The sequence below is a fragment of the Tetrao urogallus genome, assembly GCF_951394365.1.
Source record: "Tetrao urogallus genome assembly, chromosome: 3".
NCBI lineage: Eukaryota > Metazoa > Chordata > Aves > Galliformes > Phasianidae > Tetrao > Tetrao urogallus.
Window position 1 is genome coordinate 1,884,183 of NC_136815.1, and position 288,358 is coordinate 2,172,540.

The 288,358-nt window shown below is 42.6% G+C and overlaps 1 protein-coding gene across 1 annotated transcript; it reads right to left on the reverse strand.

Moving 5' to 3' along the window:
- Positions 1-15,195: 15,195 nt before the first annotated feature.
- ADGRB1 (adhesion G protein-coupled receptor B1) lies at positions 15,196-215,511 on the reverse strand (the record flags this gene model as incomplete). Its single annotated transcript, XM_079533020.1, has 31 exons — positions 15,196-15,393; positions 28,115-28,219; positions 29,854-29,889; positions 30,993-31,672; positions 35,234-35,288; positions 38,579-38,674; positions 39,663-39,834; positions 46,960-47,058; positions 51,996-52,081; positions 56,316-56,382; positions 63,166-63,235; positions 67,734-67,884; positions 71,963-72,065; positions 79,555-79,658; positions 99,219-99,351; positions 130,283-130,326; positions 131,905-132,007; positions 135,839-135,914; positions 138,610-138,753; positions 139,529-139,637; positions 144,058-144,126; positions 145,109-145,303; positions 146,182-146,288; positions 147,929-148,030; positions 151,788-151,952; positions 154,078-154,242; positions 157,846-158,010; positions 159,529-159,693; positions 165,365-165,472; positions 173,377-173,535; positions 214,764-215,511. 31 exons carry the CDS (start codon positions 215,509-215,511, stop codon positions 15,196-15,198), a joined length of 4,779 nt encoding a protein of 1,592 aa, XP_079389146.1.
- Between the last annotated feature and the right edge of the window lie 72,847 nt (positions 215,512-288,358).

Sequence of the window (288,358 nt, forward strand, 5' to 3'; positions counted from 1 at the left end):
AGCAGTTCTATTCTGCTAAATTCAGACCTAGTGTAGGTCTATAGATCCTGATAGAATGAACGGGCTTCCTTAATCCTGTTTCTCCATTTCACTTATGCCTTTGTTATTATTTTAGTTTAGAAGACTATTTCTAAAGCCTATTGAAATCACTGTTGGATTCACTATTTCAAATATAGGATAATATTCACAACTAAGAACCCTAGAGGATATGTTTCATTCTTGATTTTTAGTTGTATCTGTTTTTTTGAGAGCTCAAAATGAAATTTTATCAAGTTAGGGCAACTTGAGTCGTAGAACTACTTTTTCCTATTTGATTGCAATACATTTTGTCTACCAATGCAAACAATGTTCTTCTTTTCACTAAGAAAATGAGATATTGACTCCTGACATGAACAGATACTTTCAGCTGTTGATTTATTGATAACAATACGTGCACATTTTTAACTACAAATCAATAATTCAATTCCATTGAGTTGCAACAGCACAAAAGCTTGACAAATGTCTTCTGGGGTGACTCTGAGGGGAAAGGGCAAGAGGGGTTTCAACACCTTTTTATCTTTCTGCACCACTCATCCTGGTGTCATTTTCTTCAATTTCAAGCTTTCAGTTTTGTTAAGATTTACCTAGAAAGAGCAGAAAAATGAAAATATAGTTATTGAAAGCTGAAATGCTTGCTATGATTCAGTCAAGTTTTTTTTACCAACTACTGTCTAGTACCTGGTCTACAAATGAGACTTCATTTTTCTGAAAGTTGTTTGCAGAGGCATACAAATCAACTTCTTCATCAACATAAGCCTAAGCTCTTCAAGTAAGACTCATATCTTTTGCAGGGTGGTATGACACTTCTTTTGAGGTCTTTGCAATACAAGTCTCCTATATATAGACCATGAATAGCTTTATCTTGGCAATAATGTTTGCTAATATTCAGTGTCTCCCAAAGCTAGTTTCTCCAGGAAGCAACAAAAACAAAGTCACAGTTCAGTGTCAGAATCAAAAAGGGAAGTGGGTGTGATTCTGCTGGTTTGGTACAAAATCAGAATTTCCATTGGTTATTGTAGGATTTTACTTTCACATGTTTTCATCACTTGCTATTGAATGTCTTGCTTCAGTTTAAGTTTGTTAAAAGTCATTCACCCTTTTGTCATCTGCAGGGCAGCCGAAGTCATAAGGCTCTTAAGAAGTCTGAACAGAAAAACAGATGATAAAATCAGTTTCTCCAACTTAAGACAGTCAATAGAGCTTGCTGTATTGTACTGCTTGCTGTATTCCACCCTATTCCATATGATGTTTTCAATGGAACCATTTTTTATTTACACATACCTTTAACTTTTCTTAGTATTTTATGATATCAAATGGTGTTTATTTTAATACTTTTCCTTGCCACTTCTTCTGGAGAGCTCTTCGTTGATAAGTACTTTTTAGAGCAGTTTTCTCCCAAGTGTAACTCAGCAATAAGTTGGTAGAGAATGAGATGGTAAATCTTAATGCTTTCTAAAAGCAGTGGTGCCCTAGAAGGATGAAGTGGAATTACAACAAAAACAAGAAAAGTTTTTGTCAGATTTAATTTTTAATAATAATATCTATAATGGAATTACGAATATTTAGATTTTTTCTCTGAATCTTGATGTGCTCCCATAATTTATCTTGGGTGGTGATGGGCAGTAGGGAAAGGAGACATGGGAGGCAGTGCTAAACTACAGGGATTCCATAGGAGCATTTTGCTAAAAGGCAATTGATAAGGAACAGTATGATTTGGTGTCTTCCCACCATTTCTGTTGACAGCTGAACCTAGATCTTTCTTTCTCTGAATTAAGTCTACATGGAGCTACACAGCTACATGGAACTACAAGTCTACACGGCAATATGAAGCACAGCTGAGAAAGAAATTGTATCCTTGTGGTCTGAATTGACTGAAGTGGAACATACATACACAATGAATTAATAACTTTTTCAATTTGCTTAATCTAACATTAACCCCCAGTGCTAAAATCATGTTTTTCTATACATTGGACTATTCAGGCTGGAACGGGGCTCTGTGCAACCTGATCTAGCTGTAGGTGTCCTCCTTCACTGCAGGGGAGTTGGACAAGATGGCCTTTAGTTGTCCCTTTCAACTCAAATGATCCTTTGCTTCCATGATTTCTGGACACACCATTTTGAAGTACCTACTAACTAAAAATGCAGAACATAAGACCAGTCTATGTAAACTGCAATGAGAAGTCTGTTTCTTTCCTTCTTCTGCTTTGAAGAATCCATCCTGGTCACAGTGCACTATACCTGAAACATTGACTGCAATCAGTATTACAGTGGATTATCTTGTAAATTTTTATTAATAGGAGCTCAAATATTGACTCACTGAAGAAAAAGTCTTTGATAATTTCTAATCAGACTGTTTTTTCAAGGTCAATTGAAAATTCCAAGGCCAAATTCTATTTATTTTATTATTTTTTTTACAGCAGTTTGCCTCTTCTTCAACCTTTTGTGTTTTTCTAAACCCATACAATCAGTAAGTACATAGTTATGAAAAGAGCAAATCAAACTGATCTTGAGGCAACTACAGAGCAGATTTGGATCAACTTCATCTGTATTTAAGGACCTGCAAGTAGCCTCCCTGCAGCCTGACATCTTTTATAGCTTACAATGAGAAGGCGATGTGTTTGGCATGTGATTCACATGGCATAATTTAAATGCCTACACTAGAATGAGACAAAACACACTCTAGACTGTTTATGACTCTGAATAGCTCTCTGTGGACTACAAGAGTTTTCAGGAGACAGGTTAGGAGTCAATATCTGCAATGAGCCCCATTAAAAGCGATCTGTCCAAAATCTTGGGGCTGACATTACTAAAACATCACAAAAGGGAAAGTTGTGCAAAATTTCTGCTCCCAGGACACCTGTGATGGCCTAGAATCCCAACCCCTTGCCTTGGCTGCACTCTTTAAATCCAAGCAAGGGGCTTTCCATTACATTGGTAAATGCCAACTGATTGCATTTGTATTTACAACTCACTTGCCTTCAAATGCTCGGAGGAAATGTTCCTGCTAGTATTTCTTTCCCATAAATATTTATTACTCTGCTGATTGGAGCTGAGGTGGTTTATTTTTGTGTGAGTAATTTTTGCAGGGACTTTGTACATGAAAAATTAATGAAAGGAGAAACATTCATTTATTTAATCTTCACATTGAAGCATAAAAATTTTTCACCTGCTGTGATAAGGAAAAACTTTCTGTTTAAAGCTTGTTTTCATAACATGGGGGCAACGCCTTATTTAACAGCAGTTGTAACTCAGCATTGTACATGCAGTTTTGTTTCTTGCTTCTCTGTAGCACCTTCCATTCAACCTTCTCTAATGGATCCACTAATGCCCATCTCACATACTGAATCACTGAATCATAGAATCATAGAACGATAAAATCACTGAATCACAGAATGGGCTGGATTGAAAAGGACCACAATGATCATCTAGTTTCAACCCCCCTGCTATGGTGCAGGGTCACCAACCACCAGACCAGGCTGCCCAGAGCCACATCCAGCCTGGTCTTGAATGCCTCCAGGGATGGGGCATCCACAATCTCCTTGGGCAACCTGTTCCAGTGCATCACCACCCCCTGAGTGAAAAACTTCCTCCTAATATCTAACCTGAACTCCCCTGTCTCAGTTTAAAACCATTCCCCCTTGTCCTATTGCTATCCACCCTCATAATCAGACATCCCCCCTCCTGTTTATACACTCCCTTCAAGTACTGGAAAGCCACAATGAGGTCTCTCGGGAGCCTTCTCTTTTCCAAGCTAAACAAGACGAGTTCCCTCAACCTTTCTTCATAGTAGAGGTGCTCCAGCCCTCTGATCACTGTTCTCTATTATAGGTACTTTCACAACGCATCAAAGAAAAAACACATGGGGAGATGGCAGAGAGCTTTCTTACCCCCAGTATTACTAAGCCCAGAAGCACTGATCATTTCTCTGACTCCAGCAACCAGACTGAAGTGCATTTTTTTTCATTTTTTTATAAGAAGTTATTTAATATAATTTTTTTTAATTGGTTTTCTCTAAGTTTCTCATGGACCAAATTAAACCCATAATGTGCTCAGATAAATGTACTGATATCCCAGTGCTGATATGTCACACAGTGAGATGCTCTTTATTAAACCAATTTTTCTTTTTAAATCACCTTCCTCAGAAGGGAGCTAGGAGAGAAGGAAGATGCTCTCATGGCCCATGCCCCTGCCTGGGGTGATGCTCCCTGCTCTAAGCTACTGACAGAAGTGGCTAAATAGGTACATAAGTGCAAGAGGAGCTGCTTGTTTCTTCATCCGAGTTCATCCTTGATCATTGTGTATAAAAATAACATTCTAGGAGCAAGAAACATCTTCTAAGGCAGTGTATGGAGCAAAACAGTCAAACTCCATTTGCAAAACCCAAGCATGGCTGAGGGCTTAAATGCATTAGCTGTTATACCCATGTTTTTCAAGGGACAGTCTAAATTACATCATTGTGTTTGAGCATATTTTAGCCAGAACAGCAAAGTGAACAAGCCCTGGGACAGTCTAAATTACATCATTTTGTTTGAGTGTATTTTAGCCAGAACAGCAAACTGAACAAGCCCTGGGACATTTGCATGGTCTGCACCCTAAAGCAAGCAGGAAAACTAATTGCTCTTGTAGCTTTTCAGAACTACTGCGTTATCCCTGTTAGGCTGGTTCCTGGAAAAGGTTCTGAATCATTTGCTCATAAAATCCAGAAATGTACCACTTGGGTTTGATGTCCTTCTTTCAGAAAACAGGACTAGAATGGGAGGTGCGACCCATTTGACAAAGCAAGTAAAAGCATCTTTGCCAATAATTTTGTCAACCTGAAAGGAAGACTTGAAATACTTCAATGGGTTGTGATAGCAGCTGTCCATTAATTGAAGTAATTGGAGACCAGACTATTAAGCACCTGGGTGATGACAGAGACTGGTCCCTAAAGGTATAAAGGCAGTTCAGAAAAGGTAACATTCCATGGCAGTGCACAAATATCTGCAAAACCAAGGAGAGCAGCCAGAGGTCTGCTGCGAGATCCCAACATTATCAGCATCCCTGCAATATCAGAACAGCTTGTTGGACTGGCTGCTGTGATGGATAATACAGACTTCCCTGGAAAGGCAGGCATGTTAGAGATCTCCAGTTGTCCCCTCCAACCTGCACGTTTACAAAGATGTTTGGTGCTGGACAGATGTGGAGTATCCTATCGGAGAGTGAGTGATAGAGAAAGGGAGACAGAAAGGGAAAAAAGGAGGGAGAAATTGAAGCAGCACCAAGTGAAAAACAATCAAAGATAAATAAAGTCGACACAAAAAATGACTTTCATTTTTTCTTGCCGGTACTCTAAAGTGAGCAGGATGAGCAGAGTCTTTAATTTGCCTCCTCGCAGACTCAGCGCTGCTGATTCATTCAACTAGGCAAGGCTACCCTGCTCACTAACGTATAGTACCAATTTATATGCTAATCGCCTTCGTTTGTAAATCAGGCAGTCTTCTCCAATGCCTCCCCCCACCCTAAATTCACTGGTGAGATATGCAGTCCATCTCTGTACACGGGGCTGGGAATTGCCAACTCTGAGACACACAAGATATCAAATCCTAAATAATTGGATCATTGATAGAGTTCATCCCTGTGGATTAAGTTGCTGTTTCATCTCAGCCTCTCACCTGCTCAGCAGGAGCCTTTCTAAAGAGCTCTATAATTAGCCAAGCCTGGGAAAAGTTGTAAAAAGGAGATCTCTCCTTTTTTTTTTCTATCCTCCAGATTTCTTTGATTTTCTTCTTCATAAGTCAGAGATCTCTCATGGAAGGACAAGTTTGGACAAGGAAGTGACACCATTTGTTTCTAGAACTCTTTTCTACTTTTGACCAGTCTGCAAGCACCTGAATAGGACAAGTGTGGCAGCTGCCAGTCAATATTCAGGGAACAGCTGGAAATCAAATGGGACCATTCAGGTCCCTCTCTATCCGAGATGAAGGATGGGAGATATAAGTTATTTACAATCCCTTGGGGAAGGACTCCCCATGGACCAGAAATAGGCAACTTAATCTCCCAAAGGAAAGTCCAAGCTAAGTTCACAGCGACTTTAACCAAAAAAAGAGATGAAAGTTACAGAGCAATTACACACTTCTAGAGGTAAACATATCTCTTCAGAGAAGCATTTCCTTCAAGGTATTTGTGCTTAACATGGTTTCTTGCTGGCAGTTTTGTGTTTCTTCACAAATGATCCCCAGTATGTGCTATTCACGTATGGACAGGAAAAACCTACTGCTGATGTCTTTTGGTGAATTCTGACTATTTACTTTTGAATACAGTGACTGTATGAAATTCTGCAATAGGGGTAGGTGCTTTATAAGTAGCAGAAGGCTGAGTTGTGACAACTGTATTAGTGAAGCAATGGAACAAGTTGCCCAGAGATGCGGCAGAGGTCCCATCTGTGGAGACGTTCAAGGTCAGGCTGGACAGGGCTTTAAGTAACTTGATCCAGCTGTAGCTATCCCTGTTCATTGCAGGGGAGTTGGCCTAGCTGTCCTTTAAAAGTCCCTTCCAACTCAAATGATTCCATGATTCCTTATCTCACAGGCTGAAGGTCATGGCCTGTTCTGAGAGAATCAAGTTGGTTGTGTTTATCTCTGCAGCTACAGTCCTGATCTTCTGGGAAAGAGAAACAAGGAGAATCCTCTGTTTTCTACCCCACTGGCTTCCTCTAACATCTTTCTTTCTTCCAAAACAACTTCATCTTATCACTCCCCGTTTTGCCCTTATGGCCAAGAAGGTCAATGGTATCCTTGGACTCATGAAAAAGTATGTGGCCAGCAGATTGAGGGAAGTGATCCTCCCCTTCTACTCTGCTCTGGTGAGGCCATATTTAGACTACTGTGTCCAGATCTGGGCTCCACAGTTCAAAAAAGACAGGAATCTTCTAGAAGGAATCCAGTGGAGGGCCACAGAGATGATGAAGAGCATGGAGTATCTCCCCTAAGTGGAAATACTGAGTAACTTATGTCTGTTCAGTCCAGAGAAAGAAGACTGAGAGGGAATCTGATAAATGTTTATGAGTATCTAAAGGCAAGTGGGAGGCAAATGGATGAGACCAGATTCTTGTCAGTGGTGCATAGCAATAGAATAAGGAGTAATGGCCTAAAACTTGAACAAAGGAAGTTCCATACAAACATGCTGAATAACTTCTTTATGGTAAGAGTGAGAAAGCACTGGAATAGGTTGCCTGGAGAGGTTATGGAGTCTCCTGTGGAGATATTAATGACCTGTCTGAGTGCCTACCTGTGTGACTTATTATGGTGTACCTGCTTTAGTAGGGGGTTGGAGCCGATGATCTCTTCCCAAGCCCTGCAATTCTATGAAAAACTGAGCTGTCTCTTAGCTTGACTATGTGGTCTTGGATCCTCCAAGCTTTTGAATGGTCTTTCTCAGTCTGAATCCCTCTTCCTTGATCTCACCACTAGAATCATGAAACTTTTGCCAGCCCTAGGACCCCTCCATGACTGATCACACAAAATCTTCCAGAGTAATCTCACCAGGTTCTTGCAAAATGTTATCTCCACTTCTTTATTGTACTGGAAAGGTCTTTCCTGTTAGCCCCCAAGTATGACATTTTTGTCTAATTCATTATTAAAATACATCCAAGCCTCTTTCTTTTGTTGCTCCCATCTGCTGAACCTCCTGGGCTGCCGAATGAGCCTGCACTTAGCTTGACAGTGTGCTTTATGCTATGAAATGTTATTCAGTCCCTCTCCCTGTTCTCACCAGGCATCTAGTTCTCCTTAGATGATGTTTCAATCCTTCTCTATATTGACAGCATCCCTGAAATGTTTACCTCCAAATGTTTTCTTGGCAAACACCTATCTGTTTTTCAAAGGTGTGAAGCAGACATTCTAAGTAAGAAAAATACTGCAACTTAACAGAGGAATCTAACAATTGACTTCTATCTTGCTCTCATCATAGCCTTTTCTCTCCCTGCAGCTTCCTTAAAATCATGGAATCATAGAATCATTAAGGTTAGAAAGGACCTCTAAGATCATCTAGTCCAATCATCAACCCATCACCACTATGCTGCTTTTCTGAGCTGCTGGAAATTATACATGTAACGAAAGAAAGCAATAAAATCTTTATTGTGAAAAAGAATGGCAGTATTTTGATCATTATTATTAAGACACCATCACTGGGAGGAAAAATCTTCTTGTGTAACTGAGCCACATAATATCTTTATTAAGTATGACCAAGTTCTGCCAAACAATGAAGCTGATTTGTCACAATCAAACACCTAGTTATACTCCACCTATTTGGAGGCCAAGAAATGTTCTTGGTCTGCATGGCTTCTAGGGAGGAATCATATGGTTGGTGCTTGGCCATTTCCTCTGCTGCTGGATTTTCTGTGCTTAAGTCAATTCTGCCTGTCCCTATGTCCCTGCATTTCAAACAGGTTGCCATTCCTTTGAAGACTGAAACTGCTTATTTCCTATGTAAATTCAAAAAGCCCACAAGTAATCGAAGTCTGTGTTGACTGAGGCCTCAAAGTCCAAATTACAATATTTATAACAGGTCCAAACATGAGCTAATGCCAAGAAACTACCATTTTTTTCAGACAACAATTGATCAAAGCCGAGAAACTCCTGATTCACATTAAGCAACCCTTTGATTTTCCATTCCTTGAAAATCCTCTGCCCACATAGCTCAGGAGATGATAGTTTGCTCTTTCAATCAATTATTTCCATTGAACAGAAACTCCCCTGCACTTCTCTTTCTTCCCATAGAATCTACTTGCTCCTTTCTCTCCTGCTTTCAAATCACTTCCAATATTTTCACAACTTTCTTTGGTCATTCCTCCACCTGTAGAGAGGTCATTTGACAAAGTGTTGCCACAAAATGTCATATTTTAATTTTGAATTTCCATGGCCATGATGTTGGCATCTTCTATTAGCTATGTGTCAGCTGTAACAGCAGGCCACTTCACGTGGACTACAAAACCTGCTGGACATATGGGAAATAAGTCCATGTTAGGTGCCATCACCAGTGCTCAGCACACTGAGGAAGGTGAACTGTAGAAAAACGAGTGCATTTATACAAAATGATGTGAGAAAACTTGTGACAACACTGGAAGTGAAGCATCTGTCTCAGAGATTCCCTTTCAGTGTCAGCTCTGCAGCAAAACTCATGCTGTATCCTGAGGTGCTGCCCCAAATACGTATGTAAACTTGGTTTTTACCTCTGTAAGCTGAGCTCTTTTCTTTTGAGCTGGTCATGGTCTCTGCTGGAGGGCAGCAAATTGCAGGGTTTATAATTAAACGGCTCATTCACAGTCGCAGTCACCTGCAGGAGGCAAAAATGAGCCAGCCCTGTAGGATCAGGTAAAAAAATCACTCATGCTTTCGCTGAAGCTGAACTTGATTGAACTTGATCTTGTTGGTTGAAAAAATCAGTTTCCTCATCATAAACAGAAGAGAGAAAAAACAGATTACACCAATTAACAAAATAAATGAATAAATAAATGAATCATCATCAACAACAATAAAAAGCATTGCAAATAGACATATAAAAAATGCTCCCCTAGCTAATTGTTGTTTTCTGCTTAATTCCTGTTCTCCATCCAGAGTTCTGTCAGCACATTTTTCAAGTATGTCTTAGGTGCTGAACATCTTTCTAATGTCAGTTTGACTGCATAAATTCACTGTATTTAACCTGCCTCAATGTATTGCAACAGATGTGCATATTTACATGTATGTTTGATTATGTGTATGAAATAGACGGACATGCATTTGTGGGTATATATGAAATGTACGTGCAAAAATATATCTATGGAAATTAATATATGGAAATGCATATGAACACATCTGTATGCATATGGTGTGCATTTGTCAGAGGTTTAGGGTTAGACTGTCACTTTGTACCACTTAAGACATATTTCTCCTTGACCACTGTGTGGTTCATGGCAGTGACTCTCATTGCAGGGATATACTTACACACTCAGGCAGGTGCAAAGTGTTAAAGCATTTCTGGTACCAATCAGAAAAATGCCTGTCACTGCTGACTCTGCTCAGGACACACTGAAAAAGGAATTTCAGCCCCTCTCCTGCATTGACTTCGATGTTTAGGCCTGCACCTTAATTTTTTCAGATATCTTGACTAATTAACCAAATACCTTGATGATGTCCTGCAATAAACAAGTGTTTAACACCTACCCAACTGCTGCTGCCAATAGTTACATATTTACATAGTAGAAAACTTGTGCTTGCCATGTTATTTACTTCAAATTTCTACAAATTTGGCCTTTTACTTTAAGGGCATTTAGAATCAGTGGGAAGTGGTGGTAGTGAGGATTCAGCCCTATTAAAGGAGATTGTACATACTCAGCAGGAGCCAAGAGATGCTGATTTTCAAATAAGAAGTGAAGGAAGGGAGCTCAGTTTGCATGGTTGACTTCTCTTGAGAGGATTAGTAAAGAGGCTGATGAGTGACTTAAGGCTGACTACTTCATTCCCCTGGGTCTCTTTCTTGGTATTACAGATGTAATAGGTACTCATCTTGCTAACGAGCCAGAGTAATGAGTGATGTTCATTACTAAAACCTTACATGCATACTGTCAGCAGTGAGTTGATGCTATTTCACTGTGTCCTAAAGGAAGACCAGAAAGAATTATTTTGTCCATCCAACATGAAGTTCTTCATGGCCTCAGCTTAGGAACTGTATTTTTCTTCCATGTCATCACAGAGTCATACAGTCATAGAACATCCCAAGCTGGAAGAGGCCCATAGGGATTACCAAGTCCGACTCATAAGTTATCTCCAGAACTTGGTAGGAAATTGGTCTACATATGGGGCTTGCAAGCAAGATGGATTTTTGAGACTCAGATACATAGAAGGCTTTTTGGATAACCATGAATGAAAGTAGTTTTGAGCAAGCAAGCAAGCACCAGGAGAGGTCATCCATATGGGTCCCATGAAGACTCCTTAGTGTGTCTTTGGTTGGTATTTCCTTAATCTGCCTGCTAATTTTATACATTGATGGTATGGGAAATGTGGGACTAGGAACACTCCTGGCAGGAAGGATGGAGAAGACTTAGGATATGCTATCACATGCTGCTGATGAAGATGAGCTGGATCATGGCTCAGGAGATGGCGGATTAGGATAATTCCCTCAAGGCAGACCTACATCTTGGCAACATTTCAGATATTTCAGGATATCTCACAGTGGGCCACTAAGGCTCCAATTGGAGACTTATGGTCTCCGGAGGATGAGCTCCTCCACTTGGAGAGTTAGCATGAGAGATTTCCATATAGCAGTAATAGCATCATAGAATCACAGAACTGTTTCATTTGGAAGGGACCTTTAAAGGTCATGTAGTTAAACTCCCCTACAATGAACAGGGACAGTAATAATAACAGGTTTCCCTCATGGGCTGGTATAAACTAAAAGGTTTTAGCCGATCTAGCCACAGACTCCTCTTATTTTGACTGAATGCACCAATTGTTGAGATGGGTTATGCCAAGCACCATATGCTGTCATCTGCTCCTACCTGCAGGTGTCACAGCAGGGATGCATCACAGAGAATTGGTCTGAGGTCCAATTAGTTCCAGTGAGATCAAGAGTAGTCATTACTTCTGGGGACATGCTGAGCTGTGATGGCTCTGGACCAAAGTCCTGGAGAGCAGCAATGTTGGATCAAATTTGGCTGACCCCCAAGCCTCCTGCAGACCTATCCATAAAACTAAAAGGACTATTCCTATAGCCTATACCTGTAAACCTCCGGGTGAAGGAGCAGAGTCTAGCAAATATGTTTCTGCTGGAGGATTTCAGCCATTCAAGGGTAAATGCCAAGGAATTTAATATCTCTATCTCAACTCATTAATTGTTATCTTTCAGGAGTGATTTGCTCAACTACTTCATGCACTGAACCATGCTCCTGGAAGTGATGGAGGTGGAAGGGGCATCAGGGTGAGACTGGGGTTGGCTTTGCATCATGTGGGCAGGGGAGCATCAGCATTCCCCCGGCCCCAATGGAAACTGTAAGCCAGCATTGCTGCCTTCTGCCATTCATAGCCTCATAGAATTGTTTAAGTTCCAAAGGACCCTTAAAGGTCACCTAGTCCAACTCCCCTGCAATGAACAGGGACAATTACAGCTAGATCAGGTTGCTCAGAAAATAATCCTGCATAATGTAATACATTTCAGCCCCTTTTGACATACACTGGGAAGAGGGCAGCAAGGCTTTTTTTAGAGATACTCATGGAAAATCAGACTGGGGTGCACAGAAAAGTTTTCATGCCTTGGAAATATGCATAATGATGGAAGGTGGTTTTAGAGTACCAAGAAGCTACAAGCTAAAGGCAAATAATGGATCTGAGAGGGAGAAGTTTGGTCCTAGATTATAGCTCTTCCAGTGCAGCAGCTTGCAGGTCCAGGAGAGGTGTTTCCTTGCACCTGAGTGTGATGCAAACCACATGTGGGGCACTTTTAAGAAGCAGACATTGCTAGAGTTTACACCTCTTTTATTAGAAATAAGACACAATCATTTTGTGCTCTGAAAACTGTACAGAAAAAAAAAACTGACAAACATAGGAGGGAAGGGAAGGCATGGAATGGGGCAGGGCAGGGCGAGGGAAAACAGAATTAACTGGAGGAATTGAGCAGAGAAAGTCGAATATCAACAGTTATTAAACAAACATTTATCTCTGTAATTACATAACACAGTTAATGTCCTGCAAATCGGCTGGAGTGAATGGGTGAGTGGGAAAGGTCTGGGGAGAAAAGGGGAGATTTGGTTGGGCATGGGAGGAGAGGAAAAAAAAAAGAAAAAAAAAGGTTTAAAACACAGTATAAAGATATCTGTATGCTAAAATTCATTATGTGTAACTATAATAATTACAATATCATACAACCCGGCATCTAAGGGAGGCCTTTGTGCTTTCCTGTTTCATAGAATAATCTAAAATTGGATGATAATATTACAGTCTTTATAAGTAATAATTTTCCTTATTTTTAAAATGTTTGGATTTGTGGGGTTTTTTTTCAGTTTTTCTTTCCATTCATCCAGTATGTTACACACTTAATGGCAAGGTAGATGCCACTGCCCTTTGAGACCAAAAACCCACATGGCCCAATGGAAAGAGGAAGCAGAGACGTTTCGATGTCAAGCAATGTCTCTCAATGAGAGAAGCAAGACTGGGGTCAGTGATTGGTTCACCTCTTGTATTCATTCATTTTCCCTAAAAATGTTAAATAATAAAAAAAGGAGACACTCAAACACACTGTAACAACGCAGACCCTGATCAAGTTTTACTGCTGTCTGGAACAATACGACTGCTCACAAGCAGAAGTTTGCCACAGCACGTCTCCAAAGCCGGGAGAGTTGTTCCAAATGTCACAGAATCATAGAATATCCCAAGTTGGAAGGGAGCCATAAGGATCACACTGTTGGAAATGGTAGGAAAAGATAAAAGAAATAAAAATCCGCTTGAAATGTCAGTGGTTTGTTTTTTAAGGTTAAAAATATTGCACAACACTTTTGGGTGTGAAATGTAGAGAACTTTTTTCTCCTTTTGTAAATAACTCTGAGAAATGCCTAATGAAAAAAAAAAATTGCTATTCTTTAAACACTGAAATAAAAAACATTTTATGATGAAAAATGTCCCACTCTACTGACCAGCTCCACCTTTTTGTTCTGGTAGGAGTATAAACCTGCCCGTTTGCTCTGGGCACTGGGGAAGGAGAAGAGCCAATGAAGGGAAAATAATCACAACTGAAAGTGAATAAAGCAAAGCAAAGTATTGCAAGTGAGCAGCAATGGGGCTGCGTGTTCCCACCATCCCAAACTTATCATGCAGCAACTTGCCTTCCACCTTCAGTAGGTGGCATCCTCACCCCATGCCTGTGTATTCGTACGGCACAGAAAGGCATTTGAAACGACAAGAGCCAAAGAAAGGAAAGGTCTCGGGTTTCAAGTTCTCTTTTTATTGAAGAAAAGAAAAGAAGAAGGAAAAAAATAGATTATTTTTTTGTTTGTTTGTTTGTTTCCAAGTGGACGTTATTCGTGTTGTCAGTTTGTCTCAATGTCCTAAGGCAACATCTCTGTATACCAAATATCTCCAGGTACATTGGTGGATCTGTCTTTCCCTCTTTCTCTCTCTGCCTTCCAGGGAGGAGCAGCTTGGAACAAATCTGAGTCCAAAAGGAAGGAAAAGTAACAGGAAAAAAAAAAAAAAAAGGATGAGGCCAAGCAGACCTTTGCAAGGCCCGTGCTGAGTTTATCTATGTAACAGTCAGTGAAATGACCTACATTCTTCTTGTTGGTCTGTTTTTCTAACACCTTCAACCTTTTCCCTGGAGACGGGGCGAGCAGATTTTGGAGGTGGTTCCTTCCTCCAGTGCTTGTCCCATCCCTTAGGGTGCACAGGAGCTCCACCATGAAGGGCTAAGAGGAGAAAGCCCCACCTTACCTCTCCCTCTAAGCCATAGGTGATGTGACTCTCGCCACCACTTCCCCCCGACCCCCTTAGGGATATGCTGCAGAGATGCCAGGACACCAGATCATGTGATAGCATGAAGAAGTGGGGACGTTTCCTCAGCCACCGCTTGACAGATCCCAGCTCCTTCCTTCTCAGATGAGATGATGAGGGAGAGGTGGGAAATGAGGACCGGCAAGGGATGCCATAGGTTGTGTCTCTTCCAGGACCTACAACCACAACGCATCTCGGTGAGGCTCCCGCCGACGTCACCTCCTGTGTTCCCCAGACAACTTCTATCTTCTTGGCTCATGGTGGTGGTTTCTGGGTGTCCTTCTGCAGCTCTCCGTGGCACAGCAGGAAGGGTCCTGGCGTATGGCAGTGGCCCCAAAGCATCTCGACAGGGCTCTTCCCCAACAGCTCCTCCCCACCCTCTGCCTCCTCCTCGCTCTCTTCCAGGCTCACTTCTTCTCCAGTCCTACCTGGCAAAGCTTGTGTTGTCCTGAACCTACATCTACTATACTCTATAAAGCAATATTTCCCCACTCTGCTGAGAACAATACAAAAGTTACTCCGTCTTACCAAAGGTTTCAAAAGAAACCAAACACTTCTCTCACTCGGTTCCGATTTAATTTAATCATTTCTTTAAAACGTGGTTTTGTTTGTTTGTTTCATTTGTTTTCTGGAAAAAAAAGTCCCTTTCTTCCCCTTCCGCTCAGACCTCCGTCTGAAGGTCAATAATGTCTTGTCCCACCAGAGGGATGGTGGCCCCTGTTTTCTCCCACTCTACAGTTTTTAGTTCTAGGGGAGATTGTGCCACAGGTTCTATGTCCTTTTTAACCCATGACGGTGGGGACTGGACTTTCCTGATTCCTTCCCAGGGTCTCTTGTTTGGTGTCTGCTGTTTTTCTTGCTGCGAGAGAAGGAAAGTGTAAAAGAAAGAAAAAAAATAAGAGAGAGATAAAGGTTAGATAAATGTTAGATGCAACAAATGCTATTTTTTCACCTTCCTTACTCTTACACCAAAGTAAATCTTTCTCATCCAAGATAATGTGGGATTTCAGTGAAAATTTCACTTGGTGTCTATTTTCAGGAAGAAAAAGCTTTTTTCTTTTGCTGTCTCTAGCACAGTACCTAGATACTTCAGCTTTCATCCAAGGGTTTTGCCATTCACAAATCCACTGGAAAACTGAAAACAATTTCAAGAATTTAACATCATTTTCTATTTCTACAGGAAATCCCTGTGTGAAAATGCAGATTATGTTGAGGTCTCTTTGAATGTACACTGACTGCCTTTTACGTACATTACATAGCACAGCTATTTATGGGCAATGGAACTGCAGTATGCTGGCTACTTTGCCAGTGAACTCATGCTGTTAGATGGGCTGTAATGTCAGCTCTGAGGCTGAAAGCATTGCTGTCAGCTCTACACAAAGCCTTCAAGGGTTTATTGACTGTTATTAGTCCCCTCCTATGCTAGTGTCCCACCATGGATATCAGTCCTGGGAATGCCTTTCAATGTTTCTGCTGGTTTGCAACTACGTAAGACCCTGTAAAATGGGTGAACTCTTGAAGGGGAGTCCATGCAACGATTTTAAATGAGCCGTTACTCTAAACTGGCACCCTCCACCAAAAGTGATGGTTTTCACTATTAATTATCCCCTCAAAACACTCCAATACTGGGTGAGAAAACGCTTCCACTACCCGTGGCAGGAGAACAGAGCTCTTTTGAGCCATCTGCCAACAAGAAAGTGGGGACTGGCAGAAGGGATGGGAGGAAAGGCAGATGCATGGGAGTGACAAGGAGGGAAGAAGTCTGGGAATAAGATGAGGAGACATGCATGGAGATCACATGCAGTCCAGGATGATAATGTTACCAGAATATATTGATGAGAGGAGATAAAGCCACACATAGACTATGATTACACTGTAGGATGCTACAGAGATGAGTGATGCCCCATTTGAAACCTAAATGCCCATTTGATACACACTAATCCACCTGATTTGGATTTTGAATTTGTTCCTTCCTAAGAGCTTTTAGGTGGCCTGTGATTTGCAATGACAATGAGAAAGACACTGCATCTTCATCACAACAGGGTTGGCTTTCATCACCTCACTCAAGCCACAATTTCTCCTTTTCTAAACTTTCACCCATTATATAAGGTGTGTTTGGAGTTGCCCCTGCATCCTGGCAGGGATCTCCTCTGAAAGTGTGGTAATGCAGTGCAACAGGCTGCCCTGGGAGGTGGTGGCATCACCATCTCTGGTGAAGAAATGTGGAGATGGGGCACTTGGGGACATGGTTTAGTGGGCATGGTGGGGAGGGGTTGATGGTTGGGCTTGATGGTCTTAGTACTCTTTCCAACCTTAAAGATTCTGTGATTCTATAAGTGATAGGCTCTGGGAGAAGTTCTCTCTCCAATGGGATGTGAAAACATTCTGAAATGATCATTGTTTTAATGCAAGGGGAGAAAATATAACTTTTTATAAGACCTTTGAAAGAGAGGGCTTTTTTTTAATCAAATTTTGGAAAATTATTGTTGAGAAGAATGCAAAACACCAGTTTTTAAATTCTGCAGCTGTGGTTTGCACTAACCCTTGTGACACACAGGTTCTCTTATGCCCTGTGTTATTCTTGCTTTATTCCATGACATAGTACAATTCTGATTACTAGCAATATGACAGAAAAGATGATACAACTGCAGACTAATTCCATTATTTATTTTGGAACTCATGTAAGAATTACAGTTAGTAAAACCTGAAACCTTTTCATCTCTGTGGGTGTTATAATGAGACATGTTCAAGCCTTCCTGAGGTGAGATTTTTACCTGTGATGTTTCTGCAGACCATTAGTCTGCCATGAAAAGATGCAGTGAGGTGGTGCACGTAAAAACAAAAGCACAAATGGAGCAAAAACTGAAATGAAGCTGTAAGTTTTCCAAAAGATGAGGAATAAAAACCTTCTCCACTGTTGCTCTTCTCAATGAAAAATATTTTTTCTCCCATAATGGTTTCAGTGCCTTACTGACGTCCACTGCTGTGTTATTTAAAAGAGAGCAGCACAAATGATCATATGCTAAAGTTCATAAATAATTCCATCTTTTCTTTCAAATGAAAGCCTTTCTTTGATGGCACTTTTACATCCACCTTCAGCATCAGGTCCTTCTATTCCCAACCAGACTCTGTTTTAACAGTCCCTATGCCTGCCATGCTCCTGACCTTTAGCCTCTCCTTCACAGTGTGAATCTTCACACTGCATCCAGATCTCATCATATACACTGAATGCAATTAGCAAACCACAGAGCCTTTCTAATGAATGAGCTACGGAGTCAGAGCAGCTGTAAATCCATATATGGAACTGAAATAGGAAAAAAATGAATAACTCATGAGTTCAGATTGACAACGTTGACTTCTGATCGGATACGTCACTGAGGAATAAGACATATGGGTTGCAATAATGACTCAGAAGTGATAAAAAAAAAAGGCATTAAACATTGGTAATTATTAAGAAAAGATTAATGATAGAAATCATAAGGAAAGGAAAAGAGACTGAAAGAGAAAACATCATTGTGACAGTAAACAACTTCACTCAGCACTTTGACTATATCATATGCACTCCATGAACTTCCCAACAGACCTTCTTTCCCCACCAAAAAAAAAGGTACAGTGCAGTCGAAGAGGGTGGAACATGAACAAAGTTATGGAGTGTGTTCTGTAGGAAGAAGAGTCATAGATACTTCAGGCTTTTCAGCCTTGAAAGATGGACCTGCTAGAGGTATGACACTTCGTGGCATTATTGATGGTAGGAGCAGACTACTGATGGTAGTGATCATCTCTTCCAACACAAGAGCTGTTGGACTTGATCTTAGAGGTCTTTCCAACCTGAATGATTTAATGAAGTGACAGCATTCTGCTTCTTGTGGTCTTTCAGCACTAATCACTGGAGGATGATGTTGATTTCTTGAGGCTGCATTATATGACTGCCCTGTTCTTTAATTTTCCCAAGTCACTTTGACTCTGAAGAGGAGAGGAGACAGGGCCAGACTGTCCTTGGGTCTGTTGTTCCTATCTGGTTTATCAGTGTAATGGACTGATGATAAGTTTATTGATTTCAAAGCCAACTGAAGGCAAGAAAATGAAGTGGAATCTCAAGCAATCACCAAATAGAGAGGGGAGGCTTGCCTTTAGTTCTCACTTCTCATAAATGAATGAGAATTTTCTCATAATGCCATGAGTGAAGGTGGGATGCATCAGCTATCCACTACCATAGAATCATAGAATATCGCAAGTTGGAAGGGATCCGTAAGGATCATCAAGTCCTACCATGCACCAGAATCCCCTAGAGCAGTGTACATGTATGACCATGTCCCTGCAGTAGTACAGAAAGGCTGCATTTGTAAGAAGTAAGATGAGATAGGACAAGAGGAAATGGCCTCGAGATGTGCCAGGGGAGGTTCAGTTTGGATATTAGGGAAAACATCTTATCTGAAAAGATTCAGGTCAGGCACTGGAACAGGCTACCCAGTGAAGTGGTGGAGTCACTGTTCCTGGAGGAACTCAAGAAACGTGGAGATGTGCCACTGAGAGACATGGTTTAGTGGGCAATACTGGTTGGACCTGATGATCTTAGAGGTCTTTTCCAACATTAATGATTGCATGATTCTATGAACTAAGCAGGTTAAGTGCCATCAGCCAGGCTGAGCTTTGGCAAGTATGCTGGCAGACTAATGAAGGTCTTCCCCTCTTGGCATGAGAATCATTACCAGGCTCATGGGAAAAGCTTCTTTTCTTTCTTTCCCTCCATATATAAGTGTTTTTAATTGCATCTCAGTCATATACAGAAATGCCTCTGGGATCATGCTTCAGGTGGCACTGTCCCCCAGCCACGCTGCGGGGTCTTAGCAGCCCTAGCAGACAGGGGAAAACTGAGCTACGCACAGAAAAGAATAAAAATGAAAGAGGTGGTTGGGTAATCTGCCTGAAAAAGGCCCTGGTGCTGGGCCAGGGCTTGGTGCCTTGGTGACAGCCAGAAATGGGCCAAGATAGGAGCTGAAAGCAGCAGAGCATGCTCTGCCAGTAACTCAGTGAGACAGAACCATTACTCTGGCTTGACATAGCCCAGGAGCTTCTGGGCACTGGGGAAGGGAAAAATGTTTATCAGTTCCTGGCTGGTGCCAGGATGGCAGAGCACAGTGCTTTGAATGAGGGGTTGGGAAGGGAGGGATGCCCAAGATAGGGTAAAATCTGACATATGGGGCAAATGAGTCTTTATCACAATGAAATGTGCAAGCTTCTAAGCTGCATCTCCTTTTTTTTTTTTTTTCTTCTTTCTTTGTTTCCTTTTTCTTTGCCTTTCTGTTTATTTATTTATTTTTAATACCCAAATTTTATGGCTACCCTGAATGACCCGAGAAGGAACTCAGTGCTTTCTACAGAGCACTCTGAGATAACTCCCCTGGAACCAGCTATTTCCACGCTGTGTTCATCGCCTCTAGTGTCAACTTGAAGGATATTTTGTGACCCAAATGGTCTCTCCCCATGACACTGATGACTCCAGGACTAGAATGAAGTTATTCAGAGCATATAGCAGGGAATCTGAAAGACTAATGTGGCTCATGCTGTCTAATCCATCTCTGGATGAATGTCGATGAAAAGTGATTAGAAAATGGGAAAGCTGTCTTGTTTTTCTTACAGAATGATAAATTTTCCTTTCTTTGTTTGAAATAAGTTGTAACTGCAATTACTTCTTCTTATAATACAAACCTCCAAAGATGATAGTTTATGTTGTGGCTGATTTAACAGAAAAGCAAAATAAGAGGAACTGGCTCACTTTATTTAGAATTTCATTTGGGAAAGAAGAAGCAATAACGCATGCTTTTAAGTTGAATTCATGGAAATCAATTAAAAAACTTGAAATATGTACTCACTGGGATATCAAAGTATGGATTCTGCTTCTGTATCATCTAAAGTTCAGATGGTCTAACCTACAGGGGTTGTGTTGGGCCAGTCTAGCAAGAACATGAAAAGAGGCTTAAGAGCTCTATTGCAGAACCTAGAGAGCTCCTTCCATAGACTCATAAAGAAAGAGCTCCCTGTTTGAAGGCTGTAGAGAAAGCCAGTAATCCCACCAAGATGGATGGGCTATTCTCCAGGCTATTCTCTCTCACTGCTAATCTACCTAGTTAACAGATCATCCTATTTCTGCACTGAGGAAGCCATTGGTGAACATGGGCAACTGGGTGTTCCCCAAAAACACGGAAATCGTTAAAAGGCTCTTTCACACCTCACAGGGGCACACAGGGATGCCATAAGGGTACCAATAGCACCTATAGCATGATTCCTTAGAGATTCTTTTTCTTAACCAGTCCCAATAACCAGGAACTGCAACCTGCTATGAGCACTGAATAGTTTTGGAGTAGCCAATACCTGGTTTGCAACGAAAGGCAAGGCAGAAATTGACTGTCAACACAAAGATACTTGGAATAAGAAATGTTGGTGCCAGATATTGGGACATCGTTTTTGGATGGAGGAGCTGAACTGCTGAATGCTGGTACATGGGACACGAGGTAGCTGACAGATGGTTTATGGCTGAATGAAAGAAAATCTGACATAACTTCCATAGCAAAATTTATTGTAGTAGTTATTATACTATACGTAGCATTCCTCCCTATAACTGTTACTATAATTCGTCTTTTAATAGTTGTCAGTTATACAAGCTTTTAAAAATGCAGGGTATTAACCACATGTCACAGGGAAGACACGCTATTCATAATCAGGGCTTCTTTTTCAGAAGGACACAGGCACTCAATTTTCAGATTCCTCAGTAAGGAACAAGCCTGTGTTTGACACAACCACCACCATCTGAACTTCAACCCATGCAAAGAGGTTCCCATAGAGAGAAGCTCTATTTTCCCATCCAGGAGCAGAGCTGCCAGCTTTTGAGCCAGCGCAAAAAGAAGTGCAGGTAGCCATCAAGCAAGGGAATTAATTGTGTTAAGCAGCAGAGCATGCCAGAGAGACACACAGCGCTGAATAGCAATGAGTTACAGTGCTGATCAATAGTCCTTTTTTTCTCACTACTCTGTTAGATGCCAAAGCAAGTGCTGGTGGGATGGGCACATCCTGCAGGTGTCTGAAGGGACAAGCTAAGAATGTGAAGAGGAAAATAAAGTGGAAACAGTAATAGAGCAGAAAATAGGGAAATGCCACAGAATGGCATAAAAAGAGTGCATATATTTTTCCACTTGGTTTTGGAGCGGTACTGGTCCAGGACCAACAGAGAGTTGAGACTGGATTTCAGAACTGAACTGAGAGCTGCATTACTGAATGAGTCCAGAGCCTTTATGTGAAGTCCAGGACAGGGTTACAGACAAAGCAAAAGTCTTTTTAGCTGCCGAGAGCAGCTAGTAGGAAAGAACAGGCAGGGTAGTGAAATTTGCCAAGCATTATTCAGCGTGGCTTTTGCTGACTCTGCACAAATAAAGATCTGCTGTTTGAAACAAAGGCAAAGCCAGATGCTGGGAAGGAGAGAGGAATATGTATGTGATTCAAACTTCTCTAATGGAACTGGATCAAAGGGCTCCTGCCAAGGGGGAAGGCAGGAGTGACACTTCTATCATTTTCAAAGCTGGCATTAAGCACAGAAGAAACAAAGCCCTGGCTTACCGTAGAGGCTACAAAGCCTCTGCTTTCATGCCATGCCATTGTAGAGCATGGGGACCCCTCCTGATGTCCATCCCAAGTGCTGGAATCTCTTTAGCAATTAACTCACAGGGAGAAGACACTTAACCCTGACAATACAAATCTTTGCAGGAACATCTTTCCCCATTCAGTACAAAGCAGTTTGAAAGTAGCTACTGTCTTACTTTAATGTGGATGGTTCTCAGCTGAATTAATACAGACCATAGGAAACACATGCATGTATGGGAAAGAAGGAAAAAAACTTCCTGGAGGTTGCCAGGTAAAGGGTAGATTTTTAAAGTGAGAAACAAACTCGCAGCAAGATTGCCAGCACGGGAATTTACATTTTTAGCAATCAGGTGACTAAATCACAACACAAAGTGATGGGAGCAAGCAGGAAGTACCAAACTAGCCCTTCAACATGCACCTATTTGGGCAGCAAAATGTGCCTTAAAGATGCTACAGAGGGGTATCTATTATCCTCATGGCTTGGATGAACTCAGGATGGTTGTGTTTCAATCCTACAGGATGTGCCCATCGCACCAGCACTAATGGAGTAAACAGCACTGTTGTTCAGAACTAATTTTAAGACTCATTTCAGTGTTAAAAGTGAAGGCTTAGGGAATCCAAGATGCTGAGAGCACTTATAATTATTTAAATCACTCAGGAATATGTGTGGCATAGGAGGCTGTTTTTCTGTGATGCCAATCTTGCTTTGATTGCCTCCAAACTTTTGATCCCTCCATGCTTCCTGGCTGCAGATAAGTTGTCTAAAGGATAAATATTCAGGCCTCTTGGATGCTTCAGCAGAAATGGCTCATTGATGGTCTGCTTGGGGTCTACACAGTACTCAGCTTGGTCCAGGGTAAATTGGAAGAGCAACAGTATGCAACATCCATACATTAGATGGCTGCAAGTCAGCTGAGAGGAGGATGAGCAAGTAAATCCAGATGTTCCTGAGTCAAAGTCCCTTATGGACAGAGGTCATCTATCCCAAAGTACAGCTTAACAGAAGTAAAGGAGTCTTGTCAGCAATCCTGTAATTTCCATTTGAATAAGGGCAGATTTAAAAAAAAATGAAATCATCCTCATCTTCCTTGCCTCATCTAAACTTGAAGATTTCAGGAGAGTTGAAACTGAATACAGCCCATGATAAGGTCATACAGAGGTCTATTAAAGAATGAAACATATGACTTTTCAACTCGTAGTCATCAGATTTTGCTGTATGTCTGTCTGGTAATATTTTGATATTAATATTCCCTTTCACTGAAAAGTTAGCTGTGGGTAATAACATCAACATCCTTAATTAGTTAATAATGACACGAATGCATGAGGTCTATTTATTCTACTGCAGCAGTATGGTGGTCTAGGCTTGAATGGGTTGATGGTTGGACTAGGTTTTCTTAGTGGTCTTTTCCAAGCATGATGATTCTATGATTCTACGAATGTAGGTAGATGAACAGTCTTGAATGCTTTGAACAGACATCCTGCAGGAAAATGTCATTTTAATTATGAATAGCTGAGCTTACTTCCAGTGGGAGCATTTTTAAAGCTGGGATTCACATATAAGAAAGTCCATGCCATATGGAAAAGATTTCATGGACTAAACTGATAATAATAAAACCCGCAGAAAACCAAGCACTTTGTCCAGAGAAGAATATTATTCTGTGTTAGTGAGGCTCAGAGTTAGTTTAACATTAGCAGCACACTTTGGTTTGTGGAAAAACAAACTGTGACAAACACTGATGCCACAAAATTTCCTGCGAAATGCATTAAAGGTGGTCATGCAGTATTCCCATTCTCCTAATAGACTATCTCTTTCATAAGGACAAGACTTCAAATCATACCAGGAGAGATTCAGGTTGGATATTAGAAAAAAATTACTCTCAGAAAGAGTGGTAATGCATTGGAACAGACTTTCCAGAGAGGTGTTGGAATCACTGTCCTTGGAGGTGTTCAAGAAACATGGGGCTGTGGCACTGAGGGACAGGGTTAGTGGGCATGCTGGTGATCAATATTGGTGGTGGGGGGTCAATACTTGGACTAGAAGATCTTAGTGGTCTTTTCCAACCATACTGATTCTATGACTATGATTCTAAGGAGAGCTTGTTTAGGCTTGGATTTCTTGGGATGCTCTGATGGTATAAGGCTGTTTCTCTTTCAGCTGTACATGACACTGAGACTGTTGTCTCCCCATCCTCACCTAAAGGAGCAGAGCCTTCTGCATCCCTTTTTGCCTCCTCACTGTAGAAGAGAGATCTTCCACCCCATTGTAAGGGAGCAGAGAAGTCTGAGCAAGCGCTCCTAGGCTGCTGGATGAGGGGAAAGCAGAATTCTTCCCCACACCTGCCTCCATGTCTGTAGGAAGAGAAACAAACCCAGAGACACTTGTTAAGGCTGTCTCTAATTGGGCTTGGGTCACTCTCAACTCAGTAATACCTCTCAGAAATTGATGTTGTAAAGCTGAAAAGCTGAACAGCTCAAATGCATAGGAGGCTCTGATAATGTTCTCAGGTCTGCCAGTAACTATTTTGGGAAAAGGGCAGCCTTCTTAATCTTTGAACTGTACACTGCCATGTCACTTATCCAAAGTTTAAACATGTCATTGTACTTGGAGAGGCAGAATATATGTGTTGGTACAAACCTTCAGATCTCTGCTAAATATCTGCTAAAAATCATGTTTTACAACTGAAGTTGGAGAAACTCTTGACAGTAAACACATGTGATGGTTGAATTTTCTATCTCCCTTCCTAAAGAGACAGAAGTTTTGTTGTTCTTCTTACTCCCATTCTTCTGCTGGTGCTTTCTTCCACTGTAATAATTAAGCTGAAATGTGTCTAATACAATGGAAAAGTCAGTTTTGGCCTATGTGCTGAAGTACTATCATTTACATCAAAAATAAAAATCAAACCAACCCCTAAATAGAGGTCAGCACCATAGGAGTTCCCAAAGGCAATTTCTCCTATGTAGACATTTAGTCCAAGTCTCAGCAACAGCTTTCTGACCTTGGAGCTGAAAGAGGAGAGATGAATTGCAAGAAGATAGGGAAAAGCTTTGTGTCTTGGAAAGGACATAGGACAGTGGGATATGCTGCCAGGATAGGCTGGAAAATTGCCAGGCTGGAGCGAGATGTGGTAGCTTGACTTTGTGGTTACTTATTCAAAAGTGAAATCAAAGATACAGCAATGCAGGCAGATAGCCTGCAGATAGTAAAGGTCCCTTCTGCTCTATGCTACTATGTGTGAAAAGGTTTAAGGGTGTTCTAGGATCCTTATGACCTTGTTCATGCCCAAAAGGCAAGGAGTTTCCTGCTGGTGCATGTGTTTGGAGCCATGCATTATGGAAAGGCCTGGGACTAGTCCACAGTGCTTTCCAATGCAAAACAAAAGCCAGACTTATGCTAACATTACTTTCATCATTTCCACCAAAAGAAATTCTCCATCATTTTATAACCTAGACATGCATAAAACATTTCTTCTGTTGCTGGTTTAATCCTTAATATCATCAGTTTGGTTTCCTAGGGCAAGCTGAAGATGGCACATGATTTCTATTGGAGTCCCTAGCAGCAAACAGAAGAAAAAAGAGTGAAGAAAGATATTTATTTTCCTATGTTCTGCCTTGACTGTTACTAAACCAATAGCCACTACTGACTTACAGATACTGATCTTTGCAAGCTTCCCCTCCAGGATAACACCCAAGGAATAAGGCTCAGTCAATATACAAAGGTCACCTTCCCAGCTTTCTATCAGTTCAAAGCTCTTTGTTGCTGACTCTGGCAACTTAAATTCTAGATAGATTCAGTTGCATCTCTGAAATACCCAAAACATCTCAATCTATAAAACCCTCCCGCAAACATAACACAGATTAGCTTTGACATGGTATTTAGGCATTTGAGGTTTTTACAAATGAGGCATACCTAAATAGAAAAAAAGTGCAGATAAAAAATTCAGTGAGATACTTAGGGATTTTAGGGCAACATATGCTTCTCTGATCTGAATCTCTCTGCTAGATTTACTATTTCTATTCTATAACATTGGACAGCCCATAATGACACCTTGCCAAGCACAGTAAAATCAGGATTTGCTGGGAACTCATCTCCAGAGCTCAGCACAACTTTGCTGTGAGATCTCAATGCAACCCAAAGGCTCTGAAATTATCTATTATCACAGACTAAATCTCTTACTCAATCATTCTGCACTCCAGTCCCATGACAGAAACCTCACCAAAATAAACCTCACCTTCCTGGCCATGCTGAAGGTCTGTGCCTCCTGTAACTGACTTTGCTTGCAAATGACCAATAATATTCTAACAACTCATCTTGCCCCTCTCTTTGAGAAAGGGCAGAACACAAATTTCATTTCTTACTGCCAGCCTGACTCCGATCCCTGTTTTCTTCCTTTTGCTGTAGCAAATATACTTCCCTGCAACTTCTGACTCCTGCCTAGCAGACCTAATGTTCTGAGACATCGGGGAGGTGACATCAGACTGTCCTTCCTTATCTTTGTTATCCACATCACTAACTTCTCAGGCTGCAGGTATCTGTTCTAGTACCAATCCCTCTGAAAAGCTGCAAAATCCCTCAGCCTGCATTCTTCAAAGACTCTTCCTTCCCTGCTTCGGTTGAGGAAAGCCTCGTATAACATGATCAGCTGCCCCAGTGGCAGCTTAAATCCCATCACTAAGGCTTTTCTCCATAGCTGTGCCCACCTTGGACTCTATCTCAGACTCTGCAGGTGGAAAATAAGATTTCTTCTATCCCTACAAAGCTCTCAGACACATGATTTGATATTTTCAGGTGGCCCTATGTGGAGCCAGGAATTGGACACAATGAACTTTTGGTCCCTTGCATATCAAGATTCCATTTGATTCTATGATTCTCATTTCTTCCTTCTCTTTGCACTCAGATTTTCCCAAGACTGTTATGGTTTCCAGTTCCTAGTTATGGATGAATGCAGCACTCTCAGATGACCTGAACAGGAATCAAAGGATCATAGAATCACCAAGGTTAGAAAAGGCCTACAAGATCATCCAGTCAATCATTTGAATTGAAAGGGATCCTTGAAGGTCATCCAGTCCAACTCCCTTCAATGAACAGGGACAACAACAGCTAAATCAGGTTGCTCACAGCCTGGAATGACAAGGATAGAGCATCCACCACCTCTCTGGGCAACCTGTTTCAGTGCCTCACCATCTGTATTATAAACAACTTCTTTTTTATATCCAGTCTAAATCTCCCCCCCTTAAGTTTGAAACCATTTCCCCTTGTTCTTTCACAGCAGGATGAATCCTCCTCTGGATGCACTCCAAGAGGTCCACATCCTCTTGTACCAAAGACTCCATATCCAGATACAGAACTCGAGGTGAGTTCTCATTAGTGAGGAGTAGAGGAGCAGGGGCATTGCTCCCTTAGTTCCCACCTTCTGAACTTGAAGGCTGAGTGTAAAGCAGATGCTAGTAAAGACTGAGGCAAAAAGTTGTTGAGTACCTCAGCCTTCTCCTTGTCTGTAGTTACCAGCCCGCCTGCATTTATCACTAGGGGGAGATACATTCACCTGAAATTTCCATTTCCAGCTTATGTACCTACAGAAGCCTTTCTTATCCTTCTTTGAGTCCCTTCCCAAGCTCAGTTCCAGCTGGGCCTTGGCCTTCCTTACTCCATCCCTACAAAGCCTGGCAGTAAAGAACTGACACAAACATGGGAAATAGACATAGACAAGAAAACAGATTCCATGCATAACAAACAGACATGAGGAAAGATTTTTTCCATCTGGGATGATAATCACTCTGTAGATAAACTAGTGGTACCTTTGTGACTCTCCATGTCCAATGTGGTGCATGTGTTTGTTGCAATGTACACAAAACTCAAGGTAAGGCATTCAGGAATGGCTCCTAAATGCTCCTGCTGGCACTAGTGTGTCTCCAGGAGGTGATGGTTCATGAGGTGTATGACTAACCTTGCTGTCCGTTGTTGGAGACTCCTTCTCCTTCTCTGCATGCTGAAGTTTTCTATTCAGATCTTGGAACATGTCTTGGTGACGTTTTCTTGTGTGCATGATTTTCTGAAGAAAATGCAAGGGCCACAGATCAGCAAAGCCTATTCAGCCATACAAAACCAACATTTCCTCCTCTCAAAGCTACATACATTATTAAAACGTAGATCTATCTCACTGCAGACTAAATCCAGCTTCCCTAGAGCAGCTCCAAAATTCTCTGAAGACCCACATGCAACCCTGTAATTTCAGAATAAGATGGTGGGAGAAAGTGAAGAAGTTTAGTTTTTGAACTTATGATTGTCCTGAAATTGCAAATGCCAGCTGTCTATGTTGCAAAATTTGTACACTGGTCTACCAGCTTGACTCAGGAAGCTCTGTTACCTTTCTTAACTGATTGCTGACCCTATGCCTGCTCTGTTGCCTCCTTGGCAAACATTTTCAGAGCTTATCTGAATACATAGCATTTAGGCTAAATAAGTTCTATCAGCATTTACGTCACAGTTTCATTTTCTTTGTAATTTGGTCAGTCCGTATTTTACTTTTACTTTCTACTGACCAGGAGATGAAGGAAATATTTCTATAAAGGCTTCCCTCTGTGTGTGAGAGCATGGTGAAGATTGCTTGCTTGTGCTGTGCCAAGTGGTCTATAATTGGAGAAAGTAGCTGATATAATTTAGGATCAGCACAGAAATGAATCAGCTCACGTGCACACTCTGTAACTCAATTTCAGAACAAGCTCCCAGTCTTGAGCTCTGAAGCGATTCTAGCATTAAATACAACTCCTCTTGGGCCCTCAGTCTGACTTTGTTTTGGAATAAGGCACCAGCTTTTAAGGGAAGACATGGCTCTGCCATCAAGGATGCCATGATTTGACTAAGTTCTGCACCAGCTCCCAGTAGCCCCATAGACACTCTTTCAAAGCTTTCCACTCCATCCTTTCAGTGTGAATACAGGCATTTCCCTTAGTGTAGATAGGATGTGAGGAAAACATTTTTTACAATAAGGGTAGTGAAATGCTGGAACATGTTCACCAGAGAGATGGTAGATCTCTGGAGACTGTCAAGGTCAGGCTGGACTGGCTGGACCTGCAACCTAATCTGGTTGCAGGTGTTCCTGTTGATTGGAAGAGATTTGAACTAGATGGCTTTTAAGGGTCCCTTCCAACTGAACTGATTTTATGATTCTTTGATTCTCCCGGGCAAATTCTGTGAGGATCATTAATAGGTGTGAAAACCCAGGTTTGATCATGGTTTGTGACAATGTAGATATATTACCTGCCTTTCTGTTATGCAACAGAGCTTTGGCACAAAAGTCAAGGCATTTTAGTTCACTAAGCAAAGGACGTACTTGTGTTTCCTAAATAGGAATGCATTGCAGCCACCTGTAGCCCTTTTCCACTAGCTTATTTGCAAAAGAGATGCTATAAGTCTTGTGCACTCTGACATGGGATCTTCATTTACAAGTGTTTATGCAAAGGCAACAGCTTCATAAATTAAGCATGAGCCAATATAATCTACCCATTTGTTTAGCTGCACAGGGTAAGCCTTATTAAGCAGCCAGTGCAACTCTTTCTGCCCACCATTTTCCAACTTCTTTGGCAAAGGCTGCATTCCAACAAAGGTGGTGGCAAAAAAATGAAGCTGCATTTCCCTTTCTCTCCCTACCCTTTAAGAAACACATTCGAAAATTGATGTACTCACCTCAAAATCTAGTTCTGCATACCGTGATTTCCGTCTCTGGAGATTCAAAGGAAAAAGAGAGGGTGGTGAAGGTTAGTAAGGAACTGAGAGGCACAGACTGAACTGCACAGTAGATGAATCAGAGAGGCTCCTTCTCTTTTTACCTTTAAAGTGTTTCTCTGGCTAATCTTGATGGAAAGTGACAGTCTATAAGGATCACTCACAAAAGTGCTGAAACCCAAGGAAGGCTGAACATGGAATTCTGGCTAATTCAGACCCCTGTACTAGTTATGATCTTGAAGGTGGTTTACAGGACGGGAAGGAAATAAAAAGGCTCAGCCCAGAGAGCTAGCAGAGCTTCTGACCATCAGTCAGTAAAGATTGAAATTTGGGCAGCAACGGCCAAGACTTGCTCTCTGATAATAGGCAAGAAAATGGCCAGGTGCTGAGAAATGCGAAAGCTAGGGCAGACATCAGTGTGAGATGTACAAACTAGGGAAAACTGCTAATATATGTATTGAATTGTTGCAAGTAAGAAGGAGAGGGCTGCACTTCTACCAAAACTCTGACATCCTTTTGATGCAAAGAAAGTTGTGGGTCATATTTTAAGTATATGCCAGGCTGGATGGGGTCATGGACTACCTGATCTAATGCCTGCTTTAGTGCTTGGCAACTCTCTCCATGGCAGGGAAGTTGGATCTAGATGATCTTTGAGGTTACCTCCAACCCAAGTCATTCTGCGATGATTCTGTGATACATCTGCAATCAAGAGGATTTTCCTATCTTTGTCACTACTGAAGTCATCAAAATGGCAAACAGAAGAGGATAGATGGAGAAAAGGCAATGCATGTGCCTTGGTCATGTGCCTTGTCCTAAAATGAACAGCTCTGACATGCCAAAGTTTTGATTTTAATTTGCATTACGTTGCAAAAGACAGCCCATCACACAATGGGCTGTAGCTGTGGAAGTAACGAGGGATTTTTAAAACAAAATTATGAAATGGTATCACCTGCCAGGGTTTCCTCACAGTAATATAATTATGGCACTACACAGTGGGCTACATCTGGCCCAACAATCCACTCTGGAAAAATCTGTTGAAGCCAGTATTGAGGGCAGGGAACATCATGGGCTTGGAACAGCAATGGAATTCCCATGCTCACCTCCAAGGAGCTCATGGAGAGAGTGGAGACGGTCTCACTCTTGGACACCACACCTGAGTTCCCTGAGTCACCTGTGTCACACAGGCTGTTGGGAATCTGTGACTCGCTGGGGATATTCTGTGGAGGCAGCTGCTGCTGCTGTTGTATCATGGGAGAACCTTGCACCTCACTGCAAGTCATGGTCACAGGTTCCCGTGGAGGACTTTTGACGACAAAACCTGGGTCGGTAGCCATACTGAGGTGGATCAGCCGTGTCTGGGGCATCTGGTCTATATTGATGCTGTATTTGCTCTCATCCTTGGGTGGTTTGGCCCGTAAGGTGGATGTATTGGTAGGCAGAATGACATAGCTGGTGTCCAGTGTTTGTTCTTGTGCCCGAGAGAGTTCTGAGTCCAACTTCTTGAAGATGTCCCCGTCACAGATGTAGATAGACTTGGGTGGTTGATTCTTGTCCTTCTTCAGAGTGAGACTGTGATTGCTGAACTCGTTCAGGTTGATGGCCCCCAGGTAGTGCGGGGAGCCCTGAAGATGCAACTTGGACACATTGGCTGGAAGACTGTTAAAGTTTGATGACCCCTTCTGATGATTGAGCTTCAATTTCTCTTCATCCTGTAGCGATGGGCGCTTCAGTGTTCCTGTGATGGTGGAGGTCCTGCAGGCTGTGATGTCTTTATTCAGCACTAGAGAGACAGACAAGTATCCTCAGCACTGCATCTTAGCTTTGGTTAACACATCAATATACTCACTGCAGTCACACCATGCTGGCATGTTCCCTGGGACCTCTCAGAATGAGGCTATAGTGGCAAAATGTTTTCATATATATATTTTTTCCTTTTAGTCCAGGATACTGAATGCAAATCTAAAGGCAGAAAAAAACCTCCTCATTTTGAGAGAATCCTCTGCATTGAGAATTTACCAACCCTATCATGGCCAAAACTCCAAGCGACATTGAAACATATTATCATACTGATAACATTATCTCAAAAAGAAATTATACGTGTGTATTACATGTGTATATATATATAATACACAGCAAATATCACATACATGTAAGATTCTAGCCTACAGAGAAGCAGTATTTATTTTAAGTATAAGATTGATCTCATGTCAAAAAAAGATTTTGATTCAGAAATTAGCTGAAATGCAGCATTATCAGCAATTATTGTTTCTTTGTTTTAATTTGCTCAAATTCTTCAGGTTGAACTTCTTCCCAGGAACAGTTTCAGGATTAGATTTGATAGTGTACAACACATCACATTTTGTTATAAATTTCTGATTCACTCTCTGGAAAGCTTACATTCCAATCATTATGCCAAGCCTCTGTGAGACATAATTATTTGTTGTTTCTCAATGTGCCTAGAGGACAAAAAGGAGTGCCGTGAATATTCCTAAGTAGGAGATGAAAACTTTTATCTGAGGATGAGGTGAACATGCCACATAGGAGGTACATACAAGACTCACAGACACTCATATCCACACAACACTGTCTTCAACAAAACATCTTATTCACTTCTAGTAAGATTCTGTTGCTCAGTTGATTTCAGGTGGCAACAAAGACCTTAAGAAGATTATGACACAAGCCTTGATTTCTCCAGGGGATGGAAAACACTGACTGTGGGGTAGGGGCAAAATGATGTGGCACTGAAGGATACTTACCCAATGTTTCAGCTCAGTAAAGGAGAGATAAATGAACATCTCCCTTTCTCCCATCTCAGAATAAAATGTTGAGAACTTTTTACCACTTTATTTTTCCAACATTTTTGGGGTAACCAAAAGACCTCTATTCTATTTTATGACAGAGGCAGCACATGGCTGAGGAATTCCATGGGACTGAGGGCATACTCATTTTTCTATCAACTGAAATTGGGAGTGGTGGGTGCTGGGTGAGCACAGAGAATACAGGCAACACAGGGTGATAAAAAAAACAAGTGGAACACAGGGACTTTTTTAAAAAAACCTTTGAAAGCTAGGCACATAGGGCATAATTATGGCAGCCATGGTAATCTTAATGTTGCTACAGGGCACACTAAGATAAATCAGAGCATTATAATGTGTTCATACCATAAGCCACAGTAGTATGAACCTGAACTCAGACCTTTAGCTCAGCGTCAGTAAAGCTTATTGATCTTGCTCACAGCACCTGCCTGAAGCAGGCTTGAAGAAGCTGGGTGATCTCCAAACATGGAGCAGTAAGCTTCCAAAACTGGGCTATGGAGTAAATCCTAACAAAGAATCCAAGTTACAAGCTTAAGAGTGGTGTCTGGCCTATCTGCAATCAGTCAGTTTGAGAGCTGACGCTTCCAGGGCAAACTACAGCCAGGAACCAATTGGCTTATTTATATGTTGTATTATTTAAAGAGCAGATTGCCTAAGAATTCCAATGATGCACCATATAGAGAAGTCCCCAAAATAGTGACTGTTACTAATTAGTTAGTTTGATGCAAACTAATATTATCAGAGGGTGATTATCTCTTCAGGCAGACATCAACAAAGAGACAAACAGTAGGGATGTAAGGGAGGGAGCAGAAGAAGGGAGATCTAGGTTGTTAGCGAGCTATTAATCAAGGGTCTTCTGCCTTTTGTCTAGGAAGCTCAATTTGATAGCAAAAAATTCTTCAAGAAAGGCTCTGTTGTAGGAGTATGGAGTCTGCCTTGATTTTCAGCACAAAGTGTGCTGAGCATGCATTCAAATCATATCTGGTCTCATGAGCATGCCTTTTGCACATGGCATTTTGGAACCAAAGTCTTCAGTGTCAGAAAACAGGGAGGAAGATAGATGAGATGAGAGAGTCAGCTAGAAATACAATTAGGGAGTATGAGGCAGAGAAATAGAGAAAAAAAAATGGAGCGACCCTGAAAAAAAGATAAATGGACAGAAAGAGACCATGAAATAAGATATCACAATGATAAGTGAGATAAATATACTATGACTATGATAGGCACAGGGAGAGGGAGTGAGGCTGAGAGAAAAAGAGAAGAAGATAAATAAGATATAGATAGAATATTAGATAGATAAATGATACTGACAGTGATAGACAATACACAGAAACACAACGACAAGGATAAATGCTGACAGAGATAGAAATACATAAATAACAGGTACAGCAAGATAGACAGCTGAGGACAGAGATAAATAAGTGACTGCAAGATATATACGGAGAGATGCAAGATAAATAAACATCAGAAGCAGATATATAAATGATGGATTAGATAAAATAAAAGATATAGACATATAGGGAAGGAAGAAGGGAAGAAAGGGAAGGAAGAAGGGAAGAAAGGGAAGGAAGGAGGGAAAGAAGGAAAGAAGAAAAAGGAAAAAAAAGAAAGGAAGAAAGGGCAATAAAGAGAGTAATACAGAGAAAGAGAAAAAAAAACTATACACACAGTATGTACTGTCCTTGGCTAAGGAAGATCCTGGTTTGGAAGATGTGAATTATGTGCAAATGCCAAGCGAGCTGGTATATCTCTTGCTTGGGAAAAGAGAAATCTGGGAAGGTAAATGAAAACCTAAATATCTACCAAAGGGAAAAATGATAATAACAATACAAAATCTCAGCCAAATGCTCAGGCATGCCAGGAGCAGGAGAAGACAAAATCTGCAGAGACAAACAGACAGCAAAGGAGACTTCAGAAGATGCAGACACCCCTTTGGGATGGGTATTATTGGAGAAAGGCAAAATCTGCCCATGCAGATCTTCAGAATGTGTGTGGCTGAACACACAGGAGAAAAGTGCAGGCAAAGAAGGAGAGACGTGACCCACCTCCATATATACAGGCAGCTTACAACTGCAACAGAAATGTGCATGGGGCCAGTGGGAATGTTGGGAAGGCTCTCCAGGTTCCTGACCTCAAAAATACCTTCTGAGCACAGAGCTACCTGAGGCTGCCCCTGATCAGCAGGTGTTAAAGCAAAGAAAGATCATACTTGGAAGAGATGGAGCCCATCTCTTCTTCCTTGATTCTCTTCTCTGCCACTGTGTTACAAGGACCATGGGTAAGAAGTAGTACTTCAGAGCTAAGCTTTTATCTTAGCTAGATGGTCAAGAGATCTGTGGGGGAATGGGACAAGCAAAGTATAGGGGAAAATCAGGGGAACTGCTTTCTTTCAGCCAGGGTTAAGAGTAAAGGCAGGCAGCCCACACATGCACATGCAAGCCACTATGACACACACAGATAAAGTAGAAAGGAAAAAAGATATGGCCTAGTTCAATCCCCAAACCAGGTCACTTGTTGATTCTCACCTGTGATGTGCTCACCTGATCTACAAGCCATATCCACATCCTTCTCAAAATCGGTCTGAAAGACAGAGAACACAGAAGATGTGGTCAAAAGGAGGTGGTGGGGAAAAGAAAAAGCATCTGGAAAATGCAAAAAGTGCTTTAATTCAAGAATCAGACATAATCAGTGCTGGAAGAGTGGAGGAGAGACAATTTGCTTAGTCTTTGAAACAAGTCAGACAGAGTGTTATTTTTTCCAAATGTGGCTCTCAGAACTTAGCATTGGTAGAGCAGTAACACTGCTTTCAGCTGGGTTCTTCTCACCCAAAAGCTAATTCCTGGGTTGCCAAATTTTGTGCAGATTCCTCATAAAGTATGGACAAATTATTGTCCTGATCTGTCTTGGACATTTCTCCCCACACTTAAGTGGATTCTCCTCCACCAGCAGAAAAGGTCTGTAAAAACCATCCACAAGATATAAACATTTCAATATTATCAGGCTTCCAGAAGAGATGGTTATGGAATTATCTTAGCTTTTTTACTGCTTATTTATTAGTAATTTTTTTGGAACATAAAATGAATTTGATGGGAATAAAAGATAAATAACATCAGACCAGTATTAAAATGGGCAAGTGGGATGACAAAAAAAATGTTATCATATGTTGATGACAAAGTTCCAGAAAAAATGTAACTGAACAACCTGCACTAGTTCAAGCCATAAGAAAATAAAGGAAAAGTGTATATTTAATACCTGCCAACGAGATTTTGTGGAAAACCATTTACTCAGCTAAGCTTTTTTTAATACACTGAGAAGATTTTGAGATTAGCAGAAAAGGTAACGCTAAAAATGCTGTCCTGCAAAGACTTGGGTTTCTTGAAGGCCAGACGCCCCTCAAGAAGTCTTACAGCTGCAGGAGAAAGCTACCCCTGTGTGCTATAAGATGAGCCAGAAGGGAAGAAGACTGATGTGGATGAACAAGGTAGTTTTTCTGAGATTCTGAGAGAAAAAGAAAGTCTACCTCCTGTGAAAGAAAGGATGGGCAACTTGGGGAGAGTACAGAGAGGTTGCTAGAATATGCAGGGAGAAAATTAAAAAAGTAAAAGCCGAGCTTGAACTCAACCTGGCCACTGCTGTTGTAGTAAAAGACAATATTTTTTTAGAAACATACTAACAGTAACAGGAGAGCTAAGGGAGAATCTTCATCCTCTCCTGGATGTGGTGGAAAACGTGATCACTGAGGATAATGAAAAGGCTGATGTTCTCAATGCCTTCTTTACATCTGTCATTAATAGTCAGACCAGTTATTCTCAGGGTACTCTATCCCCTGACCTGGAAGTCTGGGATAGGGAGCAGAATAAACTCCCCATGATTGAGGTGGAGTTAGAGACCTTCTATTCCATCTAGGCTGTCACAAGTCCATGGGGCCAGATGGGATTCACAAGAGTGCTGAGGGAGTTGGTGGAGATGATTGTTAAGCCACTTTCTACCATTTATCAGCAAGGAGGTGATTGTTCCCCTGTACTCAGATCTGGTAAAGCCACACCTCATGTATGATGTTCAGTTTTGGACGTCTGAGTCTAAGAAAAGCATCAAGGTTCTGGATGTTCAGAGAAGGGCAACAAAGCTGTTGAGATGACAGGAGCACAAGTCTTATGAGGTGCAGCTGAGGGAACTGGGATTATTTACTCTGGAGAAGTGGAGGCTCAGGGAAGACCTTATTGCCCTCTACAACTCCCTGAAAGGAGGTTGTGGTGAGATAGGGGTCAGTCTCTTCTACTGGATAAAAGTGACAGAATGAGAGGGAATGGCCTCAAGGTGCATTAGTTTTGATTTTAGAAAAAAGCCTACTTCTCTGAAAGAGTGGTCAGGCACTGGAACAGACTGCCCAGGGAAGTGTTTGAGCCACTGTCCTGGAAGTGTTCAAGAAACGTGGAGATGAGATACTTAGGAACATGGCAGTATTGGAGACTGGTGGGCAGTAGGACTTTTCCAGTCGTAATGATTCTGGGATTCTATGATTCTTTGGTTACAACACAATTCAGTCACTGTAAAATAACAGTGTACCCCTCTAAAATATCAGTAGTGAGCCATCATTCATGTCTGGATTTGGGAGTTCTTTGTGCTTGGATATGAAGAAAGTGACTGTAAGCTTGCTACTTCTCAACGTGTCAAACTATAGTACAGAAACAAAAAAGCTAAAAACTTGTAGAATTTTGCAAGGTGGCTGATAAATGAAAGCAGAGAATTGTATAAAGGGACAAAAATCTGACACTTCAGAACATAGTTCTTGGGATGGTAACAACAGAATAACAAATTCAGTGTCCACAATTTTAAATGATACTGAGTTTGAAGGGCATATAGAAAAGTATAGAAATAATTTGATGTCTTACAGAAGGAGAATAAAATAACTCAGTGTGTTAATTTATTGAAGGATATTATTGTCTGTTATTGAAGGAGAAGATGTATGAGGCAAACAAGGGACTTTCTAACTACACATTAAAAGGCATAGAAAGAAGTCTGAAAACCTGAAGACTATGCATTTAAATAGGAAAAAAATGCAGGTGTTTTAACAAACATTTATGATATGTGATAGGATACTAAATGCCTTGATGTCTTGACCTAAAGATTGGGCTTTTGAAATTAGACCTCATATCCAAGCAGAAGCTACTTAGTTTAGGATAGGAGTGACTGCCGGAAATTCATGAGGTTGTGATATAGGTCTAATACTAACTGGATGTTTTCTTCACATCCTGAAAGTGATTGTCCAGATGTTGTTACTCCAATGTCAGAAATCAAATGTTTCTTGTAGAATCTACATCATAACACCAGAGCAGATGTAAGATGATTCCTCACAGTTTATTATCCTACTGTCTTATCTAGATTGTTTGTAAAGGATTTACACAAAAGGACTGAGGTTTACAGTGCTTAAGCTTTATTCTCACTGAAGCAATGTAAACAAATATGCTTGAAAAAGCATCTTTATAATAATGACTATGATCCAAAACACTGTGCTTAAATCAATTAAACTGCTGCATCTCAGCTCCAGCTAGAATGAGGCTGTATGATGGAGATGAAAAGATCTGGGAGACTGAAGAGGTATATTTTCCCTTTGAGTTTTCTGGAAAAAGAGTGATCTTGCCAAAATGGATGCAAAACTTCGTGTGTAAGTTCTAGCCCCTGAATGTTATGATGAAAAGAGAGAGGACCTCTATGAAAGAGTTGGTGCTATTTTTGTTCAAGTGCAGGTTTAAAGGAAAAAGGAGTGTTTATTGCAAAATGTATGGTGGACAGAGCCCTTTGTTTATCAGTTAAGTGTTAAAAATGCCCATAGGTCTCTTAATAATAGACTAGATAGTGGTTTTCCCTACCATTAGTTGAGCATGTCCGTTCTGAAATGACCCCCCAGAGTCTCCATTGCCCTCTTCCTGGCGGTCTACTACTCGGCACTTCACAGCATCCTGAACCTGCGGGAAGGAGCAAATGGATTTTCACAAGTCAGAATCAGACAGAAGTACCAAAACAAATCAAACTCTTTTGACAGCAACAACAACAAATATAGCTTTGATAGTTCACGCTACTTTTATGATGGATGCTATTACATAAATCATTCTATTTGTGTCTACAATGTCTGATTACAATCCTATATCAGCTGAAATATACATCTGATCCAAGACTCACTGAAATGAATGAAGAAGAAAAAAATGGAAGTAACTAAAATGGGAGTAAGATGCAGGCTCATAGTCATAATGCAATTAGTCAAAGCAACCTCAGCCAAGTTGGTAGTATAGTTCCATTGATTTCACTGGTCTGACATAAAGAATTAATTTGTTTTACTTGATTTAAAGGAGCTGTAAGAAGATAAAATGAATACTGAGAATAATAAAAAAAAGGCTCCCTGTCTCTGTTATTCATAAAAAATTATTCCTTTTCTTCCCTGATATACTTAACCATTTTAAGTCTCCACAGGGAGGCTGGAGAAAATTTACTCAATTTCCTCAGTTGATTATTACTCACATTACTTTCTAGCTCGAATATCTAGGTGCTATTTGCCAACATATAAACATTCTGTTAACCTTGGTGCAAGTTGCCTTTCTCAAAATCAAATAAGAAAATTTGATTTCCTTAAGATTCCATATTTGGAGGCGTGTAAACATTCTAGAAACATTAATGTTCAACAAGCCAAGACTGATATCTCAGTTGGATGAAATGGTAGGTTAAGAATGTCCTCCAAATTACATTCCACAGTACACTCAGCATAGCAACCACTGATTCGTTCTCGCTTGCGTTCCATCTTTTGGCTGATAACAGCATGGTCACTTATTTGGTCACTGCCTACAGGAATGCAAAATCTCGTAGGATTAGAAAAGTTACCAGGCTGATTAGCCTTTTTTTCAGATATTTTCTATTGTAAGTACGTTGGTTATATAAAAGAGAAAATGTCATTGTGCTCACCTCCCTCCTAAGGATACAATGGACCATCACAATGACAAAGCCTTCCAATGAGTCGAAGACAGCAAAAAGGATCTGGAAGAGCGCTGACCGCCGATCTGTGATTGCCAGAACTGCAGACATCCAGGTGAGAGCCAGGAGTGGCAGGACCACACAGGAGCTCCAAAGGGATGCCCTGTTAAGGGAGAGGAAAAGAGAATTCAGCCCCACTTCAGCCCCATTTGATCCCATGTGGGATGCTAATTCAGCCTCCTGATCCCATGGGGCTTCAGAAGACTTCTCCAGCAAATGCATACTTGTGCTAGGTGTCTTCTGAGTCCCAGCCACAGGGAAGCAGGAAGATGCTTTGCACACTCACACTACCAAAACAGGTGACACACATTTCCATGGGAGGGACTACTAGCCAATGGTGCAGTCATGCATAAAACTTGAGGTGGGGAGGAAGGATGCAGATACCTCACTCCTCCCCTCATGCCCTTCCCACTCTATGTCACTAGACCACAATGATGACATTTCCCAAGGAGAGGAGACAAAATACAGTCACTGTAGGTTGCCAGGGGGAAGGGGAACAGTTGCAGCAGAGGCTGGTTTGTCACGATGGCTGTCAGTACTCAGGCTACAGACACTTGGACTTCCACAGCACATGGAAGACACCAACAAGTGGGGACGTGTCACAGTTTCAAGTAACTAAAACAGACAAGCATTGAGCTGATGTGAAGAATGGCATTTTGCTGTTACTCCCTTTCTCTGTAGCTGACGGTCCCTACAATTCTACATCTGTGAACATCAGGAAATGTAACTCAGATAACTCTGAATCTTTTCGTTTTCTTGTGTGATCTCCTTATCTGAATGCAGATGAAAAAATCTGAAAAAATGAAAAAAACCTGCAGTTGCTTCTACCTTTAGCAAGGGTTGGAAATAATAGTTCTTGGGGGGAAATGCTGGGTTAAAATCCTTCGAGATTTTGCAATTGTTAATGCACAAGAGAGAAAACTTTCTGCAAGGTTAGTACTGCCATGTGAACATCCACCTTTTTTTATGACTAATGGCTTTACAAATGAGAAAGCAGCTTTGTTTCCATGGATGATTCAGCCACTCAGCTATCTCACCAAAATAACTTTAACAGCAAGTTATGGAGATTCTAGGCCACCTATTGTCATATATGTTCGGTGCAGCAAGAGTATCAGGAGAATTTCTTTGTGGTCTTATACCAAACAAACAGAAGTCGGCCTATGCACCAAGCAGATAACAAGTTGAACTTCAGGATTTCCTGAGTAGAAAACCTCAGCCTATTTACTAACAAATATATACAGGCAACACAACAAATTACAGGACGTGTATTGTGACACACAGTTTACAGTAGGTACATGGAGCTTGCTTACCATTTTCTGATATGTGATCAAGATTTTAATGTTTACTTGCTGGTTATCCAGGTATCACTCTCATGAACCTCAGTGAGAGTTCTACCTGAGCAAAGTTGGAGCTTGGACATGGACATGAGCATCAGGACATAATGTCACGGCTTCAGTTACAGGGTCTTTCAAGGACTGTTACATCTGTTCTGCTGTAATGACCACATACTGGAGCAACAGGTTATTTTTGAAATCATAATGATGCTTTGATTGCAGATATTTCTACAAACTGTTCAGGTTCAGATGTGCTCCTTTTAATCAATGTGATTTCCCTACAGGAGCAATTAAATGGCATAGGCTGTTTTCAACTAAACTAAGCATTATGAGGCTTCCTTCTAAGATAAGGGCCACGATATAATGTAGATATAATTTTATATAGGATAAACTAAACTTTTATGTCTGATAGGAACTATAATTTTAATGCATTATTAAAAAAAAAGGAACTAGCAGCCAAAGACAAGTCTCAACCAAACAACTGCCAAGCAGATGATTTAATTCCACTTCTCTCCTAACCCACTGAAATGTGTCTCATTATACGGAAGTAACTGAAATCTCTCATAGCTTTCATTTGCAACAGTGCATTAATAAAATAGGCAAAGCAGTAAGTGCAGTAAAAGCCAAAGGTGCAAAAAAGCTAAATGAAAAGATGAGGTTTGCTCCATAACAGCTGCTCTAGATGTGACTTTAGTGCACCTGCCAACCATACCTGAGAGTGGATTTGATCCCTACATATGTGCCTGAACCAGAGATCTATAATCGCATTGGGTTTCAAGATTGAAGATGCTACCAGCAACATGGATGCAATTATTCCTTAACTATGAAGGGAACCCTTCAGAGCCCCTGCTGTTTTTACGCTGGTCTCAATGAGTCTTTTCCAGCCCTACATTCTGGGTTCCACACTGAGGTGGACTTCATCATGGCTTCCAACATAAGCAAACTTAATACCAGCACTGCCCTCTTCACACTTCCAACTCAGTGATGGCAACAATATTATGACAGATATTCAGTTGGTGTAAATCAGAATTTTTTCAACTGAGTCAGCTTCTGTCTTACATCACCTAAGATTACAGTCTGACTTTCTGTCTTCTCTGTGATTCATCTTGCAGATACTTTCTTAACAATATTCTTCCCTTACAAATGTTAGTGAAATGTTCCTTGACATTTAATGCATAAAACTTTATTCTCAGGCAACAGATGGCAATGGGTCATAGCACTATAACTTACTCTAATTTAACTTTCAGAGCTTGGCTTAGATTTTGAAATATTAAATTAAAAAATAATAATAATAAAAAAAGGTTCCATTAAAAATTTCATATCAGGATTGAAATTTCTAAAGAAAACTAAGGGAAAGATAAATGGGTTTCTTGTGATTTGTACTTAATTCCACTTCTGTGAGCTGAATACATAGCAGAACTCATACTTTTGCCACTTTTCTGTTTGCTTCTTTGTAGGAGGCATCCTTAGAAGGTACAATAAAAATTTACAGGACCTAAGAAGCATCATGTTATAGTGCCACATGCTGTGAGATGAAGTGATGATTTATTGTGTAACAACACTCTGATTACTTAACAGCTCTTCATTATGGGTTATCTATGATCAATTAATCCAAGATTTTTATTGCCTGAGACAAAGGGCCAGTCCTTTTAGCTGGCAGATGAAGAAGACATTTATCCTACTGATTTATCCTGATTTATTGATTGCATACATGACAGTTCTAATTGTGAGTGACAAATATCAAGGGGATATCATTACATTGCACTATGGAAGCATAATGCTGGCTTATTGCCTGATGACCACCATATGACAACATTACTCAGCAGTACTGCTGTAATATTACATTTTTCTACCCTACCACACTGTGTCACTGCTGCATTGCAGAGAAAGTGCATTATTTTGGGTTATGGTCATGTCATGGCATGTTGTAGCCAAGTATATTTACAAGGCTATGTAATAACATGGCCACGCATTAAAGTTTTCCACAGCTTTATCCAGCTCAGCAAAGACTTAACCTCTAAACCCAGCTCTGGCAGAGAGCTGGTGATGGCCTCTGATCAATATAACAAAAACTAGATGTGGTTTTGTTCTTTATCTAACTGGCATCCTTAAGAGACTTCATCTTTGCAATAAATAAATAATAAATAAATAAACAGCAGGATATACTGATGGGAGTTAGAATAGCAATGGACAGAGCAAAAAAGGGCTTTTAGAAATAAAGATCTACATGAAGATCTAAAGGCCTGTGCCCTGACAACGGTAGATGCAAGGGAGCACAATATGTGTTAACAATGATATAAAAGGCCATTATGAAAATGTAAGCGATCAATTCTTCTCATTACTCAAGGCTGACAGCACAGCCAGTACACAAAGTTTAAGAAAGAGAAGGAGGAAAAACAACTTTGTAACTCAGAAAGCAGATCCTGGAGAAGTTTTCGAGAAACTTCTTTTAACTCAATGTGTTTAGAACTAAGACAGGAAATCTGCAACTTACAAAGTGAGTCCCCATGTTGTTACCATGCATGGGGAGTTCAGAAACACAAGACATTATTTCTGTTTTCTCCAGAAGATGACTCTTCTATCAGTCACTGTTATCTTCACAATATGACTAAGAATACAGAAGATCAAATGCCTCTGAAGGCAGGTAGGAAATGAAGTAGCTATGGCACACTTCTTGATTGTTCATCCTTAATAAGGAAAATAGTTATTTGACAGTCCAAGAACCAATAGGGCCTGAGTATTGTCTACAGGTTAAGGATTCAATTTTGAATTCATTTAACTATGCAAACACTGCTGTTCCTGATGAACAGCCTCCTTCATAAAACCAGCCATGTACAAAAATATTGATTCACATGGAAGTGATTCACATGGAATCACAATACTGGAAAAAAAATATATATATATATAAATGTCCAAGACTTCTTGAAACAGCTTCGAGCCAAGGAAAAATGTAAATCCCTTAGATGGGAGATTTGATACAGTCAAATGGTGTAAGATGGATGATGCATGAAATTTATGAGAGCTCCATGATTTTGACAGACCCTTGCATGGATTGCCTGAAAGACCAATATGCTGTGCCAAGGCCATAGAACCAATCTCTTGCCTATATTCAAAATCTGAGTTTCTATATTTGCAATGCACTGTTTGGCAAGAATTCTATCATTCCTTCCTTCCTTCTTCCTCCTTCCTTCCTCCCTTCCTTCCAATAGCAATCCCTGGTATCTTCAGGGGCCGTCCACTTTCAGAGCAAATAGAAAGAAATCATATGTCCTTGAAGTGCTCCTGTCTGAGATCAACACTGCTCATGAGTAGCAAAGACAAATGAATTATAAGGCAGTATTTCACAGACTGAGGCTACTGTACAGGTAACAACTAAAAGGAAAGAAAGATGGGAACAGGGTCTTCCAGTGGCAGTGCACAGCCTGGTTATTATCCGAAGAAGTCAGTAAGGAAAGCTTTATTTTAACCCACAGATGTCAAGCTTGGCTTATGTTTAACAGGCCACAGACATCCACAATTTTCCTTTTATCATTTCCCTAGTCAAGAAATTGCATAATTTCCAATGGGTATTTTTTTCTCTTCTGTCACGATTGCTACCAGCTCTACCACCAGGGTTTACCATGTTTTCACTTAGTTACAGATTCTTTCTCTGACCCTTCTCTCTGTTAGACACAGATATTATCATGAAGAGCTGCTGAGAACCTCTCTGATTTTTTCAAGAAATTGGACAGAAGTTATATTCTTTCACTTCATGTTATCTCAGGGATGAGTCTATGAAACCTATGGGAGGTGAGTGGGAAAGTGCATGGGGAGCCTCAGAAGGAATGTGTCAGGAACATCCCTGATTTACTCTCTACCAATCAACTATGGCTAATTCAACATCAGAGAGGAGCTAGGAATCCTCACTGCATCTAGTTTATAGTACGAGATTTCAAAATGGAATGGGAAACTGGCCCAAGGTTTGAGTCAAGGCCAGCAGAATGGTGGCAGTGACGTGAAGTGAAGCATAGTCAAAGCTTTGCCTTATTGATAACCTTGTTTATGATAGACTTGGAGGAAGAAGAACAGTTCAACTTCAGAAGGGGAGAAAAAAGGTCAGTTGAGAGATGAGTTTACTAATTAACGTATAGCTCCTTTTGCAAGGATAATAGCATGGGATGTTTCAGCTGTATTGGCATTAACTCTCTAGAGGTATTCTATCTACTGCAAAAAGAAAATATATATTCTTTTACATGGGTCCTCTAACCTCTACCAAACTACCTAAATCAGAAAAGCAGGACAAGTAGGAGATCTGGATTTCATATCTCCTTTTTTTTCTAAGTTGATGATGAATCAGAATGTATGACTTACGAAAAACCAATGTCAGGCAATAGGGAAGAAGGATTTGAGACTGCTTGACTTTTTAAATGAATTTACTATGAACTGAAAGCAGTTAACTTTTTTAATAATAAGGCTTCTGCTGGTTTAGCATTCCTCTGCAGTCACAGGAAACCAAAATGCAGTGACCTGCTAATTCCAGACTCGTGGTATGCACATCTGGACCAGTGCCATCTCAGCATCTCAGCTGGGCACTGTTGCAAAAGGTATTAAATGAACAAGTGTGGCAGTGAAAAAATAAATAGGATTTTTTTAGGTTTTGTTTGGGAATAATAAATAAATAGGAATTTGTTTAGGTTTTGCTTCTCATAGAAATTGTTATGTCTTAAGTGAGGTGATGGCAAATTTTCTTTCTAACAACAATTTATGGTTTTTCAGAAATATGTATCTTTCCCTAACCTGCTTTGGATTTTCTAGAAACAGCTGTTTTCAGGAAATACTAATAATAATAATAATAATAATAATAATAATAATAAAAGGAGAGAAATCCTCACATTTTGATTTGTTTCACATTTCTGCATTTTGAGATTTGGCTCCCAACTGCCAATATTTTTATTAGCTTAATTAAAGCCAGGATTTTTAGAAATTGAAAATGTATGAAACTGTTGCACACATTTTATAGGCATTACTGTAAACATTAAAATAAAAATATAGCATCACCTTGAAAGGATGTAAATAACACAATTTCAGAAAGGGAATGAGGAAAGACAAATCTTTCCTCATTGCTCTCCCTCCTACCTTAACCTTTGGGAGAAAAGCCAACAATATAAATAGCAACAACTTCTCCAGCAGAACAAACCCCTGACATTTTCATAATTTAATTTTTTTTTACTAACTCCAGTTGCATCTAGGAAGAGATTTAACAGCATTTGACTTTCATATCACAGAGCCATGAAACACTTTCAGATTTTGAGAACTAATTCCAAGTGCTTTTAAGGGTACAAAAGAGAGACAGTCAACAGTTATCAAATCAGAAATGCAGCCCTGTGAGGTATTAAACTTAACTCTAGCCGTTTAGAAGAGAAAAACACCAAACACCAATAGATGCTTCACCTCACTGAAATCATGGTCAGTGCTCTGCAGTCTCACTGGAGTAAAAAACTCAAGCATATGCTGAAGGTAAACTAGCCCCATTCTATCTAGAAAATTAACAGAAATGAGAATTTTAAGTCTGTAACTTAAGGAACTAAATTGAATCGGGGCAAGAAATATCTACCCAGTCCCTTTGTCTTCCATGGGCTGCTCACATGCTTCAATCTAGGCATGTCATAGAGTGCTTTTGAGGATCCAGCCCCTCAGCTTTTGCTTCAAGGACACTGAATAAGCCCTACACTACTCATGGCCCACAGAATGAGGTCAAGGAGAGGTGGGGATATAGGAAAGTGGGCAGGGACATGGGGAGAGAAAACAAACAGGAACTGGTGAGGGAGGGGGGGAAATGAATGAGGGAAATAATAATAAAAATAAAAGAAAGTGGAAAGAAAGAAAGAAAAGAAGTTGAAATTAGAGGAACTAACATGGCGTTACTGGTGGCTGTGGCCGAAACTTCAGCAGAAGAAACTACTCCACACTTGGAACATTTGAGCGTCATGCCGTAAAGGGGCACTGCCATCTGACTGCAATTAAAACCAAAAGACTGAAACAAAACAAAACACTTTGCTCATGAACACAAACGTACAAAGGAAAGGGAAAGAGAAGCCAAAAGAAAGAAAGAACAAAGGAAAGAAAGAAGAAAGGGAACCAACCAACCATACCCAGTTTGAAAAGAAAAATGAAAGACAGGCAGGAATAAAATTCTCTCATCTGTACCACTCCAGATGCAGGTAATGGGAAAATGTATGACTCGGAGGCATTGTTGGTGCCGCTGGAGAGGGTGGAACTGTGTTGGTGAAAGTTTTACCAGATTCAGGGTGTCTCTCTCTGGCACCCATGGAAGAGAAACCAGTACTGCTCTCCCAGTCTTCACTTTCTTCTTTTGGGTTTTTTTTTTTTTTTTTGAGAAATTGCTCTTTTCCCTCTTGGCCTTTTTGCTCCAAAACAAAAAACGGTGGCAGGGTTGTACAGTAGAAGGCAAGAAGTAGGGCTGTGGGGACTACTTAGCTTGTTTCCCAAAGGATAACATGTTTCCTCCAGTGGCCCTTGTGTGCAAGTCCTCACCTCAGTGGAGACACCCATAACATAGAATCATTTGTTCATTTAAGTTGAAAGGGACCTTTGAAGGCCATCTAGTCCAATTCCCCTGCAATGAACAGGGACACCTACAGCTAGATCAGGTTGCCCAGAGCTCTGTCCAGCTTAACTCTGAATCTCTCTTGGGACATGACATCCATCCCTCTGGGCAACCTGTGCCAGTGTCTTACCATCCTTTTTGTAAAAAACATTTTTCTTTTTGGCAGCTGACAACACCAGGAGATAAGGTACTCTTTGGTGGCTTCATCTATGACTAAGAGCATGCACAAACAACAGCTGCATATGTCCTTGAAATTAAGGGTGTTTTGCCAGATCATCAATTTGCTCTTGGAGAAGCCCTATGAGTTTTAAACTCAGGAAAGTGGACACACTGACTACTTTTAAGATATTTCTTCTCTCAAATCTTGTTTTGGAGCTGAAAATATCTTTGGGATGAACCCTGAGACTTGTTCATGTAGGTTGCTCCCTGTTTCTGGAGGAGATCAGCCATAGAGACAAGCTGTCGTGGGCTGCTGGTACATAATGTGTTGAGGACTTAGGGAAGGGTATGTCCACAGTTTTTAGATGTTTATACGTATGAACAGCCAGCTGTTACTTGGGAGCTCAGAAGCCACAGAAGCTGATGACTGGCCCCTTTTCTTTCCAGAATTTACTGCTTCTCACTCGCTTCCTTGTTTGCACAGATCCATGCTACCCACATCATATCTGGCATACAAAATGGGCAGGAGATTGCAAAGCATCCTACAGACCTACACACAGTGCCTGACGTCAGAGAAGCATCAGTGATGGTAGCATGTCTATCATTCCTTAGTGATGGCAGTGAAGCTGATGATGTTTGGAAGTCCAAGATCTTGGGTTTTTACAGCTGGGAGAGAGATTAGGAAACTTAGCTGATGGTTTCCTAATATTTATGGCTTTGTGTGCAGTCTCACTGCAAAAAGAAAACACCTATGAACACCAACACAGCATTATCAGTGTTCCTAGTGGTCATTGAGCTTAATTTAATGGCTATTCATTGTCTTTGAATTAGTTACAGTGACAGAAGCCATCACTGCCTTCCAAAATAAGGACTCATAACTAAGATGTCTCACAGCAACTTTCAGCCTTGAGACACAGAGAAAATTAGTTCCTGTGTCAATAAATTCCTATCTTCCAGGCAAAATGGTGTAAATCCAGTGAGGACAATGGCTGAACTAAAGATAAAGTGGGTCTTGAGAGGCATTAAGTGCATGACCCTTAAAAAAAACACGGTCCATCCCCAGACCTATAAGCCACAAAGAACAGATAAGCAGAGAGACAGAGAGAGGCAGAGATAGGCAGCAAAAAGAAAATAGATTGATTTAAGGAATTTGATGGAAAACTGTACCAGAGAAACATGAATGACACTGAATCACAAAGAACCAGCCAAAAGACCACTATAACACACAACTGTAATTGCTGTTGGGTGCATTTATGCAGAAAGTTGTAAGCAGTAAGCACAGATGTGGGTACATTTGTATTCAAATTCGTTCCACTTTGGGGTTTGAGGTTGTTAATATATTGAATTTCCATGCTAGGTTTATATTGGTGCATGTATGTATGATAGGGTAGCTAATGGAACTACCACAGTGAATAATGCATTCATTTAATTTAGCTTTTTCTTCCTCTTAAATATCCACGAACAACTCACGGACTTATCAGGTGTGTACTGTGGAGCCTGGACTTTGCTACTAGATACTGAACAGTGCTTTACCACCACGCACAGCTCGTTTTTCCAACATGAAACGCTTCCAGATGAAGGGCAATCCAAATCTGTCCCTATTTTAATATAGTGATTATCTTCCCAATTATTTGTCTTGGCACTAACCATCCAACTCTGTCATACCCAGCAGCACACACAGAGAATGTTTCACAAGGTGTTGGAGAAAACTTTATCAAGTCAATCAGCAGACGGATAAAAGAAGTAAAGCTCCTCTAAGGGACAAGTTGGGAAAACTAAACAACGCTCCTGTCTCTTTCCAATGGCTACAAAGGAAGCCTGGGGAGATTAAACTCAGCAGGCTAAAATTAGCCTTTGTGAATACACCCTATAGTCTCATTCGTCTTCCCTGACTGCATAAGCACACAAATGCTTCTGGAATAAACGTTGGCTGAATAAATTTAGAATTCATTTTAAAGGTCCCTGCATCCAGCATGAAAACATTTGCTTTTAGTAGCACTCATGTCAACAAAGACTAAAAATGCTATTGGTGCCGCTGCCTGCAGAAGGAGGATGGTCAACCTCCTCCAGAAGGAGGATGGGGAAATACTGGAGCACTGCAAGCAAGTATTTGCTGAGAACCTCTTGCAGGGTTTTCTCCCCATCTCTAGCACAGGATATTTGCTTAGAAAGGATTTGTGGCATCCATGTGCAATGTGCAAGCTCTTCATGCAACATCTACCTTTCCGTAGCCTCATTTTCTGATATATGTATAAAGATATTTCTGACAAATGCCTTTAGAAAGTCAAAGTTTCATGACATCAGTAATCACAATGATTTCCTCTGTTAACTATAGGGCAAAACTTATTGTGTCTCAGATATTATTTTGCAGAAGCTGCTAACACTACTTTATTAATGACAATCAATCTGTGGAATATGTGCTGGGCTCCTCATTCAACAGGTCAATTTCCCCTCCTTTTTTGGGAGGATTTCCCTTTTTTTTTTTTTTTTTTTCCAACACTGAACCATACTTCTTGCCTCTGCTAAAGGAAACACAACGTTTCTTTATACCATCTCCACAGATCCAAACATGTCCGAGGCCATGACTCAGTCTGATTATCTTCAGATCTACCCTCCAACACGGTTCCCAAGCCCAGGCCAGAAGCGGCTAGCTAGAGGGAGGGAGCATTGGGGATCCCAAAAGCATCCCCCCAATCTCAGCGGGTGCACTTGGAAAGGAGAACAAAATCACTTAGCACAGAGAAGGCTTAAAAGTGCTGCACACACACACACGGACATGAAAGGGGGGAAAAAAGAGAAAAGAAAGAAAAAACAAAGAACATCAGAAAAAGGACTTTTTTCTTTTTTTTTTTTTTCCGCTTTGTTGGCTTTGTTGTCAAAGTATAACTGTGAGTATGATCAATAACCAGCTGATAGGTATTAAATAAGATCCTTCTGTGTGCAGTTTAGCTTAAAGAGGGACAGACTGATAAGCAGCAGCTCGCTGCTCTGCTAATCCAATAAATGATTTATTTCAGCATTGACTTTCCAGTGTAATTACCTTTCTGTGGACTCTCCCTGCAGTTAAGGTATTTTCTTGAGTTCTCTTTGTAAAAAAGGCATCAGCCAGAATAAAGCATTTCCTTGCTAGTGGTTGCTTAAAGCAATGCACTAAGGTCACTTACTCACATACATATTTAACCCAGCAATAACACATACCTCTGATCACCCAAAAGGACTTAATTTTCCTCTTGTAATAAATATCTTACTTAGGCATCAAGATTCCTTCCTCACTGTACCAAGGAATCATACCATTTGGCCAGGTCAACACTGTAGATTAAATGTGAGCCTTCTCTTGTTCCTTCTTCTCTGGCTAGATAAGAGCTTGCTTCTGCTCTCAGTTTTGATGTCATCACTAAATAGCTGCATTGTCAGTAGTTTGGAGGTAAGCCAATGGAGGGCCTTGTGTGGTTGCTGCCATACTGGCTACTGTCAAGAGCTGTGGAACAAACTCTTCTATTACACTACAGAGTAAACCACTTAGCACCAGACCTGGGCTTCAGGGATGGAGGTTTGAGTGGTGACTGTGGAAAAGATAGAGAATTTCAGGAGGTAACAGAATTTCTTCTTGCAGAAGAGAAACCCTCTACTGACCACTCATATACTGATCTGTTCACTTGCACACCTTCAAAACCCTTTCCTTCAAAGCACTGTTTACCTTTGCCATTCCTCAGCCATCTGCCAGCTGCTAGATGCAACCCTGCTGTCACACAGCCCATGCCACGTGCCAAACTCAGCAATGACACATCCCTCTCTGATCCAACTAATTCTCCTGAAGTTAGTGAAAAGAATCACTGTCTTTGTCCCATATTTTGGAAGAATATGTCAGTTTGGGATGAAGCCTTTTTAACAAAGAGCTGAATTCAGTCTCTCCCTTTATCAGCAAAGTACTTTTTCTTGTTTTGTTGTTTTGTTTTTGGACTCTGCACTGAATAACAAGGCAGAAATATTAATCCATGGATTTCTTTGTTTGTTTGTTCCATTTTGTTTAAAACTGCTTTTGCTTGTTTCCATCTCCAATCTCTCTGTCCGTATTTCTCACCTGGTTATTGACCACAACCTTGTTTTTTTTTTGTTGTTGTTTTTTGTTTTTATTCTTTACTTAGATGTATTGATAAGGCATACCCTGCCCGTTCCTTCAGTTTCTTATCTGTTATTCCATCTTTGGATACAAGTTTGTTAAAAACCAGAATGCCAATAACCATGTTCACCTGTTGAAAGAAAAACAACACACAGTTTTGTTCTCAGGTGGAGCAGATCACACTCAGCAGTACAGAAGGAACAAAAGGGCAAGCTGAGCCCTTTTTTCTTCCCAAAGCTGGGTGACAGTCACATTTCTGCAGGCCACCGCCCCTTTTATCCCCTTACCAACCCACCTCCCCTGGGCATCAATCTGAGTTCAGGAAAGCAGAATGCAGCTGGCAGCAGCTCAGAGAGGTCTGCAAGGGCCACAACAGGGCTGTAAAGTGCTCAAAATGCTGCAGGCCTCATAAAATTACAGAATCATTTGAGTTGGATGGGACCCTTAAAGGTCACCTTTAGTGATAGTCTAACTCCCCTGCAATTAACAGTTACATCTGCAGCTAGATCAGGTCAAATGTATGCTCAAGAGTGAGCCAAACTCAAAGCATAAAAATATTTTTTCAGGATAATACAAACTGAAAGTGGCCAATGCAGGGGAGAGAAGTGGCATGACACAATTTCAGAAGTGTTTTTTTAGAATCTGTGGTCCAAAAGCAGCAGCACTAATAGGATAGCGTGGTATGCTCCAGATGGATAGTCGTCATTCCTGATCAGTGAAGCACCACTGCTGCTCTCAGAATTAAGAGGTGGAGAGCCACTTGAGTAAGCAGAAATATCAGCTGCTATGGTAGGATATCTTGAGAAAGACTGCAGATTGCACAGCTCATGGATTAGCCATCTATCCATTTCCAAGAAATTAGTAGGCAAAGCAACTTCACACAGCCCTTCGTTCTGCTTTGTTAGGGCAAGAGCACAGATGTCTGTATCAGTCAGGTATAAAATTCACAGAGAAATACAAGCTGTGCAGAGCTAAGGTCTTTCAAAGAGATGTTGAACTCCTCAGTGCTCCATTTTTATTCCATTCACCACTGCCAGCTGCATCAGTTTTACAAACCCCATGCAAACCTCAGCAACCTCTGAACATAACCACTTAAGTGATACACAAGCATCACCTCTTCCTAGGGGCACAGTGCTGATGGTGGAAAAAAGTGACATTCTCCTGGTTTTGTTGCCAGTGAAACAGCTGGTGTTGGTAGGACGAGGTACTAGATGCTCTTTCGGACATTGTGCTTGCAAGGAAACAATTCAGGTCAAATTCAGATAGATGCACCATTAGATGTTAGGTAAGAGCCTGGGTGAGTTTAGAACACCCTTGAGAAGTAGTCCTAATGAACAACTAATAGAATCATAGAACTACTGAAGTTGAAAAAGACCATTTTAGTAGATTATCTACTCCTACCATCAAACCACCAAAGAACACACAGCCCATGGGAAAGACATTTCTGCTCACACTAAGCCTTCATCTAGATGCCAAAATCATTCTCAAGACTGAACAACCCTTCTGAGTTTGCTCTGCTGATTTCATCAGGACACGACCCAGCTTTCTGATGTGGAGTCTACAGCTAGCAGCAAATGGAAGAGCTCCCAAATAGCAGTTATTTTCTTTTGTATCAGCTGTTGGGTGAGTGGAATACTTTCCACAGCTGTCAGTCCATTTCTAGAGCACACCCTTGTTTTGTTCTATAGACACAGTGCTGGCAAGTCACACGCAGTAACTTGGCTAAGGATCAGCAAGAAAACAAACCCCAGTTAAGTGCATACTTGTGAGCACACTTGCAACTCATGTCTTTCCTCAATGCTTGATGCTTCTGAGCATATGATGTCCTCTTCTTTAAAGTACAATATGAGGTTGAAGTATTGCAGGCTGCATACCTACTAGGGTTTGGCACAACAGTGTTCATCCTCATTCATTTATGGCAGGAGAGATGAAGAATTGTAGCTCTGTAATTGCATCTCTGCAACAGGCTTTCAACCTGTGTATCATCAGGGTGTCTCACCTGAGTTAGAAGTGTAAAACCACCTGCAGCAGCCCTGAATTTAAATGTCCTGTGATTCTTAAAGTTAAAAGCATAGACAATAAACCCAGCTGGAGCCAAGACAGCTTTGTGTGAAGTCATTTGGGTGTCAAGGTATCATATTCCTCAGAGTTTCAGGTGAGAAAGAGCTGCTTAGCTCAGGTGCAGAGCCAGGTCCCATCTTGTTCTGTGATCCCTGCACAAGAGCAGGTGTATTATCTGGAGCAATGCTGTCCTGAGTAGTAGTACAGCTGCATATCCCTCACACAGCCTTGTGAGAGCCTCACTGTCCTCATATGGAGCCAAGGTGACCCTCCATATCTGGCATGGCCAATCTGAAATCAGGACAAAGCATGCACAAAAGAGACAACTGTCTGGTCTCATACACAGTGCATACTTGAGAACTGTGTATTTCACCCTATGCTCTGCTACAAAGCCATAATGTGAATTTTGTCAGCTCGGGTTTCCATTTACAAAAAAGTGCTCAATGCTTATTTCTCCTCCTCTTCCCCAAGTTCCTCAGGATATAGGTACATTACCTCATACCTCTCTTGGGCATCACTTGCTTCTCATTTAGCTAGCAATGAGTCAGGTAGTATAAATGAGATGTACAGTCGCCTTCTCTAGGCAATGAAAAGAGACAGACACCTCCAGAGATGACTCACCACTTCCTAAAACCTTCTATATGAACGAGCATCTGCAGGTGTTGACCTCACTGTAAGTTTATCTCCAATTCCACCTTTGATGATGAGTGAAAACAGAGATGCCAAATGGAAGCAGGGTAGGAAAAGCTGAAGGATTACTTCCCTTGTTGTTGGCACAACAAAAGCAAAACAGGCAGGAGACTGACTGCTCTTTCTTCAGGCACAATAGTTCACTCCCTCCTAATCACCGCTGTCTATTGAACACCCTAGCCACTGAGCCAGAGCTATCTGTTATTATGTTGCTGAGCAGAGGTAGTTCATCTGAAAACACTAAGCCACTTAATGCTGCTGTCAGTTATTCCAGCAATAAGGAAGACTCTAAGCCCATCAGCAACATTACTGAACAAAATCCGACTACTGCATGCCTACAGAAATCTAATGTACATCTGCATATTCCCACTCTTTGCTGATGGCTATCCAAAGGCTCAGCTATGTGTTATATCAACGCTAAAGAAAGACTGTAAGAGAGAAAAGCTTTGCTTTATTGTAGAAGAGGGGCAACCGATGACTTGTTTCTTTGACGTCATGATGACACCATGGTGGCTTGATGTGCAGTGACAGCAGTAAGAATAGAGGCAGCAAGAAGTTTTGTGTAGCTATTCTCCTGTAAGCCTGCTCCTGCTACAGGGCAGTTATCCCCCTCAGCACTGCCTGAAACAAAAAACAGATCCAAAAAAGAAACTGCAAATGTCGACAATTCCATTCCTATGGGATTCTCCAGGGCACATGAGACAAGACCAAACAGCTCCTCCACTGGATAAAACATTGGGTTGAAGAGAAAAAAACAGACTTATACTTAGATGGGTCTACAAGTGTCATTAAATGTGTCTGCAATTGGTGAAGAAGGGATTTCCTAAAGGGACCAGCAGTTTACAAAGTCTTTGAACCCTGACAGTCAAGATTTCTCATGATCAGTGAGGCTTCAACAGCAGGGAAGCTTGATGAAAGGTCTGTCATCACTTCAGTGACACCTTCAACTCAGATAGTAACTGACTGAGACAGGTTTTGGTTTTGGGTTAGAGCCAAGGGATAGGGGACAGGAGGACAGTGGGACAGAGTTAATGAATGCCTACTTGAACCACACCATTTCTCTGAACAAGAAGCAAACTTGATGTTTTTGGAGCCGTAAAGGATCCCCTCAGCACTGTTTTTCAAAGACTTCCATTTCACTTGAGAGCAAGGAAGCTACTCAGATTTCATGGACATCTGGGACAAATTAAGAATAAATGCTGTCAGTGGAGACCCTACTTGGTCTTAGAGCAGCCACTAACAGTAGATTCTGAAGGAGATAATGTCATAATTTTCCACCACCATTCTGCACTTCCATCCAGACAGGCCGATAAAAAGCTAAAGCTTTATTCAGATGTCTAGGGAACTCCAGAGAGGTCAGAGGTAAAAGGCTGGTTGCTGAGGTACACTGCACTTTAGACTTAAACCCATCCCAAATTGCTGGCTTCTAATACTCTGTGTTTTCTTCCTGAAGGATAAAGTTATTAAAAACAACAGTAGAAAGAGAAAGGAACACTCTTGGGTTGAAAGAATGAGGGAAGTCTTATAAAATTAATAATAATAATAATAATAATAATAATAATAATAATAATACAAAGAGAAAAAAAAAAAAGATTTCAGACAAGCTCAAATACCAAAACAACAGCAGCAGCAGGTCCCACGAAGGCATAGAGAAGACCTCCCTCTAATGACAGCCAGCAGCTGGAAAAGTAAGAAAGAAAATTACTTGGTAGCTTGCACCACCATCAAAAAGATGCATGTTTTGCTGCCTCCCTTTGCCTGTGAAGTTGATCTCAGGAGCTGATACCCCATAGTAAAAAAGTCTCAGAATTTACAGCAAGCAAGTTTTGCTTTTTGTTTCTCCTGTACTTGCACAAAGGCCCAGTTGCCTGGGGGTCTGCCTGCAGAGCCATGTTTGATAATCACTTGATTGTTGACAGAGGAATGCATGCAAAATTCATGCGATGCTCTGTTTCAGACCAGGTCCTGCTGGAAGCTACAGCATTACTTTGTGAGCAAGATAATTCTCTTGTCATGCTCACTCAGGCAAAAGAGCAGATTTGTTCATTTGCTAACCAGTAGGCCTAGGGGGAGCTCGGATCCAGAAGCATGGTACATTTCTGCTCCTGGATCCTCCCTCTGGGCTTGCTGCCATGGGGAAATTTCACAGCTCAGCAGCAAGGTGGGAATTCACTTCGCTGCTTAAGCAGATGTTCTTAAGCTGAAAGTGAGGTATTGTCATGCCCCCTTTGGAAACCAACATGTTGCTCCTCCCTCACATCACACAGCCTGAGAATCATAGAATGCCTGGGGTTGGAAGGGATCTTAAAGTTCATCTAGTTCCAAACTCCCTGCTGTGGGAACGGTTTCCACCCTGCAGATCAGGCTGCCCAACCTGGCCTTGAACACCTCCAGAGACTGAGAATCCACAACTTCTCCGAGTATCCTGTGCCCATGACTCACCACCCTCTGAATAAAGAATTTCCTCCTAATATTTAATCAAAATCTCCCCTCTTTTCATTTCAAACCATTCCTCCTTGTCCTATCACTATCATATTTCTCCTTTCTCCATTGACTTTCTGTGGAATTTAAGCTCCTAATCTGCCTGGTGCCTACAGAGCCCAAGGAAATCTTCTCATTAAACACTGATGTCTATCATGTCAGTGCCTATCATGGAATCCAGTAGGCCTTGATGACATTTCTCTTCAGTGGAGATCCAAAGGAGTCTTTCACTGAACTCCACTGATTGCACTGACCAGACTTTCACCACTTGAATAATAATAGCATCATAGAATCATGCAATCAATGCACCTACATCAGATGGAGACCTCCCATCTCTCAGGTTAACACTATAAATGTGCTACAGGAATCTCCATGGAAATTCTACTGCACTGTACATCCACATGCAGATCTCACTACGCATTGAAATCCCCTTAGAATCATAGAATTACAAGGGCCTGGAAAGGAAAGGGCCTACAAGATCATCTAGTCCAACCATCTTGCTGTCACCATTACTACTCACTAAACTACAAAACCTTATCTTGTAGCACCTCATCCAGATGCCTCTTGAACACCACCAGGGACAGTGACCCCACCACCTTCCTAGAAATACTGACAAACCCGCTCTAAAGAAAAACAGGTAAGAGAAATATCTGTTTCTCATCAGCTGAATGTGACAGGATGGCCAGGTAGACAATTTTCACATTTGAACATAAAAACAGGAAGGAAAAAGGTTTTTTTTTAAGGAAACACTTTCTCATTGTGAAGGTGACCAAGGAGGTTGCCTAGAGAAGTGGTGGAGTGTCCCTCCTTAGAGATCTTCAAAATCCATTTGGACACTGTCCTGGGCAACTTCTTATAGGTGTCCCTGCTTGACCTCCAAATGTCCCTTCCAACCTCAACCATTCTGTGATTCTGTGACAGTCATGAACAGTTAAATCAGCACTGGAGCTGGATTTCCATTTCATGAGGAATGCAGGAGTATGGATACTTAAACTTGGTACCTTAGAGCATGAGAAGATGAGAATTTACACTGTATCAGCAACCCCATGGAAAGTTTGCACGGTTAGACATGGCAGTACCCTGGAGTAAATGTGCAATGGAGTAATCCTGTTTCAACAGTAAAGTACCATGCATTTACCAATGGATAAGAGCAGGCAACCACAATGGAACAAGGACTTCCTCAAAGCACTTAAACCAGCTAACCCTGCAGTTATTCATTTCTGTGCTTGTACTCTCAGCAATATCATTTCATTCTGCATCAAAAGAAACACTGCCTTTCAGACCTCTCCCAGGAAACAAAGCCTTCCTGGAAACATTTCAATTTTGTTGATCGGCTTCAATTGTTTTTGTATCAGACCTGACTTCCAACTATGTTATTTTTCACCTTAAAATTCAGAACATTTGGAGAAAAAAAGAAGAAAAAAAACCCAAACAACACAAAGCATTTCAAATTGAAAATAGAAAGCAGGATGTTCTGACTTTTTCCAAGTCCTGAATCTTGTTTATTTCTAAATTAAAGCTACCACATATTAATTTAATCAGTTCTGATTTCTTCCTGATAACAAGTTGCTCTCTGAGACACTGTCTGAGCAGGTGTAATAATAGAATGAATAATCAGGCATGGAGGGAGGAAATGGGAATGCAGCGTTGGAGGGCTGTGATGACTGAAAGTCTTCATGAACGCAAGGACAGGACAGAGGGAGAACCAGATGGGCTCCCAAATTGCTGAGCTTGCCCCCAAATCTTTTGCTTCAATGTTTAATCCTAGCTTTAAGAATATTTTTCCTTGAAGAAGGGAGCAGACAGTCCTGCATTCCAGTTAGGGATGAGGACATGGCAAAATGAGGGCTTTTATTCCCATGAGGTCCCCAGCAGCCCCTCTCCCCCCTCCTTGAGCTTTCTGAAGTTGGGTTCACACATCACCAAGCACTGGCCCTTATCCTTTCTGACTGTCTGATCTCCCTGTCACAGCATGTAATCAAAGTGTTTCCTTCCAAAACTGTCAGAGGTGGTGGCTGACAGCAGAGAAAAGAAGAAGTGGTATTTGAGAAGGAGAACTGACAGCCAACTCCAGTAACATGCTAGTCTAGTTGAGACACTTATATCCTTGTCCTTTCAAGGCACAAAAATATTAGCTTTTCACTAAGAGTACTTGCAAAGAGATCTCTTTGGAAATCTCTTAAACAAAATTACCATTGGAAGAAAGTGAGTAGTTTAACAATGATCAACTCCATTTCCAAGCTGTGCTTCCCAGATCAACAGTAGCTCTTGAGTCCAATACCAAAGACCACTTCACTACACATCTGGTTGTTTTGTGTATCATAATTGTTTGAGTTGGAAGGGACCTTTAAAAGTCATCTAGCTCAACTCTCCTACAAGGAACAGAGGTATTTACAGCTAGATCAGGGTGCTCAGAGCCCTGCCCGGTCTGACTTTGAATATCTCCAGGGACAGGAGATATTCCAACCTCCACCTCCCTGATCACCATCTCTCTGCTATGACAAAGGTGTGAGATGAAGGGTTTTTGCCCTGGTCCTGCAAAGAGCTGACTTCCCACAAGCCCTTCCTGATTATACCCCACAGCTCTGCTTGCACAATCGTGCACAAAATTAAGCACCCACAGTGTGACAGCTAACATGTTTATAAAGCTAAGACTACAGCTGGCATTCAGGACTATCCCACCAGTATTTCAATTTCACCAAAAAAAGTTACTGAGATATTTGTGGGTGTCCAAAGCCCTGATGCAATGGCAAAGAAGGACCCGTGGAAATTTGCTGTTTCCTGCCACTGTTCTTTGACAACAACTCCTGTGAGCTGTCTTGTGGGAAAGGATATGAATTTCCAGCACAACCTCAGTTGTTCAATTCAAGCTTTAGAGATCCAGAGTCAGTCTCTGGAGTACTGGTTAAAGGGCATTTATTAGTGTCTGGTGAGTCCAAGGATACTCAAGGCTTACAGCACCACTCCTATGAAAACAAACTGGGAAAGTTGGAGTTGCTCAGCCTGAAATAGTGAAGACTTTGAGGAGACCTCAAAGTGGCCTTCCATATCTACAGGAAAGCTGGAAAGGCTATCTATCAGAGAGTATAGCAACATAGCAGGGACACTGGTTTTCAACTAAAAGAGGGGAGATTTAGATTAGATATTAGGAAGAAATTCTTTACTGTGAAGGTGGTAAGGCACTGGCACAGGCTGCCTGACTACACAGGGACCCTGAGCAACCTGATCTAGTGGAAGGTATCTGTACTGATGGTGTGAGGTTGCAACTAGATGATCTTTAAGGCCCCTTCCAACTCAAACATTTCTATGAGACTATGACTTTACTCATTCAAGCCTGAAAATTTGAGACTTTCTTTGAGACTGGAAGAACAGTCTGTACCCTTCCTCTAGGTCCTCTCCAAACAACTACAAAATCTCCTTTCAAATACAGTTCAGCTGAGAAAAAGGAAATATCCTCGTCTGCCTGCACTCACTGTAAATGGAGAGTTCAAAGCCCTCCAGAAGAAGAGCCCTGAACTATACAGGCCTCTGGCTGAATGTCATCTGAAAAATTACCACTCACCAAACACCAGGGACCTTCAGCATCTATTTGATTTTTAATTTGAATCCCCCCCTCTACTTAAAAATTGGTATCTGATCTGGCCAGATGAAGTGCAGACGTTATCTCTGGTCCTCCCATGCTCAGAGCAGTCTCTGACTTCCCTACAATATAACTTGGAGGCATGATCAACCCTTCAACTGCTACCATGTCTCAGTGGAGCAAGATTCCAGATTACTTCTCAGTTGTCTGACATCATTAATCAATAGTTTCATCCATTAGCTACATCCACCCTAGAATAGCTACAATGACTGGGACAAAGCTGGATGAAGTAGGGTTGGAAGAATTTTTGAATGACAATGTAAAGCCCTCTGTGGGCCATCACGTTAGCTCTTGTCCCTTTAGTTACAGAAAGGGACATGTTAAGGCTAATGTCTTCTGTTATGTTCAGCAAAATGAAAGCTTGAAGGTCTATTACTGCCCATAAGAAATGCCCCCTGCATGCCCTATACTAGTTAAAAAGTGAAAGAGCCTCTATTCTCCAGATCCAAGTTTTGCAATGATCATAAACCCTTCTGCAGTGGTCAGAAACCACAATAATCCTGGAACAAGATTCTATTCTGTATTCTGTTTGTCTTCAACATTAAACACTGTTAAATCTGACTTCTCTGTCTGAACAAACTCGAGTTTTCAAGTTCAGCTCTAAAATTACTGGTGTATAATATTGATTTCCTTCTAGAAGGAAGGTAAAACCAACACATCAATATAAGAGAGCTTTTATGCCTCTTGAAGAGGAAAAAAAAGGAAGTGTGCTGCAGTGTAGGGTCACCCTGTGTCTTGGCCTACTGATCTTTGCTTTATGTTATAAGAATATGGAGTTCAGGTGCAAAGATGCTCATAAATCAGCCTGGAGAAGCAGCATGTACCTGTGTGTGCCTTGTAGCATGGAGTCAGAGCAGGGATTGCTTAACAGGTGCCTGCAGCATGCTGCTTGGGACAGTGATGGGTTTGAGTTCACTCTAAGATGGCTCTTAGTAAAACCAACAGCAGGAATCGCAACAAGGCGTTAGTGCTACAAATGTGTATCTGGAGGCTGTTTCCTGTGCTCATATTCTGCACATCATGGCATTAGGGATACAGCATGTATGCGGAAGGTTTTTCCTATGGAAAAGAGCTGAGTGCACATGTGCAAATTCACTGAGCATTTCATGAAGCCCTGCAGCAGTCATGGCTGATGATCACAGGAACTTGCAGAGGAGAGGAATGGACAGGCTGGCTGGGAAAGGAGCAATGTGGGAGCACGATGCAATGCCTGAGATACCTTCCTATTTCAGTGACAAGCACCCTGACAGCAGGGCTAAGAAATTGTGTTCCTGAGTCTGTGGCTCCTGCTGGGAGCACAGGATCCCCTGCCACTCCTGGGCAGCCAGCCAGCCAGCCAGCCATAGAGGCAGAGAGGAAGGCAGCAGCCAGCCCCTGGATGCGAGGAGAAACAGAAACTGAAGAGCTAAAAGAATTCAGAAGACTGGCAGCAAAATGAGGAGCTGCTCTAGTTAATCACAGAGTCATTAAAGTTGGAAAAGACCTGTAGGATCATCTAGTCCAACTCTACACTTACTACCAATATTGAGGAGAGGAGAAGAAAGGAGAGGAGAGGAGAGGAGAGGAGAGGAGAGGAGAGGAGAGGAGAGGAGAGGAGAGGAGAGGAGAGGAGAGGAGAGGAGAGGAGAGGAGAGGAGAGGAGGAGAGGAGAGGAGAGGAGAGGAGAGGAGAGGAGAGGAGAGGAGAGGAGAGGAGAGGAGAGGAGAGGAGAGGAGAGGAGAGGAGAGGAGAGGAGAGGAGAGGAGAGGAGAGGAGAGGAGAGGAGAGGAGAGGAGAGGAGAGGAGAGGAGAGGAGAGGAGAGGAGAGGAGAGGAGAGGAGAGGAGAGGAGAGGAGAGGAGAGGAGAGGAGAGGAGAGGAGAGAGATCAACTCATCTCCACCATGCCATTCGTTTAACCAGTTCCTATGAATTTGCTTATAAAAGAATACACAGTTTTCAGTCAGTACCTAGTCTCTGCTGGTATTCTATTAGAGATGATTCAGGAGCAAATGCAGATGAAATCTGAATGCTGACTGTTGGCATTCTCATCTTTATGGTGCAAACATCCCTCTTATTCAGACTGAACTAAGAGGGTTGCTTCTTGTCACTTCTCTGAAGACTTGCTATCCTAAGGTTTCCCCTGGACATTTGGGCAGGGATGAGACAAGTACACAGCATTCAGATGAACTGATGAATTGAGGATGTCAGAAGGCTCCCTCAGCTCCTATCATTCCTACTTCCATGGGAAGCCAATGAGAATTTAACTCCTACCTTTGTTCCTGCGGGCCAGTGACCGTTTTTGACAAAATGATGGGAGATGAGACTAGAAAAAAAGAATAGGAAGAGGAGCCCCATTACTCACTAGTTCACGGTGCCGTACCCCTTGGCTTTAGTAAATCCCACAGAAATGGCAACCACCAAGGCAGGGAGCCCTATGGAAAATGAAACAAGAGAAAATTGGTTATTTTAACATATGTGCAGCTCTGCTCCAACTCAACCACTTAATATACCCCATTTCTCCCTGTGTTATTCTAGCACCATCTGTCCAAGCCTGGGCCTTTGGCAGAGTCTGAATTCAGGACCTTCAGAGCCAGAAGCATGAACCTTTGTTACGTCTGCTAATGAAGTTAATGCTGTCAGCTGTAATCAGCTCGTATCCTGCTGTGGTCTCAGCAGTTGTGCAGGGAATGATAGTACATGCAGATGCATAAAATTCATTTATTTTATTCTTAGGGATGCAGAACAGCCAGGAATATACCAGGACATTTCTTGGGGGTGGAATATTCAGGCACCACTTAACCCAAAAGAACTAGCAAGGCAGAGATTAAAAGCTGTGTTTGCTCTTAACATAATATGTGAACAACTCAGGTTGAAATCTTGCTCCAAATGAGACAGAGCAGGAAATGGGAAAACTGTTCCCCCTATCCAGCTATATCCTTGCATGCTGTGGATCCTCTATACCTGGATATGTTCAAGACCAGATTGGATGGGGTCCTGGGCATCCTGGTCTTGTACCAGATCTGGAGGTTGGTGGCCCTACCTATGGCGGGGGCTTGGAACTTGATCATCCTTGAGGTCCCTTCCAACTCAAGCCATTCTATGATTCTATGAGTCTACGATAATGGAGCAAGTCCCTCTGAAGCACAATGGAAAGAAGCATCTGAACATCAGGTCTTTCTGCAAACCAGAGTATTTACTTTACGCCAGAGAGCTGCTCCCCTTTTGCACCCAAAAGGGGAACAAACTAAGAAAAAACAGCCACCTTGGAGAGAGGGCACACTTCATTATAAGTGCTACGAAGGATGAGCAGTTTGTGCCTTGGAGGCTATTTGATGCTCATGGTATGCAATTTGTCTTCATGATGTCATGAGCTAACAATACCAGCATGGGGTCTCATTTCAGGTTCATAAGGGGGTGAGGCAATGTCCTCGATCCTAATGCTAAAATCTCAAAAAAAAAATGATGATAAGGAAGAAAAATAACAAAAACCTGCTGGTTATTGTGAAATGCTGGACTGAAACTTAAAACTACTGACAAGGTTGGGTTTCTGAATACCTAGGCACATTTGAACTAATAAAAGATGTCGTATCCTGCTAACAGCCTACTTATCCTTACTATTCCTGCCTGGTAAAATGCTCTAGGATCTACAGAGGAAACTGAGTACTTCTCTGATTCACTATCCCCAGCCTGATTCTTTCCTTTTCCTATAAAAATGTCTGGGTGTGGTCTGGGAACATCTGGCTTTTCAGCTACGCAGGGCTCCTACTTCTAAAACAAAGCATTAAGCTGTCTCAATGCTAAAGATGGGCAAATCCCATTAGGAATTAGCAGGCTCAGTAGCCAGCTAGGATTAGTGCTTTTTGACAAGACCCTAATTTGTGTGCTGTAGAGGTCATAGCAGGCAGCTGTAGAAGATGCTGTAGTCTGCAGGGCTGTCCAGACACAGTATCCAAACAACTCTGCTGACAGGGTGTTACTCAGCAATATAGATCGATGCAAAATTGATTAACTGCGAGGGTCAGCAGATAGTTGGGAGGTGCTAAGGCTGAGTAGTCTGGAAAAGAAAGGATTTCATAGAATCATAAAGGTTGGAAAAGAGCACTGAGATCATCTAGTCCAACCACCAACCTGTCATCACCATGCACACTAAACCGTGTCCCTAAGTGCCACATCTCCACATCATGAACAACTCCAGGGATGAGGACTTCACTGATTCCCTAAGCAGCCTGTTCCAGTTTGAGAGTTATAAAGAAAAGACTTTCTCTTCCCATATGAGACATCCAAGCAGAGCTCATATTTGAGCAGTCCAAAGCCATTGAGCGGGGGGGGGGGGGGGGGGGGGGGGGGGTTCAGAATGTCTCTTTTTAAAGAAATTCTGTAATGACTACTTTCCATCTTGCTGAGTTTTCTTCACACCTCATCTGGATACTTTGGACATATAACCTGCATGGTATTCACTGTAATGACATCAGGGTGGCATCCCATGATATGCACACTAAGAAGTCATAAAGGATTTTTTTAAGAGTAGAACATGATGCATGAAGCTCCAGAAAGAAGAATGTCGGCTAAGACTCTGCCCGAAATAGCAACTTGTTCCTCACAAAGTACTTCTCTTAGATGTGATAATTATGCAGAAATGCACACGTAGGCTGTGAACTCATCAGATGTACAAGCTGCATTTATCGGAAAGGGGAGCTACATGATGGTAGTTAAGCCAACGAGCAGAGCAGTGAGGACTGCTGTATCTTTTGCCTTGGGATGTGATCAGATTAAAAATAGATGCATCCAAATATTTCCAATAAACTTTTAAACTATTCTTGACTATTTGAAAGAAAGCTGTTTCTAACCAGATTGTGCCATACGCTGTGTGTGCTCTGGCCAAATTTAGAACGGTTTGTGAAGAAAGTGAGTGCTACAGTCATAATTCAAAAAAAAAAAAAAAAAAAAAAAAAATAGCATAGGAAAACTGATATGAAGATTTTTTTTTCTGTCAGGCCAGCAGGAGAATCATGTAATGAGATCACCACGTCCCATTAGAAAAAGTTCATTTGATAATAATGACTACCAAAAGCCATAAGTGTTACAAACAAGTGAAGACCCTGTCAGAACCTCAGCCAGGGTAACATTAAAAATCCAATTGAAACAATGGCATGGTCATAAGTAGACTAACCAAATTGTTTCTTTTTCACTGGGACTAGATGTGCCAATTGAACTGTTTCTAGGGAACAGTTTGCATGTCTAAATAACTTTATATTTTTCTAATTGCAAAAAACCTCTTTTCTGAAAAGGCAAAATCGCACACACAAGAGGAGAACAGGAAACTGGGAGTAAATCTCACTGCTGATGAAAACCACAGCAGCTTCAATGAGCTACAGCTGAGAACTTGGCAAAGTTCTCCCACAAGAGCTTGAAAAAATGTTAATAAGCAAAGGGGGGAGAAGGGGAGGATCAGCCCATTACAAAGTGAATTCACAGAATCACAGAATCACTAAGGTTCAAAAAGACCACTGAAATAATCTAGCCCAACCATCAACTCATTGACTGTGATAATTATTTCAAATTATGCTCTTGAAAACTTAATTACGTCCTCTGCCCTCTTAGAGATGCCATTAATCCCAGCATTACAGCTGAAGTCTAGCAGGATGCTAAATACCAGAAATTCCCTTGCTGCTTTAATAGGTGAGAGTGTTCTTCACTTTGTGTCCTAACCTATTCCAAACAGTTATTATGCACCATTTATCAGCCAGCACATCCTAGCCCAGGAATAGCTACATTTTACTAGCAGTGCAAATTATGCTCCTACACATGCAGGCTTTTTTTTCCCTTAAATCTGTACAAATTACAATTATGAATGTCGCTCATCCAAAATTCCCTCGGCTAACACTCTCATCTGTCCTAGCATTTATAATCAGAAAACATCCCTTTTTATTACCTTTATTCTCTAGAGAAGCTGTCAGTCTTTTGCATTTGATATCCCTGATGTTCCTCAAGTCATACATACAGTGTTTGTATTGGAACATATGCACAAGCACAAAAAAGCACACAGTGCCTGTGTTTTGCATGTGTGTGGTTACAGGCTTGCTATGCACAAGCACTGTATTTCAGTCCCACCATTTGTTTTGTCTCCTAAGCAAAACTTGAAGAGATGCAGGTGCTGGAAGGAGGATGGCTCTTGATGTGCAAAAATAAATCACATCAGGGCCCTTCATAACCATCAGAAATATCTTGCCTGGGGCAAAATGCTCGACTTCAGTAGTGAAATGAGCCACTAATACAGCTTAGAAGCACAGTGCTCTCTGATTCTCTCTTTCTCTTTTTTCCTCTGCTTGCTTTTGAGCAACTTTTTGTTCAGTCACTCCTTTCAAACACAAGCTTCATGTTGCTTTGAGAGCCCAGGTTACGGGTTTGCGTTTGTTTTCAACTACAGAATGCATCATTTAAAGCTAATAAATTAAACATACGGAAGAGGCAGAGGGAGGAAAATTAGTTACAAGCATCTGCACTGGTCTCATAGTTTATTTGTCTATGAAAGGTCCTGCTGCCATGGAGACAGCATTTCAGAGCTTGCTTATCCCCGGGTCGCACATGGAAGGAGACAGTGAGAGAAAAATAAAAGAGAAGCAGGGAAGAAAGCCAGAGCCAGGAGAACCCCCCCAGCCCCACTGTGCCCTTGGAATGAACACACAGCCCCTTCCCAGCTCATCTCCTTCATACTGCTGTTGGGTGGAGATAGCAGCTTTTGGCTTTTGCTCATTTTCAACCATCTGCGCCCTTTTTGACACACCTAAGGGTGTCAAACTAAGCTTTTTGCACAGCACCAATCCAGAATACTCTTTGATCTTCACGCTAGGATGGAACAATGTTGTTTGTTTGTTTGTTTTTTCTCTCCCCTGGCCCAATGGAACTTCTATGCAGACCCACAATCCTCACCCCATCCGAGACACAAGAAGCGCTTGCGGATGATGCGGTTCCGTAACCGACCCGTCACGGCCATGTAGGACTGCCAGGCCTCGGTCAGCACCCAGCAGAAAGAGGAGAGGAAGAAGAAGTGCAAGAAAGCCGCCACCAGCGTGCATATCACCTGGAGAAAGGAGGAAAGGAGCACATATGAGAGGGGAGAAAGAGGAGAGAGGAGACAGGCAGGCGGAGGGAGCTGCTTCCAAATTGGGCTCTGGAAGGAAAGGAAGGTCACAGGGATCAGCAGAGGAAAAGACTTCTCAGGAAGAGGCAGCCTCCCCCTCGAGCTTTGACCTAGCATAGGATTGAAGTGTTTGTTTCAAATTTAAGCATTGCACAGAAACTGACTGTTCTTAAATGAGAGCTCCAAGCCTGTGTTTAACTATTTTCATACAACGATAGAATATCCCAAGTTGGAAGAGACCCATATGGATCACTGAGTCCAACTCCTGGCCCTACACAAGGCCACCCAAAATTCAAACCCTATGTCTGAGAGCAGTATCCAAATGCTCCTTGAATTCTGGCAGCTTGGTGCCATGCCCACTGCCCTGGTGAGCCTTCCATGTCCACCACCATTTGGTGAAGAACCTTTTCCTGATCTCCCACATGACCTTCCCTGATACATCTCCATACTGAAGTTTGAATCCATGCCTTGTCCTTGTGCTGTTTGGCTTCAGCAGTATACATTTATTTTCCAGTGATCAAATCAAATCCCTGATGCTTTCAGAGAGGATGGAGCAGTTATTAAGCTGTGCACTAATCTCAGCTCAAAAGGATTGCAAAGCACCGTACCATCGGTGATGAAATCAGAGAAAGGCAATTCAGACTGGGAAAGATGGCTCTTTGCAAAGAAACATAGTTAAGGCGTGAGAGCTGGGGTAAAAACATGGCTGGTAGGGGCTTGGTAAGGGCTGAAAGCATGATTTGTCCAAGAGCACGTAGGTACTAGAAAAAAGGTGGGGGGGGGGGAAAGGAAAAATTAATGAAATGGCAGAATAAATTTCATAATGGTGAGCTCCACAACTTGGCAAGGAAATCTCTCAAGGGACACAGAGAGAGCTCAAGCCTTTTAAAATTAAACCAGGGAAAGTACTAGCAAATGCATTATGGAGAACAATCCTGTAGCGGCGGGGAGATGGGCTGGAAAGCTGACAAGCTCATCTTTGTTTTTAACTCAGCAAACCCAAATCATTCACTGGTGCAAATTGGTGCCGCTCTGTTAACTCTGCCAGGGCTATGCTTAATTTGCACCATTGGAGAAGAAGAAACTGTGAATGAACGTGAAACAAAATGATGGAGAGAAACTCTCAAAGAGAAGGGAGAGCAAATAAACTTTAAAAGTGACTCTGGGTGAAAGAAAAAATTGGCTTAAGGCATTGAGGACAGATGGGGGTGGGAGTGAATAGCGAAGAATTTCTCCGCTTTGAGTTATATCAGGAAACATGGACTTTGGGTTTACGGTCACTGAACCTTCCTCTTTTTTCATCCACCAGCATCTTTCAGCAGAGAGCTCTCATGCACCGAGCATCTTTTATCATGATTTTATTGAATTGCCCTCAATTCATACACTGTCACTGACAGACATTATCAGAAGTTGGGAATAAAAGTTAGACGTTGCGTTCTTTGAGACAGGAACTGCCTTTTCATTCTGTATTTGTATTTGACACAGAAACCTTTGGTATTCTGCCTGCAAGAACATGACAGTTCACTACAAATAGCCCAGCTCAATGTGATAATTTGAAGTAATTTTCATGTTTTAAAAAGAATCTTCCAAAGGTGGTTGCTATGCATCAGCTTACAGGTCTATGTAAAACAGTTACAAACAAGTTACTTCCAGGAATGTACTTTAAGAAATTTATATTTTACAACTGTTGTTTTTTGTTTTTTGTTTTTTTTAACTACTGCCAGAAATGACAGCATCAGTTTATCTGAGCTGATTTTGTTCTGCATCAGCAGAGTTTTTCTGCCCTCTTTGCCAGCAGTTTGTAAAGGGGAGAAAAGACGTCTGCCTTCCATTTTTCCACCTGGGAGATTTATTTTCCAGAAATACTCACTCAACTAGGTAGTTCTGAGGGAAAGGGGAAAAGAAGAGAGAGGAGCACCACAAAAACAATGCACATTTATGACAGTGAATGGCCCTCATTTAAAATCCATTAAAAACAAGCAGATAATTTTACTCAGATTCGGGAACAAGAGAATTTTCCCTCTTGTTTTCCCAATTTCCCCAAGGAGATATGGTTGTAAAGGCCATTAGTCCTTGTTTTTCTAAAAGAGGAGAAATTTGCTTCCATCCAGCACATAGCCCCATCTTTGAGATACACTGAATTCATTTCTTTTGTATCACATTATTGCTGACTGTAATTTTTTAGCCTTTTCCTGGGCCTTTCATCTTTAAAAAGCGTAGCAAATCCAGGTGTGGAGTCTTGCCTTTGAGGTTATGCAGACGAAAATGACAGGAGTATTTGGCATTTCCCAGGAAACTAGTACTGTAGAAATTCTCCTAGTGTAACTGCAATTATAATTCAATCACTAATATTTTAGGAAGCTCCACTATCAATGATTGAATGTGAATAGATTCCAAATTTACAGTCTTTCATCCCTTCTTTGTTCAGTTTTCTTTCTCTGCTCTGTGATAGAGACTGTTTACTAGACAGCAGAGTGGAATCCCAAGAATAACCTTTCTATTTATGGTGTTTCATGCATATGTATGTCCAAAGAACTAATCTGCCTCATGCAATTAGAGCCGGGAGCTTTGAATCCTCACTAACAGCTCTGACACTGAACATCCAAAGCAACCATGGGAAAAAGTGTAAGAAGGAAACTGGGCTCCCAACTGTTGTTAAGGAGATGGGAGAGGGTTAACAATATCCACCTCCTATCCTGGAGTGAAGAAGGATAACCAAATAGGAGGTCCACTCATGGTCGGACACGATGAGCATCTCTCAGTCTTCCTTCTATGAGAAGCTGCTCCTCACACACATTTGGGGTTGCAATGCACCCTTAGAATAGCAATACAGAGCTGATCACCCTCTTCTCAATTCTTGCTCCAGGCAAACCATGCTGACCATGAAAGACAGCTCTGCTTTGCAATGCTTCTGAATGGTTTTGGTTTAAGAGCAACAGGGTCACTTGTCTGCATCTCCGCAAACTTTTCTCCACAGGTATGACTCAAGTAGCTGTAAAGCTTTCTTTAAAACATCACCCTGCTCTGACCTAAAAGGCCTCACATAGCAATGAGTCTCTGTGATTCATTAAAGCCCGAGGCTTCTCTGCAGAAACGCTTCCAAAAGTGACAGCATGCTCTGGATGTCAAGGTCCAGACTCGAATAAATTGGCTGGTTACTGTTAATTAAAAGCTAAATTTTGATTTCTGATCGTGACTTCAGCAGCAGGAGGAGCTGGAAGACACTTTTGGCCTCAGTTTTCTGCTTAGAGGAGTTAATATGGCTGGAGCACTTGAAGAGAGAGGAAGATGTACAATAGGAAAATATTAAACATGAGCAGTGATTTGTTATGCTAGCTGCCAACAGAGAAAGTAATTTAGCTGGAGAAAAGTCATACAATAACATAACACCTCTCCATCTGCATCTCTAATGTGAAAAGCCATGATAGTACCCTGCAATCTATGCCCATGGCTTGAAAATCCATGCTCAGTTCTCATCTTCACTGCTCAATTGGCACTGTGACTTCCAAGTCTCTTGTGGTCTCAGCTCTGCAATGTGCATGATGTGCACAGCGACGCTTCCCACTCCAAGAAAGGTGTTCTTGGTGGCTGCTTTCCTTAACATCTGCCAAGTGCTTTAGGCTTGGAGCATAAACGTTGCTGTAGAAATAAATGTAATGCTGAGATGCTGAGTGTTATTGCTTTTTTAGCTCTTTCTCAATCTGTCTTCCTTTGTAATTTTTGGAAAATAAAATGGTTAAAGCCTCGCAAATAACCATGTTTTTTTCACCGTGCCATGTGCCAGCTACTCTAGGCAGATATTCAAAAATATCACATTGGTTTTAATCAAAGCCCTGAGGATGCTGACAAATCAAAGAGCGAGTGAGAGAGAAAATTGAAATCTGCCATTTAGTCATGTCTTTGACACGTCGCTAATTAACAGATGGAAGAAAAAAGAGGAAGCACTGCTGAGCGGATTGTTTCAACGCTAAATCAGGAGCAAAGCAAACAAATAAACAAGGTCCAACGTATCTCCTACCTTATTCCGCGTCTGGGTCTGTCCGATCAGGATGAGAGCATTGGAGGAGATGATGGACAGGCAGAAGTTGATAAGAATGACCGAGCGCTCTGAGCGGATATACCTGCAGAAAGAGAAGAGGGGAAGGAGATCCACCCTGTTACACCTTGCATGAAGCCACTGGGCTTTACACAATCCCATGGTAAGAGACGGCCCACTTTCTTCAGATCTCGTGTGTTAAACAGACAAGTACAAGGGGAAAAAGGAGGAGGAGAGCTTGGGTGTGGTGCACAGACCTCTCAATCCTCCCCATCAATGTTGGAGTTACGAGCATGAGCCAAAAAATCAGGGGCTAGCCTGTTCCCTACTCTAAACCTTTTCTAAAATAGTATTGAGTGCTGTAGTCCCCTTCAGCTCTGCTCACTTGGTAGGGGACTTGGAAAGGAGCTTAGAAGAAAACATACACGCAACACATGGAAAGATTCCCAAATAAGAAGAGCCACAAGCATGCTGGCGATGAAAGCAGGTTACGAACGCATGCATCTTCACAACAAAGTGCTTGTGATTCAGCATTCCCCTTTGTTTAACCTAACAACAGATCCAGAAGTGAAAAGAAATTGTGGTTGGTTTGGGGTTTTTTTTGTTTGTTTGTTTGTTTTTCCAGATGGAGAGGTTTAACACTTCTCAAAACTAGGCCAAATATGTAGCTGTAACCGTGGGTCTGGGACATCAGGAATCCAAGTTAGGAAGTTGTTGCCTTCAGCACCTTGCAGGAGCGAGCCACTTGTCATTTCTCATTTACAATGTGCAGCACAGCACCAACTTGCTGCTGAAGTATGTGCACAGTTAATTCAAATGACTGGCTACAGAAGAAAATTTCTTTGAAGGTGCTTTTATGTATCTAATAAAATTAAAAGGGAATTGCAAAAGTGCAAGTCTTCAAGGATTGACTCAGGACCTGACCATAACCAACCCTTACACGTATGAGTAATCTCAGTGATGCAGTAAGTGCCCTGCCTGAATACCAGATGAATAAAGAGTAGAAACTGATGTCTATAAAAATTAGAAACAGATCTATTAACCAGACAGCTCATCCCTGGAGGCTAATGCAGGATTATTTTGTATATTCCAGTACATCAACTATTTATACTAAGAATTTAATTTCATTAATTAATTTTAGCAAGAGTGTGTCAGTCACACTCTGGCTGTAGAGTCTGCATTTCTGACTGGTAGGACAAGATGAGTTTACTGCATATCTGTACTGAGCCAAGAAAGAATCTGTGCTTTAGATCTATCAGAGACTGTGAAACTTGGATTTTAACTTCCCTGCTAGTTTTCCTTCTATATAAATACAAATGTTGAGAATATGTTTTTCTGGATACAAAAAAACAGTCACTGATGAAAAGCAGACTCACTTTACATCAGCTTTGTTAGAAAACTGGTTTATAAGTAGTTCTTTCTTGAAACACACTCCAACCCCATAACACATTTCAAAATTTAGGTTTCCAGCTCATCTAGAAACTGGATTTGCTACAAGTAAAACAAGCCTGGAGTTATTCCTTGGCCAGTTTGATCCCAGATTTTGCTTTTTTACTTGTTTCAAATACAATAATAAGGGGCATCTGAATCTTACTCCATTTGTAGGATATCAAGCCATCAATCTTCGGATGTTCTGATTGTGTGAAGTAAAATATGTATCAAATCTATAGTCAGCAGCTTCTATGGGATAGAAAGGGGGATTTGGACAATGTGCTGGTAAGAATGGGATGTGCTAAGTCTGTGTAGGAACACTATGGCATTAATGCTCATTTAGGAAATTTCCTCTGTTAAAAAAAGAAATAGTAAAAAATGAGTTGAGTGTAAATGTAGTCTGCATGTCAAAGTAAGGGGTTAATAAACAGCTGTTTTCACATTTTTCCCCCCCCTGAAAAGCCTTTTCTTTCTCCATGCTTGCTGTTATCTACCAGAAGTTCCTGTTCCCCGGATCCCTGAACCTTCAAAAAATGAAGTGTGAGTTGGCACCTTGTAGAATCAGAATATCAGAATAATTTAGCTTGGAAAAAAAACCCTCTGGAGTTGCCAATTCAATCCTCTGCCCATACCAGAGCTGATTTCCAAGTCCTGTCATGTTTTTCAGGGCATTGTCCAATCAAATTTCAAAAACGTTTAAGAATGGCAAGTGCCATAACTTCTTCTGGGTGATTTGCTTCAGTTTTTAACCACTCATGGTGAAGACCCATTTTTTCTTCAATCCAGTTGGAATTTTTCATGATGCAATTGGTGGTCTTTGCCCCTAAATCCTTCACTATATCCATCTGTGAGTTTTATGACTCCACTTTCTCCATGTCTCCTCCTTAACAGACTTCTCTTCAATCTATCCAAGTTTTCCTTGTTCCCTGTGCCTCTCCTTGAGCATTATGTTCTATTGCTCCTTAAACTGGACTCAATTAAGTTTGTTGATCTCTCTCCTGTATTGTGGAGTATTGTGGGTATTATGGAAATGCTATTCCAGATGTGGCCTTAAAGAGAGTCAAGTAGAGGGAATAACAATTTCCCTTGACCTGTTGGTTATATTACTAATAATGCAGGCCTTCACTGTTGAACAGCTGCATTGCTGAGTTATGTATAAATTGTCACCAACTGGATCCCCTGAGGCTTCTTTGGAGATATTACCAAGCCAGCCAGCCTTCAGCTTGTCCTGCTGCATGTAGTTGTTCAGTTCCAGGTGCAGAAGTGCTCATTTGTCTTTGGTGTAAAATTTCTCCAGCCTATATCTCCAATTTGTTGAAGCTTGTCATTGCATATGGGATATGCATATGAATCACTCTTTCCATATTGGTATAGACATCCAAGAACTTGCCAAGAGTGCCTTTTTCCCCATCATCCAGGCTGTTAATGAAGATATTAAATGATATTGGTCCTGGCACCAATCACGGAAAGATACTGCTAGTAACCAGCTGCTGGTTAGGCTTCAAATCTTTAACCCAGAGCCTGCATGAACTACAGCCAGATTTTAATCCGCTTTAGCAGATTAATCCAATCCAAAATTCACTAGTTTGTTTACTAAGATGCCTGTGTCAAAGGCCTCGGTAATGACAAAATATACAATGCCCACTTCTCTTCAATATCCAAGCTACCAGCCATCCCATCACAGAAGGAAAGCAGGTCAGTCAGGTGCAATCTGTCCCTGAAAAATATGTGCTGTCTATTCCCAATCACTCTCTTGTCCATCATTTTGCTTGGAGAAAGTCTTTTTAACTATTTGCTCTTTAATCTTTCCAAAGTCTGTGAACAGACTGAACAGCAAGTAGTTCTGCAGATCCAACTCCTTGCCCTTTTTAAAGATGAGTATAACACTTCTTCAAACCACCTTGAACCTATCCAGATGATAGATACTGGCACTACTGTACAGCAAGCTCCATCTCAACACACTAATCATCCCATTTGAAGCCATGGGCATGCAAATATCTATTTTACATAGTTCTCAGTTTTCTCCTTCATGGTGATGCATAGTGACTTTTTTCCCCAGTTTCTTCTCCAAGATTCTGGGACCTGGGTCCATGGAAGCAAATGTTGGCAGTAGATCAAGATGAAGAGGGCAGTGATTAATTACCCTGATTTTCTCCATGTCCTCCATCAGAACATGTTTCCTATTCAGCATTTCCTTGGATCATCCTTTAGTGCTGTCGTACCTACAGAAACCCTTCTTCATGCTTTTCACGTCTTTTATCAGTTTCAAATAGAGTTGAGAAGCAGCTTTCCTAATGCTTCCATATTGCTCTTTGTCAGCCTGACTTCACTACTGAACACTTACAAGCTATGATTCTTGCTTTTTTTTTCCTGCATCACCTCTAGCTCAGGGATATTCCACAGAAGGAAATCAGGATTCCTATCCAGGACATTTGGCAAAAGAAGGCAGGAACTCATGGCAGAGATGGAAAACACGGAGGCCTTGATGCTTAGCCAGATGAGAGGTCTGCAGAGTGCTTTCTCACTATCCCTTAGCTGCAACATGGACTGCCTTATTTATCAAAGCACACTGCGCACAGACACCAAAGCTTGGAAAACCTCTCACTGCAAATGTAGGGAGCTTCTGCTCTGGCCTGGGTCTTGTGGGATGTGGGGAAGCCCAAGACAGAAGGAGAACATAGGAAAACCCTGCAGTTTGTCTCTCTGTATCCATTCTGCTCCCCTCTTCTCTGCAAACACTGAGCCAACTTTGCTTTCTTGTGGTGCTCCTACACATCCTTCTCTGCACAATCTTACTCATTCCTGCTGCCTTCCACCAGGACCACAGAGTGCCTTAGCCTCCCCAGCAAAAAGCAGAGCTCTTGGGTTTAAAGCAAGCATTAAAAGCCACTTGAGAGCTTGCTGACAACCACTAAATCAATCTTCAGCCTCTATGGACAGGGAATGAAAAAAGCTTACACCGATATCTCTCAGCGATACAGCATTCATTCAGCTGCTGCCATGCCCTACATGCTGACAGGCTGGTGGAAGAGCTATTTGATAGCAAGCATTGATCTCCATGCTATGGAAAGGTCACTCTGATTCCGGAGGCTGTTGAACTGCAGTTGGGTTCAGGGATGGAAAATGCATCAGGCTGCTTCTGAAACACCATCCTGTCAAGGAGTGGCACAGACCAAAGTGAAAAGAAGTACAGCTCTAAGTCATTCAATCTGTTCTGACCCATGAGCAATTCTGTTTCTCCCCACTTTTCATTTTTCAAATCAGCTTTCAAGCGAGAAGATCTTTTTCTTATTATTATTTATTTTCTGAATGCCTCTGTTTTCCATACAGCTGGTGGAAAACATGGCCAACACACATGGTTTCCAGTTGTGACCTAGGACAACCATAACCAGAGGTAACAAGGGCGCTCCACTTCTACGGCCCAATGTGTCAACTGACCTCTCTGCCAAGGCTGCTAATAAGGCCAGAGATGGACCATCTGTAGCAGAGTTTTTGCAGCCATCTGTCTACTGGGAACTGGAGCGAGTCCACCAACAGGCCACCAACAGCCGCCAAACGGAAACAATGTCCAGCATGAAGTGAGACTGTGCCAAGTTGGCTGCCTCTGAAGCGATCACTTTCATCAAGAAACTCATGCTGGTCATGCTGATGGCTGAGTAGGTGCCACTAAGAAACAACCATTATTGGAGGTTTTGAATGGAACAAAACCATTTCCTCTTTGATATGCAGCCCAAAGTTGGGATCACCTCCTTTTTACTCTGCCTCTTGTTCTTCACTATGTTCCTTTCCCCGTTTTATTTTGTCTTTCTATCTTTCTGCTTCCCATGTATAAACAAATCCTAGTTGGGCAAAATTCTGGGAAGGTTTCCAGATTGTCAGCCTCAGTGAGCCTATTCATCAGAAGAGGATCATACTCAAGCTGAATCTATGTGTACATGCTCCAGATGCCTTTGTCCAGAGGTCTGAATGAGAAATTTCACAGCCAAAGCTCCCCAAAACAGCTGAGCTCTGGTGGGTGTGCTCCACAGAAGACTAAGCAGATAGGTAGTTTACTTTGATATGGCTCCTGTATTTTAGCAACAACAGCTGGAATAATACTGCTGATCCCCTTGTGAACATTCCTCCAGCTGCTGTCTGATAAACTGTATAACATCTAGGGACAAAACGAAGTGAAAGCCAGGAGATAATGTTGAATATGATGTTCCTGAGACCATTATTAGAAAAGCACATTCATGTCCAGCAGCTATGCCTAAAATAAAAAGGACACACAGAGTGCTCAGGGCTCAGCCACGGGAATGCTGTGAAATTCAGAAAACATGAAAACATGATCTACAGATAAGAAATGAAACAAACTCAGCGCACCAAAGAGAAATTCTAGAGATCACTTGATCATGCTTTACAAATATTTACACAGAGAGACTTAGGATAGAGAGCCCTTTAATCAAGATATATCTGGTCTCAGGATCACTTGGAAATGCATGTCCATCCCTTGCTAAATCAGAAATGCCCATTCAAGCCTTCCATAGACATGTCCCCCCATTCATACTGAACTTGATCATTTTGGGCGTAGGCATAGTAACACTAAGGCTGCAATTGCAAATTAAAAAGGGTATATTTTAAACAGGGCAGACAATTAACTTTACTGTCCTCAATGACAGTAAATATTGAGGGGCATGCTCCTGGAAGAAGACATATTGCATTACTCCAAATGACTCCGCCATGCTCCAAACTGATTCAACCTCATGTCTGAACTTAAGTTTCAGATCCTGAACTTATTTCTGATAGGAAAGAGAGGGTGAGACTCCAACACTTGCTCTTCACTCCTCTCTCCTAACTTTCCACTTGATCCTGACACCAGTGACACCAGTAAGTCACCTACCAGCGCTGCCCAGTGCTGCCCAGCCTGAGGAAAAGCAGGAGAGGACAAGGACTTGAGCAGATCCAATGATACCCCAGGCACGGAAAAACCTGAGTTCTAGATAAATGTTATTATGATCAGTCTTCAACTCAGAGCACTCACCATAATTAACTAGCCACTATGCACTGTCACAGTATCAATAAAAGGTGCATTTTCTTTTTGCTCATTTTTAACTCTCTTGTCTCTTTCCTTTAATAAAGGGTAGAAAACATTATCTCAATTCACAAATCTAAAATGAATTTACCTTTTCCTTCCTACTAAGAAGAGTCATTTGAAAAGTGAGAGTCCTGCACTGATCTCTTCTCGCAAAGGGTCATGAACAGTACATTCTTTGTAGCCATTCCTTTTTAATTTCATGGTCATTCACCTGGTTCTGATTTTCCTCTTTTGTTTATCTAGAGTAATGAAGCTCTCAGCATGTCTGCCACAAGTTTAGGAAAGGCATGGGTCTGCATAGTGTAAACTCAGTTCTTGTGGAATGCTGTGAATCCCATGCATATCTTGGGTTCTCAGACTTGAAATAGTCCACCAACATGTATTTTACAGGGATGTGGGCCAATGTGGACCTTTGTTTAATACAACTCTCCTATAAAATCACTCTCACCCCTACAAAGGGGCACTTTAAGGTTGCATCTGATCTCCACATAAGTGTACAGGAGCTCTTTGAAATGCGATGTATCAAGGAATCTCATATGCATCTGAAGCCAAAGGCAGAACAAAGCTAAGGGATTACAGAATTATTTAGCCCACGAGATGTAACACTTCTTCACACTCCACACTTACGCTCCTGAAAAGTACTGTTAGTACTTTGGGCCAGGTGTTTTCATAATGGATCAAGGATGTTTTGATGTTATCAAAGACCCAGCCCAAAATATCTTGAAGCAACTTGCCTGCCAGGAGGCAGTGCACGTCCACCTCTCTGCAAACAAGATTTCCTGGGCTATATAAAGGCATAGAAAACAGCACACACAGCTTTTGAAAACAGAACAATGAGACTACATGAGCTCATAGTACTAATTTCACTGTACTAATTTCTCTGGCACTAAAAGGAAAGAGTAATGCCAACTAAGCCACCATGATGACTTTTTACAAGACCCACTCATTACAAAGTAGTTCTTCCTCAGGCAACAGACACCCAAAATGGGACAGCAAAACCTCCAGGATCCATGCAGATCAAGAGACAGTTACTTTCCCCAGTAAGAAGAGAAAAGAATGAAAGCCATACCTCCAAACAGAGACATAAATGATAATCAACAGCAAAAGTGTCAGCGAAGATACTCCACAGCCTACAATTAACGTGACAGAAGGGACCAGCACTTTTTCCATGTTCTGAAAGAGAGAAAGTAACACATTAAAAAAAAAAAAAAAAAAAAAAAAAAAAGATGATGAAGATGCTCAGCAAACGCTACCAGCTCAATTTCGTGGCAAGAACTTTTCTCCTAATTGTCTGATTATACATCAACTCAATCAACATTCACATCACACTACACATACAAATAAAGAGGAGAGAGGCCCATGAGTTACTTCAGGTTGACCCTGTCTTTCTTCGGACTTCACTCTGCTCCCACACACACCAGTGTTAAATTTGGGTTTAAAAATCTGATATTCGTAGTGAGGTGTATAAAAGTCACACGTTTGCAAGAGGAGATCAGACCTTTCACATCCAGTGCAGAACTTCAAAGATAATTAATGAGGAAACAGCAGAAAGCTCTGCCTACACTAGAACGATTACAAATGAGCTCTTTTGGGAATGGCTGTTGCTGAAACTTGGAGGATGAAAAGAAGGTGAAAATCTTCCACCGACTACAAACATCCATCTGGCAAGGGAGGAGCTGAAGCAAGCAAAGGAAAAATAAGATGTATATCCTCCCCAGGGAGCAGAATCTAGTCATACCATACATCACTTTACTGCTCTTATGCTACTTGACAAGGCATTTCTTCATATGCAGGGATTCTTACGGAAAATGCTGGCATGCAATGGTTCTCCTTTGCTGTCAACACGAGAGATCTGCCACAGACCACACCTTGCAATACCAAGAACAAACACATGTGTTGTAACTACTCCTAATCTAGTTCTCTGCATTCCCTGGGACTAAGTCCATAACCAGCTACTATATGCCAGAGACTAACATCACTAAACTCCCCTTGTTCTTAGGATCTCTTTCCCACTTGGTTCCCTCAGCTGCAGGCTTTTTATTCAGCACGTTTCTCATTTCCACATCAGTGATCTCTGCTGGAGAGAGGACAGAGAAGCAGGGACCCCACCATGCAGCAGATGTACCAGAGCCCCTCTATTTAAAGTGATTAAGCAATACACAAAGGTGTGGGAGCACACAGTCAAGGTTGTCATTAGATTGGCGCAGTACCAACACCTATTGCCGCAGCTATGGAAGTGAGATGGTTTCTGACATAGCAAGAGCTCAAGGTAGAAAAAAAAAAAAAAAAAAATTAAAAAAAGAAAAATCAATTACGCATGAATTTGGGAATGGAACAGGCAGTCCTCTGAGGACTTGTCCAGACTATTTTGTTGGCAGGCATGAGGCTGCTCAACCTGAACCTCCAATCAGCAGGACATCATGAAGCAGAGGTTACTGCAGCTCTGTTCCAGGCTACTGAGCCTTCTGCAAAGCAATACATATTAGGCAAGGTTCGGTGCTGTGCTTATATGGAGTCTGGCCAACTCAACACATGGGCAAAGCAAATATGTCTGTTGACTGAAGGCCTACAGTTACAGAGCCCACTATGAAGAAGGGATGAACCTCCCCAATATATTTTTATCTGAGTTGAACTATCCTGACAGTTTGAAGGGCTTGGTAAGATCTTCCTTGCTTGCATATTTCAACCAAAAGCACTTCTCGCATTTTGAATCTCAAGGGGGGAATTAATGAGGAACAAAACTTTCACCATAGAGCTGCCATGAACCCCTCAGGGGCTATTGGGAAGGCTGGCACAAGAGCTTAAGGGATCTAAGACAAAATGTAGCGATGAATTCAAAGGCTTGAATACCCAACTGGGTTTATACACCCAAAGGAGTAAAGGCAGCTTGTGGGATTTTTACTCAAAGCTGACTGGATACAGATCAGTTGCAGACTGGAAGCCAAACTGAATTGCAGTGTGATGCTAACTCTGCAACATTTCCTTCCTGCTCATCTTATTAACTCTGACATGTCAGTAACTTAACATGACTGTACGGCTTCACTGAGTTTCCTTCATGAAACAGGAGGCTTGGGATTCTCAGAATCTAACACCATACATCTTATGCAAATCCATACATACCAATGTTCTGGATGCTGAACCTAATTCAGATTGCAGAAACAGTGGGACTAGATTTCAGGCAATGACTCAGTCCTTTGAATTATGAGCAATTGTGTATAAACATGGAACAACATGGCAATGAGCCTCATCAGTCCTCATCAATCCTTGTTTACTTGGACTTGAGCGAGGCCTTTGACACGGTCCCCCACCACATCCTTACCTCCAAATTGGAGGGATGTGGATTTGATGGGTGGACCACTCAATGGATAAGAAACTGGTTGAAAGGCCGCAGAGAGATTGGTCATCAATGGCTCTATGTCCAGGTGGAGGCCGGTAACGAATGGCGTCCCCCAGGGGTCTGTCTTGGGACTGGTGCTCTTTAACATCTTTATCAATGATATCGATGACAGAATCGAGTGCACCCTCAGCAAGTTTGCTGACAACACCAAGCTGAGTGGTACGGTTGACACAGTAGAAGGAAGGGATGCCATTCAGAGGAACCTGAGTTTTGCACTTGGGTCGGAGGAATCCCAGGCATCCATACAGACTGGTAGGAGCGGTCCTTGAGAGCAGCCCTGTGGAGATGGGTCTTGATAGATGAGAAACTTAACATAAGCCATCAATATGCCCTTGCAGCTTGCAAGGCAAATGGTATCCTGGGCTCCATCAAAAGAGGGGTGGCCAGCAGAGACAGGGAGGTGATTGTCCCTCTCTACTCTGCTCTTGTGAGGCGCCATCTGGAGTGCTGTGTCCAGGTGTGAAGCCTCCAATACATAAAAGACAGGGAGCTGTTGGAGAGGGTTCATAGGAGAGCCACGAAGATGATCAGGGGACTGGAGCACCTCCCCTAGGAAGACAGGCTGAGGGAGCTGGGCTTGTTCAGCCTGGAGAAAAGAAGGCTGCAGGGTGACCTCACTGCAGCCTTTCAGTACCTAAAGGGAGCCTACAAACAGGAGGGGAATCAACTCTTTGAAAGGGTTGATAACTGCAGGACAAGGGGAAATGGTTTTAAGTTGAGGGAGGGGAGATTTGGGTTGGATGTCAGGGGGAAATTTTTTATAGAGAGTGATGGAACAGGCTGCCCAGAGAGGCTGTGGATGCCCCTACTCTGGAGGTGTTCAAGGCCAGATTGGATGGGGCCCTGCATGTGGCAGGGGGGTTGGAGATTCATGATCCTTGAGGTCCTTTCCAACCCTTGCCATTCTGTGATTCTGTGAATCCATCCAGCAAGGTTCTGCATCTTCCCTCACCTAGAGCTTCCTGAAATACTTCCAAAAAAGGCTTCAGTTCACACATTGATTCTTCCTCTTAACCTCTATGAAGACTTGTATCACTGAGATTTTTAACTCATGTGACTCTATTCACACCATGAGAATTTACTCCTGCTAAATATTTGTGGAAGGTTAGAAGCTGTTTTTGGGGGGAAGTAGGTAAACACAAAGTAAGAAATTTTAGGGAAAATATTAACCTTTCAAATTGTCTCTCATTTTAAAAAGTTGAAACTGGACACGTTCTGTGTGCTCTGAGTGCTGAAATATTGTATCCTGCTCGTTATAAATTGATATGTGGAAGGGAATCTTCTGTGAACAGAAGTTTCTGATTCAGTCAGGATATGGAAAAGAGATGCAATCTCTGGCACAAAATCACAGCTTCTCCCTTTGCCATCTCTGTTTTGCTTGCTTCCTGCAGAACCCAAGTTACCCCACCTCAGAGATGGTTGTGATAAACTGGGGAGCACAAGCTGCTCAGACGTGGCCTGGTTTGTGTTCTCTCATTCCAGTCTCAACCCTCTTTTCTCTCCCTGCTCCTCGCTTTCGGCAATATGAGTTCACATCACACAAACGGTGGCCTGGGATGATCATCGATTGTGACATTTGATTTAAGTAGGTCTTGTCTCACTGACTTTTCATGGGTAACTGGATAAAAGTCAGGGAGGAGCTCCATTAAAGCAAAAAAAAAAAAAAAACAACAAATAAATCAAGACATGCAACTCACGCCATCTGAGAGCAACATGAGAAATTGAGTTTGGATTTTAATGGATGAGTAGAGTTTATCCCAGCACTCAAAACACAATAACCTTAATTCCCCTCACTTCCACATCCTCTCTGACCCCTTCATCCAGCCAGCTCTGTTGGTATTGTGAGAGTGGATAACTATAAAAAAACACTGCCTGTAGTAAGAGATACTTCTTTGGGAATAAAACATCCTAAAGGCTTAGGCTTTTATATCTTAGAATTCTGCTTTCTTTTTACATTTTTAAGATTTCTCTGTCCTCTTCGTCTTCCTTCCCACCTCCTACACTTCTTCCCTTTGGCAAATGAAGCATCGTTTGTTTTATTTCTTCTGATTAATTAAACCCCCTGACAGAAGGTGGTTGGATGCTGTGGGATCTGAGGCTGGCAAGGAAAATTTCCTTGGAGGAAGAAGAGGGGAAAAAGAAAGACTGATTTAAAAAGAAATAGTAATACCAACAGAATGACATCAAGGTGGTCTTAAAGTGAGAAAGAAAGTCTTACAGGAGTTTCCCAACATCACAGCTGAGGAATAAAGTCATTGCTTACAAAGGACAGACTCAGGGGGTCCACCTGCTTGGACAGAAGATGGTCCCAAATGGCCCAGCCCTGCCTCTTTCACCTCCCCATGTCTGCTGATGAATGGCATTTGGAAGCATCTCAAAATGCAGATGAGACTGTTCTCCTATGGAACTGGAAAAGAAACCTTTGCCTGGGCTGGGTAGGAACAGAGTCTCAAGTCCCACGACTCTGTCAGCAAGCATGACAAAGGAGGAGAAAAGCAATCAATGACATCAGCTAGGATGGAAATAACGAGTGCTACTGCCTGGGGCTGTTTGCTGTCCTGCCGCTGTATCGCTCTGCCTAACAGGGCAGAAGGACACTCCTTCACAGTTTTGCTTTGCTTCCTTCTTTTCTATTTCGTCCTCTTCCTTTCTCAGTCCTTTTTTTCTCCCCTACTTTTTCTTCCTTTCTCCCTTAATTTGACCATTTTTCCATGACTGCTTTCCTGCCTTTTCTTTTCACTCTTAACACTCCTCTCTGGCTCTCCTCCCTCTGCATTCTCTACGTGTCTTTCTTTCCTCCCCTTAGTTTCTGCACAGCACTGAAAAGTGACTGAATTTGAGCTGTGCTTGTTCCATTACTCTGCTCTGGCTCCAGGGTCAAACAGGCTCCCATTAGAACAAAGTCAAAAATGGTATTTCTTAATGCCATGCAGTTTGCCTGAGACCTCACAAGCAAGCTGTTCTTTTTGCTTTCCCCATCTCTGATACTGAGAAAGGCTGAACAAACTCTCTATAGGTATGACAGCCTACTAATAAAGTCACTGATTAAATTATTTATTTTTCTCCCAGTTTAAATGTAGACATTGGGAACTTAAGGTGCTACGCTTTGTTTTTATGAATGTGTTTGCAATTCAGAATCGTTGCCTTGAGCCTGACTTCTAGCATGTTTGAAATTAAAGATTCATGAAAATAGAGAATTGCAGAAGTATGGGTTGCAAGGGACATCTGGAGGCTTCTAACACAACTTGTGGCTTGGAGCAAGACTATCACCAGCCTTAGGTGAGGCAAGTCATGGCAATGTCCATACTAAAAGACCATACTATTCTGCCTGTGAAAATATTTTCCTACTATCCCATATGAAATCTTCCAAGCTTTGGCTTGTGATTCTTGTCCTGTTATATCATCACACACAAGTGAGGAGTTTGATTTTATCATTTTGCAGCTGTCGATCTTAATGCCTGTGGGCTGTGGTTATCTTCCTCTCTGTAAGACCAAGTCCAGCACCCTCTACCTTTTCTCACAAGTCATAAGCAGTGAGGCTCATTCTACTCTTCTAAAAAAGAAATAGACCTAATGCGTATGCTTTACTCCAAGAACTGTTCAGAAACCATTTTTGTGCCACTAGACTAAAGGGTTTTCACAATTCTTGAGCAGTTTTTAAAGCCACATTCTGTTGATTTTGTTGCTGGTTGGACAACTTTCAAAGCAGAGAGCTATCAAAGAGTTGTTAAAATTGCTGGAGAATAATGCTTTTACCAGTACTCATGAAAGTGATAGTTTTCTGAACAAAGTGGTTTATGTCATTGCTGTAAGAAAACAACCTAAGAGGAATGAATGAACGGTGGATGTCCTTGACATCCATGAAAAAATCTTGAAAATATTTTTATCCCTTTTTGGTTAGATTCTAGGTTTCTCATTCAGGGTCAGGCTTTTTCTGTTACCTTGGTGGCACAGAGGTAACAAAGACAGGTGTAAATCTATGAGCAAGATTTGAATGTGATGGATCTCCAGTGTCATCTCCAGCTACCACCCATCAGCCACTGTTCATAGCCCAGCTCCCTGGCCCCAGGCTATTCTTCCAGGGTAATATGCAGTATCTTCATCTTCAGCCTTCATCTGAGTAAGAACAAGACTCTGGATACAATTCAGCTCATAGTGCTGTTGCTGATGCATGTATCCACCTCTGAGGATTCTGCAGAGCCAAAAGGAGTAAAGCCTTGCCCCTTCCTGTTCATACCCCATCCCATAGCACAGGAAGGTGCTGTTCATATGCCACTGCTCACGCAGTGCTCAATGAAAGTAGCATGGACACCCAGCTATCCAGTTACAGGGGTCCATGCCAGCTGGTGAGGCCCATGGTGAAATTACAGGTATAGAAGGCTCTGTTTTCATCTCCTGGGAAAACGTGCTTCTTACACTGGTTATTGTCGGTCTGCTCTGTCCCACAGAGCAGACATTTAAGCTTGTGTTACCAGAGGAGAAATTTCAGCTTGTGTCATACACACTAATAAAAATTCTGCTAGGGATGGGAGAGAGGAAAAGCAGGGCCCCAAAATACAAGCAGTATCAAGGATTTAGTGAAGACAAGACTGGGATCACACTGAAAGGAGATGTTTTGGTGAGTCAGAATTAGCAGTAGCCCTACAGGGTTCATTTAATTCAGAGCAAAGGAGCACTGAGAAGGCACCAAAGTATCTTCCAACCTCTGAGGAAGGCTTTGAGATTCCTGCAGAAAAATCTCTCAGTGGTGTCATTAACAAATAATTTCCTTGCAACTTCTTTTCCAACATCTTCCCCAGCTCAGCCCATGTCATTGTGAGAGAGATTGAGGGGATTAGTACCTCATTTTGCTACCTTCATATCATAACTACCATCTTCTCATGTCAAAACTAATAAGTGCCCATTATTGGGAATGTATCTGTGGAACGGAGGGCTACTTTTATGTAATTTGGCCAGTCTAAGAGGCAATTTTGTGTAATTGCAGTACACAAAAATCACCCAGAGAGATACCTTAACGTGTTACTATTTATTAACTGCTAGCTCTTCACTTGGTATTGAGTCTGCTCTCAAGATACAACATGGCAATCTGCATTTAGTAAACAGCCTTGACGAAGCTCTCAGGGCAGAGGAGTGGTCACATAACCGCTCGTTAATAGGAACTGTCAGGATAATTTCCTTCAGTCTGGTGGAGAATTACGGGAGTTAACAGTGCGCATTATCTACCTGCCAGTCATCAGCAGAGCAATCAGCTTGCTGCTGCTGTTTCGACTACCAGAATGCATTCCCAAGCCCAGAATGTGAAGTCCTGATATCAAGGAGGGCTGGATCATGCCTGTATTAATACTAGGGAGTATTCTCCTGCCCAGCCAGGTGTTCTTAAACATTCCTCATTTCTGGAGGTGTTCAAGGTCAGGTTGAACGCAGACCTGGGCATCCTGCTCTGGTGGTTGGCAATCATGCCTATGGCATGGGAGCTGAAATTATTTTATCTTTGAGGTCTCTTCCAACCCAAACCCTTCAGTGATTCTGATTCTCAGACACAGGGAATAAGCTCTTTGACATGAGGGTGGTGAGGTGGTGAGGCACTGGAACAGGTGGCCTAGAGATATTGTGGATGCCCCATCCTTGAAGTGTTCAAGGCCAGGTTGGATGGAGCTTCAGCAGCCAAAACTAGTAAGATGCCCTTGTCCATGGCAGGGGAGGTACAATCTTGTAATCCTTAAAGGTCCTTTCCTACCCAAACCATTTTACAATTCTATGATTTTCACTAAATAGCCCATTACTATTATTTTAAAATACACAATTTTATTCCTTCACCATCCTTTTCCCACTGCAGAACTAGTGAAACCACTGCTTAATGAGTCTCTGCTGAATATCAGCATCCCTCTGCAAGCCACAGACTGGGAACCAGTGTGCTGAGCTTGGGGATGACCAGCAAAGAGCATGGGGTCTATTCCCAGCTTGCCTGCAGGTCAACTGTATATGCACAGGTCCATTATATAGGCCAATCTTTTCAACGTCCACTCAAACGATCTGTTTCAAACTGAAAACACAGCCCTTAACTTCTCAGGGGCTTATTTTAAACCCTGTAAATGGAAGAGAATAATAGTGCACTCCCTCTCTCTTCCAGAGCTTAATTCAGCTTGGATTTTTGATATGTGTAAATGCCTTCGGGGGTTCCTGAAGCTACATCAGGACAAGCAAATACAAGCATCTCTCTCTCTGCTGTGCAATATTAACACGGGGAGGTATGAAGAAGAGAGAGGAGAGAGTTTTTTGTTTAACTGTTTGTTAACTAGCCAGTCAGAGCTCCTGTTTTTTAAAATCCTTGCTTTTGTGCATCCAGTAAGACTCATCCTGCTTCAGCCTTTCCCTTTAAAGCACATTTTACATTTCAAAAGAGAAAACAGAACAACTTTTCACAAACACATACACATGAAAAAGGCTGATAATAACCAAATACCTCTATGGGTACACTCTCCCTTCTTCTGAGAGAAGGCAGAGGCAGATAGAACCTCATTCAGAGTATGCAATAGTATCATCAAATGCACTGCAGTAAGCAGTAAAATGTTATCTTGTTATGTCTGTAATTGAAAATATGATGGTCCAGGATGCATCTGGCCCATGTCACCTTGGAACAAAGTGATATGGCTTAGTTAATGTTCATACAAGCTCAAGGTTCTAAGCAGAAGGGTCTTATCTGTACTGCCTTGTGGAATGTCCGTGGACCACTGCATTCCTGGGCCATCCCTGGGCATTGCTGGAACAAGCCAAGAAACAGTAATAACAATTATGCAGTGGGAGCAATTAAAGGGCAGTGATAGAGCCTTTGTTCTGTACTTTGATACTATTAATACAACTATGATTACTAGTATTATTTTAGAGTATGGACATATGATCAGATATTAAAAATGAGTCTCCTTCATTGCTTCTCTATAGTCTGGATTGTTCCTTCTCTGTACTACACAGAGGACAGTCAGTTCAAAGTCGATAAATGATTTACAATGCCTATCCACGCATTGCTCATCATGTTCTGCTTCCACTACTGTGTCCTCAGCTCGACTAACTTCCTAGCAGTAGCATGCAGCCCCTTGCAGGGAAATGTGTAAGATTTACACACATTAAAAAAAAAAAAAAAAAAAAGAGAGGGAAAAAAATAATACTGTGGCAGACTGGGAATTGAAAGTGAGGGGGGAATCCAGACTGTGTTTATCCTGTTTTAAGCCATATTTTGGTTCCATGCCAGATGACAGCATTTCACCAAATTATTCCAAAACAACCCGCTGTTTGTTTTACTCCATCAGTGTCGTGCTGGTGAGTAATGCCAGACCGGCTGTTTTCCCTACAGAACAGGCAATACTTATCCTCCCTGACTTGGCCCTGGAGAGAAAATCATCAGGGGAATATCTGGCAGCAGGCAGAAACGAGGTATCTAGAAGATCTAAGGGAATGGCATGGATCTGCATCAGGGGAGGTCAGGTTGGGTGTTAGCAAAAGATTCTTCATGGGGAGGGTGGTGGGCATGGAACAGGTTCCCCAGGTGGTGATCACAGCCTCAAGATGCCAGAGCTCAGGTAGCATTTCGGCAGTGTGCTTGAACATAGAGTTTGCATTTTGGGTGTTCCTGTGTAGAGCCAGGAGTTGGACTCAGTGATCCCTGTGGGTCCTTTCCAACATGATATTCTATGTTTCTATGATAAGACTTCTGCCAGACATGCTCCTATGGAGAACAAATTTCCTGCCTTCCTCTTCCTCTTTTATCACTATTGCCCATTAAAGGTTAATTTTTAAGGAAAAGCTTCATCCAAAACATGAGCCATAAGCACTTCTGCAAATATTGTACAAGACATCCCTAAACAATTTAATTAATTCCTTTTAATTATTGCTTGTAGCTGTGATTCCTTTCCTGTAAGGACCAGGAAGAAGCTTCCCATTTTTCACTGCTCAATCACTGAAAATGTCTGCGCTGGCAATGGTTCCTGATTCAAACTAAGGTTGAACCAGAAATCTTGAAGTTAAAGATTTGCCTGGAGACATTCAAGGTCAGGCTGGATGGGGCACTGGGTAACTTGATCTAGCTGTTGGTGTCTCTGTTCTTTGCAGGGGAGTTGGATGAGGTAGACTTCAAAGGTCCCTTCCAACTCAAACAATTCTATGATTCCACATTTCCAAGCCATTATTAGTCTTCCGAGTCTTTTGGGAGCATGTTGGCTGGAATTTGCCACTGAATACAATATGAAGGGATTTCAGCTGTTTAGCAGATGATGTGATTTGTGTGCATCACACAGATGCCGCATGCTGTTACGATGACAGTGACAGCTTTCTCCCTGTTGCAATCTGAAGAGCCTGTGGGATCAAGCTTGTTTTCACCTACTCAGCATAAACACACTGCTGGTTACTGGGGAGCTACTGGTGCTAGTTCCCTTTACTTGGGACACTGATGTCAAAGCAGCACACTAGGAGTCAACTTTCATCCTGATGCTCATCTCATTCACAACTAAGTGACTGGGGAGTAAAACTGTAACTGCCCCTGGATTTACAACCATGCCCATTGGGTATAAACACGACCAAAATTGCCCCAGTAGTAAGATATTCCCTGTCCAGAGAAGGGCTGACACTACTTCCAGATTGAAAAAAGCAACAAGAACAATTTGTCATGAAAAATGAAAGCATTGTCTTGCTTATGGGAAACGAATAGTGTCATTTTGCTCTCACAGATTTATTGCATGTATTCTGTACATCCTTCTGGTTGGTAGGGCAGGTAGATAGAGAGTATTCAACCTACAGACTTAGTTTCAAAGGACCATTATGACACACAACATCATGCGGACTTTCTGTTTAGACTGTCTTAACTTTCAGGAGTTTTCCAGCTCCTGTTCTCATAATTAAGAATCTGACAGTGGCTTTTCATGCATATTGACCATTTTCACTTATAGACTGCCTTCATATCAAAATATTGCCAATAAATTTGTCCACGCAGCTATCCATAGAGAGAAACAGTATTAAGGCACAAACGTTTTGGAAGCAGATTCAATTCTGGTTTAAATGAGTAGCCATCTGTTGCAAAAAAATAATAATAATGACTTAACATCCACATCTCATTGCATGGCAGTTCAAGGGCAACCCAAGCCTTTAGGCAGAGCACAACAGGAATCAGTGGTGAAGGAGCTTGTCAGAACTACCTAAAAAAGGCTTTTCCGGGCAAAAGCACTATGGAGCATAATAGAGACAGGTACAGAATGCTTGACAGTTCAACTATCTCCCACTTCAAACACAACCTGCTTAGTCCTTACAGGGCTTTGAAAAGGAAGATAATTCCATTTAGCACTAATGCGCTGACTCCCACCCCTAATGAGCCAATGAAACCAGCCTCCATCACCCACTCCTTACCATTTTCTAACAAGCACCTTTGTGCTGTCTCCCACGTTGCACTCTGCAGTGGGAGAAGCTCCCCCCCCTCATCTCCCCCCCCCCCAAAAAAAAAACCCACCTAGAAAGCTATCCAGTGTTCTTTCTTTAAACCTCCTCTATATAAGCCAAATTGGTGCAATGCATAACGATGGCAGATGTGCCATGACTTGCTGCTATGACTAAAGTCCTCACACTGTTTACATGTGCCCCCACTCCCGCCTGTATCCATGTGTTGCTTTTTCTCCTGCATTTCAGCTGGAAGCTATTTTGGACCAGGTTGGCTCTTCTGGCCCATTCAGCACTGAGCAGATTGCTCAGTCTTGCAAATCACACTCTGTAACTAAGCCTCCTAAGCAACTTGGTGGTCCAAATTACGTGATAAATGTAAAATAACTGTGGAGCAAGAGTTACAGGTGGATATGGTCAGCAAGCAAGATGCTTTGTGCAATTCTGGATGCACTCTGTGATTTTCCCAAATACATGCCCTTACCCACCATCCCAAATGAATGCTCTAACTCACCCAACCCACTGCTCCACCCTCCAGCAATGAGTCACACCTCAGCCACACTTTCTCCCTTCTACACAGCAAACAACAGACACAGAGACCTGGTTTACAGGCAAAAGGGCAGGGAAAAGACCTGCCAAGCTCATCTCAGCCATTCACTTGCCCCAAAGCCATACAAACCATCCCCAGCTCATCTCTGCTGATGGAGACTTGCCTATTCCCCACAGCCAGGAGGTTTTCCCTTGCACCTAAATTAAACTTTTCTCACTGCAGTTCAAGCCCAATCCTCAGCAGACACAGAAAGCAGATTACTCCCTTTCCTCAACTCCTTTCTATCCACTTAAAGGCTATTATCCTCTTTCCTCTCAGCTTTTTCACCTTGAGAAACAATACAAACCCTCTCAAAGAACTCACCCTTGCTCACTGCCATCAGTGTGGAGGGTACTGTGCCAGGTGTGGATGACACACTGTCCCTTCCCACCTACACAGACACATATACAATCACTCCCACACTCATATATTGTACAAGTCCTGAGCACAGAGACACAAAGAGACACTGCTTACCCCACTTTGCCCACATTTCTGGCCCTAGATGGCTCAAATCATTGCAGGCTGAGACTGAGAGCTGCTTTTTGGACCCCTAGCAAAGGGGAAAGTGGGAATGGGGAAAACCCGGGTGTCCTGGCTTAAATCCACATCTCTTTTATTGCAGCAGTAAGCCATGGCTGGGTAATAGGGCAGCTGTCACTAAGCTGCCTTCGTGGCAACAAGCCATTAACCACTGCAGGTTCAAAATGAGCACCAAACCCCTCGGGAGCACCTGGACAAGCAGCACCCCAGATGCAGACAGGGAGATTTTAATTTCAGCTGAAGCCAAGGGACTAACCTCAGCCACGCTCTGCTCCTGGGGTCACCTGGTTAATGCCAGAGCTCTTCTCATCTGAACACTGAAGGGTGAATTAGGCTCGGTATTACTCACGCTGAAGCAGTGAATCCCACAGTGTTTTAAGCTCACAGCCACTTGATCATGCTCCTCTCTCCCACGTCCCCTTCAGATGAAGAGACAGAGGGTGATGCAGCATTTGCCTGCAGAAGAGTCGCTGCCAGGGCTGTGCGGAGCTCTCTGGCTTCGGAGAGCTGCAGCAATCCCACCTCCTGGAATTTCCAGCGAAAGCCCCGAGCGAATCCACAAGCGTGGAGTAAAAAACTCAGCAGTCAAAAGCTGTCAGATGTTAATATCGACTGAACTGCTCGCTGGATCGACAGACAGCCGAATCCGCAGACAGCCGAAGGAGGTGGGATGTGGGGATGACTGCTTAATATGCTGAGCCAAATCCTCCTATTATTACTTTGTGTGCTACCTGCCTTCTTTTAATATATTCTGCTGTTGTCTCTCCTCGAAGCTCAGCACTGAGAGGGATTTCCTATAACCCTTGTCTCTGTCGTTTTACTTGCATTTGTTCACGCACTGGCCACTTATTTGTGGATTCTTCAGTTATATGTGTACAGTATTCTTCATCCACATCTCACACCAAAAGAGCACACCAAGCATTGCTCTGCATCCTGGCACCTGCAGCAGCGTACAGGCACCATCAGTATTCCTCTTTTTCTCAGAGCCCATCAGAAATCATTGACTCCATGATCTCTCCAAACTCAATGAGGGTTAGCCCAAATTCTTCCTGCAGTGCATGCTGATGGACTTCAAGTCAGCAGTGACAAAGCAAACACAGCAGGTGACTTCCAGAAAAATGATGTTGTGAGATCACAAATCAACTCCTCTCTTAGGAGGCCACGCTTAAAAAATAATTCAATTCTTGTTTGTTATAATGCTGGGTTGGCCATTGGGCCACCAACAGGCATCATACATCCTCACTGTTTTCCTAATTGTATTATGAGAGAGTGGGAGGTGAAAACCCAGCTGGTTCATGCTCCATCCACTCCATGCTAACAGCGCTTGGACAAACTCAGGGGGATTGTACCATATTTAGTAAATAGAGCATCCTTGATGAGCAAGAGAAATAGCAGCATGGAGTTCATGATTTGCAGAATCACAGATTGCTCCCAGCAACAGACCTGGGGAAGGACCTGCCCTGAGTAGACGTAGCAGCACTTGCACCATAAGCTTCCCCAGTGTCAGCACAAAGCTCTCCTGGGAGGGGTGGTAGTCCCAGCTGGATCTCCCCTCTTCATGTTAGCCTCTCAACATTTCAGTATCAGGAAATTTCAGGAAATATTTCCAGTTCAAGGGCTCTGTAAGAAGAGGCACAATCAGCTGAGACACACTCCATCCACATGCAGCAGGACAGGGTGACAAGGTGCCAATGGTACAAACGTGTGATTTGGACCTCAGAAATCCAGATGCTCACAGCTCTGCCCTGGCACGGCTCTTGCTAACCGAGCAAGCGGAGGTTCCTAATGCTCTGCTGGGGAAATGACAGCACTTGGACTTTTCTGTAGCACCCTTCAGGCTCAGGGCACTGTACAAATGAGGATGCATGCAGGCTTGGATGTCACCTGCAAGGGTGCTGCAGCTGGGGAAAGGGAAGCAGAAAGCAATGAAGTGATTAGCCCAAGGTCACGATTTCATCAGCAAGCACAGGGAAAGCTCTAAGCCCTGTGGCTTAACCAATACACACAGATACAGCAACCCTAATGAGCTCTTCATTAGACCCACATTGCATGACTGGAATGGTTTGACACTGTAGGAACTCAAGCCAAGCAATAGTGAGAACTTTTCTTTCAAATTTTCAACTCAAAGAGTTAACACTGCAAGAGAAGCAGCATTATTCTTATGGAAACCTGTGAATAACTGAATTTGAGAGCTGGTTATTCTGAAGGCAAGCAAAAGGCTTTGTTCTTATCCAGACCCCAAATCTGAGGTGATAAACAATGGTAGAATATAAATGCTAAAATACTCATCTCCAAAAAAGTGTTCTGGTCTTATCAAAGTGAAACACTGCCATAATTTTCCATTGAAAGTATCGTCAGCCCATTCCGAGCAGCCATTCTGACCCAGCCAAGATGCACACTGTGAGTCTATTCTCTATGCTTCATTATTTCCCCAGGGTAAAAAGGATTTTTTTCTCCTCTGCTGCACAGACATCATTGGGATGTTTTCAGTTAAAAAAAAAAAAAAAGAAAAAAAAGTAAATGTTGTGAGTCGAGAGAGCAGCTCTGAACTCATTGTCCCCTTAGGTAGGAAGCATACCACAAAATGTTCCTTGCCTTTGTGCAAAGTGAAGCTAACAGCATAAAATCCACTTCTTTTTTTTTTTTTTTTTTCATTGCATTGCATTGCAACAACCTGGGACGTTACATCTCACTCCTACACTTACATCTCACCAACACATTTCCAAGTGAACTTGAATTTGTACGCTACCAGTGCTCTAAGAGCTCAACTTTAAAGCTTGGTTGACTTCATAAAGAACCAACCATGGCAGGCAGAAGAGATGACGCAAGCCAACTCAAACAAGACAACCAAAGACTGAAAGGCTGCGCTGCAAATCCTCAGCCTCCTGCTCTCCTTCCTTCTGTTGATGGATTGATGGTTGTACTAGACAATCTCAGTGGTCTTTTCCAACCTTAAGGATTTTATGATTCTCCCTGTCTCCACCAAACTGCCAAGAAACATTGTAAAACATCACAAGACCCTTAATCAAACTGATCACGTCTTGCAAAGGTATAGTTTGAACATATGGCTGTGTAATTTCCTTTTGCCCTTATCATCCCCTCTTCCCTCATCATTAGCACTGCTATTATGTGGGTGTAGCATCAGAGTGCGTCACCACCATTCTTCTACCAAGCTGGGTGTGAGGTAAAACCAAAATGAAAAGACAGAAGCAAAACCTTGTCTGTGTTCTTTAATTTAAGAGCTTTTAGTGCCCAGTGACAGTCAGACAGTAATCCAGCCAAACTAAAAAGAGAAAATGCCTCTGTCTAATTGAAATAGTGGGATCCAAGGGAAATCAGATCCAGAGAAAGAGTTGAGCTCAAAGTCCAGTTTTGGGCTGGGTCCAAACAGCCCCATCGTAGTTTAGGGGTGTCTCTTTCCAACACTGCTTTCAGAACAAGCTCATAACTCTATCAAAATCAAGGAAAACTGCTTCCTTTCCCTGCTACAAAAGCAACATGAAGAAAAACCTCATCCTTGGCAGCTCTGAATCAGACGCCTGGGCAGCAACACCCATCCACCACAAACCTTTTCAGGTCCCTTTTCACTGCAAAGAAGCAGTGCCCATAGCAGGGTTACAAATATTTCAAACTGCCAGGGCCAAAGATTCCAGAAGGGAGATTTATAGCAATAAATAATATTAATGACACAGGCGGACAGAGCTTCTTGTCTGGAGAGCTCCAAAGGCACATGAAAAACTGCACTATAAATGTCACCACTGCAGACACCAACACTGACGAGATGCCACCTCTGGGGAAGGAAGGCAGCTCAGAATGACACTCGGACAAGAAACCAGGAGGACCTGAGTGAGCAGTGCTCCGTAGCACTGACAAATGCTGGGCTTTACTTAGGGGGAATTCAGGTCTCAGCTTTCCTCCAAGCACAGCCAAAGAACTCATGAACTCATGAGCTGACTGCAGTCTGGGAATAACAAATTGTGAAACTACATCCCAATCAACAGCCAGAAGAGTTGGAAAGAGGAGGGAGGAAGCAATTTCAGACCCAAACCCCAAAAGACTAGCAGAGAGGTAAGTTGCAGATACAATAAAACATGTGTGGGGGAAGGAAGCTGCATCCTCCTGCAGCCAAATACAATCTCAGATGCGAAAATGCCTGTACTGATGATAAAAGGCTTACACCAATTTGTGGTAACCAGATAACTCCCAAACACCAAGATCTGAGGCAGCAGTAGTATGTGACCAAGTCAAATTGATGTTTTTTTTCCCTATCTGTTTAGTTAAGAAACCCCAGTCCCTCTATGAACATAAAGTTAGCCCTGCATTAGAGAAAGTTCTGCCTTAGCCAAGCCACAGACTTCTTTCTCTGTGCCTCCCAGCCCACTTCCATAAGATGAGTGGAGGACCTTCCCTGGTTGCTCAGCTGCACAGCTGGGCTCATTTATATCAAGCTTTGCCTTAAAACTATTCTTGCAGCAGAAATCTTGATTTACTGCTTCTGATCATGCAACCCTTCTAGACTTCAGCGGGACTGGGTTGTTCGCAGTGACAGCACGATGTCCTCGTAGCACAGGACAAAGCTCACCCATCCATCATCCCTGTGGTCATCACAATGTCCAGAGTCAAAAGTTTAAGCAGCTGTAAGCTCAGGATGAAGTTTGGAGTATTGCAGCTGCAGGATGCAGTGCTGCAGGGGCATGTATGAATAACAGAATCACAGAATCATAGAATAGCTTAGATTGGATGGGACACTGAAGATCACTGAGCTCCAACCCCCTTGCCATGAAGAGTTGTCACCTACTAGATCAGGCTGCCCAGGGCCTTATCCTGCCTGGCCTGGAATGCCACCAGGGATGGGGCATCCACAGCTTCTCTGGGCAGACTGCTCCAGTGCCTCACCATCCTCTGTGTAAAGAATTTCTTCCTAATATCCAACTTAAATTTCCACTCTTTTAGTTTAAATCCATTTCCCCTTGTTCTCTACCTACCTACCTGTGTAAATGTTCTGTCTCCATCCTGCTTATAAGCTCATTTCAAATACTGGAAGACCACAATGAGGTCTCCCTGGAGCCTTCTCTTCACAAGCTGAAGTACGGCGCAGAGATCTGTAGGATATGGGTCCCAGCTGGTTCAGTAGAGCACAGGAGGACACCTTGAGTGCCACCTGGGTACAATTTGGGTGCCACTGCTGTACCAGCACGGTTCCCTCCCTTCTGCACTTCGTTTCAGACAGCAAAACAACTTCCCATGGAAGAAGATTGTTGCAGGGACATCAAATGCAACCAACTCGGGTTGGATATTAGAAAAAATTTCTTCTCAGGAAGAGAGGCAAGATTTTGGAACAGGCTGCTCAGGGAGGTGGTGGAGTCACCATCCCTGGAAGTTTCCAAGAAATGTACAGATGTGGCACTGAGGAGCATGATTTAGTGGACATGGTGGGGACGGGCTGATGGTTGGATTAGATGACCTTAATGATCTTTTCCAATCTTCACAATTCTATGATTCTATGAACTCTTTCTAGGTCCCTTCCAAGCAGGAACATGCTCCTACCTTCAAACCTTCTTCAACCAGAGCGCTGCTTTGGAAATAAGAAGCTCAGTGCTTCACTCCAGAGGACCCAAAGAGCAACTCTATGCAGGGCTCAAGAGCCCACTTGGAGTGGCTGGACCTGCATGGGGTCCAGGCAAACACAACCAACACTGTGTCTTTAAAACCACTTCAGTGCAGATGTTGTTTCCATGGTAACTAGTGGACCAAATACATTAGTGTTTCTAATAATAAACCGAACCTTCATCTTGGAAAATGTGATCCCCCCCCTCCCCTTTACCAACACCACCCTTCCTTTCTTTCTTTCCCCTCCCCTTTTGCTGAATTAAGCCAGCGTTTAACAAGCAAGGCATAATTAGTAAATAATTGCCCGGGCCCAGTAACTCCCAATGCCCAGCAGATGGAGGAGCGTGGAAGGAGAGGAGGGGGAGCCCCTCTCCATCAACTTGGGACAGCATCCAAAGAAGAAGAAATTACACACACAAACACCAAAAAAAAAAAAAAAAAAAAAAAAAAAAAAAAGAAGTGCAAGGTGGAGGAGAGCAATCCCTTCGGGCCACCCTGGCAGTGCCCTGGGTGCCCTGGCAGCCGCCCTGATGCTCTGATTCAGGGTGCAGCATTTCGAGGAATCTCCGTCCGAGCAGCGGCGGCGGAGGCGGCATCGCTGCGCCGACAGCGGATGAAACTTCGCGCACACCCCCCTCCGCAACTCCCCCGTTTTTGTTCTGGCGCAGGGATCACCCCCCTCCTCTCCCCCCCCCCCCCCCCCCCCAAAAAAAAAAAAAAAAAAAAAAGCCCTAAACAGGTGATAAGGAAATGTGACGGGGATGCAGAGGGGTGAACAAGCCTGAATGTGGGATGGGGATGGGATGGGGATGATGCTCGAAATGAAGACACGTGTGACGATGGAGTGGGGGGAACCCCCCTCCCAGGCATACACTTTAGCAGCGTTCCAAAATCACAGCGCAGGAGGAATGAGGAATAAGGAGGAAGGGGACATCAATGCAGCAGCATCCCCAGTCTGTCCTCCCCTCCCCAAGCTACGGCCGAGGAATAAAGGCAACGGGAGTGGGGGGAAGGATGTAAAGCCCCCAGGGATGAGGGTGCTCGCTACCAGCACCACTTGGGCTCGGGTTTGTGCCTTCCCATCTCTTCTATTTTATCGTCCCCCTGCTCTTTTCCTTCCCGCCCCGCAACCCCTCCCTTTCTCATCGTCCCCTTTCCGCGGGTGACCGGAGGGACTCACCATGTCGGGGCTGAGCTGGGCTAAGATGGCGAAGGCGGAGAGCTTGTCACAGAGGCATTTAGTCCGGGAGGCGTCGAGCGGGACCGTTCGGCAACCGCGCCAGGACCAGGCGCCGGGCAGGGAGGCGGAGGCTCTGCTGGAGGGAGGCAGGGAGGGAGGGAGGGAGGGAATGGGGCGGCGGAGCGGGGAGAGAAGGAGAGCGGCCGTCAGGGAGGGTGGTGAGCGGGCATGATGCCGCGGGGGGGGGGACGCGGTCCCCGCTACCTCCCTCCCTATAGGATTGAGTATAGCAGTGGTCCCACCCCCAGCTCAGCTCGGGTCCTGGCCCTATCCTGGTCCTGACCTTTTTTCTGGACTTGGTCCTGGACCTAGACCCGGTCCTGACTCTGTTGCTGGACCTGGTTCTGGTTCTGATCCTGTTCCTGATGCTGATCCTGACCCTGATCTTTATCCCTATCTTTAGCCTTACCCTGGTCCAGATCCTGTCCCTCATCCTGATCCTGATCTTAATCCTGATCCTGATCCTTATGTTGGTTTTGATCCTGATCCTCACCCTGGTCCCAGACTTACTTTTAATTGTGGTCCCAACCCTTGTCATGATCTTGGTCCTGACCCTGACCTGGTCCTGACCCTGACATGGTCTTGACCCTGGTTGTGACCCAACCCTGGTCCACTCCCACTCCACTCTGACCCCTCCATCACCCCCTCACACACACACAATGTAAATGCCCTTTTTCACACCCATGCACTTACCTACCCCTATAGCCGTGTTCTCTCTATCTCATACACACCTCACTAACCCTACAGCTCTGACCCGAAAATCCCATATATGTATGCATAACCTTATAACCTTTTCCACACACTACAAATTGAGATCACAGAGTCATAAAACTATCCCACATATTCCACACACGGATAAATAACCCTACAGCTCAGTTCTATGCAGGCCACATATACCTCTCAAAGCTTATAGCTGCGTCCTACACAATCCATACACAGCTCCCTAATCATATAGCCTTGTACCACATACCCCATACACACCTCTCTAACCCTATAGCCCTGTACAACGTCTTATATACACCTACGTAACCCTACAGCCCTGTACTATATTGCTCATAGACACCTCCCTGCCCCTATAGCCTTGTAGTACACAACCCACACATTTATCCCTGACCCTACAGCCCTGTACTACACAACCCATACACATTTCCCTGACTCTATAGCCTTGAACCCATATGCATCCCATATATATTTGCCTAACCGTAAACCCCTATACAACATCCTATATACACTTTCCTAACCCAACAGCCCTGTACTACACATCCCATGCATACCTCACTAACCTTATGTCCATATCCTACACAACTCATATACACCTCTCTAACCCTATGGCTGTGCCCCATATATCCCGTACCCATACATTCCTATCCCCTATTATTCCCATAGAGTTGCAGAATCCTATAGCCCCATCCCACACCCTATATACATCTCACTGCCCCCATAATTCCATCCCATCACCTGTATGCACTTCCTTCACCCTAAGTCCTTCACAGCCCCATGCATCCTGGGGGGACCCAAAAGCCTTCCTCCCTGGTTTTGGGAAAGGGATCTGGGACATCTTCACAGGGTTTTCAGCAGACCAGGGGTGAGGAGAGCTGGAGAGACATTGAAGGGACAATACCCCCGCTTTGTAACAGCACCCTCCAACAAGAAGGCAAGAGCAAAAGGGCTGTATGCCTTCACTGGAAGAGCATGGGTGTAAGATGTCCTCCCTCCACATCTGACCATCCTCAGAGGAGGGGACCTCAGCAAGAACGCTAGCAGCAAGCCGAAGGCAGCTCCAGATGGAGCCAAGCTGCTCAGCTGCCTTAGGTGTATCACAGATGGCCTGAATTTCGTGATGCTGACTCCAGCAGACCTGGCGTGAGTTGCTGAGTTGTTTTGGCTTTTTTTCTTTTTTTCCCAGAACTCATCTCCATGCACACACTGACACATTCCTCTCTCAACAAGAGAAAATATCCATCCACTCACATCAAGAAGAGAGCTGAAAGCAAAGAGAGGCTGGGTACTAGCAGGGTAACAGAGCATCAGTGCACAGTAATGATTCTGTTGCGAGTATCTACTTGGATCCAATTTAACACCTAACACCAAGCATTCCTGAATTACCATCCTTTTGAACTAAAGTAAAAACAAAAAAACCAAAAACAAACAAACAAAAAAAGCCAAACTAATTTTGCTTTTAGGAGTTATCCTTGATAAGACAAGAGGTAATGGCATTAAGTTGCACCAAGAGAGGTTCAGGTTGGATATTAAGAAAAATTTCTTCTCAGCGAGAGTGTCCAGGCATTGGAACAGCTCCCAGGGAGGTGGTGGAGTCACCATCCCTGGAGGTGTTTAAAAAGATGGATATTTGATACCAAGGGACATGGTTTAGTGGGCATGGTGGTGATGGGTTGATGGTTGGACTAGCTGATCTCAGTAGTCTTTCCAACCTTAATGATTCTATGATTCTATCAGTTACACACAATCAAAACAGTTTTTCTTCCACCTGTGCAATCGTTCCTAAATAGCTGAATTCTACTGCTTGTCCATCCAGCTGATGGGATCTGTCTTTCCTAGATAAGTCAGCTCCACACTGCACTAATTCACAATGTGTCTTGAGGTTTTTCAGGATCAGGCATCAATCTTTGATTTCTTCCACGCATCTTCTGAAGTTCATGGAATCATATAATCATATAACAGCTTAGGTTGGAGGGGATCCTAAAAATCATTGAGTTCCAATCCCCCCCAAGCTCTCTCACCATGGGTATGGTTGCCTATCACTGGTTCTGGCTTACCCAAGGCTCCATCCAACCTGGCCTTGAACACCTCCAGACATGGAGAATCCACAGCTTCTCTTGGCAACCTTTGCCAGTGACTCACCACTCTCTGAGTAAAGAATTTCCACCTCATATCTAATCTAAATGTCCTCTCTTCTAGTTTCAAGCCGTTCCCCCTCGTTCTATCACTATCAGACCAGGTAAAAATTAATTCCCTTTCCTTCTTGTAAGCTCTCTTGAAATACTGGAAGGCCTCAGTGCCTTATCCCTGGAGCCTTCCAGGCTGAACAAGCCCAACTCCCTCAACTTGTCTTCATTGGAGTGGTGCTCCAGTCCTCTGAGCATCTTTGTGGATTTCCTCTGGACCCTCTCCAACAGCTCTGCATCACTTCACCTACTCCCTTAGAAGGGACTGACTGATCCAAGGCTAATCTCAGAGGGAATATAACTTCTGCATTCTCCTCCATGTGCATCACTTTTATTTCCAAGAACTGTGCTAACCAGTTGTTCTGTTTATCCACTGTCATCAAGAAAAATGCCTTATTTATGACGCGTAAAATTAATGACAAATGCTGAGACTTTATCAAGCAGTTATGTATTCTCATACAAAGTACTAATTTAGCTTGACAAAATGTATTTTCCATAAGTTGATTTCCATTAATGCTTCTGTTTTAAGGAGTATGATATTATTCAATTATAATCATGGTGTTACCCACAATCCCCTCATTTTTGGATCCTCGATCAGATGGTGAGTTATGGTGCCTAAGACAGATGTGAGGCTGATGGCTTTGGAACGAGGACACATGGTTCTCAGCATACTTAGGGAACTTCCACTCTTCTCTTAGTGAAGAACAATGATCTCCAATTAGCCTTACCCTGCTCTTTTAAAAACTCTTGCATGCAAAATTGCTCAGACTTGTATCTCTTAAAAATGTCTCACTTTATTAGATGATGTATGGCATTGTTTCTAGCAGCTGGTGTAATGAAAAGTATTTCATTAGCTTGGGTTGTGGATTAAGTAACTAGGCTCTCTTCCAATTATAGAATATAGACATTTATTGAAATTTCTGCATTATTATAAATAAATCTGTCATTTTGAACTAGTAGCAGACCATTACCATTAGAATTTATTTTGGTTTAGCATACACTAAATTTTCCTTTTTACTCACTTTAACAATCCTGAACTATAAAATTCCTACTTTTTTTCTTCTCTTATCTCCCTCAAGCTTTTAATTTGTACTGCTTGATATCAATTTGTCCTTTCTCCCTATCCTTACAACAGTTTTTACTTTTCCTCTAAAACAGACTGCTGTTTATGTAGTTATTGGCTTGTTTCTCTTTGCTCTCTTTTTTTACTATTTTGTTTGCTTTGTTTATGTGCGTTTCTTAATGCTGAGGCAATTTTCTTTTCACTTATGGTTCTTCAAAGGGCTCCTAATTATCTGTAAATTTTTCCATTTAAACAGTCCTCCACAACAGATATGTGCATTTAAAGCTATCATTCTCAAAGCACTGAGTATGTGTACATTGACACATACATAACGCCCCATGCCCCAAGCAACTTGAGACTCTAAAAAGTGTGGATACAATTGCCTTTACATCGCTTTCAATCCTCAAACCCAGATTTGCTCATTTACCAGCTTTCAGAGTAGAGTAGGACAGATCTGGGCCACGCATCAACCAAAGTAACCTCATCCAAAAAGGCAAAGAAAACAAAGAAAAAGTAATCAGAAAGCCTACTAAAATGGGAAACCCCAGGGAAGGTATCAGAAAACAAATAACTCTCCCTAGATGCTGTGCCCAGTCTCACATTCTTGTGGCAGTAAAGCTGACAGCTCAGCAATGAGTGCAATATTGAAATAAAGTCTGTCCAAAGCCAAAGCCACATTTGGCATGGTCTGATCTTCATTTCTTGATGCTCAGAGAGAGCACAGAGTGACATCCAGGCCAAGAAAAATATTAAAAAACAGCATAACAAAAACAACCAACAACAAACAAATGAAAAAATCAACACATACACTAATAGCCCCTTGTTCTTGTAAGATTTGTTCTGATGCCTGCTTATTTATCCCATTGCATTCAAAGAAATCAATTGGATCAAAGCCATGTAGTTTTTCTCACTTTACAATAAATCACATAAATGATGGGTGCTGCGGGACATGCTGAGTCAGAGACTTGGTGTAAATCATCTCAAAATAAATCCAACTATGCCATTTAATAGAAAATGAATCCGGCCATCATTACCACCTGTGATTATTAATTGATTATTACAAAAGACCAAGTGCTGGGTGATCCAAAGGATATTGTATCCATCCCTCTGATTTTAAACTTCTCGGAAGAAGAACTTGTATTTTTCTCTTTCTCTTTGTGAATCTGTTTTATTACCTATTTCCTTAGACTTGCAGTCCTTTTTTGGTATGAATATCTTCATGCCCATTAGGGCTGCAGCTCATAGATGGGCTAGGGAAGCTTATTTGCTGTTAGCAGAACATGCTAGGAGTATCACCACCCTACTTTCACTGTGTACGTGCTATGACATGGCAAGAGGAATGTCTTCAGAGTGCTGAGCAATGGGCTTCTTGGACATTGTACCATTTCAAGAGCAAAAGGTTACCTAATCTAAAGACCTATTGAACACTTCACTTATGGCATCCATGCAAGGTGCCACGATTACCGTAATCCTAGTGTGAGCATGACATTATGAACCTTCATTAGCCTAGCTTCTTTATTTTGAAAGAAATTTCCAGTCCATATGGGACTCAAAATACAGGAAAAATCCCATGTAGGAAAATACTTGTCTCAGAAAGGGTGATAATGCATTGGAACAGTCTGCCCAGGGAAGAAGTGACTCACCATCACAGGAGGTGTTCAAGACATGCGTAAATGTGGCACTAAGAGATAAGGTTTAGTGAGCATGGTGGTGATGGGTTGATGGCTGGAGAGAAGATCTTACTGGTCTTTTCCAACTTCGATGACTGTAAGGTACTTGGTTACCAACCAAGTCCTAAAAATACATTATTCAGTTGCAACTGGAAGGCTTCAAAATCACATCTGCACTAAAATCACATGCATAATGACTGTGTGATTTTGGAGTGTTCCAATCATAGAATCATAGGAACATTAAGGTTGGAAATGACCACCAGGATGATCTAGTCCAGTAATAGCTACCGAATGATTGAGCCTGTTCATCAAGATTTGCTGTGTATATCATGTGTATATCATGTGCCACTGAGAGATACTAATGGGATCTCTCCACTGCCCAGGAAATAATGCCTGAAGGAGTTTTGGGATCTTTGGGACTTTTGGGATTCAGGCAGAGTTCTGCGCAGACAAGGGTGTGTAGGATCAGCTGACAAATAGTAGTGAAAGCCTCACAGTTCAAGGCAGATTTCAAATCTTAAGAGGTTTGATCACTGAATTTTGTGATACAAAGACTGTTTCACTGGGATCTGTTCAAGGAGATACTATAGCTGCATGCAAAACACCTTCATTATGATCCTGATTAAAAGCAGGAGGAGAAAACGGGATTGCAATGAACAGGTCCTTAAAGGGAGTTCATGTGTGTGTTTGCGTTTGAGAGCCTGTGTGTACAGGTTTCATCTACAGATCAGCACTGAGCCTTTATTTTCTCAGCAAAACCTTTTATTCTGCAGAAAAGTACACAGGGCTTGTAATGGAAAACCCCTACTCACAGCTCAGTGGTAAAGAAAAGGAGCAGGATTTGAGTTATTCACAAATATTGAATCCAGGTACACTAATAAGGAAGCAGAATTATTTCCAGGCAGTCTCAAGAGGAGAGGAAAGAAAGAGGAATTGTACTAAAGGGAAAATGTGGGCAGAATATTAGAGGATGGTATAGTCAGACTGATTATGAGCCAGCCAAAGAGGGATTGTAGAAATCCCCAAACCAGACTGGCATGAAAAAAAACATTCTACTGGAAAGGTTAGCAGGAAACCTGACAAGTTTGTTCTGTCTCTCATGTCAGTGGTCAGATTTTATCTCTTGTATAATTCCAGTGAAGTTCCACAAGAAATGTTTTACCATATGTTACAACATGGCTATGAATGTTATTTGAGCACTTGATGGGAAAAAGCAATTAAGCCCCATCTTGTAGATTTAAACAGTAGCTAAGCACGTGCTTAAGGACTTTCTTAAATAGAATCACTTTTCTGAATAGGAATTTGCACAAATGAAGAGCCTTTGTTAGGGGAAGAGGAATGGAACAGAAAGAAGCTTCAAAAATGGGGGATGCATTTTAGACATAAATAATATAAAGGATCTCCACAGGTTTTTTCCAACTTCGGTGGTGCTGTGATCCTCCATTACTTCCTGCCTCGCATGGGCCATTTCCCCCCTTGATAACCAAGCAGGTCATGCAAGTGCTTGGCATGGATCCAGCTGGCAGATTATTAATTTGGAGAACCAGAGATGAAGTCAAAGTTAATCCGTTTTGTGGGATTCCCAAAAGCAATTTTCATTTCCAGCCAAAAGCTGCCCCAGAGCGCATTTCAAGCACTTTGGCTCTGTACAATAGCTTGGGACAAGAATGTACAATCATTTTGCTGCGGCAACTGTATCTTAGTCATAGTTTCTGCAGGACCTCAGGGCTGGATTACAAAGTGGATGGATTCCAGGAAGAAGGGACATGAAAAGCTTTGTACCTTTTTTTTTTTTTTTTTTTTTTTTTTTAAGATATATATATATATATCTCTGTATCTTTGATTGGCTGCTAAAAGAGTTGTAAAAGGTTCTCACGCCCCATAGGAAAAAGCAGAAATAAATTAAACTTCAAGCAAAACATGGGCTACAACGTACAAGTCAGTCCAGTTTTGCTGGAGTAGAACCTATCCTCCTAGAAAAAACATGTTTCTGAAATTAGAGTGCTTTACCTCTTTGGCAATGTCTGTGTAACCCTCCTGAGGACAGCACAGAAATCTGTCTGAAAACTGAAGCTCCAACACAATACCTGCTTATCCAGCATTTTCCTGCACTCGTTTCAAAGAAATCAAGGGTCATACCAGAATCATATAATGGCTTGGGATAGAAGGGACCTCAAAGAGCACATAGTTCCACCACTGCTTCCATGGGCATGGTTTCCACTACTAAATGGGGCACTAGATCAGTCTGCCCAGGGCCCAGTACAACCTGGCCTTGTATACCTCCAGGAATGGGGCATCAGCCTCATATCACCTGTAAGTAAATTGAGGCCTACAAAGGATAGAGTCAAGTGAGTATTTTGAATAAGCAGTCACTCCTCAAACCACCAAGCAATGTTGACTCCCAGTCAACAGACACATCCATACACCTTCTGTCTGGACTCCTTGTTTGCTTCACTGAAAGCTAGAAAAAGCAACTTTCCAAAGTCACTGTTAAACTAAAGTGGAAGAAGTTCTTTCTCCATCTACGTTTACATGTAGAAATACCTAGCAGAGAAAACCAAGATGTATATATATTTATGCATACATATTTTTTTACACATCATTCCTCCACTTAACCACCATGATAGATCTGTTTTCCCTCTAAAACCCATGTCAGCTGAGTGCCTCCTGCCAGAATGTTGTCCACTGAAGGAAGTGAAGATGCTGCATTTATAGGGCAACCCCCTAAGTTGCACCTTATCTGTATCAAATATGGCCCCAAATGAAATGCTTTTGTTGAACCCAGGGGCTCTTCGTTTTCTTGGAAACAAGCCCCAGGAGATGGGGATGGTATTAACTCATGCTCAGCTGCCGAGATCTCTCTGCCTTCAAATCCTTATGAGTTTTGCTTGGCACTTCTTGCCACCTCAATAGCACAGACCTGGCACTGCACAAAACAACTCTCTGCCAGTAAGAAACAATCAATAATCAGATTAGCAACTATTTTAAAATAAATTCCTAAAAAAAAAAAAAAAAAAGAAAGAAAATGGGAAGGGAAGGGAAGGGAAGGGAAGGGAAGGGAAGGGAAGGGAAGGGAAGGGAAGGGAAGGGAAGGGAAGGGAAGGGAAGGGAAGGGAAGGGAAGGGAAGGGAAGGGAAGGGAAGGGAAGGGAAGGGAAGGGAAGGGAAGGGAAGGGAAGGGAAGGGAAGGGAAGGGAAGGGAAGGGAAGGGAAGGGAAGGGAAGGGAAGGGAAGGGAAGGGAAGGGAAGGGAAGGGAAGGGAAGGGAAGGGAAGGGAAGGGAAGGAGGGAGGGAAGAACGAAGAAACTATTGATCCAGTTGCGTGATGTAAGGAAAATTAAACCAGAGTAGAAATATTAATTTATTTTTTTCCAAAGGCCCATAACTCCAGGTGGTTTCAGCTGATTTACTTCAGAATTGACACAAGCAAAATAAAGAGAGCAATGATTTGAGAAAGGATTTAGGACCTATGGGAGACACGCAATCTTTGAGATTTTCTCCAGGTCCTTTTCTTTTTATTGGAGAGGGAGGAAGGGACAGGAAGAGAAATTTGCAAGGAGGTTAAAAGCAAAGCCTTCTCCCAGCTGTGAATTCATAATCATGGCTAACTGAATTGGAACATTTTGCAGGGGATAGGGTTACTTACTATCTACAAATTAGCCCTAGAAAAAAAAGAAAAAGTCCATATGCAGCATCCAGTCTGAAACCTTAATTAAAATAAACAATGTTAAAACGCACAAAGAAATACATATTATCATTGAAATAAAGCATATGGCTAGCTAAATAGCCGTAAGATTATCTGGAGATAATCTTTTCAAGCACCGTAAATACAGCTGATGCTGAGCTGTAATGACTCTCATCAGAAGGCCACACCATCCCACTGGAGAGGAAGCTCTGCACTTCCTAACATCAGTCGCCTCCTGGGCTTTGGACTGCCATTTAAAATCCAGAGCATGTGGCTGATAATTAATGAGCACTCCCCCCCCCCCTTCACATTCCTGCTCCACAGCTCCAGAAGGACTGAAAGGCAGACATCATGTTTCACAGCTGAAATTTGCATCACGCACATTTAAAGGGGGGCTATAAGAAAGAAGGGTTTGGACTCTTTCTCAGGGCATGTTGTGATACGACAAGAGGAAATGGTTTCAAACTAAAAGAGAGGAGATTTAGATTGGACATAAGAAAGACATTTTTTATAATAGGGGTGGTGAGGCACTGGAATAGGTTGCCCAGAGGTGGTGGATGCCCCATCCCTGGAGACATTCAGTGTCAGGTTGGATGGGGCTCTGAGCAATCTGATCGAGCTGTAGGTGTCCCTGTACATTGCAGGGGAGTTGGACTAGATAACCTTTGAAGGTCCCTTCCAACTCAAATAATACTGTGATTCTATGATTGTTTTGCAAAGACCCTTCTCTGTAGATGTGGATGGGTGGGATGGGAAAGGGGAACTTAAACACTGAGTCCATTCCCTGTCATTACAGGGGAGATTTGAATCTTGATGATCCTTGAGATCCCTTCCAACCCAAGCCATTCTGTGATTCTATGATTACAACTTCCTTGCTAAATATCCCTGCCAAAGGCAACCACAGGACAGACATTTCATCTCAACAGACCCCCCAGAAGGACCACTATGCCCATGTGTCCTACCCACTAAGCCACTGAGCAATTCTTATCACATGCCACAATCATAGTCCAACTCCCAACTCATCACCATCATGCCCATTAAATCATATTCCTCAAAGCCCCATTTACCCTTTTCTTGTACAGTTCCAGGGACAGAGACTCTACCACCTCCCTGGACAGTCCACTCCAACGCCTCACTACTCTTTCTATTAGGAATTTTTTTCTAATACCCACCTGAATCTTCCCTGATGCAACTTCAGGTCATTAAGGTCAATACTGTGAACTACAATAAAGAGAAAATGAAGAAACCAAGTACACTGCCAGTGTCTTTATTCTTTAAACAAAAGTGAAAATCCCTGTCAGGTGCCACAGTATTCATGTTGCAGACTTCAATAAGCTCCTGCTGATCAAACCTGAGGAAATATTCATTCCAGACCCCTGTTCAAGTGATTGCTTAGTAAACAGCAGATCAGATCCCTTCACAGGCAAACTCACATTAGGAATATGGCTTGAAGTATCATGAGGATGTTTTTTATGTAGCATATTTGAAGTCATTTTGTCTTGCGGATTTTCTCCTTTAAAAGGATGACTTCTTCCAACTCCTCTACAGAACTGTGTGAAATAGAAACAGAAAAGCCTACAGCTCCCTATAATCCCATGACTTCATGGCTTTAAGAAAGAAGAAAAATCATTTTCAGATTTCTCTACTCTGCAAGCTTTGGCTTCATCAGGTTAGCTCACCTGTCAGTAACTGCACAAGATGACCTTGAACTACTTTCCACACTAGATCAATGATTTATCCCTCTGAGACTTTAGCCTGTGCTCTTAAACTTACTATTGCTACCCAAAGCTACAAGCCCAGGCCATACCTCCTAACCTTATTTTTGAGCAAAGTTGTCCCATTTGAGCTCTCCTGCTACACCAGAATATCAGAGCAATAGTCCATTATGTATCACGATCATCTTTGGACAAAGATGAGAACACAAGGCACTGTGAAAGGATAGAATCATAGCACTGTTTGAGTTGGAAGGGACCTTCAAAAGTCAACTAGTCCAACTCCCCTGAAATGAACAGGGACATCTACAGCTAGATTTGCTCAGAGCCCCATCCAGCCTGGTTTTAAATGTTTCCATGGTGGGGGGCATGCATCACCTCTCTGGGCAACATGTTCCAGTGCTTCACTGTTCTTATCATTAAAAACTTCATTTCTTACATCCAGTCTAAATCTCCCCTCTTTTAGCTTGAGAGCATTTTCCCTTCTCCTTCTCCAAGTATTATAAACAGAGCATCAGATGTTCTGAAGTTGACAGTATTGAGTGGAGACAAGTGTACCACTGAGACAACAGCAGAATGGAAAGATGAGCCATAAGCTGGATGGTCTCATTAGTGTGTAAGACATCTCTCCAACAAAGAAAAAGGTGAAATCAGTGATATGTCTGCCTTCTTCCTACTCCACATGACAATCACATCTGCTGTTCCACGCTTTGCAGGACACTTCTCTCTTTTGATGGCTTTGATTAGAGCACTTGAGTGGAAATCATAGAATCATAGAATCGTTTGAGTTGGAAGTAAGGAAGGGACCCTTAAAGATTATCTAGTTCAACTCCTCTGAAATGAAGGACATCTACAGTTAGATCAGGTTGCTCAGAGCCCACTCAAAATGCTTTGGCAGGTCTTGCAAAACAAAAACAGTGGGTAAGACTGAATGGGTTGTATGTTCGTGCCATGTTCCTCCTGAAATTCTCTGGATTACCAAACATGTGTAGTGTATGTTCCAGTTAGACTCCAAAGTGTTCAGCTTACTCTCTCAGCTTTCATATCAGCTTTCCAGCTACAATTTCTCAATTACCACGGAAAGCCCATCACATTAAAGACTTGTGGCTGCTTATGCAGTTGGTCCCATTATGCTAGGAAGAATCAGATGCAGCACACCAAGTGATAAGCAGCAGCCTTGTCATATGTGCTGAAAGCATTTCAGGGGAAATCCTTAGAGGAACCAGGTGCATTAAAGTGTGCATGCGCCTGGACATCACGGTCCCACAATCAAGTCTCAGAGGAAAGGAGGCTTAGCAAAAATGGAAAAACAAGGTAGTAAATGCTTTTTGAGACTGCCAGATGCCAAAATAATTGTAAGACATTGCAGCCAGCAGTTAACAAGCTGGAAACACTCCCTTTGGCTAGTCAAGTATGTATAAATGCCTTCAGTTTAAAGGGAGTGAAAGCAATACAAAACACCTGGCAAGAGATATCACATCCCATCCATGTATGGTCAGGATGTCTCAGAAACAGAATCTTTGTCCTGCTCACAGCTCAGCATTTATAATAGAATCATAGAATAACCTTAGCTGGGAGAGATCCACGAGGATCATTAAATCCATCTCCTGGCTCCACATTGGACCACCCCAAATTCAAACCCTGTGTTTGAGATTATAGTCCAAATACTTCTTGACTTCTTCATAGATGAAAAATGGAGCCCAAAAGAACTCAAAGCTCCCTCCAAGCCCTCAGCCACAGCACAAGAGAACAAAAGGATGCTGGACATGCATGGGAAGATGTACACAGCCATCATCCCATGGCTGCTTACACCAGACCCCGGAAACGACAGGGCAGCAGATTTGCATCTTCAAACAACTGCTTGTCCAGTTGGGGATTTCTAACATTGCTCTGCTGAATGCAACTGAAAGAATAGAGGAATATGAAAGTGCATTATTTGCTCTAAACATAGAGCCTGCAAGTCCCAGTTCTGGTACACATCCCTGCCACTTGTGCTGCCTGTTTATCAGCCTCCATTTCTCCAAAATGATCCTAACAAACCTGCCACTCTCCCCACTTTTTTTTTTTTTTTTTTTTTTTTTTTTTTTTTTTTTTGTGGCAAAATCAGTGATGGAGAAACAAAAAATACATTGTCTACCTGTACACAGCACCTTGCAAACCAGCAACAAATACTGCTGCAGAAGTCCCAGCTCTGACTCAAAGAGTACAGGCTGCCCCAGAGCCAGGATGACTCTTTGGCCACAAACACGTAGCCCCCGGGTACGCTGCTTCTTAGAAGCCTAAATCAGAACATTTTAATGGCTGAGTGCAGGGCTAGTGGATAAAGAGACAAAGAAAAATAAATCAGGCAGATGACAGAGGGGCTGGGAATAGAAGGAGGTAGCAGACGGTAAAAGAAATTAAATCAAGATGCCAAATTAAGGTGCTGCAGGCAAAGATGAAGATGCCGGATTAAAGATTAACTGTAACCAAGAGAGAAATGCAGTCTTTTAAAGGTACAAATTACTTCAATTCACTTAGCAAAACCCACACAAATCTCCTGGGAATAAAGTCCTCACAGATCCAACTGGATCACGGTAACAAATACATCTGGACCTGAGAAGTCTGGATAGCTTCACTGCACTGTTTCCAGCTAAGAAATGGGAATTAACAGCAAAGCAAAGGGAAGCAAGCTAAAAAAGAGAAAGTCCTTGCTATCTTAGGTGAAAGGGAAAGAGTGTGAGAAGTCCTCTGAAAAAAGCCCAGCATGGTGCAAATATTTTGAAATGATACTGGTATTTTGAAACGTTACTGGTATTTTGAAATAATATCAGTATTTTGAAATGGTATTGGAAGTTTGAAATGGTACCTTGAAATGATTCAAAATCTAGGGGGGTGCTGAGCCCTTTGGGGCTGTCTGTTCACTGAGCTTTTCTTAGCTCTACATCCAATACCTCCAAAAGAACAGTGGATGAGCTCGAGGTGGAAGTGCACCTTTCCCACTTGCTCTTTTTGAAGCAGAACATGAGGGAGCTCAGCCAGCATCCTCATCAAATTGTAAGCAGGTGAGACAGGACACCCTCCGGTGTTGATGTTTCCGGATTCCATGTTGGGCATGGAAGATACAGGTCCCATCACAGCACATTAAGTGTTTGCACCATTTCACAGCGCTGCTCTGGGATTGCCAGAAGAAAAGGTCATTTGTGCTTTGCCACCTCCTCCTAGCACAAGCAGCTCACATTTTGGAGTGGAGCACCTATGACCTGTTTGTATGAGAGTAAAGATAGAGGTGGAGGAAATGAAGGGTCAAAGAATGAACCTCTTAATACACTGAAGGGTTTTCATCGTTTCTTTCAAACATCCTAATAAGGTCCTTGTAGGCAATGCAGAATGCTTCATGGCCGTACAGACCACAGTGAGGTTAATTCTATCAGTGTTGCCCTGTCTGTTCCAATACAACCCTGCTTCTTGGGCAGAGCTTTGAGCCTTGCTAGAACAATTGGTCAGAACCTCAGGGAAACACCAAAATCAAAACAAAGACCTGCAGTGAATCAGCCCCAAGGTGCAATTAGGAGTTCAAAAAGCCAGGTGATAGCGAAAGGCACTCATTCACACAAGGATAAAGTTGAGATTGTGCAGGTTCAGCTCGCTGCACTTTTTTTTCTCTGCCAGCGCTTTTCTTTTGCTCCCTCCTTTCTCTTTGGCCTCCTTTTCCTCTGTACTCTGCAAAATGAGCATTTCATGGAAGCTGAGCAGCCGAGAGAAGTGGAGCTGACAGCCCCTTGAATGCTTGGAGTGCGTCCCTTGTTCCCCATTCACATTTTGGAAAGCGGCAGCTGCCTGTTCCTGAAGGTCATTTGGATCCTGGTTTAGGAGTGCTGCATCGCTGCTCATCGTTATTCTGTGCCTATAGCTGCTATGGATGTCCTGTCACATTACACGCCAGGTTGTTACAGGTTTTTTGGGGGGAGTGAGGATAAGGAAAATGTAAAGCAAAACATAAAAAAATCCACCCTGGTGGGAGCGGTGTAATTTCTGCCTCAACTTATGTGGGTGTATATATGAATTTACAAGAGGGTTTGCTTTGGATTTACATTAGCAGCAGAGGAGGAAACCTCTGGGAAATAAAGATGATGCTAATGCAGCGAGGAGGCTGATGTACTAATAAATGCTAATAAATAAATGCTGATGATTACGATCACATTGCCCTCTCTCTCTGAGTAACCCAGCTCCCTTGGGTGCTGATCTGATGGTTTCTGGCTGAGGGTCAGTGCCAACAGCTCCTGTGGGGGCAGGACCCAGATCAATAGGGGATACAGGGCGAGACCCTGAAATGCTCAGCTGGGAAAAGAGCAGTGAGCAGAGAAAGAGAGGGATTCATTGACTGAGCCCTGAGATATGCCGCTGGGAACAGTACTTCACCACAATTTGACATGCATGGCAGCAGTGGGGATGCAGGGATGCAGAAAGCCATGGTCAGTAGGGCTGAGGATCATGGTGGAAATAGAGAACAAACTTCTCCACCATGCTACAAGCCTGGCAGGAGGCTGCAGACCTGCAAAACTGGCAAAGGCTTTCCTGCTGGAAGATTTTCCCCACTGCTGCAAATCCAACGGGTCTGTTTTACTTGGTCAGCATGGCTGTTGTCAGGGCTGCTCTAATTCTTGCTTTCCCTCCACCAGATGAATGTGGTGGCGAGAAAAGCATTTGCAAAGAGCGGGAATAGAGCAGGTGCTGAGCAAAGCAGCATGGCTATGCTTGTGCTTTTCTCGGGAAAGCAGGTCACAGGGGAGGAGGGGCACTTGTTTCCCAGCTTTGCTGCTGAAAATGTACTTAACCAAAGCTCTGCTGGTAACCAAACATTCTGCCAGCTCCTTGTGCAAAGTGGGATTGCTATCGAAACCTTTTAAAGCCACTCTCTGATAATGAAAATGGCTTTCGGATATGCAGGCTGGTGGAAACCTCTCTGCTCCCAGCACCATTTCTCCATTAAGCTCTCTCCTCCCTCCTCCCTTATCTCTGTACATCTGGGCAAAGCAAAGGACAGAGTGCTCTCCAAGAAACCCAGACAGCGTATTTGATCTCGCACCTCCAGCAGCACCCCTGCCCCCAGTCATCCTGCTTGTCCAAATCAGACAGCTGTTGCAGCATCTGTGCAAATTTGCACTGCTTTTGTCTGCTGAAATGAAGCTGCATTGCACTAATAGGCTTTGGAGGACTCAAAGTGTGTTCACCCGATGGGGAGTTTCTGACTTCCCACTTAGCAGCAGGACGCGGAAATACTCCTTACCTAATTAAATACCTGCCAATTATAAGGCAGCACAAATGATAGCCATGTTGGTTACAGCAATTTATACTGAAAGATGTCCTACCCGTAGTTTGCAGTATCAGGGATGATCTTTATTACAGAAATCACGCAGAAGAAGGTACAATATTAGGGGTGAAGCGTCCTTTCTTCCACTCCAAACTGCCTGAAAATACACTCTAATATATACATACAGCAGTGCCAAACTCATCTGTCACTGTTTTCTCCCTTGGCAAGCTGAGTACCAAAACCTTCTGCACCTCCCGCAGACCTGTGCGGATTCCTTGGGCACTGCAACGTCCTTGTGGAGTGCAAACCAGTTCCTGCTATCAAGGCACTGATTTGTGAGGCTCAGCTAAGGAGAGAGCAGGACAGGGTATGTGCATCTCAAGCTGGGAAACTCAGAAATCCCACGACTTTTTCCTACTGTGACACTTACTGAGATCTGATAGCAAGCCTGCCAGTATCTTCTTTAAGATATTATAAGGCTATAGGAGAGAGAGACTCTTTTTCAGGGTATGTTGTGATAGGAAAAGGGGAAAGGGTTTCAAACTAAAAGAGAAGAGATAAGACTGGCTGTAAGACAAAAGATTTTTACATTAAGGATGGTTGAGGCACTGGAACGGGTTGCCCAGTGAGGTGATGGATGCAGCCATCCCTGGAGACATTCAGTGTCAGGCTGGACGGAGCTCTGGGCAACCTGATCTAGCTATAGGTGTCCCTGTTCATTGCAGGGGAGCTGGACTGGATGGCCTTTAAGTGTCCCTTCCAACTCAAATGATTCTGTGATTCTATGATCCCAGGTTTTCAGGCGATAATAGGATAATACTCAGCTTTCCAAGGACATTTTTGTCATAAGGGAGGAAAAGAACATGGGAAAAAGCCAGCTAGTATCACCACCACAGATGAAGTGCAAAACCTAGGAAATCTTTCTCCTCTGGCTCAGCAAAGATGCATATTGCTCAGATGTTGCCTTCAATAACCATGCTTGTGTCTGGAGCCAGGAGTCTCAAGCAGGAGGAATCAATCTGCGACTGCAAAGAAGGAATAAGGAAGGTTCCTTTTGCTGCTCCCAATCTTAGCTGACAAAGTGGGGAGAGGGGAGCATACTGAGTAGAGAAACAAATGAGCACTGGCAATATGGCACTGAGGGACATGGTTTAGTGGACATGGGTGATGGGTTGATGGTTGGACTAGGTAATCTTAGTGGCTTTTTCCAACCTTAATAATTCTATGATTCTATGAGTAAGCAATGGAGATTTTGCATAGAAGGAAGTTTTTTGCTCCATTGGGAGAAAAAACCACTTGGGAAAAGAGGATCAGGAGAGCCAAGGTATGTCAATGTGTGTGTAGCTGGGATAGAGCTGATGAGTACATTTTGATTTCATAATCAGGGGGTCCTAATGAGAAAAAAAAACTTGGAAATGGCAGCACTAAGATATATGCAGGTGTGAGCTTGCTGTATTCCCTCCTACCCACCCTAAAACCTTACAAACACTGCTGGCTTGTGAATCAAGGTTTCCAGCACACACTGAATGTGGAGTTGAGGAAAATGTTAGGACTGGAAGGCCCTGCAGTACAGGCTGGATCAGTGGGTTGAGGCCAGTTGTACAAGCTTCAACAAGACCAAGTACTGAGTCCAGCACTTATGTCACAACAAACCCATGTGTTGATACAGGCTTTGGGCAGAATGATTGAAAGGCTATGTGGAGGAAAAAGATGTGAAGGTGTTGGTCAGCACTCAGCTGAACATGAGCAAGCAGCGTGTCCAGGTAGTCAAGAAAGCCATCCTTGCTTATATCAGAAGCAATGCAGTCAGCAGGAAGATGATCATGCCTCTGTATTTGGCACTGGTGAAATAGAACCTTGAGTACTGTGTTCAGTTTTGGGACCCTCACTATAAGAAAAACATCAAGATCCTGGAGCATGTCCAGAGAAGGGCAATGAAGCTGTGAGGTTGGAGCATAAGATTTATGGGGAGCAACTGAAGGAACTGGGATTGTTTAATCTAGAGAAGAGGAGGCATAGAGGAGAACTTACTGCCCTTACAGCTCCCTGAAGGGAGGTTGTAGTGAGGTAGGGGTCAGCCTCTTCTCCCAGGTAACAGTGACAGAAAAAGAAGCTTTATGTTATGCCAAGTGAGGTTCAGTTGGATATTAGGTAAACTATCTTCTCAGACAGAGAGGTCAGGCATTGGAACAGGCTGCTCAGGGAAGTGATGGTGTCCTGTCCCTCAAGAAACGTGGAGATGTGGCATGAGGGACATGGTTCAGTGGGCATGGTGGTGATGGGTTGATGGCTGGACTAGATGATCTTAGCGGTCTTTTCCAACTTTAATGATTCTGTGGTTCTGTGGCCAAAGCAGCAAAGCTGTTGGTCCCAGCCTTCAACTGCCCACAGGTAACACAATAGAGCAGGAAATGTACAGTGGATGTGACAGCTCAAACTCAGCCCTCCTGTTTGATCCTTCTTTCTTTCCTGAGATGACAAGCCATGTCAGAGTGAAGTAACCTTGCTCACAAACTGGCCACGTCTTCTGATAGCTTTCTTGCCAGTGAGGCCAGGAGAACAAAAGTGCTGCTTGCAAGTCCCGTGTTCAGGGGACCTGAGAGCAGGTCCCCCCCATGGTTCCAGCCTCAGAGAAGCAGAAACATTCTGAGAATTGCTGTCAGTTCTGCTGCATCTTGATGACATTGCAACCACAAAAGCCTCAGAAAGAAAATGACACTTGCCTTTCTTCTGCCTTTTCCATTCACCAGTGCTCTCCTAAAACATTAATCTGGGTAAACGCAAGTGTTCAAGAAACTTCAGAACTGTAAGTGACCTAGAAAAGAGGGTGGTTTTTTTTGTTCAGCTCTAGTTGCAATAACAGCACATTGAAGGCTGTGAAATACTCAGGCGTGACAGTAATGGGAGCCATGCAAGCCCTGTTTCCCAGGCTGCAGCAGTGGCTTTTTGCTGCTGCTGAGGATGTAACAGCCAGGGCAATCTCAGCTGCTTTCCAGATCCCAGGAGGAGCCGGAAGAGCTGGCAATTAACAAAAGCATCTTTTGCACTTGTAAACTGAATGAATTGGGTGGAAACGAACTGGGAAGCTGTGATACCATTTGTAACAATGTTTCTGAGACAACGATGCCTAAATGGTCAGAAAAGCAGCAGAAAGGGGTGGATGGGGATTTCTTCTTATAGCTGCATGAAAAAAAAATATCAAAAGAACTGTTGTCCCATTAATGTGATACTCCTGAGGACGCTTTGAGGGGATGCACCTCCCTTTTGTCTCCACACCAATTCCTTCCATGGGCATGGGGGGTCTCCTGTGTGGTGGTCTCTGCTCCATCATGTGCTACACCTGAGCAGCAAGTTTCTTTTGCCTCTATCTCGAGCAAAGCAAATTTCATCTCCCTCCTCACTCTGAGTCAAGGGGATGAACAGCAGAGTCTCAGCTGGGACTGATCAGTGCAACTGACTGCAAAATGCTCTAGTTGAAACACAGCCACAGCCCTATGTGCTACAGCCCTGCCCATCACTATGCTATTGCTAACTCCCCATGTGCAGGGATGTGTAATTTATACCTTGGGTATCGAAATTCCTTCCCACCAGGTATCTTTGCAGCTGAAGGCTGATTTTCTCAGCTAGTATCCAGATCTCACAGTAATATTAGAGACCTCCTTCTGCTCTCCTTGTATCACCATGCTTCTGACATCTCCAGGACACTTTTTTTTTTTTCCTTGAAGGAATGTGAATTTTAATAGAATCATAGAATATCCCAAGTTGGAAGGGATACATAAGGATCATTGAACCCAACTCCTCTTAGCCATGTGCACTGCAGAACTCTTCCTTGCTCCTGCTCTGTTTGATACCACTGCTAAACAGACCCTTGGCACATAATTGTCAACACATTTTTTGGAACATGCATGGGACACGTGGACTGGAAAGCCCCTGACTTCCATGACAGAATGCTGCATCATTCATTCAGCCCTGTTGGAAAATGGAAAGCTTATATACTCCAGTTGACATCCCAAAGACCTGCAACAGCATCTGCTGTACTTGTGCCCCAGCCTCAGTGCTGGCAGTATTAAGGCTGAAATCAGACCAAAAAAAAATACATGTATATAGATACATATAAATCATGTGTATATTGGTATATTGGTTACACTGAAGACTGCTAGGCAAAACCCTTCAGAATGCCCTTGCATTGCTCACGAGCCTTGCCTACATTTGAAGGATGTTCAGCATTCCTTAAAATTGGGTGCATGACCTAAAATCACCATTAATATCTACCAATAATATCCACCAATAATATCCACATCAAAACCTAATAGAGCTCTCCTGGATCTTCTCTGGACCCCAGTGCATCTCCTAGTTTGGGACAAAGCTGACTTTTGTTCATAACCTCCAATACAATCACAGAAGAGGACAGAGACTCTGAGGTTCTGGTTAAGCTCTACGCTTAGTGACAGAGGATAATTCTCTCCTTTTGCACGTCCTTCTCCATTTGTAGATGACAGCAGTCAGGATTTTGAGGACAGACAGTAATTCCTCACTGTAATTACGAGCCTTTCCTTTAACGATGTTCTTGTCCCTGTGGCTAGCTGGTGGATAGATTGGATACATCAACAAAAGCCAAGGGGAGCTGATGAGTTTCCCAAATGCTTTGCTGTCTATTTCATCCACACCAAGGAAGACTGTCCTCAAAGCTGCAGATTTCAACCTAGGAAGATCTTAGCTCTTGGTGGGTCATACTTGGAGCCTTCCTGCAAGGCTCCAGGCTCCAGTGAAGAGTGAATTTCTTCTCTGGCAGCTCTCTGTCAAGGAACAACTCTCTGCCTTATTAACCATCACATCAACATTACCTACGTACATTAAACCACCTTAAGCAGAGGGCAGTTTGAGAAGATTAATATACATGATCCAAAGGGTCAAAGTATCAGAAAGAACCTTGACAAGTCTGAAAATCATTACGTGCCATGTTACTGCCCAGAGTGGTTAATGGGACCATTTGGCCTTGCTGCATCAGTTAGTATTCTTTCTCCAGCTCCTGACAGAGGGTTAAAAGCAATTCCAGTAAATCTACTGGTCAGCATGAAGAGAACCTATCCTTCCAGGCTCCATTTTAGGGCCAATTCTTTTTAATGTTTTGATAGAATCACAGAATCATGGAATGGCTTGGGTTAGAAGGGACCTCAAAAATCATCCAGTTCCAATGCCCTTGTCATGGGTAGGATTGCCCATCACTAAAGAAGTCACTAGATCAGTGTTCTATTCATCAATATCTCGGATTCAGGACTTGATGGTATACTAAGTAAGCTTGTTGATGACACTGAATTGGGAGGAACTGTTGACTTTCATGACAGTAGAGAGGCTTTGCAGAGAGATTTTAACAAAATCTGGGAAATCACCAGCTGTATCACATTTAAGATGAGCAAGTGTTGACTTCTGCACCTGGGATGGGGCAACCTTGGACATTTGAAAGGACTTGGGGACAAGTGGCTGGAGAGCAGCCCCACAGAAAGGGGTCTGGGGGTAGCCAGCAGGAGGGCTTTGCTCAGATTCTTCCAGGGGAGCTTAGTTCCACCTGCCCTATGACTCAATGTGCTCTGCCAGCTCCAGCAGCAGATCAGATGCGAGACGATGATTTTCCCTGCAGTGGAAGAAGCTGTCACTCTCTGTATCGAGCTGGTTGACAGAGCTGGCTGGCTCCTGCATGCGTTTACTAATCTGCTTTGCCACGCAGCTGAGAGGCCACCTTTAGATTTCCCTGGACATGGAGGTGTCCTGTACAATCACATGCTTGGTCTTGCAGCAATTGCCCTGAGCCTGTGTGGTCCTGTTCTACTTCATGAAGGCAAAAATTCACCTTTCCTCACTTGCTGTTGTTCACGCAACCAACGCACAATGGGCAAAGCTGACATGATGTGACTTTATCTCACATGGAGAAAATTTGTTCAATCACAAATCTCCCTTTTTGAACAATCAATTCTCAGTAATAAGTGATAATGCTTATTTTCCCTATTTATTGTCACTTAATGGAGATCCTCACTCCTAAATTTCATGACATTTTCAAAAGCTGTCAGATGTTATTAGTGCAATAGATTCATGGAAAACTGAGGCACAAAGCTTACATTGATTTGTCCAGACATACAGAAAGTTCATAATTAGATGAAGGCTGTATCCCAGGCACAGTGTCCTCTTTTTGCTTCTGTATTTTAGCAGAACATTTCATCTCCCAGTACAGTATAGAAACAGTCAGGTGAAAATGCAAATAAAACCTTTTCTCCTCTTTAAAAAGGGGCAAGTTTTCCCTATCCTTATTCATAGTGTCCCAATTTTCAGCAATTTCCCAGTGCATCCATCAACCCTACCTATCTCTAAGCAATGAGATGGATGCACAAATCTTTCTCTGCACCTTGATCATTTCGTATGGGCTCCCACCATTAAAGCAAGAACTCTGCAAGATATCTGTGACTGGAAGTGACAATATTGTCCCCTCATTATTTCCCCACTGCAGGACAATCCATCACCTGGGCTCTGGAATCTGTGATATTGTTCTTTAGTGGTTGCTTCACAAAACGACTAAGAAAGTAGAAATATCAACTTAGTAGGGTTTTCTTCAGCCAAGTTGATAAAGACCAAATTTGCACAAGGTAGTCAATAGATTTAAAGAAAACTGGAGTCCCCATTATTTGAGCAGTTTTAAACAGTTGTGATGATGGTGTGTATTACTGGATTTCTGGCTTGCATGCTGAGCAGTCCATAAATTTTATCACAAATGAGAGACCTTGAGAAGTTCATCAGAACTTGGCTCAGTATTGCAATAAATCTGAGCAGGAAAGTCTGACAGGGAGACTTTTTATTGTGCTCTAAGCAGAGACAGAGAGGACACTTTTTTGAGCTCCCACCTACAGCTGATCACTTGTGCTCTGAACAACCCTGGCCCTGAGATAGTTGTAGCAATGCCACACTTTCCCATGTCATGTTCCTGCAACCTCTAGCTTCCAAGAAAGAGAAACAATGCTCCAAAGACAAGTGTAGAGAGAGGAACATCTTACTCTGGATCTAGATAAGACTTCTTGCACTCATAAAAGGGAGAATAAATCAATCCAGCAAAAGAGTGCATGGAGGAACAGGCAATCTGCTCTGAATTTTCACATACTGACACCGTAGATGTTTTTCTCTCCTCCATACACCTGAGTCTGCCTTGAAGATGCTTCAAAGCTGCACCTCATTGGTTATTGAGTCATTGGAGGTAGAGTACACCAACGATGGCCTTCAAGTTTTCTTTTTTACTCTGCACTCAGAGGTCTGGAGCTGTGAATCAGAGCTCTCCATTAGCACAGACAGCTGCCTATGCTGGGTTATTACATTCTCAGCACATACAGGGATGTGCAGGCAAACACTGAATGAAATGCAGGAAAAATATGCCAGGGAATGGGTCCAGCACCCATTTTTCTGCTTCACACAACCTGAGAGGACAAGCTGGATTGCCACCATGTGTCATCAGACACCCTCAGCAGCCTGAGGTTTCTCTGCCAGGTGGCCATAGAGGGAAATGTGGCTGCTAAACTTGTTCTTTCCCATCTGCATTAGGATGCTGTAGCTTCAGAGCAAACAGTTGGAAATAAGGAGAGCAAGCAGGGATGAAGGAAGGAAAATGCAACCCTGTCCTGATCCATGTGGTACCATGGATCACAGCACATATCCTGCACTGGGTCAAGGCTGCAACTTGTCCTGCTGAACCCAAGGGCTCTTCCCAACAGGAATGCCTTCCAGACTTCAGTGTGTGTCTTCTGCCCGTTCCATAAACAGAATTAATTGATTCTGTCCATACTACTGACCCTTTCGATAGCAAGCAAAGCTGCAGCATTTGATTCAAAGCCTCTGAATCCTCTCTTTCCTTTCTGTCAAGATTTATTAAACCATGCTTTGCTGGCAGGCAGCAGAAGCCCTGTACTGTGCTGCTCAGCTTCTGCATCCTGTGATATGAAAGAGAAAAAGTCATCTCTTGCTTTTTCCAGTCCCACAGACAATGGTGACTGCTGGTGAGTAGCTTAGCAAAGGCCAAGCAGTCCCTTGGAAGCAATTCTGGTCTATACTTCCAGCAGCACCAGCACCTGCTCCCTGGACTCATCTACCTGAGCAAGCAGGGAAGCCAAATCCTTGAGAACTGGAGACGTGACCTGGTTTCACTGCATAAGCCCTGCCATGACCACTCTCATTTAGTGCTAAAAACCGGCTCTTGGGGCTATAATTCAATGTGACTGAGTGCACACTGAAGGTGCAGTCAGCTAGGCTGAATTAAAGCTACTTTCAGCTGGGTTTAAAACAGAGGAACTAATGGGCTTGAGCAGCAATTCAGATCAACCACCCAGCATGTTCCTGTGTAGCACTGTGCTGCTTCTGTTCATAGCCATTCCCTCAATCCCTCCACAAGAGAAGCCAAGAAAGACAGCATTTGCAGCTGGAGCTAAAACTGAAGATATTAATTAAAAGAGCTGGAATAGAGGTACTGGCAAAGCCCAGCATAGACATCCTGCATAGGATCACATGAAGGATGTACCTGCAGCTGCAGTGTTGCGGTAGAAAATCTGTAAGATACACAGTACTCCATGCATTGGTCCAAAGAGGAAAGAAGTGCATTGATTTCTTATGGGGCTTTAGGGCTGTAACAGACTTTCCTTTCAATCTTTTTCAAGCAGACTCATCAATCTTTGTCAACTATAGCTGTGTTCTCATTTGATCTACAGCTGCAGCAAGGCCAGGAATGCACTAGGTGGTGTGCAGAAGGAAAGGGAAGCTGTTTCCTGCTGTTAAGAAACTGTCTTTCAAAAGGGCAGTTATTTGGAGATGGATGTGATGGGCCAATGTGAAAGTCCACATGGGATGTTGTAGATAGAAACCCTCTCTAGAAGAAATGCACACGTTTTACATGGCCTCCAAAAGAAATGAATGAGTAACCACAAGGACTGGAATTGCATTAACACCCTGGAAGGCACAGAGAACAAAAAAAACAATTATGCTTTTCTTTTTTATCCAATGCATCAGAGGCTTTAAACAAGCAGGGTAAAGTCCATGCAGCCAATGCTGGGCCTGCTCCTTATGGTACATGCAGCATGCATCAGTGAAAAGTTTTCCTGTAATTTTGTAGGACATACAGTCAGGAATTTGGATATCTCGGAACTGTGTAGACTAGAGATTAGAGATCCCATCCTGAAAATAGGAATTTCAGGAAAATCATTTGCACTGTCATATTATTGAGATCGCTGGACACAATATAAACATAATGTATAAACACAACAATGATTGAAAGGAAAGGGGAAGGGGAAAGGGAAGGGGAAGAAGGGGAAGGGAAAGGGGATGGGAAGGGGAAGGGGAAGGGAAAGAAGGGGAAGGGAAAGGGGACGGGAAGGGAAGGGAAGGGAAGGGAAGGGAAGGGAAGGGAAGGGAAGGGAAGGGAAGGGAAGGGAAGGGAAGGGAAGGGAAGGGAAGGGAAGGGAAGGGAAGGGAAGGGAAGGGAAGGGAAGGGAAGGGAAGGGAAGGGAAGGGAAGGGAAGGGAAGGGAAGGGAAGGGAAGGGAAGGGAAGGGAAGGGAAGGGAAGGGAAGGGAAGGGAAGGGAAGGGAAGGGAAGGGAATTCTGTGTGATCATCTTCAATTCTGCCAGCCCCTAGTCCATGCAACTGTACAAGCCACCCTTTGACAAACCAATACACAAATTACACATTATGCAGTTATTGTCTTAAAAAAGCCCATGAGCAGGTATCTGTGAGCTATATTTTAAGATCATTTAAGTTTCCAAAGAGGAACAGATTTACAGTCCTCTCTGTTTGGCAGTGTCATGAAACACCACTCTGCCAGTTGTGAACCTTTGGGTGAGATTTCTGCCTGACCTCAGCTGTGGATCAGTTCCAACCCAGAGCAAGGAGGATCGGATATAGCCTTGTTGCACTCCCTGAAGCACAGTTCATCTTCTCCACACCAAACTGTGTGTATGGAGCACCTTCCTAAACAGAGAGGGCTGCATTTCCAAAACTAGATAGGCTCCCTCAATGGGAGGTAAGAGTGTCCTTGAATTAAAACCACAGATTCCCAAAGCACTTCGTCTCGTATGAGCAAAAAGCTCTTCATGCAAATATTTGTGAAGGCTCCAAAAGTCTCTCAAGAGCAGTTAGTATAATGCCTAGCTGTTATTTTGTACATCTGGGGGAGGGAAGTGAAGAAAAGTTGGTGGCTAGAGCACTTCTAAGAGCAAGCAGTATTCACCACCAGCAAGATGAGAGGTCCCTTCAGTGTAGTTCAGCTGGATCCACTTTCTGTAAGTGAAGGACTGGATGGCACACCTGCACACACCATGCTCTCATAAGTGTAAGAGGAAATGCCAGACCCATCTGGCTGGCTTGGTTCCTGTTGCCATCAGTTCAAGGCATGTTGCAAGCATTAGCATGGTTCTATCTCTGGCATCAGATAGTAACAACTCAAGAAGCAATGCTGCCATCACAAAACAATATTAACAATGATTAAAAAATGGCAACTGTTGCTCCTTCCACTTGCCACTTGGCACTCCTGTTGTTCTGGAGGTTTTCAAGAAATGTGTAGACGTGGCATTGAGGGATGTGGGTTAGTGGGTATGGTGGGGATGGGTCAAAAGTTGGTCTAGATGATCTTAGCGGTCCTTTTCAACCTTAATGATTCTATGATTCTTCACAAAACCAAAGCAGGTAGAATATAAAAATCAGACAACGTGCAAGAACCAGAAAGCACTTAAAATGACTACATCCATCAACTCCATTCATGCCATCCCAGCAAGAGAAAGAGGGAGCATGAAACCAGATCCTGCCTGAATTTTAACTTCAGCGGACCTAAGCAGATAATAATTGCTTCAGATGAATACCCTTGGAGAAGAGCCAGAGAATCCCAAATCATTCTCTGATTTCAACTTTCAATTTACCCAGCCAGTGCTAAGCTCATTAATCATACTTGCAGTGCAGAACACAACAGAAATTAGTCTCTGATCTTTTCCCCTCATACTTGATGATGTGTGGAGTTGGGGGCAAGAGGAAGAGAAAAGAGATGGAGAGGTGCCACCCACGAATCTAACAGTCACTCGGAGGGGCTGGGATTAATAAATCAAAAATCCATTATTAATAATACTAGCTTAAATATCTATCTAAATGCAAATGAATGAACACTGGGGGTTTCTTTCTATTTCTTTAATGTGCTCTAACAACTCTGTCTTAGAGGAAGCACATGCCTACATGGTTTTTGTGTATTTTAATTGCAATTTTACAGTTCAACCCTCAATGTCCCATGGATTTTAAGTGGTCTTAAAGGGCCACAGCATGTTTTGAATTTGAAGGTCTAATGTGAGCATTGCTTTGAGTTTCCTGCCCCTGCACACTGGTCACATTAAATGCAAGGGGTAAATCTAGAGGTTGGTTTGCTACAATCTGATGGACGTTAGAGCTCCAAGGTATACAGTATCAGATGAGTGAATGGAGACACAGGGAAGGTTCCCATGGCTGACCAGCCTTGAAACAGGAACCTGCAGAGCTATGGAAGGAGCAGCAGTACCTTCTGAGTAAGCAACATCGTATCAGGCTGCCTTGGGTTGCATGGAGAATACAGCAGGGTGAAACCATACAAAATAAAGCTGTAGAGCCATTAAATTGGTCAGAGCTTGCAATTAGGATTTATTTAAATTCATTCACATGCACAACCGTCTTTTGAGGCCAATCAGTGGAATAAATTCCAACGTTTTTTAAAAAAGGGAGTAGTAGGGAAGAGAAGGTAAGAAACAAAGGGGAAATCACGTAATATGGTCTAATGATGGATGTCCTTGCCCACAATAGGGAGGTTGGAACTAGGTGATCTTTAAAGTCCCTTTCAACTCAAACTATTCTAAATTTCCTGGCTGCGAGTCATCAATCATGAACTCAAACATGTACCAGGCAACAGATTCAGGGTAACCTAAAAATCCTTACTCAAAATGGGAAATAAATATCTAAAAGTATGATCTAAAATCCTTGACAGCTCTAGAGTGCAGCTCAAGTTTGAGGTGAACATTCAGGCCTGGACAACAGGGTTTACATAGTTTGCCCTTCATTGGACTTTGGAGACAGCAGTGGAGGCAACTCAGCTTTTAAATGTCATGCAAACAACCTTGCAGCTCCTGTTGCCAATTCTTACAGGATCACATTTAGCTTTGGAACATGCCCTTGCAAAACCTGCAGACACCAGCATTTTGAAGTTTTCAACTACCTAAGATGCAAGTGTTGCTGGCTGAAAACACTTGCATGTATGCATGCACATACTCACCAACACACACACAAAGCTGAATTTTAGCAATAACATTTGTGCAATCAGTCTGCTGGGATTTTGGAAACCATCACTGACAACAGAACCACAATGTCAGTGCCAAGAAATCACCTGCTGCAGTCTTAGCTATGAGCCCGTCCTCTGATCACAGAATCATAGAATCATTAAGGTTGGAAAAGACCTTCAAAATCATGTAGTCCAACCATCAACACATCACCACCATGCCCACCAAACCACATCTCTCACTGCCACATCTCCACAGTTCTTGACTACCTGCAGGGAATGTGACTCTACCACCTCCTTGGCAGCCTGTTCCAATGCCTGACCACTCTTCCTGAGAAGCTTTTCCTAATGTCCAACCTGAATGCCATGGAGTTGTAAGGATTAGAATGAATTCCTAACGTCTTGCACTTGTAGAGAGAAAAGCACAAGTTGCCAAGCCCTGGGATCAAGCACACAGAGCAGCCAGACTTCCCATGACAAGGCAGAGTCAACAGTGTTGTTCTGGGCACTGCTTTGCCATTCTGCAACGGCATCCAAGCTTCTCACCCTTCATGTTTCTTACACTGAGCATGTATCAGTGCCAATTCTGACAGATATATATCCAATCTGAATGGCACCATACTCTCTTGGATACAACCATATGCAGACTAAATTTTGCTCTTTTCCTTCTCATACTACAAAAAAAAATTTTAATGGAATAAGTCCAGATCTGAGCACAGGAAGGAAATATCTTCAACCTTCTGGGCATAATTTTCTCACTAGGACTTTAGAAGCAAAAGAAATAAAAGAAGACTAGAAATCACATTGGTTCCAATTTTTGCCTTTACTAGCCAAAAAAAAAAAAAAAAAAAAAAAAAAAAGAAGTTGTACACAAATGCTCTAACCCCATTCCAGCATAGAAAGACAGGAGATTCAATCCTGCCCTTGTTCAAGCCTTGCCTTGAGTCTGCCCACCTATAGACAACCCTCTACTCTGGGCTGACCTACAGACCTGGCACACAGATAATATAGTACAGTCCTAATTTACTTATTTCACATGTGTCTTTCTCCATGAGGTCACCACAGCACTCAAGTCCAGGCCTTGCTCCTGAGTAGCAATTGTCCTCCAGTGGTGAAGTAATTTTCACTACAACCCAGAGGGGCCACTGCTGCCCTGGGGAATAACATGGGTCTGATTTCACAAGCTCATATTTTCCCTGGGTTCCTCAGCTTTCATTTGGATCCACTGATACATGCCAAATTAATCACAGGCCAACAAGAACTGACTGCAAATATGTTGCCCGCCTATGTGTGTATAAGCTACTTAATGGAGCATAAAAAGAGAAGAATAAAATCATTTTTCAGATGCTGCAGATAATAATAATAAATAATAATAAAGCAGAGATATGTGCCAAATGCATGAGATCTCAAGGAGAGAACCTGAGTGTAAGCAGAAAAGGAGTAAGGTTAGTCTTCAAACTGAGATGCAAAAGTCAATGAAGTAAAAACATCATTAAATGAAACACTTTGGATCCCCATCAAGTTCATTCAGGATTTAAGACTGCACTTTCAAAATGTGGTGGTTTATTTTTTGTTTTTCTTTAAAGATATAAAATCCTTGGCAACTATTTTCCATGCGGAATCCATAGTGCTGGCCCTTTTTATTAACTTCGGATTTTTTTTCCCTGCTGACTACAGTTGTATCACTCAAGGAATCCTGATCAGAGTCAGCTATGGCAGGAATTATCATGGAAATCATATTATTATATCACAATAACAAAACCATGGTAGGCTACATTTGCAACAGCAGATTCTACTTTTGCACTACTCTCCTTATGGTGCACAGTTTGGTTCTGAGTATTGAAAAGAACCAAACACAGATACATCTTGCTCATTTTAGAGCAACCAGCAGATGATCCCACGAACCTGGGTCTCACTTATTCCTCATGCTGCAAAGTCCAAAACTGAAAGAATCAGAATGAGAAATCTACCTTTGCAAAATGGAGGCTGAAGTCAAAGGAAAACACATACACAGCTCCCAGTGAACAGAAGAAGAAACATTCCTTCTCAAACTGAGATGATTTCCTGCTATAGGTACACAATGCTTACAGCACACAGGACTAATTATGGGCTACACTGGCAATAACTGACTGCAGTTCTTCAAATGTAGGACTGGCAGTAATACACAACAGAGAGATGCATCTATAAGAAGAAAGGAATTGTTCCTACTATGGCAAAGGGCTTTGCCAGTCATTAAGTTTGACACAAGAAAAAACTAAGTAGAGGAGAGTGCAAGCAACTACAACAGACTAATGCATCACTGATAAACTGTGCTGATTTCACTCCAAAAACACTTGGGCCCATAAGAATAAACAGAAGCCCACAGAACTCACCTATCAGTTTCATCCCACAGGATGCAGGTCTGGTTGGTGGTTCCCTGTCAGAAAAAAAGGAAAAAAGAAAAATGAAGCAAATCAGTGCTATACTGTCCATGGGGTATGTGAGGGAATAAGAAAGCAATATTCAGATCCCATCGAACATCTTCCACTACTCTAAACATGCCAGATCTATGAAGTTCTATATTGACAATCACAAATGTGAGTTCTTGGAACACCTTTTTCCCTTCTTGGTTTGAAATGTAAAAATAAAATGGGCCTTAATTTGTTTTTCATCAACACAAGACCTATGCAAGGATATGACTGCATCTTTCCTCTCTCCACCTACTGATGTTCTTCTTCCATCACAGAATCATAGAATCACCAAGGTTGGAAAAGACCTCTAAGATCATCCAGTCCAACCACCCACCTATCATCAGTATTTCCCACTAGACCATGTCCCTCAGTACAACATCTACATGTTTCTTGAATACCTCCAGGATTGGTGACTCCACCACGTCCCTGGGCAGCCTGTTCCTGCCCCTGACCACTCTTCTGGAGAAGTTTTTCCCAACATCCAACCTGAATCTCCCCTGGTACAACTTGAAGCCATTCCCTCTAGTCTAATCACTAGTTGATTAGATGAGAGAAAAGGCCACCTTGACACAACCTCCCTTAAGGTAGTTGTAGAGAGCAATGATGTCTCCCGAGCCTCCTTCAGAATAAACAACACCAGTTCCTTCAACTGCTCCTCATAAGACTTGTGCTCCAGACCCCTCACCAGCTTCTCTTTCCTTCTCTGAACATGCTCCAGGGCCTCAAAGTCTTTCTTTTAGTGAGGGGCCCAAAACTGAACACAGTACTTGAGATGCAGCCTCACCAGGGCTGAGTACAGGGGATGATCACCTCCCTGCAATTCTATGATTCTATGATTCTAAAGCCACTGAAAGAGGTTTAGCACGACTTCTACAGCTATCTTTGTGCACTTTTGAAAACTCTTCCCCAAAAGTCCAAAGTACAGACATGACAGATCTAATATTCATGTTCCTGAGCCTCAGGAAGACATCTGAAATCCACAACAAGAGGAGTCTTTAGGGCAGTGTAAATGTCCATCACATACATCTGCTTGGGGTTGCACAGGGGAACCTGGAGGGAATATCGTCTGCCTTTTACAGCACTGATCACAACATTAATATTCATGTCTCTTGTAATCTCTGCAAAGAACATTTCAAGCATCAACCAAAACAACTTTTCCCCTCCATCTTCCCTTCACCAAGAAAGATCATTGCCAGAATCCATTTTTCATTGCAGTTTTTTTTGGCCTCAGAGAAATGATGTAAATCTGGGACAAGTATACTCATGTTCCTTGTGCAAGCAGTACACCTCTGCATCGGCAATGCTTGAGCAAGGAGGCAAAATTTGAAAGGCACAGCACTGAGAAAAAGCAAGACACCAACATCAGCCCAGACTCAGGATGGCAGAGATGTGCCTCAGCAGTCTGATTAAAGGGAGATTAAAGGATTCTGCAGTGGCAAAGACAGTTCAGGAGCCCAGTAAATCTGCATCCTTCTTCATAATATTCCTCCTCAGCAGAAACGTGCACAGATGTGGGATAGTGAAGGTTCCCAGGAAAGACTTACATTGTACAGGTGGGAGAATTCAATTTCCAAAGGGATGAGAAGGGACCGGGGAAATGGCTTCACAGTCACAGAGATGACTCTGGAGTTCAGAACAGTGCTGTTCCTGGGAAGAAGGGCAAAAAGAAATGTTTTAAGGGGACTTGGAGAAAGTGATGAATCCCCACTGCACCCCTTTGCAAAATAGATAGCCCTATTGAATTCATTACTGTGGAACAAGGTTTAGTATATATGGTGCAGAAGAGATTGGTACCGTTACTTTATAATGCTTTCAGAGACTAGTGATGTAACCCATCCTCTGGCCTTTGAGATCTCCCCACTGGATGCTAACCACCTAAATACACAACAGATCCTGGTATTTCTACAACACAGAAAGAATTGTCTGTCTAAAAGTGTGTAAAGTCCGCATGACCAACCATTGAAAGTGCTGCCCTCAAAGTATGCCATGAAGGAATTAAAAGTAGAATGGGAGGCCAGCTCCTCCTACAGCCATGGACAAACAAAATTTCTCCCCCTTCAAAACTTCATCACATCTAATGGCATTGGCAGAACCTGGCATTGGCAAAAACTTTCACTCTTCTATCTGGCTCTTTACAAAATGATTACTTGGAAAAGATTTGTACTTGCTTAAGCATGAGAGGGTTAAAAAAATAAACCACAAAATAATTAATAAAAGTGAACAAAAGATCTCAAAACCAAAGCAAAATAAACCTGGAATCATCCAAGAATCTGTCAGTGGATGCTCAGCAAATGACTACTGTCCAATGGTAGGAAAAGCAAAAAGAACAGCAACAGTGTTTTAGAAAGTTAAAGAAAAAAAAACAAAGCTGAAAAGAAAAAAAAACCAACGAATTATTACGGTTAAAATTTAATTAAAATTGGGAAATAAGAAAATGAAGCACAGAAGTCAGTCTACAAAGGTTGAACAAAGAGGGAATTCAATAGGAGTAAACATCAGCTTTATGCTTTGAAATGTAGGTAGCTGTAGATAAGCTGAAAAAGAGCTGCTGAAAGGTAAAAAATTTTATGCGTGGCTTCATTAATAGCTGGGTCTGGAAAGGTCAGTTCTTTTTTCAGCCCTGTTCAATATTTGCGTGAACACTGTCATGACTTCCTCATGAGGAAGCTGTAGGCTGCCATGAGGCCTCCCCTCAGCCTCCTCTGCTCTCAGCTGAACAAATTAAGGGACCTCAGCTGCTCCTCGTACATTTTGCCCTCCAGACCCTTCACCGTCTTCTTGGCCTGCCTTCAAGTGCTCTCTAACAGCCTTATGTCCTCATATGTGGTGCCCAAACCTGGACCCAATGCTTGAGGTGAGGCTGCATAGAGCAGAGCAGAGTGGGACAATCCCTTCCTTCACCCTTCTTTGAGAGTTCAAAGCAGAGACCCAGAATTGATCCAGATGTTGGAAAACAAGCCAAGAGATGTCTTTTGAAAGGCATGTCTGGCACTTTCTTGCATGTGAAGGAGACGCTCACACAAAGGCCCAATGCATAGAGGTGAAAATCAGATGAATTGAGCCTTAAAACAAGAGGCTGCCTCCTAACAGAGAAGGTATTAAGAATCTGAGCAGCTTGCCAGGGGAAGTGAGGGCCTCAGCATCATGGGGAATCTTTCAGGAAGAAGACGAGTTGCTTTTCTTTGATATGTGCTGTAGGCCAGCTTCTGGGAAGGAAACCAAACACGCTGAGCTCAGGCTTGAGCAGGAGGTCAGATTTGCTCAGTGTGCTCCTACACAGATATAAAAAGGCATGCAAACAGCTGTAAGCATGCTCATTTCTACACAGGGCCATCACGCCGCTGATTCTGATTGCTGCATGCATTCTCTGCAACAGAGCCCAGCTGGGACTGAGTGATGCTCACTTCCCCATCTTGAAAAACTGCACGTCTTGTATGTTCCTGTCTCAATGGTCACAGCTGTCAAGAGCCACAGGGCTCTATGGATCTGAGGGACAGAGCAATGTGTGGCTGAGATAAGAGATTGCCACGTGGGGGAGGTAAATTGGGACAATTAGGAAAAGCTCAGCTGGTACTGTTTACCAAGTTCAATTTACACTGTATTATACAAATACATATATATATTAGAGGAAAAAAACTCCCTGCATTGAGGTCAATGTGGTCAAAACCAGGATCTGGCACCTCACGTGTGTCCAGGAGATATTTTCACTCTCTAGATAAGTGCCACACAGCTACATGGTTATTTATAGACATTCCCTTTTTTCTTCCTATGTCCATTTGCACGGTGGTGAATTAGGAGGTACTGTTCTGCTGCTGCTTCTGTTACCTCCTTTTCTTTTTGCCTTCTATAGCCACAGGTGATTCAGAACTCTGCATTATTTAAAGAGGGACTGTCCTTTAATTAAGGAACATCTTAAATCAGATCTCCCGTGGGAACGTTGTTCAGAGGCTGCGGCTGCTGCAGCTGCTGGTTATCGGAGCTCATTCACTGCTTGGCCAGAAAATGCTGAAATACCACTGGATCATTTGAGCCAATGATGTTTATTGCCCTTCTGATCTAATTCCCAGTGCTGTAATGGAAGATATTACAGAATACAGTTAGCTTGCTAATTCCTCTCTGCACTCACTTGGAGCTCTTTTGCCAGAGCTGAATCTGTAGGTATTTAAATGATTATCGGTGAGGAGAGATGCCCTGGTGTTTATGGTAAATGGGCTCACACTAATCAGTGCAGAACAGATTTAGAAGGTGCCTTAGGATTCTTAATTTACGGCCTCAGTACGAGCCTCAAAAAAAACCAAACCAAAACAAAAAAGGAATACAAATAAGGAACAAATTAAAAAAAAATAAATTAAAAAGAGCAAGATAGTGAGAGAGAAAGGGAGAGAAGAAAAGGGAAGGCTGAACACAAAAGCTTCAGTGCCCAAGGCAGTTTGCAGCAGCCAGAATGTGGTAGACATGTGCAGCCAAGCATGTCACTCGACTCCTCTCCTCTCCCTGAGTCTGGCTCTCCCTGAGCCGTGATGCTCTCAAAAGGTTCATCATGGTTGGTGGCTCCTTGGTAGCTTGGGAGAATTGGGGCAGCTGGGCATCCTTCCCCTTATCATTTAAACCCCTTCAGATCCCTTATAATGAGGAATGGAGCAGGAGGACTCATTGCTGGAGGAAGAACAGAAGAGGTGAGCAGGGATTCAGCAGCACCAGCACAGTGGTTCAGCTTGAAGCAGGGTTGTACAGGTGAGAGAAATGTTTCCTCCCCCTCTAAAAAGCAATGTCTGATACACATTAGTATGATCCTACCTGATTAGAGGTTGGTGGGGGAACAAAATGCATTGCATCACCAAGTCAAAGCCTGCTACATTGCACCTTTGGAAACTCAGGGCTCTGAAGCCAGGAAGATCATCAGGAAACCTTGGTGATATCCCTAACTGCCTGCTCTCCCTAGGCAGCCCCCTCCTCATAAAACCACAGGATATCAGAATGGTGGAGATTGGAAGGGACCTCTGCAGGTGATCCAGTCCAATCCCCTTCCTCAAGCAGGTCCACCTTAGCAGGATGCCCAGGACCATGACCAGGTGGCTTTTGAAGGTCTCCAAGGAGGAAACTACATAACACCTCTGGGCAACATGTGTCAGCGTTCCATCACCTACACAGCTGGTAAGTGCTTCCTTATGTTCTGATGTAAACCCCTGTGTTGTTTGTGCCCATTGCCTTTTGTACCAACACTGCGTACCACTGAAGAGAGCCTGTCTCTGTCTTCATTGCATCCCCCTAGAGGTATTTATGGACATGGATGAGATCCCTCTGCACCTCCTCTTCTCCAGGCTGAGCAGTCCCTGCACTTTCAGCCTTTCCTCATGGGAGTGGTGCTTCGGGCCATTTGTCATCTTGGTGAACCTTAGTCACCCCCCTCCATTATGTCCAGTTCTCTCGTACTGGGGGGGGGCAGAACTAGATCAAGTACTTCAAGTGTGACCTTACCTCTGGAGCGAGAGAATGTTGCCCACATTCCGGTACAGCACAGTCCCTACCACGAAGACAGAAGAGTCGTCCGTCTCTGCAGGACACCAGAGGGAAGGGAAAAAGACAACAGCACTGAGATAATCCAAAAGTTCATCTGTCCCCAGCTAAATTCTCTCCACCCCAAAATCCACCAGTGTAACACACAGAGAAGGGGCAGGACTGGAAGAGGCTGGATTCAGTTCTTTTTCCTCTTTCATTTGTTATGTTTCCAAGGTGACATCCAAGGGCAGGATTGTATCTCTTATTGGGGCCTCTGTTGGGGTGCATCCATTGCCAGCATCACTACAGTGGGATGCAGTGCCTGATGTCACCACATTGGGTCTCCATCAGACCTGTGAGAGGTCTGAACATTTTTAGGATGACTCTGGTGCCTGCCCCCATGCAAGACTCATTCTGGATGAGCGCTCTCCCATTCAGAAATCCCACTAATCCCTCTGACAGCACCACAGCAGGCAAAACTGCAGGCTGAGAAGGTCTCTTACAGCCACCCAGAGGCATTTGGACACATCCACTGCTATCAAGCCATCAGAGAGAAGTGCTGTGCTTGGGCTGACAAGGGCAGGCAAGGAGGGGAGATGTCCCACTGTGCCCGACCTGACCCCATAACTCCTGTGCTGCCTCAGGAGGACAGCAGATGAGCCTGAATCATCTGTGTGACCTCTGAACACATCACTTGACCTCCTCCTCTGCCTCGCTCAGCCCAGCTGCAAATTCGCTAGAATATCCCTGGAAAAAGCACAGGCAGTAGAGGCATCCCTGAGGTTGAATTGTCAGAGTGGAGAAGAAATAAGTCACTTGGAGATGAGGAAGTTTGGGGATGTATCATGCTGTGGGGCTTATCTGATGTCTCCTACCAAAGCTGATGTTTGAATGCACTCATTTCCCCAGAAGGGAAGATATAGCTCTGGATGTCTGTCAAATTGGGCTCAGATGAGATAGCAGGTGAAAATCAGGACAGACTGACAGACAGGCTTGCAGAGCAATTGTCCAAGATTTGTTTTCCTAGGAAAGTCCACACAGACTTTTGGCCTTTGTCATGAATCCCTCTGCAACCAAGGATCCTTCTTCCTTTCAATAGGGTTTTCTTCCTTTTTGCTAAGAGAATGCAGTAGAACATTTACAGAAGCAATGTGTGTTCCTATGAGAGTGTGAGCAAATAAAATGCTAAGTCCCACAGGCTGGGTTACCTCAACACCCTCCAGAAAAGGCAGAGGATCCTGATCAAAATAGGGCTGGAGGATTGCCTCTTTTGTTTTGAACAAGGGAAGGGCAAATACAGCCTTGGTGGAACGGAACATCTCAGAAATGTGAAAACTGAGAGGAATTTGGTTTTTCAGGGTAAGCATCACATTTCGTTTGCACAGTGACTGCTGCTTAGGAGCCTTACAGCATTTCTTTGCAATGATATCTGGGAAACAGCTCAATAGGGGAATAAGTGATACTTCCAAGGGTAGGTGTAATCACCAGAGCAGAATCAACTCTGCTATGTCTGGACCCAGAAGTTTGTTCAATGAATGATTAACAGTATACAAAGGTGAAAGTTCCACACCCTCCTCTAATAAGCTGAAATAACCCTCTAAACATGTTCCAAGTTCTTCTAGGAAGATAATGCTGTGTTTAAGGCACTATAAAACAGAAGGAGTTTTGTTGGCTTTGGTCCTTGCTCTGCCAGAAACTCACTCTTTATCCTTGAAAGTGTCACTTACTCTTCTCAGCCTCAGGTAGAAATGACAGCAATGTTATTTCCATCTTGAGTAAGGAAACCTATGACACGAGGTCTTGGTATGACAAAGCCCGAAGGACTTCTGACAGACATAGCTCATTGTCTCTCGTCTTCGTACCAAGGAAGTACAGCACATCCTGGTGCAATAGTCAGCAGCTTGCTCTCTCAAAACCACAAATGCTATGTGCAAGGCTGTCAACAAGGGAAGCCCACCATTTCCCTGCAATCAGCCTAATTTAGAATCCTGTTTTTGAAAATCCATTGATCAATTTTGCCAAATGCTAAGGCTCACTGCCAACACAGGAATACTTGTTTGCATTGGCTGCTGGCGCTGGCATCCAGGTAAAGGCTTTGCTAGCAGAGTCAGATCCATCAGTTGCTCAGCCTGATGTGCTAAGCCTCAGCTGTTCACCTTTGGATGGCTCTTCCAGGACTGGATCCAGTCTCGGAGGACATAACAACATTGTTTGCCTGCATGGCTGTCACCCTGCCACAGCTACATTTCTTATGCTGGTTAACTATACTTATAAGGCACCAACACAGACCACTACGGGTGTCTACCCCTATTAATAACCCAGAATATTCATAGGGCACATTTCAATTCCCAACCTTCCTTGCAGAGAGAGAATTGGACACTAAGCTCAGTGCCTACATGCACCAAGAATAGAGCAACTCAGAAAACACAGAGATGTTTTCACATTATTGCAGGTTCAAAAGCCTTAGAAGAAGCCTTAGAAGCAATCATCAAGATAGTGTTGCCCTGAGTTACTGTGCTGACTCTTTCTGTTTTTTAAACATGATGATGATCTTGCCCAAGGAGTTCAGATTTGACCCTTGGTCTGACCACATCTAAAAGCCTTCTTTGCACTCATCTCACTATGGTGAACTTCTGTGAGCCAATCCAGCTCAGCTGGAAGGAGAATTTGAAGACAGCCAAATGGAAGGAACCTCTGTTAGAAAGTGAATATGATATTTTCTTCTAGGGAGTTCTGACTGTGCTGCTTACCTGTCAGCCCCGAAGACAGGATGCTCTTGGAGACAGTGACCTTGTCTTCTGAATTCTTGGCCCAGTCCACCATGCCCCTCCAGCCTTTCATGGGGAAGGTGATGTCAGTTGCTGCGTTAGCTGGCAGCTTGTGAATGCCAAGGACTAGAGAGAAATAGCAAATAAAATCAGTGAGCAAGACTGGCCTCAATAAATTCACACAAATTGAAAAACCCGCTAGAGTCAATAGCGGAAAATCAGACAGCAAAGCCTGCCTGCCTGCACTAAACCTGGAAGAGATGAGATACTTCTACTCCAGGAGTGGCCAGAATCAGATGCTTAGGGAATTATAAGAAAGAGCAAAGCAAGACTTCTCTTGTCTTGTCCTTCCAGTTTCTAGCAGTCAGCAGGACTTTCTCAGCTTGTGGTTACATCCAGACAATGAACTTTAATAGCCACCGATGGAACTCTCCTTTGTGCAGTTTCCTAATCCCATCATGAGCCAATCTGTACTTTTTGGCTTCTGCAGCATCCTCTGGCAACAAGTTCCATGCTGTGATTGTGCATACAGCATAAATCAAATACTGCCTGCTGTTTGATTGCTGTCTGATCACTTCATTGGCTGCTGTGCAGCTCTTGTGCTAAAAAACAAAAGGAACTAGCTTAATTCTTCCCAGTTTGTCATCTGTTCTCCGTTCATGGTTCTATAGACATCTCACAAACTATTTTGTGCCCATCTTTTCATCAGGCTCAAGTCCTAGATTATTTGGAGAAAAGCTACTCCATGGTTATGATCATCCACGTCTTTCCCCAGACCTTATAATGTTCCACCACCTGCTGCCTTCCCTCTTTCCCTCCCCACATCCAAGATTCTGCATACTGCACTGCAATTACAGGTTCCTGGGGTCTCTACCCAACATGGGAGTGCAAGTCAGCTCACCCAGATTGTCCGTCACTTGGTAGGAATCCCGGAAATCCTTCATGCGAAAGCCGATGACATCAATGAAATCCTCTACAAGCCTGAACAACTCCTTGGCATTTGGCCCTATCTGCAGAGAGAAGGACAATACTTAGTAGCACAGCTAATAAAAAATGCAGCTAAGGGAGCCTAGAAAAACAAAGGGGTAAGAAATAGTAATTCATAAAATTGAGGCTGGAGGGCAGTGTCTCAAAGCAAAGCAAAGAAAAATATCTGGGAATCTCTGGAACAGAAAATAATCTACCTCCTTTCCTTCAGGACTCTTTCTACTATTAAACACTTGATCCAAGCAGATAAGTTATTGCTAATGCTTGCTATGGCCCACCCCTTGCAGTTAATGCAAGAAGAGCAACATAGCAGGACAGACTCTTAGCAGCCATGATTAAATGTAACTACGTGGTCTTTCCAAGTCCTTTGGCTGGAGTACCTGGCCCAGCCTAGCAATACACAAGCCATTGCCAATGCAATTGCCCATCCAGAGGCATCATGACAGAAAGTGAAGAAGAGGTCCACGTTGAAACTCTGCCCTATGTCAAATTTTGAGAGCTTTTTCCAAGCCTTAGGTTTCCCTGTCCCTCAAGTACTGCAACACTTGGCCTGAGAAACTAACAATTTCTTCTGACTGTGTATATATATCTATATTTCCTACCAAGAGTGAGTCCACAAGACTTTGCCTCTATTAGAATGGTTGATTTTGCTAACAACCCCGTGAAAGCAAACACACCAAACCAAAAACTCCAGCCTACTTTAAGGATAAGGGTAGGTTTCTAGCAGGCTGGTTTCAGGTTTGGTTCCAGGAGGGATGTGTGGGAGAATGTTTCTCACATGTAGACAGCAAAGAAGAAGCACAACTGGATCTTAGGGGATAAGCAGGAAACAAAATTGAAGGAAGGGCTCACTGCTTCTCCTTCCTCTTGGAGCATCTCAGGGAACTTTGGATGTCTATTTGATGAGACACTAGAAAAGAGGCATGCAGCAAGCTGGTGAGTGCAGAGATCTATTCTGTCCTCCATTCTTATTCTCTGTTGAATTTCCAAGGGTTGTTCTTTGGTCTGAGTCTTCCTCTGAATCAAAGATCAGCATGCCATGGTGCATTTCAAAGAAATCCAGACTTAAATTCTCATGGAGGGAGGGAAGAGCATTCTCAAAGGCAGGAATCCAGCCCCTAAACATTATTCTTGAGATGAATCATGCTGTGTTCAGTGACACATGGCTTGACCACCCTAGAAGAAAAACCTTTTAAACTACTTAACAACCTTTAAATTACTTTAAAAACTTCTAAACTACTTAAAATACAGTTAGACTAGATGATCTTTGAGCTTTTTTCTACCAGAAAGACTCTGTGATTCTACTTCAGCTAAGTCCAGTACCTGAAGCACTTGAAGCCTTGAATTCTCATCTGCCTATGAACAGATGAGCAAGAATAGTGTTGTAGGAGTTGTTTGTATATTTAATACGGTCATTTGTAACTCTATCTGGTACTTGATCACAGCTTGCTGAACCAGATCCCTGACACAGGCATCTCACCCAGTTGTCAACCCGAGTCAGAAACTACCTAAAGAGGAGACCAAATCCCAGCAATGCAAAGGGCTAATTTTGGAGGAAAAAATTGGTCCAGCAAACACACACTTAGCAATGAACTCCAGGATCTAATGTCAAATCCCAGGCACCAGATCACATAATTCTACGCAGAAAGCATCATCATCCCTTCTTATGCTTTCCCATTCTGATTGCAGGATCTCACTCTCCAAATAACCAAATTGATTTTTGCCCAGTGTTGGATTTTCTCTCTTTTTTTCTTTCTTTCCCTGATAGCTCCCATATGATAAAGATATTGGCAATAATTCTTATTTGCCTGTATTTTACTGGGCATGCAAAAGGCTGTCAAACAACAACTGGTTTTGCAGTGACTGATTTCATAAAAGGTAACCCACATGAAATGAACTGTGCTTACTACCTGTCTTTTACTCAAGCACAATTGCCTGCAGCGGTTTAGCAAACATGATGAGAGGTCAAAGAAAAGCAGTCCAATGCCTTACATCTCTTCATTTCCTTTTCCATCACTATCACTTTTTTTTTTTTTTTTTCCCTGGGGTTGTTGATCTTTGAGGACAAGCAGGACAGGAGGAGACCAGGATGGCAGCAGAAGGAAGGCTGTATGGCCAAGGAGGAAAGGGGTGGCCATGCATGACACTCTGTCTGTCTATCCAAAAGAATATTGGTGAGACTAAAATTGTATCAAGATCAGATCAAAAAGTCCTGCCAGTACAGCAGGTGTGCACAGAAGGAGAAAAAACCAAGGAGACTATTTTTAACAGTGTATTTTTATATTCTATTACAGATTGAAAACACAATGTCACATTAACCCCAAGCTACACTGGCCATTGTCTTTCAGGTTTCTATAATAAAACAGCTAATGTAACCTCACCAAAAGCATGATAGCCCTTCTCTATCTGAATGCCTTTCTGGTTTATTTTCTTTTATATCTTTTCCCCCCCATCTTACACATGGGGGGGGGGGGGGGGGGCAAGATGGAATATGAGACCATAATGATGTTGGGTTTATTTCTAATTTCTCGTTTTAAAGGAAATGATTGACCTTGTGAAATACGAGGCATTGGTTTGCTCCCTAAGCTTTGAATGAGAAGGACAGAGACTGCTGAAATCTTTGCCATCCAGTGCCTGAAGATTTCTGAGGCCATTTTCTGTCTTAAAGTCATGGTGTTGTGCTGTCATCACTAATTCCACTAAAATAAATGCCAGGCAAATATTTTCTTCATGGCAATTTAGAGCATCATAGTTCCACTCCTTGCACAGGTTGATGTAATGGTGAGGGCAGGCTGGGCTGTATCTATAGGTACAAAGAACAGATTGCACAGGGAAAGCTGATGGGAACAAATTGCCAGAGAGTGAAACCTGCAGCTGTTTTTATGGAGATCAGCAGGATTTCCCTGTTGTCATGACAACTCGGTAGACTCCTCTGCACTGTTCTCAAATATGTACACACACCTGTGGTCTTGAAATTGGTCCCTTATCTTGCCTGGAGTTAGACTATGCCATCCCCTTCCAAAGGCAATGAGAAAAAAACAGATCTCAGGGAGAAAGGAGGGAAGGATACATCCACAAGGCTGCTCAGCTCTTGGTCGAGGTCCTGTTGCTTGAAGAAACCATAGAGCACCTGAGTACTCCTGTTTCAAGTTCTGAACTACCAACGAGTGTGCACATTTAGTGAAGACTCCTTCCCAGAGGACTTCCCTGGTTGGACTGAAGGTTGGCTTTTTTTTTGTGCATGTTAAACAATTTTTTCTTGTTTATTTAGTATTTTCAATTTGTTTAGCACTGTCTCTCTGATGACTTTCACAGCAACAAGAGATGGTTAAAAAGGGGCTGCCATGTTCTGATCCACACCAATGGGTACTTTCCATAAGACTGATCACTCGTAAAGGCTCTCATGTTCCTTGTCCAGGTTATTTTTTATGCTGTGACAAAAAAAGAGCTGGTATTTTTGTTCCAAGGAATAATACTGAGAAAAGGACATGGAAGGAATGAGCATTACTACTGTCCAATTCACCAGAGCTGCTGCTTGTCTGAGGCAGAACCATTTCACTCTTTCCCAATTCACTCTTTTCACTGCACTGAGATGAAGATGTGGAGCAGCTCAAGGGCTCACCAAGGGAATGGGAAAGGAGTAGGTCTTACTGAATTAAAGTGCAACTATGACAGAAGATACAAAGGACAAATATGACATGGATAGATGAACAAACCAGTATGCAAGGGCTTAGTTAGAGAATTATTATGCAGAATCTCAGTATTTGAGAGGACAGAAAGTAAAATATAACTGAATTTTTGCTCATCTCATGCTGAACATAACCAGAAGCTCAGGCGAGCAGAGCACAACTCTAAGCAAGGAAATCCTGCTTGTCCTGCACCTTTGTAGCCAAGAACTCAAACCCATGTAATCCCATTGCTTTATCTTGGCATGAGGAGAATTATAGCAAGCCAGGAGGGTTATCAACTCCAAATCCAGTCTGATCTCCGAGAGCTATCCAAAATTTGGTATCCACCACCAGCTTTTTTGCTCTTACTCATGCAGAGATTCTGACTTAGGGCTGAGATCCTGTGGGTTACAGAGCTACTCAGCCTGGCACTGAGATCTGAGATCACCCAAACAACCAGTTGCACATATCAGCTGATTTATAATAACTCCTGCAGAGGTGCTCAACTCTGAAGCTGATCAGAGCTGACCATATCTAAGTAGTTTCTCTCTTTCATTATAAAAAATTATCCAAGGAAAGCAGCAGTGATGGGTGGAGATATTTCCTGGTCTGTGGCAACACGAAACAGATTCATGTTGCACAGAATGCAACCAATGTCTTGACCAATGTGTTGGTCAAGAAGAGCCATGTAGACCATTGTAAACACCCCCTTGTCATGGCTTAAGCCTATGAAGAAGGCTTGATTTATTACACAGAAGGTGCTGAAGGTTCCTACCAGCTGAGCTTCCTCCCACTTGTCCCGGTTTTCCTCCGATAAAATGTTGCTGATGATCTGGACAAAGTTCTGGAGAAAGGAGACAAAAGAGGAAAAAGGGAAGAGTTAGCAAAACATGGCCTTCTCTAGGAAGGGCATGGTGGTACACAAGGAACACATAAGAATTATCCAGGAGACCTTTCAAGGTACTGTTCCCAAAGTTTCCCACTGCATTTGGCTGGCTTCTGCCTCCAGAGATGTTAACAGTAGTAAAACTTTTTTCCCAAGTTTTTTCTCTCTCATTCCTGCTAAGGAACAGGACTGGGAATATGTCTTATTTTCAGTGTTGAAGATTTTAAAGAACAGATTAGACAGATATCTGTCACAACGTGGGTAAATACCGTTGATCTTGCCTTGCAGAAATCAATCCCTACCCTATTTCCTACTATTTCCATTGCTTTCCAGCATAGGGAAACTTACTATCATTTTTTTTTTTCAGTGACTTTGAAAGAGAAGCAGAGATGGATCAAGTGGGTGCTAAGCCTTGTAGTACTTTGACCATGAAACACACAATGAGAAGGAAGAAGACAAGATATTTCAAGACCATTGATCTTTTTCTCAAGTTTTGTCACCATTTGCAGATGCTGCTGGATCAGTTTAATGTTTCAAGTTGTGTGGTGCTGATCAATCCCAAGTGCATATTTTGTACCACTCCATATGCAACTGCTGAAAGTAAAATCCTAGGGTGAGAAGCCATCAAGACATTCTCCCACATCAACATCCAGCTACCCAATATCACAGGGTCATCTTACATCAAGTCATTAGGCTGTAGTTCTTTCCAGTATACCAATTAACTTCCAGTGTAAGTGCTATCAGGTTGTAATAGTTCAGAGTGACTTTGAATTTCAAGATCTTCTTTTATAGGCCAGGGAGAAACAATCTCAAAGGGGGGGGTTGTTAGCAAGCAAAGACACTTCACTTGGGCAGAATATAATCCCATTGTTCATCAGTATCGAAACAGCTCAAAAAGAGGTAATCAAACCCTGAGCCTTATGCAAGCGGCTCAGCTCACCTGCACATCTCCAGAAGTTGGGCTGTGATAAGCCCTACGGAAGATCTCTGTCATGTTCCTGAGTACATCAATGGTGGACAGCAAGTCTCCGCTGTAGCTGGTCCCATCCTGGGAGATTTCCACAAGGTTCTGGAGCACTTCTGACAGCCCATCTCCCATCAATCCACGCTGAGCTTTGGAAAGATGCTCCCTGGTCTGAGGAACAGAAACACGACAAACACTTCAGTGACAGTGAGAGTCAAGTTAATGAGCTCGGCGAAGGAATTGCTGGGGGAAGGTTTATGACCTTCCTTGTAATTCAGAACACAGATTAGACGAATCTGACAATCTTTGCTGACCTGACAGCCTGTGATATTTTTAAAATGATAGAAGAGCAAAAGTCAATTTTTTCTGCATGCCCACAAAGAAAAGGTTGTGTGTAGGTTCAGAAAAGATTATTCTACTACAGAAATGCTATTCTGCTGCTGACCCAAGGCCAGCTAGCAGAAGATTTTTGCCCTAGAACCTTGTTTTTTTAGTAAACTTGAACTATTTTAGCTCAGACTGTAGCTCATCCTGAAAAGGACAGTTTTCATACAGGCAATAGCATTGTAAGGCAAGCCATAGGAGACTAGCAGCAAAAGGAGAATTCATCACAGTAGTAATTTTAAGTCTAATGAAAATTAAGTGTCTTATTTAGAAGTTACAATCACAGTAATTCTCACGGATAATGTGATACCAATGGATATCACAATGGATATTAATGTCTCTGTCCATTGCAGGTGAGTTGGATTAGGGGACCTTTAAGGGTCCCTTCCAACTCAAATGAATCTGTGATTCTATTACGTGGTGGAGGACGTGGTAAGACTTGGATTCTAACAAGCTAGGTATTAAAAGCCTCAGAGAGAAAACATTATGGTCCATGGATTGCCCGAGCAATCACAAGACAAAAGCAACTAGACAAAAGCAGAACAGAGCTGTCATCTTCCTTTCACATGGAAATCCTGCTTTCCTTCTTCTTTGTAACTGTGATAGTGTAACAAGCCTCTGAGGAGACCCCAGATGTGTTTAAACCTGCCATCAGTCTGCCTTACCATCATCTGTATGTTCCTGTAATCAATAGAAACACACTTGACGTATGTTGGAGGCTCCCAGTAAGCTATCCCTTCTTCATCTAAAGTGCATCTTCGAAGGATTAGCCCTAGAAGAGGAAAGAAAAGAAATTGGAGTGGGGACATTTGAAAAGCCAGGCACTCTCATGGAGATCACAATGGACAGGTTGACGCATCCATGCAGGCACAACTACAGACACAAAAGCAGCAGGGGCATCTGGAAAGTGATTCAGAGGTCATTTTTATTTCCTCCTCCTGCATTTTCTTACTAAGAGACAGGACAACAAAAGGAGATGCAAATGAAAAAGTGTAACTGGGACATGGTGTGTCTGTCATATGGTCTCAGTCATATCGCCTGACTTTTGCGTAGTCTTGTGTGGAGCCAGAAGTTGGACTCAGTAATCCTTACGGGTCCTTTCCAACATGGTATATTCTACGATTTTGTAAATCTAAGGCAAAAGAAAGTTTAATCAGTCCTGCAGGGCAGGCTTCTTCCCGGTTCAAGAAGTCCCACGAGCCTCCCCAGGTGGCAAAGTCTGGTATTTGCAACTGAAGCACTGACTGCTGCTGCCTACACAGTCTCAACAAAAATAAATATCCAACAGCACCATCTTTGCATCTGATGAAAAAACTGAAAAGCTGCCTGCAGTTCTCCCCCAGGCTTTTCTTTAGCTTCAGTGTACAGTGAGTTTTGCAGTGGTAATCACATGCCATTTCAATGCAGAGGAACACACACATCAGCGAAGAGAAAGGGGATAGGAATAGCCCAGGCAATTGCACTGCCATTTGGAAAGTCTCCGAGGAGCAGGCTTTGCTGGGTGCACAATTCCATTGCTACTGCTAAATGATTCAGTGACCTATGGTACAGCCCTTCTTCTAGGCTAGCATTAGGAATTACACTGACTGTTCCAGGATGCATGAGTCAACGAGAGCTTCAGGGTTTTCTGTGTCCAATGAACTTACTCATAAAGATTAAAAACTTTATGATCGCTACAGACACTCCTGCCCTATTTTATTTCCCTGCCTGAGAGTCAGAAACATGCAGCTGGGAACAATCTCCATCAGCAGAACATCTGAGCCTTCTCCCCTGTGTTATTTTCCACTTCTTGGAATATGTGGCCACAACATATAACAACTGAATGCCCAGGTACTATTGTTTCATACCACCACGACTGGACTCTCAACTTGAGTATCTGAAGATTAAGTTCAGAGAGTTTCTACGATTTCTAAAAAAGAGAGGTAAGTATCACTGGGCAACCTGATCTAGTGGATGGCAACCTGCCCATGGCAAGGGATTTGGAAACAGATGATCTCTAAGGTTCCATCCAACATAGCCATTCTGTGATAATCAAAACATGACTGGGCAATCAAATTCAGATTTACTACTTTGTTTTATGGTCAGCAGAGGGAAATATAACACCCAAGTCTAGTCTAGTAGAGCCCACCCTGCTTTTGCAGAATAGGATGGAATTACCACAGGAGACCTTAATAATGAAGCTGCTTAGCAGTAGGCAACAGCTGGAGGAGAGACCATCTCAAGTTGTCCTGTATGGACCAGAGGTTGTTGGTAAATACTTAGAAATCCACAGACAGTGTACATAGCCTTGAGTAAAGGGCAGAAAGCCCATTTGCTCATCCTCTCTTCTCACAACCAGATTGCCCTTGTCTAGAAGTCAAAGGATTAAAAGTGATCTGAGGGTCTCCAGCCAAGATATGCAGTCATCCTTACCAGTGGCATTGCGAGGACACCGAACAGCTGCAGCATCCCCAGCAGGCGTCTCTTTCCAAACCACAGAGGCAAGACTTTCCTCGTCACAGATCTCATGGGGCTCTGCAAGGAAGGAAAAGCTTCATTGGTAAAGCCTCTTTTCAGGAGGGATGCGTAAAACAGCATGGAAAGGAGAAAAAGGGGAGTATGGTCTGGAAACATGATGATGCTTGGAAGATAGCTGTCACTGTTACACCTTGCTAAAGAGTTTTTTTCAAGTGAGAACATCCAGTTTTTGGTGGTGAGTTTCAGGGCTCCACACTCAATTCTTTCCATCCTTCAGGATCACCATTTTGGTGTTGGATGTGATTAAAATGAGGCTCTGCATAAAAAGGGGTAAGAATGAAGGAAGGAACAAAACGAGGGTGAAAAAAAGCCAGTTGGGAATATCCCCTGGGTGGCCTTCATCTAGGTCCTCTGTCTGCTGCCATCTTACGTGAGGACATGAAAAAAACTGAGCACCAATTTGCATCACCAACTCATTTCCAAATGGTGCTGCAGAATCCAGGACTGCAAAAATGTGCAAAGGATGTTTAGAAGTTACAGAAAAGGCTCTTTGGAAGATAAAGTTTTCAGATGCTTCTGCTGAAGGATACAGATATTGGCCCTGGAGTCTTTGGGGCCTGAGAAAAATACCATCACAGAAGGAAGGGTTTGTGCTGAGAAACTCATTACTTGCAGCACATAAAATGAAAGGAGCCATGAGTAGGGTGCTAAAGCTATTTATCACTCCTAAGGGTGTGGAAGGGGAAAATTATATTTAATGGTTTTCAATTATAGATTTATTTATTGTGCATTTCAAACTAACAATAAAGAGAAAGCTGAGAGCATGCCTGCAGCTGGCCAGGAGTGGCAGCTGCAAAGCCAAAGCCAACCAGCCATGAAGCTGGGCAGCTGCCTGCAGAGCTTCCTTCCTATGTAGGAAAATACTGCCCATGCCAAGGTCCAGTAGCGCCAGTGGGAGTGTGCAATGTTGTAGGGAAAATTTACATCTAGTACAACAAAAAACACACGTGTCCTGAGTTTTCATGCTGTTCAGAAAGGATCTGTATGTGATAAATCCTGAAGGCGTCCTTCTAGAAGGGACTGTCCCATGAATGTGATGACATAGACCATCTTAGGGTTTGTGTTAGCATTAAAACCTTGGGAATGGAACTACCCAGGGTACCAAACTGCCTATGAAGAAGGCTTAACCTCAAGACTAAAGGGAGTGGCAAGTCCTATTGCTCAGAAGGACTAATGGAGGATCTAAGAAGCTGCCTGCACATCACAGCTCCTGGAGTTAAGCTCCAAGACCATGAGTCTTCAAACCTCAGTCATATTTTAAATGCAGATTCTTTCCTGGTGCATTCAGTAGATGATGATAATAAACAAGTTACGCTCCCCGTTTGAAAACAGATGTTTTCTCCTCTTTTAAAATTTCCTTTTGAGTAATCACTATTATAATGAAATCCCAGAGGGTAAGCAAAACCCTTGCTGTGCTCAGCACATACACAGAAATAATTCCAATTCCAACAACAGCTCATGACTTCTGTAGATAAGGCAGAACATGGGCAGAAAAATGGTAGCTTTATACCTAAGTTGATGACAAGGAGCTATAGGATAGAGAGATGAAATCTTCCACTTGTGATTAGGTTATGGTTACTCAGAAAGCTGAATGCAACACCCCTGCTTTATGGCCCAGTGCTTTGACCATGGCCACAAATTTCCCACTTCACAATGTGGTTCGAAAGGAAAATAGGGTGGAAAACTTCTAGCAATCTCAGCTGCAGTGTGCCAAAGCAAATACTGCCTGTCAAAGAGCGGAAGGAGAGTTTGTTCACATCTGACCTCTCCTTCCTCCTCTGACTTACCAAAGCTTCCCTGTCTCCTCACCCCTGCAGTCTCCCTGGGGGCCACTGAGGGATGCTGTGGATCAGAGATGCTCTTTAGGAGTGCACTGACAGGCACTGTCTTGCCCGTGAGTGCAGAAGCAATTCCCAGGCCAGGAGAGAATCATTTCATCCTTTTATTTATTTATTTTTATTTCTGTTTCATAACTATATATATATATATATTTTTTGAGTAACCTAATTGCACGGGGATATTTTAATAACTAACCCAATTAGGCTTAGCTCTTCTGTTCAAATCAAATCATGCCAGCGCTTCATACTTTCTCGAGAATGAATGGAGTTGGTTTATTTTTAGGCAAAAACCTTTCCCCCCCCCCTTTGCAAATTAACAACTGCAGCAAGACCCTTCTGGTTTTGAACCCTCACAAGGCTCAGTGCCTCAGACATGCCTTTCCCTTTTGAGCACTGTGCAGGCATCAGCCCCCGTGGACACAGAAGAAAAGATCAGGCTTGTTCTGCCAGGGCCCCAGCTGGCACACACTGAAGCTGAACTAAATCTTCATCACTCTGTAGACACCACCAGACAACCCGGTGCTATGGCTTTCAGTGGCGGAGGAGAGCTTTTGTGGCTCAGTTAGAAGAGACTCTCACACGCCTCTGCTAATTGAGAGGCACAGCTTGTAAGGAGAGGTAATGTCTTTTATTAGAGCGTAGCTGCAAGGAGTGAAAATGCTCTGTTATCTTCTGGCTAAACTTCCCTGCTGAAGTGCTTTTGGCTTTTATCTGTCCTCAGCTGTTTGCAAGCGACTCGGAGGGGTCAGCTGTCCCAAAAACATCACAAATCCATCCCCAGAAGTGTCTGCACCGAGCTGCATCATTTAGTGAGACACCCACTCTTCACACGGACAGCCATGATGCCACCACGAGAATCCCTCCTGTCGCTCACCAAGCTGCTCCAACAATTAATTACCCTCCCGGTCATAAACCGGAGCCAGTTACGATCGATGAAGTCTGCCAGCCAACATCACATAGCCCATTGATTTCTCACCAGCGATTTCACCAGCAGGGAGTTTAACTGAGACTAAGAAAGAGAATAACAATAGTGCACTGGCCTATTTTCTGTCTACACACTGCATGTAAGACATGGAATCTTTCCAGCTTGCCTTTTCTTCTGCTTCCTAAGAGGAGGTTGTGGCAAGGTGGGAGTCAGCCTCTTTTCTAAATAACAGCAATAGGACAAGAGGTAGTGGCCTTAAGTTGCACAAGGAGGGATTCAGGTTGGATATTTGGAAAAATTTCTTCTCAGAAGGAGTGGTGAGGTATTGGCACAGGATGCACAGGGAGGTGATGGAGTCACCATCCTTGCAGATGTTCAAGATGTGACACTGAGGGACATGGTTTAGTGAGCTTGGTGATGATGGGTTGATGGTTGGATTTGATGATAATGTTTTTTTCCAGCCCACATGATTCTGTGATTTCCTTATCCTCCATTCAGGCTTTCATGTCATTTTTATTAAATGGATTGGCCCCATTGGTGTAGCTAGAGAACGGTGAGACTGAACAAGTGTCTCACAATTCTGGACACATCCACTGTTTTTTTTGTTTAAATTTCCAGGAGCGTGAAGGTCTCCCAAAGGCTAGTTCGAAGGTAGGAAACTCTGCATTTGTCCTCCATATTCAACTATTTAATGGACTCAAGATTCTGATTCGATTATGGCTCTCAATGTCTCTTTTCCTCTTATGACTCTATGTCAATGGAAAAAAAGGAAAGTCTAAGTCTAGACTAGTGAGATTTAACAAGTATTCACTGAAATCATCATGGTTACATTGCGAAAATTATATCCAGCCCTTGATATGTCATGTACCTGCGTTATGAGCAGGCACAGCTAGATCACAACTCCCTGTTGCATTCAGCTCTCTGACAGCTTTTTCCAAAATCCCTGTCCTCCCCAGTAAAAACAAGACTGTGAAGAGTTTGGGATACATACCAGGACACTTCCTGTCATTGCACTGCCTATACTCTTCCTTGGGACCCTGGCAGGTTTCTCCTCCAAAGAAGGGTCCGTAGCACACACGGTCACGTCTCTGAGTTCCACCTCCACACGTAGTGGTGCAGCTCCCCCACACTCCCCAGGCTTGCCATTTCCCATCCACTGGAGATATAAAAAAGAGAAACAGCTTATAACATCCCAAACATCATTTTCAATAGAAAAAGGCAAGCTTCCAAGGTAAGCATTGGAACACAGGATGAATAAAGTAGGTGCGAAGGGAGATCTCCTGCCCCAAATCCTTGTCAGATTCTCAACACACATGAAATCAGTACATTATCTTTCCCATTGCAACAGTCATTCGATAACTGAAGAACATTCTTCTGCTTCTCCTCAATATCTTCATCCCACAACACCAGAACTATCTCTTTCCTGGAGCACCAGTCTTATGAGGAGCAGCTGAGGAAACAGAGACTGTTTATTCTGAAGAAGAGGAGGTTCAGAGGAGACCTCATCACTCTCTAAAACTCCCTGAAAGGAGATTGTAGTGAGGCGGAGCATGGCCTCTTTGCCCAGGTAACAGCAACAGGACAAGAGGTCTTAAGTTTTGACAGGGAAGGTTCAAGTTGTATACTAGGAACAGTTTATTTTTAAGAAACATTGGTAATGCTTTGTAACAGGCTACCCAGGGAGGTGGTGGTGTCACCTTTTTTGGAGGTTAAATCAAGAAAAGGTTAAATGTGGCACTGAGGGACATGATTTAGTGGGTATGATGGGAACTAAATTATCTTAGCAATCTTTTTCAATCTTAATGATTCTATGATTCTTTTATTGGGCTCCAAGTTGGGACTCTGTCCCATACAGTCAGCAGAGGTTCAGCCTGCTGGATGGCAACATCAGGCTGCCAAACTCCACAGCTTGAGTTTGGTTGGAATGCAAAAAGTATATGTGAAAATAGATTTTCAGAGACACACCTCTGGTCTGTGCTGTGGTTGGGGACCAGCAGAGCCCTCAGGTGATAAACCACAAAGAAACATCAAATAACCCTTCTCCAACCATTTCCATTGCACCATTGTTTCACATGCCTCAGAAAAAGTTTTTGCAAGAGACTCATTTCCTAGTATCTTCTCCAAGTATCTTTACACATTCAGTGGAAATGCTACTGCTTTTGCATTAACAATGGCCTTTATCAAAGCACTATAAAAATGTTAATTATCCCTCACAACAAGCCTACAAGGTAGGAAAATGTTCTCTTCTGCATCACAGACACAGAACAACAACTCAGTGTCAGAAATAGAGAACTCTCTTGATTCCTATTTGGGTTTTAATTAGGAATTAATGGGTTATCTCAGGTCAAATAATTCCTTGTGGGAGAGTGGGAAATTTCTCTCTTTTTCTTCAAACAGAGGAAGAAAATTACTGAAGAAAAAGGCCAGCATCAATCTGTGGTACTTTATTTGGTAACACCATATATAGTGTAAACCATACCCCTTGATGCTTTGATATGTAACTCTGAAATCAGTGTAACAAGGATGCTTAAAAAGGGGGAGGCCCTTTCTGTCCTTAAGGATCTCCATAAGTTACAAAGAAGTGAGCAATCTAAGTAAGAAAACATACTAGAGTCCATATAGGGAAGTCCAGTAATTATGGCCTGATTTTCGGGTGGCTTTGTGACAAGCCAGGAGTTGGAATAATTAATCCTTATGGGTCTTTTTCAACCCCAGTTATTCTATGATAATAGAGTTAAATACTGCTATACTTTCTGCTGCAGATTTTGTTGCTACCACTGGAGATAAGGACTTATTGAGGAAACGGTTATTTGTGGGTGTACTTGTTCTCTTGGAAAGGGGAGGAAGGCTCTCTCCATCTCAGGGGTCCACTCCTTCTCAGTCCTACTGGCTAAGAGAGATGTAGCAACTAAGAGGAGCCAGGAAAAGGGCCAGGCGAAGCATGGCAACACTAATTGGTTCTGTTTAATCTTGAAAGCATTTAGACATCTAAGCCTTATTTTCAAGAAAGAATATTTTTCACTCCAGTTGACCCAATTAGTCGGAAAGATGTGTTCCCTGTGGGTAATCACTCATCTGTCTGGGGTCTCCTGGGTTTGTCAGCTATGGATTTTGACTTGCATGGTCCATAGGTATGATCCACAGCCTCCTTATTACTGCAAAACTTGTGAAAACAGCGCAACTCTTCCCCAAAGAAAACAGGAAGGGATTTTATATAAACTTATCAGGGATTACCGACAGAAGGATAACCCAAAAGAGAGGAAAATCCATTGGCCACTGACCTGGGCACTGACGTAGGAAGCAGTCTCGGGTCTCTACCCAATGTCCTTGGCATTCAGCTCCCCCATAGGAAGGTCCATTGCATTCCCTCGTCCGCTGCTGGGTGCCGTTGGAGCAAGAAGCGGAGCAGGAGCTCCAGCTCGACCACTCGTTCCAGTTGCCGTCCACTGAGTGGCCCAAAGAGAGATAACAAAGCGGAATGTGAAAATCTCTCCCTCTGGAAAGAGGCATGTGCAAGAGTCCCTGACCTGTGCCTACAAGGGACTGAGGAAGGGGAGGGCAAACCAAAGGAGTTACAGAGTGAGTGAGAGGGAGAAGACCACCAAGAAAGAGTTCAGGCAAACATGTCAGCGGCAATTTCTTGGGACCTTTGCAACCTCCAATTGGTATGTTAAGGCTTGACAGTATGCAAGCATCATAACACATTGATTTTTATATTCACAGTCTACATGACAGCACAAATGTTGGAATTATTGACATTATATATTACAGTACAAAGCTCTCAGTACAGGCAGTTATAACAAAACAACAAAATAGAGAATATGGATCATGTTTCCACTAAAAATATTGAAGGAATCTGTATATTACCATGACATATCCCATTTTAGTCAATCAGTATTTTTTTGAGGGAATTCATTCTTCACTATGAATGAAAAGCAGTGCATGAGTCTGGCTCCTCAAGCACTCAGATGCTCTGTATTTCAGAGGAAGCCCTTAAAGCACAAACTGAAATCACACTGTTATTCAAAGGAATTCACACTGCCAGCCAGGAGATACTCAGAGCAGAGGTGTGCTCCAAAAGGAAACCACAAGCAGAGAGCACATGTGTGGTCAATGCACTTCAGTCACATCTGAATTGCCAGCCAGGCTTGATCTGTCTCCACATAGCACATCTCTGGTAATTGAATAGGGAAGGGAGGGAAAAGAGAAGTTGCAATAGGGACAGGTTTGGAAGGAAACATTAATACATTCTATTAGCATGGTACAGCTTGAGGCATTCCCAAGTGTGGCAGTCACACCCTAATTGGCCCCTGGTCATCAGATCTATCACCCAGCCTGCTATTCCTGGAGCACTTTTCCTCATTAGAAGTGGTCATCATGCTCTGTTTAGCTCTCATTAACGGCTAGTTCTCACTCAGAAAAAAAAAAAAGTCGAATCATGGAGAAGTCTGAATTCTGGTGTAAATCACATTGTTTAGATGCAGGTCATTTTCTTTCACTTTGGTTTCTTTGACCAAGTAAAATATATGCAGCCTGGTTCTCTATACATTCTGCAAGATCCTGAATGGCCCCAAATAATCCCCACTGTGTTATATGTTTTTTTCTTTTCAAGAAAATGTCAAAATACTCAAATGAAGAACTGTTAATTCAAACAGCATCATGTAATCTCAGGTCTGAAAAAAAAAAAGCATGCTTCTTCTTGGCAATCCAAGCTTGCTGCTTTCATTGTGCATAAATTCAAAGTATCACAGCAATGCTTATCAGTCCCAAGGAAAGGAAATACAAGAGGTGGTGACTGGTAGATGATTTCTCTCTGGAAATGATAAAAAACCTCACAGAATATGTCCTGCCCAGTAAAAATCAGTTATTTTTTTTTCTGCTTGAAGTTGTCATCAACTGGCAGTGCGTGCCCCAGTGTTCACTGATATTGGAAAGGTTAGACTACTTTCCAAGGTAAAAGTCACATTTAGCAGAAGAAAGTCGGATTTAACAAAGGCCTACCTGCTGCCATGAGAGTGGAGACTGGAATTCTACCACAATTTAAGGAGTTGGACTTTGTGATCTCTATGAACCCCTTCCAACTCGGGTTATTCTGTGATTCTAACTGTGTGCATTTGGAGATGGGAAAACAAAAAAGAGCTGCATCTACAAATTGCTTATTCACTGCGAGAGACGGAAGAAGGAATTTCCTTTGAAATGAGAGCTTATCTATTAATGGACTGAAACTGTAAAGATATTTAAAAATGGAGAAGCAGAGACAGACATTCTGCATCGGGAGCCACGTGCACTGACATAGGGATGTCTCCTGGGCAAGATGCTGAGAGATCTCCATCACAGACCCAGAAAATCATGCAGTGCTGCTGCTGTATCGCAGAATCATCAAAGAAGTTCATTGGAGTCTGGTTTGTGCAGTCTTTGCAGGCAGTGGCATTGTCTTCCCCTTTATTTCTTCCTCTCCAAAGGACTCAGGACTCAGCCGGCGATATCTAGTGCTCCAGAGGAACAAAAGCTCTGTTGTCCCTGCAGCAGAGCATTTTTATCAGTTGCAGTAATAAATCCTCTGAGCGGGGCGGTAATAAGCGATACAACTGTCTGGTGTGTCAAGCACTGAGCAGTGCCCATTGTTGTGCTTCAGTGAGTCCCCCAGCGCAGCACTCATTTGGCACAGCAAAGCCATTGATTGCCTTTGTGGCATTAATTAGAGCTGAAGTCTTTCAGTTGGGCTGCCTGTCTCTTCCCCCACTGTTCCGTTTGCTACAGCGTATCCACATATTTATTTGTATTTAAATTAATTATGGCTCAACATTAATTCAGGATATGCTTTATTGCCCAAGCCACGCCAGGTCTGACTTCTTCAATTTGTCTTTTTATGACAGAGTCAATTTGATGTCTGGGATATTCTTATTCTGAGTACAGTCTTTTGAACTGCAGCCAGAAGTCCAAGGATAGTTACTTGGGATGAAAATTGTGCAGAAAATGCCAGGAGGCTCCTCACAAATGTTTTTGCAAAGTTCTCATCACTCCCACAATCCCTGTCCTCCTCCGGGGACACAATAATTTCTCATAATGATTCTCATTAAACCTGAAAAATGTCAGTTGATATTACCCTGGGAGAAGGGAGGAGTGCTGGGGAGTTCCCTTATGTTCTGATCACGTCCACTAGGAAAACCTGAGTTAAATTAACAGGGGCTTTGTGTGGTTCAGGGGAAGGAAGCCATAGAAATACAATTTGATTTGCAGCGAGAAAGGAGATTTCTTTCTGGTGTTTCAAAGCCAAAATCAGGGAGAGGCATTTGAAAGTGAAATCTGAGGAACAAGTTTCAAAAATAATGAAAAAAAAATATGGCAGGAGTCTCATAGTCCATATCACTGAACAAAGAAGGATCCAGTACAGACAGAACTTGCATGGTGAAGTGAGGCAGATATGAAATTAACAGGCAAAATTACTCATCCCAGCACAATAACATGCCCAGCTGGGCTACATGGTTCCATACAACCCACTGGGGATAATAAACGATAAAAGTAAAATGCTCTTGGAAATGCCAGTTGATAGTTGATAGGGCTCAATGATAGTTGAGCCCATCCAGATTCATCCAATACAATGTGTTCTTAGTACGTTAAGGGCAAACCAGAACCTAAGACACTGTTGAGTCTCATATTCAAGGGAGGTTTAGGTTGGATATTAGGAAAAATTTCCTCTCAGAAAAAGTGGTAATGCAATGGAACACTTTGCCTGGGAAGGTGGTGGAATCACCGTCCCTGGAGGTTTTTAAGAAATGCAGAGATGTGGCACTGAGGGGCATGATTAGTGGGTATGGTCGTGATGGGTTGATGATCTCATTTTCCAACCTTAATGATTCTATGATCTCCTCAAAGGTGCCCCTAGGTTGCTCCTCCAATGTTTTCTTTTCTTACAGATGATCCACTTTGGAATAGACCAATGTCAATAGGAGTTACATCTACAGAGCTGTTCATTGACCTACATGTGGGCATCATTGGGGATCGGGAGACCCGCTGGGGGGAAGTCTCTCAATCTCTAACTGCCTTACCTGGGCAAAGTGCAATGTTGCAGAACTTCGTTTGCTTCTCTGGGCCCTCGCAGGGGTTCCCACCAAACTGTGGGGGTTTGCATGTGCGGGTCCGATCCCTGTACCCTCTCCCACACGTGGAAGAGCAGAGGCTCCATGGAGACCACTCATCCCAGGTACCGTGCACTGCAATAAGAGCAGAAGTAAGTTTCCTTTCTAAAGGAGGTCTGGAGAAGTGAGAGAGCCCACAAAGTACATCATCTTCCCATCCAAAATGAGCAGTATGTAAGAAGGTTGTGTGGGAAGGCCAAGAACAAGCCAGCTTGAAATTTGCCAGAGGAACATGGTGTAATTTTTTATTATTTGGTATCAACAACACTTGTCTTTTGCTTTCCATCCTACTTGAAATAAATTGAAATACACTTTTAATTGACCCAATTTTTTGGATCTTTGAGCCAAGGAAAAATATGATTTTTTTGAGAAGATGCAATTAGCTAGAGAGGAACAACAACAAAAACAAAAACTAACAATTAAAAAATAAGAAAAAAAAAAGCACAAAAACACCAGCCTTTGGAAAGCAACATCACCATTATTTTGTCACTTCTCACCATTACTTCCCTCACTCAATTGAATTTTCAAAAGCTACAGCATTATCAAGCCCTCAGAAAAGCTGTAGCCTATTTCCTAATTGCTGTCATACAGCAGTGACATCAGAGGCAAAGCTAGAGAGATTTAGAAGAACGGGAAAGAAATGAGATGTGCAGCAATGCTCCAGCACTGCTCAGGCCATCACTGGTAACTCTAAGAATTAGACATCTAAAGCCTCCTAATCTATATTGATGTAATCTTCTTCGAGATAATCTAATCTAATCTGGCCAGTTTATTTATAGAAGGTCAGTCACCGTAATCTCTAGAGGCCAAATGTTACGAGTATGTACTGATCACTTTTAAAGAACTTTATCCTTTCCAGCTTCAGCCAAAGAGGCTAACACAAAATCAATAATTCTTCAGGAAAAAAAAATATATAAAAAAAGACTTACAGAAGCAGGTACTTTTCCAGTCCTTCATTGGCTGCCAACAGTGACTGAAACCTAATTTTTGTGATTGTCATCAGGAACTTTTTGTGATAAGAGTTAAATAGAGGAGGAAATTCAAGAAGGGCATAAGAACTAGCTTGGTGGTTTTGCCATTCTAAGATTGGTTGTGAACAATGATGTTGCTGTCCAAGAGTTGTGAATAAGAACTCTTTTAATAGCTCAGTTTTTCAAAATAATTAACAGATTGTGCTATTTCATCAAAACTGTGGAAGAACTACTATGGAAGAAGAGGGAAAGGAGGGTTCGGTTCACAAATATTCCAGCAGCTCAAGTTTTTCATACTCATTTTGCAGTGGTGTATCCAGTATTGGAATCTGAGCAATTAAAAATGTCATCTGCTGCTTCTCTTTCCCATCTGCCCCACACTTGAAAACATCTCCCAAGGTCACAGACTTTTTAGATATATCATGTTTATTGCTTTTAAATAGAATGAAGTTGTCCATTCCATGTGGCATAAGTGCCCATCTAGTAGTGTTTGGTCTATCAAGAGTCTCTCTGTAAGGGAAGGGAGAAAAAATGATGTTTCCCAATGACATATCATAGGCTGTCAATACTCCATGAACCTTCCTTTCCCTCCTGCTCGTCATGCATGGCGTGCTCAGCCCACCTGGGCATATGGCAGAGTTGTTGCACTGTCTCTGTTCCCGGAGAGGGCCGCTGCACTGAGTGCTGTAGGAAGACGACACACAGAACCTGGTCCTTGTCTGCCAGCCCTCCCCGCAGGTAGTTGAACACACACTCCATGGGGACCACTCCTCTGCTGCAGGGTCACCTGTTGGGGTTGGAGAAGAAGGTGAGGATGTGGCATGACTGGTCCCTGGATCTCTGGGGCACTCATCTCAGCCACTATGCAATGTGACCCCTGTGTGGTGTGAGAACAAAGGGGCAAAGCAATTGGTGAGGAACTGTGACCATGGGTCAAAAGATTTATTTTCGGTAGGGGTAGGGGGCTATTTCTTACAGATGTAAGACACACACACGTCAAAAGGGAAAGACATTGTGGACGTATCAGGGCATTGGGCAGTACAGAACCCACCACTGATGACGGTAGAGGATAGCCACTGCAGAGTGATGTGAGCTGGGATATTTATCACTCACTCAGTGATAGTACTGATAAAGTCATAGAGATTAGACAGATAGTGAATGTGTCCATAAATAGGGCAGGCATAAGGATCCAGATCCAACTCCTTTTCCTGCTTTCTCCTGGCCCCTACTAATGCAGATTGGCAGCAGTAGAAAAGGTAAAACACCAGTGACAATGCCAGAAAAGGACATCAGCTGAACTAATCCCACAGAGCTTTCCCTTGTCATCTCCTTCACCTGTGAAGAGCTGCTTTGAGCATCTGACTGCTCCTGAACATCTTATATCAACTGCTTCCCTGATGGAAAAATATTGATTGGAAAGACAAGTAAGAGCATCCCATTCAACAGGAGATGGGAATGGGAAGAACTGATATATACTGTCTCTATCACTAACATCACCCACTCAGTCCTACCAGAGGGAATGTCACTCAGAAAAGTCACAAGAAGTGTGATGGATAGTTTTTTATTTATGAGCACTAATCTATCTCCAAGAAAATACCTTCCCCTCTCAGATGAAAACAAAAACCTGCTTTGTTTTGTTTTAAGCTCTGCATTATTTGTTTTTAAAATTTTTATTGGGTTACTAATAATTACACACCATAAACCTATAAAATAACATTTTAATGCATAGCACACAGGCATATGGCACAAATAAACACCAAAAGCACATATTTGAGAATGCATAATAAAGGAATATATCCTTCAAGTAACAAGTCCTTCAGATCCTAAGACCATACTGTGTCACATCATACCCAGATGCACCTGGCAGACTATGGATGAAGTACAAAGGACTGTGGTGCTTGGTGCAGCAGTAAGCATGACTTTATAGGGATTGTACAACATGGCACAGCATTTGGACACATAGTGATGTATCCTGCACCATCACCTCATTCCCAAGGAAAGCTTGACAGCAGGTAATGTGTTAGACTGACCAGTTTCAAGACAAAGCATGAAAGACAAACTGGTAGTGAGATGTCACTCTTTGAGATTTTCTCTTGCTTGTAGGGCAGTGAGGGTTATAAAACATATCAGTGAAGTCACTGTCAATGTAGGAACTGTGGTGGGAGCTACAGGGGGTGTAGACCATTAAACTGTCCTATACCAGCTTGACTGACCTAAAGATATGCTTGTCTTCCTCAAGGTGGTATATTTATTTACCAGTGTCTTAAGAGGAGTCTTCTGTATGCAACTACATTTTAGGTGCATTGAATCTGCTCACTGAACTCAGAAAGAGGTGGAGGTAAAAATGAGGCGACCTCCACCTCATATGTGTTGTTGTAACGATTGCAAGCTCTTTCTTTCATAGTATCCTTTCTGTCAAGAAGATCAGGGACAAGTAAAAAGGAACTTTATATTTCCCCTGTAGTTTGTAAACCACCTACCTTCCTTGCTGCCTGTGCAGAGGAGGGGCACTGGATATAACTGTGTTCATTAAGCCAAAGTTGCTCAATACTGTTTCATTTTAATTTTGTGTTTTGTTCCACTCTCCTACCCAACTGGTTCCACTAGGGAAATGTTGTGCACTATTGGTCTTCCCCTGAGATCTGTAGGAGTGTGTGTGTGTTTTCAGGCTTTGGGGCTTCAAGAAAGCAACACTCCTATGTCCTGCTTCTCAAGCATAAGAACTCCTGGTATAAAGAGATCTGCATTTCCATGGTAATTTGGCTGCCTTTACAATAAGGAACTCAACTGTCTCTGCCAAACAGTCCTGTGACAGTCTGAATTCACCACCAACATGTTACCTTTTGCTGCCATTGTTTCAGCATTTGCCAAGCAGAGTGGCCCAAATCCAGATCCCTCTTCAGCTCAACAATTCCTGCTGCCTAGCCTGTCAGGATGTTACAGGGATACCACGCATTTACTTTGCTTGGACTGTTCTCAGAGTCTTTCTAAGAGACAGAGGAAGCATGAAGAGATGTAGTGTCTTCCTCCAGGAATGACTCGTGGCTTGCCATCACACCATCTCCCCTCTCAGGTTGTGGTTTTGCAATTTCCATGTCCAGACAATAGTTACTGTGTCACTAGATGAATCAATGGCATCTTTGACCCAAATTCCAACCATTCTCCTTCATTGCCCTTGTATTTGCTGTCCTTTTCACTTCTACTATACAAAAGACTTTGTAGAGGCAAAGCTCCTCAATTATCACCTCTCAGATTGCACAGATGCTTGTATTTTAAATCGATAACATAACTTATTTTCCTAGATTTATATAAACCTACAGGGACACCATGTCCAGTCAAGTCTCAGTCTTTACAGAAACATAACTGCATTTCAAACTGTGGCAGACTCAGTCATGAGAGGCTCTCAGAACCAATTAGCATTAGGACAAGCTCTCTCATTTTCTACCCAAGAGAAGGAGAAATATCGATCATCACCAAAACTATTGTATAATCTTGGGATCATTGAGGTTGGAAAAGATCACTAAGATTATCTAGTTCTACCACTGACCCATTACCACCATGCCCATTAAATCATGTTCCTAAGCAACACATCTACATGTTTCTTTTGAACACCTTTAGGGATGAGCACTCCACCACTTCCCTGTGAAGCCTGTTCCAATGTTTGATCACTCTTTTTGAAAATAATTTTTTCTTAATATCTAATCTAAACCTCCCCTGGTACAACTTAAGGGCATTCTCTCTCATTCTATCAGTTACTCAGGAAAACAGGCCAACTCCCTCCTCACTACAGGTACAGAGAGATAAGGTCTCCTCTGAGCCTCCTCTTCTCCAGATTGAACAATCCCAGTTCCCTCAGCCACTTCTCTTAAGACCTGTGCTCCGGATAAGACTTGTGTTCCATGGATGACAAGCTTTCCTACATTCCCACAGCAACTCTCTTTTATCTGGAGAGCTCCCAGCAGGTGTCACAGAAGAGGAGACTCTGGGCATTGCTCCATGGAGCTGCAGCACTGAAATCCAGGATCCTTTCCAGCACCTGGCCAACCCTGATAGTAAGTGATCTAGCATTACAGAGAACTCAGCTGGCTGTAGGGTCTCCACCAGTGCCTGCAGCATCTCCATGACACTTTCTCCCTCAGCATTAATTGAGCGACACATTGCTGCCATCGCTCCGCCAGCATCTCTTTATTTTTGGCACATCCCATCCATTTGACATCTCGCCACGTGCTGCCTCTGCTTCATTCACATCCTGCCATTGGCAAAAATCTCCTGGAAGTGATGTGTGGGATGATCTGGGAGGACTCATGCCAGGGACCTGCTGGGATGTCACTCTTGTGCTATGGATGGGAGGGGCATGTGGGCAGCCAGCATCACTGCATGATGGCACAACTGTGCCACAGTCCTTAGGACCTAGATATCAGGGCTGAAAACAGCTGGCAGGAGCAAATATTGGTCTTCTGCTAAGCAGATCTTCCCCTTCATCCAAGGTCCACATAGCTGGCATTCAGCTGTATTTCATATTTCATGTTTTTCCAGGTCTCACATAGATTTCAAATTGCCTGTCCCCTTCAAACTGTGTTAACTGCTAGGGAAGACTCTTGCTTTGTATTAGAATCCCCAGCTTCAGAGTCTAGTCCCAATCTGGGCTGTAGTTTCAGTCGGGTCTTTACATCTCCTTCATCCTGATCACCTCAAACAACCTGACCACAGCTGATGCTCCTGGGAAAGCAGCAGGGGCACAGTGAACAATTTGCAGGACAGCCTGCAGCTTCCAGACCTGGGGTCCTCAGCACAAGAAAGACATGGAGCTGTTAGAGCAATCCAGAGAAGTGCTACGAAGATGACCAGAGGGTTGGATCGCCTCTTTTACAAAGCCAGAGTGGGGAAGCTGAGCTTGTTCAGCCTGGAGAATAGGCTCCATGAAGATTCCATCACAGCCTTGTGGTACTTAAAGGGAGCTGATAATCAGGAGAGAAACCAACTTTTTACATGGGCAGATAGAGATAGGACAAGGGGCAAGGCTTTTAAACTAAAAGAAGGGAGATTTACGTTAGATGTTAGGAGGAAATTATTTATTCAAAGGATGGTGAGGCACTGGGACAGGTTGCCCAGAGAAGCTGTGGGTGCCCCATCCCTGGAGGCATTCAAGGCCAGGCTGGATGGCCTTTTGGGCAACACAATCTGGTGAGTGGCAACCCTGCCCAGGGCAGGGGGCTTGCAGTCAGATAATCTTTAAGGCATACCTTCCAACCCAAGCCATTCTATCATTCTATGATATCCCAGCCCATGCTTATCTGAAGACAACACCACAGCTGAAAAGCAGCTTTGCTTCATCAGTGCTACATCACCTGGGAATGCCTTCCCTTCACTCTCATTTGTACCATTCATCAGGTAGCAGCAGTATCAACACCCACCTTTTCTACAGCTTTTTGACAGCAGTGAATGCTGCTGCAGGCAGAGGGAGCAGATTCAGTGCAGGGTAGCAATGAGATTCAAACCATCCTTATAACCTCACCTGCTGCCAGGTCACCTTCAGAGCCTCTGCACCACAGTGCTGCTTTCTGGCACTGCTTGCTGCTGCACAATGAGTTGGACTAGAGCACATCTGATACACACCAGAATATGACCCCTTTTCACTTATGACCAGCGTCACAGCTCTTGCTCCTCAAATCATCCCTCTGAAACCTTTCTAGAGTACAAATAGTTTGCAAGGCCAATGGGCAATGATTTTTGACCTGCAGCCAGGGTCAGCACACCTTGCATTGCCCAAGAGCCATGATGCATTGAGCTCCTGCCATGAAAGGCAGCCATGAAGGGACAGCTTAAAATTAGATTGGACCTGGCCTATATCCAGGTCCTCTTCATTCTCCCCTTCCCAGATCACACAATTTGATCAAATATTCCTATTTGATTGCAGAAGTTTGGAAGTTCCTACCATAGAAATTAACAGATACAAGTCCTTGCACTGCACTAACAACTTGATAACAGAGGAAAGCAATACTGCTCTCTCCCCATCAAGGCCTGCACACCTCCTTCTACAGTGAATGTGAAGGCATGACATGGACATCAGCAAAGAGGCTGTACTGCAGTAAGGTCAGCTTTGGCTTAATGAACCATGGCTGTTTAGGTAGTTCAGACAAAGCAGTGGCTTAGAAGTAGGCAAGGTGATGAGAAGCAGTCTGTGAGAAGCATGGTCTGGTTAGAGATTTCGTCTAACCATTTTTGCCTTCTTTGGTTAACAGCAACAATAAAAAACCCATCAGAGCAATGGGATGGGAATGAACTGAGTGCTCAGAGTGTGACTTGCTGAGTAAGCCCACACTATCCTGGGAGGAAAAGGGTTGGTTAAGTGGGTCATTGAAACAGCAAAGCAAGTCATTGCAGGCACTCCAGCTCAGCTGGGACGTGTAGGGACAGGGCAGCTGGTCCAGAGTCTGTTGTGGTAGGTCAGAGCTTACCTATTTGAGGTGCAGGGTACCCGTAGTGCTGAAGTTCATCAGTGTCCTCTCGCTTTCTGTTATCTGTGGACCTCAGCGATTGGCTTCTGGAATTATAGCGTCCATTGGCTATGGCAAGGTAATGGGTCATGTAAATACACCTTGGTTCACTCTGCAAGATCTTTCACTACAAAGGTTACACGTATAAACAACAGTGACCTGCAATGTTCCGCTGACACGACCACCTGCTTTCCAACCCCAGCACCCTTGGCCACCAGCAGCCCCCAGGGCTATTGCATCAAACCAGCCTTCAAGACTTGGCCTGGCTGGCAGTTCAACCCCATGTTTTATCGCAATACATGGGACCATGTGGAATATGATCCTTTATGCCTGATCTTTAATTAATTGCAATGAACTGCTAAGGTGCCTGTACTCTTCATCGCACTTGTTTAATCTTTTCAGGTGTGCTGACAATGAAACCTGACAACCCTGACAGTGTTTTGAGATCTGTGGTGAAGATTGGCAGTATATTTTGGTGGAATACTCTGCCTTGCAAGTGATATCTACTTAGCAACATGGAGTATTCAGAAAATGCTGCATGGAGCAGGCAGGTGAGGGCAGGTGAAAAGGAAAGGAATGGCTCAAAAGTATGCCTCCTTCTTAGACTCTACCCTAACATAAACAACAAGATCTGAAGGTCTGGTATCAACAGTGTGGCTTATAGTCCAACAGAGCTAACATTGAGCATCTTGGCAACCTACGTGAAAGAGCAAAGCTACATATTACAGTGCACAGATATCAGTGAAGATCTCTGACTGAAGACCATGCTGTTGAAATCAGAAGATAACCAATACATTCCCTGTACAAATATTTCATTTCTGATGAACAGCAAGCACCTGTCTGCTTTCCAAACCCACAAAGCCGTCAACTTTGCGTTTACATCCTTTGTGGTATAGCTACAGAGGAAACTAAAATTTGACTCAGGTTTTCCTTGGTTGTGGGCATGTGGCAACCCTGATTTACACAAACACATGCCCTCCCTAGTAAATAGACAAGCAAGCAAGCAATAGCAATTGAGTCCCACCCCCCAGTACTGCTCGCTGCAAATCAGAAAAGCTCAGCTGACTCCGATGGAGTCATACAGAATAATGTAGTGCTGAGTCCAAGCAATTTGTTATCTGGCAACCGGTTTGTTTCCAAACAGCAGGTACAAAACAGAGGGCCTTTTTCTCCAAGGAGGTAAAAAACAGTCAGACACCTTTTCAAGATGTACAAACTGCCAAGAAATGAAATGGTGACAATTATCATCCTGGAATCCTGGGAAAATTAATAAAGGTTAATGAAGCTCCAGTGTGGTGGCAAGAGTCTTTATTGCCATCCAAAAAGGAAAAGCGGAGTGGGGTGAGGAATGATTCTGAGCTCCTTCCAGGAGCCAGACTTCACATTCAGCAGCTTTCTTCATGGAAAACACCCATTTAGTTAGTGAAATTATGTTATTCCCCATTACCAGCAAACCAAATCTTCAAAGAAACGTAGGAATAGATCACATCAACTCCTTGAAACCTTCCCAGCACTGACTGGTTGCAGGCTATTGGCTGGAAGGGACAAGATGGGGCAGTTACTTGCCTACTATCAACAATGGCATTGATGAAAAGGGCCCAAATCTTATTTGTTTATATATCTAGGAAGTTTGGGACCTTTGCACAAGAGACTAGGTTTACAAAATTTCCAACTACCTTTTCAATATCCAGTGTCTGAGTTTGCTTAAATTAGTCCTGTGTTCTCTGTGATATGGGACACATCCCAAATGCTGATCCATTTGCAGCACTCTTCTACCCGTGTTGACTATACTCATACTCTGTATGTTCTGATTTTACTTATTTTCATGAAAGCATCAAAACCACAAGGACCAACAAAATCTCCATCTGCAGTAAGTCTCAAAGGTTTCCCAGTGACTCATTTTGACTGGGAGGAGAAGGAAGGGATGGGCAGTGAAGGGGAGATGGGGATTTTGATAGATTTGTCAGCTTCTCAGAGCAAGGGAAGGGACATGACACTGAGTGTTTCAGAAGTGATCGGTGAGCATGGATAGACAGGGAGACAGAAGATGGGACAGAAGGAAGGAAAGATACAAGAGCATAGTAATAAATAAATGCAACCCGGACACCTTGACCCTCCTCCCACCAGCTCTTTGGTCTCCACATTATTGACATCTTCTAATGATTGATCTTGGTCTCAGAGAGAAGCATGGTTTCCTACAGAAATGACATGCCTGCACTGTTGCTGCTCATCCTAATCAAAAGTAATTGGGTCCAACAGCTGAACATGTCACCTTGATGGCTCGCCCCACGACTCCTCCAACAAAGATTTCGTCCAAGCCCATACCAGAGTCTCTGTTGCAGCAGGAAGGATGTCTTCCTTTCAGAAATGGTGTGACAGAGAAGCAGGCCAAGCCCCATTTAGCACAGAGCATTGCTTATATTTGAGTTGAACAGTTACTTCAAGTATAGGTGAAAATCAGTTGTGATTCTGAAGGAAGAAGGGAGATGACAGGTCTCTTGTGCACAAAGCCATATTGGTGCAATTGACTCTTTGCTGTGGACTTTATGCACCTGAATGGTGCATAAAGTTCACAGCATGGTGCATTTATGGGGCCATGTAATAAAGGCAGTAGGGAACTAATCAGATCTCAGCAACTTGCTTCCCACAGCAGGATCAGAGGAGAGGAGTAATGCTGGGATCAACAGAAGACATAGATATGGTTTACATGCAAACTGTATATAGGAATGGCAAACTGTGGAATTACCCAAGCCCTTGGAGAAGACTAGCAGTAGAGCTAGAGAAATAATGGCCTTGAGGCAAACAAGAAAAACTGTAATTGCAAACACTTGCAAGTACTTGAGATTTTGGAAGAACATGGATAAAATGTGGACAGAGAGGATGATCCTGAAGTGCTAGTAGCAGTGGGAAGAAGAGGCTGGTAATTAACATTGCTGATGAGAACTTGTAATGCGTAATCTTGAAATACAGCTGAGGGGAAAAAATGGGATGCAGAAAACTCATGTCTTTGTGGGCCAAGTCTCAAACTTCCAAGTGCGTCTCACTAGAAATACTCACTCTTCTCTCAATATTCATCCCCCGAATGGGAGAAAGGAAGAAAATAGCAGCATCTTTAAAATTATTCAGGCAAGCTGGGATAGTGGGAATGAAAAGACAGATGATAGCAAAAAGTGAAAAAATGATTTAAAAAAACACATTGAAATGGGCTAAATGTATCTCAGGTACATATAGGACAAGAAGCAATTCCAGTTTGAAATGAATTCTCGCCTGACGTGGAGAACTGAGATGCTCTCACATGTGGGACATTTCAGCTCTGTGACTGCAGCAATTTTTAATGAAATTCAGGGGGAGCAGAGAACAAGACCGAGACCCAGCCTTGCCACTGTCATGTGGAACATACTATTCTTCACATTCCTAATAGTTAAGCAGCTGAGGGATCAGATCCTGATCTCATTTCTTGCTGGAAACCAATACAGGTCAATGGGTTTGCACTTACATCATGCTGCACCTTACGGCAGGATGCAACAGCTCCCCACCTAGGTAAGGAGAGACATAACTGTCCAATCTGCATATTCATAAATGTCAGATGGTTTTGTGTTACTTCTGCCAGATAGGATGGCAGGATTTCAGCTGGCTCCTTGTGTGGTTTTCATTCCCCAGGAATCAGCGCAAGCCAACATTAGCTCTGATTGCTCTTGCACTTCTTCAGAGCTGCTGAATTTGAGCACCAGGGATAGGCCCATAGCATCCCTCCTCTGGTTTGAACATTGTCCTGTCTTGTTGTCCAGACTCTTCCCCTCCAGGACCTTTGTGTTCAAGGTCATCAGCAATCACAGATTTTGGCACTGAGCATAGTGTGTTGCCTCTTCCATCCAAGTGGGTGGACCCAGAAGTTCCTTTACAAGTATTTGCTATCATGCTTCAGTTGGCTTTTTCCCTCTATAAAGCAGCAGCTCCTAGTCAAATCCAAAAGATTGAGGACATTTTATCTGTCTCAACCAAAGAGAAGGGTTCTCATCAGGTTCTCTGTTTCTAGCATGGAAAAATCAGAGTTACAAAGGACAATGACTTTTGTGCTTCAGATTACATTTCTGGAGCTGAGCAGCTGCCACAGAAAATGGCTCTGCCCAAGACAGGATGCTATTAATAACATTTCCTTTCCAATGTGGGATAAGCCCTCATAACAAATTTTCTTTGGTGCTTTACAGCTTTGAAGTTTGCCCATGGAGAAAATTTACCTAGCTCATATGCCTTTGCACTTGAGTTTTATCCCTGGGGAAATCTAGCCAGATGATGTTCATCAAGCAAGAGACTTCTTTACACAAAACAGCTGAGACTGTGGCCCAGACAAGTGGAAAAATATTAAGCCCACACAGAAGGGTGGAGACATTCAGCTCTGCCTGTGCAGTGATTTCAAATGACACTAGCATCTGCAGCCAGTGCATTCACACTTCATCCTGGGAACCACATAGACACACCTAAATTTGACAACCACATTCAGTCACACCTCATGGAAAGGATCAGAGCTACCATTCCCATCACTGAATGACCTGCTTGAAGATCCATCTGGGGCAGCTCATGAAGACAGAGGTTGCAGTAGGGTGATAAAAAGGGTTTGATCCTTCTAGCACATTTGCTATGACCACAGAAAAGAAAATAACTAATGAAATCCTCATAGATCATCTGCAAGCATTCATCTCAGCTGCTCCAGAGAGTTGAGTGAGAGCACTTGCTCCAGATGCCATTTCAGACTGAAGTCTCCTCTGGCTACTAGTGTTGAAATACACTCGTTAATCAGCCACTAGCTTATGAGCCACTTTGAAAGAAACAAGGAAAGCGAAGCTAAAAAGAGACAGCCTTGCCCTCATTTTGAAGGTGGTGGTAATTTCGGTCTTATTCTGACATAACTTGCTTGGTCAGCAACTGACTTCACTTTTTAGTTGGTGGTATTACATTCCTTCAGCAATTTTCAGTGACCCACACAGCTATGAGAAAAATATTAAAGCACTTATCCCTTTTTTGCTTTGCTGCTTTATTGGGATTACAGATAGATCTCTGGTCAAGGAAAAGGGCATTTTTTGTTTGTTTATTTTCTACTAGAGAAGTCAGGTGTCACCCACTCTGCTATATCTAAAGAGCTAGTCAGGTGTTATTACAAGGTATTAAAATGCTGCAGAATTTAAAATGAGGAAGTACTTCTGTCCAGTTCTTTAAAAATATATATATATATATATATATATACACACTTTTTTTTTTTAAAGGAATTAGAATATAGTTAACTGCAATATGAAATGAACATTTAGGAAGACAACAATTCAAGTGGAAGAATGAACACCCTACTCATCTCTAGGAAACATATGAGCAGAAGTCAGTATGACAGCAATGGAACATTTAAAATAGATGGATTTATAATCTACCTCTAAGTCCTTCCAGAAGAGAAGGGGAAAAGTGCAAATATTTTACATTTTCATGGGTCACTTTCTATTTTTGGATTTCAAGGAATAAAAAGTGCATCTGTCTTGGGCATGGCTCCAAAGGCAACAAGGGATAGATGCATGGAACTAAGCGCATAGCTAGCATAGACATGGAGAGATGCAGGTTTATCTTCAGGTAGGACAAGATGTGCATAGGGAAGTGTTCCTGAAAGAATAATTGTTCACATCTTCCTTCAAATGCTTTCCAGTTTATTAGCATGAAAGCATCACAACGGGTCTCAGCAGTTTGCCTGCAAAGAGGCACTTGGGAAAATTAATCAGAATTAATTCATTTTATTTGATTTCAAAGGGGTAAATCAATTTGTGCTGCCTCATGCTGTGGATGCACACTTCTTCTAAACTAGGGCTTTCAACATAGTTTGAGATCCTTTATTCCAAAATAAGCTAAGCTGAACTAACTGCGCTTTAATTGGAGCAGGAGTTGACTGGGTGCGTAATGGGAAGGGGACAGGAAGAAAAGTAAAATAATTTATTGAATGATAGTCCCCTGGGCACAATCAGCCTTTTCTGCTCTTAGGATCAGCTTTACTGAGTGCTGCGCTTTAGAAAAGTGTAAGTAAATAAATAGTGAGTAAACAGTGATTAATCTTTCAGTGCTCTGCTATACAGATTGAGTGGAGGTGGAAGCTGCCTTCACCCCTTCCTTGCCACAGGAACCACAGGAGATCCAGCATGAAGAAGATCAAAGGTTGGGGCAGATGAAAGGAAGGCATTATGCCCCCTGCTTAGTACTAGTAAGAATGGACCTGAAAATTCTGTCCAGCCTGGGTTGTCTCAGTTCGAGAGAAATGTGAAGGAATAAAAGGAGTTCTGAGGAGAGATGTGAAGGTGATCAGGGTTGGGAATGAATGTGCTGCAAAGAGTCTGCTGGATCTGGGTCCCTCCCTCATTTATCCAGCATAGGAATGGAATTTTGAAAAGTTTTTTTACCTGTTATTCTGTGTGCTCTCATGTCTCAATAATGGCCACAGCCACACAGCATTCTCTACCCACCCACAATGGTATTTCCACCTTCACTCCAAGCCGAAGTTCAGGAAGTGTTTGGACAACGCTCTCATAAATATGGTTTGATTTTTGGGTAGTTAGTCCTGTGTGGAGCCAGCAATTGAACTCAGTGATCTCTGTGGATCCATTCCAATTCAGGATATTCTATGATTCTTTGTGTCTTCTCATTCAGAGCCATGTCCACCAAGACCGTTTCGGTCCTTCCTCCAGCTCCATTCAGGTGCAACCAGTTCTAGAACTGGACCCTCCACTCAGGTTTAGCTTCCAGGTCCTTGGCCATGGGTGGATGCACTCTCACCTTCACTGCTCCAAACCACAGCTTCCTTACAACTCCAGAATCACCAGCAAGCACATGGGACATCGGTTAAATTTCCCTAGTGTGGGTGAATCTCAGAGGAAAATTAGGAGCTGTGAGTCAAGGAGATTAAATTCTATATACTAGAAGGTTTCATTTTTAAAAATAAAAATAAAAAATCTAATTGCAACATGATTTAAATTTATGGAAATGTTAAAAAATTCATGAAATCATTTTAGCCCTCATTAGAGGAATATATTTATGTCCCTCTATTTGAACTTTCTCTTTATCAGGAGACATTTCCTTGCCTTTGAAGGAAACTGAACTTTCCCCAGTTATTTGCCTAGTTGGAGGAGTTATTCAAACATTCTCTACTACAAAATTGAAACAAAAAGCAGTGAATATTTATAAGCAGCCATTGGCTAGAATTTTCTGGGCTGAGACACTTCCGATGTTGTTTTTCTTCTCCACGTTCCTCTCTACTCAGCTAATGCAAAAGAAGCATTGGGAATGAAAGTGCCACAGGTTACCAGCTCAGCTCATCAATATCAGTGCTGGCAATCTGTCCCTTGCCCTCTGGAGAAGAGGACCTGGAAAGAGATTGTGTGATAAGAGTGCAAGGCCTATATCAAAGATTTGCCTTGGTCAGGCCGTGTGTTTTGCCCAAGTCCATCTAATCACCTTGTCTTAGTGCTACAGACTTTGATTTTGTAACAGAAACAGATAGCAGCAATACACCTGGCTGGGAAGGTGAATTAAACCAAAGGGAGATGGAAGAAGCAATATCTCTCTTAGCTCTATGCTTTATTGTCTTAAGAGGTCAACTATCAAAGAGATGTCCTTAGGGCACATGTTTTGCCATCCATGGCAGGCTTTGCAGCAGCCCGTGAATACCTGGTGTAAGTCTGAATACTTGTAGATTAACCTCTACTCTGTGGGATCTGCAGACGTGTGTGTGTGGTAAGACATGTCAACATGTGTGCATGTGCACGTGTGACTGCTAGACAAGCAGGGAAGGCCAGGATCGTGCACATCTGGAGTTGCATGCTCCCCTTGAGCCATTCACAAGTTTTACCATGCCTATAGACTACCTTTCGTTAATTATGGCTACGGGATTGAGACCTTTTTGAGAAGAGTGACCCACTCACACACGTGCAGGGGAACATGCCTCCACTTACTATTGCACGCCTTCCTATTGCACAGACGTCCTTCCTCCAGGACTCCCTCGCAGGCCAGGCCTTCATTGGGAAGGGGCTTACAGGTACGCATGCGGGTCTGCAGGCCTCCCCCGCAGTCCTTGGTGCAGTCGCCCCAAGCCGACCACGTGTTCCAACCACCTGGGCAAAATCCAGAAAATCCCTGTCAGCTTCAGTGTCGTGGTAGACAAAGCCAGACCTACACACCCTATGATACACCTACTTCCAAGGCCTCAAAGCAAGATGTCTTAGGATATGATAGGCAGACCACACAGAGAGACAAAATATGGGAGAGGAAGGAAGAGGGATTTACTTGTCACTGACTTCTCTTCAACTATCCTCTACCTTTAAACAGGGACTTTGGTCTTTGCCCTCCTGGACATTCTGCCCCTTTTCTAACTAGTCCATCTAATGGAGAGCTTGCTCTTAGCTCTCCATTTTGCTGCCTTTGGGACCCTATACTCAGAAGACAGTTGAGAAAACCATTCATCCATCACATACATCATTAGTGAGGCTTCTTCAGTCTTTGTGAATTCTCCTACATTGTGCTCATTGTACAGAATAGGGTCTCATCAGACCCTTACACTTCAATTTTTTAATGAAAATTAGTTTAATTTCATCATCTAATCCAGCTTTACATAGTGCCTGGGAACATCTTTCCATTTGCTTGGGTGGACTTCGAAAAATTTCCTCCTTCCTCTTGCAGTTTTATTCCTCCTCCCAAAACAGCCACGCTCAAATTTTTGCTCTGAAGACAAAGTGAGAATAAACATATGCATCCTTCACAGTGTTGAGTGAAGTGGTATAAATATTCAGTAATGAGAATAACATGGGAAAATAGATCAGGATGGAAACACAGGTTGTAAACCTTCTGACAAGTGGCTCAGACATCCTGGAAGCAGTGGGAAGTATAGGTTGTTATTAGCACACAATAAATATTTGTTCTTCAAGGAGATGGTCTTTGCCTTGAAAGTCACTTTCTCTCTGCTGGTTCCTTTTCTAAACAGTGTGGGGAATAGGCTTGTCTCTCCGGTTCCCTAACGGGAGATAGATTGTGTTTCAGCTGTAAGAGAGGCCAATGGCATAATGGCAGGCATCCTGATGCCTCAGTTGAGCTGATCAATAGGACATCTGTAACCAGACACATTTAAAAGCTAATAAACTCTTTCCTTGCCCTTTTAAGATACCTTTCTTTCCTTTCCCTTAAAGATTAGGAGTGGGGCTGGAGAATGGAGAGTGCAGCTGCACATAATCTTTAGCTAGGTTTTATCTTCTTGGGGTGCTTTTTGCAACAAAATTTAAGTGCTCCAGTGTGTTATTTTATTCAGTATTTGTACGCAAAACAAAAACTAGTTATCCAAACTTCTTGCCTGTCATGAAGGAATATTCAAACAAGCATGCATTTCAGGATGTAATCTGTTATGAAGGCATTTAATCCCTAAAAATATACAGAAAAACATACTGCCTAGTCTCAGTAAAGGAAAGAGGAGTATAGTGCAGACACCTGTCTTTGGCTTGTTCATAGTTTGCTTATCAGCAGCAAGGGTTGGTATAAGATAAAAAACATCATGATTTCAAAGCTTTAACCAGAATGAGATCTCTTTATGAGGCTAGGTAACTTCCTCTCCTCATTCCTCAGTTTTCATCCCATTTGTGAGTACTAAAGAGAAGCTGGAGTAGAAGTACCAGTGCACTTACTAAATCAGCACAGGCATTTACAACCAAGACTAAGGTATTCCCCACTTTATGGTGTAGTCCTTTTTTATCAGCAGGTTGTCCCATGGTCCTGACAAATGAAATACTGCATGTTATTTATCCTGTTTATTGGCTGTCAGATAAACTTTTTGAAATCTTCCTTTTTTTCCTGGGTCTAGTCATTTGTTGTTTCAAGTGATTTGTCTTTTTTAGTGGTGCTGTAAAGAAGCAGTTAAGGGCCTATTACATGAAGTTATACCCATCCCATTTCGAGGAAGAAAAAGAAGTGCTGTGTCATGAGTAAAACATTCAGCTCTTCTGTTCGCTATGTGAAAGCATCTGGAATGGAAATGGAATGGTGTGGCTGGATAATGGCAACTGAATGAGCAACCATAGCTGTGGAATGGCTGAACTGCAGCAACAAAGAAATGAATCATAGAATCATTTAGGCTGCAAAAGGCCACTAAGATCATCCAGTAAGTCATCAAACCATTCCCACCATGCCCACTAAACCAAGTCCCTCATTGCTTCATCTACACATTTCTTGAAAACCTCCAGGGACGATGACTCCACCCCCTCTCTGGGCAGCCTGTTCCAGTTCACTACCACTCTTCAACCTTACATTTTTCTACAAAAGAACCTTGAGATTGTTTGGAGATTCAAGCGGTGGAGTACAACTGCCTTACACCCTTGACCTTAAACTCTTGACGTCTCTATTAAGGAAGTTCATCCTCTTCAATTAGCACAATTTTCAGGAGGGACACACACTGAGAAGTTGAGGGTGGAAGGAGACAAATGCTCTGGGTCCTCTGCAGATGTCACAGAGGAGAAGTATGCACAGTTTTGTCCCTGCAGTAGTTGCCTACATGTTCAGTTGCTAAGTTCAAGAATGACTCACTAAGCTGCAACCAAAGGAATGTCCCTTCATGGACTTTCCTTCTCCTAAGACATATAACCTGGTTTTCACAAAACTTCCTTGTTCTAGTGCTTTTTATATATCAAGCACGAGTTTGGAGGAGACCTCACTGATGCCAAAAAGCAAGTAAGAGGTGAAACACAATACAGAATCCCAGTGAAGCTAATGGGACATTTTGCAGATAGTCCCCTTTGCCTCTGGAGTCCTGTTTCATCAGCTTTCAATGAACTGCTGCACCCTGCTGATCGATGTGGCTTGAATTGCCATCTGTCCTTAATCCAAAAATAATGAGTCTGCTGCAACTGCTTTATGAAGGATTTTGCTTTTCAAAGGCATTGACTCCTGTGAAGGTCATATACCCAACCAGTTTCTATTTAGCAAAGTTTTGCTCAGCTGCAGTCTTGCAGGCCTGTAGATCTTTCTCATTCTGCACTTCTGCTCTTTTTAGCTGGAGTAAGCTGTGGCTTGCATTTCTAGTTCCAGAGTTTCCTACCACAATCAGAAGCCATAACTTCAATCCTATACAAGGTCTGGCTTTTATTTTTCATTTACGAGAGCAGAGCCAGCCCCTCATATGAGTTTCATGAAGCCAGCTGTTGCATATGAAGTTGAAGCTCATGAGACTGTTTCGAGTGCTCTGGAGACTGCCATTCAGGGAGGCCTTTAATCCAATTTCTAAAGAGCTTTTTGATCCTTCTCAGTCAGTTCTTATCATGATCACGTACTAAAACAAATTACTTTTCACGCTAGGCTGACCCAATGCATTCTAATTCTCCACAGTTAAATGGAGAAACTTTCAAGATGGTCAGACTCAGCTTTTAAGCTCATATTTTATATTTCTTGTTCTGAATTTTAAGTGGAGATGCCAAAATAATAGGTCTTTCCTACTGCAAAATAACAGACTGCTTCACTTAGAAGCCTCATCCAAACACCCTTGATCTTTGAGAAGATTTGCATCCCAATCTAGAGTTTATCTTTGCAGCTGACAGCTGTGATGTGTCTCAGACACCAGTCAGTCAATCATGCCTTTTAATTTAACAGCAATGCCTTAAATTAGATGCCAGGGACAACGGAAAAAAAAAACAACACAACAAACAAACAAACAAAAAAAAAAAACTAAGGAATCAACACAAGTCAATTAATAGAGCACAGGAAAAAGGTCTTTGCTGACACACTACATCTATCTCTGATTTTTTTTTTCTTCTTTAATTTAACCTCCAACATGACTCCAGCTGCAGATACTTTTGATTGGCAGCTCTCTCTTGTACTCCACAGTCCAGGACTGTGATATCTGAAAAAACATTCTGAGATTACATAAAACCATCACAGTTCTGCATGCAACATCTGGAAATACTTTTAGTGGACTTCTCATCACAGTATCCAAAGGCTTGGGAATCATCACCAGTTTGTGGCTGAGTGAAAAAAAAAATACTATTTCTTATGAAAATGAAGAGGAAAAGATGTTAAAAGAAGATTAAGAGTGAGATTGTTTTATATGTGAAAGTTAGGTATCTTATCTAAACTTCTTATACAATGGGGAAAGTCTATAGGGGTTTATAGCTACCTTCTCTTTTATGTCAGGAAGAAAACAAGTCCAGAAGGGACTATTATGAAGACAGTTTTCTATTATACAAAGCAGAAATCTTTCCCTAGAGAGCCATGCTTTCAATTTGATACTTATGTGCAAGCCAGGAAATAACACTTTCAGGAAGATGCCTCTTCTCATGCCCCACGTGATGCGGCCACATAGCAGCGCAAGTGAGTTGCTCAAGTGGTTCATTCTCTTCCCTTTCAACAATAAACCCAATATAATATGTTACACTTTCAGAGACTGTGAGCACTGATATCATAATTAACCACCCGAAGTCCCAAAAAAGCAAAATCATTCATTCTAGCACTTCTCTACAACCTTCCTCTTTCAAATCCTAAAGCTTTGGGAACAATGTAAAAGCACAAACTCCCTTCCATTTAATGATCTAGTGAGGAAAGAAAAAGAGCAGCAATGAGGGTGAAGGCAGGTGCCCCTGTCAACAGTCTGCACTGTGTGTCATGAGGTGTAGTCTAAGGTAGTCTAAGTGTCAATTTAACAAACATAAAGAATTACAGAATAGAATCAGAATTACTAAGGCTGGAAAAGACCACTGGATTATCTAATCAAAGCACTGACCCATCGCTACCATGCCTTCTAAACCACGTCCCTCAGTGTCAGATCCCCACGTTTCTCAAACACACTGGGACAGTGACTCCACCATTTCTATGGGCAGCCCATGCCTATGCCTTGCCACTCATTGTGAGAATAATTTTTTCCTAATATTATTACCTAATTTCTTATTACGCTATTCCTAATATCATATCACATCACCCAGTACAGTGAAGCATGACAGGCAGAGGCACCCTGGTAATCTACTGGTTGAAATCAGACCACACGGAATGGAAATTGCATGGAGTGTAGGCCCCAAGGGGAAGAATTCATTTCTGGTGTGAAACCAAACAAAGTGAATCATCACTAAGACACTCATAGGAATGCCATGCAAACCAATTGAGTTCATTGCCTAAAGGACTATAGGATTTGCCCAGAAAGTTGTTGGATGCCCTGTCCTTGGAGTGCTTGGAATCACTCAAGATCAGTCTGGATGGGGCTCTGTGCAATCTGATCTAGCTGTAGATGTCTCTGTTCATTGCAGGGGAGTTGGACTAAGATGGCCTTGAAGGTCCCTTCCAAGTCAAACAATTCTATGATTCTATGATTCTATGACTTATTCTCACATAGAGAAAAAGGAATGTGGGGACGAGAGTTTGGTAATTAAACAAAATTTTCAGGGTGATAATTAATGAGAAGGAGAGATCAAGGCAGATGATGTGGGAAGCACTGCAGATTTCAAGATAGACCCATCAGTCAGATGAGTAAGGGAGATTTGAGACAGAAGCATTGATCTGCACAGCCAAGATTATCCTTTCCATCCTGAATGTGTTTCCTTCTAACCAACTCTATATTTGTCATTGCTTTTTCTTGCATCCTGAGGAGAAAAGTCCAACTTATCCAGAGCATGTGATCATGTTGCTTTTGCTAAGTAGGTTCAACTGGTGGAACATGACAAACTCTAACTGTGAACATCAAAAATGTCAAGGGAAGTAACCTGAAGCATCTGGACAACAAGGTGGTTTCCAATATTTTCCCAGCCTCTTATCTTCTCCCTATCTTCAATTTTAAATCTATAAATCTCTTTCATGAAGGTCTGCTGAAAGCAGGTCACTGTGTACCATCACTGTCCAAAAAATTGCTCATATCACTCACTTTTAAATGCTAAAAAAAAAAAGTGGTGTGATTTTCAAAACGGCTAAAGCTGAAATTGATCTCTGTAATGTTCACAAGTGATTTCTGTCCTTCCAAATGAAGGCATCAAGTCCCTGTTCAGAAAAATATTTTAGGACCAGGTCAAGTCTCCCTCTGTCTGCAAATCATTTAAGGATGGAAATGAGGCCACAGTGCTCAGCTTTCAAGGAAACCTAGCACAGAGCTGTGCTTATTGCATGAATCCCTGCAAATGAAACACTAGGGATAAAGAAGGATTATTTATGTGGAAATTATGGGGAGGGTGGGTGGACAGGGAAATGAGAAAGGGAAATTTCTCCCTTTTTAGTTGGAGTTTTAGTTTGGAGCAAGAAATCAAATAAGACTGTGGAATAGTCCTCCTCTAAGGAAGCTGTAGGGGCTTCATCACTTCACTTATTTCAAAGCAGAACAGGGAAAATATCAGAGAACAGACTTGTAAGGAAAAAATCCAGCATGCACCACTGGGGAGGAATGAAATGCTTCCCCGCCTTGAACCTCTCTGATTCTGCATAAATCACATCAGAGTTGAGTTCACACACTGTTTGCTTCTTCACGTTGTTGCAGACCTTGGTGCAAAGCACAGAGAGGACATATTAGCATAGACACACGCATGCCTCTGTACAGAGATAAATATACGAACGCATTAAAATATAACCGTGTAGCCCAAGTTGACTGAAACCTTTTCTGATATGCATGTCACTGCCTGTTTGCATTAAAGTTTATTAAAATGGAAATCAAAGAAGCACTCATGAAATTTTACGCCATGTGCTGTCTAGCCTGGTCTGAAGTGCCTCAGTTTCCCCAGAGTTGTTTTCACCCTTTTGTATAAAATCCTCTCAGAACTCCAAATAAACCCATAAACACAATGACATGTTCTAACACCCAGAGCTTTGCAAGCCCAATGTAATTTTAGTTTGTTTCCTGAGCAGTATTTCCAGCTGAAAGGTTTCTATGGTCCCCAGGAACACAGTATCTCAATTCTGCATGAGCTCCAATGTATTTCTCTTTACAAGAGCCCCTGCAGGACAGGGCTATACTATTATTGCCTCTACAAGCATGAACCCAGGGGAGCTGAAAAACTAAAGGACTTGCCTGTAGAATCACAGAGAGCCTGCTGTACAACACAGACAGACATTAAATTTTCTTTATGTTATGTATCTTAAGGGAGAACAGAAAGTAAATCCACCAGAAAACCCATGCATCAAAGAATCACAACATCATGGAATAGTTGAGAATGGAAGGGATTTCTAGAGGTCATCTGGTCCAACCTCATGCTCTGGCAGGGGCAGCTACAGTAGGACAATACTGAAATGGCTTTGGAATATCAAAACTGAGTCGGGCATGTCATGGCCAGAGTGGTTTTGCCAATGAGACACCATTCTGCAGACACAACGCAAACTCCAGTGCAGCTGCCTTGGCAGTTATTCAACCAAATATTTAATGATGTTTTGATATGAACAGCCAAACCTTCTTCATACAGAGATGTCAGTAATAAGGATTTTGCCTGGAAGGGGAATAGAGGCAGCTAAAAACCACATGAAAGCAATCAATGAGTGTGAACCTCTGAGGAAAGATGGTGAACAAGAAAGCTGTCAGCAGGTATTCCTCTATTTGGTGTCCTCTCTTTTGTGGAGATGTCAGCTATACTCATCCTGCAGTTAAAAAATGCTAATCCTCCCTTCCTTGCTGGGCAAAGGCTTTACCAGCTCATCCCTTGACACATTTTTAGTGTTTTTAATTGTAGGACGGAGTAGACTTTGGGCCTGTTTTTGTGTGTAGTTTCTTTCTTATTAAGATTTCTTTTCAAGGGATGAAATAGGCAGAATAGATCGGACATGTATTGCTTGGACTACGTTAGTGCAAAACTCTAAGGGAGACAGTTGTACAGTTCTATGCTGGTGTATATCTAAAGGGTAGGATGCAGAGTGGAGAAGAGCCTGTCTGAAGAACCTGAAGTTGGGAGTCAATAAAAACTACATAGCTAAGTGGCTTATAAGATCACTTTGCTGCAAAGAGATACCCGTATACAAAACAACTCTGGGGAGAGTCACTGTCTCAACTAGATTAGTTGGGATGAGAAACTACACTGCATTGGCGAGCGTACAAGTTCACTTTCTTGGGTTGACTACACTTACTGGTGTAAGAAGTGGCATTGTAGATTAATGCCTGGGAACAGGCTGAGTGGTAGGACCACTGGATAAAATGGCAGAAGAAAATAATACTGAGCACATTTGTACTAGAGATGTTCAAGATAAGTATTATGGTATTACTGCAGCAAGAAAGATTATGAAGATGAGGGATGAGTCTTTGACTTTCTACCTTCTCAGTCAGAACCCATATACCAAATGGAGTAAAACAGAACAAGAGAACAAGCAGTGAGATGCGCAGCATCACCCTTTTCATTCCTTCCCTTCATACAGGTTCTAGGCGCCTGGCTGAACTATGGTGTGAGGTGGCAGAAGATTTCCACTCCTAATACTGACACAAATGGAACTATGTTGGTAAGGCATTTTCCTTCTAGACGTAAAATTCTCCAAGGTATTAAGAAAAAAATGTTCAGACACTGCATGACAGGAAAGATCAGATTTAACTGAAGCTCCGAAGTTTCTATTGGGATGCATCTTTGGTCCGGGAAGACATTGCACGGAGCTCACACTTGATTAATAAATATTGGAATTGCTAAAGAAAGTATTAAAAATTAGAGCCACTGCATAACATATATTGACCAATCTATCTCGATGTGCAAACACAGACTGCAGAGAAATAGAAGCTTTCACCTTCCCACAAATATCTGAGCTCCATGCCGGTCTACCAAGCTACTTCCAGAGCACTTCAAATCCTGCTGCATGCTATTTTCCTAAACAAGTCTTTCCCTCATCTCTGGCATGCGTATTACAACAGGCTATTTGGTAGGTGGTCAGGTTTTAGGAATCACAAACCTTGAAATTACCCAATAATTCTGTCACTCTCTGGTCTTTGCAAAGCCTCACTGCTTCATCTGATACTGAATAGTCAGTGTTTGCATTCTGCTTGCTATTAGCCTGTGTTCTTCTGATGACTATTTGAGAACTATTGGATGCTCAAATTAATAAGAATATTTTGGAAATGGTGAAACTTGGTTTTATGAATCTACCACTGTCAAAAGTAGGAAATAAGAAAGGGAGGTACAAGCAGATCAATCTGACTGCAGATGAATCTATGGACAACTAGGACCTCAGTGTACAATCCAACAGGAAGGCAAAGGTATGTCTAAGAAGTACATCAGAAATACCCAAATCACATGCTGCCACTACACTGCTTCATTATAGTTTAAGTAGCCAGTGGCAGCAGTTCTGTATCTGGGTGCTGTAGGTGTCCCTGTTCATTGCAGGAGAGTTGGACTAGATGATCTTTAAAGGTCCCTTTCAACTCAAACAATTCTATGATTCTGTGATTCCATGATTCTAATCTACGGTATGCTAAGCCTAGCCTTGATGCCAACAAGCTTTAACCAACAGAAATCAAGGAGAATCCTATCAAAAATGGTTCTTATAAAATTCCTTGTTCTGGGAGAGGATCTGCTCAAGGAAAGAAAGGCACAGTAGTAAGCAAGTGTAGCAGTATCACTGTCAGAGTATTAATTATGTCAACACAGACGCTGAGAAGATGCCAGGAGGTCTCAGCCTTTACCTAAGCATTAGTAAATGATGTATATTTTTTTCTTCTTAATTGCCATTTATATTCCAGCAGTGTTGAAGGGCCTTGAATACAGTGAAAGCTGTCCTGGGATTGGCTCACTGTGAACAAAACTTGATCCTAATATCTTGCATTAGGTAGCACCTAATGCTGCCGTGATTGGTACTACAGAGTGAGTTATATGGGTGTGCATAGGGAGAGAAGTGTATAATAACTCTTATAATAAGAGTATAATAACAGACACAGAGATTCAGACTACTTTACAAATTATTGACCAAATGTAAACGTGACCTGGAACATCTTCTATATGAGGAAAGGCTGTGTAACATGGGACTGTTCAGCCAGGGGAAAAGAAGACTGAGGGGAGATCTTTCAAATGATTATAAATATCTAAAAAGAGGTGAGAGGCAAATGGATGAGGCCAGGCTCTTCTTGGTGGTGGGTAGTGACAGGACAAGGAGTAATGGCCTAAAACTTGAACATAGGAAGTTCTTTATTAACACATGGAAGAATTTCTTTACAGTAAGGATGACAGAGAACTGGAAGAGATTGCCCAGAGAGGTAATGGAGTCTCCTTTTATGGAGATATTCAAGATCTGGCTGGATGCTTAACTGTGCCACCTCTTGTATGGTACTTGCTTTAGCAAGGGGGTTGGATTCGATTATCTCTTGAGGTCCTTTCCAGCACCTGCAATTCTGTGATTCTGAGATTAAGCATCACATGCGTTAACTTTTCTTTTTCTGTGAGAAAATGCAGACAAACATCTATGATCTATAACACTGTTTGCACAAATGGCTGGACCCTGATCAGACCACGGATATTATTTTTCTTCCTTCCAAAACATGACCCAACATTGAGTGGAAATGAATCCACTTAAGAATATGGAGACTAGCAGAAGAAAATTTCTCTCTTTTTTTCCATTCTCACCACTGGTGCACAGAGCAGTCAAGAGTGGTTAGATTATTATTAACTGATAGTGATGGAGTGTTTAGGATAGAGAGCCAGCATACAAGCCTTTTTTTTCTTTTCTCTAAGAATTCATGAACCTAGAAATATGTCTAAACTCAGACAGCTAGCCACATGAATACAACCTCAGGAATGATGTTCAGTCCACATCTCCACTCCTCTTTTCTGAACACATTTCTGAAGCTTTCATAAATGTGATCCCCATGGCACAAAACGAGAATGGTGGGCAACTTGAGAGTGCAGTTTCCTGCACTCCCCAGACCAGTACCTGCTAGACTCCAATCTCTCAGAATGGTATTATCTCATAATTTCTCTCTTCCTTCTGGTAAATACAATCCAAAAAAACTCCCCTGGAAATACTGAGTTCTTGTCCAGCAATTTTCAAGTAGCACAAGGTAAGCAACAGCCAACAATTATACCTACTGATTACAAGTGACTGCTGTCTGAAGAGTTGTGTTCTATTCTATTTTCCTTTGTGGCCATCCAAGATGATCTGTGATAGCCAAAAATAAAAATTCCAGGTGAGAGACAGATCAGTATTGTGTGGTTTCAGGTGATCCCCAAATGTCTCAGGTTGGATATGTCTTTTCTGAGCACATTAGTATAAGCCAAGAGCAACATCTACTGGCCAAGTTGTTTAGTGAGATCAAGTGTAGATCCGGCACAGCCCACACACTTTACAGGCCACAATGCACCTGTGAGACATTTTCAGCTAGCATCTAAACACAGCTAGTTAGCACCAGCACTTACTAGCGGTGTAAATTGTCTCCAATGCAAATATCTCAGCTCTTCACACCTAGGCTTAGCTCAGATGCGTAATTTAGAATGCAGTTCAAGTTCACTGTGTCCCAGGTATCCTGGTAGTAAGCAAATATCAGTGTATCTCCACTTAGAATCATAGAATCATAGAATGGCTTGGATTGGAAGGGACCTCAAGTATCATCAAGTTCCAGATGCTCTGCTGCAGTAAGGGTTGCCAGTCGTTAGATTAAGCACTGGATCAAGCTGCCCAAGGCCCCATCCAACCTGGTCTTGAGCGTCTCCACAGACAGGGCACCCACAACCTCCCTGGGCAGCCTGTTCCAGCACCTCACCATTCTCTCAGTGAAAAACTTTCCCCTGATGTCTAATCTAAATCTTCCTTCCTTTAGTTCAAAATCATTCCCCCTACTTCAATCATTATCTACTTGTGCAAAAAGTTGATTTTCCTCCTGTTCATAATCTCCTTTTAAATATTAGAAGGCTGTGACATATCCTTGCTTCCATTGCCTGTACTTGCCCTACTCTTCCCTCAGTTTAACCAGCAGGTCCTTGCCAAGCCATGATGGTTTCCAGCCTCCCCTGCCTGCTATCTTATTCTGAGGGATTAGAGAGCTCTTGTGCTCTCAGAATGGCATCCTTAAAGAGTAGCCAGCTTTGTTCCACTCCTTTGTCTTTAAGCTTCCTAGGAGATCTCATCCAAAAATTCCTTAAACAGCTGAAGATTAGTCTCTTGAATTTCAGGGTCCAGACTTCACTCTGCCAGGCCCACATTCTGCAAGGTCATGTACTCAACCAGGGCATGGCCACTGCCTCAGATCTTAGTGTCTTTAATGATCTCCTCTGCAACGGTGAGCATCAGGTCCAGCAATGCTTCACCTCTGGCCAGTCTGTTCAATACTTGAACCAGAAAGCTAACATCAAAGGGCTCCAGGAATCTCCTAGATCACTTGCAGCTCACTGCTTTTTACCAGCAGATATCCAGGTAGTTGAAATCACCCAACAGGATAAAACATGCAAACATGGCACTACTGCAGATGAAGCAAGGACTTGTCGACAGGCTTCCCTTGATTAAATGGCCTGTGGTAGACCTCGACCACCAGCTGACTTTTATTGATCCCATCCCTAATCTTAACCCACAGGCTCTCATCCTGTTCCTGACTGTTTCTCAGAGAGAGCACCTCACAGTCTATCCACCTTTTAACACAGAGGGCGAATCCCCCTGTGCCTCCTATTTTGTCTACCCATCTTCACAGCACAGTGCTTCTTACAGGTTTTGTAAATGATGCCCGGTAGAATCAATAAATGGCTTGACTTATAAAGGATCTTAAAAAATCATTTAGTTCCAACTCTACTGAAGTTGCAGGAAATTACTGGTGGGGGTATTCACGTAGCCTAACTATAGATACTGAAATTTAAATTTCCAAATCCGAAGACAAATTATTACTTTAAAGGTGGATTGCAGGGAAAGAGGGTAGGAGAGGCTTCACTTTCCAAAAGGGTCTGTCTAGATTTTGTTAAATTCAGTTTTATTGGCAGATCTTGTTTCCCCTCACCCTTAGCCTCTCCATTCACAATGCAGAGTGTGGAACGTGTGTCTATCACAGAGAAAAATTGGCATAGCTGCACCCAAAAAATAGAAGCAAAGAAGACTATGAGTTCACCTTATTAGGATGACTGAGTCTGAAACTCATTATTAATGGGCATAACTTATACCTCCATCTCTGCAGCCTACAGGACAAGGCCATTAGGGCATTGATGGGTGAACAGAGCTCTAAGGAACTCCAAATCAATTACATATAAAATACAGTTTCCTATCCTCAGGAGAGCCTCTTCTCCCTTCTCAGCAAGATTTAAGTGGAAGAAAGGGTGAAGTAGCTTGATCTATCTCTTCTGAGCTCACTATAAGATCACATATAGTTCCCCAAAGCATTGCTAGAGTGGGCAGCAACTCACTCAATTTTAGAAGTCTATGATACAGATATGTCATTTGAGCCACAAATTCTCCTCATAATGGAGCAAATAAGCACTCTTAGGATGTAGACTATATATTTCACCATCCTGCTTTAGGGTAAAATGATTCTCACCCAAGAATTGCCCATTTTTCTCTATTCGTGGTAGAAGGAGACCCGATGACCATTTCTGATACTGAGGATGTCACTTGGTCAGTGAAATCCTGTTCTCAGAGCACAGAGAAGCAAGAGATGGCAGAGAAGCAGAAGTGGTTAAAATGAAGAGGAACCAAGAAACTGAAATGGATTAAAATGAGTGAGGAAGATGCAGGCAGGTGGTGAATTTGCTCTGCATAGGCATTGCCTGCTGACTCATAACCACATCACAGAATCACAGAATCACAGAATTGTAGGGGTTGGAAGGGACCTCCAGAGATCATCGAGTCCAACCCCCCTGCCAAAGCAGGTTCCCTACACCAGGTCGCACAGGTAGGCATCCAGGCAGGTCTTGAACATCTCCAGAGAAGGAGACTCCACCACCTCCCTGGGCAGCCTGTTCCAGTGCTCTGTCACCCTCACTGTAAAGAAGTTCTTGCGCATGTTTGTGCGGAACTTCCTATGCTCCAGTTTCCAGCCGTTTCCCCTTGTCCTGTCTCCACTCACCACTGAAAACAGTCTGGCCTCGCCATTCTGCCCCCCACACCTCAGATATTTATAGACCTGGATCAGGTCCCCTCTCAGTCTTCTCTTCTCAAGGCTGAACAGACCCAGTTCACTCAGCCTTTCCTCATAGGAGAGATGCTCCAGGCCCTTCACCATCTTCGTGGCCCTCCGCTGGACTCTTTCCAAGAGATCCTTGTCTTTTTTGTACTGGGGAGCCCAGAACTGGACGCAGTACTCCAGATGAGGCCTCACCAGGGCAGAGTAGAGGGGGAGGATCACCTCCCTCGACCTGCTGGACACGCTCTTTTTAATGCACCCCAGTAAGCCATTGGCCTTTTTGGCCACAAGGGCACACTGCTGGCTCATGGCCAACCTGTCATCCACCAGGACACCCAGGACCCTTTCCGCAGAGCTCCCCTCCAGCAGGTCATCCCCCAACCTGTACCAGTGCATGGAATTATTCCTCCCCAGATGCAAGACTCTACACTTGCTTTTGTTAAACCTCATCCGTTTTTTTTCTGCCCAGCTCTCCAACCTATCCAGGTCTTGCTGAACGGCAACACAGCCTTCAGGCGTGTCAGCCAATCCTCCCAACTTCGTATCATCAGCAAACTTGCTGAGGGTGGCCATTATCCCCTCATCAAGGTCATTGATGAAGATGTTGAACAAGACCGGACCCAGCACAGACCCCTGAGGAACACCGCTAGTTACAGGCCTCCAACCGGACTCTGCACCACCAACAACGACCCTCTGCACTCTGCCAGTCAGCCAGTTCTCAACCCACTGTCCATTTGTCTCAATCCAACTGTCCATTTGGCAATGCCTCCTTTCTGGACATGATGTCCAGGTGTTCCCTGCAGACAAGACTAAAGCCACAAGTTCTGAGGTCTGCCATGCCCTTCTGAAAGGTAGGGATCAGCATTATTTAATAATTCAGGTGAGACTTGCTATAAGTCTGGTGCATGATCTCAGAAGAGTCATCTTCTCTCCACCTCTGCTCCTTATGACAAGGGGAGTCTCTGACCATGACAGGGAATATAATGACAATGGTAGCTTTTTTTCTCTTGTTGTCTATGATTTATAGGAACAGATCTCACGTGGAAGCAGTGTTGTGTATGTTTTACTGGGCCTGGTGTAGCCAAACCCATCAGATCCCTCTTTGCCAACTTCAGCCAGAAAGAAGTCATAACAAAGTCTCTTTTGATAGGCACTGCATTTGCAGAAAAGACAGAAAGGGTCCTCTTGTATCTAACAAACAAAACAAAACAAAACAAAACAAAACAAAACAAAAAAAAACCACCAAAAACAAACAGAAATAAAAACTGCTCCAGGCTACAGAATCATTTAGATCTGGGTTCAGCTCCACGCTTCCCAGTTGGCTCTTTTTTCCAGATAATAGGTTGAATGAAAAAGCTTCATCTAAGCAGATGGGATGGTAGAGGTTTTCCAATCCCTGGCTGTGCAGGCACATGAGGATACATGAGGGTAATATGTGAGTAGAGGTCAAATAAAGAATTGAACATAAACCCAAGACAGGAGGGGCACTAACCTAAACAGAAAGGTTGAGGTCTTGTGTCTCCTTGAATAATGCAAGGAGCAAAATATCCTGTTACTAGCCTAGGGAGCAGACAATTAAAACACTACTTGAAGCAAATGTCTCCTGACTCTAGCTCAGAATTTCAATTAGTCTGGAAAGTCTTATTGCACTTAAGTGCAGGTTAGTGACATTTCAGAGAGGAGAGATTGATTGGGAGCCGGTTTACAGCTCAGCCAGTGGGGATCATGTCTAAAGGCCTGTCCTTAAAAAACAATGTGTGATCTCTGCATGGCATTTTCCTTGTTTAGCTCTTTCATGTCTCCTATGAGAATGAATAATCCCAGAAGCCAGAGCTATGTCCCTTCCTTTCAAACACTGCCTTATTTTCTTTCTCATTTTCCTCTCATCTCTTCGTTCTGTTGATTTTTTTTGCATTTTCTTTCAGCATCCTTAGGCATCCAAGCAGTATTTCCTGTGCTTTTTTAGTTCCTCTTCAAGTTTCTAACCTTTTCTTGTCTCAAGAATTCATCTCTTTCATCCAAGAAACTCTTCTTCTGGCTTTGCAAAACCACATAAATCAGGAAAGCATCTTCCACTTTTTGTCTGTGATGGACAGTGACTTCTGTGTCACTGGATTTGGCAAAGCTCACAAAGAAGATGAGAGTCCTACCATAGCAATATCACAGCAGTATCAGACAAATTACACTGGTAAGTATAATCAGCCTCTTTTCATCTGAGGGGAAATACCCTCAGCCAGTTAAAAAAATGTATGAAATATGGAAGACACCAAGGAAACAACAACTGCTGTGCTCAGGCACAACTGTCCAATAGGACCCTCTGGAGGGCCCTGCTGTGCCTAGATGTGCCTAAAATAACTACAATTCTGGGGATACATGCATAAAATAGGAGGCAAACAGAAAAATGGCTACTAAGAAAGCTTTAGGAAAATTAACTTCCTTACATCAATAGCATGTTGATGGACAAACCTACTGCACGCTGTACTTAAGAATTATCTTCTGCTCAGAGGTGGTGACTTTAACCATCATCAATGGAATTTTTTGCCTGAAAAACTGATAAATTAATTTCTGGATCCACAGACACTTTGGTACTGGCAGTGACCTGTGATGAGATGTTCCATAGCTTCTTGATGCACTGTCTTGGCATGCTAGGCTTGCCTACAAATTAAAGAGCCCTGTTGAAAGGCAGTATATATTACCTCAGTTGGTCAGTCAGCTGTCTACAAGAATTCTAGTTGACCTGGAGACAGACTGCAAAGATAAAGCTTTTACAATGGCTGTTTTAATTGCACCCCTTCTGCAGCCACTATGGAGAGCACAGCAGTATGTGTTGGGTTTGCGGGGGAAGAGAGGCTGCATGTCTCTGGTGGGCAGAGACCCAATGTCTGCGAGAAACTCCTATAACACAGAGACTCTCAGAATCAATTTTCACTCTTTCAGTTTTCTCTATGGTCTCCAAAGATGCTTTTGCACATAATATCTGTATATAAGCATGTGTGTATCAGGAAAATGTGATTAAATATGAATATTCTTTTTTTTTTTTTTTTTTTTTTTTAATTTCCTTTCTGTTATGTGACCAAGTGCTCCTGGATAAAACTGCCGTCGTTCACCCCCTCACTACAGTCATCTCTCAGGCACAGATTTCCATCAAAAAAGAGGTGACAGAATCATACAATCATTAAGGTTGGAAAAGACCACTGAGATTATCTAGTTCAACTGTCAGCCTATCACTACCATGTCCACTAAGCCATGTTCCTCACTGCCACATTTCTCGAACACCTAAAGGGACAGTGACTCCACCACTTTCCTGATCAGTCTGTTCCAATGCATTCCCACTCTTTCTGAAAAGAAGTTTTTCCTAATATCTAGCCTGAACATTCTCAGATGCAATTCAAGGTCACTACCTCTTATCCTAGAACTAGGCAGAAGATTTCTCCTCCAGAAGCACACTCTGCTTCACAAATTAAATCATGCTTTCTCTGCTATGGTCCCATCCACTGCCCATATTTGTTTTGTAGATCCTTCCCATCTGTTTCTATGGAGGGTAGTGCCACCTAAGTGCCTCTAACCTCAGATATGGCCAGAAGATTTAGCAAAAGCCTTTCCAAAAAAACATTTGGGAATGCACTTGATTGTACTGAAAGGTAAATATCTGCCAAAGATGACCTTGCTATGTCCTTTGGAGATCTGTGCACATAGAGGTTATATTACTCTTGCTCTCTGCTTGGGAGCACAGAAACATAGCATGATTCTTTTATTTTTTCTTTCTTCAAAACGGTATTCTCTACTCCCCTGATCAGCTTTGAGGAAGGCTTCATTGTAAGAGGAAAGCCCGTGTCATATCATTGCTCATCTTTTCCCCCAGAGCCACTCATGGGTCACATGAACCAAAATCACTCAGAAACAGCCCTTGACCCTTGAAAGCATCCTGGAGGTCTTCAAACACCCCTTCAACAGATTGCTCCTCTTCACATCAATGGAGTAAGATGGATTGAAGGGGGATCTAGGGGGTTATTTTTTCTATGAATTATTTAGACTAGCTGGGTAATATTTCATTTTACCCTGGCCTTGTTTTACGCTTGTAATTTTTAATTCTAATAATTCCACCTCTAGCAAGCAGAGACTCCTGAGAGCACTAGATTATGTCTCAGTGGGCACACTCTCGAATGCATAAATAACCTCTCTGCTGACAGCACAAGAGGACAGGCTGGGCTTTCAGTGACGTTTCTTCCCCATCCCCCCTCCGAAGTTCTCTTAAAGGAATCTTTATCTATGTGCAGCTATTCTGCAGCATACTTCTGTTTTGTAGCAAAAGCACTATTTAAATGCAAATGTTGACTTTTTGCCAAGAACTGGAGGGAAAATACTCGGTCTAATGATATCCTTCCAAAAGAACAACTGGTGCTGTTTTAAAAGGAACCGCATCAGAAGGAGTCAGGATTTTGGTTCTTTGCTCTCCTGAACGCTTCTGCCAGTGCCTTCCTCTGCCCTTTGAAGACATGCTTCTATCATACATTTGCAAGGAAAAAAAAAAGAAAAAAAAAAGGTGCATTTTATAGTACGTAGTACATATAGACATATTTAAACAGGCTGAACTCAAAGTCTTTTGCTCAGATTCTTCCTTCCCAATCTTCCCAAAGAGATCCAGCCACTAGTCACTCACTCCAGTTCAAAATGTTCACTTTCTCCCTCCTCTGTTTCAGGACAGATGTTCCAGGTGTTAAATGTCTGGGTGACAGTGTCAGTAAGGTAGCTGTTCATACTTGTGTAGGAGGGAAAGTGGAGATTCAGACTCAGGATCTGGTGTGAAGGAGAGACAGGGTGAGTGAGAAAGGGAAAAAGTGTCTGGACCAGGATGGCTCATTTTGTTTACTCTTCTGTACCATTTGTCTCTGTTCTAGTGCTAATTATGATTTAGAACCCAAATTAGGAAATTATTGCAAAGGTAAATAGCTCAATAATGCTGAAAAGTTAACAAAGTGGTGCTAAACAGGGAGAGGGAAACAACACAAATACCCAACAAATACTCCCTCAGAAGTGGCTTCATCCACAACCATAAGGCTTGCATCAAACATCCTGAGTTTCAATACATGTCTTATGCTCCCAACAGTAAGGCTTTGTGTAAGAGAAGGAAGAACTTAATGAAGCCATGACTTGTCCTCAACCCACACACGCAGGTCACCAGGACCAGATAAGGCAGAGGAATTGCATGGGGATATCACATCTTGCCTTGAATGGAGAGTGTTGGGAAGAGGATGGATGTGATGGATGACTTGTCAACTACGAGAGCTGTATCACAAGCTGGGGACAAAACACAGGGCAGCACAAGCTGTCTTCAGTCTGTGTGATGCACCTCAGCCATAACAGCTTCCCAAAGCCATCCCCTCTGTGTTGCTCAGGGCTTTGCAGGCTGCTGAGTTTCCCTCTGCTTTTATCTGATGTGGTTCAGTTACCAAGGAGACAACGATCTGTAAAGGGGAACCTTTGTGACATCCAGGGGAGGAAAGTCAATGCAGATCACTCAGGGGATGAGAAATGCCTTGAGCTCAGAGCTTAGGAGTGAGGAAGCATGTGCCCTGGCCCATGTGAGGTATCCCAGGCAGGCTACTGTCTAAAAGCTTGCAAAGCACTTTTTGAAATGAAATCAAATCCAACTGTGAGTTGAGAAAGAGTCTGCCTTTTCTCAGCATCATTTGGATATTCATGTCCAATGAGAAACACAACTTATTAAAGTTAGAAATTCTTTGTTGGTCTGATTCAGTGGCCTACAAATTGTTGGTAGTTAGGTCCAATGGCTCAAGACTCATGGCACTGGTAAAAAAGCCACCAGGACCCATGTTGCTCCTGCTGTCCATTTGTTCCCAATGAGCCCATACATGCAAACAAAATCTCAGCATCCTCTGCTCAACATCATCGAGCTGTAACACTGGATGAGAAATGGACCCCTTGCATAACGTCACTTCACTCCCAGTGAACCAACAGGCAATAATTCTCCTTGAATCAGAGCTAATAACTTAGAGTGGGGTAGGAAGTTTTAGTAGCTGTCCTCCAGTATCCACAGTCTGCTTTTTTTCCCTCACTTTTCATGGCCCAGGTGTCCTTCACCCTGCCTAGATATTTTTTCAGACTTGGCTGGAATTGAGAGGTGCAGCATGAAGGGGATGCTGTGCCGCACTGAAGGTCAGAAGAGACACATCTCCAAACACATGACTTGTTGAGGACAAATAAACCCTCGACTGGAGCACTGCAGCTCTTGTTATTCCTGACTTGTCTTTAGCAATCACTTGCTGCAAAGCACAGGAAAGCACTGAGCCAGCACAATCCTGTTCCTTCTTTTCTGCTGTAACACAGCAGCTTGGAAAAGCTCCCTCCAATAGGCAGAGCCACCGGCAGATGGGGTACTTCTTCCCAATCTTCACCTGATGATCAAATTATAACCTTGAAAGATGAGCGCTGAGGGACCTTGTTAACTAGCAGGAGATTGTTTAGTGAGCGCCTGCAGAAGTGGATTAAAAACCAATAACTCACAGGAAGGCCCTTCCTCTAGCAGCTAGGAAAGAGGGAAAAAATATTTCAGTCCTATATATTCTCTTCTCCTGGGGAAGGCTCCATAGCTGAAATGTCAGATTTAATTTCTTTCCAACATGGATTTTGCAAATAACTCCTTTGCTTCTTTTTAAGTTCAGCGGCTAATATGTCGGAGCACTGACAGTCTGCAGCAATGATTTAATGGCAGAGAAAATATGCTTCTCCTGTGTCGCCTTTTAAAAGCACTCAGCACAAAGGAGACTGTAAAGGAAGACGCACTCCAGATGTAGTGACCCCACAACAGGTAGCCAGGGTTGCCCAAGCCATAGCTGTCCCCCCTTCCTCCTCTTTGTATTGACAGACATAGGAAAGCAGGGCAGGGATGGGATTATCATGAGCGAACATAGCATTTAACCAGCCAGGAGAAATCAATATCCCTTTAAATCTGAATTTCTGTTTTTAACAGATTTCAAAGGGAGACATGAGCTCTGAGAGTGCTAGCAGTGTAGCAATGAGCCAGCATAGTGAACATGTTCGATTAGCAGATTTTGTACCCTTTTGTAATCACCCCAAATACCCACAGTACATGGGAATAGACCTTCTGGACAGGATGTGGTGGTCCCCCTTTGTTTATGAGAAACAGATTTATTAGGGCTGGACAGAGTTGCATATCTTGCTCAAGAAATGGACCGACCTGCACCAAGGTGTTTTATTCTGGTTCTGGTTCATAGAAACATAGAACCATAGAATCATTAAAGTTGGAATAGGCCTTTAAGTTCATGTAGTCCAACCATCACCCTATTACTACCATACCACTAAACCATGTCACTTAGTGCCACATCTACCCTTCTTTTGTAAACCTCCAGAGATGGTGACTCCACCACCTCCCTGGGGAGCCTGATCCAATACCTCACCACTCTTTCTGAGATGATATTTTCCCTGATATCCAACCTGAACCTCATCTGGCTCAACTTAAGGCCATTATCTCTCGTCCTGCTGCTGTTACCCAGGGAAGAAGTCTGACCCCACCTCACTGCAGCCTCTTTTCAGGGAATTAGAAAGGAATAAGGTCTCCCCTAAGCCTATTCTTCTCCAGGCGAAACAATCTCAGTTCCCTTTCCTTGTAAGACTTGGGCTCCAGGCCCTTCACCAGTTTCCAGTTTCACTGTCCTTTTTCGGATGCATTGTGATTATATGATTGTGATTGCTGAATCTTGACAGATCAACTTAGAAATGGTTGGAGCCAGTAGCACAGCTTATTTCAGATTGATTTGGAGCTAGACCATAGGATGCGAACAAGGGTTCTATAAATAACAAACAAGACTGGTTTTTTTTCACTAACTGTATCTATCTATGGTTCTCAGAGCAGCCATATAGTGCAGCTGTGATGAAAGGAGGCCTATAAAGCTTATTTTCCCCAGCACAAAATTTCAGCTGATTCTGATGCGTAACACACCAACTGCCAACTTGAACAACAGTGTAGGAAAACCACGCTCCAGCAGAAGTTACCCCATGCCTTTGGAACACTGAGCAATCAGGATCTCCAGTACAATTTTCCAACACCTGCTTGACCCCGTTGTGCTGAGAGTTTGCTCAAGAGCAAGAAAAAAAAAAGGGACGGGGATGTGTGCAATATTATCTAATGACCAGAAAGGTCAAGTCTTCATCAAAGAACAGGGCAGAGATGTTTCATCAGAACATTTTATAGTAAGGGTTCCCTGAAACACTAACCTTTAGCTAGTTAAAATATTTTCAGATCCAATTGCTGTGTTTTTGCATGAAAGAAGAAAAAGTTAAAACCAAATGCTCTTTGTGAAACATTCCCACTAGACCTCTTTTGAGAAGAACAGGAAGACAAGAAATGGGAGTGTGTCCCCGCTGGGGGAATTTTGAGGGAATTTTTTAGAGAAAAACAATCAGGTAGCAAATTTTATACCATTTTCTTTGAATGCGTGGAAGTATTTCCCCATGTTTACTTGGATTTCTGGTGCCCTGAGAATGGCTTATGGCAGCCTCCAGCTCCCTGAGGCTGAAGGACAGCAGATTCCTTTAAAAATCACACAATCATAGAATTTCCTGAACTGGAAGTGGAACATCCAGTGAACAAGTGGAACATGAGGAACATTGAGTCCATCACCTGGTTCCACACAGGATCACCCAAAATCCAAACCCTATGTCTGAGTGCTCCTTGCAGCTTGAGGTCATGCCCACTGGCCTGGAGAGCCCGTTCCATGCCCCCCACCCTCTGATGAAGAACCTCCTCCTAACCCCCACCTGACCCCCTCTTCTGACACATCTCCATGCTGTCCCCTTGGGTCCTCTTGCTGTAACCAGTGAGCAGAAATTAGGTAGCCAGCTGCCAGCCACCTGGGTGAGCTGTAGGTCTTAAGCCACTATGAGGCAGCTGTAGGCTGCCATGAGGGGGCTCCCTGAGGCCACCATGAGGCCTCCCTTCATTCTCCTCTTCTCTGTGCTGAACAACCCTAGGGACCAAGAAAACTCCTCATACATCTTGCTCTCCAGAACTTTCCCCATCTTCCTAGCCTTCCTTTGAATGATCTCAAATAGTTCCATGTCCTTCTTATATTGTGGTGCCCCAAACTGCACCCAGTGCTTGAGGTGAGGCTGCACAGTGCAGAGCAGAGCGAGACAATCCTTTTTCTCCTTCATCCTCAGAGAACACCTCCACTATGCCTGAATGGAAAAGCAGGCATGGATGAATAGATGGATATTGCGAGTGAGAAAAAGATAAAATGAAAGGAGAAAATGAAAGAAATCAAGAAAGGAAGAGCCCATCAATGGTGGCAGGAGCAGCTGCCTTTGCAGATCTCCGGCTGAAATACTTGTCTTCTGTTTGCCTGCATCTTCCAGAGTGAGAGCAGCATCTGCTTGCAGGAACGCAGCACAGCCGAGCAGAAAAAAAGGTCAACTGCTTTCCCTGCATTCCCCTCTAGGTTGGAAGCAGGGAGAGCTGTCTCTGGCACCGCACGGTACCTCAGAGCTTCTTTGGTCTCATCCTCTTCTCTGATGAATATTCCACTGGGCCACATGAGGACACAAAGGCAAAGACCCCTCCAGGCCAGTGTGTAGCGCAAGAAAGCAAAAGAGAGACGAGCTGCACGCTCCTATTCACCCTGTCTCCTGGAGAAAAAGAAATCCAACCAGTCAGTCCCTTCCCCATGACCTGAGCTCACCCTCGGGTCTGAGAAACCTTATGGGTTGTGACACAGGAGATGAGGATGCTGAGAACCTGGAGGTGACACTGCATAAGTTCAGTGTCCTTTCAGGAGTATGCAGTTTTTTCCTGCTCTGTTGACTCCATGTAACAACCTCATTGCTTTCGTATCCTGACTGTGTTTAACGATATTTTTAAGATGTGGTGTTCAGGAGTCCAGAGCAAAACCCCACAAACATATTGACCTGATATGGTCACAGTAGAGATTTGGACCCTTCCGCTATCTCCAGGCCTCACAGGGTGACCACAGTGATGAATATACACCCTCAGACCTGGCTTTCACACACAGGCCCAGCCTCCAGCTCCTTCATTGCTCCATCTTTTTGCAGCCACTGCCAACCATCCTGCCCTGTTCACTGTAGTCTGCCTCTGCAGTAGCATCATAGTTGTCCTTTCCCTGCACGTCCGGAGCTGCATTAATTCCTTAGAGCCCTCCAAACGGTAGAAAATTGGAGATCCATCTCTAAATGGCCTCCAGATCTCAGCTACTCCCAGGTCACCAGTAGGTGAAGACCTTCTAGCTGGTCATAGATTGCGTGGCCACTTGCTAAGTTCATGCCATAGAATCATAGAATTGTGAAATCATAGAATGGATTGGGTTGGAAAGGACCTTAGAGATAATGTAGTTACACCCCCCCTGCCATGGGGAGGGTTGTCATCCATTAGATTAGGCTGCCCACCCAACCTGGCCTTTGAATGTCTCCACAGATGGAGCATCCACAATTTCTCTGGACCTATTCCAGGACTTTGCCACTCTCTGAGTAATGAATTTCTTCCTAACATCTAACCTAAATCTACTCTGTTATAGTTTGAAGCCATTCTCCTTTGTCCTGTCATTATCTGTCCATGTAAAAAGTCACTTCCTCTTCTGCTTATATGCTTCCTTCAAGTACTGGAAGGTCACAATGAGGTCTCCCTAGATAGAGCCTTCTCTTCTCCAGGCTAAACCAGTCCAACTCCATCTACCTTTCTTCACAGGAGAGGTGTTCCAGACCTTTGAGCATCTCTGTAGCCCTCTCCTACAGCTCTGCATCATTCTTGATCTGGGGGCCCGAAGTCTGGATACAATACCTCAGATGGGGTCTTACGAGGCTGGAACAGAGGGGGACAATCACCTCTCTCACCCTGCTGGCCATCCTTCTTCTGATGTAGTTCAGGATACAGTGGGCCTTATGGTCTTCAAAGTCCCTGGGGTCCAAGCAGGTTTGGAAACCAGATTACTCACTGTCCTGAAGGATATCTACTTGGGCCTAGAAAAGCATCCCAGACATCCCCATATCATCCACTCCCTGCATCCACTATTTCACATCACTTATCAATGCAAAGGAAAAAAAAATCCCCTTTAATGTCTTAAGCTGGCCAAGAGCAGCACACCAGGGACAGATTTGAGGCCTGCAGGAAAGAAAACATCTCTTTACACCCCGAGCAATGGGAGAGTTTTCTTTTAGAGGAACATATGGCATCTGTTCCTGTCGCCCACAGATCCAGCACGGCTGCATCATCGCAGTGCCAAGCATACGGCATTAGTGACAAGCTCCAGCAAGGCAACACTTAACCTCCCTCCGTCCTGGGCTGTATGATGCTGCCAGGGCAAAAACAGACAGCAGGATACCCTGAAAACCATCACATCTGACTTGGGAAGGTAGCTCCAAGGAAGCTCCCAGCAAACTAACTTGCAGCCTCCGATAAGACTTTGCAACCTAACAGGGAATTGCAGGATCAGTGCATGCACAAGCTTGTAAAGCAAAAGGAAGGCAGTCAGGTTTGCCTCACTGCTTCTTCTGGCCTTAGCCCATTTGATTGACACCAGGGAATCCCTTGCACAGCCTCAGTAGGAAGCCCTCGGCAGCAAAAGGGCAGCAAAGTTCCTTTGGGATTGAAATCCAAAAGAGGGGACAGACTTGGAGTAAGGAAAATCTGCTTCCTATGCTTCCTCCTCTGTCTGCAACCTGCTTTGTTCAGAGAGGGCTCCTGTATCCATGTTTAATGATCCACTCTTCATTTACATTTAATTAGAGGAATCAAAGAGCCAATTAACAAGATCTACACTAAATACAAACAACAGGGATTGCTGGGTGACTCACAGGGGCAGAGCCAAAAGGTGGGGTATTGCATTCAGCGTAACTAAACCTCAAAGCAGACTGTGCCAGAAGACACTGTGTCATGTCACTTTTCTGACAGGTGATTAAAATCAGTTATTTCTAATTCCTTTTTTAAGCTGGACTCTCTCTGCAACCAATTTTGCAAGTGGCCGCACATGCAGCTGTGCCAGCACAGCTGAGGGTGGAAGGAGAGGAAAGAATGGAGGAGGTGAGGCTCAAGAATCCAATAGCAATTGGAGATACCACTTAAGACTTGAATCATATAGCCTGCAACCAGATGACTTTCAGCCTTGGCCTCAGGGCAATCCTTCTGCCAAGAATGCAGACCTCATAGTATTAGAGGTATTAGAAGTGTGTTATCTACACCTTGTACATCTGCAAAAACCAAGAACAAATGGGTCATACCTACTCATCTCAGTACAAAGCAGATGAGACAGAAGACTACAGTGCTGCCTGATTCAGACTCTCTTCTTACACTGTTGGATGTGAGAGCAGTGGACTCGTAATATGAGCTGGTGGACTGAGATCTGTAAGCTGGTTCCTTTTCTGAAGATACTGACTGCATTATTCTGATGTCTATTTTGAGATGGGATGAAACACTGTGTTTACCCTGTCAAGGCTTATGGTTTAAAGAGGTCAGTATAACCTCTACTGAAGCCAAGTGTCCTAGACATAATAATGAGAAATATGATCAAACTGAGTTTTGTCATCTATGATGCAACAATAGAATCATAGAATCATTAAGGTTGGAAAAGACCTCTAAGACCATCTAGTTCAATCATCAACCTATCACTATCACGTCCACTAAACCATGTCCCTAAGTGCCATATCTACCCTTTTCTTGGACACCTCAAAGGGACGGTAACTCCACCACCTCCCAGGACAGTCTGCACCAATGCATTACCACCCTTTCTGAGAAGAAATTTCTCCTAATATCCAATCTGAACTTCCCATAGCACAACTGACAACCATTAAAATGGCAACGGCACACTCTAAGCAATATGTGGGGGTAAATGAGTTCTTGTCTTTCCATAATCTGCCCAAATCTGGGATTTCCTTACTCTTATGCTGCCATTAACAAAGTTCTGTAAGAAATGAACAAGAAATTTCATATAGACCCATTTCTCTAACTGGTCTTCCCAGTTGCTTGATGGTCTATAGACTTCATTGAACCCTGTCCAGTTTTTCTGACAAGGACTATGGATCTTTTATTGGATTATGACCTTAACTTGCTTAACTGGTGCTCATGCCAAAGAGAAGTAGCAGATGCTCCAGACAAGTCTGGACAGCATAAAGTGAGAACAGTCCAGCATTTTAATATCCATATGTGAAGCATCACAAAGGTGACAGTGCCTTCAAAAGATAGAATGGAGACATCTCTACCAGATGATCTTAATAAAGTCTGACCTACACATGTGATTGTTCATTGTGGTGCAAATCCAGAGACCTTCCACCTAACTCAGGAGAATGACCCCATCTTTGTTCCTTGGCAGCTGCTGCTGAACTCTGGCCTTTTCTTGAATTAAGATGAAAAACACTCAGTACAAGGCAGAAAACAAATGGAATAATCCATGTGATAGAGACTTTCCCAGGGCACAGTTCAGTTTATCATTAAAGCACTGAAAACCTACATGAGGTGATTAAAGGTGTTTCCTCTGCACAACAGAAAAGCCTCATTTAATACCGTATAGCTCCTCTCTTTCAAGCTGCCAACCAGCCTGGATGCAAGGGATCAATCTATGAGAGACAACCCTTTTCCTGAAAAATAAGTAAGTAAAAGCAAAGAATAGAAGGGTAAAAGGTTAAATGAACAAGGTACGCAAGGAACATGGTTTAGTGGGTATGCCAGTGGTGGGTAGATGGTTGAACTTGATGATCTTAGTGTCTTTTCCAACCTTAATGGTTCTCTGTTTCGATGATTCTAAATGCCTTGGTTTATTCAAGATTATCACAGAATCATAGAATTGTAGGGGCTGGAAGGAACCTCTAGAGATCATCTAGTCCAACTTCCGTGCCAAAGCAGGCTCCCTATAGCAGGCTGCACAGGTAGAAGAGATCTAGGAAAACATCACAAACCTCCTTGTGAGGCTCTGGTCCAAGCATCCTTGAGATCCCTCCTAGCACAAAACCACAGCTAATCTGTATGCAGAAGCCCATGTTATGCAGCACAGATGACATACTCAGAATATAAAGTTAATTTCAGCTTGCCGCACCATAAGAAAACACCCACATAGAAAGAAGTTTCATGTAACATTATTTTTCTTCTTTTTTTTCCTGGCAAAAATACATAACTAGCAATACCAGATGTTTCACAAATTCATGCATTCTGTCAAATTATTTGTCTTAAATCAAAGCAAAGCTCAGTGCAGAAATGTAGAGCCAATATTTGGGTTTTTCATCTCAAAAATATTGGGGAGAGACGTTGGTCAAAATCTTCCCTCTGTTTTATTTTGAAAAAAATAAAAATCATCCAAACTGAAAGCAAAGCATTCAGTTTCCAGTTTCAGCAAAAGACTGCATTCAGCCCCAAATATTCACAACCCTGAATCATCCAAGATTGCTGCAGATCTCCTCCCACCTCTGCCTGCACATCCACTACATGCAAATCACTGCCCTGCTCTGCCCATTGCAAGCCCTGATGCATGTTCAGAGGGGCCAGTCCTCATAAGAATCCCCAATGACTAACACTTCCCAACATTTATAGAGATGTACTGCAATGTGATGTTCAGGGGCAAGTGGTTTATGGAGAGCCCACTGGATAAATGACCCACGGCAGTCACTCTTGTGTATCTTTTAAATGTATGTTGAGAAAAGGTATTACTTTTTACTTCCTAGTCCCCTTTCAAGAACAAACAACAAAAATGTGTTGTGCCTCAGGCAGTCTTTTTATTATCTTACAGAGTTCATGCAATAAAGTCTGTTAATTAAAACATGAATATTTAAAATAGCTTTCAAGAGTGGAAGCCCTATCTCACCAGAGGAAAGAAGAAGGAAAAAAAAGGGGAAAAATGTAGTAAAGTACAAGAAAATCATGTGATAGTTCATTTTGCCAGAGGAGTATTCAATTATTTAATTGCATGAAGAATGTATTTTCTTCTGCTGACGTTAGATGTTCATTTGTAGCAGGAGGAGCAGGGCAGAGAAAAGTATGGAGGGTGAAGAAGGATGGGTAGAGTGTTAATTAGAACACGAAGAGGATTAAGCTATCATTTTTGACAACGTTGCCTTGTAAAGCTGGGACTTTCTCAAGTCCATGAGCCTGGAAGTTAGAACAGTCACAAATATCGACTGTATGTCCAGTCCTGGGCTCCCCAGTTCAAAAATGATGAATCTCCTAGAAGGAATTCAGCAGAGGGCCACAAAGAAGATGAAGGACCTGGAGCATCTCCCATATAAGGAAAGGCTGAGTAACCTGGGTCTGGATATAAGGAAATTATTTTTTTTTTTACAATAAGGGTGGTAAGGCACTGGAACAGGTTGCTCAGAGATTTGGTGGATGCTCCATTACTGGAGACACTCAAGTTTAGGCTGGACGGGGCACTCACTAACCTGACCTAGCTATAGATGTCTCTATTCATTGCAAGGGATTTGGATGAGATCACCATTCCTTCCAACTCAAATGATTCTATGATTCTGTGATACAATAGTTACATGTCTGCATGTGCAAACCAGCGCACATCTGGAGACACCCAAATTAATCTTTATGTGCTGTATGGGGCTTGTGCATAAATGACAACATCTGATTTGGGATATGTGCAACGCAGGAGAGCAGATGCTCAGGAGAGGCCAAGAGACTCCAAAACTTCAGACCTCCACTAAAAACTCCAAAGCCAAATCCCTCCAATGTCCACACTGCAAGGAGGGATGTTGTAGATTCTCCTGATGAAGAGCCACAAGTCAAGTGGGTTTGTGCCACTTGAGCTTTAACAAAGAAGTAGTGGTCCCTGAGGACGCTCCCACTTCAACCCACCGCTTATGTTTGTACTGGGCTTTGAGCAGATCAGGATTCTTTTGCAGAGAAGGCCGACACGTACTGCAGTGTTATTGTACAGGAGAACAGGGAAGAGGGAAGTATGTCCCACCAGTGACGTGGGCTTGGGGACAGCTCTGGAAAATGATAGTTTCAAAGCAAGTCCTTATGTCTGTTGATTTATCCTGTGAGGAAGTAGCATGGCCACCAGATTTCTCCCACTAAGATTTCTCTCCACTTATAACAATTCCAGAACAGGATCTGCTTTTCCCCTCTTGAGCATCAAACCATGTAAGTTATCCTCTCCCACCAGGCTATCAAGCCACAATGGGGAAATCATCAGCTCACTTGTAGGGGTTAGCAGAAACTGTACATCTCTTAGGAAGGATCTCTCAATTATAAACAAAACAAGGTTCCAAATGCACCATGATGTTGATCAGGATAGTGAGTCAATTACTCTGCAGGGGGCTTTCAGCAAACTGCAAGGCAAAACACTAGTCCCAGGTTGCCCTTCCCACAGTTCCTCCTCCTCATTACTGCCTCCTGGCATGGAAAGAATGAAGCATGAGTCAGCCCCTTGTTCCAGTACTGATTTTACATGCTGTGGGTCCCAATGGGACAGTTCAGAACAGGAAGCAGCGCATCCTGTGTTTCCATGCATTCCACTATGGAGATCTCAACTCTAGGACATGTCAATAGTTGTATAAAGGCATGTGGATGAGCACGGTTGTGTAGGAATTGATGTAACTGCACATATGGCATCCATTTGCACATTTTCTGGAGTGAACACACACATGAGTGTGCGTTCACTCCAGAACACATGTGTCCATCTGCTCAGTTTATGGTCAAGCATGTTCATGCATGTGCATGGAGGCACATTTATGCCTGTGTGTGTATATCTGCCTTCCCTGTCTGGATTTACACCCTCATATGCAGACATGATTCCATATGCACACACACTTGGATATTCATGTGAAGTCACAAATCTCTTCCAGCATGTGAATCTCTGTGCATGTACATCCATGTGCCAATTTAAGCTGTTTGATTCTCTGCGTGTTCGTGAGTGAAAATGCACATGAATCTGTATGCCTATGCTGCTCTGCACCTACCCAGGCACCTCCCTATGTACTGTGCCTGTGCTCACAGATGTGTACATTTCATCTTGTTAAGGGACAAGCAAGAGCAAGGATATTGGGGAAATCTTGCACTTGTCTCATATGAGGTCAATTAGGACATAGTTCTATGCATGCCGCGGGATCACAATTGCACCCTTGAAGATGGGTAGAGGCTTGCTGGCTGCGCCCTTCTCTGCCCATGTCAGTGCATGTTCTCAGCAATGGAAAACCAGTCATATTTTATAGTTGCTGCTTCTGGCTCTTCCCCATCACCTTTTCATTTCTTTTATTTTCCTACTTTGTGTGCACTTTGTGTGCCAACCATTCTCCAGCCATTACTCACCAAAAGCTATCTTTAGAACCAGAGAGAAAAGGTCCAAAGCAAAACATCTTCCAGAAGCTTTTCAAGCCTCCAGCACTATGTAGTACATTACTCCCAAGGCTTCCTGCTCATCCTTCCCAACTCAGCCCTACTCCAGAGACCATGACTCCTTCCTGCCTTGTGACCCAGATGTTTTCCCAGGGCTGTAACCTATACACCAACTGCTTCAGAGTATCATAGAATCGTAGAATAATTAAGGTTGAAAAAGATCAAGATCATCTAGTCCAATCGTCAAACCACCACCACGTCCCCTCAATGTCATATCCATCCTTTTCTTGAAAACCTCCAAGGGATAATGATTCCACCACTTCACTGGGCAACCTTCCAATACCTCACCACTATTTCTGAGAAGAAATTTTTCCTAATATTTCTTCTGGCATTGCAGAGCAGGAAAGAGGCTGCAAAGCAGTCCTGTTGTCACGAGGAAAGGTGTACACCTTGGGCTTGCATTCAAAGGTCTTCCACTCATAGACGCGCTCCCTTCCACAGCCACACAGTGGTGCATCCACCACTTTCTCATCAAACATCCATCACATGACATGAAAAATGACCAGAAAAATAGTATAGCAATTATGTGATTTCTTTGACCCACCAGTCAAGCCAGGATTGCTCCAGAGATGTTATCTACTATCCAGCTAGCAAATAAGAGAAGTAGAAAGGTGCTGGTAACAGGAAAGACCTGGAGGTAGTGGTGGAAGACAGAAGTCTTGGATACAAACAGCAACAAGAGCAGCTGGACTTGTCACAGTAGAGGAGTACTGGACTTCATGTGGCAGAAAATTGGGCTTCATCCTTTCCAGTACTCACTATTCCAATATTAAGAGTAGAAAGGGCAGCATGTCACCTTTTCCTCCCGTCTTGGACATTTGGAACATTAAGTAGACTAGTGGACAATAAGATGGATTGTAGTCACAAAAGTCTAGACAAAGAATTTAGTTATTCTATTCCTCCATCTTGCAGCCAGTAAAAGGTATCAGCTCAAAGCAAAACTCCCAGAAAACTTGCCAGTGGCTCCTGTGATGACACAGGTTCAAATCATGGCACCACCAAGCTGCCTGAGGGACAGGAATGGAACAGAGTAGAGTGGCATGCAAGAGTTGCTGAGATAGAAAAGCCGTATCTGCCTTGACAGCTGGTGGGATCCATTGTGACTCTCCCCTGAGGTCTTCCCTTCTCCTTGATGGTTCCTCAGCTGCAGTGGGTCTGCAGGGGCAAGCAGCTGAACTCTCCAAAGCAGCCTCCCAAGCTCCTCTATGGACCAGAAGCAAAGAAGCATGAAATGCAATCTCTTTAAATAGCTTTCTATGGTTACCTGGAGACTGTCATGGTCTCTGTCTTTTTTCTTCTTCACTGACTACTTCCTTCAGTAAGCAAGATGTCTGTCTGAGAAGCTACTCTGCTGTTCTCTGTTTGCACTCCTTTTATTCACATTACTGATCTCAAGTCATACCACCATTCGTTGGTCTTGGCTGACCCTGATGCTTGATAGCATCCTTCTTTTGACAGGGTCAAATCATGCACTAAGTCAAACATCATCACATACTCCTGTGAACAGCAGGCCTGACCCATTCATGTTAATGCTTTGTTGCTGGATATGGACAGCAGTGTCTTGTCAAGCACACATCTGCAACAGGGAATCTGGTGCAGATATCTCCTTTGTCCAGCTCAGCAGAGATCATTAGCCCACTGCTTTCAGGGAGCTTACTCCCAGTCCCAGGTTAATAGGTAACAAAAGCAGAACTGTCACCACTGTCATGGAAAGTATTGTCACTCCCTTGACATCTCCTTACATCAGGACTATTTTTCCATTAGATAGCTACATTTGTATATCATCCATGTCTCTAAGCCTGATCGTTCCTCATGGCACTGATTTTAAAGCCAAGAAACACTACACAAAACCACAGAACTGCTCCTTTCCCCATATGGGCTCTGGAGGTTGGATCATCATGCAGGTCTCCAAGAGATAAGCTGAACTTGCACCACAGTTTTTCTCATGGCACATGAATCACAGTACTTCACAGCGTCCTCCACATCCTCGGTTCTCACAACAGAAGAAGTAGCAATGGGATTTTGTTTGAGATCTTAGTCACAACAGCAAGTTTGGTAGAAAATAGCCAATGGACTTCAATTATTGGAAAGGGACATCACAACTGGAAAGCAATTTCATCCACTGGAATTAAAAATACAAGTGCATAGAGATCACTGCATAGTGTCACTCAGTTTACTCTGGGGGAGCAAGAGTCATAGGGAGGCATAGAAGAGCAATTACCCCCCATGTCTTCTTCCAGTCTCCAGAAGATCCTGAAGCAGAAATTCTGTGTAGATATTATTCTGCATCAGTCCCAGGGTCTTGAAAAGAGACTGGTCAGCAACAATTCGCATCTCTGTCCTTCAGTCTCCACATTCAGTGGTAGGACTGGTGAAATCGAATGAAGAAAGCACCTATGTTCTTGGCTGTTTTTCCTGCTTTCCTAGAATCACAGAATTGTGGAATCATTAAGGTTGGAAAAGACCACTAAGAACTTGTCCACTTGTCCAACCCCAACTCATTACCACCATGTTTGATAAGAGTAATGCTGAAAAAGCACAGCTGTGGCAAGAAGATGGGACAAAGCCAGGGCAGCTTGTTCAGGAGTATGGAGCTGCAGTTTTCATCCCTCCAAATCCTTTTGCTTTCTTATTGCTTCCAAGTACTGGGAATATCCCAAGCCAGTAACTCCTCATTTGACTGCACAGACCACTCAAGGCCCATTGAGAGCATTCAGCTTAATGAGCTGTGTGCCAATTATCTCACTATCAAAACCAGAACCAGGGAACAAAAAAGCATATATTTAAACTCAACAGATCTGCAGTTCTGATGATGCATTAAAGCATGTCCCTTCTTAGCTTGTTTTTTTTCATCCTGCCGACATACTGAAATGTAAGATATCAATATCAGATTGCTGCCTGCAGTAAGTGCAAGGAGATAGCATACCAAGTGGAGAGTCAGCAACTGGAAATGACATTGGCAGAGCCACACCAAGGACACACAGATGCTTAATCCTCCTTTGGTTAAAGTGTCACAGAGCCACACTAAGTGATACTCGTTAAGAATCCAATAGCAGTTTTCCAATTTATTTAGCTAAAGGTTGCTTCAGTGCTGCCTTGAAGGTTGACAGGCTCATAGGAGACAGAACCAGCACCTACGGATATCATAAGAACATAGATTATAGAATCACAGAATGGTTTGGGTTGGAAGAGACTTCAAAGATTATCTAGTTCCAATCCCTCTGCCATGGGCAGGGTTTCTAGCCACTAGGTCAGGCTGCCTGGAGACCCATCCAACTTGGCCTTGAACACCTCAAGGGATAGGGCATCCATAACTTTTCTGGGCACCTCACCACCCTCTCAGTGAAAATTTTCCCCCAGCATCTAATGTAAATCTCCCCTCTTTTAGTTTTAAACCATTCCCTCTTGTCCTATCACTATCTGCCTATCTAAAAACTTGAAGAAAATCTTGAGAGAAAGAGAGAAAGAGAGAAAGAGAGAAAGAGAGAAAGAGAGAGAGAGAGAGAGAGAGAGAGAGAGAGAGAGAGAGAGAGAGAGAGAAAGGGAGGCAGGCAGGCAGGCAGGCAGAAAGAAAGAAAAAAAGAAAGAAAGAAAGAAAGAAAGAAAGAAAGAAAGAAAGAAAGAAAGAAAGAAAGAAAGAAAGAAAGAAAGAAAGAAAGAAAGAAAGAAAGAAAGAAAGAAAGAAAGAAAGAAAGAAAGAAAGAAAGAAAGAAAGAAAGAAAGAAAGAAAGAAAGAAAGAAAGAAAGAAAGAAAGAAAGAAAGAAAGAAGCAAAGAAAGAAAGAAACAAAGAAAGAAAGAAAGAAAGAAAGAAACCAACCACACCACTCTTTCACTGAAATGTGGGAGAAACTCAAGAGCCCTATTCCCTAAGGAAGAGAATCCGCCTAGTCAGACAGCTCAGCACCAATGAAACTCATGATCAGTCACCTGAAAAACTCTGTGCATCCAGTTCTCTTGGAAGGATGATGTTTCCCATTTTGCAGCCTGCTCTGTTTATTTAAGTACATCAGAGGTTCAGGCTAGGTGGTGAAAAGGGCCAGAAATGCTCCGTGAATCCTCTCTTCTGAGCCATTAGAATCCTCAGTCTCATATTCAGCAGTGAGGGCTGTGAGGTTGCACTGCAGATGTGGTGATTTTGAATCTGATGTCTGTGTTTCCCTGCACTGAATTTCACCCCATATTCCTATACTAAACATTTTGGGGCAGCTACTATGTATTCTAAATATGAGAGGATGTTAAACAGTGATAAATGTTTTTGGGGGGGAAAAAAAAAAAAAAGAAAAAAAAAAAGAAAAAGTGCATAATTGAAAGGCTGGGCCTTTCATCAGGGCTGATTCTCATTACATTACCCCTCATAATGTCCCCTCATAGCAATAATAGTAATAGCTGCCTGTAAAATTCCCTTGGAAATTGGATGTAAGTTCCACCTTTAGTCTTTTTTCTACAACAACAGCACATTCTGATGGTAATTGCTGATGTTTCCGCATTGTGATCATGTCCACAATCTGTTGGGTTCACGATGGAAATGATAGCTTCATTTTTCTCAGTTTTTCTCTCTATCTCCCAGGCAGATCTGAGATCTGAGTTTGCAAACCAAGTCAGGAATACCCTTTCCCAGCACTCAAAAAGGAATTTCCCACGCTAGCCTTATCCCATAAATCACCCCAATAACCACACACGATGGGAGCTGTACATATGGAATCCCCTGCAGCAGATAAAAGAAGGAAGGTCTCCCATTTGAAAGACAACTTTCTCCTCCTGGAGCTCTGAAATGCTGTCAGTTCTTGCTCATCACTACTGAGGTTTGGGCTTAAACTGGGAAGATGACAGATGAAATCCTTAATGTTTTTAAACGAAGTGGTGGAATCACCGACCATGGAGGTTTTCAAGAAACATGGAAGTGTGGCACTGCAGGATATATTTTAATGGGCACGGTAGTGATGGGTCAAGGGTTGGACTAGATAATTTTAAAGATCTCTACCAATATAAATGATTATATGATCCTATGATAAGATAACAACAACAACAACAAAAAATTATATGGTATAAGCCAGCCTTTTGTTGCCCCATGATTTGATGGTCTTACTCTGCTCTCAAGGATGTATAGACTGGGGCAAAACAGACATCTGGCAAATTCAGATGGAGAAATGAGGAGATGGAAAGCAGCACACCTTCCTTAAGTAGAATCATAGAAATTTTAAGATTGGAAAAGACCACTAATATAATCTAGTCCAGTGGTCAACCCATCACAGTGTAAATTCATGCTAAGAGAAAAGAGAAACAATGAAACTGAATGCACTCAACTCCCATTGCCACTTTGTCTGCAAATCCAAAAATGAGGCAATCACAAAGCCAAATTCCTTTCTCCACAAACCCAGAGGAATGAACCAGGTGGACTCCTGCTGGGAGGATAGAGCCCGTAGTGTAGAAAGAGGCCAATAGAGAAGCTTGAGAACCTGCTCCTAGGCAATTACTCACAGCTCTTTATCAGTTCCTAAGCTTTCATGGCCACCACAGCTGACCACAAACATGCACAATGATTTATTGACTTCTTCCTACCCTGAGGGAGATTCAAGGGAAACAGCTGCACCAAACAACATGATTCCTGCAGCAGGGAGGAAGGCAGTTGGTTCTATCCTATGCTTTGAACACCAATGCTATGCAGAAGCTCAGCCCTATGCTTAGGCATGAAGCAAAGCCCCAAATAACAATTAGAGGTTTGGAGGATGTGTCCACAGAGAGAGATTTATGAACCTCAGCCTACTTAATGCAGCAGAGGTTAAGAAGTAACTTGTTCACGAGTCCATAAATGCCTCTCCAAACAGTAGAGGATGGGCACTAAATGTATTCTTGATCTAGCAGGCAAAGGAAGAAAAACATCTCAGGGCTGAAAAAGTGAAACATCATAAAAAATACAATGAAGCAACTGAGCATTCAAGAGAAAGGAGAGTCTGCACCTGCTGGAAGCAAAGGGAACAGAAAAGCAACTGAAAAGTTTATCACCAAAGGCAGGAAAACCCCCAGCACTTCAAACTAGTTATATCCTGATTCACTGTTGGGTTTTTTTTTGGTTGGTTGGTTGGTTGTTTTGAGAACTGAGCAGGTCCATTTCAATCTCAGTTTCAACTTCTCTGCTGGAATGAATTGGCAAAATTCTCTGGCTAAGACATGGAACTGATCAGCTTTGTTCATCATAAAAACCCCTCCAGCCCTGGAGCCATCTATTTTACCATTGCACACGATTAACTTTGTTCTGCAGTCCGCATCATCAATCCCTCTGAGAGGTGGGGATGTGCAAAGCAGCAGGACCAGCACTTGATGGTTATCTCTCTGGGTTATCACAATGTGACAGCATTGCAGTGGCCTTCCAGGAACAGATTACAATGAGACAGGACTAATTAGACATCCATTAAGTACCTAACTCAGCACAGCACTTAAGCACACATTTAACCTTCTCTCATTACAGTGTCACATCATTGTCCCATTTAAAGCTCCAGCCCTTTTTGCATTAAAACTAGCTTACACCTGGAAGGGCCACCAGGATTTCCAGATTTTCTAGTCCTGTGTTTCAGGAGGTATGCCCATCTGCAGACCCAGAGGGCCTGTATCTCTAACCTGCATGTGAGTGACTCCTAATAATGCCAACTTTCTTTTCCAAAGATTTTACCTCTAAACATTAAGACCCACAAACAATCTCTGTGTTATTCCTATGCTGCCTGAATCAACTAAGAGAGAGTTGATGCTGCCCAAAAATCTTTACTTCATTAAATTACATGGGCAATAATTGTCCACAAGCATTTCTATGTGCCAAGTATGAGGGCTGCCCCAAAAATAATGCCTCCTATTTTACTGTGACAACAGAGGTGGATGCTGATGGTATGGCAATAGAGAGTTGAACCTTCCCATCAGTATTCTGACATGGAAATGCATATAAAGCAAATGTGTGGAACTGAATTCCTCTGCAAAAAAAACGAAAAGAAATTGCACCTACTGACATTCAACGATGCTTGCTGAATGTTTATGGAGACCAAACAGTGGGTATCAGCACAGTGAGGTGGTGGGTGGTGCATTTCAGAAGTGGAGACAGAGACACTGGGTCACCTCTGCTGGTATGAATTCTTACTAGTGCATCATTTGTTCATCACTTGTGAAAATGCATAACTAATGGTGTCTGTTAAAAAAATGTTGTTTTGTAGCTGACAATTTGCCCTATCAAGAGTGGTGTTGTGCTATTTGTTGTAGGTTGCATAGAAATAAATAGCAGGCATTGCTTTCAGAGAAATCTACCTGTAAATGCAATGGCCAGGGTCAGCCATAAACTCCATGCTCACTCCCTGTCCATGGTTAGAAGATCTGTGACTTGCTCAATTGCAGAAACTGCATCTCCCAGCTCCGCTCTTTGGCCACTAAAGCCAATGTCCAGCCTAATTGATCTATTCTTGAACTGCTCTTGAGAATCTCCTAGTCCAACACACAGCCTGTATTCTCTGTTCTTTGTTATACAGATGTCCCAGGATGAGGAATATGCATTTTCAAATGGAATCTCATCCCAAATACTCTGTGAGCCAAAGTGCAGTCGCTTCTAAGACAGTGTTTTACTGTATCCTTTGTAAATTTGCACCCATTTGCTTTGGAAATATCCCAGGTACAGAACAGGCACACTGGGGAAAAACAGGCTCCATGTTTTATGGTGTCTGGGTATTTGGCAATTCCATACATGCTTTGAAAATCATCAGACAAGGGTAGTGCAATAGAGACATACACCCTTGTTCTTAGACAAAAGTGTCAAGACAGGTTCCAAAACAACAAATGACTCAGGAAACAGCAGCAAAAAATATTGTTTAAAAAAAAAAGAAAAAGAATGTTGTAAATACAATCAGGACAACAATAACAGCAATAATCAGCAGCAGTACTCAGAAACCAGGAACCCTGTCAAAATATTCCACCCACAAAACACTGCTCAGGGATCGCTGGCTCGCTGTCCAAATTGGATCTCGCCTCCATCCTCCTGATCAAGCCTTTGCAAAAATCAAACCAGACACAGTGACAGACAGAGCAGCACACAGAGAGGCCAGGCGCCCTGCAAGCTTCGTTTCCATGTAGATGACATCCCACCAGCGACGATGCTAATTCTGTGCCTTCAATACGTAACAGATGTGAGCAGCCAGCAAAAAAAATTAAAAAAAAAAATAAAAAACTATCTATGCTCTCTACAAATATTCAGCGCACAAAAAGGATTTGGATATATCCACCTTTGAGCCTCTTTCATATTTATTTTCTAGGGACATTCAAGCACTCAAGCTGGACTAGGAGAGATCTTTACAAAAGTCAATATTAAGCTTGACTGCTTCGGGATTTTCTGGAAATCTTTTTTCAAATTTCACCTTTGGTTGCAATGGAAAAGATTGCGTTGCTCGGGTTGAATGCAAAAAAAACGCACATGTGAAGGCTGACGCATGACTTAATGGAGCTCACATCACTCCGAGGAGGCAGCCAACGTGGTGGTACTCCTCGCAAGCTGTTCACACAGGAGAAAAGGGCACTGCAAAGAAATCTGAGATCCAGGGAGTGAATACTGAGGTGTGCTCATAGCCAGAGTGAGAGACACAGCTGAAGAACTCATTTGTAGGATTTATGGCTCAGCTGTGTGCCTCCACGTATCGATTCGCAGAGCAGTGAGAAACAAAATCTCCTCAAAATACACTGACGGAAGCACTAATACCTGATCATATCCTAATCTCTCAGCTAACTCTGGGCTGTGATCTGCAAGAAAATCACACCGCAAAGCTTGGACCCGTGCCTGATAACCCCCTGCCTACTGCAAGTAAATTTAGCCTCTTTCCACCTGCAGAATTGCACAGAAATTCTCCCAGCTGGGGATGGCTGCAAAATCCAGGCAGGACCTGCAAAGCCCTGTCCCATCTGGATGCCAGCTTTCTGCAGGTGACAGAGGACATTCTGGTCTGAGACCTGAAGGAGGTAAAACCCTGAGGTGCTGTTGAGGTGCAGATTTGAACTTCGAAGAATTGGAAAATGCCCTCCCCGTTGCCCATACTCCCTTTTAGCATCATGCCCCTGCTTTACATAAGCTGCCTGCTGGCAGGTGGGATGGGAGCAGAGAAGAAACACAGCAGAGCAGATATGACACAAGCACCAAAATAGCAGCTCTGCTTTATGACCATCCAGTTCCCTTCTGCTTTGCATGGCACTTACCACCCATGGAAATCACTGCGAGGAGCATTTCCCTGCTCTGAACACTGCCAAATGTCTCAGCAACTGCAACACAGCAATATCAAATCTCAGAAGCACCTCATCCTTATTCTCAACCCTTTTTCATGACCCTTCCCAATCCTTTTCATGGTCTCTGTCATACTCAACATCACAAGGAGAACAAAACACTGACAAAATACCTGAGGAATGGACCCAAGCAAAGGCACTGAATGGCCCCATGCAAGCAGTGTGGTTGAGCTTTCTTGTTGAAAACCTCCAGAACGAAAATAAAGCTGTGAATCTGAGAACAACACAAACATGCCTGCTGCTGCCACTCACCCAAACCTAACTTGGAAATCAAGTTTTCCCATTAATTTAAATAGTCCACAGGGCTGCTGTGTGTTGTCCACCTTAGAAGGTCACTTGATTCTGCCTCTTCTAGGACACTTCTAATTGCACTGGGAATCTGCTTGGCCTCAGACTAGACTTACCCTTCTCCACTCTGAGGATGCAGAAGTAAAACACTTCTCTCGAGGAATGAGCCCTGAGAAGGAATGGAATTATCTGGGGCACATTTAGGGTTAACAGCTCATGAAGAGCCACCTTATGATCTGCTACATCTTCCTATAAACTAGCAAAGAAGTTTTCCATAGCAGGTATCTACAGGACCAAATAGACACATGGTAGAAACAGTATGAGATACAGAGGGGAGAACCCAATCAACCTTTCCTCCCCAACCACCCCCATCTGCCCTTCACTCACCCAGGAATTCCACTCCACTGCTGTCCTTGGGGCTGCTCAGGCAATTCTCTAAGTAAATTCCATCCTTATAACAATCTTCCTTCTTCTTCGGGAACCCCAGGATCTCACTGGCTTGATCTAGGATCTCCCCTCCTGAGCAAGAGCACGGAGTCTGCATAATGCCACATGGGTGGGAGCTGCTGCTGATGGCCAAGCACGCATCCAGCCACTTGCAGAGCATCTGGCATGCAGCTTTGCTAGGATTCCTGTTGCCCACCACGAGGTATTCCACCGAGAAGTCTCTCTCCTGAGCCTTGATGGGTTTCCACCGCACCGGTCCATTCTCTACTCCTGGAGGTGCAGTCTGCTTCATCTGGAGGAACTGTTTGTTAGACTGGAGAAAAGCATAGCGGGTCGACCCATCACAGAGCTTCAACACGTCGTCAAAGCTCTCCATGCCCAGGTAGGTGCGGGTGGATTCCAGGAAGGAGTCAAATTGGTAGGTGCGGATGTGCTGGTGGTCACATATGCCGGTAGGTTTGAGGATCTTCATGTACAAGGTGTATCTCCGAGGGTCAGGGTTCTGGATAATCCAAGAGCAGAGTGAGGAGTTCAATGGGAAGACGGCAAAGGAGGAGAAATATCCAAAGAATTTCCCCTGGACCAAAGTGGTGCAGGGAGTTTGTGCCAGGTCCAGAGCGACCACGGTCCACACAAAGTAGAGTGGCAATACCAAAAGCAGGTTCAGGGCAGATCCAATGCTCCTCATCCTAGGTCTCTGGTCCTCTGGAACTCAAAGTAAATGTCAAGCAGGTGCCAGATCCTGGACATAACAGGGACCAGCTTAGAGGAAAAGTGAGAGTTTAAGTGGCTCTGGATCAGAAATCAAGCCAATCCTCCCATGTCTGGATTTGAGCTCCCTCCTGTGGCCATCAACAACACCTGGAAAAAAAAAAAAAAAAAGAAAAAAAGGGGAAGGAAGGAAAGGAGGAGGGGAGAGAAAAAGAAGAGATTTGGGATTTGTTCTTAATTTTTTTTAATTAACCCTTTGCAAGGTCGACAATCCAGGCAGCATCCCTGATCCCAGTGCCGGTGGAGGTTCAGCCCCGTGCCACCATGAGGTTTGGAGATGTCCCCATCTGTTAAATGTCCCAGCCTGATGTGTCTCCACATCAGGACAGTGTGACCCATAGTGGAGGACAACACAAATTTTCTAGTTCCCCCCTTTTCTAATTCCCTCTGCCTATGCATTGCCCATGCTGAGCTGAGAAAAGCCTTTGTAGTGGTTTCTAAACCTCTCCCCAAAGAAAGGAGATGAGGACTGGGAGCCATGCACTTAGCATAGGAGAGATGAAGGGGTCTGGAGATGGATTTCAGCTCTTTACATAAAAGGCAGTCACCCTAGCTTGCACCCACCCCTGTGTGAAGGTTTCCTCTACCAAACTCAGACTGCTTCTATGGTCTTAAAACAAACCCACAAGGCAAGCACTCAGATTCTCTGCATAAGTGTAAACAACCCAGCTTCTCAGCAACTAACGTTGGGATGCAAACCAAAAATAACTCAGGCCCTCTGAGATGTGCATCTTATTGATCAAAGACCAAACTGGTATGGTCAGGAAGGAATTAGGGTGAAAGACGTGCTCAGGATGTGGAAAAGGGCATTGAGTACAAGGGGGCATGTAGGCATATACCTTCTCCCATCACAGCCAGCAGTTTTTATCCTCTTTACATTCCCATCATGTCCACATCGCCACCCATAACCCTACCCTCTCCCACCTCGTTCCTGGGTTCCCTGATTATATGTACCAAAGTTTTATCTCTGCATTGATTCTCTTCTGTAAAAGCTTTTTTTTTTTTTTTTTTTTTTTTTTTCTGGGAAAGAAAGGGTTAGATAACTGTAAAGCCAGTTCCACTCTTTGCAAACTGGGTTTCAGCTGAGCTTCAAATCACTGCAGCCTCTGCCAGCAGATTCCTGAGTGTCTTTTAGACCTGACATTAATCAACATGGAGTCCAAATGCGTTTGCACTTAAATTTTTAAGAAGTCACATCCCTGCTCCCATCAGTGCTTTGCAGCCTGCAGAACTCTGCAGTGCACATCTCCCCGTGCCAGCCTTGGAGGCTGGATTTCAGGAACAGCAGCCTGCTCAGTGGATGTACAAAGTAGCTCATGGTTGCAAAGAAAACCACAGGCATCAAGCAAACATCCTATAAATTTCCAGAAAGGTCATCATGATTAGCAGGAGGGGTTGCCTGCAGATGACTGTGAATGCCTTAAATATCAGCTTTGGTGAGCAAAGCATGCTTGCCTACTGAAAAGGAACAAAGAGGAGGGGACCTCCTCTTCTTCGCTCCTTTGCGTTAGGGCAGCTCCTGAGCATTTAATGCTGTTTGGTAGTGGGTGCATAGATTAAATCTATCTGACCTTCACACCCATAAGCCAGCCAGAATCGTTCTAACCTCTGGTCCAGCTCATGAAGAAACCTGCAGGAGCCAGCATGTGCCTCCATAGCAACCAGATGATAAGATAGGGCTGAGTGCTGATGGCTTGTGCCAAAATCCAGTCCCTGATGGTGACTTCAGCATGTGGGATTCATCCTGCCTTCCATCAACTCAATTTTTCTTCTGCCAGCCACAACCCTGTTACTGAATGAAGACACAGAAAGCATAAAATGCACCCTCCTCTTGCCCCTTTTTGGGAAAAATGCTGTAAAAGTCAACAAACTTTAACTAAACAGACCCGTTAATGGGACACTGTGTTATGGTTGTTAGGCCTCAGAATTTATTTCCCCTGAATACAGCCCCATCTGGAAGATTTCACCATAAGGAACATAAACATATTTTTTCTCCATCAGTTGACTCTTACTGAAGTAGGGATCTTTTCTTAAAGCAGAAGTGAGTAAGCAACCCTTCCCCTCCATGCCAGTATCTCTGGCACAATACATATGGGGAATAAGTGATGGGCAGTGGTTTGAATGCTGCATTTTAGCAAAGAGATCAATCTTCTATGCTTTAATCCAGCAAAATCTCAGCAGGGAGGTACAAAAGTGTCTGTAGTCTCCATGTGAGGAGTTGATATAAACAGCATGAAAAGACAGGTTATCGCACTGTTGAAGATCACAGATCAATGGCACATAGGTCAACTGGCCTATAATTCCATGGTAGTTGTCACAGGTAATATCTAATTAGCTTGGATCTCTCTTGGAGAGAGATCCATGCCTTGTCCTATTCCTTAGCTCCAGCCTGTACAACATGTCAACCATATTCCAGTGAGAGAAGAGTCTGGCAGAGACTTTGCTGGAGAAAGGCTTGAGGACAGCAGGTTACTATGAAATTTCATGGACCATCCCTTGCCTGTATTTCACAAGGACAAACCAAAGGGCAAAAAATATGTGCTTGGTGAAAGACAACTTTTCATCCCAAACAGCCATAGAAAACCAGCCATAGAAAAATAGACCCTGCCGTCCTCATTTCTTTGTGTGTGTATTAGAGACAGTCAAATGAAGGCTTAAAAATGCTCCATGCACCTTCACATCATAGCCAGCAATCAGTGTAGCCTTTTCGCACTTCCTCTTGCTGAGCATTTGCCACCCCACCCTGGCACACACTGAACCAAGCACAGTCAGAAATACAGCACCACGTAGGTCTTTGAAACTTAAACAAACCCAGGCAAAGACTGTATCATGTATTTCACATAGGACCTGGACTGCTTGAGGGATCTTCAGCAGTCCCTGGAAGTTTTTTGCCAGCCTTGATGAGCTGTTTGGTGGTGCCCCTCAGTGTCCCACAGCAATGGTGAATCTGGGGCTAAGGCTGCAGATTCCCTCCACTCTCACATCCCTTTCTTTCTGCATACATCTGCATGCCATATCTGGCCTGGAGAGATCACCCAGAGAGGCTGTGGATCTTCAAAAGCCATCTGGACATGGTCCTGGGCTGAAAGTATTCCTGTTTGAACAGGGGTTGGACCCCATAGGCCCAGAGGTCCCTTCCAACCTCAGCCATTCTGTGATCCTGTAACTGTATGGGATAAGTGTGAGCAGGGAGGCACTGGGGCTTGCCCTGACTCTGCTTACACCTCTTTTTCCTGCCATCCTGCATAGTCCTTCATAACAATTCACTCCATCCCATCAAGACCAGGTTGTCCAAGGAGGTTGTGGATGCCACATCCCTGGATGCATTCAAGGCCAGGTTGGATGTGGCTTTGGGCAGCCTGATCTAGTGGTTGGCACATAGCAGGGGGGTTGAAACTAGATGATCTTTGAAGTCCTTTTCAGCCCAGGCCATTCTATGATTCTACGACCTCACAGATGAAGATCTTCACATTGCCATGCCCAGCTTTTCAGCTGTGCCCCAGCACAGTGATCTCAGCTCTGCACAGGCAGGAGAAGACTATCAAGCACATGAAAACTGAAGTGTTCTCTGCTTTGCAGGCTCTGTGAGTTGCCCAGTGGGGTAACAGCCACCTTTCTCATTGTTGCTGGTGACAGGGGACTTTCAGTGCATTAGTCTGGATTTGGCCAATGGAGGGCACTGTTAGACATGCACACATGCACACACACACTCCATATAAAAAAAAAAATAAAGAAATAAAATTAAAAATGGGAAAAATAGCAAAGCAATGACTGCTGAGAAGGCATTCTTCTCTACCACTGCCCATAGAACCTCTCCAAACACCCTGATCAGCCATATCCCAACTACTCTCTCTCTGCCCATGTGCTCATATGTGCAATCGTCCAAGATTTGCCTCCCTCTGCTTTTCTTTCTCCTGACCTTGCTACACACTGCTGACATCCCAGCAGGGTGAAAGCTACTGTCATCAAGCTAATCCTCCGTTCCTGGGGCTTCCCATAAAAAAAAATCCCTCAATATCAAACAAAATATCCCTTTTGCCAGAGGCGGAAAGCTGCCTGGCCCTGCAAAGCTCAGTCCCTTGTTACTGTGAGAAAACATGGGATATGAATACACTCTGTCCTTACTCACTGCTAACAGAAGAAAAAAAAAATGCTGCAACCACTTGGAATTTTTCTTCTTGCTACCAAGGCAAATGAGCAAAGCACGGTGGAAGTGCCTGGAGAAAGAATGCAGCATCTGTCACTCCGACAGCACACGGAGAAATCAAGGAGGGCTCAGCCCCGACTGCTCTTCCCAGCACCCAGAGAAGAATGGGGCTTGGTGCATCCTTTCTAGTGCTTAGAATCATACTTCTTCCTTATTTTTAATGATCTGTTTTCCTTTTCTTCTGTCTTCTACAAGGAGTTCCTTTACTCTCACCCTTTCCAAAAAGAATTTATCTATGCAGACTTTTTGGCAAAGCAGAAACCAAAGTGGAAATCAGTACCTAAAGAAGGGAAAAATATGGGTTGGTGGGCTTTTCAGGGAAATCCCTTATGTTTCAATCTGCCCCTCCAGAGGGATTTCAGGGACACATTGTGAAAAGGATGTTAAACCAACACCATTCCCTTGTGGAAGGAACTTCTGCAGCTTCATGGGTCAGGATTTGACCCAAATCCTAAGAGCTAGACATGGACAAAACCCTTCTGGGAAGCAGGCAAGGGTCAGATCAACAGGAGTCCACCCCTGTTCCTCTGCTGCTGTTTTGTACTTCTGCAGGGATTCCTAATGACATTTGCTATGCCACTGCAGAGACCAACATAGTGCCCACTGCCTCCAATCCATCTCAGTCTCCTGAGTGTAGATTCTCATCTCCCAGCTCTACTAATAAATCATGCTTGTGCACACCAAGCATTCTTCATCCCAATTACCCCCAAATCCATCCTGGAAAGTTGCACACTTTGGAAGTAGACTCCAGGAGACGTGGAACAGCCTGCAGGAACAGTGTGAGTAACAGTGTGGAACATTGTGGAAAATGTTTGATGCCATGATCGGGAATTGCTTGTGGGGGCATCCTGATATGGTATTAACAACCCTGAAAATAGAACTGCCTTCTTCAGTAGGCACTAACTAAAGATGGATCAATGGTTAAAACTCTCAGGCAGAGATGAAAGAGAGGTTGGCCCAGTTCCTAGCTATGTTTTTCTATTTCAGTGAATGGGATCAAGAGACACCTGAGCAACAAGATAGGACCCTAAAATCTCAGACCCTGAAACACATTTCTGTAGTGAAAAACTGGCAGACAAAGAGGCACAGATGTTCTCCATCTGCTTCCAGATGTGGCTGCTCAAGGGAATAGAGCCCAAGGCTCTGCAGCACCTTCTGTTGGTCCAACGCAGCCTCAGACAGCTGTTGTGTGTGCATTTGGCATCTTTTAAACATCACCTCAGCTGGAGCTACAGCTGTTTGTCCTCAGCATTCCTCAAATAGAGAATAATATTATTGGCATAACCTGATGGGAATATAAATCAAGACTTGGAATTTCCCAAAGATCCCATGGTGTAGGGATGGGTTGGATGCCAATGCACAGCAAGGTCAAGGAATCTATGGGGTTCTTCACAGGAAGTATCTGTTGCAAATCATCAGAACAACATATCTAATTTTCCATTAGAAGAGCAGAATTATACCCCTGTGGTAAAACACAGTAGATTTAGAGTAGTGTCTGTGCTACGCTGCTCCTGGGCATTTCCTCACTCCCAAGGGAAAGCACAGCTCTCCTGATCACAATGAGATGTGTAGTTCCTCCATGCCAGCATCACTCGCACCCCTTGTCTTCGCCAGCTCCTCTTCGTCACCATCAGTGGTATCTCCCATAGAGTAGCACACTGCTAGATACCCTCAAGATTATCCTCACAAATTGTATAAATCTCCTGCCTTATTTCTTCCCATAAATACTTCACAACCAGACCTCTGAGGGATTTTTTCCTCCGTTTCTCAGTATGAAAGTTACACAAGAGGTCATCTGAGGGCAAGGTCATCATCTTGAGTGGCAGAAAGCAGGCAGGAGCCACACCATTTCCCCCTCCATTCATTTGTGCTGGGAACTGCAATGTGATTGATTGGAAAGCCAGCAGGAGGATAAAAGCATTGTCATTAGCTGGGGAGCTAAATGGGAGCCCCCGGGGTTTGGGGCTGGTTAGAGGGGTCTGGATGTGCAGGATGAAACTCGTGTCCCTATAGCTAAATTACCTTCCAAAGCAGAGCAGCTTTGCCACAGTGCCTAATGCTGTCTCCTGAGCTGTGCCTGTTGGGGTGGTATTTGTTGGCTGGTGTCTAAATCATGCCAGGAACTGTCCTGAGATGTGCAAGTGACCAAGGGACAGTGCTTGTTGTCTTGTGGTGTTAGGTGCAGAGACAGCCAAAGATTCACACCTAAAAAAAGCAGGGTGAAGAAAAACTATTGCCTTGGACAGACCACCTAGAGCTCAGTTCCTGTTTGGCCTATGGACATTCCCTAGACTGAAAACCCACTGGTTTGTGTGATCATAACCTACTCCACAGCTTGAGGAAAGGAAAGGAGTGGAGGATGAAAATCCAATCATCTGCTTTTGACATCATGTCCTAGGATCTGCAGTAGTTCAAGTCCTGGCGATTTCCACTTCAGCATACTCCAGATCCTGACATGGCTAGGTGCAATCAGCAGTGGGGGTGATCACAACCAGAGGCCAGTTACAAGCCTTAGATGTATAGAATCATAAAATCATAATCATAGAATCATAGAATGGCTTGCGTTGGAAGATCCCAGCCCAGAATACACCGTTTTTATATGAGCTCTTCTGCTAACTTCTATGGCATTGTTCTCTCTCTCCATGTCCATGCCTCAGTTTCCCCATCTAGCAATGTTGACACTATCCCAATGATGGTGATAGATTCTCCAGGCAGCATCTGGGTAAAGAAGGAAAGTCTACATAAGGACTCAATTTTCTACGGTAATTATGCCTGTACACCATGCTCAGCTTTTTGAATGCTGCAGTCTCAGCGGTTAAAAGTGGACTGAGAATGTTTTCCCTTCTGACACCAGGAATTCAGCTCATAATTTTAGGCATTCAGTTTCCTATGCCCATTGAGGATGTCTATTTAAAGTGCAAGCAGAAATACCATGAGATGGTGTTGCTCAGATTTGCAGTTTTCCTGCATGTTTCAGCAGGAAGAATATGGGGCTTAGGCACGTGTCAGAGCATACCACCAAAAATACTGATTATTTGAGGAAACTAAAGTCATATCTGTCCCTTGCCTCAGCTTTCCCCTTCTTATATTTAGCAGAGAACTTGAAATGGTTGTACTACCTATACAAATGATTCCAGTTTATCCTATATTGTCTGAAAGAAGGGGCTCTAAAGTCCTTCTGGTAAGATACTAGAGAGAAAGAACAGGAATGTCCCAAAGTTATAAATAATGTAGAATTGTCCAACCCAGAGAAGGTGAGTGTGGGATATTTCTTCCAAGTTGTTCACAGCCCCTTAACGTGGAAAGAATCAGGAATGTACCTGATGTCTCAGAAGTTTTGGATCCAGCTATGACCTTGAAGCAGTTGGAGTTTGCAACTTGAACTTACGAAAGAAAATAATGATAAATATGTGCATTTCTAGAGCAACTTCTCTCCAGGGTCCCCAAGGGACAGGGGGAGCAGGAGTGCATTAAGCCTCGTGACGCAGAAAAGCCATCCTTACTGACCCCAAAGACTGAACAGAAACAAAAGGAAGTACTTTTTCACACAGCTTGTAATTCAATTGGGGAACTCATTGCCACAGGATGCTGTGGAGGCTAAAGGTATAAAAGAGTGCCAAAACGGATTAGAGAATTTGTGGAGGACAAGTCCATCAGTCACTGTTAGACATGATGGTCTGAATGCAACCAACAGTCCCAGAAGTGTCTGCTCTTCTTCCTAGCAGTTGAGAAGGTACAGCTGGGGGAAAAGTCTGTCCTTCAGTCTTATCTTGTGCATCCAGATAGACTTGCATGGGCCTTTCCACCTTCCCAAAATATCCATTTTTGTTTTTATAACAGGGAGGTGCAGGGTTATTAGCAACCACCCTATACCACAAGATGTACATCTTCACTACTAAATAAATACTGGCCAGAGCTTAACACCAAATGGAGTGTCACAAGTCCCACTGAGGAGGAAAACACTTGAATTGGCTTCATCTGTGTTGCCTGTCCAATCCTATGCTATGTCCTGCATTGTGCCATTGCACTGCTTGGAGAGTGATGGTTGGGAGGGCATTCTGCCATGATCCAAACCCGAGGGAATAACATGGAGCTGCATCAGGGGAGGGTCAGGTTAAGTATTATGAAAAGGTTCTTCACCAGATATCGGTGAGCATGAAACAGGCTCCCCAGGTCACAGTCCCAAGCTGCCAGAGTTCAAGGAGCATTTGGACAATGCTCTCAGAAAACTGTTTGAATTCTGGGTGATCCACTCTGGAGCCAGGATCTGGACTCAATGATCCTTGTGGGTACCTTCCAACTCAGCATAAACCATGATTCCTTGAAACCCCTCAGGAGCACAATACCCATAGCCATGCTTGAGCTAACTATTGAGCCTTCTAAGATCCACTACCACAAATCCTAAAAAGCTTGTATGCACACAGACAGGCAAAGGGATGCAATCACGGCACAGTTATGAGAGTATTCCTTGCATCTCATCTATCAGCCTCACAAGCACCTCAGCATTAACATACATGAACCAGATGTATGTTTTTCCTGTCTTCAGTCTTTCTCTCCAGGAGCCCTTTAGCAAAGTGAGATGAGAGGAAGGATTGCTTCGTGGTGAGGGGCAAGTACAGCAGATATTGGGAGGCACTTCCCAATAAATTTGAGTTTTGTTTAATCACAGGAGATGCTGGAGGATATTACGGAGTGATTTGTGCTGGTTTGAGGTTGGTGTTAGCTGTCTGCGTGCCACCTTGATGAAGATGAAGAATTGGAGGAGGATGGTTTATATTTATTTTGAGAAGGGCTCGGGTGGTGTTTCATCACAGATGACAGCAGAGCCTGTGATTTTCATGTGCTCATTCATTTTGTATGGGTTTTCCTCCCTGGTCGGGGACACAGGCAGACAGGGCTGGAGTGAGGAGCTGGAGGGGAGTTGGAGGTTTACTGCAAACTGATAGGGCTTAGATATAGTTTTCTACCCAACACACTGCTAAAACAGACTTCAACAGCAAAGCCACATTCAGGCATTTCTTCTGCTTCTGGTTTCCCCCAGAGATTTTGAGACTGTTCCTCCTGCTTCCAGCCCTGCACCTGTTTAGAGAAACCTCAGCATGCAACGAGCCAGGTGCTCCCTGACAGCCCTGCAATGACAAACCCATGTGTGCAGACCAGGAATCAGCCTCAGTAAGCTAGGAACTGCAGAAAAGAAAAGCAGTTCTTCCAGGAATGTGCCAGGAGGTGTGGATCTCTGCCTTTTCTGCTTCAAAAGTAGGTTGGCAAGTGAGGCAAGGTGGACATCCTCAGTCTCCATGACACTACCAAGAGGCTATGTCATACCTCAGCATTCTGTGACTGGCTGAAATCCAGATCGGGTTGGTGGGGAGTGAAAGCCCCCACCTCGTGCGAGACACAATGAGCAGATGGCCCTTCTTTTGTTCCTAAAGAACAGGAATTCACATGTCAACTAAATGCTAATTTGCCCTTTTGCTGTCTGTCTCCACTGGCTACGTCTACACTACCGAACTAAACAGAGAGCAGGGGCTGTTCTCTGGCTCTGGAGCCAAGCATGGCACAGCTTGGAGCCACACACCTCAGCTCTCCTCTGCAAAACAGGCTGGCCTCATCCCACAGGCCTGCAGGAGACAGTCCCTTGGCTCAGCCATCTTCCAGACTGTGTCTTGGCACAGTCTTGAGCCAAAACTGCACCGGGGAACATGCAATAAATTAAATGGTCCAGACAATCACGGGACTGCATTCGTGCATGCATTTAATACTTATTAACAAGGAGAGGCATAACCTCAGAGGGAGGGAGTGAATGGACTTGGAAAAATTCCTTCTGAGAAAGAATTGTGGTGCATTGGGACAGGCTGATCAGGGAAGTGGTGGTGTCACTGTCCCTGAAGGTGTTCAGGAGCTGTGGAGAAGTGGCACTGAGGGAGTTGGTTTAGTGAACATGGTATTGATGGGTTGCTGGTTGGACTAGATGATCTTAGAGGTCTTTTCTAACCTTAATGATTCTATGATTCTGTTCATGTGACATGAATGGCAAAATGTTTGTCCTCTTGTGTTTCACTAGAAGAGCAGAGGAGGGTAGAGACCTCTCTGTGGGGACCAAATCCAGGTACCACTGTTGTTGGTTTGGATTGATCTGTGGTGGAGAGCAGTACTGTGGTAAGCCAGCCACCTTCATCTGTGATTTGAATGAAGTCTCTGGCACAGCTTTCCCAGAGATGTAGTGGATGTCCCATTCCTGGAGACATTCAAAGTCAGGCTGGGCAGGGCTCTGAGCCCTCTGAGCTCTAGCTGTAGGTGTCCCTGTTCATTGCAGGGGAGTTGGACTAGATGACCATTAATGGTCTCTTCCAACTGAAATGATTCTATGATCTTCATATGTCTTCCAAGGAAGACAGGTTTATTCCTGGACCTCGCACCATGCCAGCAACCCATGGATCATGATTACCATCCTTCATCGGTTCTTTCAAAAAGCCAGACATAAGCTCCTTTTGGCCTGCTCTTCTTCTGGAGATACGATTTCACTGCACTTACTTTGAAAAGTCCCTTGTTAGGAGCCCAAGAGATGACTCAGGGATACTAATATAAAGGAGTTACCAACCTCTTCTCCCTCACTCCCTCTCCAAAAGCTGGAAGTCAATGAAGGTGTTTGTCTCTGCCTCATCCAGATATGAAAATAAATTGGGAACGTTGTCTCCTCATGAGGGGACAGTGAACACTGCCAGCCCATCATGGCTGATTAGAATGTTCTCTTCATCACTCAACCTGACCCCAGCTACACAACATGGAAAAGCATCATTTCAGCTCCTCCTTTTTGTCATAGAATTTCACACAGGGCTGGTAAGCAAGAGTGGGATGGGTTGACCCTGGCTAGGCAAGCGGAAGCATAATGTTTGATGGTGATATTTTTCATGAGAACTGGATTGCAGCGTTTTCTCTTCCCTTCTCCCCTTTTCATTTGTCCTTTGCCTTTGGAAAGTGCAACAGCAAGGAGATGAATTGCGTGATTGTATGATCCTCTTTTCCCCAGCATGCTGCACCAACAGCAGGGCTGGGGGATGGAAAAGGAGCCCAGCTGCTTCTTGTGGGCTGTTCTCTCTCCACCCACCAGACACTTTAAATCAGACGCAAATTAACACCAACTCCTGGCATCCTTTATTAATCGGATTGGCTCAGTGTTAGTTTGCTTTGCTTTTATCTTCTATTTTAATATTATTATATTTTTTCCAATTCTATCCTCCTGAATAACATACCTAACAATAACAAGGCACTGGAGACCGGAGATGGCTCTGAAGCTATTCCAGGTAGTGCTCATCTTTCATTTCTCAAGGTCTAAATTGAGCACCATACTATCCCTTAAACATCTCATTCTTCTGCAGTATTTGCCATCCATACTGTTATCTTATTATCCTTCAAGAGAATCCCCATGCATGCACTCACATACATACTGAAATGCAGCCATATAAAGGATAGCCATCTTTGGGACGCTCCTGGATCCATCATTTGTCCTTAGAGGTCCAATAAGAAAGTATAATAGAAATATGGAATGGCCTGGGTTGAAAAGGACCACAATGATCATCTAGTTTCAACCCCCCTGCCATGGGCAGAGTCACCAACCACCAGACCAGGCTGCCCAGAGCCATGTCCAGTCTTGCCTTGAATGCCTCATAAGAAAGGGTTTCCAAAATCAGAGCTTTCAGGAGCAAAGATAAAAAGAATTGTAAGCATTCACTAATCTTATCCATTGCTCCCACCTTCGACAGACAGGACTACTGGATAGTATATCCTTTGAAGTCTTCTATCTACTCAGTTTTCCCAGCTGAGCAAATCCTCTGGCTTTTTTGAGCCATGCCCCTCAATTGCCATCAGCAGTATGTCTGCCAGAGGAAAGATGTGAGGAGTGACTGGTGGGCTTCTTGCTGGAAGGACCATACCTAGATAGGGAATCAACAGACTCCTCTCTGCTATCTGTGTGGCCATGTTTGCTAAGACAATCTAACATGCACCACTCAGCAACTGTCAAACCTTTTGTGGATTTCCGTCTCTGCAATATTTGTTTCTTAGCAACTCTGTTTGCTTTTAAGAAAAACAAAATGTCTCTGCCTGTGGCATGCTATTTTGAGCAGAAACTGCGCTGTTTCAGGTCCATGCTAGTCAGAGGGACTCTGGTGAAAATGGTCCTGTCCACCTACTCACTCCTAACAGCACTGGGTGAAATTCTTTCTTGTTCTCTTGCCATTTTACCTGCTGCTGAGAAAGCACAGTAACATTGGACATGGATTGTGATAAACATTTAATGCTGTTGCATTGTTCTATAGTCCTTGCCATTCTGGGAATCATGCAGCCTGTTGTGTAACTCAGGTAATAAATGTGCGAGCCAGCAGGAAATTTTACAGCGTATTTTACAACAAAGTTTCTTCAAGAAAATGGAGTTATATGAACGTTGTGAACTTAATTGGAAATGTATGATATTAAATTTTGTCAGCATACAGCTCTGTGGGAACTTTTCCTAGGACATCTAGCTTAAGAGAAAGGCCACTGAATTTGGAGGTCCAACTACAGATCATTGTAACCTCCTAAACAAGCTCAGCAACAGCAGTTTATGCCACTAAGAAAAAATGAAAAGCAAGAATACAACGTGAAGGTAAATGTGTTGTTGCGAGATAGTAAGCATCAATTTAATTTCCATCAAAATGTTACAAAGCTAGCTTCAGTCCAATGGAAACTGGAAAATGGAAACTGGAATGACTGGTTGTCACAGTCCCACAGTAAATTTTTGTCCTCCAGTTGGCAGCATGGACAAGGAGACAATTGCTCATATAAAACAACATTAACTCTTCTCAAAGTTATGATTTAGGAATTCTGATTGATTTGCAACTCATAGTAAAAAGCAACAACAACAACAACAAAAGTCCTATCAAAAAATATATTTTAAAAAAACGTAGTAGGAATGATGCCTCATTTTTGAGGCTCAGAAAGAATCAGGGTGAAATGAGAGCCCAGAAAAGCAAATGCGAGAAGTGTTCTAGCCGTCTGATAAGGACAGACAGCATAATGGAAAGGAAGACTCCAAAAATATCAGCAAGCTGGTTAAAAAATAATAAAAAACTTAAAAGTCAACTTATTAACTCCAGAGTTAATATGTTGAGGCCAGAATGTCTCAAGAGAAGGCCTCTGATGTTTGGTTGGATGTGGAGACTGAACTCCAGCAGTGTGGGAACCAACTTGTATAGATAGTAGCTATTTTCTTAGGAAAGAAGAACCATCTGACTAATTACAAATCCAAAGTTATTCACTGAGTCTAAGAAGCCTCACTGACGTCAGTGAGGCCAGGAATCCATCTCTTTATTCCTGTGTTCAATGCCTATATATTGTTTTCATGCAGCTGTAAAGATCTCCTTTATGCATCTTCTTGATTTTTCTCTTGCTCATTCATCCTGATTCATCCTCCTCTGCTTGGAGCTCCTTGAATATCCTTTAAGAAGCCCACACGCTCAGACACATTCTTGTCCAAGCCTACATTGCAGTATATTTGTCCAACTAATTTTTACTGAAATGAAGTTCCTGCTTTGCACAATTGCCAAGAGCAATTGTTTTGGTGAATCATAAATACTGCAGAAAGGAAATGTTTGTTCAGGTTGTTTGTTTCTGCCTTTGGCAGATTAAGCCATAACAATACACACATCCCTCAAGAAGCTAGGATTTTAATTTGGAGAATAAACTACAGTGACAATGTCATTTCAGCGAGAGACCTCTACATTTTGTCCTGAGTAAAGCCCACACATCTGCAAGCCTGACTGCTAATGAGATCAGGAATGATTGCTTCAATCTCAGACTTTTTGGAATTGGTTTGTTAAGGCAGCTGAAGAATTGTATAGATCAAAGAATGTTGGCTCCATTAAGCAGTGGCCAGATTTTGCCAAACATATCCTGGTCTCAGACATAGGATTTGAATTTTGGGTGGTCATATGTGCAGCCAGGAGTTGGACTCGATGATCCTTATGGGTTTCATCCAACTTGAGATATTCTATAATTCTGTGATCTTGGAAGGGAATTTTGTTTGGAGCATCAAGATCTCCAAAATCATCTCCCTCTGAGATGAAAGTCTAATAGTCACATCTGACAAAAGGCATGGGGCTTTGACATTCACTCTGGGAGGTGAACTTGCAGCATGCAAGTGACCTTGTCTCTTTCAGGGATCACCTTCCACGTGCTGTTGTTGGTGGAGCAGATGTGTTTGCCTTCCTACCTCCTCGCTTAGGGTCCTCACTACAACTGCAAGACAGTTCTACCAGGCTAAGGAATGCCCCAGGGGAGAATCCCAGGGATGGCTTTCTTGGTGAAGAAAAGGCTCTTCCTCAAGAAGGGGAGACTTAATTGTGGTCTTCCTGTACTTTAAGGGAGTTACAAACAGGAGGGAGACTGACTTTTTACATGGTCTGATACTGACAGGACAAGGGAGGAATAGCTTTAAAGGAGGAGAAATTAAGGTTCGATGTTAGGAAGATTTTTTTTACTCAGAGGATGATAAGGCACTTGAACAGGTTGCCTAAATAAATTGTAGATACCCCATTCCTGAAGGTGTTCAAGGCCAGGTAGGATGGGGCTCTGGGCAGCCTGACCCCTGGCAACCCTGCCTATGGCAGGGAGGTTGGAACTAAATGATCTTTAAGATGCCTTCCAACCTAAGCCATTCTATGATTCTATAATTCAGAAAGATCTTGAGTCCAGAAGGAGAAGATAGATGGTGCCAGGATAACATATGGGTTAAGCTAGAATATAGAAAGAAGTCCTCTAAAATCTCTGCATTGTATCTGACACCTATTTAAGGAAATGCTTATAGGACCATCTGGAAGATATCTATAAAACATTAGCTAGAACTATCCTTAGATTAGACATCTAATGCTAAGGTACAAATCTGTCAGCCACTCTAGGTTCCTGGAACTGTCCACAGAAAGAAACAAGTATCAGAGGCAGGACAAGGTTTCAGAAAAACCGCTGTAATCCAAAGATCTTGATGCTTCACTTTGTCCTGCACTAGCAGACAAGCTTCCATAGGCATATGTGTCTCAGTACTATCCCTGTGCCTTTGGCAGAAGTTTTCATTAATAGCACTGTTCAGTGAGGACATTTTACAGGAATACAGAAGCTGGACCTCAAAATAAAGATCCTGATGCCAAGCCATGTGCTGAGAATACTGTTGATCTGGAATCCTTTATAAGTGATTTCTCTAGGTCTCTTCCCTACCAGTGGAAGACCACTATCTTCTTAAGTAGATCCCAATTAAAAAGCCCTCTAAGCTGTACTTTAATACAAATAATGCATAATGATAACACTGTCATATTTCATAATATGATGACTGTAACTCCACTCTTGTTAAAGAGCAATTGCAGCGTAATTATGATAAGTATGTTCTCTGACACACTTTAATACCACAAATACAAATGTAATATAATTACACTCCATTACAATATATATTATTATTGCAATATAATTGTCTGATAATAATATAATTGATAATTATAGGACATACTACAAGTAATAATGTTTTATACATACATGCACACATATGCATACATCCTTATGTCTTGCAAAGTAAATGACTGACATGTTCAAAGTATTGCTGAGAATAAATACTGTAAATAACATTGCACTGGTATATATTCAATTAAGGAGGCAAGAGGATACAAAGAAGCTAATAAACTATTCATTCATGCTCTTAATGTTCTTACTACATCAACAGAAATAATTATTGATTGAGCAGAAAAAAAAGCGCAGTGTTATTATATTTTAATTGCAATGTAATTTCACTGTAATTACACTTTTTTTTTTCTATTATTTGGCCTGGCCAATAACAATGAGATTAGGGAGACACTGTTCTCATAATTTTAAAAGATTATATCATTGTGTAGCATCATACAGCCTCCCAAGAGAAGTGGGTTCATCATTGATTAATTCGTTTCAACCTAAACCTGAGCTGGTGTTGGAAAATTAACTGTAAAGAGTAGCATTGATGAGATGCACTTCATGTCTCTGGCATCTCCAAGTTACTGCCACTCAAAAAATCTGAAACAGAGACTGAATAGAAAGATGTAATGCCAGAAAATGTGTCCTCAGTTTAGCATCTTCTGCCAGCTCTTAAGGAATCAACCTTCCTCTCTATTTGAAAATATTGTGTGTCTTTTGAGTGAAAAGTGATTATTAGTCTATCTAATTCTTCATTCCCTCCCCAAAATCCCACTCAGATCAGGAGAGTTGCCTACCCAGAGAGAATGAGTAAGTTGTTCATGTTGATCCCCCCCTTACTCAATATGCAATGCTATGACCACGTCTGGGTCCTTCTGAAGTCAGTGATAAAGGGAGATCTTGCTCAGCTCCCTAAAGACAGTAGAGGTATTTGTCTCACAAACAATAAGGAGAGATCTCTCAAGTGATTAGCAGTAGCCTCAAAGCATTTTTGTGGTTAATTCGTTAGGAAGAACAATTAGTATTTTGCCTCCCTTCATTTCCTCTCTTATTTCATTAAATAAATAAATAATCAGTGAAAAAGTTGGGAAGCGAATGAAATCTTGTGTGCCTCCTGGATACTCTGGATGATACAGTAGCTATGGCAACAAGCAGTTTAACAGAAGTCCTTTACCTTTGATTTTTCTATTTTTGTCTTAATGTTTACATGAAATAATGGAATATTCTCTCCCAAGTTCATCTCCAGTATAGGTCAGTGGTCAAAATGCGTTATACAATTTCTCATGTACTTTTCTCTTTCTTGTTCATTACTTGCATGAGGGCACATACTCAGTCTCAGCTGAAATAAGGTTGACAATGGAGTTTTCGTGGGCTTTTATTACATCACAGTATCATAGAATGGCTTAGGTTGGATGGGACCTTAAAGATCATCTAGTTCTAACCCCTCTGCCATGGGCAGTATTGCCAGCCATTGGATCAGGTTGTCCAGGGCTCCTAGATTTGAGCACCTCCAGGGATGGGGCATCCACAGTTTCTCTGGGCAACCTGTACCTGTGTCTCACCACCCTCATATCTTCAACAAACTAACAGGAGAGGAAATTTGGATTACAGACACATCCTGAACTGACTATACAGCTCATAACAGTTAAACACTGTGACTCATTCCCATGGTATGCTCCAGAGGCCAAATGTTCTGGTGGGCTCCAGTAGCAATAAACAGATTCACAGGGGATGAATCTTTCAGTGGCTACAGAACATGTTTGCTCAGGCAGCTTCCAGCTCAGGGAAGAAAAGAAGAAGAAAAAGAAGAAGAAAAAGAAGAGAAAGAAAAAGAAAAAGAAAGAGAAAGAAGAGAAAGAAAGAGAAAAAGAAAGAGAAAAAAGAGAAAGAGAAAGAGAAAGAGAAAGAGAAAGAGAAAGAGAAAGAGAAAGAGAAAGAGAAAGAGAAAGAGAGAGAGAGAGAGAGAGAGAGAAGGAGAGAGAGAGAGAGAAAGAAAGAGAAAGGGAAAGAGAAAGGGAAAGAGAAAGAGAAAGAGAAAGAGAAAGAGAAAGAGAAAGAGAAAGAGAAAGAGAAAGAGAAAGAGAAAGAGAAAGAGAAAGAGAAAGAGAAAGAGAAAGAGAAAGAGAAAGAAAAGGAGGAAGATTTCTTATTTCAGTGAATTCTAGAAGTAAGGAGTATCAAGGTTGGAATTACCTTCAGGGGAGATCCAGGTTGAATATTAGAAGTTTCTTCTAATCAGGCATTGAAATAGGCCTCCAGGGAAGTCAGGCATTGAAATAGGCCTCCAGGGAAATTGTGGAGTCACTGTCCCGGTGGTTTTCAAGGAAAGGGTAGATGTGGCACTGAGTAGCATGGTTTAGTGGGCCTGTTGGTGCTGGATCAAAGGTTGGACTAGATAATCTTAGTGATCTCCAATCTTAATGATTCTATTATTCTACTTTATGCTTACTCCTTATTGCTCTACTCTTCTCATAAGTATCTGCTCTTAGCATAGTTGATTGGTCTCATTAACATGGGTGTAAATTAGTTCTTGTGCTCTCAAAGTCCCATCAAGTCTTCAGACTACCCATCTCTCTGAGCAAACAGCAGTGTTTCAAGGTGAGTGGCCACAGCTGGGTTGAGCCAAGAAGCCTAAGATCAACCTGATCTTAGTGCTCTTTTCCAGTCATAATGATTCTATGATCCCAAAGTTCAGGAAGGAGCTCTGGTGGGATACTATGTCTGATAAGTGCAGTGTGATCTTTGTAGTAAACCACACAGCTGTTCAGACTATGGACAAGATTCTCAATCTGGAGCCACCGTGTTGCCTCAAGATCTGAGAATGATTTGTGAATTATTGCAATATTCTGTGGAAACCTGAGACTAGCACAGTGGCATGGACAATGAGATTAGGGTGATGGACTAATGCCTGCCATTGCAGAGGTATCCCAAGTTAGGCATCTCTATCTGAATTTGTTTTTTAAAAAGTTGAGCTAATTTCAAATCAAGCAAAAGCTCAGGGTGTGAGATGCCGTGTCCTCCAGGAAAATACAAGTTCCCTTTCAACTGCAAGGCATAAGTGCAGCCACAGAAAGGTTTATTCTTTCATTCCAACAAACAACACAGGTTACATTGACAGGGAGCCCAGCACAACACTGCTTCTGCTGATTTGACTTTTTCTCACCTGGCCCTTCAGAAGCTCTGTGGACATGTAAAGCAAATGAGCTCTTAAGCTGCCCTGCATCTCCAGCTCTGCCTTCTCTCCCCGAGCATGCAGCCAGACTGCAGCAGCTATGAGAGAGGGGCCAAATGTTTTCAGGCTTCTCCCCAGAGCCAGGAGAGTCAGAGTCTGTGCTAGGGTTTGGGCTTGCAACCAACGCTGACACTGCATTGCAGCACTAGGAAAAGTGGGGAGGGAGGAAAGCTGACTTGTATCCTGCAGGGAGAACAGCAGAGGCAGGATCCTACTGCTCATCTGTGGTGGAAATTTGGTTTTAGTGAGGGCTACATTCCTATAGCATCTTATCACAAATAGGCACAGATAGATGTGTATCACTGATAGATGAAGAAAATAAAAATAAGATGATAATTCCTAAATGTGTAATGTGCAAACCTGTTTGAGCTGGCAGTTGTTTCCTTCCACAAATGCTGTGTTGCCAGTCTAACTCATTACTTTATTGAGTGCTCTGGGATACTGAGGATGTGAGACTGTTCTCTTAGAAACTACGCTGGTGTCCTACAGTCAATTCCATTCTTGTTCAATAGAAAGCAGATCAAGCTGTTACAAAGAAAACCTTGCCAGAACCAATAACTGTACAAGGCATGACATTATGCTAAGATGCTGCTTCAATAAATTATCAGCTAAAAAGAGCTTGGATCCTTTAATACCCTTGGGATTCATGGTTGCACAAACCCATGTGTGTACACAGGTAAATGCAGTTAAATAGATATACCATATTCTATTGTCAGTGAATTCTTTGGGTCACAAAGAATGACATACGTAAAACTCTTTGTTAAAATTGGTACTTACTGACCTATCTCCAGAAATGAAGAAAGACACATTTCAGGGACATGGTACCTGAAGAAGAGGAAATGCTACATATTAAGAATCTTAACACTACACTTGTGTTAGTGAAGATCTGTAAGGGTGGATCTCTGGGGTTTATTTATGCAGCCAGGTCATGGTATATGCTGAAAGCAACCAAAGGAATAGGAAATCAAAAACTGGCTGGTGGCAGAAAGGCGATTTGGCGAGAGTATAGACAAAAGGTAGAGAAAAAAGAATCAGGATGTGGTACCTGAGAGGGAAAGATCATAAGGTGAATCCATTTGGATTAGTCTGATAGTCTGATTTAATAGGTGGCAACCCTGCCCTTGGCAGGTGGGTTTGAACTAGAAGGTCTCTGTAACTAGATTTGAAGTCTCTTCCAACTCAACCCATCCTATGATTCTATGAAGGGCTTGAAGATGGAGAATTGGTTCATTAAGAAATATTAGTGAGAACTCTTTCTTTTTCACATATGGTTAATGAGGAGGATCAACATCCTGCATCTACCCGAAGGTCTTGAGGTGTCATTCTACAGTGAGTAGTGTTTCTCCAGTAGTGGGGATAGTCAAGTACAAACATTATAGCAAACTTGATTCCCAAGCAAGAGATGTCAACTCTTCCTAATGGCCAGATATCTCCAAGACTCCCAATTTGAACTTTCTCTTGAGCTGAGACTACTGTTATGGAGACATCCCTTAATCTCTTATGATATTAAAAGTGATTTGGTGGAGAACTGTGACCAAACCTCCTTATTTAAAGGACTCCAACTCTCTTCCCAGAACTGGGGAAAGAAATCAGGATAAGGGAAAATGGCTTTAAATTGGAAGGAGGATCGATTTAGACTAGATATTAGAAAGAAATTCGTTATTATAAGGGTGGTGAGACTCTGGAACAGGTTGCCCAATGCGGTTTTAAATGCCCCCTCCCTGTATACATTCAAGGCCAGGCTGAATGGGGCTTTGAACAATTCAGTCTAGTGGGAAGTGTCCCTGCCTATAGCAGAGGATTGGAACTAGATGATTTTAAATGTCCCTTCCAACCCACACCATCCTATGATTCTAAGACTCCCAGTTGAACTGCAGATCTGCATCGACTCATTGCTTAGCTGATGAACTCTGAAAGACTATAGCCCCAAGCAGTCATCTTCCAGGGAGCTTTCTTGCATTTCTCTGCACAGCCCGTAATCAGATATGAAGCTTCTCTGGGATGCATAAGCACAATTGATGCTCTGCAGAAAGAAATCATGTTGCAGCATCTGCTGCATGCAGACACAAAGTCCTCCCTGCCTTCCTAGCTGTTGTTACTATCATTATTAAGGATTTCATAATAACATGACTTGAGGGTCACAATTTGTCTGAGAGACATAGATTCTAAAAATGATGTATTTCTCCTTTCCATTTTCCCTTGCCAGCAGTAAGATGTTGACATGATTGAAATCCTGGTGAAGAAAGAACAGAGGGTCCAGTGTGACAATGGAATTGAATTCCTGGGTCTTGCACTGGAATGGAATTTACCATCAATGGTGTTTGTAAAATAAAACAGTTCCACCACTCTACCACTTCTTTTTAATACTTGGAGTTTGCATTAATTTTGTTTGGTTTTGCCTGTTGCTAGTTTCTTCCCAAGAACCCGTCTTTGCCAGAAATAACAAGATGTTTTTGCAGCACTAGAATGATGCAGTTTTTCTTCTGGGAGAACCTGTTTACATGTCGATCTGCTTTCCTTGGAAATCTGAGATAGAACAGCTCAAGCTCTTGGTGTGCTGGAGAAGTGCCACAATGGGAATTTGGCTCAAGGGAAGTCAGAATTAAAAATGGAGAGTTTCATTTCTACAGGACTGGCTTGATTCCTATTTGGATCAAGGGTTTCTGTTAAGATAACTGATGAGAGTCAAAAAAAGAAAAAATTCCATTCCATGGCTGCCTGCTGGGTTTTGTAGTCCTTCCTCAATTTCTCACCAAGCTGATGCTCACACCTGAGGAACTCCAGGGTGAACAAATACTAACAGCCCTACTGCTGATTTTCTTCAGTGAAACTGAGGGATGTCTCCTCTGGCATCTGAGATCTGGCCTGAGACGCACCACTGAAGAAGAATGGATGGAGTCCAGCTTATACTTTGTATTCCAATCTTCACAGCTTTCCGTCCTACAGCTTTTGCAGACGTTAAGATAAGCATCCAAGCAAAGATCTACTAGTATAAAACAGGAAAGCTCTAGCATATAAATCAAGCCAAGTCATTTCCAACTAACCCATGATTTTGTAACAAGGTATGAAAAAGTTTCCTTTCTTACAGTGAATCAATACCTTTCTTTGGAAATTCAAGGAAAGAACAAAACTTTAAAAAAAAAAAAAAAGAAAAAGAAAAACAACCAACATGCCTCTGTATTCCAGATAGCTGTTGACCCCTGTAAAAGAAAGTCTGGCATGATGCTCATACAGCACCAATGGACCAAGAAAATTGTTCTGGAGAGTCCTGCCTCACATCCTCTGGGATTTAACAGCCCTAGATGTTCAGTACAATAATACTAAGAAAGAATTGGACATTTTCCAACAGCTAAAGACAAGTTTGTTAGTTAATGGCCCAGATCAATGCTAAGGGCGATTAATGATCTAACAAACCAGTCGATCAACTGGTGATGAGGACCAATTAGAGACCATATCAACAGCTTTCACCAAAGAGTCACTTTTATTAGCTTTTTCTTCTTTCTGTAGGACCTAGGACAAGCAAGGGGCTATCTGAGGTAATCACTTGCTTTCTGAAAATCAATAACCAATCAACAGCTGGAATTTGCTTTCAAAAAATGCTTGTTCAATACCTTATTCAAGGGGGTTCTTTTTTCTCACTGTGTTTAAAACTCTTTCCAAAAACTGTGCAATGCTGGGAAAAAGCACCTGCAAATGGCAACCCATTGGCTTGGGGAATTATCCTCACCGAATGACCAACACAAGCTACTTTGCTCTGGCAGTGAGGGAGACACATATAATGTAGAAATGTAATTCTGTGAACTAGAGAGTTCACAACAAACTTACCAGGTCCTTATAGAAAACAAAATTAGAAGAATAACACTGAATCATAGATAACAGTGTAGGGAGACACTGGCTCCATCTTTCTACCTCTTAATTTGGACTCAGTGATCCTTATGAGTCTCTTCCAATTGTGGATATTCTATGATTCTCTTATTGTCTCACTTACATAAAGTGTGCCTGAGCAATGACACTTCCAATCTCCTTTTAGAAGCCTCTCCACTCTGTCAGCCCATTTTCATTGCCTGTCTCTCTAGGAAAATCTCTGCCACAGCTAACTTAGATATCCCTCACTGGAATCTAAGCTAACAACTTCTTGTCTTGTATGTTCAGAAAAATACATTCGTTTCCTCTGCCACAATTCCCTTGGTACTCCCTCATCCCACACCAGGCAAACCAGTCTCACATCTCCCTTTGTTCTAGTCTTCTATAGAACAAAAATAACCCTGTTTTTTACATTATTTTTATTTATTTATTTGTTTAATTCATCCTCATCATCCCATCTGTAGTATCTTAATCCAATCTTCGAGCTTGTGAGCTCACTAGAGATCTCAAATGAGATCTGTTCTATCAAAAAATTTTAATAATGCTGTTTCCAGCCAATAGGAGACACTGTTTAGGCAGAGCTCATGTCTTTGTCCCCTTTCTCCTGTTCAGAATCTAGAACTGCTGTTTCAGATGCATTAGAGGAGTCTCTGCAATGTATGTCTTTCAGTATCCACCCAGTTTCCTCACCTGCCAACTTCTTTTGGGTATAGTGATAGCTGCACAGTATGTTGATGAGCTCGGTGCAGAAGAGTCAAAATATCTCTCAAAATTTCCAGGAACTGCTGGAGTCAAGAACCAGAGCTCCTCTATTCCTTTTACCTATTCAGCCAGTTACATTTCATTTGCTTACAGCATCTTTTTGTACTGCTCCTTCTTTCTAGAAATGAACACTGCAGTGGATATTGCCACTTCCCAGTATGACAGAGATGAAGACAGAAATATGGGCAGAAGAAAGTAAGTGGGAGAGAGAGGTGGTATGATGGCTTGGAGATTTAAAAGACTAGTTAAAATGTGCATGTGTGCAAGAGAGGGGCAAAATAAACTCTTCTGTAGGAAAACAGCTATAGCTTACATTACTCTGTTCCAGAATGAGACATCTGCATTCTGCTAAGACTTATCTGTCAGCCCCTTGATAATGTTATGAAGGGCTTTAACTCTCTATAACAGTCAGGATGTACACAAGATTTACTATGTTTTTAATAGCAACTTGCACTGGAGGTGCAGAGATGCGAAGAGTGGTGCAAACACATAAGTCTCCAAACAGCCAACAGAGAATGACAGCTATCTCCTAAGAGTGATTTAGTTCACCAAAGAGCTGCATCACCTTGAAGTTATGAGCAGATGATGTTGGTGGTTTCAAGGTCTGGTTTTGATTATCCTATGCAGTTCTGTCATCAGCCTTCATCTTTAGACACAGTGCATTGGTGCAGTCTGCATTGATGGCATCAGCCCAACCTAACTTTGACTGCTGGAACTGCACCGGTGTAAATCATCTCTCATTCCCCCACGGTACTGTGAGTCACTGATCCTGGCACTTGGCTGTCTTGGCATGTCTCCTAGAATTCATTGCATGGCTCTCAGCAGTCAGGGAATGCTTTCAGTGGGATTTCTGGGTAGAGGTGTATTGTCTGCTCTATGGCTTGGTTTCTTCACCACTGAAACAAAACTAATAACCCTTACTCACTCTTTAAAATAAGAAAGAAAAACCTTCATCAAAAAACTTAGCCAACTGTGGTTTATGTAATGCTTTGTGATCCTGTGGCAGGGAAGAATTAAGAAAAGTTGAGTTATAAAGGATAGTCTGAAAAGTGTCTCCTCCACATATTGTCGATCGGTTCACACTGACTTAATCTCTCAACTCAGTGGAGCATCTGCTTGCCCAAAATTAGCCCTGGGAATGGGAAGTCCAATTCAAATTCTACTTGCAGCCTTCAAGGTGAGACAGTGATCTTATTCACCAGCTGGAGCTGATTTGAGAATATTGTCTTGGTTCCCTTCTGAAACACTGAGCTATCCTGTTGAGGATGTTCCTATCTGTCTTACTCCACTGTGCCGATGATAAATTTGACTTCATTTCCTGTTCTTCTCTGATTTACAAACCTTTACAATACAGAAGCTACTACTGCTGTCAAACTTTTTTCAGTGTCAAGTACCCCTCTTCCATCACTTCACCAATCATTATTAATTAACTAGTTAATAGCCTCAATTATTTTCTAAATAAATGAATGCCTGAGCTGCATCTGTGTAGTGTCTTCCTGCTGCCAAGCAGCTCAGTACCAAATTTACCAATTCAGAGTCTTTGAAACAGATATTTTGATAAAAAGAATTGTGTACTCTGGCATGAGCTTTTTGTTATTGCCTGAGAATTATCCATTTTGAATGCCTTGAGTACAAGCGAGCACTATTGGGACTTCCTCAGCTGAACATGAGTCAGTAGTGTACCCAGGTGGCCAAAAAAGCCAATGGCATCCTGGCTTCTGTCAGAAACAGTGAAGCCAAAGGAGCAAGGAGGTGGACATCCCTCTGTACTCAGCTCTGGTGAGGCCACATCTTGAGTATTGTGTTCAGTTCTGGACTCCTTACTACAAGAAAGACATTGAGGCCCTAGAGTGTGTCCAGTGAAAGGCTACAAAAGTGGTGAGGGAACTGAAGAACAAATGTTATGAGGAACAGCTGAAGGAACTGGGATTGTTTACTTTGGAGAAGAAGAGGTTCAGAGGTAACCTAATCGCTCTCTACAAATACCTGAAAGGAAGTTCTAGTGAGGTGTCTTCCCTTGGGTAACAGAGATAGGAGTAGAGTTAGAGGAAAGGCCTCAAATTGCACCGGGGAGGTTCAGGTTGAATACTTGGAAAACCTTATTCTCCAAAAGAGTGGTGAGGCACTGGAATAGGCTGCCCAGGTAGGTGGTGGAGTCACCATCCCTGAAGGTGTCCAAGAAACATGTATATGTGGTAGTAAGGAACATGGTTTAGTGGACAATATTGATGGTAGGTGGATGGCTGGACTAAATGACCTTGGAGGTCTTTTTCAACATTAATGATTCTATGATTGATCCTATGACTACTCCTAGTCTTCCAAACTTTGTGATGTACAAGGAATCACAATAGAGCTCCTCACTTCCACATTAACATTATTCCAAAAACTACAGCTTTTGGAGTAGGGCTGCAGAAGTGCTGTAATCTATGTCGTACTACACAATTTGGGGTGGGTGGCCTTTCTATTCTGGACCCATGTGGACTTAATGGATCAACAAAGTCTAGTCTCATCTCTACCACTGCCAAAGAAATGTGAATGGGATGGATATTTCTCTTCAAAACAAACTAATAGATTGAAAACTGTATTGAAAGACAGGAGAGAAGAGGTGGTTCTTAATTCTTAGATGCATGCGTGACTTTGTGGGTGCTCTTGTGTGAGGCATTTAGACCTTACCTTGACTGCACTGCATTACCTACACAAAAATGCACTGAGAGATACTGAGTTTTAGAGAGTCTCATGCAATGCTTTTAAGTTTCACATGAAAGGCTCTGCAGGAGGGAGAGACTGCTACTAGGAGAATCACACAAGCTTCATGACACATGAATGCTGAGCAGGTCTGCAAAATCAAACTTTCTCTTTTCTGTTATCTTCTGTATCTGCCCTCTCCTTGCCAATTGTACTCCTGCTCTGTCACGTAAGTTATCTGCCCTAAGCTTCCCAGTTCTAACAAGATCAAACTCCTAATGCACCACACAAGTGTAACTTACTACACAGGTGAGAGCATGGGAGTAGAAGGAGTCAAGGTACGTTCACTGTTGACCTGGGCTCTAGATAAACCAGCAACTGATCCAGTTCACTGAGACGTGGGTTATCTTTTCATACATATGGTCAAACCTCTACATGTTCTGTAGAGACAGGAGATGTTCTCCAATCTGTTTCAGATACTGTTGTCTGTAAATCACCAGCAAAGTAACTATTGCTTTCATTATACAAGATCAAGCCTGTTTCATCCAGGGCTTCATCTTCCACCCCAGCTCCATGAAACTAATAGAAAAAATCTCACTGATTTTAGGAACAGATATGTCAGGACATTAATTTCTTGCTATCCCACTTCAAAGGAACCATTTACTCCTCTCTCTTCAGAACAATTGGAGAAAATTTTCACCACTACACTGATGGAAGAAATGACTCTGCTTAATAGAGGCAGATGGAAAAAATATGAGGTCATTTGGTCACAAATGAAAAACTTGCCTTCTGTAGTAGTTTAATGCCAAGTTTGACTGGCCCCTCTATGATTAGATTATTACTTATTCACTTATTCTTCTGTTTAATCATATAAAGGGAGGGTGCCCTACATGACCCCTCTGGGTACTTGCTGATTCCTTTGTTCTTTTATTCTGCCTTTAACCAGGATGATTTCCATACAGGTTCCTTTCATAATGAGCCCTGAATTATTTTACTTCATTATCCATAAGGTGTCCTACAGTTTGCTGGTATGTGTCTATCTGAGCTACTGCTGCAGAACACAGTGCTGTCAAGTAACTCACAAGCATTGGTCACTTAAAGAGCCCTGGATTTTAAGGCTAATTGGTGCCTTTTTTGTTTACCTCCTGACTGGGGATGGCCTCAGAAATTATACTCAGCCAGAACTTTTGGCTACATTATAGTGTACCTCTTTGAAATAGCACAGATTGAGGGACATGGTTTACTAGACATGGTAGGGGTGGGTTGACAGTTTGACTTGATGATATTAGTGGTTTTTTCCAACCTTTATGATTCTAAATTAAATCATGAGGCACAGTGCTTGTCAGGACCTAATTCCCAGGACACCTGGAATCTCCTCAGAGCTTGGGATTTTTTAAATTTTTTGTATGGTGTTTAATTTTCCCTTGCTGGTCTACTTTTTCCCTTGCTGCAGCTTCCTTATCCATAAATTGGGTATTTTACTCTGAAAGCACATTTTTTTATCAAAAGATGAAAGTAGATGTATAATAGAGGAGTTTTACAATAATATGAATACCTTGCATAGGAAACACTGTTTATTCATCTTTCACAAATCTGTTCCCATGAACTGTTATCAGTTGTTTAAAAATTGGAACCATGTTTCCTGATTGCATCTGCCTAACTTAACTAAGAGTTATTATATACTGAGAGGCTTCCTCCATCACAATACACCTGCACAGCCCATCCAAGATATAGTAATATCAACTCTTTTTTACATTAACCAATATACAGGGAACAAGGTGATTTGCTTACGGCTGTATTGTTTGACTAATAAAAGAGATAGAAAGAAAATTACAGAGCCCTGATGACCAATTGTATGATCCAACCATTAGACTGCACCTCTGTATTACAGTTGATTTTCAGTGTTATTTGACTTGCTTGAGCGATGAGACTATGTTGGATAATGAATGTTAGCCTAACAACCTATATATCAAGATGGACACCTACCTATGCTTGTAAAATCAGAGGATTCTTTCAAAATTGCAAACAAATCCTAGAGATGGATGTTAAATATGTGGTGAAATGTGCAGTAGTCAAATTTCTGTCTTGACTTTAACTAACTCGCCAGTCATAAGCACTCATTTCATCCAAGCACAACAAAGGACAGGTCTCGGAAGGGTGACTCAAATCCTGAGAAGAAAAATATGTTAAAAAGTTGCTTGTTCAGCTTTGGAACACATGACGGACAGCTGAAAGCTGCCTGCTGAGAGGAAAGCCTGAGAAGAAAACATGCTCAAAGAAATTCCAGGAATGCAATGAAGCACTTGAAATGCAGTTATCTTGCCTCATCTCCCAGGCCAAAGGTTACTATCATTAAGATTTCATCCAACAGAGTATCTGTGATCTGCAGCAATCTGCATGGCCTTGAAGGAGGAGATACTGGATATAGGAGGAAAGAATTGGAAAATATTCCCTGCACTTCATCGGCATTCACAACATTAAGATGCAGCAAAACTGGACCTGGGAAAAGTTGATTAATAAATGCCAGAGAGCTTTCTCATAAATCTGTTGCTTTCATGGTATTGCATGAGGCCCATGAGACCCAAAATATTCTGGTGCTGTGAATACCAGGGGCGCAGGACAGTGTTAGCTTCTCATGTTGGTACACACTGAGTCAACACAGTAGAAGTGATTCCCTCCATGTTTGCAATTTCTCTATACACAGTGATCCCAGCAACGTATTCTAAGAAAATACCTCAGCCCAATATTTTTACATGCTCGGAAGAAGAGTTTCAGGCCCAGCTTTTGTATCGTCTAGGTACCTCGGATGAGGAGAGACCAAGCTCCACCAGCATATAATCACCCACTCAAGACCTTCCATGCATGGTGTACGTACATACTAAAGATTGGATGAAAGATTGGCTAATTTCTCTCTGCTCTTCACCTCACAGCTGGTGATACTGCACAGTGATGTGCATTTTAGTATGTTGCAAAAGTGCTGATTTAAAAAGTCTGATTATATCAACAGCTCAGTAGGTATAAGAGCCACAGAGCTTTCATGTTCCAATATCAGGGAAAATAATGTAATCTGAGATTAATGGACTTCTGACAGCAGGCACCTTTAGGCACTCTGTACCTTTATCTATTTCAAAGTTGGTGTCTTCATGAAAGCTAGTCTTCAGATTTCCCATGTAATCAGTAGTAATATAGACAAGAAGTCAATAAAGAATAAGACACAATCCATCAGTCTAAAAGTAGATACCTCTCCATAGATTCTCAATGGATCACAGTCAAGAGTATCTTGGCAAAACTCCTGGATGACTCTTGGGTCATTGGGAAAGAAATGGTGAGATTTCAGCTCGGACTTTACTGGTAACCAACCAGTGCATATTCACTGTATCTGAACAATGCAGAAGGTGATTGACTGGCATATTCAAGAGAGGTATGCATTGGAGTTCATTCTGCAGTGAACAGAAACTCAGGGAAGAGGACCTAGTGAAGATATGGAGTAGCTGACTTCTTAGAGACATTTCATGCAAACTCTGCAAACATAGCCAAAAGTGGAAGAAACCCATGGGTGGGTGCCTATTGGTGGAGTAAATCCCTAAGAATTACATCTCTCAGCAGTGAAGTTCACCGCTCTATGGGACAGACCTGCTGTGTGCTGGGGAAGGCAATCATGAACATAGTATCTCACCAGGATGATTGTAATTTTTATTCCTTTAACCAGGTGGGGAATGAACCTGCCTCTGCATTATGTTCATTCATAGCACAAGATCGGAAACAGCATCATAAAAAATATTCACATCATGCTGTGTTGTTATTAAAGTCAGTGGGTTTCAGATGGACTGGGAGCCAAGCAGTGGTTGTGCAAAAGCCAATCAGAAGTCTGAGCAGTGATTAAAGAGTAAATTTATAAAAGAAGTTGGCAGGTGTTGAAAGGAGATTGTCAGGTGATGCCACCATGAAAGGCAAACAAATAAAAACAAATTCAAGGAACAGTAATTTCTTTCTGAAAGCAGAAGAATCAACATGTCTAAAAGGAAAGTGAAGGGAGTGTAGAGAAGGAGGGTAGACAAGACTGCTTATTTCCACTCTGAGGAGAGAAAAACAAGCTGCAGCTCAGATACACTAATGAGATACTTTATTACTTCAGCTCTCTGGCTATTTATTTCAGTCTACTTTTCTTCTTATTTTATAAAAGTACTGAATCCATCTCCTGTGTAAAGTTTCCATTATGTAGAATCAAAAATAGCATTCCAGGTTCAATATGATCTGGGCTGCAGAAGGAGCAATGAGTCAAATATACTTTATTTGCTGCTGCTGTTTCCAAAAACCAATACCGTGAATGTGTTAATTTGACCTTAACAGCATCAGAACACTTAGTGAGTGGGATACTAGAGGAGAATGGAGTCAGAAACTCAATCATTCCATTGACTGGAGCCTAACATTTTAGATTTAGAATCACAGAACCATAGAATCCCTTGAGGTGGAAAGGTCATGTTTGAAGGTTATCTAGTTCAATTCCCCTGCAATGAACAGGGACATCTATGGCTAGATCAGGTGACCCAGTCTCAGTCCAGTCCAACCTATGGCTTGGCCTTTTACAAAGATGAGAGAACATATTATACTATTGCCATGTGTACCTTGCTAACACGCAAGACTGTGAAATACTTTCTGATGTCAAAGAATCATAGAATGATATGGAAGGGACCTTAAAGACCATCTAGTTCCAAAATCCCTGATATGGGCAAAGACAGCTTCCCCTACACTAGACTGTCTAAAGTCTCAACCAACATGTCCTCAAGATATGGAACATCTATAACTTCTTTAGCAATACTTTGTCTTGAGCAATAAATTCCCAGGGGCTTGCATAGGTACTATCCCGAACTACTTACTCAACTTCTTCAGGACATCAAGGTGCTGGAGCAGGTCCGAAGAAGGGCAGCAAGGGCTTGGACAATATGCCCTATGAGGAGAGACTGAAGGAACTGGAGCTGATCATTCTGGGGAAAAGGAGGCTGAGGGGAGACCTTATTGCTCTCTTCCAATATCTGAAAGTTGATTGCAGTGAGAGCGGGGTTGGTCTCTTCTCACTGGTGACAGGTGACAGGATGACGGAAATGGCCTCAAGTTGCACCAGGGTAAGTTTGGATATCAGGAAACACTTCTTTATAGTAAGGGTTGTTAAGCATTGGAATAGGCTCCCCAGGGAGGTGGTTGATTCACCATCCCTGGATGTGTTTAAAAACAGTTTGGACATGGTGCTCAGGGACATGATTTAGCGGAGGATTGTTAGAGTTCTAGGTCTGGAACCCAGCACTTTTGTTAGAGTGCTAGGTCATGGCTGGACTCGATGATCTTTAAGGTCTTTTCCAACTTGAGTGATTCTATGATTCTATGATTCACTTTGTCCTCCAGTATAGAAAAGGGAAAAAGATCAGGGTATCACATACCCAATGGCATTCTAGATCTTGCCATTGTGGAAAATACCAGACATCTCCTCTCAGATTTTACCTGCTGGAAATTAGCAAGTACAAGAGCTAAAACTGAATAGAGATATACTGATGGTGCGGCTTAGAAAACAATAGTTGACTGCTCAGACAAGTTCCTTTTTTCACGCATCTGGCTATAGCTACTCTAAATTTATCTAATCTCCACTGTCCTGAGCTCTACTCATCACAGGATCAGCCCTGTGAGATGAAATCAAGATGATCAAGCAGGACATGCCTTTCTCTATTCTTTAAGATTCATTGGTTGATATTCCTCATAAGAGGAATGAATACCTCTCAGCTCTTAGTCAGCTCTGAGGGAGCTCTTGCAAGTCAAAAATGACTGCTCACCATCTCTCTATGAAAGAAGACAGACTTATTTCACCCATTTCCTGGATGAGGTCCTAAGATCACACAGAGATCCTGAAAGTGAGCTCATATTTCCTACTAAAACAACCATTTTCCTAGCAGACCTCATCAAGTCTTCTTTGGAGCATATGTCTCTCTTTGCAAACTCAAAGAATGAATGGAAATGTCTGGAAAGATAGGCACACAGCTCCAAGCTCTTTTTGCACTGAAAACATATTCTGTTGACTGTCGTCTGTGAATACCTACCCTATTACTGCAACAATCTAAGAAATTAAACACATTATCTTGATTTAAAGAAAAAAATTAGAAAAGCTAACAGCTGCCACACTAACAGGAAAAAAAAAATAAAAAATCCTGGAACACGTTTCTCAGTCTCCTGTAGGGCCTTCTTTTATAGCAACTATCTTAGACATAAAAAAAGAAACAAAAATCCTGCCCTCGGTAGAAGGACATATCAGCCCTCCAGCTTCACTATTACATCACTTAATGCCTATTGCCTGGATTAATAGGCATTTCAATCGGAAATACTTTTTGGAGCAGAACTTGGCTACAGCTGCTTTCCTTTCTGGGGATCCCCTACGGTGCTCTATAAAGCAGCAGATTAAATACTGATGGAGCAGTGCTGGGAAATAGCAATTGTAGCCGTGGTGATTGTTCACACTTATGCCTGGACATTAGATCTTGGCATTTGAGTGAAAGAATACTAGTTGTAATGCTGGGGTCATGCTTTTGTATACTAAGACTCATATTTAGAAGATATAAATACAGCAGCAAATACCTTCAAATTGCTAACGGTCCATTAATTATACTTTCTGTGACAGTTTATATTTTTGGTGGAGACATACACACTGGTGATAGATTTTAGCTTTGAAAATCCAAGTGTTCAGTAGATTTATTAAAGGCAGAATCATTTCCTTTTAAACATAATCATTTCAGGATGTTCAATATCTAGTAAGGACTTTAGATCAGCACTGTTTCTCTTGGTTCCTCTGCAGATACCTAGCAAACTTTTGTTTACAGAGACAGTCCTCACTGAGAGAGTGTTTAGAGAAAAAATGCCAAACTTTCTCTTCCCTTGCTCACCCAGTGGGGATATAAGACCCAGTTTTGCTCTGTTGTCTGGCTCTGGGAATGGAAAAGAGCTGGCTTCCATTCTCTCCCTTTCTGCATCTTGCCTTGACCAGTCATGTTAAATTCTAAACTCATTACCTTCAGCGTAGTTGTTACTTGGTTATTAGCTGTCACCACTGTCAACCTGAAGCAGCATATGGTAGCCTTGCCGTGTTCAACATACAGTGAGTTAACAAGAGTTTCCAGCCATACTCACATCCCTGGTCTGGGAAGTCCTTTCCATTGCCAGCAGTGTGTACAAAGAGAGCTTCATGGGGCAGTCCATGACAACACTAAGATAACATTGCTGGATACAGCTTACTTGTATTTCACAGAATCATAGAATCATTAAGGTTGGAAAAGACCACTGTGATCATGTACTGCAACAATCTATCATCTAGTCCAACCACTGCCACCATGACCACTAAACCACGTCCCTCAGTGCCACATCTACATGTTTCTTGAAGACCTTCAGGGACAGTGATTCTACCACATCCCTGGACAGCCTATTCCAGTGCCTCACCACTCTTCCTGAGAAGAAATTTATCCTGATATCCAACCTGAACCTTCCCTAGCACAATTTAAGGCCATACCTCTCATCCCATGTTGGTATCTGTGAAAAGAGACAGATCCCCACGTCACTACAACCTCCTTTCCAGGAGTTGTAGAGAATGATAAGATCTCCCCTGAACCTCCTCTACTGAAAACTGAAAAATCCCAGTTCCTTCATCTACTCCTCACAAAATTTGTGCTTCCTTGCAGCAAACCTCACCAAGTGGTTCTTAAAACATTTCATCACCCTGGGCAGTTTCATTACACTTCCTGGAAACAGACATACCTACCAGAAATAGCTTGCCCCAAGTATTTTTCTACAAGCTAAGAAGGGCCAGAAGACGTTCTCTTCCTCTTCCCAGCCTTGCATGGGAAGGTCACCAATCCCCACCTGCTGCCATCTCAGATGACAAGCAGTCTGAACAGCTGGCGTGGAGAGGAATACAATAGCTTATATGGATCTGACAGCAGATCTAATGCTAAACCCAGGCTTGCTAATGCTTTATAAATGTCAGCCTTGTCTGTTTTTGAGCAGGTGAGGGGAAAAGAGCAAAGGCTGCTTGAGCTCCATGTTACTTCAATTTATCTAACACTGCCAGAGCCCAGCCCTGCAGGCTGCTGATCAAAATGTAGCTCTACAGGTGGTCTCCAACATCCTTAAACACCTCTTCCTATTTCCCCAGAGGAGCAGGATTTGGGGCCTGGAGGAATGATGTGAAATGGCAGTGGAGGCATCCCCAAGGGAAGTGCAACCAGAGGCTCCTAAGTGAAAGAAACAGAGAAAAAGGTGCAATGTCGAGTGGAAATGTAATTGTCAGGGGTGTGACAAGCTTGACTAAAGAGCTTCTCACCACATCTTTGCTCACACAGCTGAGGTCATCCCTTTGCTTCCCAGCAAAAATAACAGGAGCTCCTCCTGGCCACCCCGCTGCATCACTCTGCTCCTCCCCTGAACAGCTGGCTGGCAATGTCAGGTTTGAAAGTGCATCCCCAGCATAGTAGCACAATTGCTGCTTTGCTTCTACATTATGCATCACCATCCCCAGGCACACGCTCCCAGCAGGTGTCTATCTCCAAGCAGTACAAGGGCACTGTCACTCCATGCTTGTCATTCAGCCAGAGGAGTTTAAAAGGAGATGGTCCTGATACAGAGCAGCCATCTCCCTTGGTGCTTCCATTTGTTTTAAAAATTGAACTCACTGTAGGAGAGTTAGACTAGATGACCTTTAAGGGTCCATTTCAATTTGAACAATTCTATGATTCTATGAAAAATGAAGTCAGCTAGGTCAGCAAATTGAGAGCCATCACCCTTTCAGGCAAAGGAGAAACAGGGATCAGGATTGTTAAGCCCTCTGTTGAAGGGAGTTGGCCTCCAGGTGATGTGGATAGGCAGAAGTGCATGGGGGGAACTTTCAAGCCATTCAAAGCAGTGTTACCTAATATATCTCCAGCCGCGAATGTCTGGCTTTTGAGTCAAAAAGGAAAAAAAAAGGCAAAAAAAAAAGGTATTCTTTTTGTTCAAACAACTACTGAATCTCTTGGTCTGCAGTCTAACTCTGCAGGATTATATTGCTTTTCCTGCAGCACAATAAATCCGATGTGTTCAAACTTAATTTACATTTTTTTAACCAAGTGTGAAAAAGAAGAGACCCAAAAAGAAGCTGAGCAATGAGTAACACTGCTTTTGTGCTACTCACTGATGTCCGTTTTTCACATGGATTATGACCCATGGTCCTCTCATATAACAACACTACATTGGTTCAAAACATACTGTGATTTATGGATTATGGCTAATGGTCCTCTTCCATAGCCCTTCCATGGTGTGATTTACCACATTTCTCACCAGAAGAAAAGTCTTCCTGCCTTGTGGTGCATTTGTAGTGCCAGTATGTACCGTGCCTCATAAGTGGTATAAACAGGGCCAAAGTTGAACTTATCCCCAGAACTGGAGAAGGGAATCTAGCAAAGCACCTTTAATGTGTATGATGAATGGGTGACCTGAGGGGTTGGACCACAGCAAATGACCTTTGTGACATCAGACCTCCTTTACCAGGACTTCAGTTATTCTGTAATCCCTGCAGAAAAGACGATGGGATCCGTCATTACAGATTCAAAATGGCTGTGAAAGTTATCTGCCCTGGACCTGACCTGATTTACTTTCCGATGCCAAGTAGGTATCATAATCTTTTGTTGAAAATGGGAAGCATTTCCCTTATGTACACACACACTCATGCAAAACCTCTTCCCAAACCTTTAACCCACACTCATTTTTCTCCTTGGACTCTCCTTGGAGGTGATCTTTCCAAAATACTGACCTAGTGACCCCTTTCCCTCCCTCCTCCACCTCAGCCCAGCCCCCAGTAAGCCTCCAATTAAATCCAAAATTGCTTCTGTACAAAAGCAGCTCTGTCAGCTCCATTCAGAGAGGAACAAGTAGCTTGAATAGCTTTGGGCGCACTGGAAACCGAGAAACAGTGTGGTCTTGTGTTAAAGTTGAATAGTGGTTAGGGGGGTGGATGGAGGTTGAGGGGGAGAGTTGAATCAGTTAAAGTAATTATTGAATCATTCATGGAGGCTGGGAGGGAAAAGGATTGGTCTTGAACAAAGCCCTGCAAGAGACACATAAGACATTTCACCCCTTAAGGATGTCTCGGGAAGAAAAGGAAAGTATCAGGTATAAAGCAGCTATTTGTAGAAGTCAGAGCTATTGTGATGCTCTGGGATCTGGTTCCCCTTTAAAGATGATCTGTTTTAGACCTAGCTCATCTTCACATCTCTGTTTAGTTCAGTATCCAAAAGTCTCATTTCCTTGTTTTAGTACTGAGGATGCAGCTAAGAGCATCATATTGACAGAGATTTAGTTGCTTTATGTTAATACTGAAATCAGAGAATCATAGAATTATTAAGGTTAGAAAAGATCACTAAAATCATCTGGTTTAACTATCAACCCATCACCATCATTCCCACTGAACCATGTCCTTCCAGTACATAGACAAAGATTTAATTGCTTCGTGTTCATGTTGGAGTGATGTAAATGGAGAACACACAGAAATGCTATCAGGATCATTATGAAAAAAAAACCTCTATCATTTGTCTGATATTTAATATGAATGTGACAGCCCTCTAAGCCAAAGACTTTGCAGGTAACCCAGATCCTAAGTACTGTCACCCATCAACTCAGCAGGAAAAGCAGATCCATATACATAGCAGTGCTATCCATCAGAAAATAACCCACATCAAGAGGTCAGGAGAGAAATTCTCCAGCAGGGAGAGGGAGAGGAGGCAGCAGTCCAAAAACACCAGTGGCATTCTACAGAGGTTACTCTACTCTTGAGGGGAATATGCATCTCTTCTAGAGAAAGCTGTGATGCAGAAGCAGGAAAATTAGGCTCTGTTATTCTGTCACTAAGAGTGGATTCCTGATAACGTTACATCCATTAAAGGAAAAAATCTTCCTGCAATCAGGAAGATTTCTATTTTAGACAAACCTCGTGAAAAGTCTCCTGTTGATGCTTTGTATACAAAGCATGTGAATAAGAATCAGGAGAAAACAAGATTTGCTGCAACAGCTCATTTTATCTACAAATTCCAGGCCAGTAAATTCTGTCCAAGTGTTCATTTTCCAGTGCTTTGCTTGCCCACATAGAAGTGCAAATCCCAAAGTGGAAGTTAGTAAGTAGTCAACTTCAGGTAATGATGCAATATAATTTGTATTTTTCCCTAATGAGATATTATGATTTCAGCACATTTATTTGTGATTTTCACTTATTCAATTATTTGTTCCTTGGTGAATGCAATATTTTTTTTTTTTCAAGGCCATATTCATTAAAAAAAAAAGGAAGAGCTATTTGGGATGCTATGCTGGTTAGCAAGTCAGAGCAGTCACAGATTGGTGCTTCTGCTCCTTGTCGGGCAGTGTACAAAAGCCCTGCTGTCAAAAATGCTCTTGTATGAGGGTAAAAAATCAGTTTGTCTTAATTTTCTTCTTTTTCAGAGTCTATTTTCCATGTTAGAGAAATAATCACTGGTTATTAGGATTTGTTCAAACCACAGTTGTTTCTTGAAGCTTCAGTTGTCCAATAGAAACAGCGTATCCCCCATGGACTGTAGGTGTCTGGCACACAAAGGGTTAATCACAGAGCCTAAGATTTGAATGCTCAGATATCTGCTGTTTAAAAAAAAAAAAAATCTGAGTAAATAGTCATATGAGGTTTTATATTTTGAGGATTTTGGCAATATTACTTCCTTTCCTCCTTCAAGTTTACGGAGGCACAGACTTACAGAACTATTCACTAGAAAATACAGCAAATATTGGATACTTTTCCCCAAAGATAACTGAGTTTATTAAGAATAATCCTGCTGAATTTCAGTGGAAGGCAGATCAACTGTTTCTACACATATGATGCACGTCAAGAAGGTAGCTAAACCCACCCAAATAGTTTAATCTTCAGGTCAGTTTATATTTAGAATCACAGAATCATAGAATATCCCAGGTTGGAATGGACCCACAGGGGTCATCGAGTCCAACTACTGACTTCACAGAGAATCACCCCAAAATCAGACCATATTTTTGAGAGTGTTGTCCAGCCTTGCTTAGGCAAGCTACGCTAACATGTTCAAGGTGCTACCAAAGTGTGGGTTGATCTCTACAGGATTTAACGTTAACAATTTGCCCAAGATAATCTGTGGATGCCCTAACCCTGGAGGTGTTCGAGGCCAGGTGAGATGGGACAGCCTGGCCTAATGATGATAACCTTGCCTACAGCAAGTGTTGGGATTGGTTGTGTTCAATGGTTGTGTTCAATGGTTCAATGGTTGTGTCCAAACCCAACCCAATCATTCTATGATTCCTTCTAGGGCATCCTCTCAGCTCCTCAGCCTCATTTCCACAGCCCACAGCTGATGTCTCCTCTCACACAACAACAAAACATGCTACTACAGCAGGCTGAGTCACAGTTTGGCACATAACAAGACAATGTCATCTCCTAGCAACGGTGAGTCGATGATAATGGAATTCTCGTGCAGAGTTGTAAGGGCAGGCATGTGTAAGGGCTGACACTGCTGTCTGCAAGTTCACCTGCATCTCGTGCAACAACTTGCTCACCAGGGGAACAGGACAAGGCTTTCAAAAAGACTTTCTACAACTCTATCCTATGACCAAAACTGTCATGAATGGCAGCATTAAGACAGCAGATAAATCCCAGCTAAATGAACCACATGAGAGATTAGCAAAAGGATGCAAGCTGAGTTTGCCTCAAAGGGAAGTTGCTTTATGCTCATCATACAACAGGCAATTAGTCATAGACTTTTAATGACTTGGCTGGCCTTTGTGGAAACTACTCCCAGGTGGAATCAGAATAGTTCGAGCCTGACTCATAGAGGCTGTCCTGACAGAAATATTTTGTATCTAGAGTCCTGAAAAGGTCCATTACCTCGAAGCTGAGCTTGCATTCAGTGCAGCTCTTGAAGCACATGCTTACTGCTACATTGGGATCTCGCAGGTGCTTAAGTAGCTGTGAAAGCAGCCTTGCCTCCTCTTTATGCTATCAGGGCTGAAAGCTCTGAACACTTTCTACCCTGAAGAAGCTGTGGACAAATTGTTCGCTGCTCATCTTCAGCAAACCAGAGGCAAAATTGGGTTCATGTCTCATTAGCACTATTTCAGTGAGAGCATGATGATCTAAGTAAGCCACTGAGAAGGCTCTATGCACTTATGAAGTACCTAATGAGGTGGGGTACAGTTTTAACCACAACTTACAAGCCTTTCCATGATACTTTTTTAAGTCCTTCCTTTTACAGCCTTTTCTTTCACCCCCTATGAAGGGGCGGAGGGCAGGTTTATAAGTTATTGTGGTTAATAGGATGGAAGCATGACAAACAAGTAGATAAATCCAATTATGCAAAAGCTAATTAAAGAGTGTGGCTTTTCAGCAGACCATTCAAGTTAAAACTTCGCCAGGACAGGTTTAAAAAGAGTGAGTTATGGCTCTAGTTCTCATAATGCTTTACTAGCTTCTTTCCAATTCCTCCATTTCCTTCTAGATTGTTCCTCCCCTCCAATAGGCTGATATCACCTTTCAATATCATGTATAAGATTTGGAGAATGGCATAGAACAGCATCAAACAGAATGGAAAACCAAAACCATTCCCTTTATCTTCCCTTTCAATCTCTAGCTTTATTTTCTGATGTTTCTTAAAAGTCATATATGATGCTCACAGAAAACATGCGGAGTGTGCAGGTCTTGTCAGGATAAATAAAATGCATTATGCTTCTACAAGGTATACACTGACTGTATCACTATCACCAATTGTAATAAAAACCACAGCTCTCTCATCTTAAGGGGATTTGAGTCACTGACATTTTAATTAACAAGTTCCCGTCTCCCAGCATCAAGTCTGCATTCTGCACAATCTTTCTGCTGTAATGGATGGAGATTAGGTGTCCTTTGCCCTGCATGTCAACAAAGTCATGTGGAAATGTATCCTACTGCATATTGCACTGGGGACTGGTCTCAAAGCAAAAAGATCAGTAGGACACACACCTAGCATCATCTGTTTTCCTCTTAATAGGAACAAAGACCATAGAGGAAGCCTGGAAGAAAGAATGATGCTGGCAGTCAGCCCATGCCAGTCAGAAAGAATGGCAACAAAAACCTCAAGATATCCAAATTCACAAATCTGGAAATAAATGGATAAACAAGCTGCTTTAAAGAGAAAAATCTGGAGGTAGAACCTCATACAAAGGTCTGATAAAGATCATCCAAACCACTGAGTCTCTTCTGCGGGGATCACAGATAACTATGCAAACTCCAGAGAGCTCCCTGAAATCTTTATTCATACCCTTGCAGGCCATGAAGGAGACCAACATGAATATCCTGGCTATAGCAAAGATGAGGTCCTTTCCTTACTTGCATTCTTTTGTAGAGGTAAAAAAATGTCAACAAAAATGAATGAAACTCACTTTTTATTTTGCAGCCCAAGAGAAGGAATAGTGTCTATGATTGCAGATAATTGGAAGGGGCAGAATCTTCTCTGTCTCTAGGAAACATTACAGAATGGGCAGGGTTGGAAGTGACCTCAAGGATCATGAATCTCCAACCCCCCTGTCACAGGCAGGGCCATCAACCTCCCCTTTTAGTACTAGACCAGGCTGCCCAGGACCCCATCCAAGGCCTTGAACACCTCCAGAGACAGGGCATCCACAACCTAATTAAACATTAAACTGAGACTGAATCCAATTCTAATGCTCAGACTGAGTTAGGGGACTGTTTTGGAGACTGCTGAGTGGAGGTTTAATCCTCACAGATAGCAGATCATCTGGTTCCTTTCTGGCTTTAAAATATTTATTTTCTTCAAAGCTTAAAGGTTCTTCTATTCTCTGCATTGCCCAGCAGCAAGGATCTCTCTTAGAGGTGTTTGGAAAATCAGTACATAAAAGGAAGAAATGGGGTTACAGTTCTTCAAAACATGGGAGTTAGATGCATATAAATATTTATTTATGGTTTGGGTATCCAAAAGGCACCTTAATTCATAAAGCCAAGTATAGATCTGACCCCCCCCAAAAATGGGTTTTTGAAATAAGGAACTATCTTTTTTTGGTGGAAGTTCTGGGAGAAGACAACAGAGCCATGAAACATCTTTAAAACTCCTTTGTTTTGTAGATATTAGGAAATCTGTCCAGACAGAAAGTATCCCACCTTAAAACTAGCCCAGTTACTTGAATGCTCAGTGCCAGCATTGTATAAATATGATAGAAATATGGACACAAGAGTCCATCTGTTAAGCTCCAGTATTTTTTGAAGTCTTATATGGCCACAAGGCAGAAGGCGACTTTAACAATCTCCAACCTTGGGTATCAGTGAGATCTCAGATTGACCTTATTCTGCCTCCTGTAAAGCTCTTTCCTAACAACACATTTGCCTCTGGGTATTATATTGTCTCGACACAATCCTTTTTTAAACACCAAAGCTGCCAGTTAGCGTGATGTTGAATTGTGTGTCTGGAAACGAAATGGCTGTTTAAAAATAGAGAAAATTGTATTTACAGTAGCAGTTACTGTGTTATTATCATCAAATGATTTTTTTCAGACATGGTCTTTTCCAATGAAATGCTTTTCTTTCTCCACCTTCAAGCATAAATGTCACCTCTCAACTCTTTCTCATCACAGTTCGTGTTATAAAATCCTTTAAAATAATAGTAGGAATAGCTTGGTGGACGTTTACAAAAAGTCTTATTTCCTTCCCTAGAACTTAACTTTTCCCATCGTATTAGAAAACAACCAACCACCAGCTTGTTATTCAGAAAATCACAGAATCATAGGGGTCAGAAGGGATCATCAAGTCCAACACCCCTGTTCCTCAGTAGAGAAATGCTGCACTTGAGTACAGAATTTTGTATGTATAACTTGTCTTTGCAAATTTGCCATAACTAGCAAGTAACTCCTGGTCTTTGAACAACATTTTGGATATTTTAGAAAACAGAGCTTTTGTTGTCTGTGATAGTCCAATCTCCATAACGGAGAGGAAGAGAGCAGCAGCACATGTAGATTTTGGTAAATTCTTCTGCATGCTTTAGAAGTGGTAAATGTGGTTTATGAAAAACTGAGATCTGCCAACAGTTCCACTACATTCTTTTGCAGCCAGACAGGACTGAAGCATTTGGCCATGTCCATGAACAATTGGATACTACCATGGCCATACGGGTTATTTCCAAACCTAGATCCATTCTGCTGCCCACTAAGTGATAACCAGGTCAGAGAGAAGTGAAGAGTCCCATTTCCCAAAATATTTATTATCTGGTGTTGTTTTCCATTTATACATAAATGGAAAAATAAAAAATAAAAATCTGCACTGTTGGCATAGCAGCATGTGGAATAAGGGAAAAGAAAGTGAAGGAAGTTATAGTGTCAAAACACCTTCACAGGTACTTCAGATACTTGAGCTATGCTTTTATTTCTAGCACTAGTTGTGCTAAAAAATGGGGTCACTTGCGTGGTCTCTGCCATGAGACAGAACTTCTTCAACATGCAGTCTCTACTCAAAAAGAGGCAGAGGAAAACAAACACAGAACAGTGAAAGCTATTTGCCATCTAAGAATATGAAGGAAGTGGCAGCACAGTAACTCCCAGAATAGACATTATGACCCCAAGATGACAGTACTTACAAGCTGGTGTTAAAAGGTGGATGGAAACTTAACTAGAGGTACAAGACATGCCATGAAGGGGAGCTGGTGAAATTATCACTGGCAGCAAAGTCTACTGGGGCTTCCCTCCTTTCCAGCTGAAAACATTCTGAGATAGACAGGCATGTTTGTAACTTCACAGGATCATCATATCTACCATCAAACCCAACATCTTATAGTAAAGCTAAAGACTGCCTTTCAAAAAGACAGGCAGGTTTGACTTAAGGATTTTGAGCAATGGAAAATGTACCACTTCCCCTGGGAAGCTGCTATAGCATTTAATTAATTTTGCTGTTAAAAACGTTTGCCATAGTTCCAAATTGAATTTGTCTTTATTGCTTGAAGGAAGGTTCTTCATTAAGACCGTTAGCAATTTATGATACTTACACTCTACCTTCATAAGATCTTCTCCAAACACTTGATAAATGTTAGAGAAACCTCACAACATCCCTGTGAGACATAAGAATGTAATTATCTGAGCACATTACATGGATGAAAACAAAGGGAGAGAGGAATTAAAATTCTACTCAGGCAAAACTTAGACATGAATCAAGTGGGATTCCTAGGAAGGAAACGTGGCACCTTGATTCCTTAATCTCACTGCACCATAACTGTCTCCTGTGTTCATACTTAGAAACAATTATGATTATGTGCCCATTACAACTTGAAGACAACCCCAAAGTGGATGATCTACACAGTATTGAGCATTCTCTCTCATAGGAAGAACGGAGCAGAGAAGGATGCATTTTGCCTGTTCTTGCCTGTCCTTTGGTGCCCTCAATTCCTCCTACAAGAGATAATGTTCAAACCCTCACCCTTTGTCTCTACTACTTGGTCAGCAACTGAAACTTTGTCTCCACAATTTCTCTACTCTACTCTAATTTCTCAACATTTTCTCTACTGCTTAGTCTCCAATGTCACCAGCTCTCTCAAATGGGATTATATGACATGGTTGGGTTGATGACCTAGAAGGTCCCTTCCAGCCTTATGTTGTAGTAGAATATTAATGACTCTGCTAATTCAGGGCTGTCTGACCTCCACTCTGTACAGCCACAAGCAAGATGATCTCTTGCTCATTATAGCTGTCGTGTTCTCAGATAACCTCTTCATGTAAAATGCATGTGCAGTTTTCTTGCTCTTCTTGCAATATAGCGATTTTTCTCTACCCAGAAAAGCCAGTCACTGTTCAGATTATTTTGCCTGTTGACACCTAAAAAAAAAAAAATTCCCCATCTTTTGGAGGATATTTCCTTTCTGTTCCCAATAACCACAAGCATATGTTTATGAAATAAATAGAGTTCTTATTGGAAACACAGAATATCCTAAGTTGGAAGGGATCCACGGGATCATCAAGTCCAACTACTGGCTCCACACTGGACCAAAATCAGACCACATGTCTGAAACAATTGGACTTAAAATCTAGAAGGAATCTGAGTGTTGTGTTTAACTCATAATCCTCCATCCATCTCTTTTAAAAAAAAGGCAAGTGAGGTTTTTTTGTACTGTGTCAGAGAAGCCAAGGAGTCCATTTCTATTCTCTCAGGTGAGAATTGCCCTTAGGATTTCACCTGATGAGCTGTTCTCTTGAAAGCTGATAAGAAGATCCAAATATACCTTTTAGATAAAGCCAGTTCCTGCATGCCTACATGCAACAGCAACATCAGAAAACCACATGCAAGTTTACTTCCAGCACTCATTGGAGTGTCCAGGAGGCAGCGGGTGAAAAAGGGTTAAAGTTGGAGAATCTCATAATAACTCTGCCCCAGAGCCAATCTTTCTGAAAAATGCAGATAAAATGAGGCTTATTCCTTCATTCAGAAAAGGTTGGAGCAGACCCAAAGATTGTTTGCCTCTTAATAGAGCTTTTGGTGTTACCTAAGTGTCTAAATCATGGAGTAACACCATATTATTCAATATACAGGCATTTGAAAAGTCTTCACTTTATCGAAAGATCCAGTAGGAAATTTGTACTTAGAATGTTATGTGTGAGATCATAATAATAACATAGATTTTTGCAGACTTCTCAGTAGATTTTAGAAGTATCAGCTTTATACTATATAGATTCGGGCTTTTAGCCAAAGTTAGACCAAAAAGAGATGTCAAGGGAATCAAAAACATAAATGAGAGCAGAAGGAAAAAGCTGTCACCTCTACCATTCAGCAATATCAGGTTAACTCATATTTCAAAATAGGTTGCAAGTTAGATTTAGTCTGACCAAGGACAAGCAACAACTATTTGCGAAGATACATACATACTGTAAATCTTATATCTGGAGACTGGACAATAAGAGATTTCTACCTCAAAGCAGTGTTTTGCTGGCAGTGGATTCATGTTCATGCTGAGATTCCCATTTGCAGGTAAAATAATACCCTTACTTCCCTGCAAGTTAATATCTGAAGCTTGGTAAAGATTTACCCCTGCCAGGCTGGCCATCTGCTAATCTTCTTCTCGACTTCAAACTTCTAAAGATATCAGTAATTTTCCCCTGTCTGTCAATTTTACAGACATAATACTGCCTTTGCATTTCTCTCATTAAATATGTCTGTTACATTATTTTACTTTCTTTGCTGTATTTCATGATTAACGTCCTAATTAAAACTCTCTTCACAGACAGTTCTTTGGCATTTTCTGCCTTTCTGGAGCTCATTCCTTAAACTTCTCTGGTTCCAAGCTCATGTCTAGTCAACATCTGCCAATAGTCTACAGTTCGTAAAGCCTTCTCCACACCCAGCAATCTTGCAGCACATGGGGAAATCTTATAGGAAACCCAACAGGGAAGCCACATGCCTTGCTAGATTTTACTCCAATACATGTACAGATCTTCCTCCCATCCCAGGATGCAAGTCTTTTCTAAAGAGCAGACAAAAATATTTCAAACATTAAAACAAATATATATCCTATAAAGATATTCCCTATTTTGTGGGAATGGTAGAATCGTGAGCCCTTTCTGTGCCAAGGCAGTTAGACCAAGGTTAAGCAGGTGAGAATAGTCTGTAGGGACCAATTGTGCTAATAGGAATGAATGAGTCCATTAAGTAAAAGGTCTTTCCCATTTCTGACCAACCATGACCTAAGGAACAAAAACCACCAGGGATCCCTTCAGGGAAAGACCTGCTTATCAATAGGAAAGTATTGAGCACAATATTTTGTTTTAATGAAATATTTGGCATGTCCTGCAGTGATCAATGCCAGAGCTTTGGAGAGAACGACAGCAATAGACTATAATTAGCTATGATAACTCCTTACAATAACAAGTATATTCTGATTTGAATAATTCATGAACTACTGGGTTATTTATGGCATTTGCAGCCTTTGTTTTCCTCTGATAATGTAGGGTGTTTAGTTTGGGGGCTTTCATTATTTCTTTTGACCAGATTCAGTATTTTACTACTTGGCATAGGAATAAAAATAAAAATCAATAAATAATTTGACAAAAATAAAAAAGTAAACAGGGTTTCTGTTTGGTTGGTTGGTTGGTCCTTGTTTTTTGTTTTTTTTTTTTTGTTTTTTTCAGCACTATTCAAGCTTTTGCTCACACTGGGGCTGGAGAGGGGAAGCAGTAGAATGTGAATTTCTCCATTCTCTATCAATTACCTGTTTTCCCAGAAATGAGATATACAGACAGCTTAACTGGGAGCAAGGAGTGATTACTTGTTGGGAAGTAATCCAAGAATCCAATCTTCTGCTACAGGTCCATCTAACAACTTCACATGAAAATCACTACATTATGCTTATAATCAAGCCAAAGCACCTTGCACACCTGATTTGAAGCACTTTGACTTTCAAAGCAAAGCTTCCTTCTTCTTATCCAATGACCATCATCATTTTGGATATTTTAAGACAAAGAACAGCACAAATTTATTTCTCTAGATCATCTTCCAGCAAGAAAATCTTTCACATCCTATCAACAAAATGTCATTTTCATGCAAGATCCTGAACCTTTATTTCAAAGGTTTTCTGTACCCAGGTTTTACCAGCCCTGTCTTGTCAGTAGCTAATCCACAGTGGTTGTGCTGAATGGAGTGCTTTGTTTTCAAAAGGCAAAGCAACCTTTAGCTTACCCAATGCATTGGAAATATATACTGCTCACCTCATCCTACCCAAAGGAATACGATAACATATTTCCCAAATGGCAATGAAATTAATCTAACATTCGTATACTCTAATAATACATATGTTACTAAAAGAGTGTTGAAGTACCTGATATACTAATTCATGGTATAAAGCTGTACACTGTACAAAAGCCAACATACACACTTCATGGATTCCTAGTCAGTGAGACCAGGGGAAGGGTAATGATGTTAATACTGCAAAACCAAGAATGATACTGAATTTCTGGAGACTCCAGAGTCAACTAATGCCAAAAGATACTTGGTTCTCAAAGACCTTTTACAGTCCTGACTTGAGGTATGCCAGCTTGATCTCTACATGGCCTTAGACATTGAGAGAAGATGGAGACACTATGTTGTATTAATGGAGCCTGCACCTTTTACCATTCATGGGGAAAAAAACCCAAAACAATCAACCAAACAAACAAACAAAAAAACCAAATTCCTTGATGCATAATACTGTCCTGAGACTTTTGGTAAAAAAATACATCCCTCAAAGGGACTTTTTAAGGTTGTCCTGACATTTAGGGCTCAAGCAAAGCAGTTGCTTGACTCATAAAATGAGACAGAAAGGTGAAATTCCGGGGAGCGAGGGAAGTAAATCACAAGACTGAATATTTAAGAGATCCTCGTTCTCACCCATGCAGAAGAGGTGTGAATCACTGCTGAAAGGTCTGCTGAGCTGACTGTGCATCTTTCACCCTTTCAATTGCTGTATTTCTCCATCAGCAGCAGCCAGGGCAGAGGACACATTCACTAACTACTGAATATAATTAACTCTAATTGCAAAGTTAATTGTTGAGGAGGAGGGAGAAAGGAGGGAGAAAAACAAACGGTGTGAAACTAAGTAAAGATATAAAAGTTCAGCCACCTGACATCACAAAACAAAGCTGAAATTCAACTTCCCTTTTAACTACATCCTCCTTGTGTACACAGGTGTCTATCACTTTTTGTTCCTCCAACTGGACACTGATTATCAAACCCTTTTTTCTCAGGAAGAGAACTCAACATGGCAACCCTTCCTGCAGCATGGGGGTTGGAACTAGGTAACCTTTGAGGACCCTGCCAACCCAAGCCATGCTATGATTCTTATTATCAGCTATGGCAGCAATCTGAGAATATCTCTGCATCATTCAGCTGAAAGCTTATTCAGGCTGGGACCCAAGAAGAATGAGGGCATCTTGGTAGTCAGAGAAAAATGGAGTGATTGTAGTATAAGTCTGACTATTTGTGGGCTATATTCCCAGCTGATGTTTGTAGCTGTAAGTTCATTGACTAGGACAGAACTACACTACTACAGCTGCTACATTTCTTCAGTACTGCTTCGTTCAGAAACCAAGCTTGAAGTCTTCCAAAATCTGACCTACTATGACATTTCAAGGCCTCCAGTATGAGGGAAAGTCCCTGGGGACATATGTTAAAAGTAGGAAGGAAAGGTCATGGAAACAAATAAAAGGAAAAAAAAAATCCATACTACCACTGTTGTTAGGCATAGGGAACGGATATCCTTGGATATGAGAAAGTACTTGAAATCCAGCATGTAACTTTCACAGGTTTGGGTGGAGTCTGTTTACTCCCTGTCTCTCCATGACAGCACAGGATGTGGTTGCTGTTGTTGCCTTTGGTAACAAACAGACCCTGGGAGCACTGTGCAGCACTGAAATCAGCACTTTCATTCAGCTGCAAATAAATGCTGCAAATAAAGGGTCCTGTAGTATGGTAGCACAGCCCAAAAGCTTCTGTCTCATAAACACCCCCAGTCACTCTTCTCTGATGCAACATGAAATATCAATTTGCAGTTGAGTTGATTTTCCTGCTTATTCAGGGAAATTCCTTCTTCACTGCACATTTCATGCAATTTTGGTGTATCCTAATGCAAACGCGCACATAGGGAGTTAGGATGGGAAGAAAAAAACAACCCCATCATATTTAAAAAAAACAAAACAAAACAAAACAAATAAAGAGGGGAGTTGAAGGCTCATAACCCACTTGGGAAGATGCTCCAGATTAACCAGATTAATCTTCTTGTTTCTGAAGTATACAGTGTATTGACATCTCATCTGTGTTGCTTGATGTGAAGTAAACATCACATGTCTGCATGCTTGTATAGGTTTCTAACAAGTGTTGCAAAGACCTTGTGACAAAGAGCTGCACACATCTTCTGGGTTGTCACAGAAGAAACACCATTGGCACCTATCCATGTGAGAATCTAAAGAGAGGCTAAAAGAAAGAAGGGGACAGACTCTACAGCAGGGTCTGTTGTGATAGGACAAGCGGAAATACTTTCAGACTAGAACAGGGGAAATTTAGATTGGATATGAGGAAAAAGCTTTCTACAGTAAGAATAGTGAAGCACTGGAACAGGTTGCCCAGAGAGTGTGGTGGATGCCCTGCCTCTGGAGACATTCAAGGTCGGGTTGGATGGGGCTCTGATTAACCTGATGTAGCTGTAGGTGTCCCTGTTCATTGCAGGGGAGTTGGACTGGATGACCTTTAAAGCTCCCATCCAGCTTAAATGATTCTATGATTCTATGCCCTCTCCTAAAGACATTTCTTCACGTGTACACCCTGAAATCCAAATCTTTGCAAGCGCCCTTCTTTGCATGGAATAAATTTAACAGACTCCAGAAATCACAGTCACTTCCAAATCTGTTACTTAATCACAGATCTGTCACTCAGCTCAGAGATCACAGAATAAGAAGCACTGAGCAAGGTCTTCCCTACCTAAAGAAAGCAAACTAAATCCCTCACTGTTTACAATGTACAAGCAACAAACAATGAAATTGTTATACAAGCAACACATACAAGCAACAATAATATTCTAGAAAGGGTCAGTAGATCTTGTTGGAGAATTTTGTTCTTCTCTTCCCCCCAGCCATTGTTTTTTGTTGCTTTTTTTTTTTTCCTCTTGTCATTTTAGTATAATCTCCAGGGGGAGGAAAATCCAGCTGTTGCCATGGCAGCCTCGAGCTGGCCATCTCCCACATCACTCAGGTTGCACAATGCAGTTTCCTTCCAGTGCCAGCTCCTGGCTTCAGAGCAGAGTTTTCCTACTGAACATGGTAGGGAGGGGGCATATGTGCAAAGCAATGAAGATGAACCAGCAGTCAGCACAGAATGGAAAGGAGTGGCCTGGGAGAAGGAAGGAGCAAAGTCGGGTCATCAGGAGTGAAGGAGAATGCAAACAGGGATGGAAAGGATGCAATTAAAGGCAGAAGAATTAAATAGCTTAGTGAAGACCCTGGAGAGAGACAGAGGTGTTCTCATCCCCTATAATCTATGCTAATTTGCACTGAGACTTGTCTGAAACTTCTGGACAGCACTTGGCACAGGAGTCTCCTGAAAAATACTCCTTTTCTTTCCCCTAAACCCATCTCTGGTTTCTGCCTCAAATAGCAGCTTTGCTCTCTGAGTTCAGGTTCTAAGTTTAGTCTTCCATCACGTTTGGATTTTAATGCAGCTCAGACATTAAAAATTCATATTCTGGCAGTTGCCATTTTCACAAGGGCCTGTTTGAACTAATGACGTTTCCTCAGTGAGTACTTCATAAGTTAATCATATGCTATTGCTTCTCACTTCCCTGAAGATGGAACCAAAGAAGTCTTTCTCACAAAGTTTCAGCTTTTATGCCTCTTCTTGAAGACAGTCTTCCCTACATCTGCAGGATTTAACCAGGTACCTGCTGAAACCTTCAAGGAATAAATGTGAAGACTTCAAAGGAGCATTCCTGAGGACCAGGTGACAAAGGTTAGCAGCTGTCATCTTCCTAAGTACTCAAGGGAGATACATGCTTGAAGGGCTAGAAGATTAAATAATGTATTATATTGAGAGAGTAAGATTAATGATGGAATGTTTAAAAATCTTTAAGTAGATGATTATCATGTAGTCCAAGCAGGTTACACAGCATCCTCACTTCCAGTGGACTCACTCCCAGAATTTATCTTTTACCAAGTATCAAGAAAATGTAATGGTATCTACTCTTTTCTTACCCAATTCAAGTTCCCAATGATGCCTTCAGTCTCTTGTTATGGAATCATGGAATCAATAAGTTGGGATAAGACCACTAAGATTATCTAGTCCAACCTTTGACCCATCACCCCCATACCCACTAAACCATGCCCCTGAGAACCAGGCTACACATTTCATGAGTGCCTCATGGGATAGTGACTTCACCACTTCTGCAGGCAATACGTTTCAGTGCCCAACCACTCCTTCTGACAAGTTTTTCCTGATATCCAACCTAAACCTGCTCTCCTTCTTCACCTTGAATTGCCACTTTCTACCAAAATTTATACGCTATGTTTTCTAAGTTTTTTTTTTTTTTTCCACCTAATATCAAAACTGCAGATTCTTCTATGCTCAGTTTCTTTTATATTACCTCTCTCCTGCATCTCTTTACCATTCCTGAGCAGCAGTAAGCTAAGTCCCTTTTTTCTAAAGAAATGTATCCCTCTCTGCAGAGTACAGCATCTCACAGTATATTCACACAGCTGGAAGTCTCCAGAATAGGAAATTAGCACCACCAATTATTCCTAATACCCCTAAACCCTTCTAATCCCACTGATGCTCTGTTTCAGCCTCTTCAAACTGAAGGCAATCCACTGATTGTTTCTTCAGCTCAGAAACCAGCGTAGGGCTTAAGAGGAATAGAGCAGCTTGCTTCTGACTTCCTGGGCTTGTTATCATGTATCTTTAATCTTCACATTCACAAAATGCCACCAGTAAATATAATCATGGGGAAAAAAACAAAGTCCACAGAGTGTGAGTGAGTAGGTGAGAGGTTTTTTAAATTTATGGGCCCATACAGTAATCCTGTATATTTAAAATATTCCCCATGGGAGTGTAATGGGGATGTGTGATGTGATTTTAGAGACAAAAATAAAGATTTGGTTTAAACGGCTATTCAGGAATGAGAGACTCTCCAAAATGCGGTACGAAAGGCTTTTACATCATAGCAATTGTTTGAAACATCAAGAGTCCCATCATTTGCATTAGGACAGGAGAGTCTATTTGAATCTCTAGTTTAGTGGTCATGGGGGCAATGGGGTGACAGTTGAACTAGATGGTCTTAGTGGCCTTTTTCAACCTTAATGATTCTATAATTCTTCTGACTATGAGGTAGAACCAGATTAAACATTCAGATCTTTCAAAAGTGATTGAAAAGAACTGAAAAACTAAATATATGTGAGATAAGTAGTATTTAGCATGCATGTCTTGGTCAGGAAGTTAAAAAATATACAGTAATCATCAAAGAGGATTTATCTTAGAAAAGAAAAAGCTATTTCAGACTTCAGTCCGGAGCATCTCAGTGCTCTCCAGGCAAGGACAACTGGACATTGCCACTGTTAGGAGTTTCAGCCCTCCATGATGTTTGTCCTCTCTTTGCCCTTTGGAGGCAGGTGCAGTCACAGCTTCTCTCCCCGGGGATGGTTACATGTTGGTACATCCTCTGCTGTGCCAGAGGAGGTCAGGATCTGTAATTTTCCATTACTGTCGCTTATCAAATGTCAGCATTCTGCTGACCTTCAAGAGCGTCTGCTCCCCCTGTTACTGTTAGGACCTAAAAAAGCTCTCTTCCTCATTTCCCTGCTTAGAATTTACATGAGGGGCTCCAACCTTGGGTAAATCATATGTAAAAAAGAAAGCACCAAATCTCTTATCTGTATAACCACTTGGCTTCCATTCAGCCTGGTGCTTTTTCCCATTCTTCATCCAAGACACCTATTTCCTGCAAGTGATCAATACTGAAGAAATTTATTTTAGTGTTTTGAAGGATTCTCAGCATCCTCGGAGATCTTAAGACACAGAAATTGCTCTGGCAGCAAATATAAGAAATCTGCTCAGGGACATGATTTAGCTGAGGTTTGTTAGAGCTAGGATGATATGGTTAGGCTGTGGTTGGACTTGATCTTGAAGGTCTTTTCCAACCTGAGCAATTCTATGATTCTATGATTCTACGATCTGGAGATTCTTCCTGAGTTCAAGGCACATAATCACTTAAAAGAGACTCCCCTTTTAAGTGGTATGATTAAGTGACGTGGTATGCTTTAGAGATAAGAGATGGATCAAAGAGTCCCTGCTGGCAAGAAGCCTCAGTGACCCAATTTTTGTCATTTTATATGGGGGAAGTCCGTGGTGGTTTTGATATTTACCCTATAGGGTTTCCAAGGCATCCACCTAGAATTATAGAATCATTTGAGTCGGAAGGGCCCATTAATGATCAACTAATCCAACTCCCCTTCAATGTACAGGGACATCTACAGCTAGATCAGGTTATTCAGAGCCCCATCCAGCCTGACCTTGAATGTCTTCAGGGACAGGACATCTCCCCTGTGGAGCTACATTCAGATTAACTCCAGATAAAAGGCAATCAATCTGTGTCTCCACTGGGAGTCGGTACTATTGCATCTTCTCATAATAAGTGGGCTAGGTACGGACTGTACGTTTCTGGGATTATGTGTGCTCTTAATACAGCTGAAGCAACCAATACTAAACAGTAATTTAGGGGTATAGGAACTCCAGTTTTGCCTTTTAGCTGCCTTTGGTTACCTATAGAGAAATGATGAGATGAAAGAACAAGTGTTGAGGGATGCAGAAATAGAAAACAGGAAGTTGTTATAAATTCCCAAATCACCTATTCTCATCAGGATTTCTACCAGCAGTCAACACTGTTTATAAAAGAAAGAAAGCAGTAATATTGGAATTGACAAGTGGCAATCTTGAGTTGTCCTTCCAGACAGTGTGCATCCATGGAAAGTCTTGACTTGTGCAAAAAGAAAGAATCTACTGCTGAAGACGTGGTTCTTTGATTCCTTTGCTCAGCTTTAACGCTAGCCATAAGACACCTTTCGCAAGTGTGGGAGTTGGAAGTCTTGAAGCAAGAACACATTATCATCTGATGAAAGATGAGGTAATTAATCTGCTACATTTGGATATTTCTTTTTCTGTCCACAGATGCTTCATAAGGAGCTGTTTTGATTTGGCTCATAGAGGATATGGAAACCTCCCTTTAGGTGAGTAGGGAAAAAATGACACCTTCCCATCCAAGAAAACCATCAAAATGTAATTTTATTTTTGCATCTATTTGTTTGGTTTTCCTAATGCACTAGAGAAATATTAAGCGTCATAAATGCACACAGAGGAGAATAGGTATGTACAAACGTGCACCCAAAAGAAAAGTAACTCATAACTTAAACCTCTCTGGTTGATATGCAGGAAATTACAAGGGTATTTATTAAAGATGGATAGAAGGAAAATCCTTCATATATGAAACAAGCCAATGGGACTCACTAGTACAGGACACAGAAGGAAAAGATACGAAGTCATTCTTCACACTATGATTGGCCATTAATGACAAGTAGTAATTAGTAACATAAGTAACACTTAGGCAGTGTTTTTAATCTTCCACATTCAGCTCTAGCAGTAAGGTGTTTGGGATAGCATTAAGGCTACTTAGGAGTAAAGCATGCCATCTCTTTTTTGACCTTTTGATCATGGAAACATCATCGCAATGAAAAAATATCTCCTTTTCCAGATAGAGGAAAAAGTTATAAGTGTCATTGATCAGGACTTGCATGGCAAATGTTGCCATTCCAGCCACTCTTCGTCTTCTGCCTCGCTATGCCTTTTTTTTTTCATATTCCATTTTCAGAAATTGATTTTGATGCAACCCTCAACAACATGTTCCGTAAATCTTCCAAATTCCTTATAATCCCAGCCGTTCACTCTGACCACCATCTGGTCTTTCTCTTTATCACTTTCTTTCTACAGATGGATAATCTTCACTTGTCGTAAATTCAATGAACCTCGGTTGGGGTTAGGAGGAGAAGCAGGAAATAAATTTGCACCTGTAAGAGTAATATAGTGGCCCTTATTTTCTTATATTGTTGATTACTCATGGATAATTTGATGATCAGTGGAACATTTGGAAATGCAGTCATCACCAAAGGAGCCGTAGGTCAACTACTTCATTCTACTAGGCATCCTTTTGCCTCCTTCTAGTGACAAGGACTTGGGTAGAGGCTGAGGGATCTCATCCCTTCATCAGTTCAGGAAGTCATGGTGAAGGCCTAAGACCCTCAAAGTTGACAGTTAAAAAATTAGTTGTTCATAGAGAGCTTCTCCAGGACAATTGTGCCTGGAACACTGTGTAAAAATATCTTGTCTGTTACCAGCTGATCAGTACTTGTCATCTTTCTGTTGTGATCAGCTACTCACAAAAGGAAGATTAAATATATGTGTTTGCAGCACTTAGTTACAGAAAGATATACATGAGCATATACCTGTGGCTGAAATATGACTACTAAAATCCCAGTATCTCTATCTGGAAGTATTGGTATAAAACCAACTTATTTCTTAAAAAACTTTGGAAAACTGCCTGTACATCCTAATGTTATATATGGACTCATTTAAGCCTCTCTATGGTGGAAATGACAGTGATTCATGATCTATATTTTATCAAATGCAATTTGATAATGCAACTGAAGGAATCATGAATATCTAGTAGTCAAAGAGTTTGGCAACAATCACTCGCTAAAAATTGGCTTTGAGATAAGCTGTTATGAATGTAAAAAAGAGCTCACAGAAACTCAAAATATTTTCCCAGTGGAAGGGAGGAATGAATGAAGAAACGAAGGAGGAAGAAAGAGAGAAAGAAGACTAAATTAACTGCATTTTTTTACTGGTAATTTTAGCAACTCTTCTCTGATGTTTTTTTCCCAAAAACCTGGTTGAAAAACAATCACCTTGAAAAGATTTGAACCTTATTTCTGGAACAATTTGTATTTTAAAAATAAATCTGCCTTTCATTTCAAAATGCCTATTGCTTCCCTGTTTCAGTAGAAGAGCTCAGGGGTTAAGAGAGCTGTCCTAGGCTGAGAAACAATTTGCAGCCTTGGATTTGAAATGGTTGCTTAGCAGTAAATGTCTCCTTACGTACCACTCCCTGCTGGAGGTGTTTGCTATTTCATATATATAGTTAGCTATAAAGATCATATGTAGGAATATATAAAAAGATATATTAATAGGAGCTCCCTCTCAAAATCAGTGTTGAGCATAACTGTAAAAAGCCAAACCCTTTTAAAAGCAGTGGAGCATCACGCAGAGGCAGCAGCTCAACCAAATCGATGTTGCACACACAGAGAACAGGTGCAAACATCAATTTGTACAGAGCATGATTCTGAAAGAGTTTCTTAGGATAGTTTCTTCATCTCAAAGGGAACATTGGGATGGTACTAAATATAGGTCATTCTTCATTAAATATTTTGTATTTTGCTTAATATATGTATATTTTTATTCCAGAAAGGACAGTTTTGTTCATGTAGTTCATCCTTGGGCAGAATGAGACCATCGAGTTTCATCCAGATTTTCCTGAACTTAGCCCAGAAACCTGGGTTAGTACAGGCCCTGCCATTATCCTTTACTTTTGTGTTTTCTGATGGCTCCGTGAGCCTTTCAGTTGCAGAGACTTGCTGCAATGTCAGTATCTCAGATGCTGTTGTGCCCATAAAAAAAAGCAGCAGCAACAAACCTTGCAGAAGGAAGATCTGTATTTATCTGCAAGATAGATAAAGCTTCCTTTGTCCCAACCCATCCTGTGAGTTTGCACAGGCACCAGCTATCACTTAGGCTCTTCTGCTTAGGCAATCAGAAAGGCTATTAATGATTTTCTCTTTCTGGTCAATAGATCACAGGGAGAAGCTGGCTGGCTTTTACCCAGACCAATGGAACAGGCTTTCCATAAACTACTGCTCTCTTTTGGCCTATTTAGGTCAGGAGTTAACAACCCTTATCACAAGCAAGGGTTCCTGTCCTGGCGTTTAAAGTCAGTGCGCGCCAAGCACGCTGCCAGGATGAGCAGCCCCTCTCATCCCGTTAAAGCAGGGCTGAATTGCAACCTGTGCCTGAGCGCTGTGGAGTGAACAACACTGCAATATGCTGCCAAATACTCGCAGTGCATCTTGAGTGAGTTGTGCACAGAGGGCTTTTCTGGTCTAAGACACGAGATAAAGGAATGGTGTTAATTCGCTCTTTTTAGCAGAAAACAGACCACTGGGAGTCTGTCAGACAAAAATGAGTAGGTCATAAGGAGATGCACCACCAGTCTGCAATAGCTTTGGCCCTATTAGTGCTCTCCCAAAGGGGTTAAAATATCTATCCTATCATCCTATCATCAGTGGAGTGAGTTGTGCAGGTCTCAAGACCCCTTAGCTTTCTGCTCAGATCAAGTGTTAGCCTTCTCACCATGAATGCCATGCCCCAGACCTGGATGGAGAGCAGAGGTGAACAGAGGAGCAGTGTGTTCTTCTTTTTCCCTCCACAGTCTACCATGCATATTCACACCCAAAACCAAGAGAATGATGTCCATTCCCAGTGTCTCAAGACAAGACTGCTAGCCAAACTGTGCTTTCCAGATGGGTTTGCCCTGCAGTTCTCTTTCACCGATAGGACAGCTGAGGACAAAAACTGAGCTAATTTCATTGACCACTTTCTACAGCTGAGACACCTCAGCCAGCTGGCGAATGGCACCAGGACAAGAGGGAGACTCTGTTCCCATGCATAGGGCAGCATCTTCTCTTTTCCCTTCATCTCTCTGCATCTCTCCCATCACCCCCTGTGAGGAGGAGACCAGATGCCACCAGCACGAGGGAAGCAGAGGACAAGGACAGTCAGTAGCAGCTGCTCTTCTGAAGATGCCAGCGTTCACCCTGCTACTGACCAAAGAACATGCCAAGGGGAGTTACAGCATCCTCCTCCCCTTTCTTCTCTCCCCACTCCCTCCTGCCCCAGCAAAGCAAACAAGGCAAAGGGCTCTGTTGTTTTAGACCCCTGAAGGAAAAGAAGAAGGAAAGAGATGCCCATCCTCCCAAGCAGGCATGTGACAAGCCACAGAAGAGCAGCACTGCTGCCAAGCCTGGTGACTAAGGCCAAAGAGAGAGGAGATAGAGAAACACAAGGGCCTGCTTGTTTGGGTTTTGTTTGGGGAGTTATTTGAAATTCAGCAGCGACTGGCATTGGAGAACAGAGTCCACTCAGAGCCTCTCTCTTCCCATTCATCCCAGCTCAGCAAAGCAGGGAAAGGGGGGGATGCAGGCTGAGGAGCAGGAAAAACAACCAGTCTCCTTATAAGAATATCTGCCTGGTAGACTGCCTCTGCCCATGGGGAGGCATTAGAACCAGGAATCCATCACCATCCTAGGGAAGTTGCTGTGGGATAAAGGATGCCCACAGCAGCCTGGCCAACACCTCTCTTTAGCAATGCCTTGGCAAGCCTCCTTCCCAGACATTTTTTCCCTCTGCTCCATTTTCCTCAGGTGTAACATAAGGGTAATACATGCATATTTAGGTAATCAGGACATTCCTATACTGAAAGCTGTAAATAAGTAAAGTCATCCCTAAGGACCAGAAAAGTAGGAAATAAAGACACAGATTGGGCACAAGTAAACAAGAGAGCCAGGAAAAAAAACAAAAACAAGAACAAAAAAACAAAAACGCCATGTGTCAACCTAGAAGGCATTGGTGGAGACATTTCCAGACAAAGTGAATCATTCTTGTCATGCTAATTTCCCAATTTTTGTAGGCCACAGTCAGATTCTCACCGGCTTTGTTCTTCAGAAGAGTAGAGCTTGGCTTTCTGTGTCTTTAAGCATTTGTTTCAGGGTATTAGCATTTGGAATGCCTGGGAAACTGGAACAGGAATGACTCCACCATAGCATCAATCTGTTGGCTTTGGGATGGGGAACTTCTAACATGGAGTGGGGGCAAAGGAACGGGGTTATATAGCAGGAAACTGATTCTTGGCTTTGCTCTGGAAGAGCTTATCACTGCCCAAACTGATAAAAATCTTTGAACTAACACCTAAAATATTTCATCTAAAATTTGGGCAATCAGATCTAGTGTCTAATTTAGTGCTTGTCAACCCTGCCTGTGTCAGGGGGATAATCTTTGATGTCCCTTCCAACCCAAACCATTCCACTTGTTAATCATCTCTAAAATATTGCATATATTACTTGGGCTCGTTTTCAAGGAAGATGAATACACAGTGAGGCTGCATTGTAGAGAAAGACAATTAAGATGACCAGGAGACATCAGAAAAGACTGATATATTTGGCCTTCCAAAAGGAAGGTGAACAGAAGATTAAAATGCTATGCTTAAAGGCAGAGAAAGAAGCACTAGGGGGAGGAAGGAAAAAGGACTTTTTAAACTAAAGGGCAGTGCTGCCATGAGAATAAATAGGCTTAAATTTTCATATATATATATACACACATATATATATGTATCTATGTGTTGGGTTTTCTACTTACCAGAAAAATTATCATTCTAGACAGTCACTCCTGTATGACTAACAAGGCAATCTCCCTGTTACCATTCAGATGGAATTCACTGGGAAGGCTGCAGGGTATGTTCTTACAGTCCTGTCCTTTTATATTTAACAGAGATGGAAAAAAACTTCACACCCCTGTAGCCTCCATCTGTAAAGCCAAACTCAAAAGTGGCTTTTGCATCAGTGTTCTTCTCTATTCCTTGAGATGCCTTCTGGGGTTTTCTCTCAGGTAATTGGTGAATCATCAGAAACCAGATGAAAATTTTCTGCTTTAAACTTACATTAAAGCCCTGGTATCTCAAGGACCTATTGTGACATCCTACAGACATGACAGCTACCTTCTGCAGGAAGGAGAGACTCCTTCCTCTAGTAGACTCATTTTTACTTCAGGTCTTCCATCTCTAATGCCTTTTCATCGAAGATACAGGCATTTTAGGGGTCCAGGGCAAATGTCAGAGAGGAACTCTATCCTGATAGGATGCCCAGAGAGGTAGTGGAATCACTATCCCTGGAGGTTCTTATGACAGCAGTAGATGTGGCACTGAGTTTTAGTGGGCATGGTGGTGATGGGTTGATTCAACAAGATGAACATAGTGGTCTCTAACAAACTTAAAGATTCTATGATACAGCATGATGTCAACAATCAGATGAATGTGTCCAAGACCAGCAGCACTAGTCTGTCCACAGTGAATTACCTGGGAGCCTTTTTTTGAGCCACAGACTCATGGTAAATCTCCAGGAGTTGCTGGGCACCACAATACTGGGTACCAGATGCCCCTTGTTCATACACTCACTTCCCTCTGCCTTAAATTTCTCTCCATGTCAAGGTGAATGGAGGCAGTACAGATGAAAGAAACTTGCTGAGCCATGTCCTTAACATGACAGAAATATCTGCACATCAGGAAATCTAACAGAAGAGAAATAGAAAAAGCAGAATATCTCAGGCTGAAAGAGATCCTTTCTGTGGTAGACACCACATCCCTGGAGACATTCAAGGTCAAGCTGAATGGGGTTCTGAACAACCTGATCTAGCTGTAGACGTCCCTGTTCATTGCAGGAGAGTTGGACTACATAACCTTTAAATGTCTCTTTCAACTCAAACTATTCTATAATAAATACTCTAATCTTCTCCCTTCATTATTACCCCATGTTGCATCTTCATCTCAGTCACACCTACTTCACTCATTACCTTGTCCGCTATGTGTACATGCACATTTGCAGCTTATGGGTGGGATTCTTCTGTTTTTCTCCACATTGCTGTGACTCAACTTCTATCTCATGTTTAACTCTCACCTGCAAGTCCAAAGTTCCTGTTGGCACATTTCAGTTGCTTATTTTTAGGCAAACTGATGTTTAGACTTCTAAAAACACGACTCATGATCTCCAAACAGTGAACCTAAAGGACAAACCCTTTCCAGCCAGGATGCTGTTAAATGTAGCTATGATGCCAGAGAGACCTTCACTCCTTGTGAACTGCTCCTTTCAGTTTCTAGGATGCTGCTGTTAGAGAGACAGAGCTCCTTGGAGACTGAAAGAAAAGATGCAGAGGCAAATGCTTCTCTCCTCACAGAGACAGTATTCTGTCCTTATTACTGCTTGGTAATCTCCTAGTTTTTTGGGGCATACTTCTGCCCACAGATTCTGCCACAACCACTGTTGTTTTCACACTGTATGGTGTTCTTCGATGAAATCAGAATTCCTGGAGTCATGCAATTATAAGAGACAGATTACATTAGAAAAGAAAATAAATACAAATGGAAGTAGCAGTTAAAAAAATATCCCTACTATCATTGCTGACCACAGTTCAAATTCCAGACTACTAATTGTAAAAATGATTTTTAAAGGAAAAGACTTCTAAGAAACTCAAAATGTAAAGGGGCCCAATTTCACACTACTCAATTGTGTTTGTTTGTTTGTTTGTTTAATTTTTATTTTAGTCGTGCTAGGTGAGCAAGATTTAATGCACAGGCCATAAACCTCACCATTCACAGAATCACAGAATCACAGAATCACACAGAATCACAGAATCACCCGGGTTGGAAGGGACCTCAAGGATCATGTAGTTCCAACCCCCCTGCCTAGCAGGGCCACCAAACATACACATTTAGATCAGGTTGCCCAGGACCCCGTCCAACCTGGCCTTGAACACGTCCAAGGACGGGGCATCCACAACCTCCCTGGGCAGCCCGTTCCAGGGCCTAACCACTCTCCTTGTAAAGAACTTCCCCCTAACATCCAACCTAAATCTTCCCTCCTTCAACTTGGATCCATTTCCCCTAGTCCTGCTATTGTCAGCCCTTTTGAAGAGTTTACTCCCCTCCTGGGTGTAGGTTCCCTTCAGGTATTGATAGGCTGCAATGAGGTCGCCCCGCAGCCTTCTCTTCTCCAGGCTGAACAAGCCCAACTCCCTCAGCCTGTCCTCATAGGGGAGGTGCTCCAGTCCCCTGATCATCTTAGTCGCCCTCCTCTGGACCCTTTCCAAAATCTCTATGTCTTTCTTGTACTGAGGGCTCCACACCTGGACACAGTACTCCAGATGGGGCCTCACAAGAGCCGAGTAGAGAGGGACAATCACCTCCCTGTCCCTGCTGGCCACCCCTCTCCTGATGGAGCCCAGGATCCCATTTGCCTTTCGAGCTGCCAGAGCGCACTGCTGGCTCATGTTAAGTCTCTCGCCCATCAGGACCCCCAGGTCCTTCTCTGTCGAGCTGCTTTCAAGGACCACTCCTCCCAGCCTGTACGGGTGCCTGGGGTTCTTCCGGCCCAAATGCAAAACCTTGCACTTTGCCGTGTTGAACCTCATTAGGTTCACCCGAGCCCAGCTTTCCAGCCTGTCGAGGTCCCTCTGAATGGCATCCCTTCCTTCCACCGTATCAACCGCACCACTCAGCTTGGTGTCGTCAGCAAACTTGCTGAGGGTGCACTCAATTCCCTCATCGATGTCATTAATAAAGATGTTAAAGAGCACCGGTCCCAAGACAGACCCTTGGGGGACACCACTTGTTACCGGCCTCCACCTGGACATAGAGCCATTGACCACCACCCTCTGTCTGCGGCCTTTCAACCAATTGCTTATCCATCGGGTCGTCCACCCATCAAATCCACGCCCATGAAACACTCAACAGGACTGTGCAATTCACAGTTAAACTCAACCTGGACACAGGATCTAGCCCTGGAAGGAAAGCCATTGCTGACGGCGTGACCTTGCTCAGGGAATGTCCCTCCTCTTCTAAATCCCCTCCTCTGCCTGGCACTGTGCTTGTTCCTTGGCACTGATGTCTTCTTTGGTCTGAGTGTCCCTTATCACTTTGTTCACATTGTGATTTTAGATTGGATGCCCTACAATACTACCTTGCTTGCACTGTAATCATACAAAAAATAATAACAACAACAAAACAATAATAATAAATAAAAAAACCTAACACCCTAATTAATACAAATGGAGGCTAAAAATATGGATATTTCAATGAAAAAAAATGGCTTCTTCTCAGGAGATTACTGGGGTAGACACATTCACATGCATTTTATTTATAGCTCTAGCTTTACCGCAGTCACTCAGTCAAGCATGGTCAGGACTGTATATAGGCAAATGCAGTTCACTTCTCCCCCTTCTCAGCTTTAAAAGGCAGAAAACAGCTTGCCTAGAGTGTTTGCTGTGAATTTTATGAGCACGACTTAATCATAGAGATAGAAAACAGTTGCTCGAGCAACACAGCTGCAAGAAAGGGAGGTAGATCCACCCATCTCTGCCCCCCTGGTGTTATTGATTGGGCAAAGAAAACAGTAGAGAAATCTCTAATTGAGACCCACTGGGAACTCAAGTCTCATACTGGTATATTACAGCTTGGGGATATTTCTCATTGCTGGTAGAAGAGAAAACAGTCTTGCCCATGACCATGCTCTAGCTTGCTGTCTGCAGTCTCCAGTGCTGTTGTGCAGCTGAGACCAGATCTAAACCCAAGGGTTAAAGCAATGAGGAGGGAGTGAAGTTCCTGTTGGAAAACTCTTTCCAAGAAACATTGCCTTCACTGGAGCTTAGCCCTCATCACTTTAAGGAGAATCTTGGCTCTCCATTCATTCTAGGGTCTTGTACCAAGTCTTTCTCCCTTGAAAGACTCATTCCATTCACTACCACTTGGGAGCTTCTAAATCAAGATAGAGTCATGCCTCTAAAAAGTTTCCTCAACTCCCACCACAGGATGGTTGCATACAGTTATCACGGGTTGAACCCACCAACTTAACTCATAAGATTACAATAACTCCTTCTGGTGTTGTGTGCTGGCTTTATGTGGCCTTGTCTTCCCCACTCTGAAGCACGTTATTCTGCAAAGAGGTCACTTAAATCAAATCAAATAGGGCCAAGACTACAGCACCAGCTACTGAGATGCTAGGAGTGATGATCGAGCAATAAATTGGATCTACTTCATCTTGCTGTCATCCTATTCCCTCCATTCACTGCCACAGTCTCTCTCTCCCAACCCTCATTCTCAGTGCCGTTGAACCAAGGTGCTTCTTTGTAATTTTTTTTAATGCTTTCCTAGAAGAAATTTAAAAAAAAAAAAAAAAAAAAAAAAAAAAAAAAAAAAGTTGTTTTCTCCATGACCTCCTCAAATTTTATCCTGTCTGGAATTTGCCACTGAATTTAGAATAGGTATCCAAGTCACATAACCATTAAAGGGCCTGCATAAAGGCAGTAACCACAGCTAACCTGTTGACCAGCTGTGCCTTGTAATTGCTTTGATCTTCACTTTTCCTTGCAGACTACAACCCCCTCCTCTTACGCTGTACTGTGATAGGTTGGTAGAAATCATATTAATTCCAATACATCCAGGAGTAGATCTGAACCAATTTCATCCACTATAAACCCATGCTCCGCAGTCACAGATGTCATCTTTGTCATTTAGATCTACCTTTGTCTGTTGGCTTGAAGCAAACAGGAGGGGAATCAGAATCTGCCTGACACAGCAAATCGAGGGAAGAGAAAAGGGGAATCAATTTTTATAATATGTGTTTGGCACTACATAATAGATATAACTCTAAATGCAAGCCATAAAGTTGGAGAGGCTTGTAAATTAAATCCATTCTGTCCCTTTTAACTAAAAAGTGACCTTACCATAGAATTAAATGTGATTTTTATCCAGTGATCTATGGAGCTGTGAAAATGGCTGATGGTTGCAGTGTGTGTACTATGGGACAGAGAGGAACCCCCATATAGGTATCTCCACACAGCTCAGCACATGAACTGCTGCTTGCCTCACAGTTAACCCAGAGTCACAGTATGGCATAGGATTTTCACCTTCTCTCTACCAAAAAGAGGGTGACCATGTACATGCTGAGAGTCCGTGTTCCTACAGGTTCTGGCCAGGCACTGAATGGGACAGTGCTGCTGGAGAAGTGCTTAATCACATTATGTTCTGAAAATCAGGCTGTCTGCGCAAAAGCAAGGCATATCTTTGTTTTATCCTTGTTCAGTTTACAGGGCCTTAGCTACGCTGCAGGAGGAGGTGAGGATTAGAAGTAGCCTGAGGTTCAGCAAAATGACAGAATGAAGGAAAAATTGGGGGTGGAATGTCCTTGATTGTTCATGTAGTGATTCCATCCCCCTGTTTCAATAATCATACAGGAGAATTTGAAATACAAAAGATTTGACATTGGAATTTAGCCCAGAGGACACAATTTAGGATGCTCCTGAATGGTTTTAAACAGCCAGAAATTATCAGGCTTTGTCTCACAAGAAAATATAGTTTTGAAGACTCTGCTGGGTTACAGGTTGGCATTCATGCATATAGGCTATCAGAGCCTGCAGGAGATGCAATGCTCCCAGGAATATAATCAACACACGATTGAAGGCTGTTCGACTTCCAATCAGTACAGCAGCGAAGAAAATCACTTCCCCACTGCCATGGGTGAAACAGATGCTCAGAAAGGCAGTCGTGTGTCTCCTCATCAGCACTGAGAAGTGGTGCATAGGAGGAGCCAAGATCCTTCCCGGATATTTAATATCACTGAAGCTTGGATAAAAAGTAGTGCCAATTCCCCTGTCCCTCTGGCTCTCTCGGTTTTTCCACGTGTGCACTGAGAAGGTGTTGAACTGTGAGCCACAAGCCTCCATCAGATGGCCAAGATGGATTCAGGAATTCAGCCCAACTAAGTTAACATTATGTTAGAGACTCACCTCAGATGCCACATTGCACCATGTTCACCTCAAGTGGTTGTGGGGCAAGCCGCAGAATTCAAATCCACACTGCTTGCTGGGTTACTCTTCAGGACATTCCAGGTTATCATCAAAGTCTTGTCCTAAGATGTGGTTTGTGTATACTAACTCCCTCTCAGCCTGCTCATCTATGTCAATGGCTCCTTTCTCATTTTGTTCTTTCACTTCTCTGTTATTTAATTGCTAGCAAAGGCAAAACCAGGTGCTATCCAAGGGACAGCATGCCCCAGGGATTATCACTAAAATACTACAAACGCTCTTAAAGTCCACGAATAAGGAGTAAAGAGATCTATAAAAAGTTGGTTGAACAGATTACAGCAATGCTTAGCCTCTGTCAAAGCTTCTTCTAGCTGCCATGGGGTTAACAGCATCATATTTACATAGAGTTCCCCAGTATTCTCTCACTTCTAATATTTACAAATGCTAGATTTTCTTCTTCCAAGGAAAGAATGTTTAATCCTTTACCAAGTCTCAGCCACTTTTGGGATCTTTGCTCACTGAAGTTACAGATAATATGAAATCAAGGAGAACCATTAGCAGCTGATGACTGCATTGGTCAAAGCTGATCTTCTCCATTTCTTAGCTCTGAATTTTTTTATAATATCAGTGCAAAAATGCCGGGCTTATTGCTGTTATTGTTTCAAGATTATTTATGGTTAATGTTTGGCAAAGCCCAAATGCTGCAGCCACCCAGAACCTGCAATGGATCAAATCAAGAACATCAGGATGGGGAGACTTGCCAGTAAGAATCCTTGACTACAAAGGAAAAAAAAAAAAAAAAAAAAAAATTAAAAATCCAAGCTTTGAAATAGCAGTTGAACTCCCACAAACAGAATTTTGTCTGCCTGTTGTGCATCAGGTTTTTGTCAACAAGAGATTTCCCACCCTCACTCTTTTCGGTACAGCAGTACTGGGAGGCACCTAGAGCTAGGCAGCCTTACACAGACAAGAACCAAATTCCCCTACTTCATGAACCACCAGTCCAAATGTTCCTGAGACTGAGAATCCCTAAGAAAGGGCACAAATAAACTCTCTGTCAAGAGATGGGAACAGCTCCCCAAGAGATTCACGGACGTTTGGAGCTTGGCTGGAAATGGAGCAAGATCAGAAGACAAACTGGTCTCATCCTTGCCAATAGTTCACTTTCCACCTAATTGAATCCAGAGAGTAACCATCTGACTTGTGCTCAAGACCTCTACAGTTGCCTTACTCAAGCTAGATGCTGCACCACCCACAGATACCAAGGGATAGGACTTAAGAGAGTTCATCAAGAGAAGTTTAGAAAGTGGGCAGTCTTGTGCAGTAACCTGGGAAGGAATAAAGCACAGTGACTTCAACTGATTTGCCCTGTTGATTACCCACGAAACAGCCAGGCTACTCGCCACAAGAACAGAGAAAATAGGGTATAAGTAGAAGCTCAGTCACCAGCATTTGATGAGGGGCTGATGGCTGGACAATTACACCTCTGGAATCACCTTCCAGACCAAAAGCCAATTTGCAGAGCTGAGCTCCCTTCTAATTACTCCTTCTCTTATTGTCTAAGGAGTTGCGATAGACACACTGACGCTTCAGATTAAGGACATCTGTGTGGCAGGATGTGTACTGGGCCCTGGGTAGAAAGGGCCTCCACCCCATTTCTGGCATTTGCACAAGGGTGATTGATTTCCTTCCACCTCTTCTCCCCCACAACTACAAATAACTTCCATGGGGAGATTACTCTGTCTGTTCTGTAATCAACAGCAACTTCAAAAGGGCTTAGTGCTAAAGGAAAACCTCAGAGGGCCAGCATTAAGTGGGAAACAAACATAGCATTTGGGTTGTAATTTGAGGTGGGAGGCTGGGGTTTTAATAACCACATCACTACAGCATGCTGTACACCTTGCAGTTCATAAACTGCATTTATGAGTACAGGAAGTTACAGGAAGATTTTTTCAGTCCATGTGAAATGCAGCCATGTCTGGTGTGGAGCATATGACATGTTTGGTTGTGTTTGGAAGCTGTATTTAGCTCTCCTATCACTTCCCAGCACTGTCACTTGCATATAAGCAGAGTCTGGTAAACAAACTGCAGGCCTGGGAAAAGTCATGTCCTATTTAGATCCAACCATCACTTCTAGAGATGATTTGAGCAAGGGAAGGGAGGTGTGAAAAATCACTGCTTTGTCCCACATTCTCCTCACCACATAAAATGGAAAGTATTTTGAGCTCTAGTACAAAGATATTTTCAAGATAGGAAGGCGATGTTTTATATCCTGAATTTTCTCTTCTTCCTTTATTGTTTGCTTTTTTTATGTGGGAACAAGAATGGACGTTCTATGGGTGGGTCCCAGAACTCAGAGCAATGCAAGAATATAGTAGGACCCCTTCCCAGGCAGAAAATAGTTGGATAAAGAAAACAAAATGACCATGCAGGGCTTTGTCCCAGAGAAGAGCAAGGATAGCTGATTTGCTGGGGGATAGAAACGCTGTGTCTCACAATGATGCAAGTCTTTGCTCCCACTCAAAGCATCTCCACACTCTTACATTTCAGATCCTTAGTTCCCTTCAGACTTCCCCTTCTCTGAGATACCAAGCCCAAAAGGTGCTACCATAGAGTCCCACCATGGTCTGTCCTGAAGTATGTCCTGCAATACAGCCTCCAGTGCTTTTCCCAGGAAACCTTTAAATGCCTTGTTGACCTTTTGCTTGCCGTATACAAGCCAAATCAAGTAGGCAGCCCTTGAAAGCATCTGAATCCAATGGGAGAATCAAAACCTCACAGCATTCATGTTCCATCTTCACAGAATCACATGCACTTGAGACTGAAGGAGCCTCTGGAAATCGCCTAGTCCAATTCCTTCCTCTCCACCCTTCATGTTCCTTGGTCGTGGGAGGAGGCAAGGCTCTGGATTGTGGTTGCCCTATTATAGAATGGCTTATGTCAGAAGGGACTATCTGCAGATTTGCTGCTAAAATCTTCCCTTCCAATGGCATTTCTATGCCTGCAGGAGATGCCCATGGACAGGCAGTTGTGTAAATCCAGAGGGGTGTGTTGGGTACTTCTGCAACCATGACAACTCTTGCTGCACAGGATGCCTTCCTAATATTTCTGTGCATCCTACTGAAATGAATTCCACAGCTAACTGGCATTTTGCTGGGATCTCTCCCTGCTTCCCCTCTTGCCCTCCCAGTCTTGCTGTGCTTCTGACTGTCACCATCTCTCCTGCTGGTAGCGGAATCATCTCCATCTGGAGAATCTGGAAGTCCCCACAGCATTGCTCTCCCTATTAACATTTCTAAAACCCCCAAGCTGGCAGGAAAAAGCAAGTCACACAGGACTTGTTGTTTTTTACATTGCTCATATTGCTTTTTTTTTTTTAAGCATTCAGAATATGAAGCAAACATACATTGGCTCTTGACTTCAGATGCCTTCATGGCTGATCTGAAAGTGCCATGCTGAATAACTGAATAACATTATATAATAACTGAATAGCATTGTATCACATCCATTGACTGCTGAAGCATGGACAGCTACAAGACCCACCATCCTTCTTTCCCTCAAGAATCTGTATGCCCTTCCATGGCGTGCTCTGTGGAGGTAATCCTTATCACAAGGTCTTAACACTCTTTCAAACCAGTTGTCCTCACGAGAGCACACCTAACACCGTGACTTCTCCAAAATCTTAGCCCATCCCTAGATCCATCAAAGCTTCTCAGGAAAGCTGCTATGTCCCACGTGCAGGGTGAGCAGCACATTAGAACACTGACTAACCACTGCCAAACTCCTTTCTAAGCATAGATCCCAGGAGAGCTCAACCTGAGCACTGAGTTCTCTCTTCATTGACCACTGACCATTTAACACCACCAAACATCTACCAAACAGCAGGCGTACTGGCTGCTAGGCTACTGAGATCTTTCTATCCTCCCATTCCTGATTTCTGCCATCAAAATTGTAGGCTCTGCTGCAATTATCTCCACAGAGACATGCACGTGCAATAATAGAAGGCTCTTACCATCACCTGCACATGGTGAGCTTGCACCAACCAAAAAGTAAGGTGCTCACCCTTGCCCTTTGTGTGTGTAATGTTGAGGGGATTTTTTTCTGTAATTAACCCTTGCTTTTAATTCAATAGGTCTGATCAGATTGTAGAACAACATCTGAGAATGGAGATTAGCAGGCCAAGCTCTTTAGTACTTAAAGCATCAGTGCAGCTACTCAAAATCAGATTTCCCCTTCTTCACTGGCATTTGATTAAAGCCTTTTCAAGCAGTCTGTTCCAAATTCTAAATGCCTAAATTAGGTGATAGAGAAAACATTTCTTTGGTCTGGAAAATGATAACAGTATGCATCTCAACTGTGGTCAGCAGGAAAATTGCATTCAGAAAACATGTATTGTGTGAATTTGTATGGGTATGTGCACGTGCACTAACGCAAAGTTTTGGTAGAGCTGACCAGAGCGTGGGCATGCAGAGACATAAGTAGCATGATTCTAGTAGGGGGAAGGCATTCGTAAACCAGGAGCTGAGTCTAGAAATAGATTGTGAGAGGATCAATTTTTGCTGCATACTGATTTATTCAAACCTTCCACAGTGGCAAAGCCCTTTATAACAAAATATCTGATTACAGGACTATGACCATAAATCCCACACACCCTCCAGCAATGGCCAATGAATAACTTACTTGTTAAGGGAACAGACCTGCACAATGAATAAATCTACCAACAGGGCTTTCAATACAAAAGACCCCATTGGGACAAATTTCTTTCTGAAGGTGCATCGACTTTCATTTGCAGGAACCATCAGATATTTGTTTCAAGAAGAAGACAGTCATTGTTAGATTGCTACTAAACAATATGTAGTATAAACCAGGCTCCAGCTCTGGGCTTAATCTGCTTGTATATCAATGGACTGGACCATACAGCAAAGCATTTTGCAGAACAATGTGTTATACAAAGTCTCCTTTGTATGTAAAGCATGTACTTGATCCAGGGGGAACACAGCAGAGTGAACAGGAGGCTCACATCCTTCCAGACCCTCAGTCATAGAGAGACATTAAGAAAATATGGATTAAGAAAGTATAAGGAAACATTATTTGGGAGGAAAGTTTAAGGAAAGACATTCATGCACAGTCAAAACACAGGAATCACAGAATCACAGAATCACAGAATCACCCGGGTTGGAAGGGACCTCAAGGATCATGTAGTTCCAACCCCCCTGCCTAGCAGGGCCACCAAACATACACATTTAGATCAGGTTGCCCAGGACCCCGTCCAACCTGGCCTTGAACACGTCCAAGGACGGGGCATCCACAACCTCCCTGGGCAGCCCGTTCCAGGGCCTAACCACTCTCCATGTAAAGAACTTCCCCCTAACATCCAACCTAAATCTTCCCTCCTTCAACTTGGATCCATAGGAAGTAGAATTTGTGTTTGGTTCTTGACTGATTATTTTCATCTCATAATCACAAGGGAAGGATTTCTTATTTGATGATCAAGGGGCCTGGGAAACAAAACCAGGCAAGGAAGAAGACAAGTAGACCCATTTAATAGCTGAAAACATCATACAGTGTGGCCAACACCTAAATTAATTGTGACCTGAAACTCTACCCTGAGACTTATGGTTTGGCAGTGGGTAAGATCTTCCCCTAGGTGGGGATTGCACCACAGCATCCTTTAAAATCAAACCATGGTGTTCTGCTTTGGGTAGCTCAAGCTTTCTGCGGTTTATGGAGCAGTAAGTTCAAATGATTAGCTGAGAGGTGCACAAGAAGATAACAGCACAGATGGGACAGAGATAAAGAGTTCAGCTCAAGATCCATTCTAGCATGGGAATCATGATGGTCCCTGTCCCAAAAGCATTTAGAGAGAGAACTCTTGATGTATATGGAATAGGTTCATCTGCCAGGAATGGGATAGTCCTAATATAGAGTCATTCTGTAAACAGCAAGGATTTTGTTATAGGTCAGATGAGCTCAGAAACCGAGGAAAAATCTCCATCTAGGAAGGCCAGCCTGATGACAGGCAGGAGACAAGGTGAGCATGTAGGCGAGAGTGCTGAAAGGGTAGGAAGAGGTATCACATCCTCAGGCCAAAACTAGAACTTCAGAAAAAGAACCTGGCAATAATATATGCTGGTGCATGCACATGACATGCACAAAATGGTGTCCCGAATGCATGCAGATTTCCTCTGTCCTCGTCTCAGGCTACATTAGTTTAGCAAGCAGCAGCTCTATGTGGAATGAAACACCTGCCTAAAACCCACAATGCTCACTGGAAGGAGAATTTTATATTTGATGTATTTTGCTTCAGATATATACATCAGCTTAATATAGAGTACATCACATAAGATTACAGCCATTTGTTTCCACTTTTGCTTCTACAAATATTCCAATCCGGTAAAAAGTCATTTCCTTAGAAGGTTTCTGTTCATTCTGCCTCCAAATGCCATTTTCTTTCCCCAGATCCCCTTGTCCCAGGAATAAGGCACAGCACTTTATGTGACAAACCTTGCAGTTTCAGCCACTCATTCCTTATCAGCTGGCCACTCCTTGATCAATGCTTTATAAAGAAATATTCAGAGGAAAAAAAAGAAAAAATGCAGAGGAAGGTAGGACATCAAACCCTGGTTTGATTCTGATAATATTGGTGGGGGGACAATCTGCTCCAACAAATTAAAATCAGCAAATCTCTCATTTTCTCTGACAGAGGTAACCAATTTAAATTTTCATAAAGGGGGCAGTGATGTGTGTCTTTGCGAGACAGAGTCACCAATCTAGCAGCCCTCTGATTTAAAATATTATCTTTCTTTTCCTTTTTTTTTTTTTTAATTTTTTTTTTTCCCTTTCCCTGAGAGCCTCCTGGAGCAACATGACATTATCTCAACATAATCAGACTAATACAAAACCCTCTCTCTGAAAGGCACCGAGAGGAATTTCTAAGCTCTAGACGTGGTGACGAACAGGCTTTCTGAAGGGACCTCCTTTGCTGCTCATTTTCCTCTTTATTTAACAAATGTTGTGTTTTGTAGCCTTAGCGCTACTGCAAACCATATTAAAGAGCCAACCATCACACAGAGTGCCCATAGGAGAAAAGGAGGTGTGCCCTCCACTTGAGCTGGCTTGCCAGGTTTCTCTCCAAGTGGGGATTTTGGATTCCAGCTGATGGTTCTTTACTTTGGAAGAAAATTCCACCAATATTGTCTTGGGGATGAGCAATGGGAGGGATAAGGTTTGCAAGGTAGATG